We start from the raw sequence: 279,976 nt of genomic DNA on the forward strand, positions 1-279,976 counted from the left end.
GGGGTTCGGCAAGCATGTGAACCGCGGATTAATTACACAGTTTAACCATCATAATGTCGGCCAACATTCAGAAAGATATGTCATCGGGAGATCGGCATCAACGCTTTCTAGTCACAATGCTACATTGTGAAGAACACATCTATGTTGAAATCTGCAGGAGGAGAGCTAACAGCTAACGGCTAACAGCTAACAGAAGTTCTATTGAATTACATTACCATACGTTAATGCTCTGTTCAGTGAAAAATGTGGCGAGCAGTGGGGCAAGAGATCTCTCATAAAGCATCGGTGAACTCTGACATCTGCAGCCCAGAAATAAAACTAAAAGTGTAATCCAGCCATTTCTGACATTCTTGAATACTCACACGATTCACATGATTATTTTTATTCCAAAGAATATTTTTATCTTTAGAAAGTACAGAAAAGGGATTTGGGAGCACTGAAGAATGTAAGTGCTGAGAAGTGTAATTCAGCAAAAGGTACAGAAGAGTGGCTGTAAAATGTCAGACCCAAGAGGAAAAAGAAACGGTTTAAAATAGTTTGTAAGGACTTACTTGCAGCTGAGGCAGACAGCAGAGCAGGTGAAGTACTCGTCTGGGAAGAAGGAGTGGGGGGTCATCTTATCGTCTGACAGCTCCCCACAGAAACGCTCACTAAGGGCCTTAAGGACGTAAAAAAAGGAAGCCAGAGGGAGATGGGAGAGAGGAAACATGGACACAAAACAAGATGAGAGACCGCAAGACAAAACTGTCTTCATCTCTGTTCAATTTCTCTAAATCCACCATTCACCTCCAGTGCGTGAAACACTATCCCGGGCTGGCGGGGGGAGCGTGTGTGAGTGTTCTTCACTTGCTGCCTGACGGCCTCCAGCAGCCTGCTGTAGTCAGTGGGAGGCGTGATGGTCTGAGTGCCAACGTACTGCACCGAGTTGAAGGCCTCCGTCCCCAAACCCAGATCGTGGAAACGCTTCTGGAGCAGCGTGTCGGCGTTGCCGGCCCCCTTAGAATCTACAAGAAACCCGTAAACATTAATCCTGTAAGAGGGTAAAGAATCATGCTCGTAGAACTGTGTTTACAGAATATGCATGCAAAGAAAACTATATTCCCCTCCCTTACCATGACCGAGTAACTGGGTGTGCGTCGTTTCCTGGAAGATGATGATAGCTGGCCCAAGAGAAGAGAGGGGCACATCCATACCACAGCGGTTGGAGAGGGCCCTGAGCTCCGGGGTGAAGTGCTTCAGGTAGGCCCCCGAGGCGTTGCTCAGGAACTGGAACATGTCGTTGTGGAGGCGCTCGGCCCGCGTACGATAGACGACTATATCAGACACCGCCAACACCTGGTAAACAAGGGAGTGGATAAATATACAGAGCTACGTAGCATCTAAAACAGGACACATGGAGAAGTGTAATATAGATGTAAGCGTGCACGGTTTTGCAGAGAAGTTACAGTATGAGCATAAGGAGAGTTAAATACATCCAGCCATCAGTCAATTCCAACAAAACCGATACAGCGCCCACTTAAACTACCTTCAGCAGCAGCCGCATCCTCTGGTTCTGATTGGCCGCGGCCCCCAACAGGCCCTCGGTGTCCAGGGAGAGCAGGCTGAGGGTGGGGTCGTAGGCGGCCCACACTCCCACCGTACAGGAGCTGGGGGACTTGGAGGTGTAGAACACGCTCTCACCGCCGAACAGGATGTGGTTTAGGGTGTGGGACTTGCCGTCGCCGGTGTTGCCAAAGATGGAGAGGACCTTGACTCCCGCCACCTCCCCACAGCCGAGTCGGTCCACGAACTCAGACTCGTCGCGGACCTTTGGAGGGAGAAGAAAATGGAGAGTGGAGAGTCATTTGCGTGTTCAGAAGATGGATTGTTGGGCTGTCTTAACATGATATAATTGGTTCCCCTGCTGACTTCATTGAATCAAGCGTATTGAATTTGTGAGAACAACTCTGTCTTGGGTGACAAGGAGCTTTAACACACAACTAAACAAAGACCTAGCCACTATATTAGAGAGTATCTACATTCAGTGCAGACAGAAATCTTTGAAATGAGGACTGTATATTCATTAGCAATGATCTGCTCTCTCTCTCTCACACACACACACACACACACACACACACACACACACACACACACACACACACACACACACACACACACACACACACACACACACACACACACACACACACACACACACACACAATACATCCCTCGTTATCAACAACCCTCGTTATCGCCTGCACTTTATCCTTCTGCCACAACAATACATGAGAAGGTGTCAGCTGGGCGGCATGACTCACCTGGGACTTCCCCAGTGAGGAGCGCATTTGCTACGTGCTAAACACGACGAGTGTTGTTATTATGTGGAGTAAACATCTGTCAATTTAAGTTAAAAACAGCATTACTTCACTTTAGCTCGTTTTTTTTTTAAAGCTAATACGTCTTATTTATCAGCACTGTCACTGTTAGCATCGGTGACAAACGGACCTTCATCAGAATGTGTGTTGTGTAGCTTAGCGGCTAGCTGTTAGCATCGTTAGCTTAACTCTACCTGGAGGTTTTCTTGCTCGTCCACCAGCAGGAAGCTCCGTCCGCCGTCGGGACACTCCTCTGCCTTCATTGGACCGATCGAGACACTCTCCATTTCTTTCATAAGTATTTCGGACATCGCTGTTTCATTAATTACTTAAAAAACATATTTTGCGACGGCGAAAGAGGCAACAACGAAAGTTAAACATGACTCCTCTCCCCGTCCGTCAATCACAACAACAGCGCGTGTATACCGACGACGCTGTGGGAGGAGCCAATGGAGGCACGGCAGGGCAGTGACGTAAGACGCACTGTGAGTACGTTTGGTCAACGTCGTGTCTGGTACACGAGCACCACCCTGTGGACAAAAAGCAGAATGACATCCAACATGCCATTCAAAAAAACTTCCGATATCAGAGGATAAAAATAGCATGAAATTTGATGAAATGATGACTTGAAAGACCCATAAATTATGTAAATATTATGTAGAAGATTTTTAAAGTTTAAATCATTTCATGCAAACCAAGTAAAATTGTCCATATATTGGTTTCACTACATAAAGCTGAAACATAATGAGTTATTTAAACCAGCAACTAACTCATAATTACAGCAACACTGAATCAAAGTTTCTATTTAACTGGCAGAGAGCGTTTTATTGGAGCAGTGGTGCCATGTTAGAGCGGCTTGCTAATGTTCATTAAATATTTGTTAGCACAGATCTATAAATATCACATGTCACTGAATGGCTTCAGAGCGGCGCCATTGCTGCGAGCAGGACACGGAGAAAGAAATTCCAGCATTGCTGCTCAAACAGTACCTACCGACTTTCCTTCCTTCCTTTCTCCTTCCCTTCCTTCCTTCCTTCCTTCCTTCCTTCCTTCCTTCCTTCCTTCCTTCCTTCCTTCCTTCCTTCCTTCCTTCCAAGCAGGGATGGAAAGCATGTTGGGGAGGAATTTGAATTAAAGAAGGAAGGAATAAAGGATGGATGGATGAGGAGATTGAAGAGGGTCCCAGCCTTTCTCCGGGCTCATCCATGAGAGACAAATGTCTGAAAGAATCAATTATAGGCCTACTCTCAACCCATCGCCCCTGATTAATGAATAATTAAAGCTGCTCAGTGCAGGGCTATACCTAGCACCGATAATATAAGATTAACCACAGGTCTATCAACATGCCACCACTATTGTAAGGTTATGTAGACACAGCATCTCTTAATATGCCTTAAATAGTTTGTATATACTTGTAATTAAAGGGTAATAGCCTATATAATTGAAGATGATCGGCCTATATTTTCTTTAGTAATTGAGTTGACCAGCTTTTAATGTGGATTGTATGTTTTAAGGAAATGAAGCTAATGATTTTCTGTATATATATAATATTGTACTAGTTGTTCCCTATAATAAGCTCACAGGTCAGGCAACACTCACCAAAGTACAGCATATATGCAAAGAAAACATAACTGAAAATAATAACAAATAATTGGTTAATATTATTTTCTCTTCATTCAGTGTGAAATGTAGGCTTCCCATCAAGTTGCCACTTATATGATGTGGTGCAATTTTGGGACTGGCCAGTGCAGACTCAACCTCGCCCATCATCATCATCATCCTCATCCTCATCCTCATCATCCAGACAAGGAAACAATGCATAAGAGAAGCTGGCATCTTCAGACTGACAGACAGTCCTGCAACCCAACCATGACATAACTGTAGACGTTTTTTATTTTTGAAATTATTTGTATTTTAATAAATTCAGAACCGGGGGATGGCATTGCTCTTACAAGTCCGAGGCGGGACTGTGGTCCACTTAAACCGCCATCCCCGCTGGTACTTGTAGTGCGCTTCCCTTCAGCATGTTTCATGTTGACATGCGTAAAAGACTACACTTCCCCAAAGCTGTCACAGGGCGCTCCCGCCTCCCATTGGCTGCTCGCTCCAGCCGCAGCCCCAGAGAATGAATGAAATTGGAATAGCAGCTACATTACATGTACAATACCGGGCTCTGCAGTGTTGCATTCTATCATACTATATCAAAATGGCCACAGCGGTGCAGAACCCCCTCAAATCGTAAGTACAACACATTTCCTGAGCGTTTGCGCTTTTTTTCGTATTTGTGCATGCTGTCAGTGCTTTTTAAGAGCCTTACATTCCCAGATATTTCTCAGCACGATTACCAACACATCTGTACATGCAATGCATACAGCGGAGATGGAGCCAACGCGAATCAGCCTTAAAGAAAAGTTAGATTTGAAGCCGACGAGGGGGGGGGGGGGGGGGGGGGTCTGTTTTTTTTTTGGCACGAGGGGATTATTGTGCGCGCCGATGCAGTTCATATGATAATTTGAGCCAACAGCAGCGTGTGTGCAGGGATATGGAGGAATGCTGGAGGTAGATTTGGGTGACCCGGTGTGTCCCTTGTCACTGTAGCCAGCCAAGATCACGGTCAAAGCAGCCCGGCTGGAGTGGCAGGCTGGCCGGGGTGGCAGGGAGCTTAGAGGGCTTTACCGTACCTGTGAGCACATTTTTGGGACACAGGGGGTAAACAGGTAGGCAGGATGAAGCTCGCTGCATGGGTTTTTGGCTGCAGCGTTACCTTTACTGCCGGACCTCTCGGAAATACATACGCCGAGGTAAATACGCTGGTGTACGGCTTTTAACTCCGAGACTTGCTTTCATCTTCAGCGCCTATAATAAAGCCCATAATGGGATCTAAATTGCGGTCTGGCGTTTTACACTTATCGTGCATCTTAACGGGCATTTAATTCTACCAAATGGGTCTTTAAACGGGTGGATTTCCCCTGAAGTTTCTCCCGAAATAATCCCCTTTGTGCAGGTTTTTTTGGGGGGGTCTTTTTGCGTGTTGTTTTTCTGAGACTGGTTTCAGCGGAATGCAGACGCCTGCTGCCCGCCTGGGCTCCCGGCCAAAAAAAGGTGGCTGATGTGCGTCTGTCAGCGGGTACTTACAGGGAGCCGAACACACAAAAAGAAACAGCACCACAATAGCGCCGATATTCACATGCAGCCGAGGATTGAGCACACAACAGATCCAGTTTAGGCAGTTTGAAACAAAGAAAAGTCGTAGACCTGTGTGCAAAAAAACAAATAGGGGCGCACGTCGGATGCTGCACAGGTTTCACCTGAGCAGTGATATGGGATACAGACCTGTCTGTCTGTCTAACTGTCTGTCTGTCTGTCAGCCTCTCTGAGATGCAGACACAGGCGACATTTCGTGCAAATCCACGAACGACTGCCCTGCACGTGCCTTTCTTTGAAGAGCACTTCACAGCCGAGAGGGAACCGGAACGGTACTGATTGGGCAACTGTGTGCGTGTGCTGCCGTGATTGTACTCTGATGGTATTTTAGTTTTTCTGTTTTTGTTGTTGCCCAAATGCATTTCACTAACAGCATATATCTCAATGAGGGCGTCAGAAAAGATTTGAGATGAATAATTTGGAGGTTTGACGACGCTCTAATAAACTGGGATCCAGTAACGTTCTGTGGTGACGGGACAGGAGTGGACAGGTGGACTGGATGGAGGCCGTCATGTGGGACCTTTTTTTTTTTTTTTTTTTTTTAGCTCAGAGCTTCTTCTCCTCTCCTCTTTGCTCATCCAAGCAGAGCCAAAGTGTGCCCAGATTAGTCCCAGAGGCCCCCTCTGACACCATGTCAAAGGGATTAAATTGACTGATTTGCATGGAACATATATATATATATATATACCAATGTACCAGGGCAGAGAAGGAAGTGAGGTTGTGGTGATAGGAAAGATAATATGATAGGGAAAGAATAAAAGTACAATTTAAACTAATGAGTTAGTGTTTTCAGTGGTGGTCTTGCAAAACAGAAGACATGGCACAAAGCAGTAAAGTTGTCAGCCATGATGCCGACCTGCAGGGATGCTGGCGCACCGCTTCACTACAGCATCTGACTCCATGTGCAACAGTAAAGCCAAATGTATTTCTTACACAAGGCCACAGCAATCAACGCTGCCTTCAACACCTCGCCACCTGTATGGATGCCATTGTTACGCACGCTTTAATTACGTTCCAGTTACCACACACACCCTGCGATCGGCTTTTAAACAAGCCCCTGTAATGAGCAACAAAACTTGCTGTGTTAGAAGGCTTACAAATGAAAGGCCCATTCAGCAAAATGGAAGGAAACAACGAGCAAAATTTGGTTTCAATATCGGCCCTAACAGAGCGGCTGCAGACAATGCCTGTTGTGTCCCCTAACTTTGGTGAATTGCTGCAATGAATTCTAATCGATTCAGTGGATGTAAATTTCAGCAGGATGCATTCACAATAGTCACCCAAGTGTGAGGGGAGTGTGCCTGCAGTGATGTGTGTGTGGAAGTACATTGGAGGGTTCATTTGTGTGCAAACGTAAGTCAGTGGAGGAGAGCAGCTCCAATCCACCGGGCAGTTCCCCACCAGCTCTGTCTCTCTCTCTCTCTCTCTCTCTCTCTCTCTCTCTCTCTCTCTGCTGGATTAGAGACTCATTTAATCTCTCCTTCTCCTCTGCTTCCCTCTCCATCTCTCCCCCCCAACCCTCTTATTTCCTCCCTGTCCTCCCATCACCCCTGCTGCCCCGTCTTGCACTCGTCCCCTCCCTCCTTCTTCATCACTTTCGCCATCCATCACTCTTTTTCTCCATCTCCCTTTTGTTCAGCCATTTCCTCTCGGTCTCGCTCGTTCTCTCTTTTCCATTTTCTTGCTGTTTCGGCCTCAAACCATCTGAGCCCTCCAAGTCGCTTACCCTCAACCTCCCCACCCTCCCCCACTCACCCCCACCCTCCACCATGGTTCCTTACATTGTGAATCAAAGCATGTCAGCAATTTAATATTCAGCCAAACGTACTGGAGGAAATTCTTTCTGCGTTTTGTCAGATCCCTTTAAGTCTTGTTGGATATCTCACTCATAAGAGTTCCCTCAGACAGATTTACTGTGGATTGGAACTATCTACTTGCAGAAAGTGTTTATAGTCCACTGTTCATACCAAATTGTACTATATTTCTACATGTGGCCTCACAGAGTGATATGTTGGTCACAATTAAATTAAACCGACGGCAGGAATTTGACTTCACGACAATCACTGCGAAGGCACAGGTGTCAGGAATTGTGAAAATGTCAGTTGACGCGTCGCTTGTTTTCAGCGATATTACTTCTTTGTGCCGGTTGGAGGGGCAGATGTAGAGAATAGTGTGCTGTGGTATTGCCGGCGGTTGTGGTGGGGGCCTATATATAATAATATTTCTGCCCTGCCTGACTGAGCCGAGCTAAATGAGTTCCATGTAATAACCGGCTCTGTGTGCAAACAGCCCCGCGTGATGGCTGACAACCACAGCCCGAGCATCCATTTCTAGATCTTTCTTTCTCTTTCAATCTCTCCCTTTCATTCCCTCACTCGCTCATTTGTGCGGTATCACCCGTGCGCGCGCGCGCACACACACACACACACACACACACACACACACACACACACACACACACACACACACACACACACACACACACACACACACACACAGAATGGGAAGCACACACAGTTGCACTCTCTCGTTCCCTTTCTTGCTCTCAGTTTTTTCTTCATTGGTACGGGAGTAGGCTAAGCCTGAGGTCTGATGTTTTTAAGGGTATTTCAGAGTTATTCCTTTCTTCAGCCCCTTATTTAGACTTTCTATCTGTTTTACTTCGTGTGTGTTTTTAGAAGACAGGATAGAGAGAGAATGAGAGAGAAAGAGAGAGACATAGAGAAGTATTTTTAGCTCTGTGACCTATTTCTCCAGTGCTACCGAACTGACTGTCAGTCAGCTCCACTGCTTTGGGACCTTGCGTGATTTCCACCGAGGACAATTGGAATTTGTAGTTTTGTTTGGTCGCAAACTTGTAGTCCAAAATGCAAAAGGTGTGGTGGGAGAATTAATCAACCCAAATCTCTCTCCTCAGCGTTATTTCCTCTCTGTTGTCATTCCCCATTTATATTACTCCCAGCGTGCGTGTCCAGTGGATCCCCATCAGGAGTTGTTGAGGGTGGAGTCAACACAAACCAATGTCTGCTTCCCTCTGCAGCACTTTAATAAGGATACAGACTGAGGAGGTGGAGGGTGAGGTGGGGCTAAGAAAACACACACACACATGCACCCAGATACAGAGGTAGGGAATCCATCGCCATAATAAGAGGCCAAGTGCAGTGGTGATAAATCTCACCTGAAGGAGCTGTTCAGAGGCAGATTGCCTTACGCTGATGTACTGCCCTCAATACACACTGCAGCTAGCTACGGGCTACATACACCCACACACATAGACCAGCCCACACAAACACAAATACTCAGCATGCTTACATGCACGGATGAGAACGAGCATGCGTAAGTCTTGCAGACAAATACCCACAAATAGAGAACGTGCACACATACTTACATTCACACAGAGAGGCCCATGATTCACAGTTTTATAGTGACTCCAAGATAACCACACCCAGTGGACAACAAGGGAGACACACACACACACACACACACACGTACACACACACAGGAAATGAAATGCAACTCTTCATTAAAATCCCACGTAGCAGGTAACACAAACCTTTTGACAGATGTGACATGAGCTGCCGCTGTCTGCCCTCCTCTCTTTCTGTGTGTCAAATCTTTCGTCATGTTCAAATATGCAAACAGGCAGTAGCAGACACACACACACACACACACACACACACACACACACACACACACACACACACACACACACACACACACACACACACACAGATGCAGTGCTGTGACAGCAATTTGAGCAAACTGACATTTTCCAGCTGGTTATGTGGCAGACGTCCGCTCCTGCACAGACGTCCACTCCGGCATATACAATGCCACACTCACACACACACACACACACACACACACACACACACACACACACACAACACACACACACACACACACACACACACACACACACACACACACACACACACACACACACACTCCTGTCGGTCCATTTGTATTTGTCTGTCACTGTCAGACAGTGTGTGGCCTCTTTGTCTCAGAGACTGAAATACACACACACACACACACACACACACACACACACACACACACACACACACACACACACACACACACACAATGTACTCCAATGTGTGTTCCCTTTAAATTGTAGAACTGTAGAACTGTTTGCGTTTGTGCACGTGCATTGGTGTGGTTGTACGTGTGCAGCAATATATATATCTACTTGCCACTGCAGCCTAGCAATCATCAGAAGAACAGGCAAATGTGTTCACGTGCACATGCACAGAGAATGGTAGAAGAGGGAAAAAAGACAAATCATTTCACTGAGAGTGAGAGAGAGAGAGAGAGAGAGGTAAGGGTTGTATTGCATAGTTTAATCTGTTGAGTTCAGCCATGGAGGCTGGGTTTGGGGGGAGGGGAGGAACAGTACAGTAGGCATCCTGACCGTTCTCCACTCTGCACACACACAAACACACACGCGCACACAAAGCTCTGTAGGCCAGACAACACCAATGTGTGTGTGTGCGTGTGACTGTGTGAGTAACTGCACAGATGGACAATGGTGGATGAGACAGGTGTGTCGACCAGGTGTACAGACTTGGGTCTGTAGGCGCAAGTGTTTTCACAGGCTTAAAGCTAACTCGTACACACACACACACACACACACACACACACACACACACACACACACACACACACACACACAGAGTCTACAGCCATTGCCTCGGCATCATTTGCTAACAAATCTAAAGTGCAAATCACTCCCATGCAATCTGCCTTCATCCCTCGTAGAGCCATTTACATTTGGAATACTTTCCTCTCAGTGTAATTACCTAATTTCACCCAGTTGGAATCCACCATTAAAATGAAATCCTTTGTTGACGTTCACGATCATTTTTTTATTTTTAAAATTGTGGACAAATTTTCATGATTTCCTCATATTTCTCATCAGCTTTTCCAATGATTCAATTTCACCTCCAGGGGGAGCCCTCTGTTTTCTCTATTGGTCGAGGCACCAGCTAATTGGTTTGGTTAATTGCACCGTAACCACAGGAATGCTACCGGCAGTGTGTGTGTGTCTGTCTTAGCAGTGTGCGGATGCAACACTGGACTCAGTGTGTGCTGAAGTGGACGGCCTCTGCTGGATGGGGCTTGAGGAATCGCCCAGAGATTCAGACAATAGCTTACCCACCGCGGGCCTGGTGGGGTGAATGCTGTATGTCTGCTGCCTGTCAAGAGCACAAGTGTGTTTGCGTGTGTGTGTGTGTGTGTGTGTGTGTGGGGGGGGGGGGGTGTTTGGGTGTGCTCCCACTGTTCCCAGTTTCTTCAGTGTTTTCATGAAGGCCTCTCCCTCCCTGCTGTTTGCTTCGTGCAGGCTGAGGCAGACAGCTCAATGTGAGCTAAGGATTCATACTCACACATAGACCACATGCTCCAGGCGCTCCCGTTCCTTTTCTTCATCTAAACTTGATTTGGTGTGTGTGTGTGTGTGTGTGTGTGTGGTTAGAGCTTCATGATATTGTCTACATTGTGTTTGCATGCATGAACCTCTTTGTCATATTCCCGTGCGCATGCATGTATATTAATGTCCTTTTTAGAATGTATGTACCAGTGCATGTATTTGTGTAGCATTGCTGTGTGTGTGCGTGCACATGCATGTGCACAGGTGTCCTTCGTGATGTTTTTGTGCCCTTGCACAGCACCGGGCCTGTGTGATTGTCATTTCTGTCATGTCTGCCTGGACATCTTTGGTAGTCAGCTTCAGTTCGTTGGAGGGTTGGCACTCCGACAGTCAATTCCTAAAGCTGCTAGTATTTCTCTGTCCCTGCGCTCGTGAGTCTGAGTGCGTTCATCAGTGTCAAATATAGCTGGAATAAACCTGCAATAGAAACAGATGTTGAGAAAATAGAAATGAAAATGATTGGAATTGTAAAATTAGTTTTCATGCACAATGAGGCGTAAACCCACAGTGTGTGCGTGTGTGTGTGTGTGTGTGTGTGTGTGTGTAGAATCAGGCTTCGGCTTTCCTTCGTTGGCTGTGTGGTTTGATGATGGACGCTTTGGTTTCTCGGTGCCTCTTCCTGTGGTCTGTGTTTTCAGCAGCTGCTGGGTTGGCCGGTGCTGCGGTCCCTCTCCACGTGGAGGAACAATCTGCTTTGTTATCATGTGAACAGTAGCTGAGCCTTTCTTCCTTGTCTACAACACAGAAATAGTTCCACACTTTGGGAAATATGCTTCTTCACTTCATAACAATATATACTGTGTCAATAAGGGAGCTTTGTAGCTTATTTTGTTACCTTCTGACAAATGCTAAGCTAACAGTCCCCTCCCGGCTGTAGTTTTTTGTCCATGACCATGAGCTTGGTATCAATCTTCTCATCTAACTCTCAGCAAGAAAACAAATACTTGTGTGTGCATTACTCACCATGTCAGACCATTCCCTCAAGTCTCTGATTTGCTGCCACGTGTACAATTCACCAGCAAGTAGCTGATGCTTTATCTTTACATTATGACAGGACACATGAACTTAGCAGAGCCACCCTGTCACGCATCAGAGTAAAAATGAAGTTGTAGCAGTTTTTAATACAGCCGGCAATTAACTATTTGCGATGTAACGATAGAGTGGAGCAATGTTTACCTGAGCAGAGAAAGTCACTCTCCCTCTGTGTGTGATGCTGTCTGAGGTTCTCCTTGCTTTGTTGACACAGCCGGGCAAGTGTGTGCATCCCTTATAGTGCATGTTATTCCTGATTCATACTCCTGCGGCTGTGCGCTCATGCATTAACACGTAATTCCTTCTGATTTGGACCTGTGGTCTTTTGTCAGGTGGGCTTTGATGTATTCGATAGAGGTGATTCAATAGTTCCACATGAGTTTGGCCCAACACAACTCAATGGCTGTAGAAAAATAACCATGAAGGAAGAGTTGGACAAGAAGGTGGAGCTCCATGCCTAGAATTAATAAGGTTGTTGTTGTAACAGGATGCGAGGTACTATGCATCGCATTCTCTGCGAGCTCCGCAAACCATCTCTGCGGCTCTGCGAAAGCTTTCCACAAGCTTCCCAGAAGTATTGCAACTACGGAATTGTTGCAGAAGCTTAGCTGCAACCAGCAACCTCCGGTTCTGAAGAGGCAACGCAGAAGAGTCTTAAACTAGCATTCTCTCTACGGGCTCCTCTGGTTGCAAAACGAAGTCTAATTGTATCGAAGTCTATGAGAAAATGACTCTACTTCTCTGTTGATTTATTACCTCAGTAAACATTGTAAATATGAGTTTATGCTCTCAATCTCTAGTTTCAAGTCTTCTTCAATACAGAATGATGTAAATAAAGCAGGGTGTGCTTTATCACATATGTTTCATTGCTATTCAGGCCCATATTGCACAATGAAAGATTGCATTCTCAGAAATGTTTGCTGATCACGCTCTTTCCGCCGTTGCTTCACTGTGATTTCTGAATCAACTCCAAGAGCTGAAGATTGTTATTTTACAAATTGATGTCGAGAGTCTGATTTCCTCTGGTGGCTATTTGCCAGCAGGGCCGAGAGTATCTCCTATTTGCTGCTGAATTAAGGGTTTCACGGTGCAGAGGAATGTACCGTTAGCCCCCCTTTTAAGCGACAGCGAGCTAAAGATGAAGTGTTATCAGCGAGTCGCGTCTTTTCACAGGTCGTCCTGCTCTGTTACTGCAGAGTTATCTCTCTCTTTGTCCATCTTCTCTCTCATTTAGTCTCCCTTCCTCTTCTCACCCCTTTCCTCCCCATATATTTCTGCGTCTCCCTCGTTGGATGTCACTTTCCTCTTTCTCGATTTCTCTCCTCTGCTCATCTCATCCCCCTTCCCTCTTTCTCCAAATATCTTCTCCCAACTTCCTCTTTGCGTATCTCCCTCTCAGCCTCCACTTCGAGTGCCTCAGCTCGTCTCCCGTGCGAGCCTCCAAACAGGCAAGCAGTCATGCAGCTCTCCTGTCACAATGTAATGAGATTGGGAGCACCCAAATTGAAAGAAGCCATTTTCTACAGCTGTCAACTTATTATCGAGAGGGGACCGGCTCATTCTCCGGCGGAGGAGAGAGGGATGAAGGTGATGTAGGGATGAAGGAGAGCTGGTTTTGAAGTGAGAGGGGTGCTGAGGCAGGAGGGGGGGCTCAGAGGTGATGAGCTGTTTTACATTTTGAATGTTGTCTTTTTTCCTCCTCTGTTTTTTCACTTTGGTCACGAGTGGAGCCTGGAAGTCCAAGTCTTTTTTTCACCATGTTCGTCTTACTGTAGTATGTAAAAAAGAAGCATGTAAGGTTTCTGGACCTGTGTGTGTGTGAGCCTTTATTCTGCCTCCTCATCACTATTTATAGGTGCACTTCTGCAAGTACAAACTCTGACTTTAAATGAAGCATTTAGGTGTTGCGTTTATCCAGAGTGGCTGCTTCTCTCTGGACAGGCCTCTACCCCGCTCAGTTCGTCTTCGGTTTATTGTAAACTACACGGAGGATCGCTTGCAAAGCACTAAAGGATCCAGCGATGGCCCGCCAGGTTGCAGAACTGGTTCAGGAGGTTTTGAAGATGTCGACGCACAAGCTGTCAGACCTCACCAGCATCTGCTGGGTCTTACGGGAGTTACATTTGTCCTTTTACTAACCAGGACAGTTGATTGTTGTTGACATTTTCACAAGTTGTATCCAGTTTGAGGATATTGTGTTTGAGCGTCATGTCAAAAAAGTCACATCTTTTCAAACCTAATTTAGTTTTTCCTCTGCTCAAAGATGATGATCTGTTCTGTTTGTACCTTGAGAGTTTGTTGTACTGTGTTGTAGTGGCAGATTTCAATAAGTACCTCAGCCAAGGAGGCTTTTGGTCCAGTTTGTTTGCTTTTCGTCTGTTAATTAGCAGATATTAAAAACCAAAACAATTATTTCACAGATTTCAGTAAAATCTTGGACAAATTCAAGGCTTGGGCCAAGAGGGAACTGGTTAGATTTGATGCAGATAAAGCTAAAACGTGAACTTCTTTTTTTTGCGTTACGGGGCATTTTGTGGCTTTAAAATCGAATTATTATGATGAATCCCTCAGCATGAGTTTGCAATTTTAAAGTACCGCAACACATTTTTTTACAACAACAAATTTGATCCAATCATCACCAAATTAAAGTTGTACACCATTTAATTTATTTTCTGTCATTATTTGCCAGATTCCTTAGATGCAGCCTCTATGCATCAAAAGTGAGTTTTCAGGTGTTGGAGATTGAGATCAAACCTTTTGTGGCTCCAGAGGGAGCTGCGTGAAGTCGGATAAACGTCCTCAAGTGATGTCACTTGAGTCAGGGCTGAAAACACAAATTTGAAATCGGAAAAGAAATGTGTGTTTGTGGAGATATCTCAAGTTATCTCAACAAAACAAAAACTGAAACTTGCATAACGTACCAGAATCTCTGCTTGAACTGTCAATAGTCGAGTTGCATTGTGGGTAAGGTATAGCGGCAGGTTTTGGAAAGGGAAGAAAAAATGCATAGGTTAAAAAGAACGATATCTCTGGTCTGACACTGTTGTGCAATGCCAAATCGGCTGCACTGCATTGTATTTGTGAGGACGCTGCTGTCCCAGCACTGTAGCTCTGTGCGTGTGTGTCGCTGCAGTTTAGTGTGTCCTGTATCTACCGTCTGTATTGTGACCTTGATGGCTGCACTCAGCAGGAAGACACAAGAGAGGAGTGATTAACAGGAGAGAGAGAGACAAAGAGAAGACAGAGAAGTGCTGAGGAACATGCAAATAAAAAAAAAGAAGTGCAGCGAGAAATGGGCAAAGTGTGAAAGTTAAACATGCAACAAGAAAATCGGAAGAAAAAAGAGGAAAAAAAGAGATTTCTTTAAAAGACTGAGAAGTGGAGAGGGAGTGAGAGAGGATGTAGGGGGGAGAGGAGCAGTGACTCACCACACATCTATCATTTCTTTCTCCTTTTTCTTCTTCTCCCTACAGGCAATCTGGAGGTGCAGTCATCAAGAACAGGTAAGAGAGAGGAGGGGAGACGGGAGGGAGGGAGGAACAAAGAGGAGAATATTACACTGAATGTTAATCAAACTCACACTTGTACAGGTGAGAAGATACAGTGCAATGAGTGCACACATTGTAACTGCATGGGTGTGACTGTGTGTAACTGCATGTGTGTGACTGTGTGCGGCTGTAATGTGTGTGACTGTAATGTGTGTGACTGTGTGAGGCTGTAATGTGTGTGACTGTGTGCGGCTGTAATGTGTGTGACTGTGTGCGGCTGTAATGTGTGTGACTGTGTGCGGCTGTAATGTGTGTGACTGTGTGTGGCTGTAATGTGTGTGACTGTGTGCGGCTGTAATGTGTGTGACTGTGTGTGGCTGTAATGTGTGTGACTGTGTGCGGCTGTAATGTGTGTGACTGTGTGGCTGTAATGTGTGTGACTGTGTGCGGCTGTAATGTGTGTGACTGTGTGCGGCTGTAATGTGTGTGACTGTATGCGGCTGTAATGTGTGTGACTGTGTGTGGCTATAATGTGTGTGACTGTGTGTGGCTGTAATGTGTGTGACTGTGTGCGGCTGTAATGTGTGTGAATGTGTGCGGCTGTAATGTGTGTGACTGTGTGCGGCTGTAATGTGTGTGACTGTGTGAGGCTATAATGTGTGTGACTGTGTGCGGCTGTAATGTGTGTGACTGTGTGTGGCTGTAATGTGTGTGACTGTGTGCGGCTGTAATGTGTGTGACTGTGTGCGGCTGTAATGTGTGTGACTGTGTGCGGCTGTAATGTGTGTGACTGTGTGAGGCTGTAATGTGTGTGACTGTGTGTGGCTGTAATGTGTGTGACTGTGCGGCTGTAATGTGTGTGACTGTGTGCGGCTGTAATGTGTGTGACTGTGTGCGGCTGTAATGTGTGTGACTGTGTGCGGCTGTAATGTGTGTGACTGTGTGCGGCTGTAATGTGTGTGACTGTGTGCGGCTGTAATGTGTGTGACTGTGTGCGGCTGTAATGTGTGTGACTGTGTGTGGCTGTAATGTGTGTGACTGTGCGGCTGTAATGTGTGTGACTGTGTGCGGCTGTAATGTGTGTGACTGTGCGGCTGTAATGTGTGTGACTGTGTGCGGCTGTAATGTGTGTGACTGTGTGCGGCTGTAATGTGTGTGACTGTGTGTGGCTGTAATGTGTGTGACTGTGCGGCTGTAATGTGTGTAACTGTGTGTGGCTGTAATGTGTGTGACTGTGCGGCTGTAATGTGTGTGACTGTGTGTGGCTGTAATGTGTGTGACTGTGCGGCTGTAATGTGTGTGACTGTGTGTGGCTGTAATGTGTGTGACTGTGCGGCTGTAATGTGTGTGACTGTGTGTGGCTTGAACGGTGCGGTCGTCTGCTGTGACCCAGGTTAATAGGACCGCACACACACACCCTCAATCACACCATAACTGCTCATGATTGACCAGGCAATGCCCCGTTTGGCTTGACACATGTGCACCAACCCTTAGAAGTGTGTTTAACCCATAAGAACCCAGAAAGAAATATGGGGGATATAAAACAGACTAAATGGAACACGTGTAACACATTTCTGAAAATATTTTCTAAATACTACCCTCTAGAGTCAAAGATCTGAAATGTTATGTCACAATGGGCGTTTACGTATGAATGTACTCCTCTTGGCCAGATTCTTATTTGTGCTTGCACACACACACACACACACACACACACACACACACACACACACACACACACACACACACACACACACACACACACACACAACCCTTGCTAATTTTGGACTGTATTCCCTCTTTGGCCTTCACCTTTGACCCCCTCACACCCTCTTCTTTCTATTCTCCCTCCTCCTCCTCCTCCTCTTCCTCCTGTCTTTATCCTCTCAGTCTTGGTGAGGAGTTCTATAAGGAGGCCATTGAACACTGTCGCAGCTACAATGCCCGTCTGTGCGCAGAGCGCTCCATGCGTCTCCCCTTCCTGGACTCCCAGACCGGCGTGGCCCAGAGCAACTGCTACATCTGGATGGAGAAGAACCACCGCGGACCAGGTGTGTGTCTCTCAGGGTGTGTGTGTGTGTGTGTTTTCATACCGTGTCAGGATAAAGTGGCTGGCTGAGGCTTGATCTTCTTTGTTGCGTTGCGTTTACCAGCTGTTGTGCTAAACTAATTATTTTCTCTGCATCATTCTTCTCGCTTCCTTCGCCTTCCTCTGCTCTGCTTGTTTCTCGTCTCCCTTTTCCTCTCACCTCTCCCTCATTTTCCTCCCCCTCGTTTCCAGGCCTCCTACCTTTCACAGCTCAACTTCTTTCTTTACTTTGCCCGACGGTTGTTTCCTCATCGCTCTCTCTTTCTCTGTAACATCAGTGTATTTTGGCAGTGAATCAGACAACCCTGTAGGCAATGATACGCCGCTGGCACCAACTATTCCAGAGACAGAGTGTGTGTGTGTGTGTGTGTGTGTGTGTGTGAACTTGTGCATGAGAGTGTAGGCTTTGAGTTTGTAGGCTTTGCTTGGTGTCTGGTTGTTAGTTAGTTAGTTTTTGGTTATAACTTGCATTTCCATAGAATAGTGTTGAATTAAAAAGAGTTGCATGAGTTAAAGATGACATTTTTATTACTATTTGATGCATTTTTAATGGCTGATTATTTTCCAAAACCAACAAAAAGAAGTTTATATTTAAAAACTGTATTAATAATGACACATCTTTAGTTAGGAAACATGTACCAGACCATAACACGGCCATTTACGCCAAAACCTTTCATAGCCATGCAAGAGTTCAGACAGTTCAACTATTAGATGGATTCAGACTTTTATACAGTAATTCATGATTACTTAGAATGAATGTCCCAATTAATTATGACTTTCCCATTTTGTGGTGCAGACTGAAATGTCGCCATTGGATCAAATTTAAATGAAATTTGGTTCAGAAGTTTACGTCTCTCTCAGGTTCAATTCTATAACTTTTGTGACATCTGAAAGCACCGGAAAAACAAACGTCATTCCCGTCATCCCGAGCGGTACTACAATAAACTATGATGTGTTGGCGTTTATCTCAACTCACTGCTTTGCGTAAATGTAGACATTTTGAATGTTAATATTCTAGCACATCAGACTCTGACTATCTATTTATCTTATCATCCATTTTCCGTGCTTTCGTTCACTATAACGCCCGGACGGTGGCAGCGTGTCTTGTAACCGGGCTGTGTTTGTATTCCTCTGTGTTTCAGGTCACGCTCCAGGTCAGTTGTACACATATCCCGCTCGCTGCTGGCGCAAGAAGAGACGGCTAAACATCCTGGAGGACCCGCGGCTTGTACCGATCGAGTTCAAGATCGGTAATTAACGAGCAATTTTCTGATAACTTTTACCATTGACGGAGTTGTGCGATTGATACTGGTTTAAAAAAATCCATCTTTATTCCACATCCTACGACGGTATCACATAACTTGGAATTGGGTATTTAAAAAAAGTTCTGTGGATTTGACCAATGTTTGGCTGCACATCATGTTGTCGTGCTTCTATAAATTCAAAAGGTCAGAAAATATGCACTTTTTTCTAATTTTGAAATAACTTTAACGCTTATAGAAATGGCTCACAGCCCTGCTCATAATTAAAAGAAAGTTGTATGCATAGCCATAGTTTTTAGTTAAACAATTCAGAATAAAATTGAACTTTCTGCTTATTTACTGACACTCTACAAGGTGGTTATATGAAGTGACAAGCAATACACAAACACATTGCAGAGGATCACTTCAGCGTCATGAAGCAGCCACGTTCAGTTTCCTCGGGGCACTGTCAGCCCAACTGAGCATGTCAGCGTGAATGAGAGACTTCTGCTGTTTTCTGATTGCGACTGTCTCGTTCTCCAGACTACGAGGCTTCTCTAAAGAAGGAGGGGGGCGTCCCAGATGGTCCCGTGTTGGAGTCGCTGCTCGCCGGGGAAACCCTGGACAAGAAGGTAGAAACCAAGGAAGAAGAGCCAATGAGCGAGTGTCAGGTGAGACTCTCGTTTCTCTTTCTTCCCTCTCTCTCTCTCATTTCCTCTCTTCTGTACTTTGTTGTTCCCTGTGTCTTGTTCATATGTCAGGCTGTCTGTGTTTGTGTTTCTTTGTCTTTTTCTCTGCCATTGTCTCTCTCCGAGTGTGTGTTTTGGCGTTGACACAAGCTCCCGCAGCTCTGTCAGCTCCCTCCTGGCACCGGGTTACAAGTGTGTGTGTGTGTGTGTGTGCTTGTAATTGTGTGTGACTGCACTGCAGTCATTCTCTGTGTTTTACCGGGTTTCCGCTCACGTGTTTTACAGGCCGAACTTGTGAGCTGTTATTCGAGGGACATTTCTGCAGCATGTTGCACTCAGTAACTTCTGAGCGAAAACGTGCCCATCCGGCTGGAGTATTTCACCGGCTCGAGGCAGTTGCTCTAGTACTCAGACGGACAGCTAATCAATCAGCTGTTGAGTGAATGGTCCTCGCAGTGGCCCTTGGAGAGATAGAGAAGTGTTTGGGGCCTCTAATCCGGGGCTTCCCCTGACTCCAGCCCAGCCAGTCATGTGCACACTCAGCTCTTCCCTCGCTGCTTATCATCTTCAGATGTCTTTTTATGAAATAAACCTTGTATTTTCCTATTGTCCTCACTGAGGACAAGAAAAACTAAAACCCTATTGTCGTAAAGAGTCCACCGTAAGATGAAGTTCAGTGTATTTGTCCTGAGGCGCGCTACAAAGCCTGTGAAAACAGCTGCAGACAATTGTTGCATTATGGGAGATGTGGGATCCAGTGTTTTTGGAGCTTTACTCATATTAAGGACGAAGAATCGGGATATCTTGGCCTCTACTGCTTTATTATCTTTTTTAATGTGCCTCTTGTGAGTCCGCTGACATCTAGAAGTGCAATCCTAAATTGCGTGGTGCACCCCTTTAATTGAAGAAGTCTTTAACTGCATCTTCTATTGCAATTAAATGGTGACACATTTGGCTATATTTAGTAATGCAATGGTTCTGCTCTTAAGGTTGTTTCCTGCAGTGGGATTATGCAAATACTCTCAAAATCAGCAGGAAGACGTGCAATTTCATGCGGGGCAGCACAAAAGCAAGTAGAGGCCGAGATGGTTGAGAGGAAAGCAAAGAAAAGAGAGGAAAAGGTAAATAAAGGAAAGGAAACTAACTTACCTGTCTGACAGTCCATCTGTCCATCTGTCTCTCCGTCTCTCCGTCTCTCCGTCTCTCCGTCTCTCCGTCTGTTTCTCCTCCGTAGAAGCTGCTGGTCGGGGATTTCCCTCATGAGCTGGAGGGGGACGAGATAGAGGAAGACGTCCCGAAACGCAAGAACCGTACCAAAGCACGGGTAAAGCACAAATGATATTTCAATATTCATCTCTTTTTTTCTCCCCTGGTCATTTTATCCTGAACATTAAGCCACAATAGAAACTGTTTGGCTGTCAGTGCAGGAGAGTGACGCTCGGAAAGTCTGCCGACTTGACCCGGATCAAGCTCAGAGTCAAACTGCGATGTGAAAGTTCAGCCTGTGTTGCTGGTGTCAAATGCATCTCAGAAGTATTAAATTAAAGCCTTTATTCCGATACAGTATACATGGAGACATTGTACTATAATTGCATCTACAGAAATGGCACTTGTTTTTCTGATTCCTGGTGTGAGGTTATGATATGTTTAATTTATTGTGACTTTGACTTCTCCGTATTCCTGAGTCTGCAACAATTATTAATACATGCAAAATGCTTTCAGCGATTTGAAATCATGCTGAGACAACCTTTCTTTTTTTTTTTTTACAACTTTGATTAGATCAAACAGGGTCCCCACACACACACACTCTGTTTTTGGGTGTCTTACGGGAAGATAATCAAGTGTTAACAATGTATTCTGAAAATCATCACACACATACACATGCTCACACACAGACACCAGGGTTGCTAATTGGAGCTGTTGCTCCCCTGCTAGGTGTCATCAGCCCCCTCCTGCTGGAAGTGGAGCTTTACACTGAGAGCAGATGATTACAGTAGAATGCAAGCGTGTGTGTGTGTGTGTGTGTCGACACTTGAACACACAAGTGAAGAGTGTGCTGTCACGCTGTTTTTATCATGTGTGTGTGTGTGTCTGTGCAGGACTTGTGTAACAAGTGTTGAAGTTTCAACTTTTTGTTTGTATCTTGAGTACATGTATGATTTTGCATGTGGCTGTCTGAGTTCTCACAAGTGTGTGTGTGTGTGTGTGTGTGTGTGGTCTCTGCAGGCCTACGGTGTCGGGGGCATGAGGAAGAGACAAGAGCCGGCTGCCATTGAAGACAGAGACAAGCCCTACGTCTGTGACAGTGAGTGTTGCAACTTTATTTCTTTATTCCTGTTTCTCCTCATTCTTTTACAGACAACTCATTTCATACACTGTGTGTGTTTGTGTGTGTTGCAGTCTGTGGAAAGCGCTATAAGAACCGCCCAGGGCTGAGTTACCATTACACTCACACACACCTGGCAGATGAGGAGGGGGAAGAAGACTCGGAGCGACACACACTACCCTTCCAGCGCAAGAACAACCACAAGCGTGAGTCTGCTGTCTGAATATTAAAGTCACTTGAAGTCGTCCGGTTGTCCGTCATCATCCATCTTTTACTTACATGCGGAGTGTTTTGGTTTTAGCAGTTTCCGGATCATTCCAACGATCCTTAACAATCAGAATATCATCAAAGGGCTATTGATCGCCCTGGAGTTCCTCCTACTGCATTATAGATAGTTAGACTGCTGGCTGAGCCAAATTTCAAAGTGAGCACTTGTGTGGATGAAAGATAAGATTTCCTCCCAGTGGAGCACTGAGTTTAGCGGACTTCTTCAGCTCTCGCTGATTCCCTTTTCAGGCTGACGCAGTGACGCAGGTTAAAACTGTGATCGCGGTCCGACTTGGCTTCTTGACCCGACTCTCGACCTCGGTTAAACAAGTGTCGGACGCTGGCTTTAGTAAACAGGCTTTGTGTTTATGCAGCTACAGTTGGGAGCTTCTGTAGAGACAAGGATTCAAGGATTCAAGGACAATGTATTGTCATTTTGCAACACAGGGTTGCACAAACGAAATGCAGTTGTAGTCGATTTGATACACAAGTAAAAACATGACAACGAGACAAAAACAGTAGTACCTATGCGTTTTATAGAATTAGCATCAGGAGGAATGCAAATAGCAGCAACAAAACAATTTTCTGGGCAATATGGCCGACATCGTCGCATAAAAAATGAGACATCAGGGAAACGCTGTCCATCAACTTGGACTATGTTTAAGCACCAAGCATCATTGATGTAAAGCGAGTCCGCCTCCTCTCGATCCGCTTGATCCGGGATGCTACAATGGAGCCAGGTCTGTGTAGAGGTGTGGGCTCAACATTCACCGACCTCCAGTTGCTGGGTTGGCCAGGCACCAGATCGGGTGGTGGAAGAGGTTTAGGTCCTAGCTTGGTTGGCTTAGTTTCATCATCTCGGCTCTCCTCCCTCTCGACTCCGTTTCAGTGGCGTTTGGCCCGGCAGGTCTGGCTCGCTGGTCGGCCGTGGGCAGTTATCGTCTCAAGGTCCACTCCCCACGAATGAATCCAATCCCCACGCTTCCTTCGCCAATGTTGATGAGCGTGTTCTGTCATATGCCATTAGAGCTCCAGCAGTAAAGACTAAAAGACAACAAATTAAGAAAATAATGTAGCAAAATCCATCAGAGCTACCGAACCTGTGCCCCCTTTGCCATAGCCATGACCACAAGGATTAATCTCTTCTGTGAAAGGGGACAAACAGGGGTTAATCGTGCATTAAGTAGACCTGCCTCATATTTGTGTCTCCTGCATTAAAAGTGGTTTTACTCTGTTGGATTCCATGTGGATAGCCAGAAGATGTGTCACCGCTTCTATTGAAGGATGCTTGCACATGACAACTTAAAATTTGCATGGTTGCCCCAAAGCTAACTTCGCCCGAGGGTAATTCTACCGTTCTTTTTAAAGAATGTAGTATTTAACCTTTCAGTGTCTGGGCTGCTGTAGCCCACGGCTCAAGCCACAGCCAGACCTCGTGTGTTAATGGTCTGACGCTCAGTTAAAATGCAGAACCAGCTAGCCGTCATAATAATATATAGAAAGAAAAATTTGATAACTATTTACATGCAGTAGAAGCACGGTAAACACTATGCTGTATAATAAAATACTGACTTCACATTACGGCAAAAATGAACAGGATTGCTCTCATTTCGAAACACTGGAATGGATGTTCATCTTTACATTTTCAATCTGTCATCCACCTATATGAGTTAATGTAACACTTCACAGAGTTTGAACAGCGGCTGCGAAGATGCATCATCTCAACGAGGCAACAAGCAGCTCCTCAATCAACACTCTTCAACTGCAAATGAGCGTCGGTGAACAAACACTCTGAGAAATTACCAGCACACTCTACAACGGCGACTGTATGTACCTTTCAGTTTGCAGCGCACAGTATGGCTGCAGCTATCAAATGCTTGATGACTATCCATGAACGCATCGGTCCAGTATTTCATGAGGTAGTGATGACGACTCAAGCTCAATGCTTGCTGATGTCTTTGTTGCTCCCCTGACTTTTCCTCTAGCGCCACCGTGACATTCACATTTATGGTTTTAAGTGACAAAACCAATGACCAATGACCAATGAAATCTCTTGATTTTAAGGGATGCAAGGGATCATCCATTTTACTCAGTTACTCGTATCCTGAAGGCCCCAGCCTAGTATCTCAGGAATTATATTTCGTTTTGACAATTCTACACCCAACGATTTACATCCAGTGATAATGTTCGGATCCAGTTCAGGGTGTAGTTTGTCCTCGATGAAACAGGACCAACATGTCCGACCACAGGAAACCGACCTGCAGCTGACTTTAAACAAACATGTAGCTGCCATTTGTCCGTTTCTTTTTTAGAAAGCAAGAATTTGAAAAAGAAACTAAACAAACATTGCCATAATGTTGGGTTTTGCAGCATCATCCAAGATCAACATTCTCTGGCAATGTGCTTTGAAGGCCATCGCCAGATGAAGTCAGAGCACAGTCTGCAAAGTCATCATTTTATAGGAGTTAAATATTTTTAAGTTTTCCGTCCGCCAATGACGATGGCTATATTCCATGTAGGTGCTCAAATAAGCCTGCATATATCAACCATGTCTTGGCACCATACATGGAACATTTTAATGGAATCTGGCCACTAAAAATGTCATTACTTACCACCTGCGTTGGACAAGTTTTAATGTCCATCATGAAAAATGTCTCATGTACATCTGGCTCTGAGACATTTACTCCCGCTGAATACTGGTCACATCATTCCCTGTGGGACTTTTGGCTTATATTTAATGAGATGAACTGCAGGAAGTAAGAGTTATTGCGCTTTGGCAGCCTTCCTGAGGCTGTAAAGGGACCGAGTGCAAAACCTGGAGGCATCCAGGTTTGTGCGGCCATTTAAATAGTAGAGCAGGATTGTCCAGAATCACTGCGCAGTAAAAAGCATTGAATGGTAGTGCACAGTGTACATAAAGGTAGGCATCCCAGGATTGCACTTAGCGCTAGGCTACAAAGGTTCTGCTAAACGTATCAAGGGTGCCATAAGAAAGCAATAAATGCCAGTGAACAACAAGTAAAGCAAATATTTAGGTTTCTGCAAACAGGTTGTGAATCAGACCTCAATCCTCCTGTCAGCTTGCAGCATCCACACGAACCGAATTGTCGCCGTCTTTGCTTCTTGTGGCTATTTATTTTCACCCCCAGGGCTTTTCCATCGGCGTGCAGGTTTTTGTTCGTCGTTATCTTCTGTCTGCGTGATTTTGTTTATTTTTGAGCAACTTACTTTAAGGACAATAGCGTGCATTTATCCTGCGGGAGATTGTGTTTTGGTCAGTAATCGTTAGTAAAATGGCTACAGTTATTCACACTCCCGAAAAAAAAAGAGCGGGAGATAGCTGTGGACATTTGAAAAGGGAGCGCAGACGATTCATCCACTTTCTTTGTTCCTCCGGTTCTTAAAACAAGCAATTTGCTCACAATAAAACGCAGATAAAAACATATACATATCCACATAATCTGTGCAAGCTGCTTGACAACAATGTCCACACTGAAACTATGCTGCCTCTCCATTAATTGGCAGTGTGTGTTTTTAAATTGGCCTGTCTGACGATAAGACTGGCCCAGTATTTGTGTGTGTGTGTGTGTGTGTGTGTGTGTGTGTGTGTGTGTGTGTGTGTGTGTGTGTGTGTGTGTGGCCATGCTGCAGTCTTCGGTCTCTCCAGTGGAGGAGAGTAAGAGAGACAGCATTTGAATCGTTTAATATCCCCCATCACTCCCTCCCAAACAGTCAGTAATCACACACACACACACACACACACACACACACACACACACACACACACACACACACACACACACACACACACACACACACACACACACACACACACACACAGCCTCAGAAAATGCAATCTTCTCTGCTGAAATGAAAAAGGAAGCTTAGCCTTTTGGCTTGGTGTGTATGTGTGTGTGTGTGTGTGTGTGTGTGTGTCCACATGTCCTGGTGCACATGCATTTGCAAAGGCTCTGTGAGTGTGTACCCACGTGTGAGTGTGCATGAATTAACGTGTGTGTGTGTGCGCCATTACAGCTTTCCCCCAATTTGCTGAGTGTCATGGAGGAGACTCCATCACCCTCCACCCTTCGGTATGTTGCCACATATGTAATAATATTAACACGGCTCCCCGGAATGAGAGCAACCCTGCATGCATAATTCATGCTGCGTTCGAAAAGCTAGTCTAGACGCTATAGTATGTACACGTTCGCTGCGTGCGCAATGTTGAGAGCTGAAACTTATCTCTAAAACTATGAAACTCTGTCTTTTCTGAATCTCATCCAGCTCCATTCTCTCTCGATCCTTGTTTTTCCATCAGTGTGATGAATGAGAGATTATTCCGGCACGAGATGAGATTTTCCTTCCCTCTTTTTCCTCTTCGTCCATCTTTCCCTCTTCTCATATAGCTCTGCATCCTCACTTAACCCTCCTGTCCCATCGCTCTCGGGTCCTCATTTTCCTCGTTTTGTTTTCATAGTCTCCTCTCTTCTGTTTTGCTTCATCCATCATCCAGCTTTGGGTTTTCCTTTTAATTTATTTCTTTGTTTTGTGTCTACACTACCCCCCCCCCCCCGATCATCACCACCAGAATCAACAACCACCATTGCTAAACCCCCTCATATATCTGGATCCCAGATGATATACTATTTGCTTAAAATGAGCAGCGCCATTACAATTCATGACTGCGCCTCGTTCTGTTTTATTTTTTATTTTTTTACTCTTCTTCTACTTCCTTTTCTCCTAACAGAAGGTTGGAGGTGGAGAGGGAGGGAGGGAGGGAGAGTTGGATATGGAGGGGGCATTGATGTGACGGTGGGAGGGGTGGGGCAATATGAGGAAGAGGAGGAGGAGGAAGAGGAAGAGGAGAAGTGGATGAATATGGGGGATGTTTACTTTAGAGGTCGGCCCTGCAGAGTCCACCTGAAAATTGGTTTTGTGGGTACAGAGAGAGAGAGAGAGAGAGAGAAAGAGAGAGAGAAAGGTAAATGAGAGAGCAGAATAGTGAAAGAGCAGGAACAAGATAAATAGATTGCAAGAAGGACAAACAGAGGAACAGCAACTGTGAATGAATGAGAGAGAGCGAGAGAGAGAGAGCGAGAGAGAGAGAGCGAGAGAGAGAGAGCGAGAGAGAGAGAGAGCGAGAGAGAGAGAGGTGAAGGGAGAATGGAATGAGGAGAGGGGGGGTGAGGTTAGTTGTCATTAAATCCCCCCCCTCTCAAATCAGAACTGAGATTCAGAGGCCACTTTATCTGGACGGACAGACGGTCCGACAGTGTGGAGCAGCAGGGATGCACTGAGTGTGTGCGTGTGTGTGTGTGCCTGTATGTGTGTGTTAAAAACAATGCACACAACACACACATGCATGTGCATTTTTTCTTTTGGCGTGTGTATGTGTGTCTGTGTGTCTGTGTGTGTGTGTGTCTGTTTGTGCTTCCGTGTGTCACTGAGCCGTGTGAATGTGCTGTATGGGCAATCATGCCCAACTCTGAGTGTGTGTGTGTGTGTGTGTGTGTGTGTGTGACATGTAATTGAGCCCTTTGAAGGTCAGCGTCCCTCTTCTACCACTCACCATTGTTAGTTGTTGTGGTTTTTTTTTTCCTCCTCTCCAGATTTTTTTTTACCTTGTGTCTCAAAATGGCCTCCCTGTCCTCCTCCCGCTGTCTGCAGACAGAGGAGTGAAGGACGAATTCTGATCAACCAACATCAATATAGAACAACGCTGAGAGCCCAAAATGGCCACTCCCCGCTCTGTCCATTGTCTCTCAGTAATAAGCAACAGTGCCTGGTTTCTTTCTCTCTACATCTTCTTGTTTCTCTCTTGATTTGAAGTGCGTAAGAGTCCATGAGCTCTTGCGTTTATTGCTTGAACCAATACATTCCCATTTATAGCAGCGTCACTGGGCAGATACAGATGTGCTTCTCTACTGCGACCAATCTTTGTCTGCTCGCTGTCTCTGCAGCGAATGATGTTTGCCACCAAAACTTTCCATACCAGTGTGATTTCCAGAGGGAAAAAGTGAACTGATGTGTTGTAAATTGGTTTGTGTGATACATTTTCGAATTGCAGTCAACCTGTTTTTAAACGCTCTCAAAGTTTTGTAGATATCTGATGATTTGTGTTGCTCTTATGGAGAACGCCAAAGCTTTTCAATTTGCCCAAAAAGGCCTGTGTTTAATGAGTCGTCTTGTAAACTTCCTTCCAATGGGCTCCAGTGGGGAGTGCACAGATGTGTAATTGTATGTTAATGAACATATGTGTGCCTAAAGTGCCTATTATTTGCACAGTGTGTGCGTGTGCACAGCAGCAACAGGAACAACTGGCTTCGTGTTTCGCAATCAGAGGAAAATCCTTTTGAAGGTTTTGAACGTTTTGGAGTGTTTCTATCTTCAGGCCTGTTCTGTATCACAACACATTCTAATTGTCTCGTCTTTCTAAAGACAGATTGGTTTCACGTTGGTTCCCGTCCTGTTTCTCCACGTTTAACGCAACACGTGTGGAGGTCGAGCGCATGCAGTGCTTTCTGGATTGTCTTCTGAACTTTTCACGTACACACACGGCATTCCTCCTCAGCTCTCGATTGGTCGATTGTTGCCGCTGCTGCGCGGCGCAGGAAAGGAAAGGGAGAATCGGCTGTTGCCTAGCAATCCGGTTGCCATAGATACCGCCATTGGCTCCCTCCTAAAGAGTGGTACACACTGTTATGTACATTGAAAAGAGAGAGAGAGAGAGTAGGAAAGGGAGGAGATGTATGGAGAGAATAGAAAAGAGGAGGAAGAGAGGAGACAGAGAGAGAAGAATGGAAGAAGTTGAAGTATGGGAGAGAAGAGAGTGGGGGAGTGGGGGGGGAGTTCATTAAGGATAACATAAAGAATAGGAGGAGAGAGAGAGAGAGACAAAACAGACAAAGACAGAAGCAGAGCGAGAAGCAGAGAGTTACAAAAAAAACAGAATCTCTTCATGATTCATCATATAGATTCCCCCAGACGGTTGGAGCGGTGAAGGCAGGGTAATATCGGAGTCTGCTTCATTTGGTATTCTGTCTTAACGTGTGGTGCTGTGGCTTGCCGGCTGGCTGTGTTGTGTTAGTCGGTTGTCTTGGCCATGTTTGGATATGCTCCCACACCACCGCAACCCTCCCCACCACCAGCACCAACCCCACCCACCCTCACACCATCCGTCTCTGTCTGCCTGCTTGTTGTCGTACTGTCTGTGGCTGACTGTAACGGTTACTGTAGAGAGGAGAGGACGGAATGAGAATCAGCAACGCAACAGTTTCATAGATGAGCGTGTTCATAAATTATTTCTGTACTGTAATACAAAAATGTCCACATGCCAAGTGGCATATTGCAATGGGGATTCAAGTCATGAAAACTTTTCAGTATTCTGTCAGATTACAGCGCCTTACTTTTTGAAAAACAAAATCCTCTGCTGCAGAGAACCGTGGCTTTTAAAATTCTGGTTTGTTTGGAATAAAATCCGAATTAGTAGTTAGCACAAGCAGCGATAGCCACCTTGACTGAATACACAAATACATCTGCACCACCTCCAACTCAAACTCCCCGCTTCAGTGCCAAAATGCACCAAATGATGGGATGCGTGGTTTTCACTTTTAACAGCTCTTTTTTGAAAAACATCCCTTTGTTTTTTTGTTTTTTTCCACATGTTTTTTTTTTGGCCAGCTGGTCATTTTTGGACACATAACAGTGCGGGGCTGACGCACAGTATAGTGGACCATGTGAGGTTTGGCACAATTCAAACAGGATCTCACAGTCACATTCCCGGTCGGTTCTCTCCCTGGAACAAAATAGGATTAATTATTTGCATTTTAACTCTTCATCGACAGGGACACGAGCCTGCACTGGCTAAGTGGCTCTTTTTAAGTGTGTGCAAATGTGACTACATGTGCACAAAGTATGTGCACGCGAATGCAGAAAAAGTGTGTGTATTTGTGTCTATGTGTGATTTCTTTAAATGCATGATTCATGGGGGAGTTGGTGTGTCTTTGTGTTCGTTTGTGATATATTGGCATGCCTGTCTGTTGGCTAAATGTGCACATATCTGCAGACTGCAGAGCCTGACGTACTGTGTGTGTGCAAGTGTGTGTGTGCGTCTGTGTATGTGTGTGTGTGTCTCTGTTTCTGCGGGTCAGTGTGATTACAAAGCAGCCATAGATCAAGTTTTATTATGCACCAAAACTGCCTCTGTCCTCTTTACTTTGCAATGTCATCTCTGCACACAAGCTCACATTGCACACACACGCACACACGCACACACACACACATACAAATGCATGCATCTAGACCCACAATGCACTGGGAGTTACGCAACCTGCTGACTGGACATGAGTGAAAGTAGTACTTGTGCGTGTGTGTGTGTGTGTGTGTGTGTGTGTGTGTGTGTTAGGGTGAGGGGTGGGGTAGGTTTGGAGGGTGCAGGGATGGAAAAGCAGCAGAAATGGGGGGAGAAACAGAGGGAAAAGAGAGCACTGGTGCAGGCATTAGTGTGACAACAGATGGATTGCAGGAAAGAGTTCCAATTTCCTTTCTGAGAGTAAAGCAGAGGGAAGAAAAAAATAGATGGATACCGAATAAGGGAAAGGGAAGCGAAGAGATGAAGCACAATGAAGCGCAGAGAAGAGATCGAATCAGAGGCAGAGAGAGCAGCAGCAATAATGAGAACGCATGAAAGTGCAAAGAGGAAGAGGGTGCAAGAGAGTGAGAGGATGAAGATGGAAAGAGAGAGAGACAGAGAGAGAGAGAGAGAGAGAGAGATAGAGAGAAAGGAAGCCGGTGACTTTTCATCTGTGACTGACGGTTTCCATCTCACTGCATCTCTGCCTTCTTGTCTGCATAAAAAAAAAAAACTGAAGATGTCTCCTTGAGCATTTGGGATTTTGTGTCAGTGTGAATAGACATGTGTGTGCTTTTTATTTGTTTACCCTATTGTTTCCTATTAAATACTTTTAAATACTCATTTTTGTGACTGTAATTGTCTGTGTGTGTGTGTGTGTGTGTGTGGCTGCACGAGGTTACATGGACTCTCATTCATCATGTTAAAGGGGGCATGGGGGATGGGACCGTAACTGGACGGCAAAAGTTATTCTGCAAAGGCTTGGCTGTAAATCTTTGTGTGTGTGTGTGTGTGCGCTCTACTGTACGCGTGTGGGTGTTTTTTATCCGTGTGTGCACGTGTGCTCTCATTGTGTTTGTGTCTACGTGCACTACTCCTGAGAGGCTCTCCTCATTAAGCAGCGAGGCGACAGGAGTGCAGAGTGTGTGTTTTCACACACCGCTGCTCCGATACAACGGGAGACACTTTTTTCCCCTCCTTCCCTTCCTTCTCTCCCCTTTGTGCTTCCGCTTCCTCCTCCTCCTCTCTTTTTGCCTCGATCTCCCTTTTTGCCCCATTCCTTCTCGAAATCCTTCTCTGCCTCTTCCTTGTTCTCTTCTTCCTCCACCTATGAGCCTCCTCCTCATCCTCACCCCTTCCTCCCGTGTGCAGCTGCAGTGCCGGAGTGTCTGTTGCCTTTGGTAATTGTGAAGAACAGATACACTCTGAAAGTGAAAAATGCTCAACCGCCGCTTGTTAATCCCCATCTAAGCCTCAGCCTTGATAAATCAAGTTTTGTCTTTTTTTTTTTTTGCCATGACGGTAGCCACGGCAACTTGTGCTCCTTTGTGAATGGCGGCGGTTACTTTTAGAAGTATCGTCACGACGGGATAGAATAGAGTTGAGGGAATAAAGAAAAAGGAACAGAGAGAGAGAGAAAATTATAAAAGTGAGATGGAAGAAAAAGTGAGAGAAGTCAACAGGTAGGCCGATTTGTTTGCGTGTGTGCGGTGTCAGAGGTCATTTCTTTTCGGATGGAAGCGCTACGTTGACGAGGCTTCCACTGCGGCCGCCAAAGGACGAGAGTATCGAGCAGCCCGAGTCCGTGGTATTGATTCCAGGTCACAGTGAGACGGAGGGGAGAGAGGAAGAGGAGGATGAGGGGAGGTTTGACAGGGAGACACTGGAGGACAATGCAGGTTCACGACTTCTCAATAATTTGGTTTCTTTATTTATATTTTTGCTCCTTTTATTGATTCCATACAGTTGAGAAGCGTTCTTCCGATGAGGTCAACATTCGTCACATAATCCCCAAATAAAATGGTTCTCTCAAAGAAAATATAATTTGCAATCCAAGCGTTTCTCTTCTTTTAAAAAACACTTTGGACATGATGTAAAAAGCTTAATTTAAATATATAGTTTTTGTAGTGCAAAAAATAAGTAACCTCGCTGTCCAATAAAAGTGATACATTTCTCCTTTTTTCTCCACTTTAGTTTTTTCTTAAACATAAAAACATTATTATTTTCATTTAGTTTTTATTAAAAGAAGTGCCTCATCAAATCCCTGAATACATAAATAACACATGAAACAAGATAAGATGAAGTGAGACATGTGAGCAGACAGACCATTATTCTGCTAAGAGTGAGAACCAAGACTTTCACTTGAAGAAAAGGAGCCGGGCGAGAGAGCCAAATAACAACGCAAGGTAACGAAGGAGCAGCATGGAGGAGGAAGGGACAGAAAATGAGACGGGGGGGAGATAAAAATTATAAGCAGAGAGGGAGGAGGGTTGGGGAAGGGTAGGTGTGGGGGGGGGCATTTGAGGATTCATCTCTTGCTGGATAATTCCCAGGAGGATCTCTCTCCAACACTTGAAAGCTGTGAAGTGTGCGGTTCTGCTCACACTCCTCCTGGTAATTGGAAGAGGAGAGGAGGGAGGGAGGAGAGGGAGAGGAGGGCCAGGTACAGGAGGGAGCTATGGTGGCAAGAAAAGAAACGGGCAGGAGAGGAAGAGGAGGAGGAGGAGGGTGGCTGAAGGAGGTAAAGATTTAGAGGCAGAGGTAAAACTAACAAGAGTTAGAAGAAGAAGAAAGAGAACCTGGCTTATATCTCTTTTATTTTTGCTCATTAGCTCACTCCTTTTTATTCTCTCTTTCTCTCTCGCTGTCCTCACCCCTCCCTCCCTCCCTCCCTCCCTCCCTTTAGTCGGCAATGGCGTGTCTGTGGTTGCAGGCGGCTACTGAAACATGGCCGCAGGCGTTTAATCATTGATGGAGTTTTTTTTGCCTCCATGCAGGCGGGCCAGCGGGCAGCCCCGGCTCACTCGCATGCGTCAGGACCTGCTGATTCACTCTCTGGGGCCTTCAAGCACACACACACACACACACACACACATGCACGACTACAAAGGCAAACAGGGATGCACACAGACTCAGATAAAATGTAGCCTGAATGTGTGTGTGTGTGGCTTTCCACATGTGTGCCTGTCTCCCACCAGGGATTGCGAGGCCCAATCAGCAGCGGTGAGCCCGAATAAAAGCAGCGAAGATAAAAAGCAATTTATTTGACCAGAACAAGGAGACAAAAACGTGTTTGCTTTGGCTCCAGGGCTGCACGCCACATATGTTTCTGCAGCTTTACAGCACACGTCCTTCTGCCAGACTCGGCAAACATCTGGCTGTTGTTCTTACTGTAAAATAAGTAAATACACTTATATACTGTATGCTCATCCAGTATCATTCAATCTACTGTATGTAGGAGCCACACTCCTTCAAACAGTTTGCAGATAAGGTTTAGCTCAAACCCCCACAGACAGCTAACCCGATAGCACAGGAGAAATGAAGTAATGTTGCATTTTGTTCATTTTGACTAATTCACCTATGATGCTACTTCTACTCCTGCTGCTATAATAATAATAATAATAATAACAACAATCGTCCTCTGCTTCCGATGCAGAATTCAATATCATCCTATCATTTCAGCAACATGATATTAAAAGACCACACTGACTTTCTGATGATTTTTAATAAAGGGGGAAAGAAATTGGCTGGGATTTATCTGCCTAACCCTCACCAGCACACAGGCCTGATCATGTGCAGGTGTGTTTTTGTCTCCAGCAAGATCTCAAGTTATAACAGGACAATGAGATTACTGAGAATTATGAGGATTGAAATAATACACCGTGAATTTCAGGTCCAAGACAGTGTTCATCCTGACGGTCAAGACAAACCGCTCGGTTCATTATTATATGATGAAGTGAATCTGTAGCAGTGGAAATCCTTGTGTCCATGTTACATTTCATCATTACCTCTATAGATACAGTCGTCTCTCCACCATCATTATCATATGAAAGTGCACAGCCCAGCAGTAAAGTCCTATGCAGCTGCTTTCGCTCAGTAAAGATGACAGCCTCTTGGGTTTTTTGGATTTTTTTATCTGCTCAGAGCACTCCTGTTGAATTCTGCATGCAGGTACAGATCATCCCCCCCACACCTGTCAGTCATCCTGATCAGAGAGTTTTTATTTTTATTATATTTCTCGGAGGATTAAAGCCAGACTCATGCGGGGAGGAAACCCAATCTCTCTCACTCCTCCTCCTCTTCTCTTCTCAACCCCTTTCCCCCTCTCTCCCCCTTCCGGCCAAACAAAACTCCACCCTGCAATGGACGGATTAAATGACCTCTCTCTGTCTCCCACATGCACGCAGAATCACCTGCAGCACTGTCTGTGTCTGCCTGCCTGCGTCTGCCTTTTTCTTTTTGTCTCTCTGCAGAGCGAATGGCTTTCTGTGCGTGCCATGAATGTGTGTGTGTGTGTGTGTTAGCGTGAACCTGCATAATCCACTCTATGGTACTCACCGTTGTTCTGTCCTGCATGGTGAGTCACTGGTGAAGGACCCGTCCAGTGCGTTAAAGCGCACATAGAAGACAGTCTGCAGTGGTTATGTGATTGCTTCCATTAAAGTGATTATGCAATCAACAGCAGTAAGACAGGCAGGGAGACAGACAGACAGGCAGACAGAGGGATGGGGGCAGACGTGGAATGCATACACACACATATGGACACGGCACTCAGGCAGGCAGGGGGAATTTCTCTCTTGTTAATAATCATTATGAAACGGCTTCATGTGGAGCACTTGCCTCCGCGCTCAGCAGGACGGCAGGTCCGTCCTTACAAAATCCCTATGCACACACACACACACACGCACGCACACACACACACATACACACACAGACACACACACACACAGACACACTCCCGCAATTCCTCAGTTCCTCCTCCTCCTCATCTCCCTGAAATTATTGACCAGACCCCGGGGGCTTCCAGCAGGCGTCCCTCTCTGTGCCTCCCCCGTCTCCCGTTTCCTGGGTGAGCCGGGGGTTTGGTGAGTCCCAGGCTGTGTCTCCGGCCTGCACCGGTGCTTGTTTTTAACAAAAGCAAACAGTAGAGAGCGATAGACAGAGCGCTGGGCTCAGCTGGCTCGGTGTGCAGTCTGGCAACAGGGACTTATAGTTACAGATCTCTTCTTCTTCTTTGTTTTACATCTCAACATTTTACCTCACATCACCCTCTCTTTGCTAAAAACCCATGCAGGAATAAACTCAACTCTTTCCTTTACCTGCCTCCCTTTTTTCTTTTTCTCCTTCCAGCCAAGAAAGCACCGGACGGCTCAGTGATCGCCAACGGCTACTGCGACTTCTGCCTCGGAGGCTCAAAGAAGACCGGCTGTCCTGAAGACCTTATCTCCTGTGCGGACTGTGGACGCTCAGGTAGGGCACCGCTGAAGGGGATGATTGGCAGGAGGAAGGCGGTCCTCTGTTGATGCACAGTTTTGAAATGTTCCATTTGATGAGCATAGATTTCGTATTTACTATATAAATGAATGCAAGTTTCGACTCCTGTTACGCGTCAATGGATGGACCATACCAGTGTTTTTTGTTTTGTTTTGTTTTATCCCATCTACTACAAATCATGTACAGTCTTATTAATAGACATTTGCTGTTGTGTTTTTGATTTGTTTTAGGTGTTTTCTCACCTTCCAGGCAGCTGGTGTTGTTTACATGAGTCACTACAATTTCAAAATCCATTTTCAAAGACTTGAAACTGACCCCAGATTTGTTTTTAACGATGGTGGCCCCCGAAGGACAAAATACATACATAACGCTTCGGGAGGTTCTCTACATAGAAATTGCAAATACAAAAACAAATAGTGACGTAAGATTAAAATGGTAATTGAGAAATGTTAGCTAACAAGGTAGCATCACCTGAACTGAACATTTGAATTAGTAAGTAGAGGCGTTACTTTGGGGACGTATTGTCCTTAGAAGGCCACCGTACATAAAAAAAAGGAAATTAATTCCTGCTTTTATTTGTGTAACTTATGTTGTAATATTTTTAAGTGCAGGTTCATTTTTAATTTAGTAACACACATGCATGTTCTCTGCAAGTTGAGTTCCCTTCTGTTTGTGAGGGAGTAGAAAAGCCTTGGCTGCCTGAAAGGTAGAAAACACATAAAAACTTCGTAAACAATATGACATGCTTTGGAAAACAGTGGCTATAATGTAAAATGTGCTAAAAAATCTTCTCTGCAAGAAGAACTTCTTGTTGCTGCTTGAGAGGTGTAAATGTGCCGGGAATTTAAATGCGCTTCACAACATTATTTTAAACGCATCAACACCTGATAATAAAGTGCCGTTCTTCATGCAATATAATACAGTCATCATAAGTGATAACACTATTAACATAGTCGGAGTCAGGATTTCGTATTTTATAAAGTTTTGTAGAATACCAACAATATCAAATAGTTGAAAGACATGAGATGCAATTTTAGCAACAACGTAATTGCATGCAACTCCAAATATTATGCAATACATATGATGACAACTGCTCTGCGGTCTGTCAGAAGTGCATAAACACTCTGCCACTTATTTTCATTCAGAGCGGTCTTATTGATCACAGTGTTCTCTAACAAAGATTGGCATTCAAATATGAATGGATACAATGAAATGTAATCTTGACCTTCTTGTCTGACCAAACAAAAAAAACACAAAATCTGAACGTTGTCTGCTGCATTCCTTTTCAATCCTGGCTTCTTGTGAAACAACCTCCTTTACAATTGTGATATAAAGCCGTTTGTCTGTTTCTTCGTTGTGAGACCGTGTCCCATGTGCTGCAAGAGCCTCGCTGAGTTTGTGAGAGAACGGCCTCCTTTAGTGTGTATTGTGGTTGTGAAGGGTGAATCTTATCAGAGTAGCGTTCAAGAATGATTTCTTTCCAAAATATGGTTGTGTTATTATTTTCCCATTATAAATCCCTTTGTTTTGGTTTGTGTATATTTGTATACATGCAGAGATTGCAATGTATATGGTGAAGAATTTGTGAACTTATTTCTTGATTGCATGTACTGTACACATATTTTTCTCGACCTGTTTTTTTTTTTCATCTGAAAAATAAAAAAGCAGAAGTGAAAGGATTTACGTGAGTTGTAGTGAATGGGCTGCAGCATGCTAAACATTGGTATGGTCCTCGTCTTTATAAACACGCACAAAGAAGAGGAATGGAGCTCGGGAAACGAGGATGACATAGCAATGTTTCTATTGTCGTGATCGTGTAACAAGCAAGTAGCAGGAACAACTGTCATAACGGGGGTAAGGAGAGGGAGAGGATATATTTTAAATGGCCTGCAATGGAAAAGGACAAGTCGTTTTCATGTCACATCTGGGATTTTTTTTGAAATGACAACACTTTTTTTGAAGTTCTCAAGATGAAATCAAAAGTAAGCTTATGGTAAAAAAAAATAAAATCTGAGATGACTGAAAAAAGAAATATGACCAAAATATAAATACAGGGGGAAACAAAATGTCCAAAAATTCTTTCAGCCATCTGACAGAATAGCTTTCACATCTGTAACACACCACTGTTTCCCCCCGTTAAACACAGACAAATCACATGTATGACAACATGCTGACGGATAGATAGAATAGGTAGATGATGAATGTCCTCAAAATACAGAAAGCGATGGTGAAAAATGTTGTGTGGGCGTGTGCGTGTGTGTGTGTGTGTGTGTGTGTGTGTGTGTGTGTGTGTGTGTGTGTGTGTGCACTCAGGCCACCCGTCCTGTCTGCAGTTCACAGTGAACATGACGGCTGCGGTGAGGACTTATCGCTGGCAGTGCATCGAGTGCAAGTCCTGCAGTCTGTGTGGCACCTCTGAGAACGACGTAGGTTCTCACTTTGTACATACATGTTAACTCTGAACACGTGTGGCTGCACACACACACACTCACACACACACACACATTTAATACTGGAAAACCTTTTAACCCACTACTTGAATTTAGGTTTTATACAGTCTTTTATTGGTGGAGCAAGTTTACTTTATTCATCCTTGAAGGAATCCACTTTTTCTAACATTGATCCAGGAGCTAATTTAGATTCCTTGTCTTGCTCACAGACGTGATTACATGAAGCTTTGACACACAACAGGAAAGAAAAACGATTTACACCCATTGAAAATTTGAAAAGAAACATACATGTCAACCTTTTACATTTTATATTCCCGAAGAGGAAGCAGATATTTGCATTCACACAAAGTGTAGTGCAGGCTATAAAGTCACAGTGCAGGTTATTATTGTTCGTTGCCTTGAGAGAGGAAAGAACTATTTCTGTGAAGTGAAGTCTACATAGTTAAGTGCTTTAATTAAATAGATGATTGGATTCTCAGTTGAAAAAATGTGTAACACCTCAACGCTTTCATTTATTAGTATACAAATTCATATCTTCTAGTACGATACACATTCAATTCATGCTCCTGCTCCTTTCAAATCCCACGTGATAACATCTGCTTGTGCGAATATTCTCCTCTGTTCCAGGACCAGCTGTTGTTCTGTGACGACTGTGACAGAGGCTACCACATGTACTGTCTGAGCCCTCCCATGTCTGAACCACCAGAGGGTACGTATGAAAAATAAGAGGAGCACGAGCATTGAAACCAAGAGATACTGTTCATATCAAGGACTCATAAGCCTGTATTTGGACGGACTGCACAGCACAAGGAAGCTCATCCGAGAGCGTTTTTGTTCGTGCAGAGTTGTGTAACTGTGTGCAGTGTGGGTGGGGAGACAATCACAGTGAGGAGCGTGAAACTTGCGGTCAAAACGGTCAGACTATCTCCGTGCTGACGTCTAAGTATTGGAAATATATGAAGAAGATAACCCGCAGGACTCACTATGAATCTGCGTCTCTTTTCAAGACCGCAACGGTCCCGATAGCGAGGCCATCGTCACAGAAACGGAGCAGGTACATCTGCTCAAATTAAACTCGTTTGCCTGCCGCACGAGACAAGATGGCTGCTTTAGGATGTTTGATGGCGTCGTTGTCATGGAGTTGAAAAGATAATCTGTTTCCATGGCGAAAGTGTCACTTGGCTGAACATACAGCAGCAGTGGCACTCGTGTTCAACACTCACTAACAGTGTCATGCTCTGCCCACACATGCGACGCTTTCCATTAACAGGAAACCTTTTTTATATTCAGCCGTCGTCGCTTCTTTAAGCTTCACTCTCGACAGGAGACCTGACGGAGCTCTCGCACGGTAAACGTATGTTTGCGTACACAACGTCTTTAGGCGTAACACAGCGGGGTCCACAGACACTCCGAGCTACACTTTGTGATGTTTAATTAATGTCACAAATCCCAACCAAACTAGTTGTCAAATCCCCTGCAGCCGCAATCCACAGGCACAGCATGTGGTGTTTTAACATGCAGCTTTAATTTACAGTATTACTTAACGCTCGGTCTAAAATGAGGGATTAATCCACACGGCTTCACAATAGCAGTGATTGAACTTCCTGTCTGTGTGTGTGTGTTGTACAGGGAGCTGGAGCTGTCATCTGTGTCTGAGACACTTGAAGGAGAAGGCCTCAGCCTACATCACCCTCACTTAATCCGCGGAGCTGCTCCTCATCCTCTCGGCCCTTCATCCTTTCCCAAGCCACCTCTTCGTCACCCCTTCTCTGTGCCTCAGCTGAGCCCCCTCCCCCCCCCCTCCTCCTCTTCTGATCTTTCCGTCGCCGCCACTTCCTCCTCCACAAGCCGTCCCGGTGACCTCTGACACGACTGAGCACACGACAGCACCCACAGCGCTGCACCCATTCTTGAACGTCTCTCCAGCCGCAAACCGACCTCCGTCCTTTTTGTGGTCACGCACACGTGCCCTGATGCTTGACCTGAACGCCCCCCCTCCCTCCCCTCCACCCCTTCCTGAACAGGAATTCATCAGCTGGCAATAACTTTGCTAGCGAGACACACACTCCAGCCTGCCAAGAGCACTTCAGAGGTATACTGCTCCACGAGAACCCTCTTAAGGGCCCTCGGAAGAGCCCTAATGATCTTCAGCTGCAACTCAGTCAAGTAGTGAGTGAGAATTAATAAGACGGATAGGTATTAGGCCGAGGACGGGGCTTGGAAGACCCTGGATAACCACGGAGCAGTAGGTTTCAGTGTTAGCCAACTGTGAAATATACACCAAACCAAAATTTCATTTACTCCCTCTGTCCTTTCACCCTGTACAGAGCTGAGACGCAGAACTCTGCTCCACTATTTGTCTGCAGGGCTCGCTGCCCTGTGCAGTTTCAAAAAGGGGGAGTGAACTGTACAGAATTCAGACTGATTCTCTATCCACGCACTCTTCAAAAACGTCCCTCCCCCCATCTGGCCAGGAACTCAGACCATCTTTGACCTCCTTTCTCCTTGCATGGGGTTTCCGCAAAAGTAGTGATGCATTTTTTTGGGATCGACGGCGAAAGGTTTTATGGTGTTCGGATGTGATCCTCGGACGAGAGGAGAGAGATGGATTGTTCTCTAATCAGCCGATCAAACAGTGTATTTAAAAATGACAACTTAGGCTTAGCATCGCTCACAAATCCTTTACCTGGCCTTTAATCGCCCTTCCCGTCTACGAAACAATGACTGTGAAGCCAACGCGAGACTGAAACACTGCTGGTGCGTGGTGCGTATTACCTGTGAGTTAAGAATGTAGGATTGACGTGTGGACAATGCAGAACTGTGTCTGGCCCGCGCTGAGGCCTAAAAAAACCCGTCTTTTTTATGATTCCTTTTTTATTTCATTTGTTTGTTTTTTTCATTTGCATGTTGTTGTTTGAATTGTTTTTAAAGACTTTTCATTGAAATGGAAAAGAAAGCACACTTAATTCGCAATAATGTGTTTGTGATATGAACTATTTTGGCCAAACTGGGCGTGTTTTAAACTCTGTGTGTGCCTGTGTGTCTGTTTGTGTGAGTTTATCTGAGCACTACAGTAGCTGTAGCCGGCTCCATGCTAGGTGGTATCTGTGAGAGGATTTGAGTGGCGCGAAGGTGATGTGAATGTAAGGAAAGTCAACATTAACCTGTTCAAAGTCATTGTTTTGCAAGTCACAAAGGCTCAAGTCACAAAGGCTCAAGTCACAAAGGTACTGAAGTCCTGAGTCAGCAAGTGTTAAAGACATAGTTTCACCTTTCGGGCAATTATTGCGAAACTCGAAGTGTGAAGTTATGTTTTTTACGAGGGGCTTTGCGCCAGACTATTTCTTGGCAGTAACTCCAGGAGGTCACTGTGCCCGCCGAGAAATAGTGCCACACATAACCCCTCGTAAAAAAACACAGCTTGTCACTTTTACCCTTTTGGTTTCTGCACAGATTAAACAAACGGGATATAGACCAGACACCTTTGCAGGTGCTGGTGGGTTAACTCTACGCTAACCGTCTCCTGGTAAAAAAAAATTAATGAGCATATTTCCCAAAATATCAAACAGAGTCAAGTTGAAATTATGATCTTCTTGCCATTTGCAATTCCATTTAAAATCAATAACCTAATACTAACATACGCATTTACTAACCTCGACCATTACTATGTAACATGCAGGACAACACACCGACTATGTCGTGGGCAACCAAACACAGAAGCGTCTGCACGTGTGACATAGTTTTGCAACATCCTTTTTTTTTTAACGTTGAGTGAATGAAACAAATTGTGGCCGCTAATGACGGTTTAGCCGTAAAGAAATGGCGCGTTTGTGCAGGATATCGCGATAGTGACGATTCTCTCTGACCAATCAATGTTCAGCAGTGTTTTAATTCCAACTTCTAGTGTCGGCTCATCTCGCCCGAAACCTCAATCAAGATGTACCAAAAACAAAAAGGTACCAGGTACATGGATCCGAACCACAACTTTTGCTCATGGAAAACCCAAAAATGAGCACGTTTAGTAGAGCCGTGCTGTACCACGCAGTGGAAATATACACGTGCACACTCGAGCGACATACAGAAAGAAGCTGTAGCTTTAATAACATCGTAACTTTTAATCTTTGGGCTTGGCGAGGGAACCAAGTATAAGTGGTGTAAAAGTCAAAGTCATGTGGAAAGTTGCATTAACTGTTTCTCGCCACGTGAAACCAGTTTTTTACCTTTGTGTCCTGCAAAACACGAGTTCTGGAGAGAGAAGGTGAGAACTCTGCTATCTGCCACTCTGCTCTGCACGTGAGCATCCAACAGGCAGAATAAATCAGCATTTGAAGACCGAGCTGAAATATTAAGGCTGAGTTTGTCGTAATGGGATTAATCTCGTCAGCCTGCCAGCATGTATATTTATAAGCTCGCACTGGTTTCCTTCTTTTAACCCAAAGGCCCATTATGTTATCCTCAACCCGTTTAACTGGACTTCTCAAGGCGACTTTAACGGGCACATTACAAGATAGCTGAAGTGCAAGTGCTGAGTTAGGAGGATGTGTTCAACGTCTCTGAACGATTTGACAGTACAGAGAAGGCGTCCATCCAACGATGTGTGAGCTTTAAGCCTGGAGACAATAGCTGTAAATAGGGGGTCGAATCAAGGGCAACAAATTGCCATTTCATACAGTATTTCATATTCCTGTGAAGGCCTACATATCAAAGTATGGTCAAATTCAGTCGGTTTTCTTTTGATATATATTTTGTTATAATGCTGCATCATGTCTCTGAATGGAAACTCGCAAGATCAGATGGCTCGCGCGAATGTACCTGAACTGTAATTGTGTTTGCCATCTGATACAAAAAAGACATCAGGTGCCAATAACTGTGCTACCCCTCGATTCAATGTGACTCCACTGATGCATGAATGACAACCTGAAATGTTTCCGATTTCATATTTTGATATTGTCAGTGTGGCTTTTTTTCTTTTTCTTTTTAAATGATGATGAGAAATAACCTTTAACTTCTGTTCGTTTCCCGTTTGTTTCTTTGTTTGGTTTTGTAATTTGGGTCTTTTCACATTTTGCACAGCGTGGCTGCATTTGCTTCCCAAGTGTGTTCATGCCTCTGTGTGTATGTGCGCGACTGTGTGTGTGTGTGTGTGTGTTACCACTTTACTGGAAGGTCAGAGAAAAGCAAACCGAACCAAAATAGTGAATTATTATTATTTTTATTGTTATTCTGCAGACATTTTCTTGTCAGTGGGACCACTTGCATGTCAAAGCACTGCTGGAGGATCCGAGGGCTGAGTGCAGATGACAACAACAGTGTACTTAAGTGTACGCATTTCCCACAAGGCACTTGGATAAAGGAGAATGCTGTTTCATACTACAGTGTGTTAAGTCAGTGTTACATTCGCCAACAACGCCAGTAGTATCCACTCACAAAAATCTGTATTCCCATTATCCAATCACATCTGGAGTTGAAGTGTTTGATGATGAAATGGATGTTGATGATGAGCCTTAATCGATAATAGAAATGTTTGTGCGTTGGATGGACGACGACGATGATAATGTCGATGATGATGTCGATGGTGACTGAAAAGCCTTTACATTGGGAGCTTTCCTGGCACTTAATAGGAGACGCTTGGTGGAGTCAAAGTCATTTTGATTGTACTATCTGGGGAGGGTGGGGCAGCCATGTTGGGGTTTTGGAAGGGTAGGTGTCAGTGTGAATACTTGTACAAATGGAAAAACCAAGGTGGTGATGATGATGATGGGGGTTCGGGGGTCAAACAAAGCTGCACCGGGAACCTCCAGGCCTCAAGTTGACGCAATGACCCCCCCCCCCCCCCCACACACACACACACACACACACTGTAGGCAGTTGGGGTGGCTCGGCCGGAGGGTTGTGATTCTAGGCCTCTCTTGTAAATTGTCGTTCCGTGATCTTGCTTGCACTTTTTTTTTTCTTTCTTCATTTCCCAAAAATAAGAAACTAATTGTAAGTATGTGTGTGTGTGTGTGAGTGCGGGTGCACTGTTTATTTTTAATCGAAACCTTTTTTCAACGTGATTGTCTGTTGTGACCAACACTGGATAAAGATGAGTTTTTAATTTGTATTTTTTACCTTGAGAGGAAGACGAAATCTTCCTGGACATTTTTTAACCCCCGCTCCCTCCCCCCCTGTTCCTCCCTCTCTCTCTGTCTGGTACCTGGGAATGCTTTGAAATGTGGACTGTGACCGCATTGCTGTCATCACTGCTGTCAGTCATTCTCTGTGAATTCATCCGACTTTATCAATTATCCCAGTTTTTTCTCTCTTCCCTTGACTCATTTTTTTCCATTAAAAAGATGAGATTGAAAAATGACCTCTACCCGTGTGTTGTCATTGTGTGTGTGTGTGCGTGTGCATTTATTTGCTCTAGTCCGTGTGGTATAAATCACTGAATATTTGTGTGTTTTTGGACAGCAGTCTGTCTGCTCGTCTGGGTGTCTATTGTTGCCAACTAGGGCAGCTTAGTCTGTTCAACTTCTTTTTTCTTTCAGGTAGAAGACGTTCTCGCCCACACATTTCTTCCCTTACATGCAGTTTTTTTGTGGGCTTGGAGCACCGACCGTTTCTTCCTCTTTTCACAGTACAGATAAGAATCTATCAAAGCCGTGTGTTCAAAGTCAGCAACTGCGAATAACTAATTGTCATTTCCAATTTGAACACATTCACTAGAAACCTTCTTTTTTTTTTTTGCAGCGCACTCTAAAGATATTCTAACCTTTTCATGAGTTTGAAAAAGGAACAAATTGACTAGGAATTGACAAAAGATTCAGGGGGACAGCTTTGTTTTGCTTCTGCTGGCCTGAAAAACTGTGAATGGGGAACAAAAGAACCCTGTTGTCCGCAATTGTTTTCAAAACAACACTGCAGAAGAGAATACACTTTGCTATTCAGGGCAGGTACAGTTTTGCTATTTGTGATGTGTTCCTGGAGATGAGACATTCATCATAGCTGCTGTGTTGGCCAGACCTGGCTGAGCAACAGCAGCAGGGTGAAGTCAAGCTGATCAACAATTCCATTTTTTTCCCTTCCCTGCTTCCTTCAAGAAGCCATAAAAAAAATAGTGCACACTTGGTTCCTTGGGGGAATATAGGTATTTTTAACACTGCAAAAAACCAATTCCTCCATCCATCCTTTGGCAGAGCTCCAACCTTATCCAAAATCCTGCACTACACCCCCAACCCCCCGCCATCCTGTGCATACAGAAACCCACACACAAACGGCAGTGTGACACACACACACACACACACACACACCCTAGAGCCCCCATCTTCTTATGAGCTTCATTACTCTGACCCCAGTCTCCCTTTCATATCTCTGAGGATGTTTATGCACCATGTGTGTGTGCACTATGTGTGTGTGTGTGTGTGAGTTCCACTCAATACCCAATAGAATATGTGTATGTATATGTATTTAGGCCCAGAGTAAGCACAAGTGTGTTTATATGTGTGTTTTTGTGCATGTGCAAGGATGTGCATACTGTACCTCAATGTGTGAATACTGTACTACGTGTGTGCATGTGTGTGCGTGTGACTTCCCAGCCAATTACCACATCTCCCAGACAGACTGAGACTGCCTCGGCACTGCCAGCCAATCAGAGAGGGGCTGCGTACTGCCGGGCCGGAGGTGGTTGCTATGGTAACCAGGAGGCCTGTTTGCATGGTGGCTGATGGAAGAGTGATGGATTACAGTAATGGGATGGAGGGAGGGAAGGAGGGAGGAAGATAGGGAAGAAGGGAGGAAGAAATAAGCAGGGAGAGTTGGAGAGAGGTGAGGATGGGATGAAGAGAAAGAAAGAGGGAGAGATAGAAGGGGGGAGGGAAGGAAGGGGCAAGGGAGGTGAGGAGGGAGGGAGGGAGGCAGACTCATACATAAAGATATTGGAAATGTATGAATGCATCTGAAATGAAGCGACTTAAAAAGATGGAAAAAAAGAATGATAAAGGGGCAGTGGGGGAGGAGTGGAGGGGGGGGGGGCGAGATATTGGGAAATATAGGGTTGGGGGATGGGGGGGGGGCTCTTTAATGTGTGATTGAATTCCTCTCTTTCCTTCTTCTGTCTGCGGTGAGATGTGTGTCTGTCCATCTGTCCTTGCAGCAGATGGAGAGGTAAGTGTGTGGAGAGATGCAGCCTCACCTTTTTGCCTCCTCAGCAGCGCTGCAGAACTACTTTCAGTGTCTGGAACTATAAAGGCCAAGATGATGCACTTCAATAAGTCAGATGGAATCTTACAACTGGGCATGTTTTTTTTTTGCCAAATGCCAAATATATTTTGTTGTGTTAATAAAAATTTTGATGTGAAAATTCCCAAATTACAGGTGCTTTTTCCCTGATCAAAACAAAACAAAAAACACTTGATCCAACTGATTATTAAAGGTGATTATACGTATTTTGTGAATGTGAAAAAATACAGAAATTACCGCAGTAAAGTATTATTTTCACATGAAATGGGGGACACATTTTATTTTCTAAATGCTACATGAAGAAATGTAAATATCTCCATTTTGCTTGCAAATAAATGTACCTTTGGGAGGATAGTGCTGCGTTTATACAATAAATAGAGTTTCGGAGCGCAATACATGTATTGTGTTGAACCAGGTTCTCCAGCTGAGGTAAACACTTTATGTGACGGGCTTCTGAAACATATCTGTTCAAAATCAAGTTTATACATCATTTCTATAAAAAATTAGGAAAAGGTCATGTATTAAGCTGTTTAAATAGGGATCCAGGACCCCAGACACACCATTCGGGTTAATATGAATAACACTACATCCAGAGACAAATTAAAAAGCTGATTCCTTTACAAATTCACCCAACAACAATAATCTTCACTCTCCACACAGGATCAATACAAGAGAGCCCCGAGGCAATTAACAATCAAAGTGGTGAATTAACGGTCTGACCAGCTGATCTATCAAGTGACCAGGATCAATGTAAATCGAAGCGTGTGGTTCCCTGGGCTGAGTTTTGCCCCCTGGTCTTGTGGTCTCTCCCACCGACTGTTTTCCCGTTGAACCGCGTTGAATTCGCTCCCGTTGACAGACGGAGGCTGACGGTGCTTTTGAGTCGAGGATCAGACTAAATCTGTGTCTGGGGAACCAAACTCCCTGTGATCTTTTCAAGCGACAAAGTGCGAGTCAAGTCAATTAAAGATGCAGTCCACTCAAATTAACTTCTGGGCCAAATAATAATAAAAAAGAAAAAACATAAAAGACGTCCCTAAAATCCATCATAGTCGCGGTTTAATACGTTCTCCTGTCATTCAGAGTGTCGTCTTTAATGATTGTCTGCCACCGTCGTCACTTTGAAGCTGTTTTATGGCTGTGAAGCCATCTATTGAGACACAACTGTAATGTACTTGTTTTGAGTGTTGATAACGCCGCATATCGCTGATTGGACCATCAGTTTGCAGAAGGAGCTTTTTGTTTTCCAGGTGGTTGAACACTTGAATAATCTGCAATGAAATAGACAGAAAAAAAAGAATAAACAGACTTCAAGAGGTGAACTTGAAATCACAATTCAACACTGCAACCTAGAGGCAGACTTCAGCAACAACAGCTGCCTGTTACCCAAAACCACTAAATAAAGTAATGCTTTGCCTGCAACATCCGTCAATCAATCACACAGGACACAGTAATTCATAATTAAATCCAAGTGAAAAGTGAAAATGCAAAAGTATCGTGAAGTTGCAGGACATAAATAGATAAAAAGATAGATAGATAGATAGATGTAAACTTGATTTATCCCCAGGGGGAAATTCGTTTGTAGCAGCAGCAATTTACAGAGTAAAATATAACATATGGAAAGCACAATATCTACAGTACAATAAAATAACAGAGCAGACATTACAAAAATGTAATACTTGTAATTGTTTCCTGTGATTTTATATGTGATTTGTTTATTCAATTGTTGCTAATAGTCTTGAATCTAATTCTTTAAATCTGTCAATTGTTTTATTATCTGAGTCCTTAGTTTGCTTCATTTTCTTCCCTCTCTGCAAGTTTACTGTTTCCATCTGCACTTAGACAGAGAGGCAAATAGAAAGATCGTTAATAACTACGTTCATTTTATTCCCCTTAACTGTAATAAAGCGATTACCCTGAGAACACACAGTTACAACATTGTGTACTGCTGCTTACTGTCTTGCAGTCATGTACTGTGAGATGTGCACTGATCGAGTGGAAAATAAACGTCAGCAGAGCAATGGGAAAATACAAGGCTGATTAAATAAAGCTCCACTCTCTTTATCTTATCCTTAATGTTCTCTGTGTTTTCTCTGGCATCAACCAGCCTCTGTGGCTCTCTTCCAGCTCATAGTCGACCTTCAGTGGGCCACTTTTTATCCAAAACAATTTCTCCGGATTGACGATGACTTTATAAATCAAATTAAGATCCATTGATGCCAGTAGGGAAACCCATCGTCAGATTTTCACTCATTTGAACAGTTTAGGGGCGGAGGGCAGCCACAGCACAGACTCCACAAACTAGTTTAGAGTTTGAGTGACGATTCAACGTGCAATTTAAAGCCGGATCATGTTGTTGCAATGCAACAGCAGTAATCACTCTTCATATCATGCACTATTATCTCCGTTTCATTGACAATGCTGGTGTGTTTTGTGTTATATACTTTTCCACATATATGTATACGTGTACATTGTCGTTCAATGTTCATGCTTACCGTTGTTCTACTTCGTTGTCCTTGTTTTTTTGTGTATTTGTGTATGTACGTTGAGAGCGACAGAAAAACCGGAGTCAGATTCCTTGTATGTATACGGATACATGAAGAATAAAGCTGATTCTGATTCTAATATTGGGACATTGTTCCAAGATGCAGTGTAGCATGATGAGTTTCAACAGGTCTGTTGTTCTTTATGCTCCTTTAGTTTTGCTGGAGTTTTGACCTCTTCAATCGATAAGTGGAGTATATTTATAATATACTCCACTGTATATACAGTGGAGTATATTTATTTGGGTCTTTGGATATTTATTTAAAGGATGTTTGAAATCAGTAGGGTTGCCATGAATATTCAGGGATTTAACAACACTGTGTTCTGAAAAATGAGGTTGAACCTTAAAAGAATTAGCTGGTTTGAATTGAACAAATTCAACTTTTTTACTAATTGATGGCTAAAGATGAAAAACTAGCACATGATGGAGAATATTTTGAAAAGTTGGTTGTGATGTTTCTTTGGTATCTGTGGCTGTCTCCACTCAACACAGGCTCGACTGTTCACCAACACTTCTGACACAAACACAAAACTGAAAATCTGTTTTCCCAGCGCTCACAGCTCCCAACCTGCTTCAGCAAACAATAAAATGACGGCCGGTGTGGCCGCCTGTCCGTGGTTGTGTGGCAGTCATCAGAGGTGCAGCACACTACTGCATTTAAAGGAGGATGTAATTAGTCAACAAGCAGCCGCTGTGCCAATCAACTCACCTGTCACTGCTCTCATGAGCCAGCCCCACACCTCTCTCTCTCTCTCTCTCTCTCCTGTCAATTTTAATTTTGTGTGATCCATAAGCTGCAAGAGTGACAGAAATGAAAAACGACCGCAGACACCACTCTGTTGAAGGCACGATGGGCGAAATCAATCGTTGAATAAAGCACGGTGTACTGGAGAACAGTTGTGCGACAGCAGGATGCACATCTCCAGCCGACCTCCTGACCTCTCTGGCTGCATGGCGCTGGTTCTTCGCACATTTAGAGCACTTTAGAGAAGTGGGAGGAGTCCACATGTGAGGTTTGCACTCAGCCGCTCCTCTGATCGTGGGAAAAACAACACATGAGCAGATATCTTGGTGTTACCTAACCTAAAGCTGGGCGTGGGAGACTGTGAGTGAATCTGCCAAAATGCACATGTTGTGAATAGTCCAGGAGGTGAACTTGATATCATAGTACAGGAGTGTTTTCGTGGTATCAGAACTCATTAATAGAGTCAGAGACTTATTGTCAAAGGCACTGGAACACAAATTCCGCTGAAATGTCTCACCTCACCGTCACCACAAAGCTGTGACTCCCTGTCAGACTTACAGTAACTCCGTAAAAATGATATTGTTTCCAAGGAAGTAAACAGTGTGTATTGATTTCATACAGTATCAGACAATACATGACTTACACTGAAGGCTTTAAAACCAGTTGTGAAAGAAGTACTCGGATCAAAAGTAGCATTACTGGTTAGAAATTATTTGTAGCAAGTCCTGCGTTCAAAATACACTTAAAATACCAAAAGCAAAAGTACACTTGGATGACATGAAATGTTGTCATGGTAGTAACACATAAAATGTCCTCTTTACATACACACGTTATCTCGCATCTTTTACAAATTCCACTGGGATTCACAGCAGCGCTGACATTGTTCCTTTTTTCTACACACTCGCTCTCGTTCATCCACACCGACATCTTATGTTTTGGCCAAATTCTGGTTCCCGGCACACAAGCATCACGTGTTAGCAGGAGTTCAGATAAAAGCAGAGGACAAACGGGGTGAAAGGTGAGGAGAAGTCACACATAAAAGCCAGTTTCTGCTCAGAGCGGACCGTGGCGGGCGGACAGGTGCACCAGCAGGTGAGTTGAAATCCAAACACAAAGAGCACAAACAAACCTCTTCCATGTGCAGGCTGAAGCTGTCTAAGTAGACCTACATTATATACCATACACTGCAATGTTAGATAAAAGACGTATTCTGTTGTATTTGATTCAACTCTGTAGGACGGTCAAGAATCCCTGATACCAAAGGTTTGGTCCAGGATGCAAACTTTGGTAACTTTGTGCGCTCTTCTCTCACTCCTCTTCTCTGTTCATGCAGATGTTGTGGAGCGTTTTGAGGTTCGTGACCTTATTCCAGTTCACCAGAAACTTTAAAAAATCGAATCTGTGTGTGTGTGTGTTGCACAAGTGGCTCACTTAGAAGCCTGTGTTTTTTTGATATATGTATGTTTTTGTCCCAGGATGTGCCAGAATGCATGAGTTACTTCTATAAAGAGAAGGTGCCAGAGTGGGGGGCTTCTACCCCCGGTGCTGCCCGTCTCTGTCATCGCTTCAGCAACAGGTAGGGAAAGAAATCAGACCTCTATACTTTAGTTTATATACGGAATTATAATGTCAACTTCACAAGTGCACTCAGTCAGATGTAGATTAGAAAATCTGACTATTGTTTTGCAGCACCTTATTCTTTTCTAGATCCCTGGATCATTAAACTGAACCTTTGCTCCACCAGGTACCACTTTGCCACGCTGTATGACACTAACCATCGTATTGCCGTCTACGCTGCCTATCACTTCCAGCCCAGCAATGGAGGAGGCAGGGAGAAAAGGTGGTTTGTGGAGCCTCAGGTTCGTGTGTATTGTACATGTGCATCAACGGCATTGATGGGGACAAAATCATCAGAATGTGTGTCATAGATATCAAGTATGGAGAGAACAGTGTCGTCCAGTAATAGAGCACTGATTGTAACACAAATGTACAGTGAAATACCAACAGTGACCCGCTGTATTATGCTTATATTGATGTGAAAGCAATGCATTGTGGGAGTCATAAATCTCACACCCATGATCGAAACGGTCAAGTGATTCTTTTCACAGTAATGTATTGCTTACAGCTGCCAAATTACTGCACATTTTGATCACAATAACTGCTGCCAGGAAAATACTGTCTTTTGAATTATTACACCAAATAACTGTAACCACAGTAAGCTGCTGTATTCTTTTGATCCAGTAGAGATATCGTATTGTGCAGAAGCGTAATGGCAAAGCTGCTGCCAGTAATTGACTGTAATTTTACAATGTTATATTCAACATGAATCAACCGTAATACATTAATATCTTTCAGTATATGATACCATATGAGTCACAGTGACACGCCTTGTACATGTACATTTAAATCGGAGGGGTTATTGCCTTGCAGCTGGTAAACATGTCCTGGCAAGCAGAGATGAAGGACGGCTACTGGCTGGGGAAGGACCACCCTGGCGTCTACCAAGGAGAGAAACAGGCCCTGAATGAGGATTACACACACTCTGGCTTCGACCGTGGTCACCTCAACCCCAATGGACACCACGCAGGTAATGGAGGTTGAACATGGGTGATTTTTGGGGGCAAAGATGTCAGTTGAGTTCAACATCCCCCCCCCGCCTGACGTGCTGGATTGGAAACCTCCGATACGAGTGTTTGATTATTACTTTAAATCAATGCTCTACAATGAAATGATTACTTCTTTTATTTTGTCCAGTGGCATTCACACAAATTCACATTCTTGTCATTTAATGTTCCTGTGAGGAACTTTTAACTATGAAACCATAATCCTCATACGGCGGTTTGTATGATAATTTACGAAAAGTTACAAATTTTTTGTGCGTTTTCCAACAAAAGTCCAGCAACACGCATCAATTTACATTCGCTACATGCCTCTTGTTGTTGCTGAAGTACGCAAGTTACGTGACAAATAATTGACATCTCATTCACATGGGGAACAAACAGCAGTCTCCTGGATGAACGGTCGCTGTTGGACCCATCCACCTCTTTATACTTACATGGTAACATACTAAAATATTTCGTGGGGTATCTACGAATTATGACGCCTTCTTTTTTGTAGGTATAGCTATCAACACTGGATGAGACCAGCTAGATGAAGCAGTGATGCCTCTTCATGACCTATATAAGTAAACCAGACCATCGGTGAGAAGATTGGTTATTTCTACAGTTATTTTAAATGCTTTTTATCAGAGAAACTTCTTCTGCAAAGACTCCAGCGGGGGCCTCCAGCAGTGACCAGCCCACCAGGCTTAAAGTGAGGGGAGGAGCCCAACACCACACTGCTGGAGGCCCATGGCTATTGCTGGGCCCGCTGGAGAAAAGGGAGGCACGGGAGAACCACAACCAGGACTGAGAGGGGTAGACTTTCAGACCCTGCTGCAGCACGATGAGAGGTTGTCTAAACTCTAAAGGGACGCTGGTGCTCGGAAACACTACCACTGTTGTCCAGAGGGGCCGCCAAAATCAACACAATAGCAAAGTTTGTTGTAGTAACTTTAAGTTAGTTTGTTGTTTATTAAGTGATATTAAGAGAGAAAATGTATGATGCCCACACAACATATCTACTAAATTATAATCCAGTCAATAATAGTTGAAACTGTACAAGGTTTTTACAGTGATGATTCCAATGGCAGCATCTGTAGTTGATAGTCCTCACTGTAGAAGTTCACTTGATATTGAATGTTGTTTTTACTCAGATTTCACTTTTCATTTTTCTCTGTGATACAATAGAATGAAGGAATAATAGCCTTCTGTATCCAAACGTAATCTTTACCGCAAAACTTTGCATCAATACATTACACTGAATCACGGAAGGTTAAATTACTTTCCGGTGTCTATGATTTCGTTAATTGGTGTCCGTTATAATAGCAACCTCAAGGCAGCGCTGCGAGGCTGCTATTATATAAATATAAATAAAAATATATATAAAATATATATTTTATATATAAAAGATAAATATCTGGATTCTTATCTCAGTGTTAAATCATGCAGTTAATAACAGAGGGTATTTGCAAATACTTAACTACTAATTGTCATGTCTGTCTTACACTTCTATTCATATGTTTTACATAGAGATTAAGAATTGCTTATAATTATTTCCCATTTTTTATTTACTTGTGATCATGAAATGAATGTGTTTGACATGAAATGATTCCTTCATCTGCATCCTCTAAATATGTTATGATCTCAGGCTTGTTATCACAAGATTGTAAAAAAAAAGGAAATATCTCTGAAAATATGTTTGTATTTTTGTTCAGTTAATTTAATCCCTTATTTTTTTTATCTGCAACCGAAAAAAGCACATATATATGTGATTAATATACTATAATAGGTACGAAACAACAATTATCCTCAAAAGTGCAGCTGCTGTAGCCTTGGTTTATAATTTAACAAGTTTAGAGAATATTTTGGGTGAACCTGGTAGAATGAGAATAATGAAGCTACTCGACACATCTTGGTCACAAGCTGTAACTTCATTTCTTTCTCTCCTACAGTCCCGACCCGCAATGCCACGTTCACCCTCACCAACGTGGTTCCTCAGAACCCCAAACTGAACCAGAACGCCTGGAGGATCCACGAGTCCAAGCTCACTGAACTTTTCCGGGACAAGTGCTCCAAGGCCTTCGTGCTGGTCGGCGCCGTTCCCTCTGCAGACAACTGGATTGTGAAGAACAATGTGAAGCGCGTCAACATCCCAGACTACCTGTGGAACGCCTACTGCTGCGTGGACAACAACGGCAGACCCGTTCAGAGTGGCGCCGCCACGGCGAGGAACACGGAGGACAACTGGGTGGAGAAGCTCTCACTGGATGAACTGGGAGAATTCCTCCAGCAGTTCTCCAATCCGCCAGCAGGGGAGCTGTTTTACAACAACTGCAGGGCGTGAGAGATAAGATAATATAACCCTTTATTAGTCCCGCAGCGGGAAGATTTACAATAATAATAATGGGATGACAGAAACAAATATTTCAACTGTGGCCGCTGTGGTGAATGTTAACATTTAACAGCTTTAAGACGAATACATCCCTTATTATTCTTCTCATTCAACCACAAATAGATGAATAAAAATAAATAGAGGGAAACAATGAATTGTCTTTTTTATTGACAGCAAAGGAAAAACATAGCAAGTGTCTGTCTTAGGAACACAGCCTGAATCACTAACTGCCATTTACATGAATATATTGTTTGATTAAATGAATGACAGAAATTATGTTCTTGTCTTGTCAAAAAGATGAACCAACCCTTCAGGTTTAATGTATGAAAAAAACACCCACGAACCCAAGAAGCAATTACAGGAATTGTTTAAGTATATATAGAGTAACTTGATACTTTGTAACACCTTGAGAGCAAATGATCAATGAAAAAACTTACTGATTCACAAAAGAAACATCCAAATATCTGTAAAACTATGAAAAGTAATATGACCCTGAAAGAAGTTGTACTTTTCAATGAGAACATGCCTTTTACTTATGCTTCTCCTGATGTTATTATGGTTTCTGAAAACCATTTATAGCTGCTTTAAGCAACATTAATATATTTAGAATGTGTGGAATGTGAAGGGAGTCGATCATAGTGACGAACCCACAGGGAACAACTCTGCGGTGAGTGTTTCAGCTGATTTTACAGCCCAACCAGCAGTATTATACTGATTTTAGCTGCACGTTCTAAGGGAATCGCCATTTTTAGAGGCTACATGAACAGACCTAGACCTGTAATGTGAATCTTTTTAGTTGGTTACAAAGAGTATTACTGTTCTTTTGCACAAAAACTCTTACAATAATAAAAAATAAGCCCAGTTATACAAATGTATTCCCAATTACAAACCACCACCCACCTCTGCAATTTTAATCAGCTGCAGTCTGAAAGATGGGCAGCAACCCCTTGATATGATGACACGTAATAGCTCACTGATATGTCAGTTCAGGTACATGTCATCTGATATTCGACCATGGGGTGTTCCTTCCAGGTATCCAGGTTGAAGAGTTTCTCCTCAGTAGCTGTTTCTATGGGCCATCCCCAGGCTTTAAAGAATGCAGACAGGTCCATCCCCACAGTCTGGGAGAAAGTCACAGCATACAGGTTCATCTTTCCGTCGTTGTCACTGGGAATGTCGGTCATCTCGTGGTAGGCAGCAAACACCTTCTTCAAGGCATCCCAGCCAAACTGTTCCTGGAGCTGCATGGAAGGAGACAGAGGTTGAGGGAAAACACAGTGGGTAGATGGCAGAATGATGAGCAAGTTAACAAATGAACTGCAGTGAAGTCCTAAGAGGCTATTTTAGCCGCACGACAACGGGGCTTTAATGTCACTCGGTCCATCAATCCATCACTGTAGTTCAGAGGGAAACATCTTAACACTTATTGAATGAATTGCGATGAAATTTGATAAAGACATTCATGAACCCCCAGAGGATGAGTTATAACTTTTATGAATCATAACTCAATTATAATTACGGCTTTTCAACGTGCAGTACTCTATCCACCTGAGATTTAACTGTAGGAAGAAGAAATCATTTGAAGATGGGAGTTGAAGACCCTTTTGACAGATAGCGAGTTGTTCCACGGTCAGCCTACTACCAGTTTACACTTGAACCACCTTATGCCGTAACATGGTGTTCATTGTAGAAAATCCATTACCAGCACAGAAGTCTAGTAACAAAAAAATAACATTCAGGGTGATTTGGTCCAGCTCCACCTCCTGCACCAAAGGAACTTTCACTTTATGAAGCATCAAGTTGGTTAAATCAGTTTACCATTTATAATTCAAATCTAAATGCTATCACCTGTGCTATCACCTGTACTTTAAGCATACTCACGTCAACATGCAAACAAGTTAAACATTATCTCATACGCAACTAAATTCAGCCATAAAACTAACAACTGCTCAGGCCGAATTTTTTTAAACTTTCTATTCCATCTACAGCCTCATAGGGGCAGCGGCGTGACTATAGACTTAAAGCCTTACTTGCACTTCCTGGGATTTGATGCTGGATAAATGGTGACTCCTGTGTGACCCAAGCATAGCTTCTCCACAGAATTTAAAACACACTCGTTCTTTTTCACCTGCAAGTATGTCTCCAGAGCCACCCACACTTTCCAGTTGCTGAGCTTCTTGCCCCCTTTAACATACTCGTCAACAGAATTCTTCCGATTTTTTAAGGTCAGAGATGGATGAGCCTGCATTGAACAAATCATAATATTATGATGTCAACCAAGGGGAAATAACCGGACTGAGATGTCCAGTGATGGAAATGTGATCACAGAAAAAACAAATGTGTCATCCAAGATAAAAGTGTTTCACTCCACCTTTGCCCTGTTGATCCCCAGCACCTCTTCATGCACATACACTGACCACAGGTTGCATGTGCACTCTGTGGTGTGTGGTGGGAACTCCCAGCAGCCTCTTTGTTGGTTGTGTCCCAGTTCATGAATTTCTCCCCACAGGCCTTTGGTCCTGGCGTCACCTGGTCTGACCAGCTCAGCTGCTATAGATGAGTTCATCATGACAGGATACCCTGAGTGCATCCAACCTGGCCGGAGAGAGGTTAGTAACACAAACATGTGTTAAACATTTGAATAGCAATGCGCATTAACAGAGATGTCTTCGGGACATTGTCTCCGGATTCGTACGAAGAGCTGGTGTCCGCCCGATTTGGCTACTTTTGACCTGGGAAACATGGCGTCGATGAAATACTGCACAATCGTATTAAAATAGTTGTATCTACAGTAGATTATCAATGCATTTATGTGGGGCTTGTCCAAATCACACAACACAATATAAAACACATGGTACCTAATACAATATAGAGCAGTCAAAAACAGCTGCGGCGCCTGGCTCTAAAAACTGTGGTCGCCATGATCTCATGAGGTTATCGTTGCCCACGTGTGCATGACATCAGAGTCTGGATCAAGTCCGACACAAATCTAATCAGTATGTATTGTGCAACGATCAATGATTCTGTGCAGGCCTGGCTCATCCCGAACAAACCGAATCATAGTCCGCCGTTGCTAACTTGTGTTGTGTTGTCGCTGTGGCCCTCGCGTTCGTATGCCACTACTCGACCACCGTAGATCTGGGACTAAGACAGAAGAAGTTTTTTCTTTAAATTGTATTCATTTCTAAACAGTTTTAAGAATTTAAATAATGCAAACACCATACTTTTTTTGCAGCACATGCTGCGAAGACATCCTTTGATTGAATTGTGAGTACGCGACAGCAAAACACACTTACCAGCCGAGATCTGCACATCTGCTACAATGCGTTCTTTGCGGGTAAATCTGTGCGGTATGACAGCCAGATCTGCGACGCCTCTCATGATGTCATTCCAAAGTGCTTCCACCTCATCAAGGCTCTCCAGGTCTCGAACAACGTCTGACGGCACACTGAGGATGATGTTGTCAAACTCCAGCTCTGCCCACGGTGAAGGAGATTTGCGCAGCCACGACCAATGAGCTGCTGTTGTCACGCCTGAAACAAACAAAGGGTCGAGGTTGGAGTGCAATCAAAACAAAGCTTTGAATTATAGTGATTGTTTTTCAAATGCCCCATTGTAGGCAGACTGTAAATACAGCATGACGTCCTCATGCCAACAACGGCATGTTTCAAAGAAAGCATTGCTTCTTTTCCTAATGGGTTTCATGAATACAACATACTCATAAAAGAAGGTAAAGTAGGGTTTTGTTTATTAGGTTATTGGAGATAACGTGTAGTAGTATTATATATTGTCGTGGCAAAGTGACGAGGACAGAGAGTCAACTGGAGTTGCCACCAGCGGGTCGTGTTTTAATAAGAACAAGCCAACATCAACAAGTTCAGCATATTGAAACGACTCCCAATGTACTGCTTTTTACAGCTCATTCTTATAGTCAAAATTCATGCCTCCTTTTGCTACGTTCCACCAATCAAACCAGTCTGTTGAATCAAAACAGGACACATCTGGACTCCTAATTTGGGCAGGTTCCTCTTTTGTTCTGGGCTCACAGGAAACAATTCCATGTAAGGGGTTGTTTTGGTGCTCTTGAGAGATTAATCACACTTTATCTGTCCGAGAGAATCATTTCCCAAAAACGGTACTTCGGAGCACAATAACACGTTATGTAACTTGTTTTTAGTTCAATTGAAGGGCAGTTGAATTCACAGTTATATGATTTTCTTCAACAATATCAAGAAAGACCACATACGGTGGGCAGAAGTGGAGGTTGATGGGTCCAACAAACAAACACAGGACTTGTTAAACCACGAGACGGGCGCTCTGCACCACGTCCGTGACAGTTTTGTTGTATAATGTCGTCCGGAAAAAAAAGTAGTTTGAAAAAGAAAAATTGTCCATTTGTGTCCCTGAACACGAAACCAATACATACTCAGGTTTAACATTTCCATTTATTTGAATGTTGATTAATGTTTAAATACAAATTTAATGGAATCAAACTTCCATAAATGAATCAAATAATAAAACATGATGTGTTGAAAGCTACCCGAAAAAGGAAAGTGTAAACTGAGTTGAGTCAGTCAACAAGTGTTCCACAGCCCTCTGGCCCCTAACAGGTTATTGAAAAAAAAAGAAAAAGTAAACCAGACCAGAACCTTTCTTTCCAGGCAGCAAATGTTCATACTGCTGCACGATGTGCATTAGATTCTCCTCACAGTCCTTTGTGGAGCATGAACAGACAGTGACACACTCACCTGACTTGTAATAAGGAGCCGGTACAGCCATCTGCACTATGACCTCCTCCCCCTCCACCTTTGTGTTGGGTGGAGCCACCAGGTAGACGAGTCCCCCCCACAGGTTCCACACCTGCATCTTCTCTGAGGTCACAAGAAATTTCTCATGAACACGAGGCGCTCTCTTCAACTCTTCAGCTTTCAGGTAGTCAGTTTGACAACCGATCAGGATCTGAGGGAGACATGGATATGTGTTACTTCTTGGAAAAAGAGCAAGAAAAGTTAGATCTTTGTTAGGAGATGCATGCAATTCAATGGATATAAAACAATGCCAGAATAGCATGGATAAATTGAGGTATACAATTATATTAATAGAGGTGAAATGTACAAGATACTTTTGTGATTTGGGGCTTTATTGACAAAACAGACCTGACTTAGAGGTATAAATTAACAGAACATTGAAAAAAACACAACAAGCTTAGGAATCAATTGTGTGTACCGTACCGTCCAGCTCTTGTTGACCATGTTCGCTGGTATGATCATCTCGGTCTTCATACCAGGAAAGACGTACAGGCCTGTACTGATCCACGTCTCCTCTCCTGGCACAAATACAGATTAGCAAAAAGTCACAAGAGAAATTGAACGGCCTTCATGTGAATGCAATGTAATACCACACACACACACACACTACTGCAACATATTAAATTGTAGAGTGACAAATTACAGGTCGGCATGTTGATCTCACAATCATTTAACACATGTATTCACAGAGAGTTCTGACCTGCTGTGTTAGCATCAATCATGATCCTTTGGTTTCCCACTGTTGGCATCAAAGGCTTGATGAGGAAGGGCAGAAGGGCATCAGGATCTTGGGACACATTATATACCGCTGACCCTAATCTGAGAAGTAGATGGTCCTTTGGTGTCTTCACAGGGTTCTTCTCACTCACCTTGAAACAAAGTGAACATGAATAATCTTAAAACGGATCCCTGCAACACAACCTGATTGGTTGATAGCCAACAGGTTTCCAGTGAGGGCAAAAATATGAATGACTAGGCCTAGCTTAGTGATGACAACAAAGGACACTAAACATACTCACAGCAAGTCACAGACTTACTGAGGTGAGATTTTGCAGTAACGAGTAAAACGAGCAGTTGACTGACAACTTTGTCCCGCTCATTTTCTGTAACCAGTGTAGCATTTAAGTATCGAGGAATGAGCAAATTAGCTAGCTAGCTAGCAGATAGCTGGCTAGTTAGCTAGCGTCCTAATTCCGCCATGCTACTCTGGCCAATTTCCCGCTTACTAGCCATCCGTCCCGGTGAGCTGCAACAACACTTTACAGCCCCACTGACGTGTTTGTCACCATAACAACCAAGAACAATCACCATTTTTCTTTTGTAATTCATAACATTACATATATTCAATCGTAGACTCAAAAGTCCTTCATGACCCACCTGTGGCATGCCGTTGGACCTCAATATGTCAGTAAGGCCGGACAGCACCTGTGTGTAGGAGCTGCTATCATAAGCCTTCATTCTCAAGTAGTTGGTGCAATCCACGCCCAGTTTCTTAAGATGTTCCTCCTCGTGCTTGCCAAGTTTTTCACCCTGGGTAACATGACCAGCAAAGAGACGTAGAAGAGAGCGGAAGTGGTAGGTGTCTTTCTTGGCCTGGGTAGGCACATGGACCTTGAAGGAGCTTTCACTGATGGTTGCCGGCAACAGGCTCAAGCCCATTTTGTTCAGGATCTTGTTTCCTGAAACACAATTAAAACAAATATCACCTGATCTACTGGTCCCCCAACATTTAAATATCTACAAAATAGCCTTTTTTGTCTCTGTACTCTTATGTCTATACTCTTTTTTAACTTAGGTTTATGAAGGTGTGTTAGATGTACGGTATAAAGCAGTAGCCTGTTGATAAGGAACCACAATAATCGCTTGGGGTTAGAGTTGAGGTGTCGAAGAGCAGAGATCTTTATGGGCCCAAAATGCTTCCAGTCCCAGATAGCCCCTATGGACAACTACCTACGTACTTACACAGAACTGATCCGAATAAACCCGAAGATAATTAGACCCAATCCAAAAAAACAGACCCTGGGGAGAGAACAGCTACACTGGCGACAGCATGATGTGCTATCAATGAACGAAAGAGTTGCTGTGAATCAAATTCCTAAAAGTAAATCAGATCTGTTCTGATCAACTCAGATATTGTCAGACAGATGCAAGATCCGTGACAGTAAAACGAGACCCTTCCCAGACGAATTTAACTGAGCATAATTTGGGTCTTGGGTCAGTTCTCAGTGTCTGGACCACTCTATGGTCTTTGTGCTTGTTTCTATGGTCTCATTTATGTGTGTGTGTGTGTGTGTGTGTGTGTGTGTGTGTGTTTGTGCTCCCTTGCTTGTTCTGTCATTCCCAACGTGCCCTCATGGTGTCATTGGTGTTCTCCGGCGCCTGACTGACCTTCTCACTTTCTCACTTTGTCCATTTCGAACCCCACCACTGTCATTTCTGCTGTACTTTGACACTGAAAATAATAGTATTTAGCGCTGTGGAAATCATTATGTGGGGCTGAATTTACATGTGCCTGATAAGTGTCAGTCCAGTACGATATCATATGGACATGCTGAGCAATCCTATATCACCAAGTGTTGAAATGAGAACCACAGAATAAAACTTTAGTGGTGCATTATCATACCTGAGAAATCTGTCATCGGGTTTTGCCCAGGGTGAGTCTGTGCCCAGTACCAGGCATGTCCACCAATCAGCAGACCTCCTCCCTCTGCCACAAAGTCTTGGATTTCCTCCACACGATCGTCGCTGTACGCTGTACAAACGAATACACTCAGGTCTTTCCTTAACTCAGTCTCCTCATACTTTAACCCTGACTTGCTGAGAAGTTTCAGCTTTGGCTTAACACCAACCACCCCCTTCCGGCCTTGGTCCAGCCAACCGATGGCATTGTTCCAAAATGAAGCCAGTTTCTGTAATGAAAAGAGTTAGAAAGAGTTTTCACTACGTGCTCAATATAATTTACAAAGAATGATTTCTGTTCATATAAAGAAATTGAAACAGCACCTTTGTTTTCAGAGGATATTCATGTGTGATCACGATGACTCGTCCCTTCCCATAGTAGGTTCCTGCCAGGAATGCCCGCCCATCCTCAGTGGTACCAATGGGGAATGCTAGCGGGCCGTGGACCAGAGCCTCAGAAGCTAAAATATCATCGCGGAGGTCAAACTCTGAAACCCCCTGGAGTAAGAACTCTAGGTCATCGGCAAAATCCTTACCGACACTGTATGAGGGAAAACAGGAGGGAGAGAGCAACACACAGATAAGAAAACATCCATCATCCTCATCCCCTATATCAGTATTCTTTCGTAAATTTTTCAGGAATAATAAACTTTATTTATAAAGCACTTTCAAGGCAAAGGTTGCAAAATGTTTTACAAGATATTATTTAAAATATTTTAAGTTATACAACATTGAGCAAAGAAGCAACATATGAGAAAATAAATGCTCAATAAAAGAGTCTAATCACAGAAACAAATGTCCGTGAGATGATCTACATTTGTTTGATGAGTCAAACAGACTTTCAATAAAGAAAATCTTATAAAATGTTCTTAAGTAAGTAAACCTACAAAGTTATGTATAACAAATCAAATGTGTCGTATTATGCTCCTGCCGTGGATTAAGGGTTGGAATATTACAACCCGCTCATTAGGCAAAACAATGCAATGTATTAAATGACAATTAAATGAAGTAAATTGCTTCATTGATCAAACTGTATAATTTGGTATTAATGATGAGGGCCACACATGGAGCAGATTTTAAATAAACAGAAAAGTCCCACATTTGAAATAGAAGAGGAGTATACACTTACCGTAAAGCCATCCAGGAGGAGGGGATCTGTGAGTGGACAGGCAGGATCTCTGCCTTCCCATAATGCGTAGTGAAGTAGATCCCAGCCACAGTGGACACTTTATTCCCTGGAAAATGTAGATTTGCGTTCTCCTTAGGGTGTCTTTGAGCCCAGCTCCACGCCTGCCCTGCTATCAGCACTCCTCCTCCAGCTTTCAGAAAAGCCACCAGGTCCTTCACGTCTGCACCAGCACTGTAGGCGTCCGTCACGTACACACCAACCTCCCTGTTGTCACTGAAGGCCCCAACAACTGTGGCTTGGAAGCTGGATTTGCTGAGATTATCAGCGACTCCCTTGATGTCTTTGTGGACCCCCACAGACATGTTGTCAGATCCATCTCCTCTCAGCCAGGTCAGAGCATTCTCTACCAGAGCAGGAAAGGTGGTCAGGTAGGTCTCATGACCCAGGACCACAATCCTCCCACGGCCGTACAGAGAGGCTGCCATCAGGACCTGGCCTTTGCTGTTCATTGCTAAAGGAAAAGCGTGGTCTCCAGTCAGCAACAGCTCACTGGGGACAGAGGAGACACGGATGTCCAGCTCCCCAAAGCCTCTCATCAGGGACTTGTAGGACTGTGTGGGTCGGGTGGACATGGTGGGAAGGATCGATGAGCTGAAGTTTGGATGAAGAGGGTGGATGGCAGAATAGCAGAAGAATAGTGTTGAGTCAGAGATAGGTTGTGTTGGTGGATTGTCAGACTGTCCTGTGGGAAAAGAACGAGCATTGCAATCAGCTTGTGCGATGTTGCATGAATTGTCGACAGTGGTACAGGGATTCATTCTGCGTTATGTCATGTGTAGGAATAAAAAACAAATATATATGTGGGTGAGAGTGTTAAAGAGGGTTATCTGTTGCCTTAGGACAGAGGTGTGCAGTAGGGATAACATGTTGCTGCATGCAAATACCTTCTGTGATGTTGCATGAATAGTTAACTGTAGCACAGAGGTTCATTTTCAAATGATCAAATAAAACAAGTTTAAATAAATTCGGTGTATTTACTCAGTAAATTTGTTTTGTGCAGCAAGCACAGCTTTAGTCATTATATTGTGACATATTGTACATATTTGGCCAATAGAATATCCCTTTGTTTTACATTTCTACAGATTTTAAAGAACATCCCATTACAAGTCCTCAATTTGAGCCGAATACTACTATTTTTTTTCTTCTTTTTTTTCTTTCTTACTGTTTTTATAAATGCTTTTATTGTTTCTGTTTTTACCATGTAAAGTGTCTTTGAGTGCCTTTTAAAGCGCGAAATAAATAAAATGTATTATTATTATTAAAAGAAACCTGACTGCGGGCAACGACGAGGAAACCATTTATTTGTTCTAAAACACCGATCAAATATGCTTCTTTCATTATAAAAGCAGCAAAACTCAATAAGAAAGTGATGACGTGATGAATAGGCAACAACGAAAAAAACCATTTATTTATTTATTCTCAAACACCTATCAAGTATGTTTCTTTAAAGGTTCAGTAGATGTACATTCACTTATGTTGGCAATGTAGTATGATAAATTATTATCAATTCTTTCCGAAAAAAGGTTATTTTATTCATCTATTTATTTTTATTTTTGTCTTTGTCAAGGATATATATGTTTATGCTGGGACATTTCAAGAATATCTTTCTTGTTAATTTGATCCCATGTGGATGTTGATTTCTTGATATTTTCAGTTTTGTTGTTTAAAAATAAAAATAAAATATATATAAACAATATATGTCATTATATATGTGACATATTTTTCCAATAGAATGTCCCTTTGTCCATTGTCTGTGAATATCAGTAGATATCATGAAAAACATGAACCAAGAACATCCCATTACGAGTCCTTCATTTGAGCAGAATACGAATATTAAAAGAAATCTTACTTCGAGCAACGACAATTATTTCTAACTTTTTCGAAAACACCCATCAAGTATGCTTCTTTACAGGTTCACACAAATGTACATGTTTTTATGGTCAAGTTATCTCTATTCAACCATGCAAAAGAGTGAAATTTATCTTACCTTCCACTCAGAACACCTCACTTGTCTATACCTGAAAGTAGGTCCCTCCACAACTTGATTCATCATACCTACTCCTGCACCTCATTGTAATAATTACAGACATGTTATAACACATTGTCATCTGAGGAATGAAAAACAAATGTATGTGGGTGAGAGTGATGAAGAAGGTTGTCTGTTTCCTGAGGACAACGGTGTGCAGTACAGGGATAACATGTTGCTGCATGCAAATAACTTGTGTGATGTGGCATGAATTATCGACAGTAGCACAGGGATTAATTCTGCATTACCAAATAAAACAAGTGCCCGGCTTCAGAGCAACCTTCAAGACAAACAGTCCTGTAGATCTTTTACAAATACGACAACGTAAGTATTCTAAATGTTTTTCCTGTTGCAATGAAGAAAACGGCGACCTGAGCTGTTGCCCCACCAAGAACATGAAAGCGATATGAATATCAAAGTATGTACGATATATATATACTGCAGATAACCCAGAGGTATTATACCTTCTCACTTGGATCTTCCTTCTCGGTTGGTTTTCGGTCTTGCTTCTCTTGTCTTTCTTCTTTCTTCATTCTTGAGCAGAGACCAAGTCCACCGCTGCGTCTGTAGAGCGAAGTCCAGGGTCCTCTCAGGTGGAGCACTAGGATGGCTCTTACGACGTTATCCTCTCGTCTGTTAGCGTGTCGCTTCTTTTATAATACCTTTGGGTTATCTTGACCCCCCTCCTTTTCTCACTCGGCACCTGATCCATTCTTCATCATTATGTGTGTGCTTATGTTGTGGACGTGTGGAAATCACCTTGCCTTCCGTTTGGCCTGATCTTGCAATCCTAACGTCTCTGCATTCTTCAGTGGGGATAATTTCCAAACAGGCGTATTAGTTGCTTGCTAACCACCGTATAAAGTGGAGCATGGATTTCATGAGTGGAGGTGTAGTTGAAGTTATAAGTTAATTTGGCAAAAACGTACATCATTTCAGTTGCAACGCGAAGAGCGCTGTTCCTGTAGGATATCCGCTCGTTGACTCAAGGGAGGTGAAGAAGAGTTTGCTTGTAACGTTATCCAGCATTCATGTAGCGTCAGCAGGCTGCGTCCAGCATCCAGCAGCAGAAGTGCCGTCTACGAGCTTGTGCTTGTTTACTCAAAGCTCATAAATATATAACTTGACACGTGTCCGCATTGCAACAAATTTGGCAAAGCGCTCCATGGGGTCATCCACCAACTGTGGGGATCAGATGGGCTTCTCGAGATATGGGAAGGACACACAGAGACGGAAAGACAGATTCCTTGCTTTATAGTTCGTCATTTTCCAGTGACAATTAAGGCAAATTAACATAAACACAAACATAGTGAAAGATTCAGCTCCTAGCTCTGGATGTGTTATGCTGATGCTGTTATATTAACTATCTTACTAACATTTAGCTGCATGCAAACAGCTTGTACAATGTGGCACTAACTGCCCTGGGATTAATTCTGCATTACCAAATAAAACAAGTGCAGAGGTACAAACTAATCTTCATGACAAATCCTATCATCCTGATAAATATAGTGTCTGAATAATGACCTCTGGGTTTGTTGTCTTCCTAGAGAACTGACCAGTTTCTTACTGCATTCCCTCCTCTAAGAGGAACATATTCATTGATAGAGTGAAAACTTATTTTCAAATGGAGCTACTGAATTTAAAAGCTCAATGGTAAACGATGAAACTTCAGTTTCTTTTTTGAAATATTGCAATATGGTTAAATACAACAACAAAATAAGAACGAAAAAGCAGTGAATTAAAAATACCCACAAAATACTCAATATCAAGAATCTGGTCCTCATTGAACGCATCGATCTGCACTTTTAATCGGCAGAAGTTCAGTCGTACTGGACCATGGGGTTGTCACTCCAGGGAGGCAGATTGGAGAGCTTCTCCTCAGTGGCTGTTTCTATGGGCCAGCCCCAGGCTTTAAAGAATGCAGACAGATTCATCCCCACAGTCTGGGAGAAAGTCACAGCATACAGGTTCATCTTTCCACTGTTGTCCTTTGGAAAGTTGGTCATCTCGTGGTAGGCAGCAAACACCTTCTTAATGGCATCCCAGCCAAACTTGTCCTGGAGCTGCATGGAAGGAGACAGAGGTAAAGGAAAACCTGGAAAAACAGCATTGTTGTCTCTTCATCTTTTCATTCAACATTTTAGTTTGGTGTTAAATGCGCATTAAAGTGTCACTGGGATGATTTGGCCTGGAGAATGTCCGTCTTATTAGGGTTGAAACCCGAAGGCTGAAACAAGCTAGAGGCGTGAAATTCTTCCCCACAACTGGATTTGATGTGCAGATCCCAAATCAATTTGATCTACAAAAAGCTTCTTTGACCATAAAAGTCTGTCATGATGGATTTTTGCTCGACCTTTTGGTGGTGCAATTGTGTTGACTGACTCCTGTGTGACATATATTCTTTACAGAGTAGAATAAAAGGTATTTCTCTCTCACCTGCATGTATGTCTCCAGGGCCACCCACATTGACCAGTTGCTGAGTTTCTTGCCCTCCTTCACATACTCCTCTGCTCGACTCTTTCGATTTGCTAAAATCATCCTTGGCTGAACCTGCGTTGAACAAGATGAAATGATATGATCGTCAAACAATGTAATCCAAATGAAAAGCCAAACACTTTTTTCAACAAATAGTCGTCTTTTGTGACATTTATTGGTATATAAACACGTCACAATACATATTAAGACCATGCTCTTCTAGCTATTGGTCTCAGTTGTTTTATCAAACAAATAAAATAAAATGACTCCACCTTTTCCCTGTTGATCCCCAGCACCTCTTCATGCACATACACTGACCACAGGTTGCATGTGCACTCTGTGGTGTGTGGTCGGAACTCCCAGCAGCCTCTTTGTTGGTTGTGTCCCAGTTCATGGATGGGCCCCCACAGGCCTTTACTCCTAACATGGTCAACACTGACCAGCTGAGCTCCTGTGGCCTTGTGTGTCATGATGGGATAACCACAATGCATCCAACCTGGACACAGAAAAACAAACAGCGTCATAGCAATGGATCTTTAGGGCTCCATATCTATGGTAATACACAGTACTACGTAAATATTGTAGTACTGTGTATTACTATTCTCATTCTATGTTTAATTTCTGTCATTTTATTGACTATGTTGTAATTTTATTGTTGTTTATTCAGAACAAATGACATCTATTGCACTTTTGTCCATCCTGGGATGGGATTTTGGGGGGGGGGGGGGGGTTCCTTTTCCGATACGATGGTCCAAGGACAGAGGATGTTGTATGCAGTACACATTGTAGAGCCCTCCTAGGCAACTTTTTGCTTTGTGATATTGGGCTATACAAATGAATAGAACAGTAATATACAGTGTATTGTATTGCATGCAATCAGAGCAAAGCACAAGACACAAGCCTCATATTAGCATGTGTTGTTACAAATCTCATCATTCAATTAGTAATTTCAAACAAGAAGAGTTTCAATTTTTGAACCAGACATTGCCATGATGCAGTATGCACCCAATGTCATCTAGTGTCCCTCTGAGTCCTGGCAATATATTTTCATGATACTTTATGAATGGTTGTCTGTCTATTTCTCTTAGTTCTGTGATAGACTGGGGATCTGTCCATGGTGTAACCTACCTCTCACCCAGCCTGAGTTGGGACAGGCTTCATCTTTCAGGGACAAAGCAAAAACAAAATAAGGCAGACAGTGTCATAGTCGAACACAACGAACCATGGGATATCTGCACCTCCGTTACAAAGCGTTCTTTGCGAGGAAATTTGTGTGGTATGGCAGCCAGGTCAGCGACGCCCCTCATGATGTCATCCCAAAGGGTCGCCAACTCATCAGGGCGATCCAGGCTCCGAATGACATCTGATGGCACAGTGAGGATGATGTTTTCAAACTCTAACTCGGCCCAAGGTGACGGAGATGTGCGCAGCAATGTCCATTCAGCAGCCGTTGTCACGCCTGAAAAGAAGAAAGGGATGGATATATTTGAAAAGAGAGAAATGAATTACTACACACAATTATTTTGTAAGTTTTTGGCATTGGTTTCAGCACAGCACCAGTTCATCATCCGAGCCTCCCACATCCCAGGTCAAAGAAACTCCATGGCTGATTCACTTTCCCGTTTCTCGTTCCAGAAATTCAGACGATTGGCAACAGACTCAGACCCTCTGCCGACTCCAGGCCCACCATTTTCAGCCACCATCTTCAACTGACCCCGCAACTGGAACACCTAATCTCTGCCTCTCAAGATACCACTCTCATCATACCTCACGGGATGGAATAGCTTCAAAGCTTTCCAAGCCTCCCTCAGCCTTTCATTCCTATCACCCGGTATCCTTAACCTCACAAACATCATTATATTCGCTCATTCCCTCCTTAAGATCAAGTTTTCCATCATACGGGTCTACATAAGCGGAATTAACTGCCTCATGAAACTATCCTTAAGGACTCCGTGTCCAGCCTTGACCCACTCACACATCACTCTTCGACTCAAAGGTCTCCAAAAAGCTGAACCACACCCTATGCCTCAACGTGTGCCCCTCACTTCGGACCTCCTCAGCCGCTGCATCCATACACTCAGGCTACCTGTCTCCCTTCACAGACAAAGTATTAGAGTCCATGTTCTTGCTGGCTTTCTTCGGCTTCCTGCGCTGCTCAGAGTTCACTGCCTCAAACTCTGACCACTATCCGTCACGACATGCTACCATGTCTGACATCTCCATCCATCCTCCCGACACCACCGTCTATCACCTCAAATGCAGCAAGACCAACCAATCCGGCCCACCTCAGCTCATCTACCTCTTCTAACTAGATTCATACCTCAGTCCATATGAATTCATCCATGACTACATAAGATCAGCCAGCCGAACTTCTGCGCAAGACCCCCTGTTCGTCAGAGAGATGGGCAAACAGAGCCAATCCCTTCCTCCCTCAACCCCTTTCCACTTCTTAAATCTATCCCTCTCATTCCATCATGCAATAAACCATTTGAAACCCATCTGGTTATTAGCGTCCTCCTTGTTAGTTCATAAACAATATACCTACACATCTGCCATTTACCCCATGAGGATATACACATCAGCAGACCAATACCAGTGTGTAACCCCCAACAGACTCACCGGATTTATAGTAAGGCGCAGGTACAGCCATCTGCACTATGGCCTCTACCCCCTCCACCTTTGTTTTGGGTGGAACCACCAGGTAGATTAGTCCCCCCCACAGGTTCCACACCTGCATCATCTCTGAGGTTACAAGGAATCGCTCGTGAACGCACGCCGCTCTCTTCAATTCTCCGCCTTTCAGGTGGTCTGTTTGACAGCCTATCTGGATCTGAGGAAGAATGTGTGTTACTGATTGTTAACTGTAGTTTGTAATATAAATAAATGGACGTAATGCTGAAAAGAAGGAAATGGTAATGGTAATGACTGCAGTGCATTTAAAGACAAAAAGTGGTTTCCTTCACTTCATTTTGGAGCAGCCATGGGGGTTAGGTTTTGTTAGATGTTGGGGGAGGGGCCTGCTGCCTCTGCAGGGGATGAGCTGGACCATCAGTGGGGGAGGGGATTCATGTATGTTGGACTGGGGTGGGGAAATGTTGTTGGAGACAGGGGCAGTGTACGAAATATGGGTGGGCTCGGACCCCCCGAGGCCCCTTGATTGACACTTCTGACTCCCTGCAAGTCTCAATACCAAAATTACAGGGGTTCTCTAAAATCATAAGACAATTATTTGTCACTTGCAATTGTCACTAAAATGTTTTTTAAAAGCTTACTTTTGTGTGCATGTGTTCCCAAGATTTCCTCTGGGTATTTCGCACACTGGACAGGGACAGGGGCATGCAAGGAGTGGGCTGGACCTCCATTGGGGGCACAACATTAACAACACCAACAAACTTAATTTGTGTACAGCACCTTCCAATCTTTGTTGACAATCTCTGCTGGCATGGCAACGAAGGTCTTCATACCAGGTGAGAGGTAGACCCCTGTACTGATCCACTCCCCTCCTCCTGACATGCACAAACGCACACACACACACACACACACACACACACACACACACACACACACACTTATATTCAACAGGACTTGTGGTGCAGTGTGTGGTCAACACAATCATTGGGATACTACCTAAGCATCGCAAGTCTGCTCATTCTGCATGTAAGTTGTAACTTGTTGTTGTAACAGTTTGCATATTTGTCCACAACAACGAGGTCTCACCTTCTGTGTTGACATTAATCTTGATTCTGTGGTTGTAGACAACTGGCATCAAGGGGTTATCCTTGATGAGGTAGGGCAGCAGGGCATCAGGATCTGGGCAAACCTTGTACACCTCTGCCCCCACACGAAGGAGTAGGTGGTCTCTGGGACTCTTCACAGGACAGCTTTCACACACCTGGAAAGAAAATGACCAAAGATGTTGTTGTAATAGATTTGGGTGGATGTCAGCTTTGTACTGCTGCACTGGATTTTTTATAACTCACCTGAGGCATGTCGGAATTCATCACAATGTAAGTGAGGGTGGACACCACCTGTTTATAGGAGGGGCAGTCATGAGCCTTCATTTGCAAGTAGGTGGCGCAGTCCGTGCCCAGCATTTTGAGGTGCTCCTCCTCATGCTTGCTAAGCTCCGCACCGTGAGATACATGACTGGCAAAGCGGTGCAGGAGGTGGCGGAAGTGGTAGAAGTCTTTGATGGCCTTGCTTGGCATGGGGGCCTTGTATAAACCTGCACTGATGGTTTTCCTCAACAAGCTCAAGCCCATTACATTCAGGATCTTGTTCCCTGAAAGACATTGCAGCAAACACAAACTCATTGGTGAAACTATTACGTTCAGGGTGGGAGTGGGTGGGTTAACAGAATGTTTAGATTTAAGTGTATGCAGGCCTGTTACATATAAAAAGCAAAGTGGCCTATCAATGAAAAATATGTTCTCTTTGTGGACATCAAAACACCTCTTCTGTCTTTGGTCATTTTAAGTCGAGTCATTTTAGATGTTCTTAGCGTCTGCCAGACTTTATCACCAGCTGTAATTCATATGATTAATTAACCTGTTTGTGTGGCTGCTGTATATATACAGGACTTTACACAAACCACTAGCAGCCATTTGAAGCTGGCTCAGGCCTGGGCCTGAGCTAGCACTCAACAGCTTCTTTTCGATTGCCCAGTGCTTCAACCTTCCTGCTGCTCAGCACTCTGGCCTCTCTGCAAATGTACTCTTCTTCAATTAAACTATTAAAATGATCAAGGCAGCACCTGCTCTCCTGCATTTGGTATCTTTCTTTTGCAATGACGAACTCCAGTGGTCACCAGTATACTCTGGGGGACTGTGCCTACAAGTTCTGTAACTTTCTGAAACCAACAATCCAGCACTGCAGAGGTGAGAGACTAAGCTGAGTTTCAATTTCTCGAACTACTATTAGTGGTACTTTTTATGCGTACAACCAGATGCAATACCATGAATTGCCTTTATGGTAAAACTGTCTGAAAATGTGCACCACTCTCCCCATAGTCAGAAAGTATCGCATCTCTCCCCTCTCTATGAAGACTGGCCAAGACTTTGGATGCAATCACACAACATGATGTAAACTACTTCATAACACAACCCATAGTCATCGTGCTTGCCACCACTGCAGGCACCCAAACAGCGAACTTTCCTGATTCTTGTTGGTGTACTCTCATACCTGTGAAATCTGTTAATTCGTTTCGCCCAGGGTGTGACTGTGCCCAGTACCAGGCGTGTCCACCGATCAGCAGGCCTCCTCCCTCTGCCACAAACTGTTGGATTTCCTCCATATGATCAGCGCTGTTTGGTTTAGTCACAAATACGCTCAGGTCTCCTCTGAAGTTTGTCTTCTCACACTTCAACCCTGACTTGCTGAGAACATTGGGGGAGATATTTTTTGCGACACCAACGACACCCTGCCGACCTTCATCCAGCCAATGAAGAGCATTTTTCCAAAATGGAGCGAGTGTCTGCCATAAAGGAAGTTATTACAAGAAAGGCATATCAGCACACAGCTCATTATGTAGCACACTAGAAACATTTAATATTTCACTCAATAAATAGAGTAATCATAATTACTGTCATACTATCTACCTTGTATTATTGCCTACATTAACATATGTTTCTTATTTAACTCATGAAGACAAACAGTCTACATTAAATGAGTCTGACGTGAACTCTACCTCTCGTGTCAGAAGCCCTGCATGTGTGACCACAATGACTCGTCCCTTTCCATAGTAGCTTCCTGCCAGGAATGCTTGTCCACTCTCCGTGGTCCCGATGGGAAAGGCTAGCGGGCCGTGGACCAGAACCTCAGAGTATAGACTTCCACCTTGGAGGTCAAAGTCTGAAACCCCCTCGAGTAAGAACTGCAAGTCATCCTCAAAATCCTTTCCGAGCCTGTATTTGAAAGAGGAAAGATAAAGATAGATGCCAACTATGTGGGTGAGTCTAATTAAGTTAATCAATTTTCATCTGTTTTCATTCATAATCAAAACATTTTAATGGGTTGATTTTGTGTCTATGAAAGTCAAATAAATAACAGTAGGAACAACCATATGTGATGCATTATATTTATTATTAGTCTACTGATTTTGATATTGTGATAGTAAACTGGAGGGCCAAATATGTGGAGAGGTTTTCGTATTAGAAGTTGCAATAAATGAAAAGTACAGTATACACTTACACTACGGCCATCCAGGAGGACGGGATCTGTGGGTAGACAGGCAGGCACTCTGCCTCACCCCGACGGTCAGAGAAGTAGATCCCTGCCACACTAGAAACCTTATTCCCTTCAAACTGAAGCAGTGTGTTCTCCTTAGGGTGTTTTTCAGCCCAGCTCCACGCCTGCCCTGCTATCAGCACTCCTCCCCCAGCTTTCAGAAAAGCCACCAGGTCCTTCACGTCTGCACCAGCACTGTAGGCGTCCGTCACGTACACACCAACCTCCCGGTTGTCACTAAAGGCCCCAACAACTGTGACTTGGAAGCTGGATTTGCTGAGGTTATCAGCAACTCCCTTGATCTGTTTCTGGACCCCCACAGACACATTGTCAGATCCATCTCCTCTCAGCCAGGTCAGAGCGTTCTCTACCAGAGCAGGAAAGGCGGTCAGGTAGCCCTCATGACCCAGGACCACAATCCTCCCACGGCCGTACAGAGAGGCTGCCATCAGGACATGGCCTTTGCTGTCCATTGCTAAAGGAAAAGCGTGGTCTCCAGTCAGCACCAGGTCACTGGGAACACAGGGGCCACGGAGGTCCAGCTCCCTAAAGCCTCTCATCAGGGACATATAGGCCCCTTCATGGGGATTTGTGATGGGTTGGTTGGACATAGTGAGTAGGATCGATGCTCTGAAGATCAGATGAGAAGGGAGGCGGATGTAGAAAAAAAAGCTGTCAGATGTAAATTGCGTAAAGTTTAACAATTGTTCTCAGACTAGTGGATGTTGAGTCAGTCGGACTGTCCTGTGGGGAAAAAAGGAGAGACCTGACAGATCAAAACAAAAAATATAAAACTACATTTCCTTTATGTTAGACATCATGCAACAATAAAGTTAGAACAATAAAACATCAATCTAAAACTTTAGCCTCGGAAACAAAAGAAATGTCCTGTAAATTATTATCCTAAAGTCGTCATATACAAACCAGAAATTTCAATGAAGTTATGTTTCTACCTGTAAAGTTGTCTTTCTGCTTGTATTATTACACTGCGACACTATAACAAGCACTCCTCCAAAAAGACTTCCTTGCAGGAGAGAGGAGTCAATATAAATGAGAGCAAGAGCAGGAGGGACGGTTTTGGTAGAAATGTGAAGGACAATAAAAGGAGGAACTTCAACACCTGACACCATAAAGGGAAGGAACACCTGTCATTTGTTGTTTTGTTAAAGTTCGAGGCTTAAACAGGTTGGTTGACGCAGACAAACCCTGTGACGGTATAAGAAACCGGTTCATCCAGTCAGTATTTTTAGATACAAATTTTTGTGGGAGAGGACAAGTCATCTGAAATGATCCCTGCTAAGCAGCATGAAGTCACACACATCGAGTCATATATCAACCCAGGAATCAAACAACTAAGTCACCTTATGATTCAATTAATGAGGCTAAGTCTAATATATAAATAAGTCTTATGTCAGACATCCAAATAAATAGCTTGTATTCAGCTGTAGATAAAAGACTGCAGATGTATGCTTGCATTGTGGAAACACGTTCTGGTCTGCGTGGGACACCCAAATAATCTAAATGCACATACTTGGTTACAATGGAGACTGGAAGTCACTAACCCTTGCCAAATGAAACTGAGTAGGAGAGTCAAAAAATACATAAACTTTCATTGAAGTCAGTGGAAATATCATAGGCATATTATTTCTTTGAGTTAAAACAATGGACCCAAACTCTAAAGTTGAATGTTAGAATGGTTGTGGGGAGATGTTTACTTCAAGTAAAATCATTTAATCTCACAAGATTGTCATTCCAAGATTCGATCATGCAGAAGTTGACTTAAACCATATAGTCAGAATGGTGAACCCACCACTGGATAAAACTCTCTATTATTTCTCTCTCTCTCTTCATTTGGGTGGACAAGCTCTCTCTGGTTGGACTGGGATAAATCCCCCAGCTGTTCTCCAATCAACCAGTAGGGGAGCTGTTTACAATAACTGCAAGGTACAAAAGATTGAATGGCGAGAGGAATCAAATTAAGTAGACTTGCTTGTTCATTTTCCATTGACAGGCATTAAAGTCAAATATTATGTAATGAAATTAAAAACATCTTAAAAAGCCTGACTGATTTACTGTCACTGTATGATATTAAGATTGGGTAATAAAGCAAATTATGTACCAGGGAAAGAAGCAGCTTATTAATTCACACACACAAGAAACATCTACACATCCCTGAAAGAATAAGGCTGGGGATATATTTGCTTTTTAACCAGGTGTTCCTGTTGCTTAGGACGTGTACAACCAACGGATGCAGGATACGCAAGGTAGCGTCATGCGCATGCAAACGTGTAGTTAAAAGCAAATATCTCCGACCTTAATGTTATCATGACCCTAAAACTAAAATCTGCATTTCATCCCTCTAGTCTACACCTTCAATCAGCAGAAGTTCAGTCGTAGCTCCTGGACTTGAGTGCCTCAAAGCTTATGTGTGTTGAGCCAAAGTCAATATTTGTAGACACTGAGACTGTAATAATATCAGTGTTATAATATCACATTAACTGTGTCTACTCAACATCGTCACACACTTCTAATGGTTTTGCCACAAAAGCAACCCAGGTGCTGCATTTGCATCAAGTCAGCGCTCAAAGCATCAGGTAAACCCATAACTTAGTTTATGAGGCAAAATCCAAACTATAAAGGTTATATATTAACGAACCAAACAGATAGCTTTTATTCAGCTTTAGATACAATACTGCAGATGTTTGCTGGCTTTGTGGGAACACTTTCAGGCCTGATCTACTTCCCATACTTGGTTACAATGGGAACAGGACTCACTGTATTTCATGATCCTCTGCCAATTTAAACAGATTACGAGATTCAAAAACAAAGGATACAGTGGAAATATGCTTTGGCATATTCCTCCCTCAACTTAACTTATCAGAATGGTTGTTACCTCCTCAATACCTCACTTTTCTTCCCACCAGCAGCATTTATTCTTTATGTGCATGTGTCTGTGTTACGCACGTTTATCTGTTCAGAATTAGTTGTCTTCATTTTTGTGCATTTATTCTGTCAGTGAAAGGTCATAACAAGAAGAGAGACAATCTTAAGATATCACAGTCGCGACGCCAGGTGCGTAAAGTGGGTGAGTTTGTCACCCTTGCTTGGACCACGCCCATCCTCCAATTTTACCTTTATTTCAATCTCGACTGCACACCTGTAAAGTTCCATGACTGCATGATGCACTGCAGTGATGCTATCAAGTTAACAAATCTGTCCACAAACACCTGAAAAAGGACTCAAAAGCGCCTCTGTGGTGGTGTGGACCCAGAGATCGACACACACACTCAAGAAGACTCGCAAAGGTGGGAAGAAATACTAGTATCGCTGTCACGGCTGGAAGAAACTTGCAGACAAATAGATTCCCCAGAAAAACCTGCTCTTCCTGTCCCGGAGCACAGAATGTAGTCTATTGAACTACAAACAGGAATGGACTCGTGATCATTAGTGCGCAGCTGAACAAGCACTTGGCCCACCCTTATGGAAGCCCGTTTCCGCCACTGTGAGGAAAAAATAAAGGTCCTGTTATCTCTAAATTTCGAGATAACAGGACCTTTATTTTTTCCTCACAGTGGCGGAAACGGGCTTCCATAGGAACTCCCTTCAAATGAACTGGTAAAATTCCATAGCAGTTCTCCCTTCAACCGGCAGGGGAGCTGTTTTACAATAACTGACAAAATTAGAGTGAACAATAAAGTAATTGTTCAGGTGAATTTGCAATTACATTTTACATTAAAGCAAGCTGTATAACCACAACAACTATTATCTATATTACTTCAATGTTGTACAATCCACATATCTAGTTCCATATGTGAATATGGTGAATTTGACCACAAGTTCTACAATAATTCATCCCTTAGTTCTCTTCTCATTCAAAAACAAACGGATGAATGAAAATAAGTAGCAGAGGGGTGCATTAAATGTTTATTAGTGTATTTTCCATTGACAATAAAGAAAAATGCTAAATTGAAGACATGTAGCAGGAGATCTTATAAAGCATGAATATACTTTACAATAACAAGCATAAGCATTAGGGCAAATGGAAGATGCAGTTTACTAATTCAACAAAGAAACATCCACATATCTCAAAGTGAATTACTGTTATTATGACCCTTAAATAGAAATGCGTTTTTTTTCTCCCTATAAATTACTTGAAAGGTTCTCTAAACAAAGTCTGTGATGGAGGGCACGAACAGCGCTAACAACAGCTGATAGAGGTGTAAGGTGGGCGTTATCAGCTGAAACCGCCTGTGGGCGCAGTGCAGAGCGCCGGGCATCCAGTGGGTCACACAAACAGGAACTCACATGCACGAACATGCACGCACGGCCGGACCGGCTACGGATTTCGACACACGGAGGGAGAGCAACTTCATTCTATGCTCAGGACGCTATTACCCCACTGTATCTTTACACAGATAATAGGTATTTGCTGCTATATTAATACTCTGAATGTTGTATATCGCTCCCTATAACTCGTTTATAATAACTTGTATACAGCATCGGTTACAGTGCTAGTGCTAAGGACTTAAGACAGGTGGAATGACAGCAAAGGTATTAATGCTGCGGTTCCAAAAAAATAAGTGTTTCGCAGGTTTTCTAACTCATCTTCAAAATGCAAGTGTAGCCCACCTGGTAACGAATATTAAACAAATAAAACATGTTCTTTTCAAATGGAGCTGCTGAATATAAAAACTGTATATATTTGGTTAACTATGTAACTCACATTTCGTTTTTTAAATATTGAAATAAATATGGAAAATATACAACAAGAAAAGAAGAAAAGAAAGTCCGTTAATTCAATTACCCACTGTGTAATAAATCTGGTCCTCATTGAACACATTGATCTGCACTTTTAATCGGCAGAAGTTCAGTCGTACTGGACCATGGGGTTGTCACTCCAGGGAGGCAGATTGGAGAGCTTCTCCTCAGTGGCTGTTTCTATGGGCCAGCCCCAGGCTTTAAAGAATGCAGACAGATTCATCCCCACAGTCTGGGAGAAAGTCACAGCATACAGGTTCATCTTTCCACTGTTGTCCTTTGGAAAGTTGGACATCTTGTGGTAGGCAGCAAACACCTTCTTAATGGCATCCCAGCCAAACTTGTCCTGGAGCTGCATGGAAGGAGACAGAGGTAAAGGAAAACCTGGAAAAACAGCATTGTTGTCTCTTCAGCTTTTCATTCAACATTTTAGTTTGGTGTTAAATGCGCATTAAAGTGTCACTGGGACGATTTGGCCTGGAGAATGTCCGTCTTATTAGGGTTGAAACCCGAAGGCTGAAACAAGCTAGAGGCGTGAAATTCTTCCCCACAACTGGATTTGATGTGCAGATCCCAAATCAATTTAATCTACTGTGTTGTCCCGATCTCTGAATAACATCCATTCAAATATCATGACACAATTTCATTCAATCGACCGTAGAAGCCTAGAAGACATTATACAACATCTGAAGTCATCCTCCTGCTGCTTGGATATTCTACCAACACACTTTTTCAAAAATATTTCAAACTGCATGACCACTGATCTCTTAAATATTGCAAACACATCCCTTCTCTCAGGTGTCTTCCCACAAGCCCTAAAAACTGCAGTTATTAAACCGCTCCTAAAGAAGGCTAGTTTAGACTCCGCAACGATGAAAAATTATAGGCCAATATCAAACCTCCCATTTTTAAGTAAAATAATTGAAAAAGCGGTTTTCCAACAGCTGACCAACTTCTTGGCCGTAAATAACTGCTTTGATGTTTTCCAGTCAGGCTTTCGACAGCACCACAGCACTGAAACTGCTCTTGTTAAGGTTTTCAACGACATCCACTTAAACATAGACAATGGCAGAAGTTCAGTCTTAGTGTTACTGGATCTCAGTGCTGCATTCGACACGGTCGACCATGCCATACTCCTAGAAAGACTAAACATCTGGGTGGGACTCTCTGGCACAGCACTTAACTGGTTTGAATCCTACTTGAAGGACCGAGAATACTTTGTGTCTGTAGCTGATTACACATCAGAGCTGACTAAAATGACATGTGGTGTTCCCCAAGGTTCAATACTGGGGCCTCTTCTGTTCAACATCTACATGCTTCCACTAGCTCAGATTATGGAAAGCAACAAAGTGTGTTATCATAATTATGCAGACGACACACAAATCTACATAACTATGTCACCAGGGGACTATAATCCCATACAAGGGCTGGGTAACTGCATTGAACAAATAAACATCTGGATGTGCCAGAATTTTCTTCAATTAAACAAAGATAAAAACAGAAGTAATTGTTTTTGGTACCAAGGATGAACAATTGAAAAACACCGCTCAGCTTCAGTCACTGATGTTAAAACCCACAAACCAAGCCAGAAATCTAGGTGTAGTTATGGATTCAGACCTCAACCTGAACAGCCATATCAAGACAATTACAAAATCAGCCTACTATCACCTGAAGAATATATCAAGGATTAGAGGACTTATGTCTCAACAGGATTTGGAAAAACTTGTCCATGCATTTATCTTCAGCAGACTGGACTACTGTAACGGTGTGTTTACAGGTCTCTGTAAAAAGTCCGTCAGAAAGCTGCAGCTGATTCAGAACGCTGCAGCTCGAGTCCTCACTAAGACCAGGAGGGTGGATCATATCACCCCAGTTCTGATGTCTTTGCACTGGCTTCCTGTCCAACAAAGAATTGACTTTAAAATCCTACTGTTGGTTTACAAAGCACTGAATGGTTTAGGGCCAAAATACATCTCTGATCTGCTGCTACCTTACGAACCATCCCGACCCCTCAGGTCGTCTGGGACCGGTCTACTATCTGTTCCCAGAGTCAGAACTAAACATGGAGAAGCAGCGTTCAGTTTTTCTGCTCCACATATCTGGAACAAAGTCCCAGAAAGCTGCAGGTCTGCTGAGACCCTCAGCTCATTTAAATCAAGATTGAAGACTTTTCTGTTTGCTGCTGCCTTTAATTGAACCACATTCAATTAATATATTAATCAATTTCCTGCATTTCTGCATTTTACTACTGCATTTTATTTCTTACACTGTTCTTAATTGCTGTTAAATCTCCTTTTCGCCTTATGTTTTGATGCTTTTAATGGTTTTAAAAGGACTGCACAATATATCGCCATTTCCTCCGGGACCGAGTTCGTGCAAGGCGTACACTATAAAACGCAGATCGGCAGAGATCTTTTCCAGACGTGGTTTGTGTGCGAGTAATTGCAGAATTGCGGCAGTGTATGGTTGATTGCGTGCAGCGCAATGTCTCAGGGAGACATCGAATCAAATTTAGAAAGTGTACAATATGTCGCCATTTCCTCCGGGACCGAGTTCGTGCAAGGCGTACACTATAAAACGCAGATCGGCAGAGATCTTTTCCAGACGTGGTTTGTGTGCGAGTAATTGCAGAATTGCGGCAGTGTATGGTTGATTGCGTGCAGCGCAATGTCTCAGGGAGACATCGATTCAAATTTAGAAAGTGTACAATATGTCGCCATTTCCTCCGGGACCGAGTTCGTGCAAGGCGTACACTATAAAACGCAGATCGGCAGAGATCTTTTCCAGACGTGGTTTGTGTGCGAGTAATTGCAGAATTGCGGCAGTGTGTGGTTGATTGCGTGCAGCGTAATGTCTCAGGGAGACATCAATTATTGTTTCAATGTATGTTTTAAATCTCCTTTACTTTTTACGACTGAATTGTATTTCTTACACTGTTTCTTTAATTGTTTTTAAATCTCCTTTTCTTTTGCCTTATGTTTTGATGCTTTTAATGGTTTTATGTGAAGCACTTTGAATTACCTTGTTGTTGAAATGTGCTATACAAATAAACTTGCCTTGCCTTGCCTTGCCTTGCCTTACAAAAAGCTTCTTTGACCATAAAAGTCTGTCATGATGGATTTTTGCTCGACCTTTTGGTGGTGCAATTGTGTTGACTGACTCCTGTGTGACATATATTCTTTACAGAGTAGAATAAAAGGTATTTCTCTCTCACCTGCATGTATGTCTCCAGGGCCACCCACATTGACCAGCTGCTGAGTTTCTTGCCCCCCTTCACATACTCCTCTGCTCGACTCTTTCGATTTGCTAAAATCATCCTTGGATGAGCCTGCGTTGAACAAGATGAAATGATATGATCATCAAACAATGTAATCCAAATGAAAAGCCAAACACTTTTTTCAACAAATAGTCGTCTTTTGTGACATTTATTGGTATATAAACACGTCACAATACATATTAAGACCATGCTCTTCTAGCTATTGGTCTCAGTTGTTTTATCAAACAAATAAAATAAAATTACTCCACCTTTTCCCTGTTGATCCCCAGCACCTCTTCATGCACATACACTGACCACAGGTTGCATGTGCACTCTGTGGTGTGTGGTCGGAACTCCCAGCAGCCTCTTTGTTGGTTGTGTCCCAGTTCATGGATGGGCCCCCACAGGCCTTTACTCCTAACATGGTCAACACTGACCAGCTGAGCTCCTGTGGCCTTGTGTGCCATGAGGGGATAACCACAATGCATCCAACCTGGACACAGAAAAACAAACAGCGTCATAGCAATGGATCTTTAGGGCTCCATATCTATGGTAATACACAGTACTATGTAAATATTGTAGTACTGTGTATTACTATTCTCATTCTATGTTTAATTTCTGTCATTTTATTGACTATGTTGTAATTGTATTTGTGTTTATTCAGAACAAATGACATCTATTGCACTTTTGTCCATCCTGGGATGGGATTTTTGGGGGGGGGGGTTCCTTTTCCGATACGATGGTCCAAGGACAGAGGATGTTGTATGCAGTACACATTGTAGAGCCCTCCTAGGCAACTTTTTGCTTTGTGATATTGGGCTATACAAATGAATAGAACAGTAATATACAGTGTATTGTATTGCATGCAATCAGAGCAAAGCACAAGACACAAGCCTCATATTAGCATGTGTTGTTATAAATCTCATCATTCAATTAGTAATTTCAAACAAGAAGAGTTTAAATTTTTGAACCAGACATTGCCATGATGCAGTGTGCACCCAATGTCATCTAGTGTCCCTCTGAGTCCTGGCAATATATTTTCATGATACTTTATGAATGGTTGTCTGTCTATTTCTCTTAGTTCTGTGATAGACTGGGGATCTGTCCATGGTGTAACCTACCTCTCACCCAGCCTGAGTTGGGACAGGCTTCATCTTTCAGGGACAAAGCAAAAACAAAATAAGGCAGACAGTGTCATAGTCGAACACAACGAACCATGGGATATCTGCACCTCCGTTACAAAGCGTTCTTTGCGAGGAAATTTGTGTGGTATGGCAGCCAGGTCAGCGACGCCCCTCATGATGTCATCCCAAAGGGTCGCCAACTCATCAGGGCGATCCAGGCTCCGAATGACATCTGATGGCACAGTGAGGATGATGTTTTCAAACTCTAACTCGGCCCAAGGTGACGGAGATGTGCGCAGCAATGTCCATTCAGCAGCCGTTGTCACGCCTGAAAAGAAGAAAGGGATGGATATATTTGAAAAGAGAGAAATGAATTACTACACACAATTATTTTGTAAGTTTTTGGCATTGGTTTCAGCACAGCACCAGTTAATCATCCGAGCCTCCCACATCCCAGGTCAAGGAAACTCCATGGCTGATTCACTTTCCCGTTTCTCGTTCCAGAAATTCAGACGATTGGCAACAGACTCAGACCCTCTGCCGACTCCAGGCCCACCATTTTCAGCCACCATCTTCAACTGACCCCGCAACTGGAACACCTAATCTCTGCCTCTCAAGATACCACTCTCATCATACCTCACGGGATGGAATAGCTTCAAAGCTTTCCAAGCCTCCCTCAGCCTTCCATTCCTATCACCCGGTATCCTTAACCTCACAAACATCATTATATTCGCTCATTCCCTCCTTAAGCTCAAGTTTTCCATCATACGGGTCTACATAAGCGGAATTAACTGCCTCATGAAACTATCCTTAAGGACTCCGTGTCCAGCCTTGACCCACTCACACATCACTCTTCGACTCAAAGGTCTCCAAAAAGCTGAACCACACCCTATGCCTCAACGTGTGCCCCTCACTTCGGACCTCCTCAGCCGCTGCATCCATACACTCAGGCTACCTGTCTCCCTTCACAGACAAAGTATTAGAGTCCATGTTCTTGCTGGCTTTCTTCGGCTTTCTTCGGCTTCCTGCGCTCCTCAGAGTTCACTGCCTCAAACTCTGACCACTATCCGTCACGACATGCTACCATGTCTGACATCTCCATCCATCCTCCCGACACCACCGTCTATCACCTCAAATGCAGCAAGACCAACCAATCCGGCCCACCTCAGCTCATCTACCTCTTCTAACTAGATTCATACCTCAGTCCATATGAATTCATCCATGACTACATAAGATCAGCCAGCCGAACTTCTGCGCAAGACCCCCTGTTCGTCAGAGAGATGGGCAAACAGACCCAATCCCTTCCTCCCTCAACCCCTTTCCACTTCTTAGATCTATCCCTCTCATTCCATCATGCAATAAACCATTTGAAACCCATATGGTTATTAGCGTCCTCCTTGTTAGTTCATAAACAATATACCTACACATCTGCCATTTACCCCATGAGGATATACACATCAGCAGACCAATACCAGTGTGTAACCCCCAACAGACTCACCGGATTTATAGTAAAGCGCAGGTACAGCCATCTGCACTATGGCCTCTACCCCCTCCACCTTTGTTTTGGGTGGAACCACCAGGTAGATTAGTCCCCCCCACAGGTTCCACACCTGCATCATCTCTGAGGTTACAAGGAATTGCTCGTGAACACACGCCGCTCTCTTCAATTCTCCGCCCTTCAGGTGGTCTGTTTGACAGCCTATCTGGATCTGAGGAAGAATGTGTGTTACTGATTGTTAACTGTAGTTTGTAATATAAATAAATGGACGTAATGCTGAAAAGAAGGAAATGGTAATGGTAATGACTGCAGTGCATTTAAAGACAAAAAGTGGTTTCCTTCACTTCATTTTGGAGCAGCCATGGGGGTTAGGTTTTGTTAGATGTTGGGGGAGGGGCCTGCTGCCTCTGCAGGGGATGAGCTGGACCATCAGTGGGGGAGGGGATTCATGTATGTTGGATTGGGGTGGGGAAATGTTGTTGGAGACAGGGGCAGTGTACGAAATATGGGGGGGGGCTCGGACCCCCCGAGGCCCCTTGATTGACACTTCTGACTCCCTGCAAGTCTCAATACCAAAATTACAGGGGTTCTCTAAAATCACAAGACAGTTATTTGTCACTTGCAATTGTCACTCAAATGTTTTTTAAAAGCTTACTTTTGTGTGCATGTGTTCCCAAGATTTCCTCTGGGTATTTCGCACACTGGACAGGGACAGGGGCATGCAAGGAGTGGGCTGGACCGCCATTGGGGGCACAACATTAACAACACCAACAAACTTAATTTGTGTACAGCACCTTCCAGTTTTTGTTGACAATCTCAGCTGGCATGGCAACGAAGGTCTTCATACCAGGTGAGAGGTAGACCCCTGTACTGATCCACTCCCCTCCTCCTGACACGCACAAACACGCACACAGACACACACACACACACACACTTATATTCAACAGGACTTGTGGTGCAGTGTGTGGTCAACACAATCATTGGGATACTACCTAAGCATCGCAAGTCTGCTCATTCTGCATGTAAGTTGTAACTTGTTGGAACAGTTCACATATTTGTCCACAACTACGAGGTCTCACCTCCTGTGTTGACATTAATCTTGATTCTGTGGTTGTAGACAACTGGCATCAAGGGGTTATCCTTGATGAGGTAGGGCAGCAGGGCATCAGGATCTGGGCAAACCTTGTACACCTCTGCCCCCACACGAAGGAGTAGGTGGTCTCTGGGACTCTTCACAGGACAGCTGTCACACACCTGGAAAGAAAATTACCAAAGATGTTGTTGTAATAGATTTGGGTGGATGTCAGCTTTGTACTGCTGCACTGGATTTTTTCTAACTCACCTGAGGCATGTCGGAATTCATCACAATGTAAGTGAGGGTGGACACCACCTGTTTATAGGAGGGGCAGTCATGAGCCTTCATTTGCAAGTAGGTGGCGCAGTCCGTGCCCAGCATTTTGAGGTGCTCCTCCTCATGCTTGCTAAGCTCCGCACCGTGAAATACATGACTGGCAAAGCGGTGCAGGAGGTGGCGGAAGTGGTAGGAGTCTTTGATGGCCTTGCTTGGCATGGGGGCCTTGTATAAACCTGCACTGATGGTTTTCCTCAACAAGCTCAAGCCCATTACATTCAGGATCTTGTTCCCTGAAAGACATTGCAGCAAACACAAACTCATTGGTGAAACTATTACGTTCAGGGTGGGAGTGGGTGGGTTAACAGAATGTTTAGATTTAAGTGTATGAAGGCCTGTTACATATAAAAAGCAAAGTGGCCTATCAATGAAAAATATGTTCTCTTTGTGGACATCAAAACACCTCTTCTGTCTTTGGTAATTTTAAGTCGAGTCATTTTAGATGTTCTTAGCGTCTGCCAGACTTTATCACCAGCTGTAATTCATATGATTAATTAACCTGTTTGTGTGGCTGCTGTATATATACAGGACTTTACACAAACCACTAGCAGCCATTTGAAGCTGGCTAAGGCCTGGGCCTGAGCTAGCACTCAACAGCTTCTTTTTGATTGCCCAGTGCTTCAACCATCCTGCTGCTCAGCACTCTGGCCTCTCTGCAAATGTACTCTTCTTCAATTAAACTATTAAAATGATCAAGGCAGCACCTGCTCTCCTGCATTTGGTATCTTTATTTTGCAATGACGAACTCCAGTGGTCACCAGTATACTCTGGGGGACTGTGCCTACAAGTTCTGTAACTTTCTGAAACCAACAATCCAGCACTGCAGAGGTGAGAGACTAAGCTGAGTTTCAATTTCTCTAACTACTATTAGTGGTACTTTTTATGGGTACAACCAGATGGTAAAACTGTCTGAAAATGTGCACCACTCTCCCCATAGTCAGAAAGTATCGCATCTCTCCCCCCTCTATGAAGACTGGCCAAGACTTTGGATGCAATCACACAACATGATGTAAACTACTTCATAACACAACCCATAGTCATCGTGCTTGCCACCACTGCAGGCACCCAAACAGCGAACTTTCCTGTTTCTTGTTGGTGTACTCTCATACCTGTGAAATCTGTTAATTCGTTTCGCCCAGGGTGTGACTGTGCCCAGTACCAGGCGTGTCCACCGATCAGCAGGCCTCCTCCCTCTGCCACAAACTGTTGGATTTCCTCCATATGATCAGCGCTGTTTGCTTTAGTCACAAATACGCTCAGGTCTCCTCTGAAGTTTGTCTTCTCACACTTCAAACCTGACTTGCTGAGAACATTGGGGGAGATATTTTTTGCGACACCAACGACACCCTGCCGACCTTCATCCAGCCAATGAAGAGCATTTTTCCAAAATGGAGCCAGTGTCTGCCATAAAGGAAGTTATTACAAGAAAGGCATATCAGCACACATCTCATTATGTAGCACACTAGAAACATTTAATATTTAACTCAATAAATAGAGTAATCATAATTACTGTCATACTATCTACCTTGTATTATTGCCTACATTAACATATGTTTCTTATTTAACTCATGAAGACAAACAGTCTACATTAAATGAGTCTGATGTGAACTCTACCTCTCGTGTCAGAAGCCCTTCATGTGTGACCACAATGACTCGTCCCTTTCCATAGTAGCTTCCTGCCAGGAATGCTTGTCCACTCTCAGTGGTCCCGATGGGAAAGGCTAGCGGGCCGTGGACCAGAACCTCAGAGTATAGACTTCCACCTTGGAGGTCAAAGTCTGAAACCCCCTCGAGTAAGAACTGCAAGTCATCCTCAAAATCCTTTCCGAGCCTGTATTTGAAAGAGGAAAGATAAAGATAGATGCCAACTATGTGGGTGAGTCTAATTAAGTGAATCAATTTTCATCTGTTTTCATTCATAATCAAAACATTTGAATGGGTTGATTTTGTATCTATGAAAGTCAAATAAATAACAGTAGGAACAACCATATGTGATGCATTATATTTATTATTAGTCTACTGATTTTGATATTATGATAGTAAACTGGAGGGCCAAATATGTGGAGAGGTTTTCGTATTAGAAGTTGCAATAAATGAAAAGTACAGTATACACTTACACTACGGCCATCCAGGAGGACGGGATCTGTGGGTAGACAGGCAGGCACTCTGCCTCACCCCGACGGTCAGAGAAGTAGATCCCTGCCACACCAGAAACCTTATTCCCTTCAAACTGAAGCAGTGTGTTCTCCTTAGGGTGTTTTTCAGCCCAGCTCCACGCCTGCCCTGCTATCAGCACTCCTCCCCCAGCTTTCAGAAAAGCCACCAGGTCCTTCACGTCTGCACCAGCACTGTAGGCGTCCGTCACGTACACACCAACCTCCCTGTTGTCACTAAAGGCCCCAACAACTGTGACTTGGAAGCTGGATTTGCTGAGGTTATCAGCAACTCCCTTGATCTGTTTCTGGACCCCCACAGACACATTGTCAGATCCATCTCCTCTCAGCCAGGTCAGAGCGTTCTCTACCAGAGCAGGAAAGGCGGTCAGGTAGGTCTCATGACCCAGGACCACAATCCTCCCACGGCCGTATAGAGAGGCTGCCATCAGGACATGGCCTTTGCTATTCATTGCTAAAGGAAAAGCGTGGTCTCCAGTCAGCACCAGGTCACTGGGAACACAGGGGCCACGGAGGTCCAGCTCCCTAAAGCCTCTCATCAGGGACATATAGGCCCCTTCATGGGGATTTGTGATGGGTTGGTTGGACATAGTGAGTAGGATCGATGCTCTGAAGATCAGATGAGAAGGGAGGCGGATGTAGAAAAAAAAAGTTTAACAATTGTTCTCAGACTAGTGGATGTTGAGTCAGTCGGACTGTCCTGTGGGGAAAAAAGGAGGGACCTGACGGATCAAAACTAAAAATATAAAACTACATTTCCTTTATGTTAGACATCATGCAACAATAAAGTTAGAACAATAAAACATCAATCTAAAACTTTAGCCTCAGAAACAAAAGAAATGTCCTGTAAATTATTATCCTAAAGTCGTCATATACAAACCATAAATTTCAATGAAGTTATGTTTTTACCTGTAAAGTTGTCTTTCTGCTTGTATTATTACACTGCGACACTATAACAAGCACTCCTCCAAAAAGACTTCCATGCAGGAGAGAGGAGTCAATATCAATGAGAGCAAGAGCAGGAGGGACAGTTTTGGTAGAAATGTGAAGGACAATAAAAGGAGGAACTTCAACACCTGACACCATAAAGGGAAGGAACACCTGTCATTTGTTGTTTTGTTAAAGTTCGAGGCTTAAACAGGTTGGTTGACGCAGACAAACCCTGTGACGGTATAAGAAACCGGTTCATCCAGTCAGTATTTTTAGATACAAATTTTTGTGGGAGAGGACAAGTCATCTGAAATGATCCCTGCTAAGCAGCATGAAGTCACACACATCGAGTCATATATCAACCCAGGAATCAAACAACTAAGTCACCTTATGATTCAATTAATGAGGCTAAGTCTAATATATAAATGAGTCTCATGTCAGACATCCAAATAAATAGCTTGTATTCAGCTGTAGATGAAAGACTGCAGATGTATGCTTGCATTGTGGAAACACGTTCTGGTCTGCGTGGGACACCCAAATAATCTAAATGCACATACTTGGTTACAATGGAGACTGGAAGTCACTAACCCTTGCCAAATGAAACTGAGTAGGAGAGTCAAAAAATACATAAACTTTCATTGAAGTCAGTGGAAATATCATAGGCATATTATTTCTTTGAGTTAAAACAATGGACCCAAACTCTAAAGTTGAATGTTAGAATGGTTGTGGGGAGATGTTTACTTCAAGTAAAATCATTTAATCTCACAAGATTGTCATTCCAAGATTCGATCATGCAGAAGTTGACTTAAACCATATAGTCAGAATGGTGAACCCACCACTGGATAAAACTCTCTATTATTTCTCTCTCTCTCTTCATTTGGGTGGACAAGCTCTCTCTGGTTGGACTGGGATAAATCCCCCAGCTGTTCTCCAATCAACCAGTAGGGGAGCTGTTTACAATAACTGCAAGGTACAAATGATTGAATGGCGAGAGGAATCAAATTAAGTAGACTTGCTTGTTCATTTTCCATTGACAGGCATGAAAGTCAAATATTATGTAATGAAATTAAAAACATCTTAAAAAGCCTGGACTGATTTACTGTCACTGTATGATATTTAGATCTGGTAATAAAGCAAATTATGTACCAGGGAAAGAAGCAGCTTATTAATTCACACACACAAGAAACATCTACACATCCCTGAAAGAATAAGGCTGGGGATATATTTGCTTTTTAACCAGGTGTTCCTGTTGCTTAGGACGTGTACAACCAACGGATGCAGGATACGCAAGGTAGCGTCATGCGCATGCAAACGTGTAGTTAAAAGCAAATATCTCCGACCTTAATGTTATCATGACCCTAAAACTAAAATCTGCATTTCATCCCTCTAGTCTACACCTTCAATCAGCAGAAGTTCAGTCGTAGCTCCTGGACTTGAGTGCCTCAAAGCTTATGTGTGTTGAGCCAAAGTCAATATTTGTAGACACTGAGACTGTAATAATATCAGTGTTATAATATTACATTAACTGTGTCTACTCAACATCGTCACACACTTCTAATGGTTTTGCCACAAAAGCAACCCAGGTGCTGCATTTGCATCAAGTCAGCGCTCAAAGCATCAGGTAAACCCATAACTTAGTTTATGAGGCAAAATCCAAATTATAAAGGTTATATATTAACTAACCAAACAGATAGCTTTTATTCAGCTTTAGATACAATACTGCAGATGTTTGCTGGCTTTGTGGGAACACTTTCAGGCCTGATCTACTTCCCAGACTTGGTTACAATGGGAACAGGACTCACTGTATTTCATGATCCTCTGCCAATTTAAACAGATTACGAGATTCAAAAACAAAGGATACAGTGGAAATATGCTTTGGCATATTCCTCCCTCAACTTAACTTATCAGAATGGTTGTTACCTCCTCAATACCTCACTTTTCTTCCCACCAGCAGCATTTATTCTTTATGTGCATGTGTCTGTGTTACGCACGTTTATCTGTTCAGAATTAGTTGTCTTCATTTTTGTGCATTTATTCTGTCAGTGAAAGGTCATAACAAGAAGAGAGACAATCTTAAAATATCACAGTCGCGACGCCAGGTGCGTAAAGTGGGTGAGTTTGTCACCCTTGCTTGGACCACGCCCATCCTCCAATTTGACCTTTATTTCAATCTCGACTGCACACCTGTAAAGTTCCATGACTGCATGATGCACTGCAGTGATGCTATCAAGTTAACAAATATGTCCACAAACACCTGAAAAAGGACTCAAAAGCGCCTCTGTGGTGGTGTGGACCCAGAGATCGACACACACACTCAAGAAGACTCGCAAAGGTGGGAAAAAATACTAGTATCACTGTCACGGCTGGAAGAAACTTGCAGACAAATAGATTCCCCAGAAAAACCTGCTCTTCCTGTCCCGGAGCACAGAATGTAGTCTATTGTACTACAAACAGGAATGGGCTCGTGATCATTAGTGCGCAGCTGAACAAGCACTTGGCCCACCCTTATGGAAGCCCGTTTCCGCCACTGTGAGGAAAAAATAAAGGTCCTGTTATCTCGAAATTTCGAGATAACAGGACCTTTATTTTTTCCTCACAGTGGCGGAAACGGGCTTCAAATGAACTGGTAAAATTCCATAGCAGTTCTCCCTTCAACCGGCAGGGGAGCTGTTTTACAATAACTGACAAAATTAGAGTAAACAATAAAGTAATTGTTCAGGTGAATTTGCAATTACATTTTACATTAAAGCAAGCTGTATAACCACAACAACTATTATCTATATTACTTCAATGTTGTACAATCCACATATCTAGTTCCATATGTGAATATGGTGAATTTGACCACAAGTTCTACAATAATTCATCCCTTAGTTCTCTTCTCATTCAAAAACAAACGGATGAATGAAAATAAGTAGCAGAGGGGTGCATTAAATGTTTATTAGTGTATTTTCCATTGACAATAAAGAAAAATGCTAAATTGAAGACATGTAGCAGGAGATCTTATAAAGCATGAATATACTTTACAATAACAAGCATAAGCATTAGGGCAAATGGAAGATGCAGTTTACTAATTCAACAAAGAAACATCCACATATCTCAAAGTGAATTACTGTTATTATGACCCTTAAATAGAAACGCGTTTTTTTTCTCCCTATAAATTACTTGAAAGGTTCTCTAAACAAAGTCTGTGATGGAGGGCACGAACAGCGCAAATAACAGCTGATAGAGGTGTAAGGTGGGCGTTATCAGCTGAAACCACCTGTGGGCAGAGCGCTGGGCATCCAGTGGGACACACAAACAGGAACTCACATGCACGAACATGCACGCACGGCCGGAGGGAGAGCAACTTCATTCTATGCTCAGGACGCCATTACCCCACTGTATCTTTACACAGATAATAGTTATTTGCTGCTATATTAATACTCTGAATGTTGTATATCGCTCCCTATAACTCGTTTATAATAACTTGTATACAGCATCGGTTACAGTGCTAGTGCTAAGGACTTAAGGCAGGTGGAATGACAGCAGAGGTATTAATGCTGCGGTTCCAAAAAAAGAAGTGTTTCGCAGGTTTTCGAACTCATCTTCAAAATGCAAGTGTAGCCCACCTGGTAACGAATATTAAACAAATAAAACATGTTCTTTTCAAATGGAGCTGCTGAATATAAAAACTGTATATATTTGGTTAACTATGTAACTCACATTTAGTTTTTTAAATATTGAAATAAATATGGAAAAAATACAACAAGAAAGAAGAAAAGAAAGTCCGTTAATTCAATTACCCACTATGTAATAAATCTGGTCCTCATTGAACACATCGATCTGCACTTTTAATCGGCAGAAGTTCAGTCGTACTGGACCATGGGGTTGTCACTCCAGGGAGGCAGATTGGAGAGCTTCTCCTCAGTGGCTGTTTCTATGGGCCAGCCCCAGGCTTTAAAGAATGCAGACAGATTCATCCCCACAGTCTGGGAGAAAGTCACAGCATACAGGTTCATCTTTCCACTGTTGTCCTTTGGAAAGTTGGACATCTCGTGGTAGGCAGCAAACACCTTCTTAATGGCATCCCAGCCAAACTTGTCCTGGAGCTGCATGGAAGGAGACAGAGGTAAAGGAAAACCTGGAAAAACAGCATTGTTGTCTCTTCATCTTTTCATCCAACATTTTAGTTTGGTGTTAAATGCGCATTAAAGTGTCACTGGGACGATTTGGCCTGGAGAATGTCCGTCTTATTATGGTTGAAACCCGAAGGCTGAAACAAGCTAGAGGTGTGAAATTCTTCCCCACAACTGGATTTTATGTGCAGATCCCAAATCAATTTGATCTACAAAAAGCTTCTTTGACCATAAAAGTCTGTCATGATGGATTTTTGCTCGACCTTTTGGTGGTGCAATTGTGTTGACTGACTCCTGTGTGACATATATTCTTTACAGAGTAGAATAAAAGGTATTTCTCTCTCACCTGCATGTATGTCTCCAGGGCCACCCACATTGACCAGCTGCTGAGTTTCTTGCCCTCCTTCACATACTCCTCTGCTCGACTCTTTCGATTTGCTAAAATCATCCTTGGATGAGCCTGCGTTGAACAAGATGAAATGATATGATCGTCAAACAATGTAATCCAAATGAAAAGCCAAACACTTTTTTCAACAAATAGTCGTCTTTTGTGACATTTATTGGTATATAAACACGTCACAATACATATTAAGACCATGCTCTTCTAGCTATTGGTCTCAGTTGTTTTATCAAACAAATAAAATAAAATGACTCCACCTTTTCCCTGTTGATCCCCAGCACCTCTTCATGCACATACACTGACCACAGGTTGCATGTGCACTCTGTGGTGTGTGGTGGGAACTCCCAGCAGCCTCTTTGTTGGTTGTGTCCCATTTCATGGATGGGCCCCCACAGGCCTTTACTCCTAACATGGTCAACACTGACCAGCTCAGCTGCTGTGGCCTTGTGTGTCATGATGGGATAACCGGAATGCATCCAACCTGGACACAGAAAAACAAACAGCGTCATAGCAATGGATCTTTAGGGCTCCATATCTATGGTAATACATAGTACTACGTAAATATTTCTGTTGCTCTCCCTGAGGTTTCCTCCTCTTTTCTTTCTCCTGTTAAGGCTTTTTTGGGGGGAGTTTTTCCTTGCAGTACACATTGTAGAGCCCTCTTTGGCAATTTTTTGATTTGTGATATTGGGCTATACAAATGAATAGAATAGTAATATACATAATATTGTATTGCATGCAATCAGAGCAAAGCACAAGACACAAGCCTCATATTAGCATGTGTTGTTACAAAACTCATCATTCAATTAGTAATTTCAAAAAAGAAGAGTTGCGATTTTTGAACCAAAGACATTGCCGTGATGCAGTATGCACCCAATGTCATCTAGTGTCCTTCAGAGTCCTGGTAATAAGATCCTGGACCAAGAGAGAATACGTTTTTTCTTTAAATTGTATTCATTTTTAAGCAGTTTTAAGAATTTAAATAATGCAAACACCATACTTTTTTTTACAGCACATGCTGCAAAGACATCCTTTGATTAAATATGTGAGTATGCGACAGCAAAACTCACTTACCAGCCGAGATTTGCACATCTGCTACAAAGCGTTCTTTGCGGGGAAATGTGGGTATGACAGCCAGATCTGCGACGCCCCTCATGATGTCATCCCAAAGGGTCGCCAACTCATCAGGGCGATCCAGGCTCCGAATGACGTCTGATGGCACAGTGAGGATGATGTTTTCAAACTCTAACTCGGCCCAAGGTGAGGGAGATGTGCGCAACAACGTCCATTCAGCATCTGTTGTCACGCCTGAAAAGAAGAAAGGGATGGATATATTTTAAAACAGAGAAATTAATTACTACACACAATTATTTTGTAAGTTTTTGGTTTGAGGTATGCTTTCATACATTTTAATGGACAACTGGTTAATTCAAAGTTTATTCACTTGAATTGTCCCAGCATAGAATTGAGTTTTATAAACTTAGTTCTGGAGCAAAGACCACGCCCCGAACAAAGCTCATTTCCTCTGCACAGTATTTAAACACAACGAACTTCTTCACTTCCTCTTTGACTCAGTTTTCACATGACGTGCAATTCCCGAGCAAAAAACAAAAAGCTCAACCGCTTACCTTGTAACATGGACCTGGGGCTCTTTCTCACTCCTTCCGACAATGACCCTTTCTAAAAAGATTATCTAACTTCTGAAGTCCCGGATATCCCACCATCTCCCACCATCCTTTGCCGCCAGCAACCTCGGCTGCGATCAGCCATCCACGTTCCTCGCGGCTCCCGACATCTATCCTCGGAAATCTCCGAAGTTGTTGGTCCCTCGCCTTTCAACAGCCACAGGGGGAGATCCCGTTGCTGACGCTCGAAAGACGGCCGTAACCACCGCGACCCTTCTCCACCATGCCGACGCTCCGACAGTCCCTATACATCCCACATTTCCGAGTGGACAGTCTCCCGACTGAAGAACGCACTCACCCAGCGCAATATCCCCTTCCATTCGTCCGACAGAAAAGTAAAACTCTACAAACTGTTCACGGACTCTAAGCACAACACCACTCTTGCTTGATGAGCCTCCAGAGCACTGCCGGATTCCCAGTGTCGCATCAGCCGCTATGCCGAAGACGTCACATACCACAGCCAGAGAAGCCCAGCCATACACATCAGCCCTTCCAGAGGGTCGTATTGCACCCCCTCCAAACTTTCTCTGCCCAAGGAACATCTCACCCTACAGTCTCGTTTACCCAGTCTTCACTACCATCCCACGCACATGCATCCCTTCATCCCAGCATCCTTTCCTTTTTCCTCGCTCTTCCCTTTCCTGCCCCAACTTCCTCGGCCAACTTTGCATCTTCCAACATGAGACCGGCTACCTCAGCTGCTCAGACCTCTCCAACAGCAGGAATCCTTGATGGAGTCACTGGCCAAAATCCTTTGTTACAGCCTGTGTAAGTATCTCAATTAGTTGCCGGCTCTGTTAAAAATCTCCACGACCACGTCACACTTGTCAAAGCATGCAAAACGGAGCTAAAACTGTGGCACCAGTTCCTGTCCTCTTGGAACGGCATCTCCTTCTTCTATAACGACCACATCACCAAATCGGAAGACATCCAGCTTTTCGAAGACGCAGCACCCTCCATCGGCTTTGGTGGCTTCTGTGTTCACAGCCGAATGGCCGCCCAAATTCTCATCCCTCAGTCCTTCCACGATCTCCGAAATGTATCCCATAGTTTTAGCAGCTATTCTTTGGGGGCATGAATGGTTCAGAAAGACCTTCACTATCTACTCAGACAACAGTGCTGTCGTAGACATCATTAACAAAGGACGGTCACATTGTCTAGATATAATGCTATTCATGCGGAGACTAACCTTGGTTTTAGCCCAGCACAGTTCATCATCCAAGCCTCCCACATCCCAGGTCACAAAAACTCCATCGCTGATTCACTTTCCCGTTTCTCGTTCCAGAAATTCAGACAATTGGCAACAGACTCAGACCCTCTGCCGACTCCAGTCTCACCGTTTTCAGCCACCATCTTCAACTGACCCTGCAACTGGAAGACCTAATCTCCGCCTCTCAAAATGCCATCCTCAACAGCGTTGCCCCTCGAACACTCTCATCATACCTCACCGGATGGAATAGCTTCAAAGCTTTCCATGCCTCCCTCAGCCTTCCATTCTCATCACTCGACATCCTTACCCTCACGGACTTCATTACATTCGCCCATTCCCTCCTTAAGATCAAGTCTTCCACCATATGGTTCTACATAAAATGAATTAACTATCTCACGAAACTATCCTTAGGGGCTCCGTGTCCTGCCTCGACCCACTCACACATCGCTCTGCTACTCAAAGGTCTCCGTAAAGCTAAACCACACCCTACGCTTAAACGTCTGCCGCTCACTTCGGCCCTACTTACCCGCTGCATCCGTACACTCCGCTCGGGCTATCTGTCTTCACGGACAAAGTATTAGAGTCCATGTTCTTGCTGGCTTTCTTCGGCTTCAGTTCACTGCCTCAAACTCCGACTTCCATCCGTCACGGCATGCTACCATGTCCAATATCTCCATCCATCCTCCCCACACCATCGTCTATCACCTCAAACGCAGCAAAACCAACGAATCCAGTCCACCTCAGCCCATCTACCTCTTCCGAATAGACTCATACCTAAGTCCATATTAACCCATCCGCGACCATATAAGCTCAAGATCAGCCAGCCGAACTTCTCCGCAAGACCCCCTGTTCGTCACAGAGACGGGCAAACAGGGCCACACAGTCCTGGTTTCACCATCACTTTCACCATATCTTATCCAGATCCGGAATACACCCCGAGTTTTACTCGGGCTATTCCTTCCGCATCAGAGCCCCCTCCACCGCTTCAAGTCAAAGAATCTCCGACCACATCATCAAGATACTTGGCCGTTGGTCTTCCCCCGCGTACCCCTCCTACATCTGCTCCAACCTGAATGACATCAGAATTACCCACCCATGTCTTTATGAAGCTGTCTCTTGGGGACTCTGCATCACCAGAGCTTCTGAAGAGACGGCCCCCACTCAAGAGTCTCCACTCCCCCCGATCCCACCAGCCACTGGATGCCAGCTGTCCATCATCGCTCCCCTCCAACCTTCTTTCCACGACCCCCTCTACCCTCCTTGTTTCTTCTTCCCTATACCCTTTTATCCTTAACCCTTCATCCCTCGACCCCCATCCCTTACCTTACATCCCTCGACCCACATCCCTACATCTCTTCATTCCACAACCCCTTTCTGTTTCTTAAATCTATCCCTCTCGTTCCATCATGCAATAAACCATTTGAAACCCATATCATTATTAGCATGGTCCTTGTTAGTGAATAGCCAATATACCTACACATTTGCCATCTACCCCATGAGGATTTACACATCAATAGAACAATACAAGTGTTTAACCCACCAGAGACTCACCGGATTTATAGTAAGGCGCAGGTACAGCCATCTGCACTATGGCCTCTACCCCCTCCACCTTTGTTTTGGGTGGAACCACCAGGTAGATTAGTCCCCCCCACAGGTTCCACACCTGCGTCATCTCTGAGGTTACAGGGAATTGCTCGTGAACGCACGCCGCTCTCTTCAATTCTCCGCCTTTCAGGTGGTCTGTTTGACAGCCTATCTGGATCTGAGGAAGAATGTGTGTTACTGATTGTTAACTGTAGTTTGTAATATAAATAAATGGACGTAATGCTGAAAAGAAGGAAATGGTAATGGTAATGACTGCAGTGCATTTAAAGACAAAAAGTGGTTTCCTTCACTTCATTTTGGAGCAGCCATGGGGGTTAGGTTTTGTTAGATGTTGGGGGAGGGGCCTGCTGCCTCTGCAGGGGATGAGCTGGACCATCAGTGGGGGAGGGGATTCATGTATGTTGGACTGGGGTGGGGAAATATTGCTGGAGACGGGGGCAGTGTGCGAAATATGGGGGGGCTCGGACCCCTCGAGGCCCCTTGATTGACACTTCAGAGTCCCTGCAAGTCTCAATATCAAAATTACAGGGGTTCTCTAAAATCACAAGACAGTTATTTGTCACTTGCAATTGTCACTCAAATGTTTTTTAAAAGCTTACTTTTGTGTGCATGTGTTCCCAAGATTTCCTCTGGGTATTTTGCACACTGGACAGGGACAGGGGCATGCAAGGAGTGGGCTGGACCGCCATTGGGGGCACAACATTAACAACACCAACAAACTTAATTTGTGTACAGCACCTTCCAATCTTTGTTGACAATCTCTGCTGGCATGGCAACGAAGGTCTTCATACCAGGTGAGAGGTAGACCCCTGTACTGATCCACTCCCCTCCTCCTGACATGCACAAACGCACACACACACACACTTATATTCAACAGGACTTGTGGTGCAGTGTGTGGTCAACACAATCATTGGGATACTACCTAAGCATCGCAAGTCTGCTCATTCTGCATGTAAGTTGTAACGTGTTGTTGTAACAGTTTGCATATTTGTCCACAACAACGAGATCTCACCTTCTGTGTTGACATTAATCTTGATTCTGTGGTTGTAGACAACTGGCATCAAGGGGTTATCCTTGATGAGGTAGGGCAGCAGGGCATCAGGATCTGGGCAAACCTTGTACACCTCTGCCCCCACACGAAGGAGTAGGTGGTCTCTGGGACTCTTCACAGGACAGCTTTCACACACCTGGAAAGAAAATGACCAAAGATGTTGTTGTAATAGATTTGGGTGGATGTCAGCTTTGTACTGCTGCACTGGATTTTTTCTAACTCACCTGAGGCATGTCGGAATTCATCACAATGTAAGTGAGGGTGGACACCACCTGTTTATAGGAGGGGCAGTCATGAGCCTTAATTTGCAAGTAGGTGGCGCAGTCCGTGCCCAGCATTTTGAGGTGCTCCTCCTCATGCTTGCTAAGCTCCGCACCGTGAGATACATGACTGGCAAAGCGGTGCAGGAGGTGGCGGAAGTGGTAGAAGTCTTTGATGGCCTTGCTTGGCATGGGGGCCTTGTATAAACCTGCACTGATGGTTTTCCTCAACAAGCTCAAGCCCATTACATTCAGGATCTTGTTCCCTGAAAGACATTGCAGCAAACACAAACTCATTGGTGAAACTATTACGTTCAGGGTGGGAGTGGGTGGGTTAACAGAATGTTTAGATTTAAGTGTATGCAGGCCTGTTACATATAAAAAGCAATGTGGCCTATCAATGAAAAATATGTTCTCTTTGTGGATCAAAACACCTCTTCTGTCTTTGGTCATTTTAAGTCGAGTCATTTTAGATGTTCTTAGCGTCTGCCAGACTTTATCACCAGCTGTAATTCATATGATTAATTAACCTGTTTGTGTGGCTGCTGTATATATACAGGACTTTACACAAACCACTATCAGCCATTTGAAGCTGGCTAAGGCCTGGGCCTGAGCTAGCACTCAACAGCTTCTTTTCGATTGCCCAGTGCTTCAACCTTCCTGCTGCTTAGCACTCTGGCCTCTCTGCAAATGTACTCTTCTTCAATTAAACTATTAAAATGATCAAGGCAGCACCTGCTCTCCTGCATTTGGTATCTTTCTTTTGCAATGACGAACTCCAGTGGTCACCAGTATACTCTGGGGGACTGTGCCTACAAGTTCTGTAACTTTCTGAAACCAACAATCCAGCACTGCAGAGGTGAGAGACTAAGCTGAGTTTCAATTTCTCTAACTACTATTAGTGGTACTTTTTATGCGTACAACCAGATGCAATACCATGAATTGCCTTCATGGTGAAACTGTCTGAAAATGTGCACCACTCTCCCCATAGTCAGAAAGTATCGCATCTCTCCCCTCTCTATGAAGACTGGCCAAGACTTTGGATGCAATCACACAACATGATGTAAACTACTTCATAACACAACCCACAGTCATCGTGCTTGCCACCACTGCAGGCACCCAAACAGCGAACTTTCCTGTTTCTTGTTGGTGTACTCTCATACCTGTGAAATCTGTTAATTCGTTTCGCCCAGGGTGTGACTGTGCCCAGTACCAGGCGTGTCCACCGATCAGCAGGCCTCCTCCCTCTGCCACAAACTGTTGGATTTCCTCCATATGATCAGCGCTGTTTGCTTTAGTCACAAATACGCTCAGGTCTCCTCTGAAGTTTGTCTTCTCACACTTCAACCCTGACTTGCTGAGAACATTGGGGGAGATATTTTGCGCGACACCAACGACACCCTGCCGACCTTCATCCAGCCAATGAAGAGCATTTTTCCAAAATGGAGCGAGTGTCTGCCATAAAGGAAGTTATTACAAGAAAGGCATATCAGTACACATCTCATTATGTAGCACACTAGAAACATTTAATATTTCACTAAATAATTAGAGTAATCATAATTACTGTCATACTATCTACCTTGTATTATTGCCTACATTAACATATGTTTCTTATTTAACTCATGAAAACAAACAGTCTACATTAAATGAGTCTGATGTGAACTCTACCTCTCGTGTCAGAAGCCCTTCATGTGTGACCACAATGACTCGTCCCTTTCCATAGTAGCTTCCTGCCAGGAATGCTTGTCCACTCTCCGTGGTCCCGATGGGAAAGGCTAGCGGGCCGTGGACCAGAACCTCAGAGTATAGACTTCCACCTTGGAGGTCAAAGTCTGAAACCCCCTCGAGTAAGAACTGCAAGTCATCCTCAAAATCCTTTCCGAGCCTGTATTTGAAAGAGGAACGAGAAAGATAGAAGCCAACTGGGTGAGTCTAATTAAGTGTATAAATGTTCATCTTTTTCATTCATAATCAAAACATTTGAATGGGTTGATTTTGTGTCTATGAAAGTCAAATAAATAACAGTAGGATGCATTATATTTATTATGAGTACAGTTGTTTTTTGAATAGTGATGTTTTTATTGGATATTTGACATTCAGGAAAAACATGGCCAGAATCTGACCTGTTCTAAACTTAACCACAATCAAATCCTGACAAACACTCAATATGATATTATTATAAAAGTAATTACATTATAATATAATTATTGTATTTGTTATATTGTATACTAAAAAGATTTTCAATATTGTTATTACGATCGTAAACTGGAGGGCTAAATATGTGGAGAGGTTTTCAGATTAGAAGTTGCAATAAATGAAAAGTACAGTATACACTTACACTACGGCCATCCAGGAGGACGGGATCTGTGGGTAGACAGGCAGGCACTCTGCCTCACCCCGACGGTCAGAGAAGTAGATCCCTGCCACACCAGAAACCTTATTCCCTTCAAACTGAAACTGTGCGTTCTCCTTAGGGTGTTTTTCAGCCCAGCTCCACGCCTGCCCTGCTATCAGCACTCCTCCTCCAGCTTTCAGAAAAGCCACCAGGTCCTTCACGTCTGCACCAACGCTGTAGGCGTCCGTCACGTACACACCAACCTCCCGGTTGTCACTGAAGGCCCCAACAACTGTGACTTGGAAGCTGGATTTGCTGAGGTTATCAGCAACTCCCTTCATGTCTTTGTGGACCCCCACAGACACATTGTCAGATCCATCTCCTCTCAGCCAGGTCAGAGCGTTCTCTACCAGAGCAGGAAAGGCGGTCAGGTAGCCGTCATGACCCAGGACCACAATCCTCCCACGGCCGTACAGAGAGGCTGCCATCAGGACATGGCCTTTGCTGTCCATTGCTAAAGGAAAAGCGTAGTCTCCAATCAGCACCAGGTCACTGGGAACACAGGGGCCACGGAGGTCCAGCTCCCCAAAGCCTCTCATCAGGGACATATAGGCCCCTTCATGGGGATTTTCCTTGAGCTGGTTGGACATGGTGAGAAGGACTGCTGCTCTGAAGATCGGATGAAGAGAGCGGTGTAAAGCCTGCATGTAAGTTGCGTAGGTGAATGCAGTTAAACAGTTGCACCTAGATGTATGTTGTGTCAGTTGGCTGTGGGAAAAAAAAAAGAGTGTACAGTTTTTCCTTACGACCAAACATCAACTGAAAGCAAAACGTTTTGTTTTTTTACCTGAAAGTCAAGTTGTCTTTCTGCTTGTATTAGAAGACAGTTTTCCAGACAGGCAATCCACCAAGGACACTACCTGACAGGAGACAAGAGGGAAATGAGGGTGAGAACAGCATTGAGTAGTTCGGGGGAAATAACAAAAAGAGGAGGGACTTCAGTGACTACAGCTCAGTGACAGGCTGCTAATGACAGCCAGGTTCAAACATCAACGGATAGTATGAAGACACCTATCTGTCAACAGTCTTAGTGTGTGACTACACCCTGAATGTAATATCTGCTCATCCTGTCGGGCAGTCAATATTTGTGGATGATTGGAGCACACCACAATGTAGTGGCTGTGAAATAAACCAGTAAGACTATCTATGTTTAAATGATAAATAGAGATCTTGTTTTTTTTAAACACCAGCATTCCCTCTTTAAATGCCTGTGTCTGTGTTGTGGGGGGCTTTTCTAATTCTTTAGACAATTAACACATTTAGATGTAAATTGTGAACAAAAAGTTATAAAAAAGCCTATGCTGTACTGGAATATGTCTCAATAAACATGTTATATGCCGCATCTAAATTAAATCTGAATCAGAATCAGCTTTATTAGCCATGTACGCTTAGGCATACAAGGAATTTGACTCCGTTTTTTTGTTGCTCTCTATGTACATACACAGAATTTACAATAACAGCAAAGATGTAAGCATAAACAACGACTATGTACAGTATAAATATACCTGCCCATATTCATTAAAACAAATAACGTGTATATGATAATCATAATAGGGAAATATGACGATCTGGTTTTTATTCCTAATGAGACAAATGTATGCGCATAGAAGCGTTTAACGTACCCAACCCGAGAAGTAACTACAGGAATAGAAAATGCATCATCTTGTTTTATTTTCTGCGTGTGTCTTGATCTTATGTTTCTTCTTTGACTTCTGTCTGTCTGACTGACTGTGTGGAGGAACAAACAGCTCAGTCACTCAGATAGGTTCACTTTTCTGTGCTTGAAATTAATGAAATAAAGTCTACTTTACCATGGGGACGTGGCATTCTCTGACAATTATCAAGAATTATCAGACTATGCTAAACGTTTCAAACCCCGGAAAACTCGCAGTCATGAGCGGAACCTTCAAGGACACTACGTTTCCGAACGAGCCTATTTTTCCGATGGACAGTGGGTGCACCACAAAAGAAGCCCCCATCCGGTTTACTGCACTTCCAACAACCAACTAACATACAAAGAAGTTGTTGGAAAAGTAGTAACGGTTCTCGCGTGTATTATATGTGTTATATATGTTTCTGTTCATAACTTTATGAAATCGTTCACAAACACACCATAAGGCGCAAAGTAAAAAAGCCGCTCGTGCAGATGTCGTGTACGCTGGTCAGCCACTCTGGAGCGCGGGTCCCTCTGGAGAACGGACGAGCGGTGATTCTGGGCCGGGGTCCGGACACCGGAGTCACGGACAAGAGATGCTCCAGGCACCAGGGTGAGGAAGGTCTCCACATAGATACGGTGGTGCTTCGAACGTTACATGACACCTCACACTCATTAGTTTAATTAGTTTGCGAAATACACCACACGCAGCGATTTGGCTCGTGCACAATGAGGTTTTAAGAGGCATGCAATAAGTTTTAATGCACAAGTCATAATTAAATCTGCTTATAGTAACATGCATATTCATCGTAGCTATGTGGAGCATGATTTTAAAAAATTGCTGAGTTTAATTTCACAACAATTAATTAACCCTACTGTTTTTTACACAGACACCTTCAGGGGGAATTGTGTTTCTGTTCTTAAACTTTAATATGTCTTACATAGAGCGCTATATAAATTAGTTAGGAGAGAAGAATCACAGAACTCCTTCAGGGCTTTATAAAAGAGATTGCACAATTTGGAGGAGTTGAAGATAAGAAGAAGACCTCAAGAACTGAAATTATAGTGGATGAATCGATTATACAGATACAATTTTTTTTAAACCTGGCAACTATTTAAATAGTTTGAGTCACTTGTCAATCAAAAATAAAAACATTTGTAGTTCAGGCTTCTTTCTTTGTAGACTGAGAATGTGTTTTTTTTAATTTTGCAAGCAATTTAGAGCTGTATGTTTGGGCTCTGGTAGTTTATAATGTACATTTTAAACTTTTTTCGACCATTAATGATGAATCAAGAATATATCTTGCCACAGTAGTTGTGTATATGTAATGAATGTAGCGCTGCAATTATTTTTTTTACTATTTATTCATCTGACTACGTTCTCGATTAGTCACCTGGCCTATAAAATGTCAGAAAGCAGCGGGAAATATAGGAACGCTGACATGCGAATTACTTGTTTTTGCATTATTGCTTAAAAAATGAATTAAACTATCAGATCATTATTAAAGTTGTCATTATTTCAGCTCCAAATGAATATCCAACTACGTGTGTGCATGCGTCTGTGAGTGAATATGATGCTGGTGGTTGTGTTTCCTTGTGTGTCTCTCAGTGAAGGTGGTGGCTCGCTATGCAGACCAGGATGTTGTTGTTACTCAGGTATGAAAGCCCATCCCAGTGGCACGTTCATGATTCAGTTAGTCTCCCTGTGAAGCTGGAAAACACTACTGGCCGTCAGACATGCCCGACAAACACCAGAAGGTTGTGAATCTTTGGCAGCACACAATCAAAACATCAGTTGTGTCATCATGTCTTAAAACCAGATGACGGGACACTTTTCTCTTTGCTGCCTAGCTGCTCCCTGGTTATCTAACAACCTATAAACTCACTGTACGTGCATAAAGGATGCAGTCCGATGTCCAAACATGTCTTATTTTCTTCCAACAGCTCGGTCCCAATCCCAGTTTCCTGGACGGTGAGAAGCTGGGCCGGAGCCAGTCTGGTAAACTGACCCACGGAGGAACCCTCTTCCTGGTGAACCAGAGCCACCCGTTTAAACTGCACTACTCCCCGAGCTCGAACGGAACGGCGCAGAAAGGCCTAAAAGCCACCGATAAGACAAAAGGAGGCAGAAACGGGAAAGAGGCGCAGTCGAGTCCAATTCCCAAGCGCAGTTTAAAGGATTTCTTTTCCACCTCTCCCATGAAGGTATCACATTTGTATATTTGTTACTGTGTTAAGTTTAAAGTTAACACTGGATCACATTTAGGATTAGAGTTTTGATGCAACAGAATAAATTGAATCGAGGTTTCGAGTAGAAACTAAACTGCCGGTTAAAGAGATTTCAATTGAATAATACTTCATTTGAAGCTAGTTTTGAAGTTTGGTGCAACATGATTTAAAGTTGTTTGAATCATGTTTGAATATGATTTCTTGTTGGTGCAGCCCAGCCCAAGTGTATTATTCACTTTTTGCAATGTTACAACAAAAGGTAATATTTATCAAGAGAAGTTGAAGAACAAACAACTGAAATTCTATAAAGTTGTGTTTTTTTTTTTTCTTCTGTTCAGTCATCTAAAAGACAGCTGAGTCCAGAGAGGGGACACCCTGAGGCGAAGCGCCAACGACGAGACGAGGAGGCCTCAGGGGGACGAATGAAGGAAGAGGAAGAGGAGAGGATGGCGGAGGAAAAGCTCAAGCAGCTGCAGGAGTTGGCAGAGAAGTCTCTGACGGAGAGGAGCAACAGCACCCGGCCTTCGTCATCGTCATCCTCTGAGAAGGAATGTCTGAAGAGCAGCTGGCAGCATATTGGCAGCCTGATGCTTTACACGGCTGCTGGTGTCACAGGCAGCGATAAGGTGGGAAGTGTTTCCAATAGAGCGGCGTCAGTGTCTGAGATCAGAGAACGACACCGTTTTGTTGTTGGCGACTTGATTTAGTTCCTTCTACACTTAAAACGTACAATTACTCTAGTGTTCATATATGTTTGTATTTTTATTTTGTTATCTTTGATCAAACTTTGGCAGAATCAGAATCAGATTCTGATTGATCAAACTTTGGCACAAGAATTTCCTTCGGGGTTAATACAGTTCTATCTTATCAACAATGAATATAATTGTGGTTTAATGTTTTTATTCTTGTGTGTTTGATCATTTGTCGTTCTCGTTCCCGTAGCAGTTTTTCATATGAACACAGAAGTGCTTCGCCTGAACTCTTCCTCTTCTTGTCGCTCTGCAGATTGCCGGGTTTGACATAGACGGCTGCATCATCACCACCAAGTCTGGGAAAGTCTTTCCCACTGCGCCAGACGACTGGAAGTACGTCTTCCCTTTCCCTTTTTAAATGGTTTGTCTCTCTCTCTCTCTCTGGCTCATCGTAATATTCAGCTGCTTGTGTGTTCAATCAACAGGATTCTGTATCCTGAGATTCAGCCCCGGCTGGCCAGCTTGCTCAAGAGAGGATACAAGGTGAGGATTAGCAACAGTTGCCGATGAGTTTCAGTGCAGTTTAGCAGATGTGAACCTGTGCAATGTGACTCTGGGTTTCCTACTCTGCCCTCCCTCTTCCTACAGGTGGTGTTCTTCACCAACCAGCTGGGGATCGCCAGAGGCAAACTGAAACCAGAAGTCTTTAAGTCCAAAGTGGAGGACATCCTGGCCGCGCTGCAGCTGCCTGTGCAGGTTTGGCCGTGTTGTGGTTTAACTCTCATCTTTCTCCCGATCGTTGTTCAAAACAAACTGACTCTTTTGTATCTCTGCGTCTCAGGTGTTCGTGTCCACCAGTCCTGGTCTCTACAGGAAGCCGGTGATGGGAATGTGGAATCACTTGTGTGAGAAGGTAAATGCCAGTAGAGATGCATAAACACACCCGTATTGTTCAAGAGCCGCACCCCAAACGCAGTGTTTGCTCTGAGACGGATAGTACAAAAGTAATAGTTCCTGCTCGCTAATTCAAACTGAGTCATCAGAGCCACCCTTTTGTCCCAGCATTAAGGTCTCTGCATGTTTGACAATCAACCGTCTATTCTAGTTTTGACTGTGTCTGTGCGTGTGTGTGTTTCCTTAAATTCAGGCAAATGATGGCGTGACCGTTGACAAGACGCAGACTTTCTATGTCGGAGGTGAGTGAGGTTGGGTGCGTCGCCCAGCGTGATGAACTCCCCGTGCTTCTCAGTGGTCTGATATGGAGATGCACCAAACTTTTTAGTTTAGTCCTATTTCCTCAAACCCCAAAACAAACTACCTGAAATCGCCCCAAATCCTAATGCTTAGTGCGAGACCGAAAACTAACTAGATTCACAGCTCTCCAAAACAACATTATCCAACATTATTAACCTCTTCAAAGTGCAGAAATACAAAAATAAATAACCCTCTTACTATTGCTTTCAACACATTTGAAAGCGTCTTACTTTACCTTTGTGCACAGATGCTGCGGGCAGGCCGGAGAACTGGGCTCCAGGGAGGAAGAAGAAGGATTTCTCCTGCAGTGACCGACTGGTAGGACCAGATGTATTAGTGGTGTTGCATTAGTGATGAACATCACATGTTTACAGGTGGCTTTACTGATCTGGTATTCCAAAATGCAAATGCTTAATGCCCCTCATCCTCATCCTCCTCCTCCTCCTCCTCCTGCCTTGAGTCGTTGTGTGTGTCATCTTAAATGTCATTAACAAAGGTAAATAAATTATACAACAATTTATATATTTACTAGTTGCTTTCGTCCTTCTTGTTTTTGTAGTTTGCTCTGAACATTGGACTGCAGTTCCACACCCCAGAGGAGTACTTCCTGGGCTGGAAGAGCGCCCCCTACAGCCTGCCTAGTTTTGACCCTGTGAGTACAACGAACACACCTTATTGTTTTGTTTTTTGCAGTACATGAGAACACGACGTTAAACGTTTTTCTTCCTCTGAACTTCTAGAGGAAGCTCGACTCCACGGCCGGGCTGTTGGACCCTCCGTCCGCCTGTCTCACCTCCAGCAGGCCCGAAGTCATTGTTGCCGTGGGTTTCCCTGCGTGTAAGAGACGGAGGACGCTTTCGTCGACTCGTCCGTCCTCTCGTCCCACCGACACCACGCTGACCTTGTTTCCTCCTCTCTTTCTGCACAGCTGGTAAATCCACCTTCTTCCAGACCCACGTCATTCCCAAAGGCTACGTGTACATCAACCGGGTGAGTGGATGTTCATGAACAGGGCTCCGGTGCCAAACACATCCAGAACATTCGCTTTTATGTACAAGAAGAACTGTTGAGTGTTACTTTGATGTTTGCTCCCCTGCTTTTCTATTTGATCCACACCTTGTGTAACTGTTTTAAAGATGGTGTTATTGTAATAATGATGAGAAACACCAACGCAAAGATAATTCTGATTTTTTTGTTTCAATTATTATTCATTACGACCTTTTTTGTTTTGTCTTGCATCAGGACACACTCGGTTCGTGGCAGAGCTGCGTTTCGGCGTGTGAGCGCGCCCTGAAAGAAGGCCGCAGCGCCGTGGTGGACAACACCAACCCAGACCTAGACTCTCGCAAACGGTAAAGCACAACCACGTGTGTGTGTGTGTGTGTGTGTTCATGTTTCAGTATGCATATATACTTGGGTACATCCTTATGCTAACAAAGAGTACCAGTCAATCATATTGTTTGCAGGCGGGGCATTGTTTACTAAGCTCTGAAGTGGCTGAGGCTCTTTGTACTTGTGTTGGCTCAGTGTGATGGACGTCTTAAACGGGCCGACGCGCTCCAGCAGCAGTATTTCGTGCTGTGTTCTGCAGAACAGCCTGTGATGTGCTGATGCACCAGCGACGGGTTACTTAGTGACTGTATTTATTTCACTTAGTTGCGTATGATTGTATGCTGCTGTGTTTTGTGGTGTGAATTTACTTTTCTGTGTTTGTCAAACCAATACTCGGGGTGTACTTTCCAGGTATGTGGACGTGGCAAAGGCAGCAGGAGTGCAGTGTCGCTGTTTCCACTTCTCAGCCTCTCTGGAGCAAGCCAAGCACAACAACAGAGTACGTCTCTCCTCCTCTCCGCTCTGTGCTTTGTCGTATTCTGGGTGGTGTTTCCTTTTTTTTTAATAAACGCGTTGTTGTTGTTCCCAGTTCCGTGAGATGGTTCCATCGGACAGCAAACACGTCAAAGTCAATGACATGATTTTCCACAGCTACAAGTGAGTGATACTTTCTTTTCACATTCATGAGATATGAAAGGTTTTTTTTTTTTTTTCTGTCAAACAAAAAGCCCAAATTTGTGCACAGATTTGATGAAATGCAGCTAAACGCATGCCACGAACGCTTTGTTTTCTATTTTAATACATTTTCAGGAGCTTTTGTTTCGTCTTTGTGTGTGTGTTAAAACTAAAGTCTAAGTCAGGGTTTACAATTCTGCTAATAAACACACTTACCAGTAATAGCTCTGGGACTGACCACTCTGTCTGGACAGGAAACACTTCGTGGCTCCTGCTCTCCCGGAGGGATTCTCCGAGATCCTACAGATCCACTTTGTCCCCAACTTCAAGGACAGCCAATCAGAAACCTTGTTCCGGCAGTTTTCTGAGGGCTGATTGGACAGACTTCCAACGTCGTTTGACTGTCAAATTCTCACTGACAAAAAAACAAAAATGCAGATAACAGCCAGAGAAGCAGCTGAAGGGTGAGATCCAACCAACGAGCAACAGTGATAGAAAATACACACCAAGTTAGCCAGTCGACACCGACATGTTTCAGCTGGTGGACTGTCTGGGCTCTGTATGTCAATGGCCTCTAACTACAGATTCAGACCAGTGATGGGAACTAGACTTGCATTAAAGTAATAAAGTGCGGGTGTATTTCCATGATATATGCCTCAGATTATGTGTTGTACATGTTGAGTTGAGAAAAATGAAAACAAGAATTATAATTTTTTTAATGTTGCGTATGAAAAAACCTTCCGTTGTTTACAAGTGAGTTTACCGCACCACAGTTATAAAAATCATCGGTATTCCTTTTGACAATAAAGCTTTGGAAAATACTTGATATTACTGTCTGATTATTCCCACATTCACGCACACGCCCTGCTGAATTCTGCGTTACGTCGTTGCGTCCTACTCGAAGCACTTCTGGATGTTGTCAGTCGACATCGGGCAGGAACTGGATGTCCTTCCCCAGGTGCTGCTTCAGCCACGGCATTATCTTGAACAGGTCGATGTGAAAGTCCCGAGCGTCCGGAGGCGGCTTCCCGCTGCTGTACCGTCTCATAGCCGGGTCGAGCCGGTTGCACACGTTCGTCGTGCCCCAGCTCACGACTCCCACCTGGAGATGAAAGCGGGAGAAATGTCCACGTGATGCTGACCGAGTGTGTAATGGAACTTTAATAAGTGAGAAACCTCGCTGACCTGAAAGTAGCGATTTCTCTTTTGCAGAAACAGGGATCCACCAGAGTCACCTGTGCAAAAAGAGGTGACGTGTAACTAGTGTGAACCCCATGCTGGTCAAACTGATGCGGTAAATGCAGAGTCCAGACCTTTACAGGTGACGGCGTCCTGGTATCCTGAGGATCCCCCGGTACAGAGCAATCTTTCGGGGATGTACTCATCCAAAGTCACGGTGGTGGGCCGTTTGAGTGTTTGCCTCGCCTTCTCCACACAGCTCGGCCTCTGCAGACGGAAAATGACTCGCGCTTTCATAAGAACGACTTATTTCCTCCACGTTACCGAGCATGAAAGCAGCCCCACGGTCTGAAGAATCATCAACTGTCACTCACCTGACTGTCTGTGTGGATGTGTGTTTGTTTGCGTTCGGCGTTCTTATGGATGAAAAAGGCAGCGGCCTCCACGTGTGGTAGCAGCTCCTTCCCTGAATGCACACATTCATTGAACGATTTCAGCTTCTTTTTTTTTAGTATTGAGTTCTAGATATGAACACTTTGTTTACAGAGAGAATATGGAAGTAGTCCTTGCACACTCTTAATACTATAAATGCCTGTTTTCCTGTGAGGTGTAACGGTCACGTACTGTGCTGCTGACAGCTGGAGTTGACTCTCTTCATGGCTCGATCCGCTGGTACGGTACACGGCAAGCAGATGGGTCTGTTGTATGACACGGCGTACACACACTGACAATCAGGAGCATTTATGAAAGTTGCATAAGATTTATTCCTTTTCTAAGCTACAAAATGGTGTAAATATCCGTGGTGGCTCCATCTTTTCCTCACTATCTTACCTGGCTTTCCAGGAGAGCGGGATGCTCTTGTTCACCTGAACCAGAGCGACATCGTAGTCGTAGAACTCCGACACGTTCCTGTGCTCCAGAGCCCTGATGTTGTACTCTGGGTGAATGAACACCTTCTTGGAAACCACCGTGCCCTCACCTGGGAACCAAACAAGCTGCTTATCATAACGTAAAAAATGGTGCAAAGTCAGCAAGATGTTAACAGAACTGATCTAGAGCTGCTGTTATAGAGAAGCGAAGTGAAGTGAGTCGACACCTTTATGGTTTTAATCTAGACTTTGAGTCCGAAAAAGATAACTTGTGCTAGTAATGTGCTCTTGTGGTACTTCAATGTGATTGAAATGAAAACATTTGACACAATGCACACTAATTCAAACATTAGAAGAAACAAGAACTGCATGCAGGTATAATGGGCCCAAAATCATCAAATGATCACCAAGCTACTGACCCAAAATCAGCACTCATTTGCTGTTGTTGATGAATCTATTATCTTATGGATGATGATTCAAGATTAACTTTATTGTCATTCATAATATTAACAGGACAAGGGCACAGCTGGGCAAAATTACCGGTACATGAGTGTAATAAAAAAATGACAGAGAAGGTTATGCTTTTTCAATATTGGGGTACAGGTATTTCTAGTGATGCCAATGTCCAGAATTATACATTCAATGTTCATAATATTATTTAGCCCATGTGAGTTTAGGGTGGACACTTAAAGCCTGCTCCGGAGGAGCTTAAACGACTTGGGATCATTCTTAACTGTGACATCAGTAAAAGCCTCGCTGGCCATGTGTTCAGGTCAAGTTTTCCCGTACTGACCGTGAGTTATGTACAACTGCTGAGGGACGTCTGTGCTGACTCTGGCAAAGCAGTGAGCGGCCGTCAGCACCCAGTTCGGGCTCACAATGGATCCAACACACGGCGTACTCTACAAGGGAGGAAAGTGTTCAAAAAAGCAAAAGAATCCGATCTACAATGTCAAACGGATGGAAAGTGACTGACCTTTGAGAGCGTTTCCACTTTCACGTGCCAGGGTCTGGTGTAGGTCGCCTTAACCTCGTCCCGCTCCTGAGCTACCCCACACATCGTCACACTCTTATCGCCTGTATGAAACGGGAACATTTCAATGTTATACTTCAGTCACTTATAATGTTGGCTTTAACTTTAAATGAGCAACAATGAACGCTGAACAAAACCTTTCACATTGTTAGTGTTGAAAAATGTTGCCAAGTCTCTCAAAATGAAAATTTTCAGCTGACAAATTGCCAGCAGGAATCAGAACGCACACACACAATGAATAATGTCCGACTCACTGATGATGCTGTTGAACACCTCTCCCAGTATTTGGAAGTCTTTCACCACAAAGACGTGCTGCTCATCACGTTTCTTTGAGGCTAAGGAGTTCAGCTGATCTTTGTTCACTTGATCCCCGATACCAAATACATAGACATCTGAAAACACAGCAAGTAATTACTTACATGCTGTATACATGCATCGGCAACAGCGTCCATGCACATTACACACACTAAAAACAAACTTGTCTGATTTTATGATTACAATCAGTGAAAGTGTTTCTGAAGTCTCAGTCGAGTAGCTAAAATGTAAATGCTGTGCAAGTTGTATTCACATCAACATTCATCTTTTTTTCTTCTATTTTTGAGTCTTGATACCGAGCATAGTTTCATCTGTGTGGTCGCGGGATGTGTCGTGGTAGCCCAGCAGATTTCGGATCTGGTTCAGAGCAATCTGAGGCTTTTTGCCGGTGTTGGAGTAACCTGCAGAGAGAGCAAAGAGAGAGGATGAATGGCTACAATACGCTGAAGGATGAGGCTCTTCTTGTGTTCCCTTTGCCCCAAAAAAAAGAGGAATCATGTAAGTCACGAGCTGAAGATGCTCAACAGATGCTTTTTGTTTCACGGGCTTGTGAGATGTGTGAGCGTCTTTACCGTCTGTTTCTATGACGATGATGTTCTGAGTCTCATTGAAATGGTTCCTGGCGCGGTCTTGCTTAAAGTAGCCGATCAACGCAGTGACGCGGTGCAGCGCAGCGTACAGGTTGGTGCCCGTCTTCTGCCCGTGGCCTGCAGATGAACAGATGCAAAAGATTAAGCTCTACAAAAATAAATTGGTAAATAATTCAATCAAACCGTCAAACACATTGGTGCATCATGGTTGTAGCGTACGGTACGGATTCAGGCCTGCTTGAGAATATCACAAAATCGTGGTTGTTACAGGAATGAATGCTGTAAGTAAACTAAGTCCTACGATCGTTGTGAAAATCCTCCAGATCCCATATGATGTCGTCGATGCTACTACTTCTGTCCAAGTCTGTGATGTCTACGATGTCTATCGCCTCGCTGGCAAACGACAACACGTGGAACCTCAGCTGCACCTCGTAGCTGTCCAGCTAGAAGGAGAATGAAGGAGACACACAATGACACACACATCTAGTTCACCGATGTGATTCAATCTTTTTGTTGTTGTCTTTCACTCACTGTTGAGTCAAGTAAGCTCATTTGGCACAGACCTTTCTGATGAGAGCAATGGTGGCCTTCCTGGATAATTCAAAGTCCTGCTTTCTGATGCTTCCTGATGTGTCCAGCAAAATGTAAACATTCATACGACTGCCTTCATCCACGCGGAGGGTTCGGCCAAAGGACCTTGTTGCATCTTACACACACACACACGCGCACACACACAAATTGCAGTTGAATTCAGCGAGTTGCTCTTTAAGTTGACGTATTTGCACTTATAAACGTTGTGTTATTCGGCCCTTTCATACGCACCTTTCTTTTTGGAGTCTGGTGAGATTACGTCCATGACTCCTGCAAGTGACCCCGCCAGGGCTGCTGCCACAGAGCTGGGGGAGTCAAAGGTATTCGGGCCTGTAGTGAAGCGCAAACATATCTCACATGGACGTTTCATTGTAACTGCTTTGATGCCCAATTGCTGTCGTTTTTGTTTGTTTCTTTTGTCTTAAAAATGAAATCTTTTGTTGTTTTTAAGGCACAGTGTGTAGGAGTTGGCGGCATCTAGTGGTGCAGTTGTAGATTGCAATCAACTGCAAAACCAACGCCGTTGGCCTCACTCAGAGGCCGTCCTTACCACAATAACACAACTTTAGGAGCAACTGAAGTCAGAAGACTACGGTGGCCTTCCGGCGAAAGCCCCTCTCTAGATACAGCCAGTGGTTGATTTTTCCATTCTGGGCCAATGTCTGGACACAACGATTCTTAGTTCAAACACGAGTCCACAAAATCCCACACACTGGACGTTCAAAAGAAGAATACCGAACTAAAAAACTGCGTTTACGCTTATATTGCATAAAAACTCTGCACCTTGGCACCGCGGCGTCGAACCGCCCCACTCCCTGTTCTCCAGGCAAACCCTTTCAGCCGACCCAAGTAGATCCAGACCAGTCTGACACCGGTAGACCACCTTCTCCCCTGTTTGGAACCGGCCTGCTGACCTCTGGGCCCCTGGTGGGATCCCCGGGTCACGACAGTCGTCAGCTGCAGAGAGACAAAATATACAATGATTTGTTTCGGTCATAACAATTCTTAAAAAATGATACAAGTGTTTGAATAGAAATGACTACGATACTTTATTTCCAAAAGATGATCATGTAGTACTTTGAAATGATGCACAAAGGCATTTTAAAACGCCAGAAACACTGAATTGTTACGTTAAGAAGGGTAAATGCAAAACTTGCTCCGTGATTTTGTGTCACAGTAATCAACAGTTAATAACAGTTTGCAGGCCTCATTGATATGTATTCAACAAAAGCAGCTTTAAAATGTAAACCTCAGAAAGTAGGAGCTTAGTCAGTGCATGCTCACTGTACCACAGGCTCTGATACACCTGATGAACTGGGCTCAGGGCCTCATGTAAGTGCATATTCTCAATTATTCTCAACTAGGGGAAAATATAGCCGTGTATTGTACGTCATTTAATCATGAGGGTTTGTAAAGTCCTCACCATGGTTGTCACAGACGGGAGTGGTTCCTGTCCAGTCCCCAGAGTGGGTGCAGTTCCTCTGGGCTGACCCGTACAGGGTGAAGCCGTCCTGGCAGGAGAAGCTCTGCGTCGACCCGACGCGGGACCACTGGTCTCGGGGCCAGAAGTCGCCGTGATCCAACTGGAGCTGAGCCGGACACAACACGTCTGGAGAGAGGCGGACGGACAGAAAAGAGGATGGGGGAGATGATGACGCAGGAGAGAAGAGAAGGATGTGCTTTGAGAGACAACTCCCCGAATCATCATCCAAACCACTACCTTTGCATGTGGCCCGGGACACCTGTCTGCCACCGGTTGATCTCATGAGCGACCACTCCCCGTCAGCGCTGCAGAGCCGGTAGCTTACCGGGAAAGGGTATCGCCCCACACCGCAGTGATAGGTCAGCACACTGCCCTCCAGTCCTCCCTGTGGAGGAAACACGTGGTCACTTCTGGAGCTAAATCAAGTAACATGAAGCGTTCCAGTAAATAAGTGCTACATGTGTTTCACTTTCCAGAACCTCGAGTTCCTTTTTATCAGAAAATGAACTTCCTAATTCAGTGATGTGCCTGACTTTTACTTGCTTGAATAATACTGAAATACATTTATTTCATGGTTTTGTCATTGTTTCTGACATATTGTTATGATCTATTTTCACCATTTTCCATTTTGCCTATTTTCTGCCCCTGAATAACAGCCTGTAACCTCTCTTTTTGAAATATTTGACATTACATCACAGAAATCATAATACATAAAACTGCATCAGGGCAATAAAGGAGCAATCCTTCACTTTGCTGATCTGACTCTCATCGTGACTGAAGTACTGATTATTTTCACTGGAGATTTCTCTATCATTCGATTATTGTTGAGCAAAAAAGGAAATTAAAAAGTTTTGTCTCACCAACCAACCAGAAAGAAATCCTGCTTTATATTCAAACTAGAATGAGAAAAGATTCTCATTTTTAAGAAGCTGCAACCAAAAAGTGATTGATCAGCTAATCATGTCAGCTCAGTGTACTATCTTTACCTGTGAGTAGGCGACATGTCCGCCTTTGATGCTCTCTGTGGTTGAGCAGTTCAGAGGCGGCGGCGGATCCTCGCTCGTCTCATCTTCATACTCTTCGTAATCCTGCAGGGACACTGGAGCACAAACGGTAAGAAGTGTCGGAGACAAACATGCGTCAACACGGCCGTACGGTTTGGATCCACATCCATTGAACAAAATACTGATGTAAATGCAGGAGCAAGCAACCCAAAGGTGAAATGCTCACCCTCCTGGCCAGAGGTGAAGAGCAGGATCCATAGAATGAGCCTGGCATACATGACCAGACTCTGTATCGGTGGTAGTTGAGTCTCTGAATGACAACAACCTCAGCGTTAGCGTCCGTATCGACCTGCAGTCAGATGCTTTATTTGACGACTGATTACCCATTAACACAGCAGCAGCAAACAGGGAGGGGAGATTGAGCAATTTGGGACAGAACACGGATTTGAGCTCTCACTTTCATTATTGGTTGCACTAGTTTTTTTTCTGTTTCTCTGTCTTTGGTGACATTTCTTACATTACTTCGTCATTTAAAAGCCTCATAAAAGCTGCTATTAAGACACTCAACTGCAACACCATGAGCCAGCTTTGGGCAAATAATGGAATTTAAAATCTCAATCTCTTCAGCACGTCTCGCTATAGTTCACTATTCACTCAAACACGAGCATGCGAGCGTGCATGTGAATAAAACGGCTTAAAAAATGATTATAGGGATTATCGAGATTTAACAGGGACCCCCATGCCCACCTCCATCCTCCCCCCCCTTCTCCCCTCCTCCTCCTCCTCCTCCTCCTCCTCCTCCTCCTCCTCCGAGGGGCTCAGTCCTCTCAGCTGACTCGGCTTTGTTCAACACATTGAAGGAGTTTCTGAAACTCTTTTGTAACCACTTGCACACCATACGAAAACAAGAGAAATGCAGGTCGGTGCTGCTAAAACAGACAAAAAGGGCCAAAGAATAGCTGCAAGCATGGATGTTGTTTTTTAAGCCAGAGTTTGAAAATGTAATTATATTTGTTATTTTGATCTGGATTACGTTGATGGATGTCCAACAAAGAGTTCCTTTATGATGGAGGAGTTAAGGCCGTAAACTCGCTGCACCTCAGTGGAACCGCAGGAGCAAAAAGTCAACAATGTTGAGGTAACAGTGACAGCGGACTAAAGATGTCTGACCTCAGCCAGGTTGCAGTTTACTCCGACTCTTCAGATATCTATAAGGTGAGTGAGGAGGATGAGATGGATCATGGTGGTTGATGAAGGTGATGTGATGTGGGAAAGGCCACGGAGACAATGAGACGTTTAGCAGATTGTATCCTGTTTAGTCCATTATGATCATCTTACAAACTTACTTTCTTTAGAACAGCTGGATTTATTGAGAATTTATTTTTCTTCCACAAAAATATTATAATTAATTCAACCTAATTTCAAGCCTTATGGTCCTGAAACCCTGCTATGCCAGTTCTTTTTTGTCTTTTTATCCTGCTTCTTAGTTGTGTGATTGGACCAGATGGTATTTTCTTTACCAGAAACATACACGTGTCTCTCATTTGAGCATTAAATGTGTAAATATAACAGTAAATATTGGGTAAATATTTAAAGCGGGGCTTTGTCAGCGGCCTCGAGCAGCAATTACACGATGATAGCGCGTTGGATTTCACTACATTTCCCAAAATGCTCTTCAGTAAGTTGCTTTAAAGCGGCTTTAAACAATATTGGTATAAAATCAAACGACAATGTGAAAGATGTCACTCGCATGGGGATGAGAATGAGAATTATTTCCTGAATCTGCAGCTCGCCTCTTCTTCAGGAAGTATTCTGAGTTTCAGCTCATTGGCCCAGAACCTGTTAGCAGCTAAAGATATCGGAGCATTTAGCAGCTAAAGAGCCGGATATTTGCCTCAGGAGTCGGTTGAGACCAAAAACAGAGCTAAAAGAGATTGAATGTTGGACTTATATTTGCCAGGCGAGTTCGCTTCATCTGACAAATAAACTCACTAAATGTAAATAAATATTCTTACACCTCAACAGACAAATACAACTGTACACCTTCTGAATTCAAGTTTCTTAGACAACCAAATATAAGTCACCGAAAACGTCTTCAGTCTTTTACACTGTTCCAATAAGCAGCTCCGGTTTGGTCGAAGTTAAATTTTATTCACTGAGAAAGATGTGAAAATGTGCCGCTTGGCTCGTTAGCAAATCTCACTCTCACGGGGTTGTTGGCGACGACGGTGTCCAATAAAAATGAAATTAATTATGAAATGAATCCACTGAAAAAGTAAGAATATGTTTACTATTCAATCGTCTACAACTTTATTACGTTGTTTTTTTTAATTGATATCGTTTCATTTCCACCACTTTGTACTTTTCTTTCTGCAGAATGTGTTCTGTAACCCTGCCTTTGAGCTGGAGGGGGAGCGAGAGGAGAGAGTGGAGGGATTCAGGACGTCCTCCTCCACCCCTGAACCAATCAAACCGCCGGCAGCTGGTGAGTCAGCCAATCAGCTTGCAGCTTTCTGTGACTAAATTTGAACTGTATTAGACTGTGTATATGCACTGGATTAGCAATTGGATTGCATCGTCACTCTGATTATCCTAAAGAATATAGTTAAGAAGTGTGTGTTAAACAAGCATTAACGGAGTAATCCACCACTTTTACATGGAAAAGATAAATTCACTGGTCATGGTTAATCCCATTTAGCTTGTGTTAACAGTTGAACAATATCTCCTGTGGCTCTGGAGGAGCCTCAATGATGTCACAGTGATGTCATCACCAGGGTTATGACAGACTAAATGCATTAAAGTGAACCTGTATTAAAACGTGGAGGTGTAGAGTTTGAAAGACATGTGTGTTGGGCAGGCAGGGAGAGTCTGTCAACTACCAAGTTGCATGATGGGAAATGTTGATTCCTTTGGTTTTGGTGTATGATCCATACTAGGAACTAAAAGTATCTTAAGCTGCTTTAGGTTTGATCACTCTTGTTTTCTCTCTCATAAGTTTGACAAGTTCATGGTAGGTAATGAAACATCACCCTTTAACTTGAAAATACATATGAGGAAGTTAACATTTCAAAAAAACATGATCAAATCAAATTACACAATGTCCGCAGGATTTTGTGGTTGCAAAATCCAAGAGTCGACAGTCTTAAACGAACGGGGAATAACACGCAATAAATATATAAATGAAACAGAAAGTTTGAATCTTGAAATGAACTTTGGGAGCAATGAAAATCTCCTCTGTCATGTCACAAACCCACATGTTTAATGTGTTATTCAGGTCTAGGCCGGGGCCTGTTTGGGGTGTGTGTGGTGCGTCTGCGGGGCCCGGGTTGTGGCTGCGGGGCCGTGGTGGTCTGTGTCGCGGCCCTGCTCCTGGTAACAGCCCTCGGACTGGCGCTGGCTCTCATCCTCGCACGTGAGTCTCTGCTGCAGCTCAGCATCCCTCATCATCACAACGAACAAGAGATAGAAACTGGTTGAAAGGGCTTTCAGGGATTTTTATAAACTCGGATTATAGCTGGTTCAATATGTGCTTTTCATGCAAACTGAAAAAAAACAAAGTATCCTGATTGAACCAATACCGCAACCACAGTCTCCCTGTCATGTTTCCAGAGATGAAGAGCCAGGCAGCGGAGGATCCGTTGCTGTCCACCGGATCTCCAGACCGGCTGAATACAGCAGATGGAGCGTCCCAAACTTTACCCACAATCTCTGCCAACAGGAGTCAACTGCCAACTGGTACATCTGCACCACAGCCCGCGAAGATCCCAACACCTGAAACACGTCAGTGATTCAAGCTAAATGGCCATTTATATTGTACTCGTGAAAACATTGTGATATCTTTCTTGGAGCTGGTGTCCCTCTGTGTCTCTCAGGTTGTGGAGGGGTGTTGACCGACTCAGAGGGCAGTTTCAGTTCTCCAAACCACCCCGGCTCTTATCCCCCCAACTTGCTGTGCGTGTGGGTGATCCGAGTCGCACCCCCCTACCAGGTTCAGATCCACGTTACCTCTCTGACCGTCGAGGGGCCGTCTCCCTGTCTGTTTGACTGGCTCGAGGTGCAGCAGCAGATAGAACAGAGCTCCGTGGTCACCAGGTAGTTCAGAAGCCCAAATATCTCCACCTATCAAATACTTTCAGGGCCTTTGTCACTTTTCCTCTCCAGACACAGCTGCGTAGTTTCTCCTCAGATGTTATTTTGATACAACACTGCCTAATGCTCTCCTTTAGAGGCTCATGCTTCTGTTGTAAGAAGACCTTGAACTTTGCACTTGCACTAAATGTCACTCCGCAGAGGAATAACAAAAACAATCTCATCGTGTTGGTATTGATGTGTGTATTGATGTGTGTTCTGGCAAATACACACTTGAGTGTATGAAAATGGCAGACACACCTGAAATTTAAAACTCAAATGAACCTATATGCTTGTCTCATTTATGCGACACTAAACTTTTCAAACGTTTCTATGCATTGTTCTCCCTAAAGAAGCATTTAACGGTTCATGACGTTACCACAACTGGTTGGTAGGTGTCACTCAAGCTCTGTGCATAACAGGAGAGGGCTTCTCGGTACCGAACGGCTTCTTGGAAAGATTTCAACACAAGAGGAAACTTTTTGCCTTGTTGCATTCTTGGAAAGTGTCGTCATGAACGATTTCATGAAATTCTAATAATGTCACATGACTGGCTCGCTAATCCTTTTCAGAATTTGCGGTGCAAAGTTCAGACTCCACTGGCAACTCCAAAGCTGTAATATGGAGAGAGAGAGAAAACAAACAGTCGATCTCTCTCCTGCAGGTTCTGCGGAAACGTTGCACCACCGACAGTCAACACAAACAGCGGCTCGGTGTGGGTGACCTTTCGATCTGATGGCAGCATCGCAGGCAGCGGCTTCACCGCTCAATACAGGGCCACGCTGCCTGGACACAGTCAGTAGTGTGTGCGTCTGCAAAATGCATGCCACTGGTGTCCATTACCATTGAAGTGCATGCGTCTGCTGCTGTGCGTGTTTCCTCAGAGAGCTGCTCCAGAGAGGAGTTCATGTGTGACAGTGGTCGCTGTCTGCTGCCCGTGTCCGTGTGTGACGGTCATCCAAACTGCCACGACCAGGCGGACGAGGCCAACTGCAGTCATAAACACAAAGGTGAGAGTCTGTAAAAAAAAAAAAAAAAGTAAAGAAAACAACAACACAAGAGTTAACTCATGGGCCTTTTTCATTTCCAACAGACTGTGGTGGGCAGAAGACGGGGCCGTTTGGCTACATATCAAGTCCAAACCACCCCAGGCCTTACCCTCACCAGCAGGTACATTCTTCCCTCCAAACTGCCCATCACAGGGCCGTGTTCTTCACTGATCTGGCGTTCTTCTGCTTCCCATCAGTCGTGCATATGGTACATATCTGTCGAGGAGGGTCACGTCATTACGCTGAGCTTCAAGAACTTCAGCCTGGAGACTCAGGACGTGTGTGAGTTTGACTACGTGGAGGTGCACGACAGCGCCGACACTGGAGCTGGAAGAGTTCTGGGAAGGTGAGAAGCTGGACAGTAACTGCAGCTTCGGTTATCTCTTCCTTGCTGTTTAAAGTGGCGATCCTTAACATTACAGACCTGGTTGATTTAGAATTTCTATCTGAGCGAAAACGAAGGAATTGTGCCTTTTTTTCTGGGGAATGTCGCCACCGACACCCAGTTCATAGTACTGTAAATATATAAATATTGTAACACTGTCATCAGTGGACCATAGGCCCAATCACTACTGTCTTACCTCCTTCAGTGATGGATTGAACTGAACTTAACAGACATTTATTTCAATGAAAATACTCAAGATTGCCACGTACACATGTAAACGCAGGTACATTTATGTCACCCGTTATATATATTGCCACAGAGCGTTCTGAAGCAGCTTTTCTTTCCTCTACCTCTGTCTCAGGTTTTGTGGTACCACCTTCCCTCCAGACCTGACCTCCTCCAGCCCCCACATGACTGTGGTGTTTGTGGCCGATGAGGGAGTGGCCGACAGCGGCTTCAACGCAACATACCAGGCAGTGTCTGTCCTGGGCAGTGAGTTCTTGATGAAAAACAAATCTAATTCGTATTCACAGTAACCAAACAGCTGTGTGATGTTTTTTTCTTTTCATATTTTCTCCTTTGTTTTACTTCCTGTCTCCTTTGTTTCTCTCCTTACCACTTCCTTCACATCTTACCTCTTTTAGACCACCTCTTCTCTCCTTAGCTTCTTCTTATTATATGACCTACTTTCAGTCTTCCAAAAACTGGAGCTTTGTTAAACTCCTTCAAAAGGGAGAAGGAAATCCTTTCCTATTGCAGTATTTCCTTTCGATAACCCTCCAGTGTTTGTTTCTGTCTGGATTTAAGGGACATGTGGTCCCAGCCAGTTTGCCTGCAGCACAGGGGAGTGTCTTCAGCAGCAGTGGCTGTGTGATGGATGGAACGACTGCCCCGACGGAGCAGATGAGCAGGGCTGTGGCAACTCCACCTACCCTCCCTTCAGTGAGTCCCTGTTACATCTGACCCCGATCACAGTCACAGATACAGCAGTGTTCGTTCCCAGAGGTTTGCTGCTGAAATCCCGCATAGGACAAAAACAAAATACCCTTTCAGAATAAAAGTTTGCAATTACATCATAACTTCCTTTGTCTATTAGAGGGAGAATGACAAATATTGGACTACATAAATGTAAAATAGGAAAAGGAAAGATTTGGTTTCTCTATGCCCTCAGCTTCATCGTGTGAGGTCATAGAGGTGCAGATGTGTCAAGGCCTCAGCTACAACCTCACCTCATTCCCAAACATCTGGCTGTCCATTGTTGACCAGAGAGAAGCTGCCACGCTCCTGCGACAGTACCGGGTAGAAGCTACCTTCATAACGAACCAACTTCTTGTTGCTGCTGCATAATCTTCAAAACATCGAGTCCCTTGGTGGCACAAAAACACACCGACGGCTTTAACTTCTTAAAACAACCATACAGCTGTTTCAAGTCTGACGTTCAAGCTCCTCTTTTCTCCGTTTTCTCGTCCAGGTGCTGATGGAGCTGGCGTGCTTCGAGCCCTTGCGGAGGCTGGTGTGTGGGATGTTTCTGCCCCAGTGCAGCCCTCAGGGTGGCGTCCTCCAGCCCTGCCGCTCAGTCTGCTCCTCTGCCGAGCAGCAATGCAGCCAGGCCCTGGACGTCTTCTCCTTCAGCTGGCCCTTCAACTGCCACCTCCTGCCGGACTCACAGGACCCCGTGGAGTGCTCGCTGCCTTGATGTTTATGGGTGTTTTTGTCAGTTAGAGATGATCGTCTCCACCCCAACATTTCACTTCAGACTGGCAGCAGTTTGAGGACCGAAAGGTCGGCATTTTACAGAACTGAATACCAATTTTCTGGACTCAGCAGGTCCTCAGCATCATCATTCATCACCTCATTAAAGACTGCTGCCTGTAAAGCTTGTGGATGCAGACAATTGTTGCACGGTAGCTATTTTAAGAGAACATACATAAATAAAAATAACTGATGTTTTCTGTGTGATTCAGAAACCAACTGAGCAAAAAGAAAGTTCTCAAACTCCCCCTTCATTAGAAACCTATTGTCTTTTTGCATTATTTATTGCCTTGATGTCAATCACATAGAAACAGATCTCACCTTTTTAGAATGAATACAGGGAGAATACCTTCAAAACAACCTTTATTGCATTGTTCACCAACACACACGATGCTCTTCTATCCTTTCAGTGTTTTTAAACAGTCAAGATTTGATCCAGTGTGAGATAAAAACAGACGTGAATTGAAATCACACTGGAAACTATGATCTCTGCACAAAATAAAAATGTAGTAAAAACAAGCCTCAGGGGGAAACTCATTGATTTAGCTGGTTAATATTCTTTATTTTGGTAGCTTCTGGTAAAGAAGATTTCAAGCTTCATTTGAAAATTAAAGTAGCTCATAATACAGAGAAATACCGAGAAATGTTCAGGTAAGAATCAGTCAGGTATAATTAAAGTATTGGCACTGCTTTTTGATGTTGTTACGTCATATCAACTACTCACAGCCGGCCACCACTTTTATGATCCAGTCGGTAGACATTCTTATACACCAGAGGCTCAGAAAGTGCACAAGTGGAAAAAAATATATATCTCTTCTCCTGACTGGGAAGAAATTTTGCTTCATAAAAGAAAAATATTTCACATTCACACTGATTCCTGGATTGATTTTGCTACACAAACCTTGACTGCACATATGCCTAGATCAAGTCCTAGAGTCACATGAGGGGTCTAAGTGTGCTATAAACTGTAAAAGCTGCTAATGAGGGACAATGAGCTTCAGGGTGTGGTTCAGGGCGGTGGCTGTCAGACCCCACACTCGATGCTTCCCGTTTCGAAACACCGGTACAGTGTATCCGTACTTGTCGCCGGAGCGGAAGTGTGTGTAGCCGCGGTTGTGAGGGTTGCACAGGTGGGATAAGGACAAAGTGAAAATCTCCTCGACCTGGAACAGAAACAGGCAAAATAAGCAGAGTTTAAACACTTGGGATTTACATTGAAACTCACCAAAAGAGAGGTGTGATTGTTTTTTAAGTTATTCGTTTACTTGTCTATTCACTTGTTCATTACTTGTCATTTACACATGTGGAAACCCGCCCCTCTCTAGCCGATATAAAAGCTTTACCTCCACAGGGTTTGGTTCGAAGGACAACTCCTCCATGGGGCCGAGGTTAGCGAGTACAGGAGCAATCATCATGCCCGACTGATGAGAGAGACGAAAGACACAAGCAGCGTCAGAATCAGCCAAAGTACTCAAAATTATAACGTTTTGAATTAATGATTAGACAAAACCATGAACAGTTTGTTAAAAAAAAAAAAAAAAAAGCGAATAAAATAAACCAACACTGTTTTATTTACCCGCCTTACATTCATAAAATGGTAATCGTCCTATCTTGACAATCAATGGTGTAGTTTGACTCTTAAATGCATGACGCTTGTACTCACCATGTCTCTGAGAGGCTTCAAGATGCCCCAGACCTGCTCTGTCGCCACACAAACACCCAGCTCCTCCCTGGCTTCCCTCAACGCCGTGGCCACCACATCGCTATCTGACGGATCACTCTTTCCTCCTGCAAAACTACAAATGACAGGAAATGAGGACAGAGACGCCACTATACTGGAGCATTTTAAAACAGTGTAGTTTCTCGCCTGCCCCTTTACCTGACATCTCCCTTGTGGCGGCCCTTCAAAGTGCTGGAGCGCAGAGTGAAAAGAACCGCCGGCTCCCCCTGATTAGAGCACAGAGAGACCAGGACTGACGCCCATCTCCCCTGGCTCTTTCCCTGGCTCTCAGTTGCCCCCTTTTTCCCGGCCTCGTACAGCTTCAAGTTGGGCCCCAGGCTCTGTCGACACCGGTTTTCATTCTGCAGGGAAAGACATTCCCTCCAGCCGTCGGCCTCGTGTGCGGCGGCCTGATGAACTGCTCTGTATTTTTGACAAGAGAGGCTGGAGGGTTGTCGTCTACTGAGAAAGTGGTTAAAAATCCATGGCGCACGTGTCGACGAGCTGAAAGGTCTAACAGAGTGCTGTCTGCAATACGAACGGCTTTGGAGAAGGTTGCACCGAGTCTTACAGGTGGAACCGTGTGAAGGTTGGCAAATGTCCCACGGCCTTCTCCAGGGCTGAAGGCAAGTTGTGTTGATTAAACGGTAACTTCTCACAGCTTTGGGGTTTGCTGAGGCAGGAACCTGAGGGAGGTGTTGATAGCTGGACAAAGTGGCTTTGGATGAGAGGTTTTGAGACAAAGCCTCTCTCTGCTTCGGATTGTCACATTTCGAGTTAAATAAAGACAGCTGTGTTACACAAGGTCCAGTCTCTGATGTCCTCTCCTTACTTCCAGGGAGCTTGTCATATCTCCTCCTCTTCCCATCCCTTGCACCCTGCCATCCAGCAGCAGCGTGCTCAGAGAAACCAGAGAGGTGGCACTCTCTCAATAGCAGCAATGGCCTGAGGGGACAAGACCAAATCAGGACCTGGGGGCCCCTAAACATCCTGGAAAAAGAAATAAAAACACAAAGACAGTATTAAATGCATCAGCCAATGAAGCTCATTTTGTTCAATAGCGAATTACACAAGCAAGTGATTTGTGTATTAAATGTGGGGCCATCTCACAGCTCAGGTGAAGCATACATGCGACATGGCTACACCGGCAGAGAAGTGATGCTTAAGTTACGTATGAGTGAAAGTGTTAGCGTGAGCTGCTGAGGTTTACCCAAATTGAATGGTTAATAGTAGCCTAACCATCAGCCCAAATATTATTTCATCTTGTATCCAAACCTCCAAAGTGCAGCTGGTAGCTCGTCCTTAAATTAGCTATAGCCGCTTTCAAACCTTCGCTAACTAACGTTACGTTAACTAACTTAACGTTAGCTACATCCGCTAGTTAGCGAGCTTAGCTGAGTTTTGACAGTTACGTTAATATTTTCACAAAATAAACACGTACGTTAAAGAGTCCAGGTCTCCTGGGTTCTCCACTCCCAACTTAAACCATCAAAAGTTGGTTTGGTAGTCGTAAATATGGCTCTAAAAGCAGATGTCGAAGCTAACTAGCTTGCTACAACCTGAGCATACAACTAGCAAATGTCAATGTATCCCAAAGTTAAACTTTAACGTTAAATGTGGTCAATGGGGAAGGATCCGACTTGTCCGAAGCGAAGTCAGAATACACGCCAGTGACCCGTAGTGGTAATTCAAATGTTATTTGATAGCAGAAAACACTCACCTTGAAAGTTGAACAACCGGCAGTTGTCCACTCGCCCGGCTAGCCGGCTGCCACAGGTCAATATGGCGCATGCGCGTCAGTGCTGCCCTCACTGCGACGACGGGGGAAAACTATTTTTACAACTCTTCAGCTTGTGATGCAATACTTGACTGATGACTGGTGACCCCCATTGTGTTTGCACATTTGCATCACGAGTCAGGTGAGGCAAAAACCAGTCTGTCCTCATTGCACTCCACATTAACCAGGCCTTGACTTAAAACATGAGAATGGTTCTTATTTCTAAGGAGCCCTAGCATCACTGTGTGGCTGTTCTTAAATCTTAACTTATCATCTGGTTCCATTGTTGGTCAAAAGTTAATTCTCACAGTGATGTAAAGTTGCCATTACAGAGGTTCATGAGGCCTATTATTTGTCATTTGACATACTGGGAATGCACCGAATGACACAAGCGAGAGAAACTCCTCACCCCACCTGTTTTACCAGCCCCACCCTGAGTCCAGACTGCCTCGCTTTTTAAGCAGCATGAGTTTCATGTGAGCTGGCATTTCAGCATTGCCATCTTTGGCAGTATTTCCTTTAACTTAACAGACTCCAGTTCTGTAACCTTCTCAAACGGGGGAACCTTTTTGGTTGTCCATTCACCCAGGTCTGACCTCCGAGAAATCCAGCTCACCCTCCTGCGGTCCACCCCGGCACCACTATGGCCTCAGCCTGGTCTGAAGAGGAGACCTTTATCTGCTCAGTGTGCCTGGACACCATGAAGGACCCGGCCACGCTGCCCTGTGGACATTCATACTGCTTGGCTTGTATCCAGAACCACTGGGACAAGAGGGACAGAAAGGGTCAGTGCAGCTGCCCCCAGTGCAGGCAGGTCTTCAACCCTCGACCCTCCCTGGCCAAGAGCACTGTGCTCGCGGAGTGTATAGAGAAACTGAGAACCAACAGCCTCAAGCGAAGCTCGTCCACCGCTGTCTCCTCTGCGCTGCCATCCATGCCCATCTACCTGGAGGTCCTACCGGCTAGAGGGACGCGACAGGGCAGCTTGTACCCTCAGCTCCCCACGGAGGACCCCAGGCCCTGCCCTCAGCACAACCAACCCCTGGACTTGTTTTGCTGCGAGGACAAGGAGTGCGTCTGTGAGGTGTGTTGTCAGCATGGACACAAGGGACACCGTGTGCTCAAAGCACAGGAAGAGAGGAAGGAGAGACAGGTATGTAATGGACAGGGAAAATGTCACCATGAGGATATTATCAGTGCTCTTAAGTAGTTTTATTTTCCCCTCTCATGTTTGTGTTGGTGTGTAAGAGGAGGTGTGGGTGAATAACAGACTGTGTTGTGTCACATTTCCAAAATGTAGCTGAACTTGAAGTACTTGTAAAATGTGTTTTTACTGCACATTCCTGTGTGGAAGTGCTCTTCGCCTTCTTTAAGGTCAAAATATTTGATGACAACATCTCACATGTCTCATCACAAAGTACAATCAAGGTCCATTACTGCCCTGCATTGTGTGTGTGTGTGTGTGTGTGTGTGTGTGTGTGTGTGTGCGCGGCCTCTTTTCTATATTATACCTGTATCTATACGAAGCAATGGATGATGTGTGTGTCTAGAAAGAGCTGGCTCAGATGCAGGTGGACATACAGAAGAGAATCCAGGCGACTGAAAAGAGGCTTGTGGAGCTCCCACTTGTTGCTCGCCAACACAAGGTTAGCAACAGTTTTGATGGTTTGATGTAGAAACCGTTTCTGACGTCTTGCTTATCACACACACACACACACACACACACACACACACACACACACACACACACACACACACACACACACACACACACACACACACACATTGACATTCTTCTCCTCCTCTCTGGGCACTCCCAGGCCTTGGTGCAGGCTCTGAAGCAAGAGAGCACGGACGTATTCACGGAGCTCGTCAAGAGCGTGAATCTAACCGGCATCCAGGTCGGCGAGCTCCTCGATAACCATGAGACCTCCTTAGGCAGCCGGGTCGAGGGCCAGATCCACAAACTGGAGCAGGAGGTGGCACCGCTGCGCTGGAAGAGCGAGGAGCTGAGCCGGCTGGCCGACATGCAGGACGACATCTGCTTCTTGAAGGTAGCAAGTTTGACGCAAAGCTTTGCCAGAGATGGATTTCATTTGAATTTCACAGGATTGATAAGTATTGTTGTGTCATTCAATCTTAAGAATTTCCTCATCATGGAGCCGCCGGGTCAGACGGGTGCCACAGGAGAGTCCGTGCTGAGTCAGGAGGAAGCGGCGGTGGCCTCCGTCCGCTCGGCCATGAAACAGCTGCAAGAGTCAATGCAGGACCTCTGCAAAAACGGCCTGGCCAAGATCGCCACATTAGGTCAGTGATCGTCTCCTCCTCATCCTCCTCCTCGCCTCTCTTCTCCTCCCTTCTCCTGACAGTCACAACTTTCCTTTTCTTTGTAGTGAATCCTGATCCTGGGGCTTCAACAGCCAGTGGTGCAGCTGCTAACGACAGCAGTCAGGCCACCACACCAAACACGGGTACGGCAACTTAAAAAGCTGTTTGTTTTTGACTGTTATAGAAAGGGGCACCTTCAGATGTTTGTAACTGCTCACCCTCTCCTTCCTTTAGTGTATGTGATGACGAGAGACCAACCACCTCCGCGACCTCAAGGTACATGGACGCGAGATTGTTTAAATGTGGCTGTTTGAAAGTCCCATGGTTAATATTTTTGCTTCATCTATTCAGGGCACGAGAATTCAACAAAACGTCCTTCATACCTTCAAGGTAAGAATAAGAAAGCCTGCTGCAGTACATGCACAACGTTCCAGTGATGTCAGAAGTCATGGAGTCGAGTTCTAATTTGGTTTACATTTTCTTTTGTTTCCCCTCCATCTCTCTGAACATGAAGCTTCGGCTCCACCTCCACCCATCCCTCCTCGTCAACCTCAAAGTAAACACAAATGCATCAGAAGCTGCTTGTACACGTCAATGAACTACTTCCTCTTGCAGTAGTGAAGACGCTTTTTGATCCCTGGTTTGATATATTGATTCATGTTGTTTTTTCCCTTCTAAGCACCTCCTGTAACAACAGTGGAACATTTCAACCTGGAACCGAAGACGAGAGAAGAAATGCTGAAACGTGAGTCCACCAAACGAAACAGAATAAAGAACGCTGTGTCAAAGCCTTCAGGGAGGAGCAGATTCTTCATTAAAATGCATCCTCTCCCTCCCAGATCGCTTCGAACCCACGATGGACGTCAACACGGTGTATCGCCACGTGCAGCTGTCAGACGGTGGTCGTAAGGCCACGATGCGGGCTGAGAACCTGAACCTACCAGACCACCCTGAGCGCTTCCACTTCTGGAGGCAGGTTCTCTGCAGGGAGGCCCTGGCAGGGAGCCCTGACTACTGGGAGGTGGAGTGGACCGGCAAGAAGGTAGATCCATGGGTGCTTTCAGCTGTGCACATGCTTACAATGCAATATTTGGTTTATTTGTTTGCACAATAAAACAAAGCAGCAGAAACAGCAACAAAAGAAACGACTGCAGGTGATGTAAAAAAAAAGTCAAACATGGCAAAATGTTGCATTATCTTGCAAGAGGTTTACAATAAGGCAGGTCGTGATGTAATGTACTCACGAACATACTAAACAGCATATTTTGTAACGGTTTTGAATATTCAAAAATAACTGCTGATATGCACTCCCAGGTCATTAGCAACTTGTTTTTATTGATGGCAATGTCGGTCGGTCCGTCACACACTTAAGTCCAGACTGATATCTGAAATATAGACATTCATGGTCCTAAAACGATGAATCCTAATGAGGCGATCCTCCGACTTTTCCTCCTGGTTCATATTTGTGGTTTTGATTGGAATGTCTCAACAAATTTTGTTTCACACAATCATGCCCCCTCTTTGGATGAATTGTGACAAATTAAGAGACCCCTTAACATTTATTAATCCTTTCAAAATTCGTATTTGTCCAACACTAAAAGTACTATACCTGCAAAACGAATGACTTTTGCTTCAGCCTCAGCTATGCTGTATACTGTGTTTAATGTTCTGTTAGGATGTTAACAAAGTAAAAACACGACCTGCTGAACATCAACATGCTAGTATTGTTAGCATGCTGACGTTGGCCCGAAGCACCACCCTGGATAAGCTTCTTTTCCTGATCACGTTTCCTCTTGGTCCTGCAGTTCAGCATCGGCGTGGCCTACAAGGAGATGGAACGTAAAGGTTCTGACGACAGCAGCCGTCTGGGCCACAACGCTCAGTCTTGGAGCTTGTACTGGTCCGGGACCGGCTTCTCCTTCTGGCACGACGGCCAGGAGAAACTACTGGCCTCGTCTAAGGCCCGGCGGATCGGCATCTATCTGGACCAGCACACAGGGATTCTGGCTTTTTACCGCATCGCCCAGAACCAGGCGGATCTCATCCACCAGCACCAGAGCCAGTTCACTGGCCCACTCTTCCCAGGGTTCAGGTTCTGTGCAGGATTAGGATCTACAGTGACTGTTTGCCAATTGGATTGAGTTGCATATGAATGCTGTTTTTTTTTGTTTTTTATATCTAACTTGCTTGTTCGGTTGGAAGCATGCGACACTTTTTCATAGGGAAGTAAATGTGCTCTGCAGATCCTTCTAGAGAAGAAACAAAGATGTCTGGTTTTCATGTTATTCTTTCTGCAACGGCTTTTATTGTACTGATGTACATTTTCTACAAATATCTTTGTAAGTGAATAAAAGAGCAAGAACACACACATTTTATCCATATATCTCTTTTTTTCAAACATACTATTTTGGGATGAAGGTTAACTTAAAGCATTGTTGATGGTTGAGTAGTGAATAGTGGCCTATATAGACCAACAAAGATGGCTTCTTCTGTGACTAAAGCGATTTGATCCCCACACTTCGGTGACCTGGACGCTCTAAGCTCCCCTTCCATTCTTAAGTTATCTGTAGTATCTTCACTTTGTCCACCCATTCCTTTCTCCAGACACAGCTGTTTGTTATTTATTAACCTACAGTGCAGAGTCCTGATTCATGTTCAAACGAGGATTTATTTTGAAACATTTTTTGAATGTCTTCTCTCTCTTGAACGCTCACGAGCATGGCCTTGCGTTTTGCCAGCAAACTCAAGTAATTCAATACTATTTTCAGGAGGACATTGAAACTCAAATTATACAGTTTAAAAACCAACAACTAATTGGTCTCTCTGGCTGTCAATCACCATCATTAGACCCAATAATTAACTGAAATATTTCCGCTAATCATTGGGTATAGCGATGAGGTTTTGTGCCACAAAAACAGGTTGGGTTTGAAGTGTAAAGAGTAATTGTGAGATGAAATACCTCAAAACAAATCAATGGATTATTGTAAGCACCTGGATTAAATAAAGTCAGTTGTGTATCTGTACTTCCTGTCACTTTTGGATTGGTCTACCTTCATAACATTGATTATTCCATGTGATAATTGAAGCCTTTGTGAAGAGATGTAGAACCAGATGCTGGATGTTTGAATTTCTTTAAAGGCCACGAGTTAACTTGGTGCCATGTTGTTTAACGAGGGGCAGACAGCTAACATTGCCCCGTTCGGCTGATTATGAGCAGATTTATCTCAGTTTCCAAGTAAGCATTGATGTGATGGTTTGTAGTTTAAACATTGTCTGTACATTGTCTGCATTTAAAGGAATTATTTCAACGTGAAGAAGGTTCTTACACAATCAAATCTGTGAAATGCTGTTAAACCAGAGGCTTGCGGATCATTAAACCCGTGCTTACAGTGTTGTTTAGTGGAAATGGAAAATCTCAATTATTTCCATATTGGACACCAAATCATAAAGTGCAAATTGGGCGAAAAGTGGATAAAATCTGAGTAGAGTTCTGTACTATACATGTTTCTGAAACCACTTGTTGGACTACTCAAAGTCACATTTCCTGAACAGAAACAGGCAGAGATTGTTTTTTAAAGTAAAATGTAACTCCCCTTGTGACACTGCTCTGAGCAGTTATCCTCTCTGGTTTGGGTGCATATATTAACCCATGACTGGATACTGAAAACTTTTCTTCTTCTTCTTTTTTTCCAGATGGTTGTATTACCACTTGTGTTTCTGTTGGGGTCGCAGTTCCTCTGCGGTCGTGGGGAGTTGAGGGGAAACAGGCAGCACGTAAGCCAACACATTTCATTCCTTTTCATCCGGCACTCTTCCACACAGTCGTGTTATCTGTCACCTGTACGTCTGTCGTGAATGCTGAATGTGGAATAGGTCTCTCACGTCTCACTTTCCCTTTCACGCCACTTCCTCCATCCAGTCGAATGGAAAGTGGACAGGAAGTGGCCGTGCGTCACGTGGGACTGCAACTGTGCCTTCCAGCGCCGGCGTGTCTGCTGCTGTGCAGCCGATCAAATGTTCAAATTAGAGGAGGATACATACGAGAGGATTGAATACTTCACCATATCATCTCGCTGAAATACAAAGTGAAAAAGCTCACAGGTGAGCGCGCGTAGACTGATTTGGACCAACGCATGTGGCGATACACACTCAGAATGTTCACACATCTTTTTTTGGGGGTCTTTTTATGTACAGTGCAAATAAATCTCTCTCTTACTCTCAGATTACAGACAGATTGCCTTCAGAGCCACCATGGCTCTCAGTGCTCGCACTGATCTTTGCTTTGGTCCTTTCAATACCAATGTGCCGATCCCCTACTACGCCAGCGTCAGTCTTAACGATGCGAATGGATATCATCCTTCATTGGGTAGGAAACACACACACACACACACACGATTTATGAACGCTTTACCATTTGTATTTTTACTAACTCCTCCCCTCCCTCTCCAGGTGTCTTCACTGCTCCTTGTGCTGGTGTTTATGTCTTCTCCTTCACAGTCTACTCAAATGTGTGGAGGAATGGGCTCCTCTAAGTAAACCCAGATGGGCTTCACAAGATGACTATGAAGAAACCCAGATGTTTCTGAACAAATTCAGCTGGTTTACCGGCATGGCAACCGCACGTCTTAATTTTTAGTGTTTTGTCGTATCTGTAGGTCCAGCTCATGAAGAACGGTGGCGGTCAGCGTGTGGGAGAACAACCGAGAAGACTTTGAAGACACCGGCAATCACGTAAGATACGAAAAAATCGGACTGTTTAAGAGCAAAGTTTAAAAAATGGTAATCACATATTAAAATGTACCAAATAAATATTTTACGTATTTATATAGCTCCTTTAAAAACAGAGTTTTGACAGACAAAACAAAAGCAAGACAAACTGAGGTAAAATGAAAACACACAATGATAAAACACACAATATATGAAACGATAAAACCAATCGATACAGTAAATACATGAAATAAAAAGTGGTTTAAAAGATATGACTGATTCTGCGAGCCTCGTCTCCTCGGGCAGGTCGATCCTCGGCCGAGGGATCCCTGAATTAAAAAGCACGGCCCCATTGTAGCGTCGACTTCAGTGGCTCCATGAAACGTGACATGTTCGCTGTGTATTCTTTCAGGTGTTGGTGCTGAAGCTGCAGCGAGGTGATCAGGTCTACACTGAGCTGATACCCGGGAGGAAGCTCTGCGGACACCTGCAGCACAATATCTTCACCGCTTACATACTGTACCCCGACGCTGAAGAGAATGGGTATTACACTTTCAGACAGGTTTGGATGTATTTGCATCATTAGAAGACATACAATGCATGTGAATAGACACAACTGTCTACAGAGGAACAAGTGTGACATTGTTTTGATTTGGAGATAATAAAAGTTTAATTTGACAGGTGGTGTGCCTTTTGTTTTTAAATTTGGTATGTATTTCAGCTTGCCGCACACACACACATTGACATACACATAGACCATTAATGGAAATAGGTAGCGGTCAGAGGCATTGATATAATCTGGGAGTCATAGCGCTGCTAGCATTTGGCCCGTGAGTACATCACAGTAAACAAGTGCCTTTAATGGAAGCTTATTACAAATGAATACAAACCACGGATGGGCTGTGAATTCCTTCAGTTGAATAAACACATGACGTAGCAGCATCTTCATGCTGCACACACAGCTTTTAGACATACCAGGCATTCCATAGCTAACTCCTAAGAGGTAGCAGGAAGCCCTGACATACTTAAAGGAACAGTTTGACATTTTGGTAAATATGCTTATTTGCTTTCTTGCCTGAGTGAGACGAGATGATTGATATCTGTCCGTTAAATGTGAAGCTCCAGCCAGGTGAGCGTTAGATTAGCTGGGAGATGGATTTTGTAACCTTTTGAGAGAGAAGCAGGTTAACTGTAGAAAGAGAACGAGCGCATTTCCCAAAATTTTATTTTCACAAAATATCGAACTATTTCTGTTTTCTATAAAGTTAATTTCCTGTCAGAGAGATAAAGGTCTCACTCAGAGGATCATAGGATTTAAGGAAGTATCAATTTTTTATAGACAACATTGCTCGGTCAAATTGCTGATTATGCTATTCGTGCGTATTTTAGGGCATTTTTTGGCAAAAAAAGAATTTAATTTTAAATACAGTACATTACTGGCAGCAATCTCTCCACTAAACTACTGTACAATCTACAGTATGTCTACTAAATAGCACAGCAAATATCTGTAAGTAAAGCATTTTTTTTACTGTTATGATACAAAGTTACATTGTATTACTGTGTATTTAAACTCCACATTTGGTCATAAAGACGTTGACTTGTTTCACCTGTATAATAAACGCAGTAACAGTAGCCTACTTTCCAAATAAACCAAAGTATTAGACAAATTTAAATTTAGGATTGAAAATTGCACCTGAAGAAAAGACTGGATTTTTCATGATTAAACTGAGGTACAATCTTTCCCCTAAACCGCAAAACCTGTGAGTTGCAAAACATAACCATATCAACATGTCTGTAACTAATCACTAACTGAACAACATCTCATGATGTTAACAGGGAACATAATCTGGGTGTCATTGCATTTCCTTCAAAACACATTTTGCTATTGCAAATTAGTTCGAGTTATATATAAATGTGTTAGTAGAAATACATCATATGTGTACTGTACTCAACGTCATTTCTTTGAATTGTTTTCACTTTGGTGTTTTAATTCGTCCATAGTTTTCGTCAGAGTAGACTATGAAAGGTGAATTAATCACACGTCGACACAGGTCAGTTGAGCTGTGCTGATGAGGGAGAGCTTGATCACTGATCAGGGACAGGTGAAGGGAGTTGGACTGGTGCTGAGGCGGTGGCTGACAGGTTAATCAAAGACACACAGAACACACAAGCCAAAGCCTGATCGTGACAACGCACATAAAAACACAGCCAGTAAAACACACGGGAATGTTTGGTTTCTAGTTACAGCTGATCGCAGCAGGACTTAATGAGATGACCACAGCCACTAAAAAAATACAGAACCAAAATGTTAAAGACCGATGAAACTAAACAGATTATTTCTTGTGATTACAAGAGAAGTATTTTGTGACAGTGACCAGATTATTTTCTTAATATCACAAAGGAATAACACTGTGAATATAATGCAGATGTTCACCATTTACCTCATGGCTTCATGTGCTTTGTTCACACTGCAAAGGACAACGATGCAGTTTTGTGTTCATGTATAGTAAACAAAATGTGCACAAGCCAGAGATTGCAATTTGATTTGTTGCTGCTTCGTCTATGAACCCCACGTGTGTGTGTGTGTGTGTGTGTGTGTGTGTGTGTGTGTGTGTGTGTGTGTGTGTGTGTGTGTGTGTGTGTGTGTGTGTGTGTGTGTGTGTGTGTTTAAGTAAGAGTGGGTACACATGTTGGTCATCTCAAGTGTGATCCATCGAACTTCTGACTTTCCACTGTGAGAATGAAGCCAACTGCAGCCACAGCAAACGTCTGACACCTCTCACACGCTGCCAAAGAGTGACCGTAATGGGATGGAAAAGTGATGGAAATGAGTGGTGGCGGCGGGGTGCAGCCACTGAAGAGCCAGGACTTACATGGAGTTATCTGGCTGAATTATGGTGACTCTGTTACTCCTCCTCGCTCCCACCTCTGTCTCTCTCCTCCTTCCTCTCCTCGTCCTCCCCTCCCCAAATGTGCAACAACCTGAAAACAAAGAGTCATTTATGACATAGTTCCTTCCCTGCATCTTAACACTCTTTCCCTCTTTTCTCTACAGTTTCTTTGAGTCCCATCTCTCCTCGCTCCATCTCTACTCCTCCTTTTCCACCAGCCCGTCAGCCTCTCCCCTCTTTGAACGAGGAGGGATGTGGTGAAGGTATTTGGAGAATTCCTGCTGACCAAACCAACGCCGCCTGGCATGCTGTCTCTGCTCTCACATGGAACAGCTCTTCCCAAATAAGGCTGGACTTTTTAACTCGACGTAAGCGGACAGATAGGGAGAGGGAGCTGCTGAAAGGCCATGCCCTTTTAAGGATGAAGTTTCCTTTTTTTCCCCCTCCTTCCTCTTTCTCCCTCCTATTTCTCCTTCACACTCCCTCCTCCCTCTCTCTCTCTCGCTCTCTCTTGGTAGACTAGTGAAGTCATCTTTCCTCATCTGCTCCTTTTAAGCCGGCCTTTTTGAGAGGGAGGTCCCTGCGACGCATATACAAACACTCAGTCAAGCATCCACACTCAGCCACGCACGCTGCACTAGTAGCCAGCAGAGAACTGACCTATTCCTTCACACAGTGAGTATACCTTTCTTTTATTCCTCCATATAGGATGAAACTGCTGGGACATTTAGTCGGACGTCGCTTTATAGACCTCTCAGTCAAGAGTTTTGAGGCCTTCCTGGCTTCCTAAAAAAAAAACAGAAATACGCATGTGTTCTTTATCTTCTGTGTTTGAATTTAGAAGTTGTAGACATTTCAAAATAAGAGCAGTGTGACCCAAAGGTCCAAGGAGAGGTCCGTATGCAGATACACTTTGGGATGCATTTGAATAATAGCTATCACATATATGCATATCTAAGTAGGAAGTTTACTAAAGTTTCTGAAAATGATATCAGAGTATCATACATTTGTTTGAGTTACTGTTGCATTCAATCCTGTGTGGGTGTTGATGTCTGGGATTTCCACCTCATTGTGTTTTGTCTTATTGCAATTACAGTGTTTATCCTTACTATGATTCAGGTATTGTTTCGGGGGTAATATATTTTCCAACCAAACTCCACCACACGGTGGTATAAGGGGAGAGGAAGGGTGCCAATAAAGGACCGCTGCTGCTCAGGCTTTAATGCGTTGGACACACCAGGCCCAGGTGTGTCCAATGCCGCTGATTAGACTCAACCCGGTCTGCAGCCCTGGAGATAGAAAGCATAACAAACAAGACATGCACAGATAAATTCTCATTCAATTTCTAATCTCTGTTTAACAAGTTTTTTTTTTTTTTAACAACTGAAAACAATATTTAAAAGCTTTGTGACAAAGATGGCAGCACACCCAGTGATTCCAGTAACAACCAGCCCAGAAGAAACATCAGTGAAGTGTACCAGTGGGCAGTTTAGCTTCTAAGCAGCAACAACAAGAGCAGATAACAGTATCTCCACTGCCAATCATGTGGCAGCACATAAACACAGCAGAACCAACAGAGGGAAGGGGGCTGGTCGGACAGCACCACTTCAGAGTCAGTAAGACACCATCTCAGACGCACAGCAGCTATTACGTTTGTCAGAAGAATAAGCAGAACCTGGAAGGGTCTTGGCATTGGCAGCAGTTTTACAAAACTCTGTCAGTGCTCGTAAAAGTCTGGCACATGTGAGCAAAGCAGCAGATTCATAAACCAGAGCCATGAAACAAAAGAGGATGGAGTTACAGACACAGAACATCAGCATAAGAGAGAGCTGAGGATGCTTTTAGCATGCTTTACAACCCCGACCTCTATAGCATACAATTATGACAGTGACTGTTAACGCGTCCCAGGCAGTTTATACGTGCCAAATCATTATGTGGTGGTCAGCTCGTTAACTTGTAGGGGAGGCGAGGCCGCATGACGCCATGTCCTCTCAAGCTGTTGCCGCAGGCCTCACACTGGTTTCCTGCTCTGCCGTGAGGATTTACCATGGTAATAGAGAAACAGAGCAAAACACAAGTCATGATTGTGGGATACGGAGCTTTAGGACGTTTGAAACAAGCCATGGCAGACTGTATTTTCCTTTTTGTATTGTAGTCTTTTCTGCAGGTCATTACTTTTATTTAATTGCTCAATCACTGCTCAATAGAAACGTTTCCTGGAAACATTTGATGACCTACATCTAACTTTTAATGATATAATTCCTGTTTAATATAATTGAAAAACCTCAGTTGTTCCAGGTGTTTTCTTGAGTGAAACCCTTTTAGGCCCTGGGTTCATCTAGGAACCCTTTGATGTGCTTGAGGACTCACTCACATTTAAATAAGTTTCCTCCAGAAGCTGTGAGATGAAGAAAAGTGCTTTCTGGAACCCACTGTGGTGGTCAGAGGTTCCTGCAGGAGCCTTTAGGTTGTTGAGGGTTCTTCCAAGAACCTCATCTTTAGGGAAGTTCACTTGGAGAACCTTCTATATCATTTTAAGTTCTTTGAGTACCCAATTGGAAATTTGAGTAATCTAATCATATTTAAAGGGTTTCTTAGGTTGGATTGGACATTTAAGGCGCTTTTAATTTTCACAGTGTAGTAATGAATTAAAACCACAAATAGTTGTACAAGTACATCGTTTTTTTTGTTTGTTTTTTGTTTTAAATATAAAATCTTTTCCATTTCTTATCTGTAGAAATTCTTTAAATGACACTTACAATGTAGGTTCAACATGCATGCTTTTGCAAGTTGCAGGGACAGATATTAGTTGTTGTTGATGCAGTATAGTACAAGTTTGTACCATCAATACCAGTAGTACTTATAGCACTTGTAGAAGGAGTAATTACAGAAACAGCTGTAGCAAATATATGAAAAGTTACAGGATTCAATGTAGCATCCCTTACGTTATACCCCCTACTGAAAAGGCAGTTTTATAGAGCGAGTTTATAACAACTGGGTCTGACGACGTATAAGAATGCAGTTTACAGAAATGATGCGAGTACTGCCTCAAATGTCAAGAAGCAGCCAGACAACACAGAAGCTTGTTTGGATAATTCTGAGTGATTGGCTCTGGGCCGGGTCACAAGGATAACAACAGGTCCCTAGATGCACATAAATACCAGAAATAGAGACCAGGCCCTGACGGACCTCCTTGACCTCTTAAAATATTACGTGATGGTTGTCATGCAATGCTCACAAACAGACTAATACTGGACATAAGGGAGAAATAGTGCTTCTCTTCTCTTCTGAAGACATTAGAAGGCAGTGAGTTCATGCGGTTTACATAACTTCTATTTCTTTCCCTACAAAGAGTGTAATGTGTGTGATTTAAAATGGTGGTCCACAGAATAGTTTATAAGGCTACGAACTAGAGGCCAATGGAAAAAAAAAGACAGGTTACCAGAAAAACACATCACTCCGTGATAATGATTATATAATGACGTAGGTCGGTGGGAATAATAGCGGGTATAAGTGTGTCTCTGTGTGTGTGTGTGTGTGTGTGTTCCAGGAAGAAGGAAACACAGACGTATGAAGATAATATATAGTATATGAACTTGTGGTTGTATGTAAGTGAGCGTGTTGCCCAGCATGTGTGTTTGGTTTCTTGTGGCCTAGAAAAGCACCGCTGGGAAAGCAAAGAATATTACACAGGGTTGGTGGTGAAACTCTGCGGACACTCCGGGCAGGAATCCATTAATGCCGTTGGCACGCAGACTCTCATATGCAGACATGCAGGAGATCTACTTGCAGCGGTGGAACAAGTACACAAGTGCTTTGTTTAGCGTTACCACAAGGTCAGAAATACTCCACTACGATTAAATCCTGTATGATAAATGGTACTTTACTTACTGACAGTAAATCAGACTCTCATTAGATCGTCTCCAGCTGCAGCAGTCAGCCGCTTTCATGAAAAAGCTCCAATAAACTTACATTATCTGCTCAGAAAAAGGTGAACACATTGGAGCATTTAGCAGCCAAATAGACAGATATTGGATTTATATATTCAGCCTAGACTGTATATAGAGGAAGAAGTGGACAAAGTAACTGTGAAGACGTCACCGACCTAGTTTGCAAACTGCCGTTATGAAGTACTTGAGTTTGTTACTTTGGCCGTCACCATATTGGCCTTTTGTAAACCAGAAGTGATGCTGAGTACAACTGTGGAATTGTGTGGCGAGAAGAATGGAAGAAAGGATGTAAGGGAGCAATACAGGAAAAACAAAAAAAAGGAAAAAATAATAAAGCATTAAGTAGGGAAAGGAGAAAGAACTTGCGTGTTAGCTTCAGTTTGTATATCGTCAGTATTATGAGACAGATTTACTTAAAACATAAAAAGACTTGCGTCTCTCCAGTCTTGGCCCATCTTGACATTCTGTCACTTGCAGTGAATTAACACTGCCAGCTGGGAAAAAATCCTGTGACCGATTTGAAAAACAACATACACACAAAGGGGGTTGCCAATTGTTCGTAAAGTACATTTAGTTGTTACCCTCGATCACAACATTTCCCGTCCTGTTCCAGAGATGAGCCTCCTCCGGTCAACTCCTGGGTTTTAACCTTTAACACTTGAACTTTGAACCTCCCCAGGAACAGGAAGTTGAAGCGACCTGACATCAAGATGGCAACAAAGGTTGGATGGTGCAGAAAGCGCTTTGATATGGGGTTTTGCACTTGGCTGTCGGCCCAAAGGCAATACAGAGGCATAAGAGGCAAAAATGCTGGCAATGATATACGTGTTGGCACCAGGAGAGAGAAAGAGAGAGTGTGTGTGTTTGTGTAAAATGAAAGAAATATGCAAATGCTGATATAGAGCTCCCATTGTCCACCACTTTGCCTCGGACACAGGTCCTGATGGGGCTAAATGGTGTGTATTAGGAGACACAACGCTGTTACCGCCACTGTTCTGGGAAAAGGTGTTGAAATAAGTGCTGAGCCTACGCTTAAATACACGCTTTTGACTTGCATGTCCTCCATTGTATTACATATTATATACAGTATGGTATATTTAAGAAGTATCTGACTGTGTTTGTAAGTATATATGCCTTCAAGTTAGATGATTTGCTCAGCGATGCATGTTTGTGCAACAGCACTGCAATGTGAATATTAGCTGTTTGCATCGCCTTAAAAACTAAAATGTTGGACAAAAAGGTTTAAGAAAACAGTAATTATACTAGTCATTTTTTTTCGGGACTCTTTGACTCTCCTTAATTTTATTGCATCGCCCCTTCCTCCTTTGCACACTCTCTTTAGGGAGTCGGCATGGCTAACAAAGGTCCCGCCTTCGGCATGAGCCGGCACGTTCAGGATAAGATCGACAGGAAGTACGACTCTGAGCTGGAGCAGATCCTGGTGGAGTGGATCAGCCGCCAGTGTGGCTCCGGTGTGGCAAAGCCAGAGGCCGGGAAAATGGGCTTCCAGGCCTGGCTGAAGGACGGATGTGTGAGTGCAATCTTCAATTTCATAAATCAGCCGTTAAAATCTGACTAATAAACAATATACCGAATAAGAATCACCTACATGATTTTTTTTTGTGATGTTTTCGCTCTGAAACAGCTGCAAGGCATCTATTTTAATTTCATGTAAGTCACATAACACCTTGAAGTTTAATATTCTCCCTTTTTGCAATGAGATCTGGTGAAGAAAGCAGGATCAAACCTGGCAGAAAAGTTGCAAACGACAATCACAAGTTGCTGCAGGGCTACCTCGTATTGTTAAGCATTTTACTGACATAAAACGATACAGTTTAAATGTCTCTTTTTTGCTGTGAGATCCACTACTGTTTTAGGTTAAGATTTGGACAAAATCTACATGCAATCAAACTAAAACTGAATTTAAAAGCAATAATTAAGCCAAATCAAATTTTGAATGTCTGTATGTAACTTTGATAAATATTTTAAATCTTATTTCTTTCACATTACTCAAAGTCAATACAAATAAAGAAAAACAAAGCATTACAAATGCAACAAAAGCTGAAGTTTGATGCAAGACAACCTCAAATTAAGCCTGTTTATTTACCTGATTGATATTTTTGTTCATGTTTCTTCACCTTCTCCTTCTCCTCTACCTCCCGTCACTCCGTCTGGTCTTCCCCAGGTCCTGAGCGAACTGATCAACAGTCTGTTCACCGGAGAGAAACCTGTGAAGAAGATCCAGAGCTCAACCGCGGCCTTCAAACAGATGGAGCAGATCTCCCAGTTCCTCAACGCTTCGGAGAAGTATGGCGTCACCAAGACCGACATGTTCCAGACCGTGGATCTTTGGGAAGGTGAGGCGGCGTTTCATGGTAGAAGACAAAAAAACCTGGCTTGAGATTAAGCACTTTGTTTGTGCAGTAGAGTAAAAGGTGCCTGGATGTGACGATGCACTCAGAAATATAATAATGTGAGTGATGCTGGAGTTGATAAGCCTTGCTGTGTGTGTGTGGGTGGACAGGTAAGGACCTGGCGGCGGTGCAGAGGACCCTGTCAGCTCTGGGAAGCTTGGCCTTCACGAAGGATGAAGGCACATACAACGGAGACCCCAACTGGTTCTTCAAGTGAGTCCAATACAGGGCATGTCAACTGCTTTATCTACTCCAATTAGAATAAGTGAACCCTGCAGTTTTAGGTCTATTAATTCAGTGACTTTTTTGCAGGAAATCCATGGAGAACAAGCGGGACTTCAGCGACGACCAGCTGAAGGCGGGCAAAAACGTGATCGGTCTACAGATGGGGTCAAATAAGGGAGCCTCTCAGGAGGGCATGAGCTATGGAAGATCCCGACAGATCCTTTAAATATCACTGAGCCACAGATACCCAAAAACCTCTTCAGCCCCTTAATCCCTTCTTAGAGCCTGTAAGCTTCTAACATCATCATAAAACATCTTCTGCTTTAGAATTGAGCTACTTTAGCCCCTACTTCCCTGGTCTTGACAACCAGTACAACGTTTATAGTCTTAAGTGTAGTAAAGTAACCATGAAACCGACCAATGCCTTGGAGGTAAAAACAAGATGACAATGTGCCATAACTGACCGCTGATACATAATAAATAAATGTCTGAATTATGGCCTTTTACTTCGTCGATTTTAGTAATATTTGTTCTGGATTCCGACACAAATATCAATCTGTGTTTACGTAATTTACAGAAGGATTTTCTTTACCAAACTACCATTACAGCCCTACATTTACAGTATGGTTCCTTGTTAATTTTTCCTATCTAACCACTTCCCACAATGCTACGCCTGCTGTATCAGCGCCAATATTTTTGTACATTGTCTTATTAAATAATGACTTTGAAATACATTTCTGAATTGACTTTGTGATTTTTGACCTTTCTGGGAAATAAGAAAATTGAGACACACTCACCCTTTTTCTTTTACTGCCATGGATAGTCAAGTGTGTCTTAAAACACGAAAATCGTGGCAGAATCCACAGTCTATAGGTGCAAAGATGCTTCTCTTTCAGTGGAGTTGAGCTAAGAAAGCATCTCTTCAGAGACAGGAGTAACTACAGAAACCAATAAACTCTTGATGTCCGAGCATGTTACCAGAGTTTTAACAGACAAGACAAAATGTGAACTATCCTTAAACGCTGGCGAAAGAGTGTCATTGCAGTTTAGCGTTACTCCAGTTTGGTGGCTACATGTGTGAGCTACATTGTTGCTCAGGGTTCCAAAAAGGTCAAAGCTAGCCTTAATACAGTTCTGTTGTGTTAAATTAATTTGAGTTTGATGTTTTGTGTGATGTGAGGGATGGCACTGATACATTACTGCCAATACTTTGATTCAAGACCAAATATTTGCAAATCGGATGACGCTCCCATTAACCTCAGCTTTATTTAGTGCCAATTAGCAAATGTTAGCATGCTAACAGGCTCCGCTAAAATGGTGAACATAGTAAACATTTACAGATTACATGCTTAACAACATCAGGCTAAAATCAGTGTGTTAGCATAGTTATTAGATAGCAGCTATATTAGTTAGCATGCTGGCGATAGCATTTAGCTTAAGTGAAGGAGCTGCTTAGTTTAGCTGAATAATATAAGTCTCGTTACTCTTGTTGGTTTGTAAACATTCAGATACATTTCTTTCTACAGTACACATACAAAAACTTCTATTTTTCATACCACAATATCTAAATAATATCAGAGATTGTGTGTAAATGTGTATTAAAAACCACAACAGTCAAAGAATAATCCATCAAGTATTTTTATTATCATTCAGATCACCTGTGACTTGCACAGCAAACAGTTTCCACCTTCAATCCAAACACTTCTTCCCATTAAAAAATTAGAACTCTTGAATACATTTTTACAAAACAACTTTGTATAAATCATTTAACACGCTTGATATATTTATCTGTACAGCAGGCACACGATGTGTATATATTACACTTCATAAAAAAATACATATACAAATCCCACACTTGAAAAATCCCACTTCAAGTTTTTTTAATTTTTTTTTATCAGTAGTTGGTTGATAACCCGCAGATAACGACACCCCCAGACTTAAAGATCAAATACATAAAATAACACCTCAGAAAATAAATGTAGTTTATATAAAAAACTAACTATCAGCAGTATTCTTGGAACCTCATATTTGAGGACACTTTGTCATGGAAGACCACTCATATTACAAGCACACACACACACACGCTCTCACACACACACACACACACACACACACACTCATGCCACACACTCTGCAAATTCATACCTTCCTGTAGTGCAAATTTACATTTAGTTTCTCTTGGTTTAATGACCCTCAAGTGTTCGTAAAGTACGTCCCACCAATCTGTGAGCTACGTTCTTCTCTGTCCATAAACCCTGTTAGGGCCTTCCAGTTCATGCCTGACCTTTAATCTGACCCAAACCTAATCCTGATTGGAAACTTTAACCCCAGTACTGACAAAACAACCCCACTTTAGAGGATTGTCTTCACGTTTTCTTTCCTCATGAGGACATTTGTTCGGGGCACAGGTGTAAAGAGAACATACACACACACATCTTTCAATAAAAGACCATGTGTTCGGGACAAATAATCCACTCTTCAGTCAAGTATATCTTGCAATCTACACTGTGACCCCCCCCCCCCCCCCCCCCCCCCCCCACACCACCAGCACAGAGAAAGGTGAAAGGGAGGAGAGGGTGAGAGCCTGAGACGTCCCGTGAGCAAAGACAGCGAAAGGTTTCAGATCCATCACCTGGCTCAGTGCTATGTCGCCAGCCGCTCCCCATTCAAAAGTGGCGCTTTGGCGTCGGAGTCCAACACTGCATGCAGCTCCACCCCCGAGTCATGCTCCTCCTCGTCCCCCACGTCCTCCTCCACCAACGCATCCTCCACTCCTCTCCCTCGCCGCCCTCCCCTGGCCCGGTGACCTCCCCGTCTCCTGCGCAGGCAGAGGAGGCCCCTGAAGTCCAGGTGGGCCAGTGTCACCTCCAGTGTGTAGTACAGGGACCAGAAAAGAGCAAAGCACCCCAGCAACAGCAGGAACTGGAGGTGGGGGGGGGGGGGGGGGGGGGGGGTAAATCACAAGGAAGTGAAAGTTAAATTGATCACCAAGTGTAAATTTTAGTATTCCTTCCTGGTTTAGGATCAGCTTGGATCTCTGACTGAATGTGTATGGGATTTATTGGCATGTTTGCTAAAAGGTCAGCAAATACACATTAATGCTTCAAAACGATGCATGGATGGTGCAAATTCTACAATTAACACACATTTCACCACAAATAGTAACTGGCAGGCAAGATTTCGTGGTAGTCCCTCATCCCTCCCTTAACCTCCACAGATCTAATAATTATGTTTCGGGTTAAGGCTTCAAATGAGGTTTAGGTTTGGCAACTGACAAGAAATGTGTCTGTTCTTATGAAGACATGTTTGGCTACTACCTTCAGCATACCTCAATTCTGCATATATTAACAATTTTGTCTCGTTTACTCTGAGTAAGAAATGGAACCATCCCATTAATAGTGATTTTCTAAAAGGGGTGAGCAGTCTGGTTTTTCCAATATGCATTATATAAGAGAAGACAGAACGTTTAAAGAGAGACAGAGGGACAAGGTAAACAGAGAACTGTTTACCTTGAGGTTGTTGGAGGTGAAGGGGCTGACGATCTCTGGAGGGATGTCCAGGCCTGGAGGGCAGGGCAGAGAGAAGCTGCTGTCCAGATACCTGCCACTCATAGCCTCCTCCACCAGCCTGTCAATCGAGGCGCAGCCAATCAACACGCAGAACATATATCTATTCATCTTTCATGTCCGTCAAAACACAGAGACAACCGTTATCACTGCAGTCAGGTGATGGGACAGTTGTATGGTCAAATAATAATTCAAATGGGAATAAAACCAGGCCTAATACACCAAGATGGAGACCACAAGCATTCAGCGACTCAGAAGACTGCAACACTGTCCACACGGCAGCGAGCGGAGGTCTTACCGTCGTCTGTCCTGGACCTCGCTGGGGGTCATAGAAGAACCATACAGGGTCAGCTGCCACTGCTTCAACACTCCCGATGCCGCACACTGCGCGAGAGTCCACTCTTCTACAGCAACAACAACACAAGCAATGACGAACAATACAAAAGGGACTGGAATTTCCCCCCACTGCTGAAAAAGACATCCCAGTCGCTTGTGTGGGTGCGTGAGCTTACTGTGGTCAGAGATCCTGAGGGTGTACTGGCCTTCAGCTCTCTCCCCCCAGCAGCGCACAGTGGAGAAAGTCCAGTCCTGGTAGCCTGACGGGTCTCTATGAGCCAAACGAAAGAGAGAATACCGAATTAAACTGCAGTCAAAACACATTTTAATCCAAGTTCTCCGCACAGGGTTCGTACCTGTCGATGGCGCGGCGCGCCCCGATGATCGACGCCATACCGCTGGGGCAGACCAACACAATCTCCACGCTGCCACGGCAAGGGTGGTTTATGGTCACGCTGACGGCCACGTGCTCCAGCGTCTCCATCCCAGAGTGTCGGAGGTCAGCAGCAGAGACTGAGGGAGGGGAGGGAGCAGCGTAGTGAGTGAACACCAGAGTGTGCGCTTACCATTTCCTGGATGGATGAGGGACGTCACGGGCCCGTAAATGTAAACGTCCGACACTACAGCATAACAAATACAAATGTAAACACTCGAGAATATGTGAAAATATGATTCATGGAATCACTTTGAATAATTTAACAAGGTTTCTGCAGGGTTCACGAGTTGAATTTAAGACTTTTTAGTCGCACAAAGAATGCAATTTAATACCCGTCTAACAACTATACCTGCCATAGTTATACAAGTATGATGGAAAACCAGCGGGCATAAGCCTGAGAGAGAGTTGCGTTCTGGGAAAAATAGCGATAAAAAATCGAGTTAAATTCAATCTTCCATCAGACTCTCCATCTTTCTTTCTCTCTTTGAAGGATCAGTCGTCTTGCTCTCCCTCTCTTTAAGTGAGCCTCGGTGCTCTCTGACCATGTAGGGCCGCACGCATCCTCGGGGCAGGGAGGGACGCCAAGGGACGAGGGAGCGAGGAGAGTAAACAGAGGTGAGGAATGAAAAGTGTCGGGGGACAGATGTAGAGAAGGGGGTGGGGGGGGGAGAGACGGTAAGGAGACAAGTGGAGGAGAGGCGCTGAGAGGGCGAGTGAAGGGGATGTATGGACGGGCAAAAAGAGAAGGCGAGGGAATAGAACTGGCAGTTTTGCACTTTCAGCTGACTTTTCATCCAGAGTCTTGAAAGAAGGACAATATCCAGTGGATACACTTCCTCCTTCAGGCCATTTGCATCAGAAATAAACTCCAAGCTATTTTCCAGGGAACTGAAGGACCTGTCTATGCTCAGAGATGAGAGGATGAAGACATGGCAATGTGTGGGAAAGTACTTTCTGCTCTGCCCGAACCACATATGTCTGTTGCAGTTTCCTAAATCCTGCATGAGGTTGACATGAGATAAATACACAGTCTGAACTGCATTATACTGGGAATCTCTAACCACGTCATGTGTCCCACTGTTCAACACCTTTTGGGGTCGAGTATCCAAAGTTTTGTTGGCAAACATATTGCCACGACTGCCACTATTTTTGGTGGTGAGGGCACACGAGGGAGCTGGAAAAGTTTCTGCTCCAATGAGGCCACCATGTGAGGGATTAAAGAGAACTGATCAGATTATACACAGACAGTCCAATGTGACTGATTCAGAGATGCGAGAAATGCAAAAAAAAGGAAGAAAAGCTACTGGGAGGAGTCGCGAAATACAGAGACCGACTGGGAAGAAAAAGGAGGAAGCTGGGAAAAGTCTCGCCCAGTATTTCACTGTGTACGCAGGAACTCACAAACAAGAGAACATTACCTAATATGGAGAGGCAGACTGACTGAGGAGCAGACAGGGAGGGAGGGAGGGAGTCAGCTACGTAGCGCAGTGAGTAAATTCAACAAGCAGCTGTTCAATACAGAGCGGAGAGAGTGCAGAGAGGAGGAGTTACCTTTCCAGGTTCGGACCAGCTCGTCTGGATAATTCGGAATGGGCGCTTCCTCCTTTATCACTGAACTCTGATCGGACACGAGAAACGGCACCGACTCCCACACCTGAGAGGGAGGAGGGAGGAAAGTTAGGGCCCTGGTGGTGACTTATGGTAGGAAATAGCTCGTTGTGTGTGTGTGTGTGTGTGTACCTTGGCAGCGTTGACCAGTCTCCACGCATTGAGCACACCGAAGCCGTGCTGGTGGCTGTGGTGGAAACCGGCTCCGTTCACCCTCCAGTCTGCACTGCTGTCACACTGATGGGACGAATGAAAACAGTGTTAGCTTTCAGAGGCAGCCCAACATGTTTTCATTTTATCAGTAATACTCACTCACTACCGTCTCTCTCTACGGGTTAGAAAAGGTACAAAACCACCACCTTAAGTTAGCTTTCTATCATTGTAAATTGCATATATTTAGGTTTTGGACTGTTTGTTGGGGAAAACAAGCTAATTCAATACATTTGAAGATATTACCTAATCCACTGGGAAATTGTGACTTACAATATTTGTATTTCTATTGGAAACATAGTTTATCAACATATCAGGAATAGGGATGTTAATAACTAACCTGATAAAATAAATATTCTTTTAAAAAGCCTGAGCCGGAGTTGCCTAAAAATGATCATCCCTCATCAGGAAAACTAAACAGCAGATGCATCATAAAGATAAATGTTAGATTTGTATCAGATTAAAGGTACCCTGTACGTTGACCCCATTGGCCTACCTCGGTGGCGGTGAAGGTGATGATGTGCTGCACGTCCCTCCAGCTGAGACAGGGACGCACCTGCAGCATGAGGGCCACCATTCCTGCCGCCAGCGGGGCCGCGGCGGACGTGCCGGTGTGGCCCTCGGTGCAGCCGGTCCCCCTCTGCATGGACCAGTCCGACGTGACCTGCGGAGACAGACAAGATGGGCTGACCCGAGACACGGAGACTCGCGCACGAGTGGAAGGGTGGTAACAGCTCTGGCAGGAGGCCAAACACAAACTGGCACTGACATGTGGGAGTAAACACGGGGACGGATGAGTGAACGCAAACCTTTCGCAGAGTGTATCCAACGGGAACTATGTTCTGCACCTAAACAACTAGCCAAGAACACTTCATCAAGTGCCAGCGTCACAGAGCGACATATTTACTGCAGCAGGCCGGTGTGTGTGTGTCTCCAGCTAACGGAAAACATGAGGACTGTATGACAGGGTTTAAAGCCCTGAGGAGGTCCAGCTTTGTAAAGGCATGCGGACGTAAAAAGAACACACTGCATGAATTAAAATGAAGAGTGGTAAAGTGAAAATGTAAATACGCAGAGAATGGAGATGTAGGAGAGTTTGAAATCCTGATAGTGGTCGACCTAAACGAAGGATTTATGGAGAGGATTAACTTTACGAGCAAGTAGGGGGAAAAAAGGACGAACATTATATCTTTGAACATGTTTGTCTGCGTGTGCGAGATCAAAATCCGGCCATGTATAAGGCGCACAAGTGCGGTCGTCCATGCACACCACCCGCTGGTACCCGCATTAGTGACAGCCGGTCTGACAGCAGGATCACAGCGATGTGGGCTGAGGAGGAATTCCCCGCGCTCTGCGTTTACATGCGGAAGACATGTGTGCATCCCCCCCCCCCCCGCCCCAAACTGCAAATAGAACAGCGTCAAATAGAGGTCGGTGGCCTCGTTGGGCCCTGACTCCCGTCATCATCCGTCATCATTTCTGATGAAAACGGTCTCTGCTCCTCCTGATGTGGAGCTGCTCTTTCACAATCACTGATTTCCTAGTTTTTAGACCACACTGGATTATAGATAAACTATCTCACACGTCATGTTATGGAATATGGTATCTACAGACTTCAAGGTTTCAGCACTTGAAACCTTTAGGATTTTAATAAACTAACACTCATGTTTGTTACAGCTAAAATACATAACTATCAAATAAACAACTATATTGGATCGTCTTTCAAAAACATAACCTTCCGGCTTTGATACAACTCTCTACATGGACTGAAACGAGGAAATCTACTTCCTGAGACTGACAGCAAGTCCTGCAGCTCTTTACTGGACATTTATATGTTCATTTATCTGCTCAAGTGTCACGAGCAGCTCGCACAGACATAAATGATTATGAGCATTTTTAGTTACGACTGTGACTGGGCCTCATATGTCATGAATAAAGATGGACAGGTAGAAAAAAAAGGCAGAAAAAGAGAGGACGTCACTTTTTTCCAACTTGGAGTCGCTTGTTATTGACTTCCTGTTGCTCCCTTTGCCGCTTGTCATCCATTCTCTGGTCTAGTCATCCTGTGTGTGCGTGTGCGTGTGTGTGTGTGTGTGTGTGTAGGACCTACTATGCTCCTCAGCTGGCTTCCCCCGCTGCTGAAAGTGACAGCCAGCATGGACGCACACTCTTCAGCGTAGAAGGGCATCCTGCCTTGCTCATCGACCGCTCCTGCAACACACACAAGGTGATGTATGACCCGAGGCACACACGTCCACACCCCAAACACAAGCGAGCACTCACAGGCCTGAGAGCCTCTGTGTCTTACCGATTGTGATGGTGTAGATGGAGTTGGCATAGCCGTCGTAGTTGCAGTTGTCATTGTATTGACCTCCATTGCCACTGGCGACCACAAAGATGCTGCCGAAGCCTTGTCTGCCTGCAATCACCCCGTGCTGCAGCGCCGCCTGTGGAGGGAGGAAACCATGCCGTTACAAAATGAGTGAATATTATACTTTTTGTGCTTACAGTTTCTCGACACGCGGCCTCCTCTGTAACCGATGTGTTGCAGTGTACCGCCCTCTGCAGGACAAAGTCACGGCTCCACACAAACTGTCTTCCTCTTACCTTGCCCAGGGGATGGGGTCCATCCACAGTGTGTCCGTCATCATCGGGACCCCAACTAGAGGAGACAAGAGTCTCAATCAGAATCCAAGCAAGACTTTGTACAACAACGTGATACATTCTGGCATTAAAACATGATCGCAGAGTCAAATATTGACCCTTAAAGGCATGGCAGGATAACCACGGCTCCACCGGGCCTTTGTCTTAAATAAAGGTGCTGGAAGTATCAAAAAGCTCAAACTGATAGAAGAGATATCCTCACACTTAGATCTATGCAGAGCACACTTTATACTATAAAGTGTGCTCTGCATAGATCTAAGTGTGCAGACACTTAAAGGCATTAAAAGCTGGTAAGTCAACAAAGGTTGTCAAACAGGACCAGAGAGTATCGGTTTGGTACCTGCAGCTGTAGATGTCGTTGACCTGGTAGTGCTTGTTGAAGGCTATGGCCTCCAGGCTGTCTGTCAACAGGCCGTCCAGCACTCTGATGCCTGAACAAAACAAAGAGAGAGAGCTGTGTGACAACACACATCTATCCAAAGTCTCAGCTCCAGTCTCAGTGGTTCTGAGTCCTGGGACACTCGTGTTTAGAATTCCAGTTTGTCTGTACCTGCCACCTTGCTGCCGTAGGCCACCCCCACAGCACAGAAGCTGTTGTTGGGAGCGGCCGCGATCTCTCCGGCACACCGCGTCCCGTGGTGGTTGTCGCTGTGGACGTCTGGGTGAGGCATGGGGTCCGGGTCGTTGGAGTTCAGATCGTAACTGCCCTCTGGACTCTGAGAGGGTTGAAAAACAATTATGAATGGAAAAGGAATTGCTGGCAAGCTTCAAAGCAGCTTTATTGTTTTCAAACTGTTCAGCAATGACAGCGGGACACACGGTTAATAACTACTTAACATGACAAACTTACAATCTATTGATCAGAGAATGACTCACATAGTTGGGCTGGATGTCCTGGTGGGTGTGCTCCACCCCGTCGTCTACCACCACCACCGTGACTCCTCGGCCAGTGATGTTGCGCTCCCACACTCCTGTTACGTTGATGTCCATTCCCTTATTGAGGTGATTGTGCTGCAAGAACAAGAAGAGTGAGGGAAGAGTGAGGTGAGGTAAAGGAGAGAAAGCCTTCTCCCGCCTCTTCTTTGCAGCGTCTAAGCATCACTACAGAGTATTTTTATTACCTTGAAATGCACTTTGGTTGTCTGATGTTTTTGCACCCAGACAGACAATAATTCTCAATGACAACAAGGCTGCCTGCTAGAATAGTTCTACATAAAGTGCTATTGTTGAAACAAACACATTAAAAGATCAATAAAGAATATGGGATGCAGATTATTTGACAGGTAAATTATTCATTTATTAATTCTTGACAGTCACTTCGTTAATTTTAGGCACTAATGTACAGTAAGCCTGACTTACTAGACAGCTAGCGATTGAGCAAGATGAAAACAAAGACACATAATAGTCCAGATTCTCACCAGGTGCCACTGTTTGGGGTAATTGGGATCGTTGAAGGCCATGGACCTCTTGGAGCGGCTCAGCACTCTCTCCTCGGAGTGCCACAGGACATGAGGGTGGGCGGCCAGGACGTCTCCAGGCCGGCCACTCTTGCTCCAAATACCAAACACAGACCCAGGCGTGACGGAGCACAGCAAGTAGTGGCCTTCTAGCTGTCCGATCTGGCCGTGGTTCTTCAGCCCGGCCTGCTCCGCGATCTGGGATGGAGAGAATACTGATGAGAAATTAAACTGGAACAATACTTGTGTTTTTTCCCCTTGACCAAAGCAACATGACAACAGATTAGACTGTAGCCTTGCTGAATTTTGTTGTATTTGAAGATGTCAGATCAGAGAAATGAAGCCCTGAGTTCCTAAATAAAGACCTAAATGTAGAAGCTGATTGTTCATGAAGCATTTACCCTGTTGGCTATCGCATCCAGGTGCACGGAGCTCTGTTCGCCATCGTCCCCCTCACGATGTGAGCCCGACTGGAGCCGGACGGCCCAGGACTGACCCAGTCCGCAGGAGAGTGATGGCCAGGGTGAGGGAGGAGAGGAGGCGGAGAAGGGATTGGATGGGGCAACGGGGGGCAGCAGGGTCAGAAGCAAGAGGGCACAGGAGGACAGGAAGAGAAGGAGCAGGAACGTGGGGAAATACAGCGCTGGCATAGCAGCGGAGGGTGAGACACGGGGTCGACCAGGCGAGCCCTCCTCATCTGAACAGCAACCTGGAGACGGAGACAGACAGACGGGGAGAAAAGAAGTGAGTTGTGAGGGCAATGAGAACCAGTGGCTGGTTGCTCACCACCTGTGTGCTGCATTCAGAGGCCACTTATTAGATTCACAGCGTCGCACTAACTGGACACCAGTTCATAGCGCTGTGGCAGCAGCACATCAGATTAACACTCCGCGGTTACATCAGCGTTCCTGCACGGACTTCTGTGAAGAGGCTCGAACAGATGAATGTTATTTTATTAGCACTGTCAGGCTAAATAATTTAATAATCAAACAGATACCTCTGAGTTCAAGTGAGGCGTCTTCTAATTTGCAACCCACCATATCCTGGATTTGACATGTAAAGGTGGAGAATGTATACATGCACATGAAGTAAGGAACGTAACGTGAGGCTGGATTAACCTGTTAGGTGTGTGTGTGTGTGTGTAGTCGGTCACTCCAAAGCAGTGTGTGAATGGTTATGAATGTTAGACATCCCGCCTGGATTACAGATATTAAATAGTGACAGTGACATGAACCTAACTCTGACATTGATTGTTATGGACACCAAATGAAAAGGGGAAATAATAAAGATTATAATGAAGTCATGTAGCTAGATGTCACAACTACCTCACTCACAGTCAGGAGCTCCAGTAAGATGAAAACATAGACATGTGACCTTGAGTAACAAAAGAAAGTAATACAAGAAAAGAACCCAACGCCGAACTTATCTAAACGTACTGGAGCAAAACACCAAACCCCTGTCAGCTGATGTGTAGCCAAATATTTGTCTGTGACCACGTTATAAACGACATATAACAAACACGTGACATCAGCTGGTGTTATCAACAGATCCCCCTTCACACGACGTTAACATCGACAACAGTGGCTCAGAGTTTAAGACGATTCAGCTGCTTATATTTAGCGTCCTTTAGTGTGACACGCGGTTAAAACAGAAATAAATAATATTATATTCATGTGGGTGAAACCACCTGATGTGCGCTAACATTCTAGCTCTCTGGCAGGCTAAGCTAGTAACGTTACTCAGTTTTGCTGATAGTTTATTTTGTTTTGTTGTGAATTGCAGCAGGTCAGCTAACGCTAGCTAGTTTGGGCAGTTAGCCGTTTAATTGACTTGCGACTCGCGACTCGTAACGTTACAGCTACGGCAACTCACCGCGATCATACCATTTTAAATATACATAAATTACATGTCGTACCTTTCCACCGAGCTCGTGTTGCATATGTTCCTTGTTGTGGAATTTATGAATAACGGTGAGCTTGTCATCTCATTTCCGGGTTACAAACCCAACAAAACGTATCACGTCATACAGTTTGTTGCGCATGCGTCGTCCCCACCTGATTGGTCCAGAGTCATAGCGGCATTACAGGTGCTGTGGTCTCAACACAATCAGTGGACTAAAGCTTTTGTGTGTGTGTGTGTGTGCATTTATTGAAAACAGCTCCACAATGGCTTAAATATTACCAGGAATTCAATTTGAATTTGCTGTTTCTAAATTATTTCCCAACATGTTTTTTTTTTTTTAAATGACTTTCCTAACTCTGAAGTTCTAACATTCAACTATATTTACCGTCAATCTATAAATTCGTTTTCACGGTGAGTGTTTTGTGTGAAGAAATGAAAATGACAGCATGTCACAGTTACAATAAGTACTTTATTGATTCCACAGTGCTGCCAGATAAATATAGTTCTGAGTTGATGTATTTACAGCTTGCTGAGAGACAATACAAACTGTCCATTGCAGACATATATATAGTGTTCTTAAGTGTATAACATACTTTGGGCTGGTTTACATATGTGGTCCCCCACTGACAGATGTGGTGAGTTAGGCTGTTTCTGTGAAAGAAGCCCTATTAAGTCCTGGTTAGTTAACATGTAATGTGTTGTTACATGGTGCAGCAGCAGGATAAACTCTGTGCAATCTGTGTGTGTGTGTGTGTGTGTGTGTGTGTGTGCAATTAGAAGATCTGGTACGCACACATTGTGTTTACAATAAATACCTTTAAGCTATCAATATAGGAAGAGAAAATGACATCTGATAGTGACTGCGTTTCAGTTTCACACGAAGCAAAACTGATGTTATGCAATAAATGCTGTTACAATCTGATATTTCATCAAATTAACCTCTGTATGCTTAATTTGCGTTGCAGAATTCTTTGCTGGCATTTGCAAAATAGTGTCATTTTATAGATGCTATTCATACTCAGTAGTATCGTTTTTCATTCATCTTCATTTCCATGAAATCTTCCAGGATACTCTTCATTTAACAGTACAGTTGTTCACACACATACAGGCATGCTCACACATATCAACCCTGTTTTCATTCCCTCATGAAGCCACAAACAGCAGATCCGTTAACACCCACACGTACGAATCATACCAACGCAAACCACGTCCGACTGCGTGATGGATTCACATCTTGCATTCACATCCAGGGTGTGAGTTTCTTTTACAATAAGCCATGTTTGTAAATCTTTTTTTTTTCCTCTTTACTTTCCCCCAAACCGCTCAGTGCTGAGCTCTGCAATGTCAAGAGACAGAGCTTTTTAAATCCCAAATCCACCTCTAGTCGTCTATTTACACGTCACTTTGGAACAAAGAGTTTTTGTTTTGCATCTCTCCTCCTCTCGCCGTGCTGATCTGCATAGGTAGCTTAACCAGAGAAGTCGGCGCCGAATTCCTCCCGTCGGTCCTTCAGGTTCGTAATGGCTCTCGTTATCCTCGAATGCTCTGTTCGCCGTGTCAACATTTGCTATACTTTACATATTGTATTCCTGAAGAACCCTTTCAAAGCTCTCTTTCAACAACACCAGCAATTTGTAACGATGTACATCTCTCTTTTTTTTTTACCACATGTCCATCCCTGCCCTGTGTTTTCAAGCGTAGGTCTCCACGAATCCTTTCCCTTCACTTAAGGAGCGATATGTCGTCTGCGAAGTCCCCGTGCGGGTGGAGGCAGCGGGCGAAGCGCCACTGACACACCATGAGACACAGCGGCAGCATGAAGAGGGCGCAGATCCCCGCCATGATGTAGGCGATGGTCATGAGGGTGGACTCGTCCGTCTGAGGGATGTTGTAGCCGCAGTCCTCCAGGTCGACGCCGTGGAACGGGCCTTCCACGGAGGCCGTGCGGAACTCATCGTGCACTGCGAAGGGGAGAATAGGATTGTGGGTATTTAAGAGACACACAAATCATAACAGTAGTCTCCTCAATCCCACTACTTCTTTCTATGAGCGGCCATGTTTCTTCCTCGCTCACCATGGCAGGTGCTGACGGCGAAGCCGATGCGTTTCTTCTCTCGGTCGAAGACCACGTAGAAGCCCTCCATGATGACAGCGCCCATCACGGTGCCGGTGCTGGACTGGGACACGGCGAACTTGTAGCAGTCCTCCTGGGCCGAGGCCACGTCCTCTACTGGCCGCAGGTATTGCTGCATAGACAAAAGCGTGCACTTTTTAAAAACACTTTCAGTGTTATATTTCCTTTTTTTACTACATCTCCGGAACATTTTCCTGCGATTAGATACGTTGTGATAGTTTATATCATTTTACTAACCATGCTATATTTCCTTACAAAAAATGGTGATATTTTTATAATGTTAGTGTCCATTAAGCTCTCTTCCTTCCCTTCTTTTCATTCTGGACTTTTTCCCGGTAAGTCACTTCGAGCACCCTGTGAATCATTTGTTTCTCGATAGTTACAGGGTGATTGTGCCGATGGCATGTCTGCTGCTTTGCAATAAAATGCTGAAAAAGACATTCACAGGAGGTGTGGTCCCTCTACGCCCCACAAGAGTTATTAGACTCGCATAGAAGCCGAATGGCCCCTGTACCTCACACTCCTGCACGTTAGTCAAAGCCCCTTAGGAAGGCTGGTAGTGTGAAGTATTATTATCACAGATATATATATATATAATCGAGCTGCACATGCTGTATTTTGTAATTTGAGCACTGACTTTTGCATCTGAAAGCAGCCCCGCTCAGCACACGTCTTAGTCACTTACGATAAAGCTCTCAGTGATTTCAGTATCAGCAGTAATTCATCTTTAAGTCTTCAGTACATACGTACCTCAGTGTGCATTCTATACCTGGTCATTTACTCTTGTACCTGCTGTGGAAGTTACAACAGAAGGCAACGAGCGTTCTCTCGAGCGTTTCATTCTGCTGTCGGCATCGATCGCTCTTTAACTCTCAAATTTCCTTCACTCAGACACCATCAAGGCCTTTGTGGGAGGCTTTGAATGAAAACCGTTTAACGACTTCTCGGGGCTTTATGAAAAAAGCTTTAGAAAATATATTCAAAAGTAATTCTCTCTGAAATGTGGTCATTATGTGTGTTTTTTTTCATCCCCCTCGCCAGGCTTTCATCTATAGAGATTACAGAACATTACATGAAGAGTATGACTGAAGGAGCATTTGACTTACTGTTGGCGTACAGAGGGTGATGAAAACTGCATTTAGTCAGGATTACAGGCAGTCAGTGAAATCACCTAAAACCTCAGAATTACAGAGGATGTACATGACTCATAGGTATGACCTATTAGTTTCATCGAATTCACAGCAAATATCCAAACGTGGTACAGGCTGAGAGGGTGAATCAAACATCGGTCTCCCGACAGGATTTAAACCGGTCAACAAAATTAGATTTCTTTTTCCCGCCACGAACCAAGTAACGGTGGTCGACGCAAAAACAGAAAAATGCAAAATGTCCTATCTAAGGCCAGTGTTTGGTTTGTCCTTTCTGGGCTACTGTAGAAACGTGGCTCCGTAAAGAGGAACCCGCTCTGTATGTAGATATAAATGGCAAAAACATGATTCTTATTTTCATGTGGTTATACACTGATGAAAACATACTTAATAATATTCAATTTCTGCCAATAAGACCCCCCTAAATGCTACACACTGTACCTTTAAGTCAGATTACTTCATATACTCAATGGTGTCACGGGACAAATGCTATCACGGTTGGTTGCTTCATGCCACCTCATACCTGGGGTAGGATGGAGATCCTGAAGGACTGGTTGTGGTTTTCACTCATCAGGTAGAGAGAGATGGCTGGGAAGATGTGCCAGGGTGTGGTGCCGGCCTGCCAACACACCAGCTGCTCCCCGAGCCAGAACCCAGAGGGGAACTGTTCGGTCTGAAAAGACAGGAGGTCTTACAAATCTCTATTTGAATAAATATTTTGCAGCCAAATTAAATCGTTTACGGGATATTCAACCTTCGTGTGTTTATAATGCATTCAATCCTGGACTTCGCTCTTCACAGGGCTCGTATGAAGGCAATAATAATGAGTTGATAACAATCCCTCCTCTGCATTGAGGAGGTCGGTTTAACGGTCACGGTTACTCGTTATTCTTCACACCCTCTGGCGTTTCGGAGAATACTACAACTGCAACGCCTTTGTGCCGCGCGGGAGAATGAACAAAGCTTCGTGCAGATCATAGCAAGGATGTAAGGGACTGACCGAAGAGGCTGCCTCAATGGCTTTGACTGCAGCCTGGAAGACCTTTCTGGGCAGTCGGAGGTTGGTGGTGCCGCTGTCCACGATGCTTTTATCATAGTTGTACTGAAAAAGACAGTTTATAATTACAAATCTCTTCAGTAGTAGCCAGTAAATCTGTATTCTTGTGCAGCCGCGTATCCGATCTCTCACCTCTTTACAGTCCATGTTGAGGTCCATTCCATTCACCTCGATGCGTACGATGATGACCTCATAGTACCACTCCCTGCGAATGGGAGTGTACCAGAGCTCTCCCACGTAGAGCGACGGGTCCACTCCTCCGATGATCTAAGGGCAGTGGGCAAAGTAAAATCCAGCGCCGGCTCCAAATGTGACACGAGATGATTTGTATGTGTGTGTGTGTGTGTGTGTGTGTGTGTCGCCTCACCATGCTGCCGCCAACAGTGGCGCTGCCCAGGGAGTAGTTTTGGGTGAAGCCGGCTCCACACAACTGGAGAGAGAAGATGTTGGGGACAGGAGTCTGGCGAACCAGAGAGTCAAAGAAAGGCTCCAATGTCTCTTCAGGCTGGAGAGAGAGCGAGAGGGGGGGGGGGGGTTAGCGTTATGTCTGAATGGCCAAACTAAGCTGCTGTTTTTAGCTTTCAGATTTTAATTTCCAAAAGATTAAACGAAGCTCATCCGTCCCAGTGAATGCAGTGGTATAATCCCTTTCCCCAGATGTAAGTCCTGTAGTATCTAGTGCCTCTCTTTTTTTAAATACTATAGTAGAAATTCAGTAGTAGAGGATGTTTGAATTTTTTTAAACTGTATGCTACATCCTTCCTCAGATCTAATGTCATAGTTCACCGGATTAGGAATTCAGAAGGCTCAGAAAAGTGACACTAGGGAGTGGTTTTTTTTACAGTATAGTATATTTTTACAAGCCTGGCTCTCAGAAAATACACTGAAACACCGTATTTGGCTTTACTGATCGCACACTGGAGCAGTAATAAAAAGCAGGGAATAAATGAAAGATCTGCCACAGAAAAGTAACACTCAGTGCTTGATATTGCTCTAAAATGTGACATGTAGCTCTCTTCCTCCCAACTTAAGTGCCAATGTAGAAGCAAATGTGTCCTGTGCAGCTTGACAAAGATCATCCGTTGGGAGATTATTTCTGCTCTTACCCGGGCTATGTCAGCGTAGGCCAGTCCCAGGATTCCCTCCCAGTTGGAGCCGTTGATGAAGAAGCGATCCGACTGGGTGATTGTGGCGATGTTGGCGCGCAGGGTGGCGTTGGGGCCGTGTGGGACGGACACCAGGTCGGTGCCCAGCTCCCCCTCCCAGCGACCCTGAGTGTAGGGGACATACACACTCCTGCCCTGGTCGCGGTACGAGCCAGAGCTGGGTAGGACGACGGAGAGGGAGGAGAAAGGTGGAGGAAGTGAGATTATTAACAAATATATTATTACAATGTTTCTGTGTGATTGTGTGTAAAATCATTGTCACATAACGTAAATTTCCGACAAGGAACTTTCATTTTGTGTTGATTTTGGCGGTCCCTGTGGACGAACGTGGTAATGTTTAAACTTTAAATAGCCCTATAGCAATACGATGGAGAATATGAGACTATGATTCGATGTTATGATGTCAGTTTTATCAATGAATTTATCACATAAGAAATAAAAAACTGTCTCTCAACTTACAGAGAACGATGGTAGTATCTGCGCAGGAAGGGATGAGCAGCTGCTCCAACAGCAAAGTTACTGCTTCCTGTATCCACCAGGATGTTCAGCTGAGGAGAGAGAGAGGGAGAGGGAGAGAGAGAAGGACGAGAGAGAGGGCGAGAGAGAGGGCGAGAGAGAGAAGAGGGAGTGAAATGGAGAGAGAGAAGGAAGAGAGAGAGGGAGACAGAGAGAGCGAGAGAGAGGGAGAGATTTATTCAATATTCTGAATCCTTTGTGCATTTTGCAAAAGAATCAATAGTTTTGTAAAAGTGACAGTTGGGTTTCATTGTGAAATTGATTGTGTTGAATCTGGGAAGGGTTAGTTTAATCATTGCTTCCTTTGAAACATTGTGAAGGTTTCTTTATGTCTTCATCTTTTACACTGGAGGCAAGTCATTGGCTGATTGTCTGTATTACAGCAAGAAGTCAGCCTCACCTCTCAGTCATTCTGTGTGTCAATCCCTCTCTCCTTGTCGTGTCCTGTGCTGTTTCCTTTTGCCCTAGATGTCCTTCCCTCCCCCCTCTGTCTCCCCTCTTACCCTCCTCTCCTCTCAGGTTGCCCTTTCTACTCCCTCTCCCTCCCATCTCCCCCTCTTCTGTCTGCATCTCTGTGTGAGTATCATATTCTGCACAATCAGTCAATGCAGCTCGTGGATGTGTGAATGGAGCACAAATATACACCCACAGTAGAAGCATTATATTATACATTATATATATTTTACTTCTATAAAGTACTGTACGCCATATATCACAGGCATGTTGTGTGAGTCAAACTCTTTAAAATGCTACCGCATCACTTTTAAATTAAGTTCAATCACAACCTCTTCATTCATATGGTTCAGGTTGATGTTTTTCAAGTATTTACTGGTTATTATACTACGAATTTAAAGTGAATATGTGTTTCAGGAAACACGCAAACAGCCACAGCCAGCTGTTCAATAATGGATCGGCTCTTTAAATAAACAGAGAAGAGCTTCTGTCTCGAGGGCTGCGCCCGAAAGCCCAGAATAAGATACGGACTCTTGTCTACCTCACTGTTTCTTCTGACACACACACACACACGCACACACACACACACACACACACACACGTCTGTACAAACGCCACAGTGTAATAACACGGCGTTTTGCTGGCTGCTCAGGATGGATGTGTTTTCTAACGGCTGCATCCTGACACACTGAGACACTTATGTCTCTCCGTCTTCCTGTCCTCCCTGGCAGCGTGCTTCTGTCTGTTCAGCCATTATATCCCCCCCCCCTCCACTGCAGAGGAGCATCATCTCGTGGTTATCAGAATACATTCTCTGAAAGTTCCTGTAAATGACTTACGGGTCATTTCCACATGTCAAAGTTTAATTCAAGGCCTCTTATCAGTTCATACAAAGCTTTGTTTATCGAGATGCTGAGGCTTTTAAAGCCTTAAATACATTCTTATGGCTTATGAAGGGCCTGCAGACGGTCTGTAAGTGTGATGTTATGGATATGGACACACTGACTGGTGCTTTTCATGAATGAGGTGGTCACTGACCCCAGACCAGCACTCTCCTGAATTATATCTGTACCTAGAGAGCTTCAATCACCAAAACAGTGAAGCATGACGCCCCTTCTCTCGTTCTCATTCACTCTTCATCTCTTTCATTCATGCATTTCTTTTCCATTCACCTTCTCTCTCTCCTCCTTCCTTCCTCCTACCACCTCACCATCAATCTCCCTCCCTCCCTCCACCCGTCGCCCTCGCTGTGCCAGCCTGTACACGGCAGCTGCACCCAGCTGGCACTCCTCACTCTGCAGAACTAATGGTTCCATTATCTGTCTGTACCACTGAGGCCTTTCTCTCACTCCACACACACACACACACACACACACACACACACACACACACACACACACACACACACACGCACATGCACACACACACACACACACACACAGTCCCATCTGGCATTGCAAGGCCATCGCATTAGACAGAATATTTAAAGTATACCGTCAATATAAGTAATATATAAGTAAAGGACATGTGCTGTCATGTTGTGGTATACGTGTAGAGTGATATCACATTGCATTTAGATGCATCTTCTCTAGTAATGCAGGCCTTAGAATAATAATTATGCTTTGATATTAGTTAAATATATATGTATTATTGCTATTATGGTGGAATAACTTGTCTAATCGCCAAAAGAGAGTGACACAGACACACATAGACATGCAAGATTGAGGTAAAACCAAGATAAATGTAACATTGTTTGTCTTTAAAGATAAAGGCCTTTCACGTTGATACTTTTTATTAATATAAATCAACAAACAGCACTGGGTTTAATGGATATTTTGAAGTGATACCACAGAGAGTAAAGTGTAGCTCGTGCAACATTTCTGTCAATTAAGCAGATCAAATGCACGAGACAGGGACAGATTGTGTGCATAGGATAATAATATTGCTAAAGAGCCATAAAGAAAGCTTTGTTTAGTTTTCTTAGTGCTTTGATATCACTGTAAATAAAGCTTGTACCTTCTGTGGAGGAGAGCCGACGGCCATCTCCACGTAGTAGCCCTGGCCGGACTTCCCACGCAGGTTATCGATCATGTCCACGAAGCTGACGCCGCCCGCTACCGCTGCTGCCGCTCCTCTCCGCCTTCGCGAAGCGCGCTTCCCGGCGTCGCCGCGCTCGCGGTTAACGGCAACGGCAGGTGGCAGCGGCGTTGGCTGTGCGGCGCGAGCGCCTTGCCGCAGTGGCACGCGGATGGCTAGAGGCAGGCCCGAGGCGTCCGGCGCGGATTGACCGTTGGTGAGCAGACACAACGTCGTCCATACTAACAGACCTGTCAACTGCAAAGTCGACGCCTCCATGCTGAATCGAGAGGTTTTCGGTAACTATGTTTGGGTTTTTTTGACTTCACGACGCTCCGTTCAGTTTGACACCCAGGACACAGGAGACGAGATCAGGCAGCGATGATGCTAAAATAAAGGCTAAAGCCATGCTGGCAGTTGCACCGCAAATATCAGGAGGTCACTGTGTGTTTTTTCCGCAAGCCGCGCGTCGTTTTCCTCCGCACGTCCTCACGTCAAACGACCGAAGCCATCGTCGGAAGGGCAGGCTGATGGCCACCGTAATCCGCATCCTTCATTCAGTTCTCCGCTTTCCAGTCTTTCACCTCCTCCTTCCTCCTCCTCCTCCATCCGCCCCGCTGCATCCTTCAGAAGCTGCAGGGAGCAGCGAAGCATCGCTACCATCAAGTTTGAACGCAAAACCACACGACGTCCTGTAAGCATTTTCAAAATAAGATAGTACTGAGTGGGGTAATAACTGCTCAAACTAAAATAAGATAGTCCTTTATTAATCTCGCAGTGGGGACATTTCCAGGATTACAGCAGCATAGTGGATAGTGCAAACAACAGACATAGTAAAAAACAAGATCAAAACAAGTATTATAAATAAGTATTATAACAGTAAAGAATATTAAATAATAACTCAAATATTATATATACAGAGAGAATAATTGTAGTATTGCACAGATTTCTGAATCTAATCTAATTTGTAATATTTTTGTTTTATCATTGTTATTATTATTAATTGTATTTTTATTGCTTTTTATTATTAATTTATTTTTAGACTTTTTTATTATTATTTTTAATAATTACAAAAACATTTTGCTTCTTGTTGAACAGTATTTTGGCTCGTTTATGCACATCACTTCTGATTCTGATTCTGATTCTGATCATACTTTTTTTTTTATAACGTCTTTTATTTTGAAGGCAAAATTGCGACTCCCTGTCTCTTCTTCAGGAAATAACCCCGGTACACCCCGCATTCTGGGTAATGGAGTTTTCACCGTGATCGCTCTGCGGATCACAGGCGTTTCTATTCCCATGTGACATGTGCCTTTTTTGGGTCATTGCTACCTGATCAGTTGTATTTTCCAAACCGTTTTTCTTGTTTAAATCTAGGAAAGATCTTAAATCAAGATTTTCAAAATGGCATTTTATTATCTCAGATGACAGACAAGATGCAAGATCTAGACTACAATATTATTTGAATGGAACACTTGTATAATGCATGGTATCCCTATAAATCTATGTTGTGAGGGAGACCACACATTACATACATTTATTATCAAACACACAATAAAGTTGGATGGGAGCAGTAGTTCAAATATGATCCAAAGTTAATTTAGTCTGCTTCTTTTCCCCCTATGACATACTGCCTCTCTCCTCAGACGATCCTGGACAGTCCCAGTAGGAAGGAACGGGGAGGAAGGAAGCCGGTGCCAATACGCCGTCCACGTCCAGAGCCGGGTCCTCCTGTCCTGAGGAGGCAAGAGAATGCAGTTACTGATCGGACCAAAAGTTTTAACATCCTCTTTTCTTCAACCCCGTCTCTTGTTGGAAGCATCCAATCAGATCCAACAGATGCTGTAAATTCCGCAGCAGAAGATTAAAGTAGCAGCAAATTCAAATTTCAAAGGACTTTGAACAATCCCTGTGTTGAAGTTGTGGATGAAAATGTGTTATTCAACGTACAGAGAGATACTCACTGGTGGAAGTCTTTGAGCTCCAGCTTCTCTGATCTCCAGGTTTGATGGAGAGCAGCTCAGCTCTGCCCTCTGGTGGACAACACACCGCCATGGGTCCAGAATAACCCTCCCTACACACACACACGCACACACACACACACACACACACACACACACACACACACACACACACACACACACAGATACTGTCCCTCACAGTTTCACCCAATGGCCAACAACCTACCTCCTTTGAAAACAAAGGTCAAAGATTAGCTATCATGGAGACTGCTGCCTTATCGCAATGTCCCAGCTGATAACAGCGATAGATGCACTGTGATCTAGTCGAGGGGCTAGAGAAACTCTTTCACATGCGTTTGTCAATCAGGCAAACATTCAGACATGAGTGAATGACACTCACGGGTCCTGGGGGTCTGACGTCCTGAAGCCTTTAGCAAATGGGTTGCTAGCAATTTTTAACTGGGTGATCTGGGAGATGGGGTGAAATAAATGAGATAAAAATCAAAGAAATGACTCCCTAATCCTTTAGTGCACAGTAATAAAAAGCCTACACTGAAGTCTGTACGGATCCACCTACCCGGTGGTTCTGATAGGCAGTGACGGCCATGAAGCGAGTCTCGGGGAAGGAAAAGGAGCAGAAGTTCTTGTGTGCGTTTAAGTGGCTGTTGGGAGCCGGATCCACGTACACCACGTGGAAGCGCGGCTGATAGCGATGCATGGAGTTCAATATCATCTGGAGAACAGGAAGTCAGAGAACGGGCAACAACAAGCGAGTCAAAAGAGAGACATTTCTACACGTACGTCAAAGAGTGAAGGGGGTCACATTAAAGACTGACATGTCCGTTGTCATCCAGCAAGTTGTTGGTGAGCTTGAGGGTGTCGAAGGAGACGGTCTGCTTCATCCACTGGGCTCCACAGGCAGGTGAGTCTGGGTGGAAATGCATCCGTCTCGGGGCTACGACATCCGCTCGGCCTGTCACCAACCAGGATGAGCTGTGGAACGCATATCTGATACACACACATACACACACACACACACACACACACACACACACACACACACAATAGGTCAAATAGGACTGCTGAGGTGAGATGAAACTGGCAGAGGGGCAACGTGCACAGCTCTAGGTTTCAGGTGGACACCGATGGTCTTGAATAAAGAGATGGAAATACTCGAGCAGATCATAAATACACTTCAACCATTTAAAATCTACGTTAGACACTAAGCACTGCACACCTCACTCCGTATGTCTGACCTGTATCTTTTATCGTCCACAATGAGAAAGTCCATGAGCAGGACGTATTCAGTGGTGGGATCCATCCCGGAGATTTGCACCTGGAATGTTGGAAACATCCTCCTGCAGTTCATGAACATGTAGATGAACACACGATGTAGTGAGACACACGGAAGAGAGAAAGAAAGAGGGAAAGGTAATGAGTGTTATCGTCACCTTCCGGCTTTGGTAACGATCATCTCCGTGCCCAGCTGGTCGAACTGCTGCCAGAGTGCATGCATCTCCAGCTGAACTCTGACCCCGCTGACTTGGGGGGCCTTGGTGCTCGACAGTGACCCGCCATCTGCACAGCAGGGCAGAGATAGTTCACAGCTCCGAGGCAGATGAGGACCTGAAGGAGAGGGGAGGTGTGCGGTGGACGCTTGTGGATCACGGGCTTTTGTCTATAATCATCATCACATTCATTTATATTTCCTCCAATGATCTCAGATCATTTTGATCATAAAACAAACGCTTACCATCCATCGTTTGAAGGTTTACAAAATAAATAATATGAATGACTTTTTCCCGTTTCGTCCCTTCCTTTGATATTTCTCTTCACTGCAGTCCGTTCTTCCACTTCTGACTAAGCAACTCCTGTCATTACATCGAGACCAGAACCATCAATAAACAAATAAAGCCAAAAGTCTTCCTCCCCGTCCAGTGCCAGGTGCTGTGGTAGACGTGCATCCGAGTGTGAGGAGTGGCTGTTTGTGTCCAGGAACATGCTGGTTTTTATAAACCACGAGACTCTCACTGGGGACCTCATGCCTGCCTCATCCATTACAATACATCACAGCTGCACGCGCATGCATCCATGTGGCCCCAAGATTTGTGAACACAAAAACGTGCACACACAGACACACACACACACACAAAACCTTTTTGGAGCATCTAGAAATCCCTGCTTGCACCTCCCATTGTTTCATTTAGCCTAAAGCCCTGAGTGGAGCTTGTCTTGAGCGACCAGTAGGGCATTAATAACAACCTAGTCAGCCCAGTGTTACTGAGTGTGGACAGATGAGGACAGCAACAAACTGCTGTTTATTATTCATAGCATACTTTCTTGGCGCAGAGTTTCAACACCATACTAATTAGAGAGTCAGTTATTCCCTAAAACGGACGTGGACCCTCCTGTTTTAGATGAATTGTGACATTCTAGCACACTTATTAAAATCTCATAACATATCAGACAGCGCCAGTGATAAAGTTCTGGACATCTCTGGATTGTTGTCCTTGCTGTTACATGTTGTTGGGTTTTTGAAAGGTGTCTTTGCCTCTTGTGTCACTTGAAGACCTGAATGTTGTTTCTAACTCTCAAAGTAACACACAATGATTTGATATATGACCTCGATGAATCAAAGTTGAGTACAAATGCGAGTTGCAAGTGTTTAGTGGTGTGGCTGTGATATGTGTGTGTGTGTGTAACCTCATGTGGCTCTATGATGGGACAGTGTTGAAGGGTTCCAGCCTGAGGGATCCAAAGCAGTAAATTGGGCTTTCCCTCTAATAAAGCACAACACGACTTAATATGGTCAAAAGGCCAATTTGCATTCCCGAGATCAGCTCATTAATCACAGCTTTCAGGACCACAGGCGGACATATCTCATATGTCGTTGGATGTCTCTCTTATTGATATTGTTATTTTTCCTCGTGATCAATGATGACCCCTCCGAATGCTTTCTGTGATACGACCTTACCGGGGTCAAAAACTCTCCAATAAAGCCAAAGGTTGTGCTGTTAAATTCCTGAGAGGGTCATTTTTGTCATTAGACTGCGTTCTATATCTTCATAGTTTCGATAAAGTTATCTTTATTCTCATGTTAGCTTTAGATGTCTAATATTCCGCTTCATTACAGTCCGATCTTTTAGGGAAAGGATGAAGTGAGAGTCAGAGAGCGAGGTGGTTAGTATAAACAAGTCATTTGTTTATTGAGCTGTATTTCGTCAAAGCACAGTTTTCATCAGACAAGCATCAATACACAGAGTTTCAGGCACTTGTGGTAATTCACATACAGTTCCTACACAAAACGTAAGCAGTTGGCCATGTCGTGCGAAGAGTAAAGCATGTGCGTGCTGAGTTCCTCTGTGTCTGCTGCTTGCATGTGCTTGAGCATGTGCGCAAAAAGGCGAGGTGTTTTCATCGGAGAGAGACAGAGCAAGAGTCCCGCCATCTTGTTGCAAACAAGTGCAACAAGTTCGTCACCGGCTTCATTTTGAGAGGTGGTCTGGCTGCGCATTGTGAGGAAAGAATGGAATGGAGAGAATGGTGGAATGGGTCTGGGACTGATAGGTAGGTGAGGTTAGTTACAGGAACAGGGAGGGACTTAGTTCTTCTGGATAGAAGCTGCGATGTGCTGGAAGATGGCGTTGAGCTTAACCTTGATGTCCTCGGCCAAAGGTGCAATCTGCGCCTTCAGGGTAGTGAGGTCCTCAGTCTTGACGTTCTGCACCTGGGAGTAGGCCTGCCTCATCTGGTCCTTGTATTCCTCGACGTACGGGCCAATCGACATCTTCACCTGCTCCAGACGCTCAGAGAGCTTGGCACGCACAGACTCCACGATGGGAATCAGGGCGGCCTTGGTCTCCTCCACGTTGACTGCGATCTTGGCGGTCAGGTCCGCCACAATGGGCTCCAGCTTTCCCTTCAGGACTTCCACATCTGCCGCGTGCTTGGCGGAATACTCGGTGATGATGGGCTCAAGGGCAACGCGGTACTGCTCGATGTGCCTGTTGACAACCTCCCTCAGCGCAGCACGCTTGGGCTCGAGAGCCACCTTCAGGCCGTCAATATCAGCGATGACAGCGGCGCGGAACTCGGCGGTGGCTTCGCCGATGGTGCTGACGACATTGTCGGTGACGGGGGCAGCAGCAGCCTGCATAGCCGTGATCTGGGTGTACATGTCATCGATGCGGGTAGACAGGCGGGCCCTGGAAGGAAACAGAGAAATGAAAAAAAAAAGTGACTAAGGGAGAAAGGTGGAGCAGTGACGGAGCAAGCACCAATTACAGAACGTGAGACTGACTGAGGAGAATGACGTGGCCTTACTTGAGCTCCCTGTGCTCGGTGCCATCGAGCTGGTCCAGGGCCCTGGTGACACTCGCCTTCACCTGATCCAGGTACATTTTCATAACAGTCCTGGCATGGGCCAGCTGCGTTGGTGGATCACTCCGCATGGTAGCGGCCTGAGAGCCTGAGGAGGCACGGAAAAGCAGTCAGAGAGGGTGTATTTTTAAACGTGAAAGAGATAAATATATTGATATTCTGGATGAGTAAAGCAGGACACGCAGGTTATGTAAGAAACAGCGCGTTCAGTACTCACCGACAGCCAGCAGGAGGGCGAGAGTGAGAGCGACAAATTTCATGATGGTGGTCTAGAGTGGAGAAAGAGGCAAAACATGTCACGCTCACAGTGTTACAGTCAAAGGAGTTTCAATAAAACATTGTTTAAATCGCACGAAGAAAAACGAAAAGCCCATTAATCCAGTGAGTCACTCGGCCAGATGAGCGGGCTTAGAAGTACACACAAGGTAAACTCACCGTTAAAGCTACACACTCATCCCTGAATTGGTCCACATGAGTTCACACTAAACATATGGCTGCTAATTCAAATATCCTGTATTCTGGGTAGATTAGAGATGGCTACAAATTCGGAGAGACAGCTCAAACTGATTAGCTCTGGACTGTAATGCTCATCCTGGCTTCACAGTAAAACACAGTCACAGAATTACCAAGTTATCTCTCTGAGCTCAGAGACAATCCTGATACAGAGACACTTCAATTTAGGGATCTCTCTGTTTTCTTGGACAAATGGAGGCAACTGCTAAAATATCACCACAGGCAACTGTAAGGCAACAGATTTAATTATAATATATGAAATATATACTTAGCGGGGAGAATAGTAATACATGCTTATTTAAAAAAAAAGGCATTTCTGGTTCCGAGCAGCAAGCTCTTCATTAAAGAGCAACGCTTTGACAGCTAGATACATTCTTGATCCCAAAGTTAAATGAAAACATCTCACAGTTTAAAGTTAACACAAAGTTAAAATGTATCAGTGAGAGCCACGGCTGTTGCTTGTCTTACCTGCTGGAGTTCGTGATGAGACTGAACAACTTCAGCATGTGCAGACTTTTTATAGTGCCTGAGTGAGGGATGAGTCCATGCGGGGAGGAGGGGGCGGGGGTGGAGGTGAGGGTTGTGCGTCTCCGTGGAGGTGGACCTCACCCCCCTGTCAGCTCGCTCAGCAGGGGGACTGGGTTGAGAGTTCAATGGTCACCTGCTGGGAGGAGATCACTGAGCACACACAGAGTCACAGATTTGCTTGACATTATCAGTGTCATAAATGCACTGTTAACTTCAACCAAAAGCAGCCAGCATTTCTTAGCAAGAGCCTCACAATCCTTTTCATTCACCACACTCTTTTGGGGCAACAGGATATTTTATTAGTGATACTTCTGGGACAGCTTTTAAGCATTCCCCCCCCTTTCTCTCATTTTGTCCTGTAGCCAAGCTGCTGTTTGTTGTGTAGAGGACATGAAAGGCTGACACAAACAATTCGGTGAGAAGACGGAGACGTGAAGACGGTTAAATTAGGGCAGGAGTGTGAATATACCAAAAATGGGAGGTGGTGAAAAGACACAAAGTAGGGCAAGGGAGAGCTGCGAGAGGGAGAACATTGATGGAAAGAATTGGAATAAAATGGAGGTGAATAGGCTACATGTAAAAAAGGTTCACATTCCCCCACATAGCTCAAGTACCTTTACTTGGCCATAGGTTTCCTAAAGGGGTCTGTACTGGGTCGTGTTTTACCACATTTTAGCAGCGTACAACAGCTCAGGTTGACCCTCACTCCCATTGTTGGTTTTTTCCACACCATTTGTTACAGAACAGAACTCGTTGCTGTCAACTCTCTGAAAATGTGATCGCGTTCAGTTTGCACTCAGACCCACGCATTACCACGTAAGAAGGCAGCAAACAAACGAGAACAGTTTATCAAGACAGACGTATCTCAGTTTACGGATAACAAAGTTTGTGCTGCTGCTGGTGTGTGTGTGTGTGTGTGTGTGCGATGATTAATAGGTCAAAGAGTGGTGTGTGTGCCATGCTGTTGTTTGTTGTCCTATCACCAGTGGACTTTGTCACCGTGGCTTCGTGTAATTTGAGGAACAGGAATGATCATAGCATTGAAAGTCATCTCTAATTTTATCATCATGGGTGTCTTCTGTCACACAACCATTACCCTCAAAAGGTTCATGCCTATTCTTTTGAGATTTCCAACAGATGAAATAACATTCTTTGCCTTTATTGGAACAAAAAACGGAGACAAAGTGAGTTCAATAACTTGTGTTTTTTTTTTAAACTTAAAACAGAGGCGGTTGCGTCACGTATACGCTTTCAGGCACAATTGTGCATTAATGTGCTGTTGAAATGATTCTGCCGAAGCATCGTGACGGCTAGTCTAATAGTCCAGGGTTATTAGGTGCAAGGTTAATCATTGAAATCAGTGGTCAGTATAAGAGAAATATCCAGGAGCTCCATGTGTGCCGCCATCACTGACGAACTACAGAATTGGGTGGAAATTATTTTCGGAGGAAAAATGATCGCTACAAACCAATAATGCTTTTGATCTGGAAATATCAGAATGCACAGAACACAGTGCCAGATAATCATCAATAGTACTTGCTTATTACCATTATTACCAGACAGCATGCTGGGAGAATGCTGTTGTAGGCTTTTTGTTCAGGATGAATATGTACCTCAGATTATCAGAAGGTACACATAGGTGGTGGATTAAAATGGGCTACATTCGGTCGTATTGGGACGCTTCATGTGCCACGGGTTCAACAAAAGCGTGAACATTCATTCACTGCATTCATTGCAGGTCTGTTTGGTTGGGTTTCATTGCATTTGTTTTGGAACGTGTATTTTTCAGGAGTCTCAACCATAAAAGAATAGTGAGGGATTCCTGACGTACAATACAAACGGAAATGAGTAACAAGAAACGAAACAAAGACATTTAAGTTTTAGGAAAGACGAAAAACAAAACAAAAATCATCAACGATGCAACCACTTTATGGCGTGTATTGTTTCATATCATCATATGAAACCCATTTTTAAACATGTGAAAGTATGTTAAAGGTCGTATGTTATGGTGAAGGCAATGCATTCCAGTTTGAAGCAGCTTTACACATGAATGATGATGATTAATCTCCTGCATTTGTTGCAGAGTTGATTTCTTGGATTTTATTGCATTTGTGTAGGTTTTTTGAGTGTAAACCACGAAACAGACGTCCAGGTTCCCTTTTTTATGGTTTCACCGTGTATCTCCTCAATGTCTCTTTGAAAAACAAATCCCATTTGATCCTTCTTTATCTTTCCCTAAGTCCATTTCCCTTTGTTATGTATCATTTGACACCGTGGCGTTTATCTCGACCCTCACCCCCTCATTCACTTTACACTTTTATGGACAACTTGACGTGGCCGTGAAGACAGAGGGGCGATAAGGCCGTCGCCTACACAGGCCACATCAACGCATGCTAGATTCAGACTGACGTTGTCAGCTCTGGCCATTTGTCTGACATCAACTGCGAATGCAAAGGCAGCAGACAATTTGGAAATGTGACAATGGAAGCTTTGAAGTACGCCTGAATTTCTTCTTGCCGAAGAGTGCTGTATTTAGCAAAGCAACCTAGAACAGACGAGCAAGGACATGCATAGTTTGGAACCATCGCTCTCTGGGAATAGTGAGGGGCATATTTCACTATTTTCTGACATTTTCAAACTAAATAAGCAGTTGAAAAAAAAGCGATTGACAATGAAAATAATCATCCACAGCAAGGACAGTAAAAAAGGCTGAAGAGATCCTGCTGACCAGGACTGAAACAGAGGAATTACTCTTATCTGGAACAGCAACCTTTGAGACTGCTTGCATTGCACCACGATCCAGCATCCACGCGGAGTAATCTATTGAGTTCACCGCTGTCGTAATTGGTATCAATACAAAGTCTGAACGCCGAGCTGGCAAGATCATTGCTAAGGTTGCATGTTTCCTGATACGTCAAGCAACAAGAACATTGAATAGGGGGCAAAAGTGAGCGAAAAGAAGAAGTTTATCATGGGTGATCTAAAAGATAAAGGGATTCACTGACAAATATCTGGGACGCAATCACAAAGGATCTTAATGGCAACTGTGGTGCAAAAGAATTCCATACCCGCTTTGCGTGAGTCTTTGAACGCTGAAATTTTGCTATTACGCAACCGTTACATGAAGCCGACTGATTTCCAGCACGACACTCGTGTTTGAATAAATTGATGCTCTACTAAGAAAAAGGATCTTCTTTGTTGATGATCAACGGCCAGTTTTAAGGTGACCGTCAACAGATGTGCCGTAATGGCCCGGAGCTGATAAATATTTTATCAGAAAATCCACCCCATTTGATCAGGCCCTAGCTGAGGTTCAGAGGTCACGTCATTGTTCCAGCTGCCTCCATGATGGAGCACTGTTCTCAGACCAGCAGGGGAGGTTATCTCAGCTGTAAGCAACAGTTTGGAGCTCTGTCTCTCGCTCTCGTTTCTCTCCAACACACACACACGCCGCTTCAGCTTGCTATACCCAAGTCTGCCTAACTGTTGTGAAGTGGTTTTGCAATGTCACATCTGTTGAGGTCGCTTCTGCTTTAACACAGATATTTGGACCGGCGCCCTGGTCGCAGAGAGTGACTGTAGGTTGCATCGCCCTGCGGGTTGTACAGCTTTGACAAGCAATAAAAAAACCGCCCTGAACTCAGATAACCTAAATCATTAAGGTGACATACAGTCACTGAGGAATACTGTTTAATGATACAACAATCCACAAACTCTCACAAATACTGACAAACGCTCGGGTAGTCGGAGAATAATGAGGACACACAAACCAACGTGCAGTGAGATGTTGCTCTGACCGGCGATAGGGAACTTTATCTTCTCCTTTTATGAGCCTCTGTAGCCATTTGCTGCTCTCAAGACCGATCCGAAGATAATGCTGCGTTATTAAAGTGCACAGTTAAAGTGTCAGGGCCTGCATAATAGGGAACATGTGCTCAGGTGAAGCACTGCACTTCTGAAAGATGATGCAACAGCAATTTAGTCTTTACATGATGAAAAGGGTAATTCTTTACTGCGGGTAACAGAACGTACTGCTCATGTCCCCTCAAGAAGGACACGGCCATAAAAGGCAATGATATGAATCGTGGCAGAGTCTTTCATAGAGGTGAAAAGCAATTTAAAGGTACTGGAACTGTACTTGATATTGTACCGTAAGTGCACAATTCATTCGATATAAATATGTACTTTTTTACTTCACTACATTTATCACTACTGGTTTTATACGCGGTGGCTAAACAATGTGTAGAAGCCGTCAGTTGGTGGTGAACACATCCGGCCGGTCGCGTCGCTTCTCTCAACTTGAAATGAAATCTCCTGAAATTGCTGACGATGCTTTTAAATGTTGAATTGCTCAACAGCGGAGATGCAACATCAACCACCAACAGCACAAAAAAAGAGTTGAAATTTTCACATTTAAAAAAGATAGAGCTCATTCACAAAATGAAACACACACCGCATGAGACATTTTTGGGGTGCTAAGAGAAAAAGAAATACACACTGCAATCTCACATTAGGATTGTGGAATATGCTGTGTTTGGACAGGTGTTTCAAGGCCTGTTTGTAATGTGAAAGCTACCATTGCCCAAGATGTCGAGGCCGTTCACCCTGTTATTAGAACCAAACCGCCCACACTTTAGACAAACACAGAATGGGAAGGAAAGCCATTTTACCTGAATCCATTGCATGTTTTAATTAATAATTAATAGTACTGTAAACCAAAAAGAAGCACGTCTAATAAGTGAGAAACCAATATGTGAGAAGGAAGGAACCATATTAAGCCAGAGGGTTAGAATAATTTACTCAATTCAGTCCATCACCGCAGCTTCTATATGACACAGAGGTGGACTAAACACTTCTTGCCAAGTGAACCACGTTGCATCCATTCCCCCCTCGTCTGCCCTCTTGTGGTTGAAAGTTTGGGTCAAGAGACAGGACAGGAGTCAAACTACAATAGAGTTATCACTTTGAAGCTTTAATCCTGCTGTGCTCATACAACACCAGACAGTTTTATTCAGAAAAACATCTGGAAGTTGGTGGCCAGGAAACGTGTTATAATTGTATCCTTTTTAGTAAACAACAGCCAACAATGTGTTGCAATGAGAAGGGTGACAGCAACATGAGCTCACACCCCTTCAGAGACGAGAGAAATGCGTCATTTAGCAGCACGGTGTTAATGCAGCCCCCAGCTGTGGATGAGAGGCTTTTGGGACAGAAAGCACCATTTGTTCCACCGCAGGGAACCTTACGCAAAGACACATGCGGAACACATCACCTTCTCCCTTTGTAAGAACACGATCACTCCTACTAAGCTGTTTCAACACAAATAGTAGTATTTGAACGGCAAGTCACAATAAAACATTGTAGTGTTAAAATGTGGATTTATATGTGCATTTTAAAGAATAACTGTCTCCTCCAAATAGTTTAGCAACATCTACATGGAGCTGATTTCCTCCATTAAGCTCTGGTGTTTTGCGATAGTGAATTTAAGAAAAAGGGGCATTGGTTTCAACACAAGAGAGAAAATGCTTCCTCTTTAATATGAGGGAGACATGACAACAGTACCAGGTGCTGCCTACAGACCTCTGACCTCAAGAAAGACATAGTGGAAAAGTTAAGATGGTGAATGTTGAAGTGATTTATATTGGATTTCAAACCAAGCCAGTGTTTGGCAAATATGGTACACTGTAAAACAGCACAGCCCTGTTTAGTTATGTCCACTTACTTCTCTTTAACTCAAAGAGCTCTGACACATTTTACATTTTTAACTCGACTGTTCAAGTTCTTGAACATTAAACTTACAGTAATTCATTGTGTTGACTTTTTGAGATTTGTAAGTTTTGATTGAACTTGTTTTTTGAAGTTATCAGTTAAAAAAACAATGGAGACAAACGGCGGGAGGGGGGGGGGATGAAATAAAATATTTGCTGCAATGTTTGAGTTTTAAGGAAACTGTCTTTTTTAAACCATGGCCAGGTTGAAGTTTAGACATAATCTACTGGTTAAACACTGCAGATAATTCATATGGTGAAATTCCAATGAAAATACAGGCATTTTATGGTAAACAAGAAGGACTATTGCCACCTGCGGAGGGAGACTATGTACCTGACAATTCTAGTAATCTTTGACAGGTTGGAGGGTTTCAGAGACTTCCTTTACTCATTCCTGAGACTTGCGCTGTTGAATTGGATTATATTGAGAGGCGGTTCTCGTACTCTCTACAAGTAAATGTAATACATTTCAACATCACAATCTATTGTCTCACTTATAACAAAACAAAGCTAAAACTGAATATTTTAACCATCATCTAGTTTGAAACTCTTGCAGGGCTATTATTATACTGCACATGATTTAGCTAACTCAATAAACTGAATAAGTGTATTTGAAAATTAGATGTATGAATCGGTTTATCCTTTTTTTGTAATCTAGAGGATGTTTGCTTCAAAATCACTTGATCCCTGTTTTTGTTTTCAGTATTTTGAAATTGTAAAGATTGATAATTTAATCATAAAGGAAATAAATGTTATATTTGTGTTGAATGCATATATTTGCTTTTTTCACTAAACATGCAATTCATTTAATTTTTTCTGTTTCCAGATATCAAGAATGTCCAGTTCAAGCTATTCAAGAGGTCAAAAAAGGGAGAGATCCATTTCTTGCCAGAGCCACCTGAGGGACAAACTGCCGGTAAATTTGAGAAGGGTCGCGAAGGATCGCGAAGGATCTCTATTTTGTATGCATTCATATTGGTACATTAATAAAAAGCAGTCAGTCAAAATGTCTCTCTAGTCCTGGTGGATAACAACGGTTGGAAGATATTTTAAAATCAAATAAAAATTTGTTAAAAATTAGATTTCGCCCCGACTTTTACGAGGGCACCTGAACGCCTCATGTGACTCAGCCAATCAGAGACACGTATCCATCGTCAACAGGAAACGGGCGAAGCGTCCTTAGAGATGTTGTTGTTACTGCTGCTGTACCTTTAGCATCTTTCTCCCCTCTGCGTACACAATGTCTGTGTTAAACTACTGACAACTACTCGATACTCCCACAGAGGCTCATGAGAAAACGAGTAAAAGTGTAGAAGGTAAATCACGTATCACCAATGAGCTGTTCTCCAGCTAACTTAGCTGGCTGAGCTAGCGTCAAGTAGCTAGGAGCTAGTTAGCTAAGAGGCTAGCTTAATTAGCTTAGCTCATTCCTCCTTCCTAGCTGTCATTAACGTTACTGTTACTGTTACTAACCATTTCACGTGGATATTTTTGGTTCGTCGAGATGTGAATGTGTCTTCACTGTTTTTTTACAGGCTTAAGATACGTAATAAGCTCTCCCTTTGTCCAACTCTAGCTAGCTTCAAGAAGTCGGTGTGTTGATGTTGTTAACTGAGCTTGATAGCGAGGTAAACCGCTTCAGTTTACCCGCAGAAAGAACTCTTCTCTCTCTCTTTGTGTCTTCTAATATCCTATATTCTATAGTCTTCCATATCCTATATTCCATATCTTATTGTACATTTCAAATATGTTTATATTTCCTGCACTGTGCTGACTGCTTTTGATAGTTAAATGTTATTTGATAGTTAAGTGTTATTTTGATAGTTAAATGTTATTGTTTATTGTTGAATGTTATGCACCTTCCGCCACGACAAATTCCTTGCAGGTGAAAACTTCCTTGGCAATAAACGATTCTGATTCTGATAAGTGAAGACATGAGGCTTTCGAGCGAGACTGGCAGCCTTGTGACGTCGCCTGCCTCTGAATTACATGCTATACAAATATATATATATATAGATATATATATATCTATATATATCTATATATATATAGATATATATATATAATAGATATATATAATAGATATACACAGAATATCTCCCTTTCTCGTGCCATTGAACTGGTTTTGTGTATTTCTCAGCAGTAGCCATGACTGCAGCTGCTCTCATAGGAGACCAGCTGATCCTTGAAGAGGACTACGATGAGAGCTACGCGCCCTCTGAACAAGGTTAATATTCACCTGGGTGTAATCTACCTTTATGGATAGGATTGACGCTCTGTAGATTACATCACAGTTGATATTTACTAGCACCTCATTTGGTGGCAGGTGTGAAATCCTCATCTTGATTGATGTTGATTATTGATGAGAGATAATATACAGTCTTTTAATTGTGTGCTTTTATTTTATCACGTTGTGCTACCGGCTTGAAAAGTGCTATACAAATAAAAACTATTATTATTCTATGTTATTATTTATTCAATATCAATATATTGGATTTGTTTCCCCTCATAAACTATCATTTCGGTCTATGTCTGGGGGGGTCACTGAGCCTCAATGAATCGGTAAACTTACTAGATGCTGTATAATGTACTAGACTTACATTCATCTTCATCACTCTTTCTCTCATCCAGAGATCCAGGAGTACGCGAGAGAGATCGGCATTGATCCAGAACATGAGCCGGAGCTCCTGTGGCTGGCCAGGGAGGGCATCGTGGCCCCTCTGCCCGCCGAGTGGAAGCCTTGGTAAGTAAGAGGAGCCCTGGGAGCATGCCCCCCCCCCCCCACAGAGAACAACCTTTAAAGAGGCTGCACAGGATGTCTAATGAAATCATATTTACTGTGGAGGATGTAGTGTTACGGTCTTACTCCGGGTTTCTGTTGCTCGAGAGATACAAGCGGCCTCAGCAGCAAGCTCGATTGATCAGTGTGTTTGACACTTATGTAGATGTGTAGTTATGTAGTTATGTAGTTGTGTAGTTGTGTAGTTGTCCGTGCAACTAGTCAAGGGTGGAAGTCTGTTCTTGACACCTGAAGGTGGAGCTGCAGAGCGACCGTGTCTTGCTTCAACTTCTTGTCCGCTTCATCGAAAGTGTCTAATATAATGCCTCTTACATTACAACACACTTCGAACAGCAATGTCAGGTAGATGCTGGATTTGATCAATTAAAGATATAGTGTGAAGGGTTTGTATTATATTGATGAATGAACAGACAGCATCTGAACCTTTTCTTCTCTATAATATAAGCCACTGTTGGGCCTATTGCTCCACCATTTCTGCTGTGTGTGCTGCTGTCGAATGAGAGGCTAAAAATAATCATTAAGTCAACTAAAATACACCTCAAGTGACCTTCTCCCACCTTTCCTCCCACACAGCCAGGACGTGACGGGGGACATCTATTATTTCAACTTCTCCTCGGGCCAGTCCACCTGGGATCACCCCTGCGACGAGCACTACCGCCGCCTGGTGGTCCAGGAGCGTGAGCGCGCCCAGCTCACGGCCGCCGGAGGAGGCGCAGGGGTGAAGAAGGACAAGAGGAAGAAGAAGGAGGAGAAGAAGAAGAAGAAGAAGAAGAAGAAGGAGCCGCTCAAGACTCCTGGAGTGAGTGGTTGTTATATTTTTACACGATGCAATCAGACATATTTTTAAATCATTATTATCATTGAATGATGGGTCGGAGATCCCTAATCAACTTTGTTGAAGCGTTTCTGATGTCTGAACATTCTTGGTCTCGTGGCTTACTTCTCACACTTTTTTTCCTCTTCAGCCGCTGAGTTCCGCCCTGGGACCCCTCCCCTCCCCGCTGGGCAGCCTGGCTCCTCTGAGAGGTCTGGATGCTCCTGGACTAGGACCGTTGCCCGGCTCTGCTCCTGCTCTCCGGCGGTCCCTCGGTAGCTCTGGGGGCCTGGAGCCCCTAAAGACATCCCTCGGGGTACACAGAGGATATACTTTTGAATTGTTAGCCTCTCCCAAACCATCACACTGTACATCATTCTTTCATGAATGTCTTTCTCTGAACAGGGCCCCCGGAGCAGTGGAGCAACTAGTGTTTTGGGCATGAGGCAGGAGGAGAGGGTGTCTCTCACTCTGCCTGGCTTTGATGATGATGATGATGATGAGAAAATCTCAGAAAACGAGGTGCAAGACAATGAAAAGACAAGTGCAAGATGATGAAAGTTGTTGTTTTAGCTGCCTGTGGCTCTCAAATGTATACTTTTACGTCCCCATCAAACCAGACATTGTCACTTTTTCAGCCGAGTGGTTCAGACCGATTATTGAAGAACCTTCATCTGGACCTGGATGCCCTCGGAGGAGGCCTGCAGTACGAGGTAGACAGCATCATATGCTTTGAACAGCATTGATTCTATTCCACATCTTCTTAGAATAGATCTTCAAATAAGAGGAAAATGTCTTCTTCTTATTGAATGGCTTATCAGTTCCTGTGTGGAAAGTTTTGTGTGTGTGTGTGTGTGTGTGTGTGTGTGTGTGTGTGTCTGTGTCTGTGTGTCTGTCTGTGCGCTCGCGTGTGCTCGCTCTAGGACAGTGAAGCCAGTGGTGGCGCTCCAGCTGAGGAGAGGACAGAGCCAGAACTGCAGGACTTGGCCTTATCTGGAGATCACAGCCCCGAACCACCGTCCCAACAGGTAGAAACACACGCACACACACACACATGTTTTTATGTTAAAGATACTACATCTTGTTTTGAAGTTTGGTCCAGGACGTATTGTTTCCACACATTCTCTGTGCATGGGATCTGTCCTACGGCCACGGCTGTCACTGTGTCTTCCTCTTGGTCCTGCTGTCCTCCTACTGTCACTGTTACTGCTTTGCTGTCTGAGACTGTAGATTAGGAGCACATCAAAACAATGAATACATCTATTCTATTTGTCCCCGTTGGAAGTTCAACTCAATTGGATTCTAAGAAAATTCAGTCCTAATTTATGAATCTAAATTTATTTTACATTACCTACTAATGGAGGTTGCTAATGCATTTAGTCTTTGTTCTAAAATGACGCAATGATCCAGCAGAACTAATGCGTATTGATTCGGTGATTTCTTCTATTGTGGGTTTTTCAGAGATGAACCTCTGAAACAAAAAAGTCTGTTTATCAAACAGACCTGCTCCTGTCTGTGTGTCTGTATTTGAGTGTGAGAGAGAACTTGTCTGTTGTCCTTTTCAGAAATGCATGTTTTTATTTCCCATCTTTATGTCTTTTGTGTTGGTTGTCTCACGTCACTCATTTTGTCCCTGCTCAATGCACGAACAGTCTGTTTTGCATGCAGTTGTGTTCAGATCATCTTCCCTTTCGTCACAACTTTTGTCTGCCTCCTTCCCTCACCTGCCCTCCTCCGTCCTTTCTCTCCCTTGTGTCTCTGTCTGCGACGGATGGACTCTCCTTCCTATTCCCCTCCACCAAGGACTCTCTGAGGGGACGCCACCTCCACCTGTCCTCACTGGCGGGACGCAGAAACCACGTCAGTGAGGAGGGGGCACGCCCTCCACGCGCTAGACGGAGGGTAGCAGAGGAGTTAAATGAGGTGGAGGAGGAGGACGACGAGGATCATCAGAGAGAGAAGGGAGAGGATGAAGGAGGAGGGGAAGCAGATGAGGGAGGGACGGAGGGGAAAGGAGAGGAAGGAAAGGAGATGGAAGATGGAGAGGCGCAAGACAAGGAGGCAGATGGGAGAAAAAGCAAAGAGATGGAGGACGAGCAGAGAGGAAGTAAAAGGTGTATAGAAAGCAAGGAGGAGGAGGAGGAAGTAGAGAGCGACGAGGTAGAGGAGGAATGCTGTGAAGGCGGTGATGAAGAGATAGATGACGGTGGGGAAAGTTGTGCTGGAAGCCAGCGGCATGAGACCAGAGACAGAGGAGAGAATGTGGAGCGTGACGAGGCAGCGGATAGTTCAATGGAGGAAGAGGAGAAGGAAGAGGTGGGAGCGGAAGGAGAAAAACAGGAATTTGAGGAAAGTAGTGATGAAGTTGTAGAGAAAAGTTTTAAAAGTGATCACGGTGGAGGGGAGCTAGAGGGAAGCGTAGATGAAGAAGAAGGGCCGAATGAGAGCGAGGAAGAGGAGGTGGAGATAAATACCGAGAAAGAGAAGGAAAAGGAGGAAGAGGCGGGTGGAAACGACGAGGCTTTAGAGAGATGCTCCCTGAGCCAGAGCAGACATACAGAGAGCGATGAGGAGGTGTTAGAGAGACGTGTACAGAGCGAAGGAGGAGAAACCGAGGGGGAGGGACTGGAGGGAGACGACCAATCGGATGCCCGAAAGCCCCAGAATGCATCTGAGAGTGAGCAGGAGGCCGTGGAGGTTTTGGGGACTCGGGTCCGACCAGCCAAGCTAAGCGGGAAGACGATGCAGAGTGACCGTAAAACACTTGACCGAAAGAGAAAAACTCTCGCTGGCAAGACGGAGAATGTGACAAAAAAATGCCCTCTTCCTGCAGAGGTAGGGTTTCGGTGTTGCCTCTCTGTGTGTGCATACACCCCCCCCCTCTCCTCCCCTCCTCCCCATACATTCACTACCCGACCCTCTGCAAGCGGGTGCATGTAGCTCCCAGAATCCAACTCCACTGCCTTAGGGGCTCCCAGCCTGAAGGTCCTCAGTGGAGTATCATCTGAGCCCCTGAGGACTGGAACGTTCTGATCCCCCTTTTCCCGTCCACAGTGCAGTTCTTTGGGCACATGCTTAGTAGTTTTGGTTGTCGACACAGGACTCTCATCTCCCGCCATGTTCTCCACCCTTTTTCAGAGTCTGCTTGCTTTCGATCACAGACCGTCTGATTTCACCGTAGGCTCGTCGGCCTTGTTTGTGTTTGCGTGTACGCTGCTTTTGACGTACGCTAGCCTGCCCGTGTGTGTGTTTCTTAGTCTCTTTGGAAAACACAGCATGCTTCATTCAGAAGCCGCTGCCTCGTCGTTGAGTGTGTCTCTGTGTGTTGTTGCAGGAGTCCGAGGCCAGCGAGAACATCGAGGAGGCTTCCTCCGCCATCAACGTCAAGGTACTCTGATCGTGCGGTGCGATACTTATTCACCACCATTCGTTCGTTTCAAACTATTTATCGTCAACCTGTTTCTGTATCCCGCAGCTGTCGGAGAAGCTGCGAGACATCAACGACCTCTCCGGCACTGTGAGTCCACTGAAGGGAGACGACAAAGAGGACACCAAAGAGGAAGAGGAGAGTGGAGGAGGGGCAAAGACGAAGAAGGCGGAGGCTGCCAAGAGGTTTGTTGTTGTTTTGATATTGTTCCTGGAAAACCGCTGCTGTGCTCCGAATACGTTGCAAAGGAGTTGGAAGTTCATTTTTCCAACACAAATTCATTCGTTTTAACGTTCAGCTTTGAAATCGTCAATTGTGAAAATGGTCAGGAGCCAAAATATTCTTTGTAAAAGTCCCAACTATTACATTTATTTTGGTGAGCTACATTGTCAAAAGAAGGGCATGGACATTCAAGAAGTATTAAAGTTTTGTCCATTAATAAATACAACGGAAAGTTGCATGCAATCCTATTTGTTATTTTCTACTTTATTTAGCCGTAGTATTCGTATGACACCTTTCTCCCTCTTAAGGCATTTACAGGCTGCTGGTAAAGACGCCCCTCCGGCTCTGAAAGTTGACCGACTCGTCCTCCACCAGTCCAGCCCTTCGCCCTCTCTCTCAAGCCCGTCCCGTTCAGAGCAAGATATCGGGCTCCGTCCGAAAACCGAAAGCCTCGGCACGTCACCGGGGCTGCAAAGGCCTGAGACCTCCAGAGGGCGGCTGGTCTGCACCTCCAGAACCCGACTCGGAGACGCTGAACTCCGCTTACAAAACCAAGAGGACTCACCGGGAGAAGAGCCAAGCTGGAGAATCCAGAGAGACAGAGAGAAGATAGAGAGGGAGGAAGAGGAGAGGAGGAGGGCAGAGAGAGAGGAAAGGAGTCTGAGGGAGAGGAAGGAGGAGAGGGAGAGAGCAGAGAGAGAGGAGAGGAGTCTGAGAGAGAGGAAGGAGGAGAGGGAGGGAGCAGAAAGAGAGGAGAGGAGTCTGAGAGAGAGGAAGGAGGAGAGGGAGAGGGCAGAAAGAGAGGAGAGGAGTCTGAGAGAGAGGAAGGAGGAGAGGGAGAGGGCAGAAAGAGAGGAGAGGAGTCTGAGAGAGAGGAAGGAGGAGAGGGAGAGGGCAGAAAGAGAGGAGAGGAGTCTGAGAGAGAGGAAGGAGGAGAGGGAGAGGAGGGAGGCAGATCGAGGTGTGGAGGAGGAGAGGGAGCACGTGATGAAGGAGAAGACGAGTAGAATGCTTCTCCTCCAAGAGGAGCTGAGGAGAGAAGAGGAGGAGGAGAGGAAGCTGAAGGAGGAGAGCGAGGAAAGACTGAGGTGGGCATGGAAAGTGAAACATGCATTTACATTTACTGATAAAACATGAACAATGTCTTGAACCATGAATCCACAGGGCTGTGCAGCAGCGTCTCCTGTCTAAGAGGAGAGAGGAGGAGGCCAAGCTGAATGAGGAGTCAGAGAGGACGCTGGAGGAGCTCAGAGAGTCCGCTCAGCAAGAGAGGAAGCGGCAGCAACACCAACTCAGGTCAGAAACAAAGAAAACAAATGTGCAGGAAACAACGTGAGGCGGAATCTGCATTGCAGACTTTCCAAATCAATGGCAACAAATTCTCCCGCTTTATAGAACATGAATCTTGCAAATCAACCGATCTCAAATCAGTTGCGTCGTGTGCTCAGGGGGGAGAGCGAGGTCCTGCTGAAGGAGCTGCGCATCGCTCTGGAGGAGGAGCGAGCGGCGGAGCGCGGCCGACTGGAGGCCCAGAAGAGGCAGGACTCTGAACGCCTGAAGGCGGAGTCAGAGGAGGAGCTTCAGGCGGAGAAGAGGAGACTCCAGGGAGAGAGGGAGGAGAAACTGAGCTCCCTGAAACACGAGGTGAAGCGGATCTTCTTGTGTCCTGCTTTACGATTTCAATATCATTTAGTCATTATAAATGTCAGTGTTTACATTTAGTCATTGCGTGTGTGATGAGATTACATCTCTGCATAACTCATGAGAGATATCTCATTCGACACAAACAAAGCTAAACACTCGCAGGCGAACAAATAGCTGAACAGTCATCTGTTTGAAAATCTATATAAGTGAAGTTTAGTTGAAAGGGTCACTTTTATTCAGCAATCTGGAGTACAAGAAAGAAAGAAGAGCTCTTGACGTACATGACGTTTGGCATATTAACCTGGAAAACGTAGCCTGAAGCTAACTTCCTATTGTTCTGTTGACTTGCCCTCCTGTCACCCTCTTCAGTGCAGTTCAGTTTTAGTTTATTTCCTGCCTGACTGCAAGAGCAAGAATTATCGGTTATGATGGTGCCATCAACCGTATTACCGACATATTTTGGGTTATAAATCTGCAGAAAATATGCTTTTAAAACCCATTTTGGAAGTAAAATGTTTAAGAAAGGCATTAACAGGATCTAACTCAACATTCTATAAACACTTTGGCTGTTAATGTGTTGTGTTCATGTAAACATCAGACATAACTGGACACACCACAAGAACCAGACCTTTGTGTTCTGTTTTGGGGGTACCTGGTGGCGTTGGACCTGAGGGACTCGGATTAATGATCTGTCCATATGTCCGTCTCTGTGTTTGCTCTGCTTTGTCTGTATGAAGGTGAAAATCACGGAGAGGAGGAGGGAACCCATGACTCCACGGTCTGAACAGCAACTGGCAGGGTACCAGCGAGAGGTCAGAGGACATGTACACACACACACACACACACACACACACACACACACAGATTCTGTACAGAATTACATCATCATGTGGATTTCTTTTCTCTGAATTTAATTTCACTGGAATATAACTTGTTGTTAACTGTAAACTGACCTTCGCCGTCAACCGTCTAGCTGGCCGATGTTCTTCAGGAAGTGCGGGAGGAAGTGCAGCGAGATCACGAGAGGCAGCTGGAGCAGCTGAGGGAGGACCACCGGAGAGAGATGAACAGCAGCAGAGAGAAATACCTCGACGAGGTCGGATGGCGTTTACCTTTCACAATCACATGCTCTCTATATTGTGCCATATTTTATTTAATATGTGTGTGTGTGTGTGTGTGTGTTCCAGGAGACTGCTCAGAGGGCGCGCTTGCTTTCTACTCTGCAGGAGGAAAGAGAGCATCTCCAGGCCTCGCAGGCCGTTCAACTGGAGAAACTCCGCATGCAGCTCAACACACAGATACAAAAGACACAGCTGACGCACACGCGCAAGGTGAGGCCAGACGGACCAGAGGGACACACACATTTACTGACGATGCAGGGCCGAACCTGACTCCGCCTTTTAAGGTCTAAAACCGATGGCTCATGGGTCCTCATATCCACCATGTGGGCTGTTTTAATTTAAAGTCACGGTCGGTAATCTTGAGTAACAAGCAAGCGTACGCTAGAATTTAAAATGATCCAACCGAAAAAATCCCTTGACTCCTTCCTCCATAGCCACCACGATCTAAGATAATAAAGACTTTATTCCAGTGAATAAGTCTCATTTCTTCTGTTAGGAGTCAGAACTGGAGGATCTGGCCGATCAGATGGAGCTGAGAGCCAAAGAGCTGAAGAGCCAGGAGGCCATGCTGCAGACCAAGGTCTTCTATCCCATACTGTATGTACTATTCATGTGACCTGAACCACAGGGACTGATGGTTTCTGTCTCTTATCAGGCGGCAGATCTCAAGAGGAGGAGGAAGAAGCTTGGGGAGGAAGAGGAGGAAGTGGACAGACAGATAGAGGTGGGACATCCTGCTTTCTCTTCATGAAAAGAGAGATTACATTCACCAACTCCGTCCATCGATCAACCCCCTATTTCCCCGTGTGTGTCTGTGTGTGTCTGTGTGTGTGTGTCTGTGTGTGTGTGTGCGTGTGCGTGTGTGTGTCCAGGCCTTACCCCGGCTGATCCAGCAGAGGGACCAGCTGACGGAGGAGCTGGAGAGGATGAGAGAGGAGAAACATCAAGCCAGAGAACTCCTCCAGCGAGCGAGGGAGGAGAGGAGCGAGGCCAAGGAGGAGGCGGAGCGGCTGAGGGAGGAGAGAGACAAAGCCAGGGAGGAGAGCCGGAGGGCAAAGGAGGACAAGGCTCGACTGGAGAGCAAGGTGGCGCTGCTGCAGGAGAGATGCGACCGCCTCAGTCGCAGAGTCGGGTACAGTTTCACGCATGCTATTCGGTTTCAGCCAATCAAATGACTTTCCAGTGTTCCTGCGCAAGATTTTAAAGGGATTTTGTTTTTTATTTTGTCCGATCAGTGAACTGGAACACAGCGAAGGAGTGAGCGCCTCCTCCAGACCAGAACCTAAACAGGAGAAGAAGAAGGCAGAGAAAGCCGAGGTGACGGCGCCCTCCAGTGACAGGAGAGACTCATCGCTACATATGGAAGACCTGGACGACCCGCCGCACTCCCCTTTACCTGACAGCCACGGCAGCATGGACGAGTAAGGAGGGAGGGAGAGAGAGAGATGGAAAACTGAGAATACATTTGTGGTTGTGAAAGCATAACTTTTTTATATTTACCAGTACGTGGTCCTGGATGTTGGGACCAGGTGGGGATTGTGGTCTTAATTTGGCTCACTCTTGATCAGAACATTCACAAGTGTGCGTTAAACCTCGTCCCTCATCCCAACACCTCTCTGTGTCCAGGTTCAGACACTACATCTCCTCACATGGAGCATCCATCCACAAAGCCAAACTCTTCCTGGAGAGGGAGAGCAGCCGGCTGATGGAGAGACAGGCAGCTCTGCGGGCGGCCCAGACCAGCTCCTCCCAGGACCCCGACCAGGACGGAGGGGTGACTGAGGAGGTGATAAGAACCCTCCAGCAGGTAGGGAGGAGCATAATTCACCTCCTGCAGCAATAATGGTGTGACGACATGTAGGTGACGGGGTTGATAAATGCTGCTTCCTTTCCTGTCGCTCCGTCAGGAGGCCAGACACGTGGTGGAGCTGCAGCGGACGGTTCAGAGAGGAAACACTCTCCTGCGGAGGAAAGAGGAGCAACTGCAGCAGCTCGAGAGCTCGATGGCCGAAGAGGTCCGGAGAAAAAACCGCCGTCTGTGTCTGAGCTCTTACTGTACTCAGTTAAAGTGGTACTTCTCTGAGGAGCTGTTGTACTTTAAGGTTAACCAGCACCGTCAGTTGGAGCTGATGCTGGAAATAATGATTCAAACAAATAAATATACAAATACAACACATTTCTAGTTTTCTTGTGCTCTTTGTTCCTATTATTTTTGTTTGCTTTTTTAAGGATGCATTCTACATTTTTAACAATTATTAACTTTCTGTTGTCTTGTTCTGTCTGTGCAGCCGTTCATTGAGGATCTGTCTCGGCTGGCAGGAGAGAGGAAGGTGACTTTTGATGTGACTGAATCTGACCTCAGCAGCACTCTGGACCCGCCAGATAGGACAGGTAACACATAATTAAGGTTTAATTACCAAAGAAACGGAGATATTCAATGTTATTATTGCCATAGTGCTGATATTCATCTGCTCCTATCAGGTTGTCATGTCAGCTACACTTAGATATCTCTCTCTCTCTCTCTCTCTCTCTCTCTCTCTCTCTCTCTCTCTCTCTCGTGTCATCAGGTCATCCCACCGTCCCGGACAAAGTCCAGGAGTTAGCGGAGTCCCTGCAGCAGATCTCAGGCCAGCTCCACACCGTCCTGAGTGCGTTGGGTTCACTGGCGCCGAGGCAGAGCGCCACACCTTACGCCGCCTTTCCTCCGCCTCAACATCACTCCTCCGCCTCTGCCTCCGTCCTGCACCAGATGCACACCCTGAGCTCCAGCTCCTCAGCTCCGCCTCCACCTGTGAGGCTCTCGGAGCCGTACTGGAACTGGGCGCCCCAAGGCAGCTCCACGGCCACCCCGTTCTTCAGCACCCCCATCAGTAGTGGGCTGAGGGCCTCCGAGGACCTCTTCAACAGCCGATGGAGCCAGATATTCCCCAGTATGCCAACAGACGCCTCCTTTAGCTTTAGACTCAGTGAAGCAGCATTCATTTGTTAAAAAGGGTTTTCATCAGTTTGTTCTGTTCTCCAGGAGCAGCCATGGACCCCATCGCCTCCAGCACCATGGGGTCTACCTCTGCTTACTCATCATACACTCCTGCTAGGTATCCTGCCACCCATACACCAACACGTTTATTATAGACTGCACACATATGAACTTGTGTGTGTGTCTTTGTGTGTTAAAGTGAACACGGTCGCAGCCTGCGGCCCGTGCAGAAGTCAGCGGAGGTGGACGGCCAGAGGCTGCAGGGGCTGATTGACAGCAACAAGAGGTGGCTGGAGATGCGCAAGAAGGACACCAGCATGTATCCTTCTATCACACACACACTCACCCAAACACACATTCATATAGTTATTGTGTTTAATCTCCAAAAACAGCACACAATCCAGCGTCTGGATTCCAACCCCTTCTCAATGTACCTGCTATAAACTGACATACCGAATGCACAGCGGCACTCGTCAGACAGTTTTAATGCCGTCACGGTCTTTAACTCTGCCTTCCAGACCTCTGTTCACTCGCTATGGAGCTCCTCCGACCAAGAGCAGCCTGGTCCAGCTGGGCCTGGACGACAACAACCAGATCAGAGTCTATCACTACTGAGGACGCGACGCACGGTTCAGTCCTTTCGCACTGTGACTGGAGCCGAGGACTTTGGAGAATCACTGTTTGTAAAAAATGGAGCCAATACTCATTTTACATGAATTACTTCTTCATGTTCCACAGATGTTGACAGTCATTAGCAGTGAGCCATTGATTAGTGTACACTTTGTGTGCCGGTAGCGTAAACATGTATTTTGTGCATATATGCGTGTGTAAATAAATGCTGTATTTTTCTATGAAATATTTGAATAAATATAATTTCATACTAATGCATTGTGTCCTAGTAGAGGCTAGTACCTGGTTGTCATCCTGTATTATATGTTCACACTGAAGATCAAAGACAGAAGTCACATTCAGAATCTGAAAATGAGATCTTTATTCAGTAACCGCTCATTGCAATGTTTAACATTAAAGTCACATTTCTTTCCCCAGTACAGTACAGTGCAGAAAATACCTTTGCATTCAGATTAGGGCAGTCTAGAAGTAAATACAATCATTAATATTCTCCAATGAGCAGGACGGCTAGCTGGAGGATCTGACCAATCAGAGCACGGTATGTGAAATGATTAGAACATTAAAAGGCCACCGACAGACTGGACAGAGTTCATGTTCTCACATTTAGGTTTGTAAACACACACACACAGCATATAAACAGCATAAAAACATTTCAAAATGCATCGCTGACTTGCAGGTCAAATGTAATGCCGACAGTATAAAATAAGTTAATTTCGTATAGTTTATTTATTTTTTATTTAGCAAGTGATACGTCGTTATCTTCAGCAGGAAGTTAACATCCATTACAACGGTTACATCGACGATGGCAGCGAGAGGACAAAACACGTCGGCGTCGCTCAGCGTCCACCCGGGCTCTTCATTGGCACATGTGTGTCCGTGAGGGGGGGGGGGGCTACCGCTCCTCCCTGACTGGCTGATTGGCTATACAGCCCGGGGGGGGGTGGTGGAAAACAGAGGGTACTGGCTGTGCTCGTTTAAAACACGAAAAGGAGATGCAAACGGAGAGAGACGAGGGGTCGATAAGGCAGAGAGGAAGAGCCGAGCTCATCACAGGAGATCTCGCATGTCTAGAAGGCGAAGATCTTGTCTCTCTGGACGGTGTCGAGGTCGTCGTCCATGGTCATGAGGACCTGGGAGGGAACCCAAGAGGCGAGGGGTTAGTTAGAGTTTCCTGGTTTCAAGTTTTATACTTAAAATATCACCATCAGCTAGCCCTGTCAAGTGTTTACTGTATTGGCATTATTGTTCACATTCATGCTTTTATTTTTAGTGTGCATGACGCGTGATCGTACCAGGAAGGATCCGAACATGGCGATGGAGGAGAGGAAGTGCCAAATGTCGTGGTCGTCAAAGAAGGAAAGCAGGATACAGTCCCTGTTGTGCTCACGAGACTCCGCCGGAGTTTTCTGCGTCAGGAGAGAAACACACACACACACACACACAATGAAGAAATACAGAGTCAACGTGTGCCAGAGCACACGTTTTTGTTTTGTTTTGTTTTTACAAACAAAGGTTTGTAAAACTAACGCTCCCGCTGTGTAACTCTCAGTCTACATCCACACTAACATGTAACGTAATGTGTGTGTGAGTTACTGACCTGCCAGGTGCTGAGACCCTGGAAGAAGAAATACAGTGCAAGGCCCCAGACCACGGCTGTGAACAGAATACACACCAACGCCAAACACTGGATCCTCTCACCGCTCCGCAGCTAAAACACACACACACACACACAGAAAACAACAGCTTTAGATGTTTGAACCATTTTTAATAAAGAGAAACGCTGTTTAAAAACACGTAAACACACACACCTTCATAATGATGTAAAAGGCAAAGTAGAGCAGCAGGTTGCAGATGGCGATGGCCAACAGGTAGGAAGCAAAGTCATTGGGTCTCTCTAGGAGGCCATAGGCAGCGCTGCAGAGAGGAGGAAGGAGAGACACACACATGAAGTCATCATGTTGTTCTGCACATTCTGCTCATTTCACAAACACACCGCGTTTACTTACAGAGACCAGTTGACTATGTTCCCCATAACGAGCAGAACCATCCGGTCCTGTCAGACAAAGGGAGGGAGACAAGTTACGAGCAGGTGATTTGGACTTCAATACAGGACACAGTGGTTCTTATACCATTCCTTGTAAACTCCTGTGTTGAAGCAGATGTTTCTGGGTTGTTACTCACGATGTACATCGGCCCACTGCACTGCCGGATGCTGTCTGTGTAGATGATGTGCACCATCCTGCGCAGGATCCCGGAGTCTGAAGCAAACGTACACGGACAGATGTTAGCTGCAGTCCAAACACTACTCCAGAGGGTGCGGTTCAAACATAGAAATACATATTTTATGATACACGTCTGAAACCACAATGGATTCAAGTCAACCACCACTAATATCAAACCGCTCTGATCTTACCCAGCCGCCATCGGCCCATGTAGTACAGCTGTGTGCTGAGGAGCATGGTGGCCAGAATGTGGATCACCGAGAAAATGATCCAGAAGACGTTGTTTCCTTTCCCGAACACCTGCAAACGGATCGTCACAGACATGAGTGTGTTCGAAGGGACGTGTAGGAGTTAGTGGCAGCACAGCGGCGAAGATGCAGATTGCAACCAACAACCCTCCCCAAATCCTAGAACTACGGGTGAGGGCTCTCTAAAGAGCCGGTGTTTGGTTTGTCCATTCCAGGCTACTGTAGAAAACACAATCACTTTGAGTTTCGGGTGATTATACACCAATGAAAACACATTTATGAATATTATATTCCATTTCTGCTGATAAATCCAACAAACTGCTCCTTTAAACATCACTCAGACCATGTGGTGTACCTGTGTGTCTGTGTGTGTGTGTGTGCACGTACCACTCCCAGCACAGAAAAGAAGATGACCCCAGCCAGGCAGGCGTATGCAGTGTACGCACTGGCGTTGATGTCTGGGTGTCTCTTCTGGTACAACTTCAACATACACAGTCCAGCGATCATGTACATGAAGGAGGTGTCTGCAGAGGAGGACACAATCATCACTCGTCTGTCTTTTATCTCGTAAGACAAAGAACAAGAAGGACATCGTTGTCACTGCATTGGAGTTTGGATCTATCGTCCGTAGTGCTCTAACCTGGTACTCGTGAACAACATGGAGGATACAGCTGGCAAAAAGTGATTCTGCTACAAGAAACATGAAGGAGGACACATGCAGTCCTGCTGGGAACACGAGCAGCGGGTCTTACCAAACTGGAAGTTGGTGTAGTTGGGACAGACGTGGTAGCAGGCGCTCAGCAAGCCCTCCATCATCAGAGCCGTTCCCATGGCGTAATACAGACCGAAGTGCTTTGGGATGCCACATTCCTGTGTGGTGGGAGAGAGGAACCGTTCATAAATACAACTTCTTGACTTCCACATGTGCTGCATGTCTCTGGATGTACCTGCATCTTCCCTTTCAATCCCTCCCACTTCTGACTCATTGATGCGATAACCTGAGTTCACCAAGACGTTAAAAGACCAGAGAGGTACTGCTGTGCACGTCACGGAGAAGAGCCATCACGCTAACGATGCTAACGTTCATGTTTTTCAATCATAATTGACTCCAGTAATAGAGCTGAACGCCATCTTTACCAGCGCGTTGACGTCGTTGCGGACCAGAGCTCTCTGGTGGACGATATCTCTTTTGAGGATGATGAGGAGGAAGAGGAGTCCCAGCAGCACGTAGCCGAGGTTACTGAGGATGTTGTTGAACGCACTGCGTGCGACAAACAGCTCGTGTCAGCACTTTAGAAGACAGGCGTGCGATCTGCTGCGGTTTGTAATGACACATAGGAGCTAACCACGCACCTTAGAGCCCCCAGAGGGTGGGCACACAGGAAGTTGTAGTAGCAGATGTCCTGGTTTCCTGTGACATTGACCACCTGAAGAACAGAGTCGGTTTAACATCTTTACTTTAAAGCATATCCTATATAATCACAGTTTTCTGTCTCATGTACCGTCTGATAGGTGATGACCAGCTGGACGACTGGCAGCGCATAGAACACAGCGATGGTAGCGATGTTCCTGCAGAGGAGACAAGCACGAGACTTTAGAATAAAAGGAATCTTTGTCGTTGATTCCACTCTTAATGGTATTTGTTTTTCTGTCAAACCCAAAGTCCTCACCAGAAGTAGATTTGGTATTTCTTGCTGAGGATCCTCTTGTCTTTGCGCGACAGGTCAGCCACATAGAGAAACTTCTGCAACAAGGAGAGGACGTCGTCACTCGTCATCGAGGGAGACAAAAAAACAAACAGCGTGACCCAGAGACGGAGACACGAGGCGTACCTTGGTGCGGACGATGTTTTTGTCCGAGTTGATGTCATCCAGCGTGTCATAGTCGTCCTCCTCCACAGAGCTCAGGGACTCATGCCGGCTCCGCCCAACACTGTCCAACGATCGATCTGATGGAGGAGAGAGGAGGAAGAGGTCGAGGCAAGATAAAGAAAAGAGCCTTGGTGGTTTATTTAAATGGTGTGAAGGTGTTCAAACACATCACACCTTCTGAAATGAGTTTGCAATTTCCAAACATACTAAACAGAAATATCAGAGTGATTGTTGGCACTTGGATCTGTGTTGTCTTGCTGTTCATTTCAATTGAATCAGATTAGGAATCAGGCCACTTCCTGGCATCAACATCTAAATCTCATCGATGGTTGATTCACAAAGTGCTGATTGGTTTGCTTTTTGAACTGTGATTAAACCGATTAGGCGGCAGTGTGTGTCACCAATACGGATGGCTAAGTGATGGAGGTGATTGAGGATTGGGCGACGTTTGAAAGGCTCCTGTCCTGATGAACGGAAAGAAAAAATAAGAGACAGAAACCGGTGAGGGACCAGAGCGGCTCGCAGGAAGCCGTCCGCGAGCCAGGCTGTGGAGACGTACTGCAAAGTGACGAGTGGTGGGACAGAAGGAGAACGCCGCGTGGACGTACCAACGTATCCATAGTTGTTGTCGGTGGACGTGGCGCTGTCTGTGATGGCCTCTGAACTCAGTGTGCTGCCGTTGTCGGCTGGAGGAGAAAAAAAAGCAAAAAAAAGCGTGAGGTTTAAATTCAACGTCCACACAAAACAAACAAAGACATCATCAAAAGTAGAACTGTCCCAAAACTCACCAAAGGAGCCGTATTCATATGGGGAGGCTGGAGTTTGGCCTGCTGACACAGACACACACACACACACAACCAACAAGTAAGAATAGATGCACACACAGAGACGAGCACCACTTAGTATCTTAACCCTGCACACTGAAGCACTACAGCAGCTGGATAGTTTGTGCGTGAACACATGCAGGGATCCAGCTTTATATCTTGTTTTCAGGCTCAAATGCCTGAAAACAAACAGTTTTAGTTTAAACATTTAGTGACAAACGTGAGCACAGAATGGTGCACATGCTGGTTGGTCTGCTGCGGTGACAGTGAAAGCTGCGCTTTTAAAATCAAATCATGTCGGCACACACTGCAGCTAACGGGCACAGATACAGAGAGGTCGTCCACAGTATTCCATCTCATTCTTTTGTTTGTCTGGTGTGTCATTAGCATTGTGGACCGTATTGTAACAAACTCAGACATCAAGGATACTGTGGCAAATACAGGCATCTCTGTGACCCAGGCCGTAAAAGCATGGAGCTCTAGTAGGTGAGTGAGTGCATGCAGATGAAACCACAGACAATAAACACAGTGAGAGAGACGGGCAGTAGGAACGGTGTCGTTATACCGTCTCCGTTCTTCCCGAGCAGAGAGGCTGAAGCACACGTTAGCACGAGGGAGAGAGAGTGAAAGACAGACATTCAGTACATAAAGAGTTATTATCATACCACCTTGTTAAGTGTAGGTAAACACCGTCTCCTCTACAGTACAGGTTCAGGACTTTTAATTAAATGGTACGCGCCGCAACGCAAACTAACGAGCCCCTTAACGGGCCAGTCCATCACGGCCAGTTGCTGGGTTACCTGTCTCAGCGGGCGACATGTCAGCAGGAATCTGAAACACCTCTCTCTTCTTCATCCTGCAGACACCCAGAGGAGAAACATGCAAATCAAAGTCATCTGTATTCAGTGTGGCGTTCCTCCTGCAGTGCAGCTGTATAAATCTACATCCTTTCATTAGACACAAGGTCGAACCACCTCGAACCACCACCAAATACAGAACCTTTAAACCATAACATTGTAAACTTGTAATGTGTTTTTAGATGATTTTCCATGTCTTTAAGCACATTTAACCAAACTAAATCCGATTAAGGCTCATAAAACCGTCTCTGTGACCTGGAATGAGGACCGTCTGTGGCTACGGGAGGAAATACAGAGCAAGATATCTGTGTCCCTACAAAGGGACTCAACTCCCAGATGATGACGTAAGCAACTGTTGACTTACCGCTTGTTCTCCACACAGGCCATGAGCAAGGTGAGCAGATAGAAGGAGAGGAAGATACCCAGACAGAACAGCATGCCCATCACATACACATCCGCTGTGGAGAGTGAAGACAGACCGTTCACACGCTAATACTGCACGACCTTACCTGCACTGCATAATGAAATGATATGGCTGCATCTTACAACAGGGAGAAACACACACAATATGCAGCATGTAAAAAGTTAAAACCTTAAGTTATGCATTGTTTCTTTCTCTTCTTCTTCTACTTTTGGGAGCCCTGGGTTGAATCAAAATGTTGCTCTTATAAAGATGCTTAATTTCCCACAGTTGCACGATATATTTTACCCCAAAGCAACACAACCATGAACCGGACAATACCTCATGGGTATGTTAGCTTTTTAACCGTGGCCATTTAAAAACCACTCGATGGCTCACAGTTGATAGCAGGTGTGACGATCACGTCGATGATCTTGCTGCGGTTCCCGGCGTCGATGAGCTCGTCGGGACGGAGAGGGTAGAAGCGCAGCGGACCGCCGCACGCCTCGTCCTCCGTCTTCACCACCACCACCACGTAGAAACTGTTGCTGGGAAAGTCTTTTCTCTAAATGACAGAGCGGGACGTCAGAAGATGTTCATATGTGCGGTTTTATTACTGCGGGCGCCACGTGTGTTGGACTCTGACCTGCACAGTGATTGCGCCTTTTTTGGTCATCGTCTGGTACATCCCAATGAAGGCCACGTTGTTGTCGAGGTCGTAGACGGGACACTGAAGAGGAAGAGAGAGAAGAAGAAGAAAACATGAAAAACACAAAACATTCAAATATTAATCACAAGAGAGAACAAGAGGCTACAGAACACAGGGACTCTAAGCATGAAATAATAATGAATAAAAACCTGGATGTCCTGGATGGACATGACGGAGCAGGGAAAGGTCATGTCCGAGTTGACCTTTACGATCACAGTGTCCACCCCGTCCGGGAAGACATACTTGAAGTACTGAGAGGAAGAAGAATAACAAGGATTCAGGGATGATTAGAGGGGATGAGATGGGAAAACACCGATTTAGAGTCTTCTCTTCGATGAAACAAAAGTAGATGAACACTGACTGACCTCATGTATCACAAGGTTTATTATCTGTGAGGTGCTACAAAAGGCCAGAAAGGAAACACTACTTTGTTCTCGTTTGTCAAAGCAGAGAAAGGAATTTCCTCTGAATAATTGTGTAAAAGGTGAATTTCTCTCGGTTCTTACTTCCTCAGCTTCTCGTCACCCGTGCCCTCCATGGCCCACTCACTCCCTGTCTACACACGCTGTGAAAGTAGTACTTTGTGCACATCGAGTGGTCGGTCGTACCTGAGGTTGTGATGGTGACGCGGTGAAGCTGAACTTCTTGTCCGTACTGTAATCAAAGGTGAAGAAGAACACGTCAGACATCAGCTGTCGGTCAAACAAAACGCAGCCTGACGGCGAGCGCCTTGAGCCGAGTACTCGTTGTGTGTTGGTTGAGATTATAAACGGACGTCACTCACTGCAGGGTGAAGCTTTCGACACGGCTGACCCTGAGCTGGTAGTTCGTACCCTGGGTGGAGAGGGTAGACACGTCCACAAAGAAGTACTGGGTCTCCGAGGCGACCCGGGTCGGAGGCTGGCACAACGTCCGGCCCACATGATTGTACGGGTACTTCCTCTGGTAGCTGGAGGAGAGAGAGAGAGAGAACAGGCAAGCTCATGTTCATTAGGGGTGTCACGGATCACAAACCTCACGGTTCGGTTCGGATCACGGTTCAGGAGTCACGGTTCGGATCATTTTTTGGATCAACAAAGAAAAGGGGAGGAGACAAATATTTGCTTTCATTTGTTAATTTTTGCTGTTGTATTTTTAAATCTCAATGGGGTTATCTGATGACTTCGAGCCAGTAAGACGCAAGCGATTGGGTTTCAGAGGAGAAAGTCCAAAGTTCCTTAAGACATCTGCTAAAACATGGCGTGCCAGGAAACTGCATGTGCAAGAGTGTGGTGAGGTAATTCTGGTGTTGCACAACAACAGAGAGGACCTTGGAGTGTGGGAGACACGGATCACATCACAGGTGGGCTGTTAACCAAAAGCTAATAAACAGCCGAACTCCAAAGAAAGAATGAATGGCTGCAGTTCAAGAAAATATGCAAACACACAGCTATTACACCTCCAAATAAGAGAACCAGAACATTAGCTTCATCATGTGACCTGAAGTCATCACTGATTACTCAGCACGACACGCCCTTAGGAGTATGAACCACACAGTGGGAAAATATACTGTGGACGAGAAAGGTAAGATTCTGAAATACACAAAACAGGATCGGCCTACGTTCTAATTATACCATACGAATAATAATACTAATAACAGGCAACAGATGACACTATACTTTTGTTATTTTTCGTTAAGGACCTTGGAGGTGGGTCCAATGTGTAAATAGTGTACATGAAGTGTGTGTGTACTCACAGGCCTCTTAGGATGAGAGGGATCTGAAAGGACAACACAGCTTGCTTCTGTCGCACCACGAACAGGATGGGACTCTCGAAGCCCTGTGACACATCCACGGTCACGCGCACTCCCTCCGACTGACACCCCCAAAAAAGAAAGAAAAACAGATCTTTCACCACACGTAATATCACGTAATAAGACAAATAACACCAGGGTGTTCGCATAAACTCACCTTATTCCTGGAGACGGTGTGGTTGAACGCATAGATGGTCTGGTTTTCACTGGTGACGGTGTCGTTGTAGGTGATGTCGAATTCGGCATCTTTCTGGACCACGTTCTTGGTCTCCCCCAGCGCTCCACCACCCAAAACAAACTGGGTCACACAGAACCAGAGCAGGACCCAACAAGGAGCTGGTCCACGGCAGCTTGTTTTATGTCGAGACTTCCAGCAGCTCCGTAACACCATTTTGTCTGACACCGTCTTCCTAAAGTGGAACTGATCTCTAACTACCACCCTGCAGCAACACTAATGACAACTCCTCCCCATTCAACAACTATTGACGGTTATTAAGCTAGCTTAACCAACAGCTGCTAGCTGACAAGCTAAAGACACAGCTGGGTGTTCACATTAGCTAATAAATTAGCTCCTCGTCCTGTTTCAGGTTCCGTAACAAACCCCCCATCGGCAATGAAATCAATTGCACACGTCCCAACAAGTTGACAACGGTCGTCAATCCCTCTTCCGCTGAAAGACTGTTAGCTAGCTGTGCTAACGTTGGCATCGTTGGTCGCAGGACGCTGCTGGGGCAGCTCCATGTTTTGATTGTCGGGAGTTCGAGTTCCGTGTTAAAAATAAAACATCACGTGTTTGTTTGTTTTTGTTTTCAAAAGTCCAGTCCAGTGTGAGCGGTTGTCACGGCCTGTATTTTTGCGGAGGCGCCCCCGCGACGTTGTTGTGCAAAGTGTTTCTCGAGCGGAGGGTTCTGAGATTCAGCGTGTTTACAGTGTGGAAAGAAAAAAAAATCAGTGACATTAGATTAGGCTCGTTCGACATAAACCAGGCGTGAGCAGAATCGATCATCGCACAATGCATGCTGGGTAGATTTGCGTCCGACTTGCTCTGACGACATGAAAACGTGCGTAAGGATGATCTCACGTGAGCGAGGCGGCATCAGATTTTAAAGCCAGGCGCTGCAGAATTGCTCTCCACCGACTGCGTGATGGGAAACTTCTGACTGTCTTCGGATCAAAGAGCTGATACTCCTTCTGTTCGTTGAACTTGTTTATATTTTACGATATTTTTATTGCTTGAATTTGTCTATCATAAATCAAGTTGGGCGAAGTCGTACCTTGTGGTTTATTTATTTTCTGAGGTTCAGCTGTTTGCTTTGCTCAGTCGGTTATCCAAATTTTGGTAACAGGTCGCAGTATCTCTTTTCTACCACAGAGTGGTGCTGTCTACAACCTGGTGAGCTGGGTTATAATAGAATAGAATACACTTCAATTGAACATAAATACAATTAATCAAAAATAAGTGAGACACATTTTGTATATATTTTATGATCATAATTTCAAGGGATCAATGTCAAGATATTGAGGTGAAAAAAAGTGTATTGTGTTACTAAAACAGAAGCTTATTTTCTTGATGGTCCCTAAATCACTGATGAAGCTGGGTAAAGACACCAATGAATATGTCGAATATACAAATAAAAACTCACGTCACTGCGTTTCAGAAGCTCAGGCCTGGGCCATTACTCTGCACACACAGTGACATTTACCAACGCAGTACTATCCCCTACCTATGTAGGTAGCATTCCATTGAATTGAAATATTAAGGTTTGGCTCGTAATAGGTTGGAACATTCCTTGGTGGGAAATATTCATCTTGTTTACCTCAACATAGATGATTTAAACCTGTCTTTGTAACAATAGAGATGTATATACGTTATTTATTATTATTTACATATATTATTATATTTAATATATGTTATTTATCATTATTTATACTATTTATTGTTATATTTTATAATATTGTATTCTATTTAATATTATATTATATATACATTATTATTATTTATTGATATTATTTAAATATATGAATTATTATTATTATTCTATTTTATAATATTATATGATATATACATTATTTATTATTATTTATTGATATTATTTAAATATTCTATGTATTGTATTATAATTATTTATACCTCTAAAGGGTGGTTGTAGAATCACTGAATCATGGGAACCAGGGCTCGATATTGCGCACGTCTTCGTCGCCACGGCAACCCCAGTACGTGTTCTAGCGGATGAAGTCATTTGTTACGCCGACCGTTACCATGGTTACAACCTAGAGAGGGCGCTGCGGAGGAAGCGTTCCACACGTAAAATGACGCAAAGGGGGCGGGGGCGTGCCCGTAGATGCGCGCTGCGCGCTGCGCAAGCTTCTGCTTGTTGTTCCCGCAGAGAGAGAGGCGAAGAAGATGGCGGCCGTGTCAAGCGGAGATGCTGCTGCTGCTGCTGGGTCCGCTGCGGCCGGGATTACGCACTCTGCCCGACCGACCCACACGGGCATGGGCTCCCAGAACCGAGCCCAGCCGTCCTCCGGCATCAGCCACGCCGGTCGCACCACCACCACGGCCCCGGGGTGCATCATCACCAGTCCCGGCCATACTTCTTCTTCTTCGGCCACCAGGCCCCCCCCGGCCCGAGTGGGCCACTACGAAATCGAGCGGACCATCGGCAAGGGGAATTTCGCGGTTGTTAAACTAGCCACGCACATCATTACCAAAGCGAAGGTAAGCGGACCAACGTCTGAGCGTTAGAGGTGAACAATTACAAGTTGTCATTGTTTTATTCCAATGCTTTTTTGGACCATGTAGCGTCACTCGGGATGACGCTGGGGCCTTCACGGACATCCCGCTTTGGTGACACCGCTGCTCGCTGTTAGGAGTAGGAGGAAGAGGAGGAGGGGGGCATCACCTCGAACTACTGTATACAGACACGTTTACCTTTACATAAATCTGATTCTACATGTATATGCTCGTTTTGTTTTTTAATTAAAGAAAGCCAGAAGGGCCCGGGATTAATGTGAGGCAGAGGACGGAGAGAGAAGAGGGTATTTTACGAAGATGAAGAAAAAGAGGAGACACAGATTGTTCCGACTCTTGGTTACGTTAGCTTAGCTTATTAGCTAATTAGCTGTTCGGCTACACGCAGATATCTTTTTAAGACTTATGGCAAAACAACAGGGTTAAAAGTTATCCGACCTGCTGGCTGGACGAACTTCCAGTGTTGTTAGTTGTAAGTTGTTCCAAAAAGTGTTGTAACGTTAAGTCTTTGTGAAAATCAACGCAGAACTCTTGCTAACCAAATAGGGGGAGATGCTGTGTTTTAATTTAAGCTAGTTTTACACTTTGCTTTTTTATCATTTAGCGGTAGGAAAGTTTCTTACGTCGTGGTGTAACTGAAGCAGTTTGTCGACACTGTTTTTCAGCGTTGTGCACCCATTTTTTTTCCTTTGATATTGCCGTATCCCAGTTCATAGCTCGGACAAGAAAACATTCACATGGCAAAACTAGTGGTTTCAAAACTGCCACCACACACTTTTGAGTGGACGTAGATGCTTTTCGCATAGAGTGGGCGCCAGTTAGCAGTATACTAGAAAGTTGCCATTTACTTGCAGCCACTATTATCAACAAATTATAATCAAATCACAGAGCTACAAATCCATAAAGAAGGTTTTGGACTTTTTTGGGGGGGAATAACAAGTTGAAATATTCCAGGTCGTGGTTTTCTTCTCTGCTGACCTATTGAATCAAGTGCCTCAATGTGTCATGGCTCTATTTGCCTGCGAGCCTGTTGTTGTGAATGTCACTCTGGATATTTTGGCTACGTCTTCTCGGCATGGCATGTTAGTGTAAGTCCAAAAGGGTGAAAAACAGATAACTAATCAGAAAGCCCCAGTATGTGTGCATTGGACAACAGCAGCATCAGTATTATTTCTGCTGAGAGACGCATTGATTTCCAGCCGGCTGGCTTCTGCTCGGGACCGTGTGTGTAGACCGGTGACACGAGAAGCCTTCCTCTGATGATGTGACTACAGCGATAAGTATGCACATCCCTCATGATGGACTCTCGGCTGAACATTCACAACAAACGGGGGTAGCTTAAGCCTACGCTTGCAGACAAGCTCCTGCAGTGTAATTATTTTTACCTGATGAAGAGCCTTTAATTCTAACGGCACACATAAAGGTGTGTCGAGGCCGCTGAGTGTGCAGCTTCAGCTCTGTGCTCTTGTTGACATGCACACAGACGGGCAGACACAAGTCATTTTGGGTGCTTTTTGCGCCACACAGCCCAAAGAGAACCTCCCATTTAGCTTCACGAGGCCAAAATAAACTAAGGTCAGCGAGTGCTTTGTAGTGTTTGCATGTCGATGCTGCAGGAGACACTTTTTGAAGGACTCCAAGTGTGTTGATGTGACGATAATGTGATTCACGGACAAGTAGTTACGGGAGCTGTGTGTTCAATCTTTTATAAGAGTGTTGGGAACTAAAGGAGCGTGTTTGGGTTATCAGCATTTAAGAAACTGAATTCTTGACATCAATAGAATTATTGATGTATGTAACAATTATTAATGATTATTAATATAAACGGGGCACCACCCTGCGAACAGGGACCAATAACCAAACGATAAAACTAAGTCTCATAATTAGTAGTCACTCATAATGTCAATAGTCTGCGTATGACTATACATTCAGTGACAGTGAAGGTTTTAAGTTCGAGCACAGGCCACTACATACAGTCTTATCAAATACATATGCACAAGTAATCACAGACGACTGCTCCTGAAAGTATAACAGAGTTTATTGAATCAAAATAACAAATGATCAAATCAATTAATATTGCAACCAACAAACATTATCATACAATTTTATATGCCTAAACTAAAGAATGAATAAAATGGATGAGGGTGTATGTCTGTGTGTGTATGTGTATGTGTGTGTGTGTGGGTCTGTGGGTGAACAGGAAGGAGTCTTACAGCTACGCTAAAGACTACAAAGATGGCGGCGTCGAGTGACGCTGGCCAAAGGGGAGGGGCCTTAAGAACTACAGCTAGAAACTACAAAGATGGCGGAGTCGAGGGACCCGGACAAAATGGCAGAATGGGGCTGCTGTGCGTAATTCACGTTTGCCTGGGCAGCACGTGATGTGAGGCGCTCGTTTGAACGAGGTTCCCCAGGGGTAGAATTCGGAGCTGTGTGTGTGTGTGTTTCGTGAAAGGAGGAAAGAGAAAAAAGGTGGGGGCTCATGAATCAGACTTCTGCGCGCGGTGCGCGTTGTAGTGAGCCTGAGTTGGCTGGCTCTATCACGCATAAATATACCGCTGTCGTCTTGAGAACTGCCGGTAACTTATGCCGTGATAAACCACGCACCTCAGCTCACTCACCGAGTCGAGTTAATGAAAAGAGAACTTCCACACGGAGTGGAAGACAATGAATGAAATTAATCCCAAAGAAACAGTCATAGTTGATACACAAATACAGCGGCGCTTCTCTGCGCCGTAATGATTGCGTAATACCTCAATATCACGCGACAGTCTTAAACACACAAAAACACGGGAATATCAACATATAAATGAATGGCCTGAATTAAACTTACGTTAATTTAAGCTAAGCTATGCCCAAATGCCAAGAATCTTACTTGTAGATGCTTCGTTGCAACGTTGAAGGGTTCGTGAGCAAAGTTGTCCTTTTTCTTCGAGAGGAAGGGGGGGGGGTGCTTCTCAGCGCGGCGTTGAGCTGGCGCTGTTTCGGTCTGTCGTGGCGTGGCTCGGCTGGAGCAAACGCAGACGTGATCTGTCCTCGCGGCAGGGAGGGTGATCTAATTTCGGCTGACGGCGTGCGTCTTACCGGGAATCGTCGGTGAAGGAGGGAGGCGTTGTCGTCTTTCCTTCGCCGGAATGTGTGCACCAAAAGAAAAAGAAACAAAAAGCGCTGAACTGATCGCTGAAGCAGATTCGTTATCGCGGGCTGTTTCATCCAGCGAAACGGCTTGTCAGGGTTTGAGTAGGGTTGAAGGGCCGTTGCTTCCTCGTGGCCTCGTCGTGCTGGAGGGGGGGGAGGAGAGGCCGATGTGTCTTCATGCGTCCAGGACGAAGGTCCGGGCGAAGAGAGCGGTTGTGTGCCTCCTAACTCAACCGAGGTCGAAGGGGGAAAGCTGGTTCTTCTGTGGCCTGGACGGGGGTGTCCGAGCGAAGAGCCTTGTGTGCCTCCTGTTACCCCGGAGGGAGAGCTGGAAAAAGCTGGATTCTCTGTGGCCTGGACGGGGGGGGGGGGTCCGGGCGAAGAGAGCGGTTGTGTGCCTCCTAACTCAACCGAGGTCGAAGGGGGAAAAGCGGAGAAGTGTGAACCTGCAGACAGTTTTGTAGAACAGGGGTTGAACCACAGGGGTCCTGGGTTCTCTTGGCTCTCGGCCAATGAGATTGCCGCGGTTACCATGGTTATTTGGGGGGGGGGAAATTCACACCTGAGTGTGAAATTCCTTTGCTCTCCTCAACTACAAGTCAGGATGAAACCTTTGCTTGAAACAGTGAAGGCCTGATTCTCTTTGTCCACAGCACATGTTGAAGCCATTTATCAGACCCCAACATCCCCCCTTTGTTCTGAAGAGCGAGGTGTTGGCTTCGGTCTTTAGAGCAAACCAAGGGCTGGCCTGTGCATCCATGTGGTGGGGAAACCTGAAGAGGTGAGACAGTCCAAGTGTTCCTGAGACCAAAAGCAGTGGTTAAAACAGGCAGTGTTCATTGTTCATAGAGTTCAAGGTTCATAGTGGTCAAGTTCATGGTGTTCAAGTTCAGAGTTCATTGGCATCTGGGCAGATGACTAAGGTGGCATCTGGGCAGATGACTTTAACTACTTCTACCTACATCTACTATCATACACAATTCAAATCATAGGTGAGCAAACATTATTCCCAAATAATTCAATCGCTATTATGATGTTGTGATATTCTAGCATTGTGGCACAGTGTCAAAGAAAGTAACAACCCAAATAAACAAAACAAAACACAAAAGAGAGAGAAGGAAAGAATAGAAAGACAAGAAGCAGGTGAGGGGCAAACAGTGGTTACTGGTTCAACTCCTAGACAGGACTGGAGTCCGTCGGCGGAGCAGTCGTAGGTTGGCTACGTGGTGTTATGAATAGGAGGGAATCCAGTTTGTCTGTCGCTTCTGGATCTATTAGTACATGATATGTGCGTCTATCTCTCTCTAATCGGTAGATTTAGAGCGAGTCCTGTGTCTAAGTTTTGGAATCTATCGATATTGGAGTTGCGTTGCCAAGACTATAGGCCAGAGGCACCTGTGAGGGTTGCATAACAGTAGTGGTAGCAGATTTACAGATTTCGTTAGCACGGCTAGTGTGACTAGCTAGGCTGGTCTTTCGCTGCTCCCGCTGTTGACAGCTGAGCCTTCTCGGATGAGGTCCTGGGTTAAATCTGACTGCTACGGCAGAGGTTATGTCCTCTTTGGTTACTTCTGGTAGAGTCTATAAAGCATGCAAAGGGTTCTCTATGAGAGTGGAGCATCAGTTTACAGTCGCAATGAACGTTTTTCAGGTCATGCAACTGTTCTGGTTCAAGTTGGATGTGTTAGCGGTTAGTGCATGTCTACAGGGTGAGTTGGAGCATGCAGTTAAACGTTAGTAGTCAATAGTAAGCTGCCATTCTGCCGGTTGGTTTCGGCACTGGCGAGATTAGAGTGTACTTCCTGTGAAGTACATCTCTCTAAGTTTCTGTTGTCAGAGAGCCCACCCCCCTCGCGCTGTTCAAGTGGCGAGGGCAGATATCCCACGTTACCGCCAGCACTCAGGGAAACGTCGCGAACAGTTTCATTCTGGAGTGTGTCATGGCGGGCTGGTGATATCTCCCTCCCCCCACCCTCCTAATTAGAGATGGAGACAGGTCCGGCGCACAGGTCAAGTTCAGTTACCTACGGCACTGGCGACTTGACAGGCCCGGCCGATGACTCGGCTGAAAGAAGGCGGTGGCTTCGTTGAACAAGCTGGAGGTGGCTCATGCTGACAGAGCAGGAGAAGAAGGCTTAGTTGACGAAAGATCTTACGAGCTAGGGTGCTCGAAGGGCCTCTAAGGTTGTGGCACCCTAGAGGTGTATGCGAAAAGGTGGGGGAACACATGAGGCTCGTTTCTGACCCGGAGTCGGGTAGAGCAAGAGTGTTATGACCCCCCAGTAGGACTGAAGAATATGTATAGATTTATACATAACGGGCATTGCCTTTGCGAACAAGGTCGCCCAAGAAGGTTGAAGAACGAGGTGCGAAATGGGAGTGGTCGTTTCCGGAAGTGTGCTGAGTTCTCTTCCCCCCCCCTACCACGTCGACTTGGCAGCAGGGGGAAAGGTCACTTGGCTTAGTCAGGTGGGCTGCGAGTCAGCGTTACCTGATGGGTTGCCCTTGAGGGCGTCTTTCACCCCCCTGGTTCCGTTGGTCTTTCGACCGCCAGGGTCGTTTGTTCCTCGGGGGTGACCAGGGCTCGCTAGGCCAAGTCCTCTCGTCGTCTTCCGACGCTAGGTCGGAGTCGCTCGACTGTTGGATGCCTAAGACTATGGCGGTGTCTTCGTACCGATTTGTCGGCCGTCCGCGTGTCTTCCATGCAAGTTGCGCATATTTCCTAATCTCTGGCATGGTGAGGTTACTCGTTCTGCAGTGCATAGTAACATCGTATCTCACGTTGTCGTGGAGATTGTGCAGGAATAGCGACTTGAAGGCATGGTCTTCTAGACCTGGGGCGTTACGTCCTTGGAAGTACGCAGATCTCAAGCGCCTGAAGTAGTCTCTCAGAGACTGTAGCCTTTCCTGAGAAATGGCAAAGGCGCCGAGGGTGGCAGAAGCTGGGTCGGTGTACAGGGAGTACTCCTCCCTAAGGGCGTGACAAAGGGATGAATAGCAGTCGCGGATGCTCGGCTGGAGCGTTTCCATGAAAGCGTGGACGCTTCGCGCTGTGGTTTTCCACACTAGCTTTAGCTTTTCGCGCGATGAGGGGTGCGATAGGTCGAGGAGGCAGCGATCGATCTCCCTTAGGTAGTCATCGATGCTCGAGTCGTGATTATCGGGGTTGAAGCGCTCTACGGCTTTCGCCAGAGACTCAATCTGTCGAGTACGCAGGCCTCCAAGGTTGATGGGGCCTGGGCCGTCCGAGTCGTCTGAGTCTCCATACTCGCGATGGTGGTAACGACTATCATCCTCCCTCCCTGAGGGGGATGGGGTCAGTTCTTGTCGCGCGCGTGGACTGCGTGGAGGATTGCGTTCACCTGAGGTGGTTTTGAAGCCACCTGGGCCGACTAGGACCTGGTGTTGGTCCTCTCTCCTCCTGGTTGGGGATGTCGCTTTCAAGAAATGCAAGGTGGTTCGGGTCTCGGGGAATGAGGGAGCCGAGACCAAGAAATGACTGGGCTGAGAGGCTCGATAGGGGGTAGCAGTACCTACCGGGGTTGCTGGAACACCTTGAAGCGCTTTCAGTTTGTCATCACTCTCTGATGCTTTAGAGAGTTTTAGGTTGACCTCTCTGAGGTCACTGCGCAGGCTACTATTTTCTGACTGTAGGGCTCTACAGTCACGTGACAACTCCTGAACCTCTGTTCGGAGTGTCCAGATCTCGCGTTGCTGCTCGTCGCTCTGTGCCCGGGTTCGGGCAGCTTGCAGCTGCATTTTCTGATGGTAGATGAGCAGTATTTCGCCGATTACGTTCTGAATCAGGCGCTCTCTGTTACCTGCTGGGTTATTTACATAAGCCACCAGCTGCTCTAATTGCTCGTCGCATAGGACAGCAGTGTATTTTGCAAAGTACTCTCTTTCCTTTGCTGTGAGTCCGAGGACATCAGCCACCGCATCTCGTAATGCGGAGTCTTCTGAAGCTACAGCTCCAGGAATGGGGAATTTCTCGTCGCTCATTTTCTCTAATGAGCACGACTCCCAGTGGTTGTTAATTCCCTAGTGTTAGAACGGAAACTGTTAGTGTTTACGGTTCTCAGTGAAATGTCTAGTTCTGTAACTTAGGATTTCTACTATTAGATGTTTATTACTGTTAGTGTTACGGTTCATGCAGGCGCACAGTGAAATGTCTAGCTCTGTGACTTACGTTTCTACTGTTGCTGCTCTGAGGTATCACTACTGCTTTGCAGCCAGAGGTGCAAAAATGCTAATGTGGTTTAGCACTTTGGGCCTGTGACAGCTGTGTGTAACTTCTTTGGAGGGATTTAAGAAAACAAGCAAGGTATTACAAATAAACGATAAAATCTACTACACAGCTGGCTGTTAGTTTAAGAAATGAAACGAATAATTAAACCTGGAAACGAAATAAAATTTCGAGAAGGGAATTAAAGATTAAGATTAAAAATCTGGATTTAAAATCAAAAATTTAATTACAATAAGACAAGATTTTGAAGATCAAAGCCTACCTATTTTGGGAAATAAGTTTCAGGAATTTGGATCATTCAAAAGAAGAAGAAAAAATAATTTTTCGAAAAAAAATATTTTTTGGAAAATTAATTATTCAAAAATAATTATGGATTAATGTGCATATATACTGTAACAAAACTGGAATAACGTAGCCTCACACGGGGCACCATTATGTTGGGAACTAAAGGAGCGTGTTTGGGTTATCAGCATTTAAGAAACTGAATTCTTGACATCAATAGAATTATTGATGTATGTAACAATTATTAATGATTATTAATATAAACGGGGCACCACCCTGCGAACAGGGACCAATAACCAAACGATAAAACTAAGTCTCATAATTAGTAGTCACTCATAATGTCAATAGTCTGCGTATGACTATACATTCAGTGACAGTGAAGGTTTTAAGTTCGAGCACAGGCCACTACATACAGTCTTATCAAATACATATGCACAAGTAATCACAGACGACTGCTCCTGAAAGTATAACAGAGTTTATTGAATCAAAATAACAAATGATCAAATCAATTAATATTGCAACCAACAAACATTATCATACAATTTTATATGCCTAAACTAAAGAATGAATAAAATGGATGAGGGTGTATGTCTGTGTGTGTATGTGTATGTGTGTGTGTGTGGGTCTGTGGGTGAACAGGAAGGAGTCTTACAGCTACGCTAAAGACTACAAAGATGGCGGCGTCGAGTGACGCTGGCCAAAGGGGAGGGGCCTTAAGAACTACAGCTAGAAACTACAAAGATGGCGGAGTCGAGGGACCCGGACAAAATGGCAGAATGGGGCTGCTGTGCGTAATTCACGTTTGCCTGGGCAGCACGTGATGTGAGGCGCTCGTTTGAACGAGGTTCCCCAGGGGTAGAATTCGGAGCTGTGTGTGTGTGTGTTTCGTGAAAGGAGGAAAGAGAAAAAAGGTGGGGGCTCATGAATCAGACTTCTGCGCGCGGTGCGCGTTGTAGTGAGCCTGAGTTGGCTGGCTCTATCACGCATAAATATACCGCTGTCGTCTTGAGAACTGCCGGTAACTTATGCCGTGATAAACCACGCACCTCAGCTCACTCACCGAGTCGAGTTAATGAAAAGAGAACTTCCACACGGAGTGGAAGACAATGAATGAAATTAATCCCAAAGAAACAGTCATAGTTGATACACAAATACAGCGGCGCTTCTCTGCGCCGTAATGATTGCGTAATACCTCAATATCACGCGACAGTCTTAAACACACAAAAACACGGGAATATCAACATATAAATGAATGGCCTGAATTAAACTTACGTTAATTTAAGCTAAGCTATGCCCAAATGCCAAGAATCTTACTTGTAGATGCTTCGTTGCAACGTTGAAGGGTTCGTGAGCAAAGTTGTCCTTTTTCTTCGAGAGGAAGGGGGGGGGGTGCTTCTCAGCGCGGCGTTGAGCTGGCGCTGTTTCGGTCTGTCGTGGCGTGGCTCGGCTGGAGCAAACGCAGACGTGATCTGTCCTCGCGGCAGGGAGGGTGATCTAATTTCGGCTGACGGCGTGCGTCTTACCGGGAATCGTCGGTGAAGGAGGGAGGCGTTGTCGTCTTTCCTTCGCCGGAATGTGTGCACCAAAAGAAAAAGAAACAAAAAGCGCTGAACTGATCGCTGAAGCAGATTCGTTATCGCGGGCTGTTTCATCCAGCGAAACGGCTTGTCAGGGTTTGAGTAGGGTTGAAGGGCCGTTGCTTCCTCGTGGCCTCGTCGTGCTGGAGGGGGGGGAGGAGAGGCCGATGTGTCTTCATGCGTCCAGGACGAAGGTCCGGGCGAAGAGAGCGGTTGTGTGCCTCCTAACTCAACCGAGGTCGAAGGGGGAAAGCTGGTTCTTCTGTGGCCTGGACGGGGGTGTCCGAGCGAAGAGCCTTGTGTGCCTCCTGTTACCCCGGAGGGAGAGCTGGAAAAAGCTGGATTCTCTGTGGCCTGGACGGGGGGGGGGGGGTCCGGGCGAAGAGAGCGGTTGTGTGCCTCCTAACTCAACCGAGGTCGAAGGGGGAAAAGCGGAGAAGTGTGAACCTGCAGACAGTTTTGTAGAACAGGGGTTGAACCACAGGGGTCCTGGGTTCTCTTGGCTCTCGGCCAATGAGATTGCCGCGGTTACCATGGTTATTTGGGGGGGGGGAAATTCACACCTGAGTGTGAAATTCCTTTGCTCTCCTCAACTACAAGTCAGGATGAAACCTTTGCTTGAAACAGTGAAGGCCTGATTCTCTTTGTCCACAGCACATGTTGAAGCCATTTATCAGACCCCAACAAGAGCAATACAAAGACAGTAGCAACGTTATAGTGTGAGATTAATGAGCTGGTTATTAAGCTTTACTCCATGAGTGTGTGTGTGAGAGCCTGTTAATACTTGCCTGAATGTGTTTGTGTGTCTGGCTTTCTGTCCGAGTGAGAGAGACAGACAGACAGAGGACAACATGACAGTGGACCACGGACTGACAGAATGAAAGAGAGGCCTTGTTTGTTGTCTGTCGACGGCGGTCACAGACCGGCCAGTCAGCTCATGATTTTCACCAGCCAGCTCAACCCCCAGTTGCTCATGAACATCAGAAGAATAGGAGTGTAGCTTAACGTGCCTGTGGACATCATGAATATGGATATGATGATCAGTCATCAGAGCCGTGTTTTGTGGCCTCGGTTTTATAACGATCCAATGGGAAACGCTGACTGGTCCTCTTGTTAGATGGAGCTGCATGATATCCTGCAGTGCAGGACCTGGTTATTTATACTTGGTAGCTTGGAAGGGAAAGAGATGGTCCCTGTCTATGCCTCATTTGCTCTCTGCTGTTTTGTTAAACTCTAAAACACTCAACAGGCAATTTGTTTAAACTTTATTACCCCCCCCCCCCCCAATACACGCAACCGTTTCAACCGTGTGTTTTGCAAATTCTTGCTGAATGGAGGCTGTTGATGTAGACTCGCTCACAGAGAGGCAGTCGCACCACTTAAACCTTCGATGGCAGACAGCTGGTGTGCTGCACCTGGATGTTGTAATAGTGAAAGTTCATCTCCTCCAGACAAAGGGCAGCTCGTGAAGTGGAAGTCAAAACAGAAGTGTTTACACACGAACGCTGCGCTGGAGGCAGTTGGGCCACACTTTGCTGCGGTCTTGATAAATGTTGATTTCAGTTTTCATTCTATAAACTTTATTACTAGTTCTGACCTTTCAACAAGGGACGTACGTTCTCTATTAGCTCTGGGTTACACTATAAACTGTACACATTTGTTTTAGGAGTTCACATTGTTTGCATAATAAAATACAATCACTATAAATGGATTACAGAAATTCATTTTGTCCTGCTCCGCTAATCTTTCGACACAATTTAGATAACAAAGTGTTGCAATTTGAATTCCAGGTCTGTGTCCACCCTTTGATGCAACCTGTAGTCAAAGCCAGTGTTGTGTCATTTCCACCACTAATAGATGTCTGCTGAGTTTCCAGCACGGCGTCACCGTAACATGTCCTGTAAATCATACTCTAATGACACGAGATACGATTAAACGTGACGTACACAGCCTCGCGAAGAAGTGTTCAGTGTATACACGCAATGCTTTATGGGTCTCTCATAAAGATTGCCATGTTGTTGAAAGAATTATTTTCCCGTTGAAAAAAGCATGTTTGCTCATCCTCTCTAGGTCACTATCGGCATTTGAATGGAATTTATTTCTCTGTGCACAAGTCATTGATTTGAGTCAATTCAATGTTTCAGTATTCTGGCTCTGAACATTTTAGAAATCTCTTCCAGTCAAGTTTAATACAACCCGTTGGTCCTGGCTGGCCTCTAGGTCAGTGATATTATTCAATACAAATACTCAAATAAAGGTCAAAAAACAAACCCCAGCCTACCGATCAGTAATTATATTATATTATATTTATTTGTGAAATTGTAAAAAATATCTGCCGATCACAAATCATAAGAACTTGAAAGTTTTATCGAAAGATTTCTAATCTTATCTGACCGATTGCTAAAACATAATATACAGTATTTTCATAATACTACAAAACAAAAAGCCATTCTCCTGTCATAATTGACTGCATGAGAACCATGATTATCAGGATGTTAAACTTCTGTCAGTCAAGAAATTGGCTAATTGTGTCTGCCCACAAAACGTGCAGCTTTTTGTCTTCAATAATGCACCTGTATGTCAGCACTGTATCATAATTGAGTGAATATTTGAACACAATCTTGTCCTTGTGAGTGTTTCTCATGTTGGATAAGCTCGACTGCCAATGTGTTTGTGTTCGGCGTACTTTTGTGTAATATCTCGACAGAGTCTGGTATGGTCAGCGCCCTGGTATGACCCCGACTGAGGATCAAGTAAGGACTCACTTTGTTGTGCCCACAGCACGGTGAGCGAGATCGGTAAAAGATGGCGGCGTGTCCTGATCCGTCCATCTGCGGGGGAGCCGCTCTTCTTTCCTCCCGATTGTTTTGTTTAGGCTAGAGAAGGATGAGCGGGAGGAAGAGAGGGCAGGCAGGAAGGCAAAGCGTTAGGTAACAATTCCACTCGGTCACACTCGCAGCCTCTCTGTCACACATCGTCCCCTCTCTGTTCCTCAAAGACACACATACGCACACTCACTCGTCATTTCATTTGGGTGAATAATGTGACGAAGGCTGTTTGTGCCTGACTTCTCTTCCTGCCCTCAAGTCATCTTCTGATGCGTCCTTAGTGTTGGGAAGCTTCTGCCAGCCAGGTTCAAAAGAGAGGAACACAGCCCATACTGTCTGTCTGTCTGTCCTCTCTTTCTCTGTCTGTCTGTCTCTCTGTCTCTCTCTCACACATACACACACGACATGAGGGAGGAAGGACAGTGTACATTTCTCATCTATGTTTCAGCCCAAAACAAGCCTCCGTGCCATCATCATCATCATCATCATCGTCGTCCTCCACAGCGCTGCTTGTTGTCGTCTGTGCGTCGTCACGGCTCGTTAGTTGGAGAAAGGTCGCTCCATTCAAGTCTTGCTGGATTCCATGACCCGCCCTCAACCACCAATTCTCAATGGAGCTGACTTGTCATGTTTTTAACTTCTACTATGTCATTTTACATATTTTAGGACAGTCGTTATTCCTATAGATGATGCACAAAAAGCTTAAAGACAGACTTTGCTGTTGTTAAATATACATATTTGTTATATACACATATCACAGCCTTCTTGTAATGGGCTGCTATACATATACACACGCACACGTGACCAAGACAAGAAGCTGATCTTCACATTTGGAAAGCGAGAACCAAGAATGCGTGACATCTTTGGTTCATTGACTATCAAAATAGTTTCCCATTACCAGTCTTAGCCAAACGACCACATATGGTGTGATTTGATGGTGGAGGGTTAATGAACCGCTACAGGTGGTGAGTATTTTTGAGAAACTGGAAGATTGCACAATAAAAATAAATAGAAGAATGCTCAGTCTCGATCAAGATGTCAGACCTCTGACTTTGATGCCAATGCGACGGTACATCTTTGCAGCATTTTTTTTAAAGAAGAATATGAACATTTACCAATTCTTTCTTTCTTTATTCATGTCTATGTAGAGATGCTTGTCCTATTGTCACTTGCCGATACGCTTGCCGAAACGGTCACTGCAGGATTGTCCTCGGTAAGCACCGATGAACAATCGCCATCAAGACTGTAACTGGACCGTCCGGAGTCAACCAGCTTGTTGTGATGGTGTCATGCTCCAAAATACCTTATTGAATTAGTTAGTAAATATAATGGTAATACGGTTCTGGTTGTCCTGATGGCACAGTGTACGTAGTTGACAAATACTGGTTGTGCTGAGGTCTTCATGAAGTGTGGGCTCTGCTCTGCAAATGGCAGATTACTGTGTGATGTCCAGTGTGTCCACGCTGTAACGTGTCCCCGGTCTTGTAACACTCTACTGAGTCATTTCCACACACACACACGCTTAACAAGTGCACAACGTGTAGCATCTCTGAGAGGCATTGTGCTGACTCATACTACACGCGCATAATCATCAGTCATAGTACTGACCTGCCATGTGTTTGTACGACACCGCGTGACGTCTGTGTGACTTTATAACACGCAGCTATTGTAGAAGATGCTCCCGTGTGTTTGGAGCTGAACAGGGATGTGCTCGTGTACATGCGTGGCCGTTTGGCGTTTCCACACTACTCAACGCGTGATGTGGGTTAAGCTTGAGCGTTATAGGTGTTGTAATCTGTGGCACCTGTTGATGAAGGTGAACCTCATACATAATGTCATGCATAATGTGTGTGAGAGAGTGAGAACACAGGTGAGCTTCTTCTGCCCTAGCTTCCCACTGTAGACGTTACAGCATAGACCCAGTTCTTTGCTTAGGATTAGCCTCATTATAGTTGAGTCATGGATGTTTTCAAAGTGAATATCAGAGAGACTATGTGAACATCTTTAAAAATATCTTATGTAACTTTTAATGCTAGATGAATATTGGTCCTGACAGCTTCTGGGGTTTTTGATTCCTTATATTCTGCTTTAAAAACAGAAAATGCATGACACTGTTTAATCAGAGCGTTGGGACAAATATCAGAATAAAAATACATCGACCAGGACTTCTTCCATGGTTGATTATTCTGATAATGTCCTTTTGTGATATTGTGTTACTATCAAACAGTATTGCATTATACTGAGAGGTGTTTTTAATAATTTGTCCTTCCGTTATAGACTAAGAAGCCTTTTCTTTTCTTGATGACCTGTTTTTAACGAGAGTCAAGCAGAACTGGAGCTTCGCTATAATGTGAAGTTCAACTGTACAATAATGCTGTTTCCACACATGACACGATGCAAATTTTGACCGCAGGATAAATTGGGTTTATTCGTGTCAGTTAGGCGAGGCGCTCTGGAGAGGAGGGTGATCAACCCTGATGGAAACATCCACAATTGCTGCTTCGTACGTGTCCTAAACGCCGTCCTGTCCTGTCTCATAAGGTCATCGTATTCACTGTATCTAGCGAGCCACACGACGGCTGCTTCACTTCAGCGGTATGAACCCAAAATATACAGATTTAGTTGTGATTTAATAATAAGCAAACGGAAAGGATGCCGAAATAATTACATAATGATGCAGCGCCAACTTCCCAGCTCGGCTGTTCCCGTTAGGGGTCGCCACAGGTGATAATTTATCTCCATGTAGTTGGTAAGGGAAAGGGCCTTCCATGACCCATGATCCCTGTTTCTGTGAGGCTAACCACTGCACCACCATGCCCCCTCGCTCTGCCCAATCTAGCACTGGTACCAATTTAAAACTTGCACCTCCAGGACCCATTTCTACATTTGAGAGCGAAGGAAGTGCACCCTGTTTTTAAACTGTCTTTTAGTTGCCTTTGGTATTTCTTGTGTGCGGTGAAGCTACACTCGCTGTGTGAGTTGTGTTAATGTGCAGCAAAGGGTCCAGACTACTCCGTTGGGCACCAGCTGCTCTCGGATGGTGCTTTATTGAAGTCACGGTCATGTGATCGGAGGAGCTATGTGACACTTCATTTCGTAGCAGCCGGCCTCTCGTGTGTGTGTGTGTGTGTGTGTGTGTGTGTGTGTGTGTACCCAGATCCTTTGATGGAAAATTCCAGAGTCATGGAAGCTAGTGCAAAGCAGACTGAACATCCCAATGCACCTAAGATACACAACGTATATCCTATAGGATGCACATACCTTGGGTGGCGCTAAACCTGGAAACCCAACCTTTGAGACGTGCACTGGACACATGGTTGTTTGCAGAGTACCGCTTAGCATCACCACTCATCTCGCTAGGTCTGTGTTTGTCAGCGTGACCAATTCTTAGTTCTTATTATGAGGCGTGATAATCTTAATCCTTGGTTCATAGTCACCCATTTTAGCATCATTGAATCTCCTTGAAGGAGAAACACAGTGACCAATATGTGACACCAGAAATGTTTCAGGTACCATTGTAGTTGTAGCCCCGTTTCCACATTTTCGTTGTCCTTTAAAAATGAGCTGAATGTGTACGTGTCGTCAGACGTCAGTGTGTGTGTGTGACACACACACACACACACTGTATATCCTGTTGTTACCCTCCATAAGATGCAGAGGGGAGTGATTACATCAATAAAACTGGATTATTGCCAATGCTAAGAATAGATTCCAAGAGCTTAAAATACTGCATGGACACACATTCCAAACAAGACATACACACATGCATGGCAAGAGCTTTTTTTAATGTTACTTAATTCATATTAAAACGATACCGGCAATCGATCCAGCGGCTCCAACCCATACAGCCGGGATTACCTGCCTGCACAGCAGGCAACGCAGCGCTCAGTTTTTTATTCCAAAAGACCAAATTGATAGATTAAAAACTATTTTGGATCCATATTTCTCGCCGTCTGGCCTGTTTAAAAACAACATTCCTCCTTTGGATCAAACACTGTTTTCTCTCCTGCTTTCCTCACACAAAGGGAGGACGCAGCTGTATTACCGGGAGGTGGTCTTATACAACCACAATAACTTAAACTTAACGTAAATTGTATTTCATCTTTTAGGATGGTGACATCATAAACTGGGATGACAGACCTCAATAGAAGCTTAGTAAAACGATGACATTCGGTTCAGCCCTTTCAACTGACTTCATTACACTGCAATTATGAAACAGATGCAATTGTATTGGTGGTAAACACATCAACTATGACAAATAATACAGTAAGCCGCAAACACAATTTGATCCTTTTGTTGCCCGGGAATGAAATCCCCAGACTCTCCTGATAATTACGCCTTTTTGTGAGTTGTTGAGTTCAGAGAAACCTTGTGGTAAACTCTGCAAGTGTAAGATACATTAAGTTATTCCTGTCTTCGTGTAAGAAAACATGGTCGGTTTGTCCCAGCCAGATACGGTACCACTTCAGATAAATCAGCCGTTCAGATGAGTGCCGCACACGCTGTGTTACTTCCTCCTGATTAATTCCCTCCACGTCGCTTTCATCTTAATTTAGGCTAATTCTGCTGAATAACGCCTCCCTTAGATCTTTCATGGACACAATACAAGGTAATCAGTACCTGGACGTGTGTCTCCATCTGTCGTCAATCTACAGTCTGTATACATGCTTTTTACAATAGTTTCCATGACCCGATCATCATGATATGATAATGATATGATGATAATCATTAAAGGGAGGCTGTCCACTGTGTGGGAAGCAAGTTCCTCATGCACATGATAAGAACAGCTAATGTCAGGTGTTGTAAACGGCTTCGAGTGGCATCGAATGAAGTACTGAGTTGGTATCGGCAGCACTTTCAGGGTACTGATGTTGGTACTGGTATTTATCAAATAGACCTTGGTAAACTGTTTTTTTCTAAATTGGTACACGTAGGGAAGTTTTCCAAAAGATGTTTTCCACAATTGTACAATGCCCTTGAAAGGAAGCTGCACACAGATGCACTCTGATCTGGATTAAAGCCACTGTTAGATTGTTGGATGTGATTGTGTGTCCCAAGAGCCCTCCATTCGCTCTCCTCACTTCCCCTTCCTGTCTGCAACAGGAAGTGACCCGTGCCAGGCTTCAGATGGCCTTCTTCATGTCTCTCATCAGGAAAGGCAGAGCTCAGGATGGCACTGAACACAATTTAACGTGTGTGTGTGTGTGTGTTAATGCAGGGCGCGTGTTAATGCAGGGCGCATACTTTTAATTTTTTCACACGCACTCCCGACTGTACTCGCTCATCTATTTCTGGAGGAAGCTATGTTTCTGGACAGCCTCATTAGCTCCGCTTGATTAAGTCATTAAAGCTGTCTGCCCATCCCTAAGTGGCAGCTCAAAGCTCCTGTCGCACAGCATCACCGTCCACGCTGCCGGAGCCATTGTGTGGTGCTCAGCCGTTACGCAAGAGCCGGGCCCGCAGTCGAAGTTCACGGCTGCGGTCGGCTTCTCTAAACAAGCTGGAATCCAGGGAAAGCACTGTTTGTGACAACTCACAGTTTGGCAATTCAGCATCTTAAGAAATGCCCAATACCTCTCGTGGTGTCTTGTTTTTTTTTGTGGCACTTAATTATTTGTGTTTATTACTTGTTTTTGCGGCTGTTAATGGATCCGCGGTGCCGGGTCACATTAAATTGAGTCTGTCTGACTCGCACCCTCCCTTTAGTTCTTTTCGCTGGTTATTTTCTATAATTATGGTGTCATCACAGCAATATTGCAAAGGGCACAGGGACTGTGCTCTGGACTTGTTGCCGGCAATTTAAGTGTCAGCTAAACACCATTAACGTGAATGTATTGTGTTGCATTGAAGATGCATTTATCTTCAGCAGACTGGACTACTGTAACGGTGTGTTTACAGGTCTCTGTAAAAAGTCCGTCAGAAAGCTGCAGCTGATTCAGAACGCTGCTCGTGTCCTCACTAAGACCAGGAGGGTGGACCACATCACTCCAGTTCTGAGGTCTTTGCACTGGCTTCCTGTCCAACAAAGAATTGACTTTAAAATCCTGCTGTTGGTTTACAAAGCACTGAATGGTTTAGGGCCAAAATACATCTCTGATCTGCTGCTACCTTATGAACCATCCCGACCCCTCAGGTCGTCTGGGACCGGTCTACTTTCTGTTCCCAGAGTCAGAACTAAACATGGAGAAGCAGCGTTCAGTTTTTCTGCTCCACATATCTGGAACAAAGTCCCAGAAAGCTGCAGGTCTGCTGAGACCCTCAGCTCATTTAAATCAAGATTGAAGACCTTTCTGTTTGCTGCTGCCTTTAATTGAACCACGTTCAATTAATATATTAATCAATTTCCTGCATTTCTGCATTTTACTACTGCATTTTATTTCTTACACTGTTTTTTAATTGTATTTGAAATCTCCTTTTCTTTTGCCTTGTGTTTTGATGCTTTTAATGGTTTTATGTGAAGCACTTTGAATTACCTTGTTGTTGAAATGTGCTATACAAATAAACGTGCCTTGCCTTGCCTTGTAACACTCGAGAGCCGGTAAACAAATTGCAAGATTTAAGTAAAATAATTGTTTTTGTTTTGTCTCCTCACTCTTTGTTTCCGTCGTCCTCCTTCCTTCCCTGTTTCCTCGCCCCTCTCTCCTCACCCTCTCTCCTCATTTGTCCTGACCTCTCCCTCCGTCCCTTTCTTGTCTCTCTGTCTCCAGGTGGCTATAAAAATAGTGGATAAGACCCAGCTGGACGATGAGAACCTGAAAAAGATTTTCAGAGAGGTGCAGATCATGAAGTTGCTGAAGCACCCCCACATCATCCGCCTCTACCAGGTACACATTAACCCACAGCTCACACCTGAGACCCATGGCCCGATAGGAAAAGGACAAACAATACATGTTGGTGACTGGCCCACGGTGTTGAACATGGCCGCCGGCATTGTTTGGTAGTATTAAAATATAAAGACAATACACTGAGTAAATGGCAGTTTTAGTTCTATTTGAATCTTCCTGTGTGTATGCCAACCACTGCTTACTCATTGTGTTGTGGAACGGGTGAGCCGCCCATCACTGGCCTATCAGAGGCTCTGTAGGTCCTGGTTGTTACCGTTTGTTTATGTCTTCAGGTGATGGAGACGGAGCGGATGATCTATCTGGTGACAGAGTACGCTAGCGGCGGAGAAATATTCGGTAACTGAGTGTCCCGTTTCTCAGCATGTCTCCTCAATTGTTTAACGATTTATTTGTCTAAATGGGAACAGAATCATCTTCATTTGCATATTCACAACGGAGTACCATGAGTCTCTAAACTGTCCATTTTGTGTACGTTTGTGTGTGTGCGTGTGTGCAGACCACCTGGTGGCTCATGGGCGCATGGCGGAGAAGGACGCCAGGAAGAAGTTCAAACAGATTGTGGCAGCAGTCCATTTCTGTCACTGCCGCAACATCGTCCACAGAGACCTGAAGGCTGAGAATCTGCTGCTGGACCACAACCTCAACATCAAAATCGCAGGTGTGTGTGTACACTTAAGAATGTATGGGTGGGAAACTTAATTCCGTGGTTTTGGGCTGTCTTGGTGAGTGGGCAAAGGCAAGTGTCAACATGTGCTTTTGGAAGCCTTTTCTCTGGTTGATTGAGTTGACTCTGTCGAGTGAAGTGATGAGATTGAGTGAACCTCTCCTCTCACCTGGACAGATTTTGGATTCAGTAACCTGTTTTCTCGAGGACAGCTGTTGAAGACGTGGTGTGGCAGCCCTCCCTATGCCGCGCCAGAACTCTTTGAGGGCAAGGAGTACGACGGGCCGAAAGTAGACATATGGGTGAGTAGACTTTCAGGTATGCACACGGCCCTGTTGGGCTGCAGCACAGGGTGTAGCTGATTGGCTCGAAGACAACTAAATAATGAAATGGCGTGACAGGCGACAGTGCCCTGGATTTATTACTTGTTTGTTGAAGTCCTTTTTATATATTGTGGCCTCATGGTTTGTGTCCTGCCGTCTTCTCTCTCTATAGAGCTTAGGTGTGGTGTTGTATGTGTTGGTGTGCGGCGCCCTGCCTTTCGACGGCAGCACTCTACAAAATTTGCGGGCACGTGTCCTCAGCGGCAAGTTCCGCATCCCCTTCTTCATGTCCACAGGTAGGACTCTAGTCAGTCCTCACTCTTCCTGTGTCTCTTTACGTCCTCCGGACCGTAATGCCATTAGCTTTAGTCTCAAGCGTTTTCTCAAATCCAAACAAAAGTCATGTTTTCAGGACTTTGTGTTTATCCTTGTGGTCCATGTTGCATGATAGTTACAAGAAATACAATAAACATGTTGAGTGCGTCCTTCATTCCTCAGAAAACATATTTATATCCATGTTTGCTTAGCAGCAGTCTTCAATGCCTTTGTTCATGCACTACTATGTTAGTTGGTGCGTTACAGCCAGTGAAATAGTGGGAATTGTCCATCTTGTGTGTGTACAATTTGCATCCTTGTGCGTGATACAAACTAAAACCCGCTCACAAAAGCATTGCTCCACAGGGATCCATGTGGTTAACAAGCATCCACAGACTACCCGGAACAGTGGCTTTGGTCAGCTTGAACTTGAAGTTTTCACAGTGGAATAAAATATCAAAATGTTCCCTAAAAACGCTCCTGTGGCAAATTTGGGTTGAGAATTATCTGTGGATGTTGAGACACTTATTTCCCCAAAAAACAAAGTACTGCAATTTAGAAAACAATGTGGAAAGAATTGTAATTTCCTATGAATAATACAAACAATTTTAGCGTTTCGCAATTTTGTTGGTACGTTTGAATATTTTTCCACAAAGTCTGTTTGTGTCGTTGCAGACTGCGAGTACTTGATCAGACACATGTTAGTGCTGGAGCCCAGCAGACGGTTGACCATGGAGCAGATCAATAAGAACAAGTGGATGAGACTAGGAGACCCGGACCCGGACTTCGACAGGGTGAGACTCTCCATCGTCCTGTACTGATAATTATCGAACGCAAAATCATTCCAGCCTAACATGTGTTGAGTCTGTGTTGCATTGTGCGTCTTTGTGCACATATTAGCTTAGCACAAAGACCATAAAGCGCTAGCCCGGCTGTGTGCACCTACCGGCACCTCCAAAGCTCACGAATTAACATGAATATAAATGAATCCCCTCCAGTTGATAGCGGAGTGTGAGCAGGTGAAGACGGAGCGAGAGATCGAACTCATCAATGAGCAGGTGCTGATAGCCATGTGTGAGATGGGCCTGGACCGAGAACGCACACTTCAGGTTGGCCACAAATACGTAGCTGACTTCCGTTTTCTGCTCTGCCTTTTGGTAAAAACAAATAGAGGTGTAACGGTCTTAGTAACTTGTACTAATTCTGCCTTTTCTTCTCCAGTCCCTACAAACGGATGCATACGATCACTATAGCGCCATCTACAGTTTGCTGGCCGACCGCCTCAAGAAACACAAGACCCTGCGCGTGGCCCCGCCCACACCGCGCTCCATTAGCTATCCTCTTAACGCCGTACAGGTAATTCATCGCTCACTGGTGTTGGCTTCATGTTGGTGGTTTAGCAGCCCGCACGTGTCACTTTTCAACACAGTTTCATAGTATTGTGGGAAGTTGTTTTATAGTTGTAAGCAATGTTTCAAGATGGTCACAACCTGAGCGTAACACACCCTAAAGTTATCTCATCCATCAGATGTGTACCTCTCAATACAGCGAATTAACTGTGTAGATTTATTCCTCGTGGATATGTTGCTTCTTCCTTGTTATTAAAGTAGCAGTTGATGGTGAGTGCTTTTGTTGAAGCTGAGTTGATTGCTTTAACCCACATCCACCAATCCCACTGCACTGAGATTGCTAGATTATTAGCACAATCCTCACACGACCCGTCTGTGTATGTGTGTACGTGCCCAGCAGACGGATCCGCAGGGTAATCCCGTTAGCATGACCGTTCCCCACGTCCAGCTCATCAACCCAGAGAACCAGATCGTTGAGGTGAGTCCACGATGGCTGCATCCCCGTTGCAGCAGTAGGGTCCTCGTGCACGATAAACAAGCTAGTCTATGTAGCTGAAGTCCCAACCATAGCTCTCACTGCTTCTTATTTAAAGAGTTTGATTGTTAGCATTGTTGTTAACGTGTTAAAGGAATTGATGCACCACCTAAACATCAGTCAACACAACTGCTTCCAGTCATATTTAAGACGTTTTACATGTTTTTAGTTACTGCATGTCCAGTATTTACAGCTTACTACTGTTAGTGCAGCCCGGGATCCATCTCGCACACTATGACCAGACTCTCATAATCTCTCACACACACAGAACACACACAGCCTCAAAGCTGACTCACAAATGCTGTGAAACACAAGAATGCGTCAGATTACTGCATTGCAGCAGGGATTTTAATAGAAGACCTGAACTTTTAAAGCATGTATATTACAATTGAAACTTATTTAAAATGTATGTCATGGTTTGATACAATGCAGAAAGGGCATTGCTAATGACAGAATGTGTGTGTGTGTGTGTGTGTGTGTGTGTATTTGTTGTTTAGCCGGATGGCAACATGGCACTGGACAGCGATGAAGGGGAGGAGCCATCTCCCGAGGCCATGGCTCGCTACCTTTCCATGAGGCGGCACACGGTGGGAGTACCAGACCAAAGGTAAAGCTCTCAGTGATGTTTCATAGTAAATGTCTTATATTTGGGATATATGAGCTAGTTGCCACATAAATGAAGCCACTGACTCCTGTCCGGTCATTGTCCCCTCTTCCACCACAGGACAGAGATGCAGGAGGACCTCCAGAAACTGCCACCAGGTTTCCCTTGCGGTGCAGTTCCCCAGCCCCTGTTCCCCTCACTGGCCCCCACTATGGGCCAAATGCACACTCTCATGCCCACGCAGAGCTTGCAGCCCACACAGCAGCTAGAGTACAAGGTACAGTCAGTTGGGTTAGATTGGACGTGGGCTCTTTCAGTTTGTACTGGGAAGCTTCTGGAAGTCGTCAGTTAGTTTCCAGAAACGTATTAATTTCCCCTCAAATCTGACTTTCTGTCTGCTGATCCTCCAGGAGCAGTCGTTGCTGCAGCCACCTACCCTGCAGCTGCTCAACGGCATGGGGCCTCTCGGTCGAAGAGCTTCCGACGGCGGGGCCAACATTCAACTACACGCTCAGCTCCTCAAGAGGCCCCGGGGGCCCTCACCGCTTGTTGCCAGCCCGGTGAGGATCTGGATTTCTGTGCATTCTTTCGACATCCTCCCCTTATATAAACTGAGTGTTGACTGGTAAATTCTTCTTGCCTCTCTTAGCACCCGATCCCTGCAGTAGCTCCGGTGGATGAGGAAGGTTCAGACGGAGAGCCAGACCAGGAGGCAGTACAGAGGTATCCCACGATTACGTTGTTTGGTGAAGGGCTACACTGTACAGGGGTGCTGTCTAAACTGGATACTCTGGGAGGCCGTAACCTGCGACAAGACATCTGTGGGTTCTGTATGGATGTAGTCCTTTCAGTAGTTTTATTAGTTAGATTTACATTTATTCTTTACTTAACTAAATTACTAGGACATTTATTATAGCAATGGCCTGTTCAGCAAACTTAAGAGGAGGATCTATGTGTTAAATCCAGTGAGTTGAATAACTTCTTTATTGCAAAAAAGCAAAACAAAATGGGGTTACCAAACAAATACGACACAGTGGAGGTTAACAGACATATTTATGCAAGAAAAACCTTTCAAAATAAGAGACTTGGAAGGAGCTGACGTCAGGCCAGGGTAGTGACAGCATCAGGTTTGGGTTATGGGGTCTGGATGTTGGATTCAGAAGTCCAGGTTGGAGTTTCCCAGCCGGTCCTCCTCAGACAGCACCTTCTGTAGACTTCGCTGGTGTCCTGGGTTGCTGGGAGTGAGTGCCTGTAGGCTGCTCTGCTTTTTCCTACGGGAGGTGGCCACTCTGCTGTGGTGCTTACACCATCTCTCCTCCTATCTCCATCGCGCAAGTGCCTTCTGCCACAGTTCCAAAACTCAATCTGCCACCAAATCCAGCTCTTTAGCCAAGAGCTTCTTTGTCTCTTTCATTTCAGTAAGTGCCAAATTATTCTCCGGACTTTCTCACTCTTTCTCTCACAGCTTTGCTAAGCTTGCAAAACCCCAAAAAAAAATCGGCATCCAGTCCAATCCTTAAATTGGAAGCTGGGGGGTTGTGGGATACCCGTAAGCAATAACATCCATCTATGGTGTAATTTTATTTTGTTTTTCTGATTGGCTAAGATGATATGAATGATGGCACCTATTGGCAGAGTTGGGAAGGGGCGGGCCTTCCCCCCCCCCCCCTTAGCCAATGAGGACAGAGAGCTGACCAGCGCTGCTTCCTGTCTCCCACCCTCACCCCCGTCCTCCCCCCTCCCTGCGGCCCAGGTACCTGGCGAACCGCTCCAAGCGGCACACGACGCACGCGCTCACGAGCACATCGCATGGCGAGCCCTCGGCAGAGTCACAGCGGCCCCAGGGCCCCCGCCAGAGGGGGGGCTGGGCCCCCGACACACACAATCGGTGAGGGGACACGCCCGCTCCGAGCTGTATATGCACAAACACACACTCACATTAAATGAGGGGCATATTAACCCTGTCTTTTTCCCCTTCTCTCTCACCCACACACACACACACACACACACATACACATACTTACACTCGCACACACAGCTGATCTCACACACACACACACACACTGGTGAGGATGCACTCTCACCAAGGGAAGGTTGTGCACCTTCCAAAGACGCATCACCAGTTAACCTTTTAAAGTTTCCCTCATAAACCTGGAACCTGGAATAGCAGTCATATCATATTTCTGTGTTTTTGTTTTTGTGTTTAGCTGTTGTCCCTTTATTATAAGTATCATCTTCCTCCAACTCAGATTAGAACGTCTCTTGAGATGCTAGATGTGCTTTTGTATTTGGCTGCATTGGCAGAAGTACCGGTAAGTTGTGGCTTCATTGAGGGAAAGTTGTTGATCATGCAACACTTTTTGGGTGGCAGACGCTGTGATATGCTGGCTATCTGAATGCCAGCTCAAAGTAGTAGTTCATGTGCTTTTAACTACACAATGAAAAGTAGACAAGAGCTTGTTTGTAGAAAACTCCTCAAGAAGCGTTCCTTTAATGTCCTATACTGGATGAATAACTATGGTATGAATAATGTCCCTTCCCTTTTTATCAACTGTGGCATTTATTATCCTGAAATATTTTGTCTCATTGACTTCAGCTGTTACAAAGGTGCAGTGACTTCTGGGACGAAGAGTCAAGGGTTTAAAAGTGATTGTAGTCACAGCCCCTCTTCAAAGTTAACATTCCCTCCATAACTTTACTCCAACTCTTCTGTCGTGATTGACGGGATGGATGAAACCATTTTAAGGAGAGCTACTGGATTCATTGATACATGAATTTTGGGCTCCTTATGTTTGTAACACCAGCTATTCATAACTCAGTGAGGCCTCAGAGAGCCATCTCGTGGGCTGCAGAGGTACTGCACAATGGATGGATTAAATATAAATACAAAGGTTTTTTGGTCATTTACAAAGCTAGTCATCTTTATAACTAAATGTAAAAATAGTCAATATTAAAATGATTAAATTAAATGACCACTTACGTTTGAATATCACGTCAATTGCGACAGATGATCAGGAGACGATCGCCAACATTCCCACCGATGCAGTGGCACGAAATACATTTTCGATGAAAAAGTGACGTAGGAGAGAACCGGGATGATGCAGAATACATTAAATGTGGATCCATAATGGCAGGCAGTGATGGGGATGGGTTAGCAGATTATTTATTTTGGTCGTTACAGCTGATGGAGGCACAACACATATATATATTCAGCCCAGTTTATTTAGTTATTTTATTTGGGATGGTGGTTCTCTGAATGTTTTTAACGATCAGCAGTTTGAGAACCCCTGTTCTACACTCAACATATCATATCATTATATTTCATGTAACTTGTATTATTTTGTGCACGGTTGAAAAGCTCAAGCTTCTCGTGTGTGTTTCTGTGTCTGTGACTGAATGTGTGTGTGTGTGTGTGTGTGTCACTGTGTCTGTTATTTGTGTGTGTGCGTGTGTGTGTGTGTGTGTGCGTACACACGTATCTGTGTCTCCTCCCTGTGGTCCCCCCCTCAGGTCCAGCTATAAGGACTGTAACACCCTTCATCTCCCCATGGAGCGCTTCTCACCGGTCAGACGCTTTTCTGACGGAGCCGCCACCATCCAGGCCTTCAAGGCTCACCTGGAGAACAGCAGCCTCATTAAGCAACTCAAACAGGTACGCCACACTCCTCACTGTTGAGGGCTGCCATCTGTTGAAGACATACATGGAGTTGTGTTATTTTAAGGGTCTGTAGGAGGCAATAAGGCATTTCTGAAGAAGTGTACTGATCAAAACCAACGACTTCACCAGGTGCTGAGATTTCAGAAATCCCCTGCTCTGTAGTCCCCTTTGGCCTAACCCCCCCTCCGGCTCGGTGCTTTCCAACAGTGGCGCAACATATTTGGCTCTCAAGGCGAAAAGTGCAGAAATAAGGATGCATCGCAGCTCGTCTCTCGGGAATACAAACTTAGGTTTCCTGGCACTGTAAAGCTGCTTTATGCGCCAAGAACAACACCAGTCGCTCTCTAGATGTGGACCACTGTGATGCACATATTTCCTCTGAGAAAGTAACAGGCTAGCTGTGTGGGTATATGGTTATATTCGTAATTCTGCCCCCTCGTGCTCTCTCCTCTGGTCTCGGCTACAATTCAGTGCAAAATAAAAACAACCACGCGGCAGTAAGAAGCACATCTTTCATTTTTAGCAGTGAGCTTCACAGCAGCTCACTGCTTCTAAATGCTTACAATGTGACAATTTAGGCAAAGTATTTTTAAATTTTCTTTTTTTTTTTTAAGGTGACACCACGACAAAGTAGTTACAGAGCAAAATTACAACAAGAGTTTTATGAGACTTATCTTTTGCTGTTGGTAATCATGTGACGTCCAAAGTGTAAACAAGCTGAACCAATCACAGCACCGTTGTTCAACGCCGACACATTCCGGACTTTCTGATATCTCTCGCTTGAGAAATCCTCAAGCCGGGTCTCGAGACGTCACGTCACTCGCACTGCAATGGGATTAGCTCCCCCAGAGGGAGGCGTAGGGAGGGAGGCTAATCATCACGTTCACGGTGGGTGCTTCCTCTCGGGCATGCGGTGACGTGCTGGGAACATCATTGCTCTCAAGTGTATAGGGGGTTAACACGGGTGGAGAAGAGGTGAACTCACTCAAAGAACCCCTGATCAGATAAAATGTCATTTTCTACTTTTTCTTTTAAATATTGTGATTAATATTTGGGGACCGTCTCTTGTGTTTTCCGACAGGAGTGTGAGCAGCTCCAGAAAATGTACGCCGCCCAGCAGGATGAGCGATTCCTGGAGCACACACAGCAACAGCATATCCTCTACCAGCAAGAGCAAATAATCCTCCACCAGCAAATCCAGGTATTTGACGCTGACGCGGCAGCCGTCACAAAGACATCATTACAGACCGAAGCTACGCTTTCCCCGTGCGCGGTGGTTACAGCGGTGTTTGCCGCTGTTCATAATCTTTCGTGTGAGACGGGTCGAGCTCTGTTTTTATGATCCCAATGCTTTACAAGGTCAGGTAACAAAGATGTAAGCTTCGTAGTAAGTGCTATTGATTTGGATCACTGGCGGCTTGGGTATCCTGCTCTGTGGCCTCATTTGTCTCCTCAGCTTGAGTCCTCTCTTAAGGACACGCTCTCTCCTTATGAGCACTTCCGTCTGCAAATCATGTCTTATTTGATTTCTTTTCGCCTGCAGGGTCTGTCTTTAGGCCATGGAGAGAGCCAGCCCAGTCACCTAACCCACCAGCTCCAGAGGTGAACACACACACACACACACACACACACACACACACACACACACACACACACACACACACACACACACACACACAGGCGTATTACTCATCCGCTATTGAACGGTGAACAATGAACGTGATACCGTGGTGCAGTGCTATTGACTGAAGTGTTACATCACGGTCTCTTCTCTTCTCCTCTCCTACTCTCCCCCGTCCTCCCTCAGGTTGCACATCCAGCCATCCAGCCCTCCGCCAACACATCCCAGCAACCACCTCTTCAGACAGCCCGACCAGAGCCCTCCGCCTTGCTCTGCAGGCATGATGCAAGGGCACGGTTAGTGAAGCGATCGCTGGAGTGTTTAAGATGCTTCTTTACATTGTAGCTGGTGTAGACGGGAGGGCAACGAAGGGATAAGTCCATCTTCGACTGGTTATGATCTTCTGATGGGTGACTTATTTCAAAGGACACTTATTGACTGTTCAGTCACAGCTTAGCCTTACATTTGTTATTTATCGCCTTTATTTTGTGCATAAACACAGACGTTAGTTAGTTCGTTTAAGGTGTCAGTCGGGACCAAGCCTAACAGTCAGCTGAAAGGTAGTAATAGGAATCTAGTTGCTCTCATTCCCAGAGGGATTTAAGTGGGTAAAAAGAGAACTCTGTGTCATGATGCCAGCTTTCAGGAAGTTTGAGATTTTGCTCTCCCGACTTGTCTCTTCTTCCAGGAGGTCCGTCACCGGTGCAGTACCAGCACGGTGCTCCTGCGCTCTATCAAGGCCAGAGTGGCAGCCCGCCTCCCACAGCACTGACTCGAGTCCCCCTGCCAACCAATCAGCAAGCAGCATCTGCTCGCCCCACCGTACCGTTGGCACAGGGTGTACCTCAACAGCAGCAGGTGACTTTGCAATGGTTGCACGCATTGCTTTCAAACGAAGCCTCTCCGAAGGTCTTGGATCAATAATGAATATTAACGTTGTGCAGGTGACCATTCAGGTTCAAGAGGTGGAGCTGGGAGGCGGAGCACAGAGACAGGGCGGCTTTCTGTCCACGCAGGGGCACCGAGTCCTCGGGAAGCAGCTGAGCGCAGACAACGCCGAGACGCACAGGTGACCCCGCCCATCCTGTCTGCTGATGGCGGCCATTTTCTTTGTTGTCTTCTTCAGTTTTTTTTGTTTTTTATTTCTCTCTCCATGACATCGCTGCTTTGAACAGACTTCATGCTATTTGTTGTGTTTTTGTTCATCATTGTTTGTTTCTAACTGTTTTTTTGTGTTTTACATTTCTGCCATCTCTGCCCATTTTCTACGACGTCTTATTTTGAAACTGTAGTCAGCAATACTGTTGCTCAGGCCAGAGAGTTTATGTGCGACAGTGAAGACTTTATTTGTTACCGGTATTGAAAAATGAATGTAAATCCCCAATCCTCCAACTTCGCTGAGATGACATCAACAGATTCTCCACCTCAGTGTAGCTGGGTGAGTGAGTGGACGTAGATGTTTTGGAAGTATATGTAGAGGTCCCAACAGTTAAAGTAGTCAGTGAGTAGTCGGTGCCTTCGCTGAGCGGTTGTGTAACAATCTTCAAATGTACACTGAAATCTCAGAATGTATCCTCTGGAAATGATTTTTACACCTCTCAGTGAAGACTAGTCTGTCGATGTGCTGTGATGTTAATGACAGCATCGCTATGATGGAAGAGGATTGGTAGCATGTTGATGTGAGACAAACAGGTAGCTAACTATCCTCTGCATTCCCTCCTTGTCCTCCAGTCGCAGCCTTGGCCGCTTCACATCGGGTTATGACCAAACTCAGTTTAATCCCCACCTCTTCCCCGGCGACGCCGCCTCCCGGTGCGCCTACAGCCACTACCTGCAGGGAGCCTCCCTCAAAGTCCCGGGCCTGGAGGAGTACCAGAGCGGGGTGGTCGGGGCCGCCACATACGGCCCCCCTTCTACACTACAGCAGGCCCTGCTCTCCCCGACTCCTCTGGAGTACCGCCCACCGCAGCATCACGTCACCCCCACCCTGCAGGGCCTCCTGTCCCCCCGCCACTCTCTAACGGGCCACGCCGACCCCAGGCTGCCGCCCCAAGACCTGGCCGCCCTGCTGAAGAGGCACAGCCCCCGGCCGTGCTCGGCGACCCCCACACCGCCCGGCGGTGCGCCCCCAGAGTACGGAGAGATGCTGCTTCTCCGCCAGCTGAGCCAGGGGGAGAGCTTGGAGCTGCCGGCGCAGCAGAGTGCCCCCGGAGGCCAACACTATCACCACCTCCTCCAGATTCGACCACCCGACGTGCAGCCACAGCAGCACCCGGCCCAGGCCCCTTGCCCCTTACCTCACTCGGAGAGCATGGAGGAGGACGAGGTGCCAGCTGGCTACAACCACCCGCACGAGGGCCTGCTGGCCAAGGCAGGAGAAGGCCATGAGCTCCTGGGGCCCCCCCAAGGAGGAACCCCGCCCTATACCTCCCCTACACACAGCCATGGGGGCTTCATAAGGAACGCTCCAGCATCTAGAGGTAAGACACGTTGACGCAGCTGTTATGAAACTCTACAGAACGTTTTATTTTCACACAGTACATTCAGTGTCCACATCTTTTCTGTCAGAATCCGAGCATGCGGAGTGCAGGCCCCAAGGGCAGGCCATGGAGGTGCCTGATCATAATGGTGTGGGCTATTCAGGAGTTCCCCAGGGTGACGCCTATAGGTCCCGTGGACAGCTACAGCGCCACCACACCATCCAGACCTGTGACGATGCCTATGTGAGTGAAACGCTACAGTGTGCAATGCCAAGCGGATGGCAGGAAGAAGCTCACATTTCTGTGGCATGTGAATATTGGAGAGTGTGACGTATCGGTTCATCTCGCTTTCTGTTTAGAAGGATAACAGCTTCAGGTTTGCGTGACCGAATGAATCTAGAAGTCCTATTCTTGGGGCGTCCACACCCTATTAGCATTACTCAATCATCCAAACAAAGTTCTCGAGGCTGCTCATTATGTATCAGAGGTTGTTTTTTTTTTTTTTCTGCGTCTAAAACGGTTCTTCATGCTCTGTCCAGGATCAGGCGGAGCCCATGTCGGGAATGAGCCTGTTGGCCGGGAAGGCCCTGAGCTCCGCTCGCATGTCGGACATTCTCAGCCAGACGTCACTGACGGGAAGCCAGCAGCTGCGCCAGCGGGAAGAGTCGGGTCAGTAGGAGAAGTGCATTAGGACACTTTTAAGAACTTCAATACGTGCTTGTCTATATCGGTAAAAGATGTGTTTCCTCGTGCAGAGTGTGATGTGGAAGAGGAGCTCCATGCGGCGGCCTGCTACCCCTCCTCCTGCACCAGTGACATGCTCCTCAGCTACAAACCCCCTGACCTGCAGTACAGCATGGAGCAGGCTGGGGTCTAGCACAGGTACCCGCGTGCAGCAAAGGCTCAGTAGAGAGTGATTATGTTTCATTTTTGTCTAGTTTAAATGGCTGCAAACACTTCTAAACAGCCACATATGAAATTGCAAATTCAAGACTTTTACACACTTGTAAGGAAAGTGTGTGGCCAAAGAAGCTAATGTTTTAAAGAAACAAGTCATAGTTGACGCAACATGTTTCCAAATATGAATAGTTTCTTCTTTCTCTTAGGAGGGGGTGTCTCCTGTGTACAGCGGTCCATATCAGCCATCCTGACTTGTGTTGACTTGAGTTGAGCAGCATCACGCCAAACCACCGCTCTCTGCCCAAACGGGGGCGCTCCACGTCCATCTGTCTGTCTCCATCGGTCCTTGGGAGGGCAGTCTGCGCAAGAGTGTGTAGGGGGGGTGCAGACATTAAGAGGGTGGGGGGGGGGGGGGGGTCACAGGTGGGGCCTCGGGATTCCAAAGGTCAAAGTGCCAGCATTTCCTGCACAGACATCCAGCATTCGTTGCCGCAGGTTGTCTTCTCTTTTCACCTCCCATCACGGGTAGATTGGGGTTCCACTCCTCCCTCTTTCGACTCGACCCCCCCCACACACACACACACACACACCCCTCGCCCAACTGCTGCCCCGACCTAACCCCCCTCCCTTTCACCCATTTGTCTTCTATTAACTGTTGGCATGATGTGTCTCATCGGCCATTGCATTACTGCAGTCATAGTTGCAGGAACATAGAGTCCCATAACACAAAGAAACACACACCGCTGCCACAAACCCAAAGTATTCACATTTGGTGTGAGAGAGTGTGTGTATGTGTGTGCACATGACTGAGAAGAAGAGGTGAGCGGAGGGGAAGGGTGTCTGAGAGGTTCAGTCTGCCCCCCCCCCCCCCCCCCCCCCTGCTGTCCTCCTGCAGCAGATCATTCCGGAGCGGGCTGAAGTCTCTTCTTGGGCCGGGTGGCGGGTGTGTTTTTTGGGGTCAGGCTCCAACTGGGCAACAAAAACCGCTCCTTCCAAAGACGGAGCTCAGTGACGTCATCGCACAGGACAAACCAGCTCTCAGTGTTTTTCTTTCTCTTTGTTCTTCCGTTCATTTCCTTTTTCTTTTATTTTCTTTTAGACTTCATTTTTACGGCTAATGTCCATGTAGGCATTACGGTCAATATTGTTACTCTTATTGTTATTACTGTTTTCTGTGAAAGAGGTTTTATTATAATGAATATTATTATTATTATTATTATTAAAGGAAAAACGGTTCTGTGTTGCAAGGAAGACAACATTGTTCTTTGATTACTAAAGTAATTCTGCACTTTCGGTTCAAGCTATCTTCTCTCTGTTTCCACCTCCTTGCAGCTCCTCGCTCTCTGTCATGCTGTAGCTTTTCACCCCCCCCCCCCCCCCCAAACTATGCCCCCTTTTGTTCAATCCTCCCTTCCCATGTCAGTGACAGTGTATTGCATTGTGGGTAGTTTTACCAGACATTTGCTCCTTTCCTTGTACAGTGATGCCATGTATAGAACGCTATTGCAATTTCTGTATCAAATCTTTTCTTTTTTTTGTTACTATTTTTTGATTTTAGATGTTGGGGAGGTTGTTTTTATATCGGTATTGTTTATCATTTGTGTTTTTTTGGATGTCTTCAAAATGTCTTCTTTTTGTTTCAATGAATCGTGAGATTTCTAGCCAAAAGAGGAAGGAGAGAAGAGAGACAGCTGCTCCTTCTGTCTCAGAAAAAAGATTGTTCTTATTTGTTTTAATATTATCATATCGAGACACTTGAATAAGAGGAAAGTAATTATTTTGTGTTGCTTTTTTTTTTTTTTAAGTATAATTTCAATTGGATGTTGTCGTGACTGTCATTCTTGTCGATGTCGGGCCTGTTGTCTGTTACCGGGGTAGTTAGGCAGGCTGTACAGGGTCAGGCTTTGGTCTTTGTCTGGGGTGGTTCGGGTGCTACAGAGACTTGACGCTCTTAAAAATGACAAAAAGAGACACAAAAAAACCAACAAACTGAGGGAATAACTTGTAATATAGCTGACATATCATTCTAAACATCCCATGTGTGGAAACGGACAAACCCACTTCCCTCTCTCGCTGCCCCGCCTTTCTGCTGTGATCCTCCCGCCACCTTTTACTACATCGGCTTCTGATCGGACGACGCTCTGCGGACACGGTTCCTCCCACGCTAACCAAGGAGGAAACTACAACTACTATTACCCCCCCCACCTGGACACGCCTCCCAAGCCGTCAAAGGGAAACATTTCAGGATGCGACCACAGGAGGGAACATCTCCAGTTGGACTGTATTCGCAGCAGAGGAATACGAGGGCGGACCTTCAAACATATCTACCGCAGTCGGATGGAGGCTACAGCACACGTCGGACCACAGCAGAAGACAGAACCGCCCTTCTTTTAAAATTTGGTTTTATTTGTTGGACCCTCTATTTATCCTCCCATATACAGGACCCACTGGGTCCATATAGGGCCAGCAAGAGACTGTGGTGCGAAGAATAAAGCTCCACTTTGTATGTATCCGTACTGGACAGACTTCACGACACCTGGCTGCAGCGGTTGACTTTTCGTGCGCTCTTCATTCGCACAGTGTCGCTTCCTGTTTCGCCAACACTCGCTCCCATTCAGAGCAGTTGGAAGTAGCTTTAGTGGTAAAATCACAGCCTCTAAAACAATGAGTGTTAACACTGAAGGAGGATGGATTCACGAGATTATTTTTGCATTTTCTGTTTTTCTTTTCCCCAAAGCGGAGTCCGTGTCTCTTTGGCAGAAGGAACTGGTGTTCCCGGTCCGTCCTGCCTCCAGCTCTCATTCGTTCCTCTTTCAGATCAGATCTGAGTTCCTTCGTTGTTTACAGCAAGCCAGAAGAAGTGAGATCTGAACGAGAAAACAATGGAGCACTCGGGCAAGTTATTGGGAGAGGAAACGGCTGAAATGGAAGACACTGCGTGTCTCTTGTCCCGCGGCGGGATAGAAACTCTAAAATTAAGACCGGAGGCTCCGGCTTGTCTATCGTGATGCTTCAGATCTGTGTTTGGGAGGTAAGGAGCAGGTGCCCACAGGAAGGGACAGCGTGTGAGTGGAAAGCACTGCAGATGATGGAGAGGTGAAGCTTCACACGCATCTTCTGCCTGATCAGACCTCCCCCTCCCTGCTCAGCCAGCTCTGCTCCTGTTTCTTAGGTTCATTTAGTTTTTCTATTGGTTCATTTTTGTCTCTTTGTTTTTGTTTATGTTCATTTCTGTTGAGTACAAAAATACTAAAGTGCAACAACAATGATTAAAAAGAATATCAACCAAACTGAGATGAATAAATAAATATATATCAATAAAGAACTAATTTAAAAAGGTCATGACTTGTGTGTCTTTGTGTCGCCTGCTGCAGGCCTTTGAGTCGTGATGGAGCTTTGTAAGCGCTGATGGTGCAGTTTGAACACGACGTTACCGCAATCATAAAGGACCATGTGTGTTGGACTACAACACGGTTTTCGTTCTTATCACTTTGCTTTCACGTTTTACTTTTCATGCCGCCGTTGATTTATTTCATGTTAAGACTATTGCAATTAACGTGATGTCTAATTTCACAGCTGTTTTTATTAATGATTCATTTCTCGGAGATGTCTTCAAATAGCTTGTTTTGTCCAGCAGTCAAATACCCAGACACTAAGCTCACTCTCTCATAAGACGGAGAAATGCAGGAAATGTTTGCCTTTTTTTTTTTTTCTTGAATGACAAAACACTGTTCCTGATTCATTTCTTTGCCGATTGACCAATTAACCAAAAATGATTTCTGTACAACATAATATAAACCGTCTCGATCGGGATACCAGAGACATGTTAATGTGACGTGCTGGGACATTTTACAGTTTGAAAGTCCACTTATCAGTGCTCTTTAGTGGACAAACAATGTAATAGAGACTTTCTGTATTACCACAAGCCTACTTCGGCCTTTGTGTCCTGTAACTTCCTGTTGCTTATCGGCTGATATCAACATATTTTCAATAAGCTCACCTCTTTATCGTCTTGCAATGTGATGAATGTTTCTATTTCACAGCCGACCTCCACTTCATCTTTTGGAGAGCTCACGGTAGTTCTAAATCTTTCAAGACACAAATGATTTCTGTTATGTTTTCGGGGTGAAAGGTGAATGGGTTCCTTTGCTGATGCAGCAGGAGTTACCTGTTTATGTCCGGCACCAACCAGTCCTGTCAGCAATACGTTATCTGTATCTGTTTACATTATAGTGATGCAAATGTCTTAAATATGAAGCCTAACCCTCTGTTCCTTGTTCCGCTGATGCTTGTCGGTAAAAGGATATAACGTTATTATTAGATGCATTGCTTTTTGGTTGTTTCGTTTTGGTTTAGGACAAGAGAGAAGGGGATAAAAGACGAAACATGGCCGTATTTCCTGAAGAGTATTTGAAGCGTAAATGCTGTCATTAGCACAGGACATACACCTGTTCTACAGGCGTGTTTCCTTTGTCTGCCTTTGGGCTGCAGTGCTCTGCATGCTGCTGCTCCGGTCTGTGCAGCTGCACTGCAGAGGCTTTCCCAGTCTGAAGTAATTGAGCTCAGTCTCAGTGAGCCATGAAGAGCGTCTGTGTGTCAGTCACTTTAAACATGCTCGGTCGATTAACAGGAAGGATGAATGACAGGAAGAGAAGTATCCCCCATGAACTGACCGTTTACTCTCCTCCAGCCACCACAATTCAGTTCCACGTCGTAGATTGTTAACGATTGATGCTTTTGCACAGAGCTCCTTCTCTCGTCTTCCAGCCTCGTCTCCCACATCGGCTCATTTTTAGTTTTTCTCTATCCTCACGACTCTGCCCACTCTCCTATCCCTCTCTCTCTCTCTTTCTGCATCCTCTGCTCCTTTCCCTTTTCCTCTCTGCCTTCACACTCTCCCTCTTTCTCTCCATCTCCTCGGCTGCCTGCTCCTCTTCCTCACTCACCCCCTCCCCCCTTTCCGCTCTCTCCTCCTTACTGCCTGCGTCAGCCAGCAGCCCCTGCCAGCTGGTAAACGCAGCTACTGGAGCTGCTGTACCCTGCAAAGAGCCGTGTGTGTGTGTGTGTGTGTGTGTGTGTGTGAGTGTACGCAGATGGGAAAGCAACTGAGTCAGGGAGGGCTGCCTCTCATCTCTCCGCTGTTGCCGCCATCCTTCACTTCCTCCACCTCCGCTGCCATGGAGCTCCAGCAGGCTGAATCACAACAGCATCTGCAGAAAGGGCTGAGGTAATATTGTGTGTGTGTAATGAAGAGGGCTTTCTTTTCCGTGTTTACCTCGGCATTGAAATGCCTGCATGCAGCCTTTGATTGTCAGTGCAATCCCATCATCTTCAGCCCTGTTTAACATCCTCTAGCGTGTGTGCAGGAATGTCTCTTGATCGTCTACATATGTGGGATTGTGTGCATTGTGTTTCATGGCTCTGTTCCAGCTTTCGTCCGGAGTGCTCGCACACATCACATGACCTAGATTGCAAACAAACACCAGGCATCACTTGCCCCCCCCCCCCCCCCCCCTGTACTCACTGTCGATCAGCAGGCCTGTGAATGTTTTGTGTTGTAGTGATGGGGTGAGTCAAAGCTAGCCAGGTGGTGAATTGTTGACATGTGAGAGGCATGTCGGTGTCCTTGCATGCTGGCGTTTTGTCAGTGTTGCATGGAATTGAAAGGTCTGCATCTCAATCTCCACCATCAAGAATCACAAACCAAAAACCTTTATCCTCAGACAAAGATGTCCGTCTCTGAGAGTTCTGCTGGTGCTCCCGCTGGACAAGTAATTGCCTTTGTGTCATTTCTCCTCCAAACAGGTAGATGTGTGTGCGCGGTGCTCAGTCGGGCCAGTATGGAGTGTGTGTGCCTGAGGAGGTGGGCATCGGGCTCTGCTGTCGTGTTCCTTCACACACTGGCCTTGTCCTGGACAGGTGAGGCGCTCTGCAACTGTAACATGACCCGTTTGACCTTTTCTTGCATTCATGGAATTCAACCAAAGATGACCTCACGATTATTGCTCTGCACCGATGTTCAATCTTTCTCTCACAGGTGCAGTCGGGCCCGCCGCCAAAATTGACGGACGGCACCGAGCTGCTGTGACACTGCAGGAGAACACGACGCACGGCTTCAACTGCCAATCAAACGGCTGGGATCCCCGCGCCCCTCCCTTGCTGACGTGGTACCTGAACGGGGAGCAGCAGAGAGACTCCCCGCCGAACCGGGGCCGGCTGGTGATGACGTCGCCGCGGGAAGACTTTGAGGTCCCGAGGTCGCGGACCCATCACAACAGCACCTTCTCGCTGCGGGCCAGGAAGTGGGACCGGGAGCTGGTGTGCGTCGCATCCAACCCCAGGACAGGAGAGAGCCACAATGCCACGGTCACGCTCAATGTCCAGTGTGAGTGTGTGTGTGCCAAATGTTTCTGGATCGTAAGCTGTTTTCTGTTGATCCCGTGAATAAAGTTCTTCCTCTCCTCCGTCTCCCAGTTCAGCCAGAGCTCCTGAGGCTGAACGCCCACTACAGCGAAACCTCAGACCCCGGCCTCTCCTTGGTCCTCTTCGCCTTGGTGCGGTCCAACCCGCCCGCCACCATCACCTTCGTGGACCAGTCCGGCCAGCTGGTGGCCAACACCTCCGACTTCCTCATCCTGGACTCGCGACGCTACCCCTGGCTGACCAATCACACGCTGAAGATCACGCTGGGGAATCTATCAGGGAACATCTCGCTGAACGTCAGCAACAGTGTGGGAGCGGTGCAGAGCAACCTCACACTGGCAGGTCAGTGATGGCAAAAAGGCAAAAGGGAAACCGAGAAGGTCTTAGTCGTAGCTACGTCATAGCTGTTACCTGAGAGCGGTATCATTCCTCTCATCGAACGCTGCACAAAAAAGCAAATCAGCACAATTCACAACAGTCAAACTATTCCGCTCTCTCTCTCTGTCGCGCTCTCCAGAGTTCCTGCAGTCTCGTGTGGAGGTGCCCATTCTGGGAATAGTGACCGGGGGAGCCATGGCCTTCATGGCCCTCCTCATCCTCAGTCTGATTGTTCTCTGCCTCATGCAAAAAAACAAGAGCAAGTCCTTTGGTGAGACTAGAGTGTGTGTGTGTGTGTGTGTGTGTGTGTGTGTGCGTGTGTTTCTGTGTGTGTGTGTGTGTAGTGAGCAGCTCGGCTGGAAGATCAATGACTGTAGCGTTGTGCATTGCAGCGTATAACACTTACTCAGCATCTCCTTGTACTGTGTTGCAGATGAGCCAGTGGAGATTCTGATGACCAAGAAAAGGTGAATACAATAATCAGACGTCAGTCAGTGGATGTTTGTGTGAACCACCTTAATAGAACCAGAAAGTAACGCAGTAACGCAGTGGACCGATTGATGGTAGACGGTGTCTCCTTTTGACCACCAAGTGGTAATATTTGGGGTTCAGTTTCGATTATTAGACAGCTGTAATTGTCTTGTTCTATGTTGCCTTTCTTCCTTAGCAGAAATCAATTAAATAAATGGAGGTCAGAACCTCTTAAGTTTTAGGATTGACTAATGGATGAAATGCATTGATTTCGTTCAGACAATTTCACTTTTAAGAGAGTAATATTTACATTTTCCTATTAACACTGTCCTTGGAGGCGCATTGAAAGAAAGAAATCTATATTACATTTTGGGTAAAATCCAATTACTAGCTTTCTTGCTGCGAGTTCAACACCACTCTCTGTAAATCAAATACGAAGCTAAAGCCAGTGGGCTGTTAGCTTAGCTTAGCATAAATACTGGAAACTGCTGAATTTTGTTACCTATGAACCGAGCCCGCCTAGCTCCCCCCCCCCCCCTTGTTTCCAGTCGTTGAGCTAAGTTTAGCTAACAAGCTGCTTAACTTCGTATTAACATTCAGAAGAAAGCAAATTTCAACAAGTTTCTCAAAATGTTGAACTCTTCCTTTAAAACGTCACACATTCAATCATTGCGAATCAGAATCTCACAAGCATTCCTCACACCGTGAACAGGCAGACGGTGTTCTTCAGACTTTAATGTAGATGCTAATATGCTAACAAGGACTTAGCATTACACACACATCCACCTCTCGCATGTAGAGAATTAAAACGTATTTAATGTTGATAAGAGTCAATTAAGGGTTTTCCGGCTTGTGGACATCCCCAAACTCCTTTACAATCTCCACAACCGCTGATTCTGTATCACACACTTATCACCGCCTCTCATCTGATCCTTTCCATCTCCGCACCATCAGCAGATTGGAGGGAAAACACTGATGAGACCGTTTTTGTGCTCTAATGAATATTTGATGTCCATCCTGCAGACCAATAGCACGTCTCATCCAAGTTGGATATCTCTCCTCCATGTTTCCAAAACAGTGACTCAGCCAATCTGAAGACAGAGAAAGCTGGTAAGACCTACATCCCCCGAGAGAACATGTCGCTGCCGTCCAACATGCAGCTCAACGACCTCAACACTTTGAGAAAAGGTACGAGTTTAAGAAAACGCCCTCACCTCACACACAGACGGGTGGAGTGGAGGCCAGACATTGGCTCAGTACAGTCCATGCTAAGAGAAAGAGTAGTATCTGCATATGTAGTATAGATACAATATATAGATATGGACTGTATGTGGCAATCAACAATTTACAAATATGCAAATACTGCACGTTTTCAAGCCATAAGTACAATCAGTGAACCTGTGGAGACGGAAGTTTATTTTGAAAGGACCGTATGCGTGTAACGAGCAGGAAATGACACGTGTTGCTGGACTTCAAGCTCTCCTCGCTCTCTTGATGATGGTCTCCTGCTCATTCCTTCAGCTAAAAAGAAATCCGTTGGCTTCAGCGCATTTGCCCACCGTTCCCTCTCGTCTCTAGAAAGAAGCAAGTTCAGTAGAAATGTTTAAATTCAGGCTGAATACTTCTCTTCACTACAGCCTACTCCTGAACGGGTCCGTCGGCCCTTTAACGCTGATGATTTCAATGTTGTTGATTTTATATGGTGCGTTATTCGATGTGCTTGCTGTGTCTTCTGTCCCTTTTATTCCTGACAGCATTTGTACTTCCCTTTAATACTGATGTTTTTAACGGTTATTATCGTACGTGCCTGCTGTGTGCTTTGTTCTACGTCTTCTTCTTTTAATTGTTAAGTGCATTGGAACCACGGCGCATGGCAATTATGCACTTTAAATAAAATGACAATGTAATGAGTACATTGGCGCGAGGAAGGAGACGCCCGTACTAACTTGCTGTCACTATTAAATAGTTCAACATTTTGGGAAAAACACTTGCTTTCTTGCCAAAACTTAGATGAGAAGATTGATGCCACTCTCTTATGTTAGATTTGTATCAATCTCTCTTATCTTGCTCTACATTGTCTCCAAAACCGTCCCTTCAAACTCATCCACGCATCTCTTTTTGTCCTCCGTCCTTCTCGCAGCCCGAGAGGCCGCCCAGCAGAACAGCGTGGGCGAGAAGAAGGAAGAGGAGGAGGAAGATCTGTCTGTAGCCTACGCCGCCAGAGGTCAGGCAAAGACGCTCCATTTCTTTACCTTTACATTCGGTGTGGGAACAGCAGTGAGTGTGTTATCCTTTGTGCTCCCTCTGAATGCTCCCCAGGTTTTGCCAGGTATCCGATGGTGGGCTACATCTACAAGGTGAACAGCACAAGCAGTGAGGAGGTCTGGCTCTGACTGACCTCACAGTTACGCACAAACTCACACGTAATGCATGCAAAAGTACTTCCAACCGAGAGATTACCGACAACTGCCAGTCAGCCGCTCAACCAATCATCAGTCACCTTCGAGCTGGACCAGCATGAACCAGAAACAAATCTTCCTCCGTCAGATTATCAACACGCAAACTTGAATTTGTTCCTCACAAAATCAAAAGTCTCGATGTTTTAGTGTCTCTGCATCAAGATCTCTGGTCTGCACACCCCTGATGTGTTGTCTCAACAATGCAAAGTATGAACTCGACATAAATATGCTCATGTTCCGTATGTTTCCTCCTGTAACCACACGCTCATGATGTCTTCCTCCCTGTCGCGTGATCGGGATGCGTTCATCGTTCTGTGCTACCACCGGAGAGTCCAAGACAAATGTTCCTGTACGTGAGATTTTACATTTTTGACGCGTAATATCCAAATAGGATGGTTACATATTTATGGAGTGTGTCCTCGTATATGGACATGTAACAAGTCACGTACTGTATATTTGTATGCATATGTGTCTAAAAGAGGACGTCCAATAAAGATAATATTGAAGTTGTATGAACTAAATGTTGTGGTTTTTATTGGCGCTCACCAGGGGGCGCTCTTACGTGCTTTTTAAGCCGGAAAAGATGGAGGACAATCAGTCATGAGGGTGTTTTTGACGTGGTACTAAAGATGAGTGTGTGTTGTTGAAAGTATTGTTGGATTTGATAACAATAGCAGGTGCAGGAGATGAATAATGCATGTCTTTATGTTTGCCTGTGTGTGTGTGTGTGTGTGTGTGTGTGCGTGTGTGTGTGTGTGTGTGTGTGTGTGTGTGTGTGTGTGTGTGTGAGTGTCAGCCAGGTGTGAGCTCTAGGTCACAGGTTGTTGTGGTTTTTCTTCAGACAGGAAGTGGATTTGTGTTGTGGGAACATCTCTTTGCTCTTCTCTCTCTCTGCTTCTTCTTCTGTGCTGAACAGGGAATGCAGTCTGGCAAACGTTCACAACACACACGGAGTTTAAATATGAATCTGCGCACACACACATGGCTGTGCTTGTGTCTTTTGTTTTATTCCAGATGGAGCAGCTCCACACGTCTCCAAAAGCAACCAAGGAGCACGTAGCAGTCGGTGTGAACACATGGATCAGTCGTTTCAGCTCATATGTGGCTGGTAGTGACTATTTACACAGTCAATATGAAGATTGTCATTCACAGATTGCTGCGTGTATCTTGTGGAAAAAATTTGCAAGCAGATTTGACAAAATGTCTCATGACACACGTGTAAAATTAAACCGTGATACGTTTATATTTTGATATAAAGTCCTTGTCAGGGAACAGAGAATGAATCAACAATGATCTGCAGCTTCCCCGCTGCCAGTGTACTAAATATTATAGTTTATTCTGACATTATCAATGGAAGAAATATTCAGATCCTTTACTTGACAAAAAGTAGCTATAAAATACTGAGTAAAAGGCCATAAATATTATGAAAGAAGAAAAAGCACTCTACTTTAATGTGTTAAACTGTTAGATAATTGTATTTTATACTAAGTAGCACTTTATTGTTGCAGTTTGGAGTTAGTTGTAATCGTCTTCTCATAGTGTTCAAGTAGTTTAGTCTCACAATGCATCGCATGATGAAACCTCTTCATATTTGTGTCTGTAAAATGGTGCTTTGGAGATAGATGCTTCTAATGTGGTGGAGCAAGAAGTTCAACATTTCCAAAATAAAGCGCCGTGATATGGAAATAAAAGTCATTGTTGTACGTAAGAAAGTAAATGAACTGTTTATTCCACCAGTGTCATTTATTGGAAGTCACAGAGACACACGTAGAAACCAACAAAGCCTTACACGGAAAATACACCAATCACACTCACTTCCCTCACACACACACGCACACACACACACACACACTGTGACACTTCAACAGACGGAGACTGGTGCTTTGGCAGCAGGGACACGGCAGCTCTGTATTTTGAGGTCAGTACTTTTATTTCAAATATGCTGTATTTTCATCTCACTCACATTGTGTTGTTCACCAGCTTTGATGGTGATACAGTAATAATACAAGTTGTTTCAGTAAAATAAACGTTTGTTTTACAAATTAGCCGAAGTGATTTTCATAAAATAACACCCTGTATGTCGTCTCGTCATCGGTTATCTGTTACAATAAAATAAAGTGGTTGACAATGGAGCAGAAAATGGCGCCCTTCCTGTTTTCTGTCGCGTGCCTCCTCGTACTCGCGATGATCTCAAATATCTCCCTCCGTCAACAGCGGAGCTCCGAGGAGTAAACGCGCGATGAAATCCGTTTTGGCCGCCTGTTTGCTGCTGCTTTGGACGCCGACAGGTAGGCCTTCAAACATCTTACACCAGTTCAAGAAAGAAAAGTGCCCTTCAATCATTTTAACAGCAGCAAATTGTTTGGCAGTTTCATTAAAGTCAATGTTTGTTTTATGATTCTTTCCAAATGTCTCCCACAGCACCCGTCAGCTGTGATGCAGGTAAGAGGACCGCTTCATTCCTCACTTTTATTTGCATAATAACGACGACATGCTTGAACTAATTATGTTAAAATCTGTATTTTTCTTGCAAAGAGATTGGAGTGACCGACGTCCAAAATGGGATTAAGTTCCGTTGTATCCCTGGTTATCTCGCAAAAAAGGATAAAACTGTTGAAACGCTGGATTACAAAGATGAGAACACAGGAGAGTACACGTGTGTGAATGGTGCCAAAGAAACAAAAATCTTTGTGAAGTTTCGAAGTAAGTTCTGCAGCACGACTGCATGTTTTTGTGTTTTATGTGCACTTTTATTCTTGTATTATTTGCATCCACAGTGTTTTAAGTACAGTCATTTTTTTAACAGTAATCATATTTGGTAAACTCTGTGTGTTTGTGTCCAGCCTGTGATAACTGCGTCGAGCTGGACACGGCTTCAATAACAGGAATGGTTGTGGGAGACGTGGTGGCTACCATTGTGATCGGAGTGGCCGTCTATCTCATTGCTTCTCTGAATCGGATCGGTCCAGTCACCTCTCCCAAGAAAAGTAATACCTCCCTCCCTACTTCCTTACTTACCTACCTCCTTTCCTACCTACCTACCTACATACCTCCCTCCCTCCCTCTCGACCACCATACCTCCCTCCCTACCTATCTAAATACTTCCCTCCCTCCTTCCCTACCTACCTATATCCCTCCCTTCCTCCCTCCCTACTTACCTTCCACCATCCTTACCTACCTACCTCCCTACTTCCCTCCCTCCCTATCAACTTACCTACAGCCCTACCATCCCACCTACCTCCCTACAACACAACCTACCTACCTCCCTACTTCCCTCCCTCCCTACCAACCTACCTACCTCCCTCCCTCCCTACAACTCCACCTACATACCTACCTATCTATAATATCAATTCATCTCTCCTCAGGCTCTGACAGGCCGCGTCGTCCTCCCAATGAAGGGAGCAGAGGCCCCAATGAGCTCTACCAGGTGAGCTGAAATGTGAATTTCAATTGGCATATGACATTATCACATTAATACAATTGAAATGTAACTTTTTCTCTTCCCTTTCTTTACCCCACCTCTCCTCCCTCAGCCTCTGGTCAGAGGTCAGAGAGACACGTACGATGTGCTGAGAAAATAGACGGTGACCCGCAGCTGAAAACATACTCGCCACATTATCCTTCCACCTCAAACCTCTGCAGCCGGGTGCAATGGTGACACTCATCCCTAATATATGCATGGTATGATACCATTTTAGCTGTTGTCGTTTCCTTTCACTATGCCTGTAAGATATCGCTCCCACTCGTCACGTCATGAGTGACTTGTTAACCTGTTGCTGTATTTATCAGTTCTTACTTTGGCAGCATTGTAACCGGCCAGTGTGGTATTTTCATTCATTATCGATGTGTTTCTCCTCCTATCCTTTGAGGAGCGCTACAACAGCCGCCACGTATCATGACGTAGACATTAAGTTTGTATTTTAACGCAACTGAAATGATCGTGATGCTAAATAAAAATGAATAATTGAGGAACACAAAGTGTGCTGTTTTGTCATGTTGGCGGCTTTATCCAGTGTTGGACCCCCATGCGTTTCAGAGATAAGTATTCATAAGCTTTGTAATACTACATTAACTTGACAACAATGAGTACTAGTAACTTTTCAGATTAAGATTATTCTTGAAAACTATATTTAAAAAAAACATAACGCTGTTTAAGACTGACCCAATGGCATGTTTGGTTTGTGACCTCAACCAGCTGACACAGTAAACGGCTGCTTACGCATTGATGCTTTCATATTTATCTAATCATGTAATACATAACAATAAATCTGTCACGGGTATTTTTTCTGCATAATGAGCAGTTTCATTTATACTTTAAAGTTATAATCCAGATTTCGATGAAGTTTAACCCAGTGTCTGATACCGTTGATGACCGCTACTACCTCGAGATACAGTTGTTTCATTTCAGTGGCAGCCATATCATTAAGTTACCGGTAGAATCCTATGCACTGTCTCTTAGTAACCACAGGTTACAAAAGGATTATAACTTAAAGTAAGATAAGATAATCCTTTATTCGTCCCTCAGTGGGGAAATTACAGGATTACAGCAGCATTGCTCACAAGTAAATAAAATAAAAGATAAAAATCAAGTAATATAATAAACTAAACAGTAAAACAGTAATAAAATAAGACAGTGAAGAAGAGTATTAAATAAACCAGTACATACAGAATATATATTCAGAATATACAGACGGATCAGGTAAATACTTAAACGTATTGGATATATTGGATAAAGTACATTTTGATGCAGAAGCTTTAATTCAGGGATCTTTACAGTTTACCCTGAGAGCTCAAGAAACATCTTCACCGCCTCAGCATGACGAGTGCTGCATGTCCCAGCCGTGTGCATTGTGTGTTTTGTGATTTTTGTGCAGCACATTTTTGTATTTTTCACATTTTTGTCACTTTTTTAAGTGTCAAATTGATGTTTTCTCTATCTGCATGTGTTTTCTAAATGCGCAGCTCTCAGTGACACCGTGTATCTTACTTATAATGGAATATTTGCACTTTGTTGTATTTGTACTTTTACTGAATACTTCCTCCACCACGTGCTTATTGATGCTGTGCTTCCTTACCATCTCGTAAGGGTGAGAGTGTTTCAGGCACCAGAACAGGATACAGTATCGACACACCAAGAGATAGAAAAAATTACATCAGGGTAAAGATGAGAGCAGAGAGGAAGGTAAAGACAAAATAGTTTAAAGGTTAAAATAGTAACAGAAGAGGAGGAGAGAACCCCCCCCCCCCCCCCCCCCCCCCACACACACACACACACACGCCTTCTTTGATCACTACTTGGAGTCTTCTGACTTCTTAACGCTGCTGTGAACAAAGCTACAAACTGCAGTTCTCCACCTGAGGAAGAGACGAGAGATCACGCAACGAAGCTAAGACAGCTCGGCTCCGATAACTCTGATCAACCCACACACACACACACACACACACACGTCTCACTAACTTCTGACTCAATGCTTGTGCACACACTCACACACACAGGCTCACGTGCACGTTCATGCATCGCGCTGACCACAACCACATACACTCGTCGAGCAGATGTGTGCAGGAACGGTTTGACCCCCCCCCCCCCACCTCTTTGTCTCTGTCTCACACAAACACACAGCTGATGTTAGCTGAAGATAGCTGAGCAGTAAGTGTGGGAGTGTTTCCACCAAACACTACACCTCGGAGCTGCATGCAGAATAACAGACTTGTCAATCAGTAGTCGTGTGCATGAAGGAGAAATATTACGTTGTGTTTCCCCACATTCATTTCCATCCGTACAGCTGTGCCCTGTCACTGAACAGAACAGAAGGCCACAACACGATGACACATTTTCCATTTATTTCATCTCTATGTATTGAGACATGTTTTCAGAGATATGTCAGGTGTTTCCAAAGGCAGCATGCCACTCACGCAAGAGAGACGCTGGCGATAAAAGACAGAATGATGTGATTGTGTGCACGCGGCTGAGCTGCGGATATGAACTGCGGCTTCATGGGGCCTCTTCGTGAATCGCATACATTTATTTATATCTGTGGAAGCGCCTCGGTATTGTTTCCGGCCATTGAGCAGAGAAGAAAATGAGAACAGTGTTTGCTGTGGTTCTTTTATTAGTGACACGCGTGTCCATTACAGTAGCAATGAGATTAATGCAGATTAGATTAGATTAGAATGAAAAAAAGCAACAACAAAAAAAGAAAAGAAAACACAGGAAGCGATTTGATGTGATGAGCAGAATGTCTGACAAACATCAGCTTAACTTAGTTTGCCATATACGTACAGAAAACAGGCGTATTAGTATCTCTATATCTGAAATGACAGTATGATTTTTATTTATGACACTATTATGAATTAGACTCTGACAATGTTTTATATTAAAGGGTTAGTACACTACACATATATACATACTCAATGGCCACTTTAGTCGGTACACCTGTACAATAATTATAACTTTACGAAGCGGGCGATGCTACGTTATTGGTGGCATTGTTGAAAATTTGGAAATTCAATGATACGTTTCTAACTGAGGTCATATTTGCAGGTCGTGTTCGTCACATTTACATACATGAGCGGGCAGAATATTAGAAACACCTCTGTATCATGCAGTCCAGTGCAACAACACCACTGACTGTGACCTCACTGCTAAAATCATTTCATCAACACCACTATGGCACCGTAAAAAAACAGAACATTGTATGTACATTATGTATGTTGTTTTCTCTCTTACCTCTGTTTAGCCACTCAGATTGTTTTGGTTTTATTTTCCTCTGACCTCTCTGCATCCACACCAACACAGTAGATGCCAATGGAATTTGTTTGTGTTGCTCACATTATTGAAATATTACATTTGAAATATTCTGTACATCAGTAGTTCCCAAACCGTTCGTGTCTGACGTTCCCCGCTCAGCCCCATCAGACGGGCTCATGCACGGATCGGTGCATGGCTTTATGGGATTGTTCAAAAGTATTTAATTGCAAAACAGTGGACATTGTCGATGCTTGGGCGCGGAGTCTTTTCTTTTTGTTCAGCAGTCAGTCAAGTTTGCATTCATACTTGAACATTTGAATCGTGCACTGTCAGTTACGATACACTGCACTTGGAGTCAAGGTAACAAAACGGAAAAGCTGAGTTGATAGATTATTGTGACAATAAATAGATTGAAGATTGGCATCACACCCATTTGCAATCCTCTTTGTGAGTCTATTTTAACAGAAATGTGTGGATATATGTTATATTATCAAATCACAATATTTTAAAATAAGATAAGCATCATCTTTCCATGGACAAACCTAACTGCAGAAATATCCTCAGGTTGGCAATTACTGACCATTTCTGTGGAAGAAAGTAATCCCGAAGTAGTTTTACAAAATCATTTTAAAATACCGTGAGCACCACAAACTAAATGCCATCCAGCTCTGGTGTAGCACGGTGACATGCCTGGACAAATGAAACCCACGCAATACCGAGGGTAAGTGAGAAAATGGGTCAACCGACCCTTTAAATCAAGAAAGAAAAAGCCTGAGTTAGCATGCTGGGAGCATGAATGATGTTCATGTTTGTCTTTTGTGAATGTCTGCCTTCGTCTGTGCAGCTTTTAAACCGGTGACCCGGCGCAGTCTCTATCCCATCCTGTTCACGACAGAGTAAGGATCCTGGGCGCGAGTGCGATGGTTCAGTGGCTGCCAGAACACAACGTAAACAGTGTTAGGTCAACCACAGTAAAACCTTAAAACAGACTTTCAATAATGCACGTTATACTGGAGAAGACAATCTATTCTTGAATGCAACAAATGCAAAAGGTGAAGGCATCTGAAAATGCAGCGCATATACTTACTTCATAGTGGGTTGGAGGCTCGCCTCCTGAGCGAGCAGGTGCTAGAAGACAATAACAGAAATATGTGTGATATTTCCACTTCCATTCTCAAAAAGGAATGTTTTTTTAATGGTAGGTTGTGTATGCGGTTCTTTACTCGTAAAGTAAAGTTAGTTCACACCCAGAAAGTTTAACACAGGAAGTGTTTGAGGAAGTATTCAGATCTTTTACTTTAGTACACGTAGTAATACCACGGTGTAAAAGTACTGAGTTACAAGTAAAACCCTTGAATGCAATACTTTTGTAAAAGCAAAAAAGCATTCGCATCAAAACACACTTAAAGTACCACAAGTAAAAGTACTCATTGTGCAGAATGGGCCATTTCAGAATAATCATAATAATAATTATCATATTACTGGATTATACTTCGTGATGCATTCATTAGTTGCAGCTTTAATGTTGCAGCTGGTGAACATGGAGCTCATTTTAATGACTTTATATTCTGGGCAGATTCATTACAATAATACAAAATGTTTATTTATGAATTATATTAATTTGTTATATTTTCCTCAAACATGTATGGAGAAATAAAAAGTATCATGAAAAGAAAAGAGTACTCTTATAGTACTTGAGTAAAAGTACTTTGCACCACTGTTGAAAATAAGTGAAATATGATTCACAAGAGCTGCGTCAGCTGCTCAGGTCGACGTACAATCCTATTTCTGAGCTGCAGATGGTTCCCACTGAATAATCAACATGTGTTACCTGCAAGAGGTGCGGTAAGTGCTTCAGTATGTACCTTTGGGGGCCTGAGTGAGTCCGGCTGAGCTTTTCTTCTTGGTGCACCTGTAGATAATCAGCATCACACACGCTGTCCCCACCACGTCCACAACGATGGCCACCGCAAACGCCACCGCGTCCAGCTCAAAACAGTTTGCACACACTGGAGGACAAAGATCAGCGGTTGAACTGAGTGAAAGCTCAGTGAGGACAACTAACATGGAGGGTTCTTTTTTTACTCACCACTTCCTTTCACGTAGAAATAATATTTTATTGCTCCTTCACCGGGCGGGTATCTGCAGTGGTATAAGCCTTTGGTTTTGCCATTGTATGGACGGGTATACGTTGTTGCTGATACATTACTTAGTAATTCTTCTTTCTTGTACCAAGTGCCTTCTTTAGGACAGGTCATTGTGAAATGTTCCTTCCAGAATGTTACTCCTCCTTCAAACACATGGACAGATATTCAGTGTACTTGCTTTGGTTATTTTCATCACGACTCTTCTTCCTCAATACTTTCAGGGAGAAAGGAGAACGATCAGAGAGCTGAGGCTCGTCTTGTAGTTTTTGTGTGTACCATCAGGCCTTACACGTCTTAAATACATTGAGATTGAATTGTCTCAAATAAGAGCCCACAATAAAGCACACAAATACAACTAGTTATAGCAATAACTAAGGAGCAAGACAGATACAAGTAAATGACAGCATCAGACTGAAAGGAGTACACAGTACAGTGAGTGAAACATACAGAAAAATACTTTTGGACGTGAGAGCAGGTATAAGGCGCAGCAAGCAAATACAGGAAACTGGAGAAGTTGCTCTTAAATGTCAAATCTTTGATCACTTGTTCTAAATCCAGACCAATATATTCAAACTTTATGACTTTAAAATAAGACACAAAATGAAATACAACGAAACAATTAACTGATATTCACCATCAAGAGCATTAGCAGCAGCTATGAACAGAAGGAGGAAGGCGAGCGCGGCCCGGACACCCATGCTGTTTAGTTTCAGAAGACGACTTCTGTTTCTTGTTCCGTGTTTCCAGAGCTTTCTCCTCTGAAGATCAGATCTGTGAATGTGACCACCATGAAATAAAATAAAACAAAACAAACACTTCAAGCTGCCTGTTCAATAAGACAAACAACGTCAACGAAGAAGACTTGGTGGATCCTCTCTCTCTCTCTCTCTCTCTCTCTCTCTCTCTCTCTCTCTCTCTCTCTCTCTCTCTCTCTCTCTCTCTCTCCCTCCCTCCCCCCCCCCCACACACACAGGAAGTATGTTTTTGAACATTAATTCACGGTGAGTAAATTTCAAAATGGAGTCACACTGAATGAGTACTGTGGATATAAATACTTTCTCGATCAGAAAACCCCCCAAAAAAGTAGCTGCACTTACATTTGTATTATTTATTTGTGATTGCATTTCTTGTTCTGTTTTGTATAGTAAAACTCACCATCAGACATAAGTATAAGCCTAGACTTGCTCTCTCTCTCTCGTTCGAGGACACATTGTGAATATTCGATGGTTGTACATGTGCATAACACACATTTACAACTGTCAACTATTCTGTGTAATTCATCAGAACTTATTTTTTACCTTATGATCGGTTTTCATTCTGGCACCTTGTAGTGTTAAATTAAAACTGCATTTGTATGAGTTGCATATGCATTTCTACATATCTGTACACACAGAGGTGCACATCAAAGTGCAGCTCTGCCCCCAAGTGGTTCAAACCGGTAACCAGACAGCTCTCTGGGTTACTGTCACATTCTTTTAAATGAAACTGGTATTTACAAGTTCAGTTCCTTTAACTTTTTGAGTTTATTTTAAGAATAAAATCAAAACATTGGGTGAACGTCAAGTATTTTGCCGACTTTAGGTTGTGTATGTGCGCGTGAGAGAGAGAGAGAGAGGGAGAGAGAGAGGCAGAGAGAGGGAGAGAGAGAGAGAGAGAGAGAGAGAGGGAGAGAGAGAGAGAGAGAGAGAGAGAGAGAGAGAGAGAGAGAGAGAGAGAGAGAGAGAGAGAGAGAGAGAGAGATAAGAAGGCAGCGAGGAGAGTGGATGACTTTGTTACTCCGCCCGAAAATGTGGTGGGAGGCGCTGAAATGAAGTCTGTGAGCGCATCGGCGAGTTGGGACGCGTCTTTGGAGAGATACGGTGGAAGAGAGGACTCAACGTAACTTCATGTTTGTATTCCTCTCTAAAAGGGGATCCACAGACTTATCAGCCGGGTGTCCAGTTATCGTTGAGTCGAAGCACGAGTCTCAGTGGCTTAGTTGACTCCCGGTCTCTTGGTCGTCGGACAGCCTGCCGTCCATCCAATGTGCGTGAAAGGGCTCTATTTCCTCACCGTCCTGTCTGGACTCGCAGCTTCAGGTGAGACTCCGGTTAAGTGAGAGTAGATAAACCGGGGAAAAATATTTAGTTTTTGTTGATGTGAGTTTTTTCTTTTACTTTGTATTGGGCATAATACAGTCTGGTGTGATCTGTCCAAGTGCATTTTGAATTGAATGTGTTTTAAAGTCACCCAATAACACGTTGTTTTGAGTGATATGTTCCCACTGTGATACAGTAGCCTCTACATGAATGCATTCTTTAAGACGATGCTAATTATAAAACAAGCCCATATCTGCTTTCATCTTGGTTTTCCAAAAGTTTACATCGGCATTGTTTTTTTTTCCTCCCACATCCCAAGAGTGATTTTAAGACGTAACAGGAAGGCCGTTCGGAGACGCTCCCGACAATCAAGTTTCACAGTAAAAGGGAAACCCGTGATTATCTGTACATCAGTGAAAGCTCCGCAGCAACCCCGAAACCTCCAGCTCCGCGCGCCATTGGGAAGGTGGAGAACTTGGCACAGTGGCACCGCGCGTGAAAGTTGACCACTTCTGACGTCATAATGGTTTTACATTCTGCCTTTTGTTACCGGCATCAAATCCCGGTCGCATTGTTTGGGGTTCTATGCAACCTCACTCCTTTCCTGCCTATTACTGTGCATCCGTGCTTACGTTCACACAGACTGTGAAGTGGAAGGCAGATAAGTCCTCCTGCTTCCCGTGCAGGGGGGGGGGGGGGGGAGTCCAGGATACGTCAGTTTGAATCATAGCAACTCAGATACAAACAACCATAAAAACAAGAGACATCTGATTGTTATAGCTGCTCACATCTAAATGCTGCAGGCTAATGGAACATGTTTTAATATTACGAATTCGCACTATCAGGGGCAATTTATTCAGCAGACGCCAGGCTGCTTAACCTTGAAGTAATCTGTGTGCATCCGATTTAAGTGGATTATATTGATTGAGCATGTCCATCCGCTGCCAGAGCCCCATGCAGGGTTGCACTATAGTAGCAAGCTGCTTGTGTTTACAAGGAGCATGTGCCTGCAGATCAGTCAGGCTGAATATACTGTGTGGACATAGAGGGATAATCAAATAACAGCGTGTGTGTGTGGGGGGGCATGTTGGAAGTGATTACAGCTCAGCTGCATCGTATCTGTTATGCCGCAATCATTCCAATCACTTCCATTGCCTTTGGCCTAACTGTGTTGGCAAAATGGCACGACGTGATTAAACAAACCATGCAGACTCTCATCTGGTTTCCAAGAGACATGTCTGGTGTCAAATTGCAATTACCTGCGTGAAAATGGCTGCGATTTATTTCCCATGCTTCACCAATTCCTCCCCTCAGGTACGACAGATAGGACGTTAAAGCAGCACAACACATTGACCCGTCCGCTCGCCACTCTTTTTGACATGATCAAAGACAGTTAGTGTTCAATTGCAGACTTGCGGCCTGTTTTTTTTAAGGAGATAATGATATTGACCTAACAAAATAATCTCTCTGTGCTGCTCCAAATATAATCACAGCAAGTGGATGCAGTGGTTAAAATCCTTCATCGCTCTCAAAGATGAACACACGACTCATTTGTGTCGTGTGTGTGTGTGTGTGTGTGTTCGGCAGGAGTTGTTATATAAGAAGACACTATAAATCCTAATTTGCGTCAAGATACCCCTCGGGAGCAATGTTTTTGCTTTTCCCAGCACCCGATTGGAATTTCTTTCTAGAGCAGATGTGATTATAACCAGATTCAGGCTTTTTGCATTTGTGAGGTGTGCCAGATGCAAGGCCAAAGCAGGATCAGTGAAAAGCTCTTGCCTCTCATGGAGGTGGAGGCTCAGCACAGTCGACCACCACACTAGTCAGATTAAAGCATGTTTTGGGACATGTCTTCTGCTTAACATGACAGAGACCGTGGCTGTTATAACTGTTATGAGGCTCCATGGCAAACATTGGTGTGTCTCCATGGCAAACATTGGTGTGTGCTTTGTGTGTGTATCATTACACCTCCAAGCAGATGTCTCCCACAGAGCCTCCTGTTGTTCTCTTGTTTTGAGCCGTTGAAATATTTAAAAGGAAAAAGTGATGTTTGAACTGCAAGCAGAAGAACTGTAAGTAGTCAGACTTCCCCGGCAAAATCTCAAGCTTAAAGTGAAAGAAACCGCCACATTCAACAGGACATAATCGACATCTTATTCTGTCCTGTTGTCCTGTTCTCTGTTTAATACTTTTCATAATGTAATTTGACAGCAGCTTACATTCAAACATTGGTTTAAAAGCCGGCAAAATAACAACCCAACTGTTGCCGGCTAATTAGAAAAGAAAGATTAGACCAGATTACTCTCATTTCTCCACCGGACACAGACACGGGGCTAAAATACACATTTTCTTTGTCTTTTTTTTTCTTTTGTCTTCTTCTAACATGTTCTTCTTTAGCCAGACGTCTGAAATGATCACATAGCTGACGTGTGCCAACCTGTCCTGACTTACAGGTTTAACACGCCCCCCCCCCTCCGTCAGGTTTACAGTAGACGAGCAGCCTCTTGCATCTGTTTACTGGAATGTAACGCTTATTTCTCTGCCACGGCGGCTCTAATCTCGCCAAAATAAGAGGTGAGGCCGGTATAACAAAGCATGGCCGCGGCCCTTAAGTCGCTGTACTACGTTGACACACCTTGGAGGGCGTCTGTCTCTTTTGTGTTGGGTTGACAGGATTACTTTGAGAGTTGACAAAGACACGTCCGTTTGCAACAAAACACACCAATCCCTGACACGGTTGGCATCTGTGAAGTGTTTGAGCGTGACGGCAAGGCGCTCCCTGCGTCATGTTTAAACCACAAGACTGTGCTCGGCTCCGAGTGTAAGCAGGGATTTGAAATACACTTCTCACTGAGCTGAAACATGTTTGGAGGTTCCTCCGAGGTTTGAGTACATGTACACACACACACACACACACACACACGTCTTATGTTCATCTGAATCTGCCAGTGCAAATACTGCATGTTTGTGAGCATGGGTTTCTGTTTGTGCAGTCACATTCTCACACACTCCGTCAGCTGGTCACTCGCTCTCACGTCTGTTTAGAGTTGCGGTAAACAAGTGGATCTTCCAGCTAAAGCAGCACCTCCACTGGCTTCACTGCATGTGTGGGATACTGCAACAGTTTCCACAGAACATCAGCAGCTCTTTTCGTTTGATGAAACGCAGAGCAGTCATGATGATAGAATGTGATGGGAATGGGAAGTTTCTCCCGGCCTTATTTTCCTTTTCTTTGTTGAGTTCAGTGTGACTTTTGTATGTATTGCTGCGTGCCATTGCTATTTAAAAACGCTGACGCATAGACGTTGAAAGAGTAGTAGAGGCAGCTACTTATCCGGTTTTGCTGACTAATTATTTGACTCTGTACTCAGCAATGTAAATGAATGAGAGTGTAAGTAGAGGAGAGAAGGGGTGAGGCTAGTGGGTGGGGCAGGTGAAGGACACTTCAATGTTCCCTCTTGAACGTTGACGCCCGGCCCATGTCAGTGCTTTTCTGGTTTCTGGTTTCGGTGTCTCACTGGCAGTCCAGTGTCCAGCAGGTTCATGCCTTTGATTATGTACAGTAGCTACATGTGGGCTGTTACTTTTAGCATTCTTTTAGCTCATAGTTTTCTAATGTTGGCCTGATTGGGAAACAAAGTGGCTCGCTGATAATTTAGCAATAGGTTGTCATGGAATTTGGGGACAAACGCACAAAACAGTGTCCAAATGAATGCAGCAGAGGTCAAGATATCCTGATTTTTAGTCGGCTCCAAAGAAACTGTACGCCTACATCCTCCGAGTGGCATCTTTCATTAGATCCTCCCTGCCTGGTAAACCCACATCTTTCAAACTTCATTCCAAAGTTTGTGACACAGGCTTTCTGCCATACATTTGAAGTCCCAAGACAATGTTGAGATGTTATCAGGGTTATTTTCTGATACTTTATAGTGAGACTTTGTAGCGGTTGATGCGGTTAAAATGCTAAAACTTACTGTAACAGCAGCACAAGCCGAGAGGAGTCACAAAGTCCGTGAACTGACTTAATCTCAGTTACACAGCGATATCCATCCAAAGTCTGCATTAGCCTACAAGCTTCCGGTCATTCTCCGAGACCAAGAAGGTAAACCCTGAACACTGTGTCCGCACAGGAGGCGGGCGCAGCATGTTAGCAGAGCAGCAGCTTCAGGGCTGTCTGTCTGTGTCCACACAGGATGCGGTACAGAGTGGGTCACCCAGCGTTTGACGGCGCTCAGAATCCAACACGCTAATATACGCGTGTCAACAAGAAGAAGACCTGAAGAGAAACAATATGCTTCTGCGTTTACATGCATGTAGTGAAATGAAGTAGTATTTTTCTTTGACGAGTGAACTGATCTGTATTGGTGAGATATTTGTGGCCCTTTAAGGCGTAAAGCAAAGAGCAGAGGCTTGTAAGCTGTACCTCCTCCACACTGTGCTTTCTGATCTCTGTATACAGTAGATTGTCATTTGCTTACTTATTCATCTGCTCAAGAGCAGAGGTGGAAGTCACAGTGGGACTGGATCCAGTCTGACTCGCACCGCTGCAGGACACTAAACATACGGCCGGACTAGCTTCGTAGTCAATGTGTGAAGTCCTTCGAGGGTTCGACCGTCCTTCCAGAACAGAACCCTGTGGTCGTGTTGTGTCGGAACGTACGCGTCGGACTCAGGAGTTTGTAATCCCGGGGTGAAGTTGTTGAGTCAGCTGCGAGGTGGGAGTGGAAGATGTTTGATGGATTAATCTCTTATCCTCACTCACCCACTACACGCATCCTCTGGCCGCCGCCTGATGAATTACAATTGGCCTGGAGGAAGTAGGAGGGGGGGGGGGGGATATAGAGGGAGAGGAAGAAAGAAAAAGAGATTGATTATTGTTCTGTTTGGACCGACCTTCAGAGTGTTTCCAAACATATTTTTATCATTTTCTAAAGTGTGGTTCATACGTCTATAGGGTTAAATGAGGATAAAGAACACGACATGCATTTTCAGAATTGCAATTTGTGACATTTTTCATACGAGGAAATGTCTGTTTTTTTGTTGATATGAAAAAAATGAGTGATTTCCCATAAATCACTTTAATAACAGCCTTTAGATTTGCTGTTCCAAACACCCGGTGTCTGGTCCATCTCTCTGGCAGTGATACATTTGGAGTATTATGAGCAAGGATAGTCACCACGGATGAAAGAAAACAGCTCCGCCTGCAGAAAGTCAAACTCAACAGAACATGTGTGAGAGCTGAGCAGCAAAACATTTCAATTCAGTGTTGAGAGAAGAGAGAGTGAGGTCGTAAACCTACTTATGCTCCAGGATGTGCCTATTGATCGTACATTACATTGCCACAAGTATGTGGCTGCCTGAGTATTGCACCTATATGTGAGAGTTGCACTGGCTGGCTGTCTGTGTTGGATGGGGTTGAGGTCCGGTCTCTGGACAGGCCAGTCAGGTTCTTCTTGGGGAAACCATTTCTTTGTGAAACTGTCTTTGTTCTCCAATGCATCACCACGTTGAAACAGGAAAAGACCATCCCCAAACTGTTGACGCACTATTGTGCAAATATCGTGCTATGCTGTGGCCTAAATATTTCCTTTGAGTGGAATTAAGGAGCCCAAAACCATGAAAACAAACCTCAGAGCAAAAGCACAAAAACGCATACCGTTGGCCATACGTTGTATTTGCTTGTCTTGGCTCAACTGCATGTTTATGGCTGAGTGGAATGAACGGAAACCTGCTCAGAGAAAATGTACAGCACGGTATGTTACACACAATGTTGTGTCCATCTTAGGGGTTCCCTCCCATTACAACACTCAACACTTACACTCTCCCTCAACTCCGTGTCCTCCTCCTCTGGGAGCACACTGTCACCTGAACCTGCTATTCCCAGCACTAAGTCCGGCCTTGCATGAAGGACGGGCCTTGTGAATGAAAAAAAAAAAAAAAACTAACCTGGGCTTGTGAAACCTCTCACAAAGGAGAGAAGAGGCTCTTTGTAACCCGCTGAGCTCTTTGTGTGGTTGCTCCTGGCCTAAGTGTTTCCTCCAAAACCATTGCAACGGAGAATCTGGTTTCCTCCGGTGGTCCCTTTGTTTCTGAGCCATAATGAAGAGAGGAAAGGCACAAACACACCGTCTGGGACGTAATGTAATGAAACCAATTTCCTGATTCAGAGAGCCTTGCCAGCTGCTTGATTTCTCCTGCAGGGTTTCCTCCCACTCTCTTGAAGTCCAAGAAGACTTAACATCCTGTTGGCCAAAGGAAAGATCAGGTCAAGTGTATACTGTAAAGGAAACACCTCTCGAACACTGATTGGATATCACGATAATGTTCTATCAATCAATGGATATTGAACTACGTTTGACGAACAACAGCTCTGGTCCCTCTGCTTTCCCTTTGCTGTTCATGAATCTATACGCCCTCAAGCTTTAAGACAACACAAAAACATCTACAAAGATTTGGATTGCGCAATAAGGCACATAAGGTTTGTTCATTCTGTGGATTGTTTTCAAGACATTCAAAGACAAAATATTTAGAATGCCAGAGGATGTTTGCCGAGCAGTTATGACAAGAGGTCAATATACCGAGCATGCCTCTGCAGTGAGAAACACTCCCAGACTGGCCTGAGAAAATGCAAAGGTGTTCGAAAAGTTAAGGTTAAGAACAATTATATCTGATGAGATACGTCTGTTTGTCTGTTAATTAGCAGAATACCTCTAAAAAGTTGAGAGAAGTGTTGGTTAAAGACAGGCCGCGGTAGCTACAAGGAAGAAGTGATTCTTTTTTTGCTGCAGAACATACATCTAAAGATCCTTTCCAAAGCCCAAAACACAGAGCAAAAGTGTAAGAAATGGATTAAACAGTGCGTTTATCTGCTCTAACCGCAATATGCTAGTGTTAGCATGCTATCTACCGTAGCCTACTACATACAGATGTAACTGTGCGTCACTTCTAAGACCAAGGAGCATTCAATTAACTCATGTGTGGGGCTACAGTTTATCCCCCGTTCACAACACCAACATCTACTGTTTACTCGTTTACTCGGAAGTTGATCCTGGATGCTGTTGGAGTTAGCATCTCTGTCCTGCTTTTGTTGGACATGGAGAAGTTAAAGGCCGACTCCAACGACCCGAACCACACTCATGGCCTGAGATAGCGATATGTTCTCTGAACGCATTGGTTAGTCCTCATCTTGACGCCTTTACTCTTGTAAAAATACGTGCTGTTTGGAAAAACGTGAATCCAAATCTCCAAGTAGACTTCAAGCATTTCCCTTATCATACTTCTAACTAGCGCTACACTAAAAAACAAGAACATTTCTGTCGTGCCATGTCTTTTCACTTTACACAACAGTTAGGATTAGTACACCGCCCCACCACTTCCCCCCCAGCTATAGCAGAATGAAAATGTCTTCTGCACTCACTGACTCAGTGCTGCATTAGCATACAGCCTACTATATCTGGCAACGTGAGGCTGAGACAAAGTGAGGCACGTAGAGTTTTATGCAGCTTTAAAACTCTTTGACATTGGGTGGAACAACATACGGGCAGCTCAAACACGACTTGATATTTCTCGTGCCTCTCTGGAAGGCTTTTAATCTTGGGATGGCTGCCAAGACAAACAAAACTAATCACACTTGAGTGGGCTTGGTTTGATTGTTTTACAGCAGATGAAAGTATTTGCCCTCTTTCGACGGGCCAGTGGACCAGCGCAGGTTGTACCACCAAGTAGCCTGGTGTTGACGCGTAGAATCAAGTGCATTAAAGGGTCAGCAAGTTCACTTTATTGTGATATATTGGATATATTGACAGATATTATGGACTATTGCCAACACCATTACATCTAATGAGAATGTGTGTGTGTGTGTGTGTGGGGGCGTGTGCCAACGGTGAGCACCGCTGAGATGCCAAACCCGACACACATGCGACGCGATACACACACGCTGAACAATAGAAGACAATTTTTGACAGCTTTTCCAGTTATTCCTGATGCTATAATGTTCCTGCACACACAAACACACTTTCTCCAGAAGTTATTGTGCGATAATAAGCTGACCTGAGGTGAAATCCCCATGTGCGAAAGTCTTTCATTGTAGCTTTAATGGCTTTAAGTTCAAGCAATCAGGTAGCAAAGTGTCAGCACACGTCACTCAAAGGCTCTAATTTAGTCTTTTTAATCACTAGAGTAGAGTGTTATTGATCTTCTTCAAATGTTTTCACAGCATTTAATAACTTTAATGAGGAGAATATGGAGTAGAGACAAAGTCTGAATGAGAGGAGGCTTTTTTTACGCTTTATAATGATCTGAACTTTCTTTTTTTCTTCTAGCGCTGACTCAGCAGCACCTTTGCGTCAACTCGACATACCTCAGCATTAGAATTAATATATTTGTCTGCACTCGTGCCCTTCCCTCCTCTGTAGGGTACATCGCTCCATCTTAATAAGCCGTGAAAGCTCTCTCTCTCTCTCTCTCTCTCTCTCTCTCTCTCTCTCTCTCTCTCTCTCTCTCTCTCTCTCTCTCTCTCTGGATGCTGGGTGTGGTCAGCGCTATAGCCAGTCAGGTCGTTCAGACATAAACAAGTGACACACCGACATGCTGCAGCGGAATAAAATGGACCGACAAACAAACACTATTATCTGATCTCTGCCTCACAGACTGCAATTATGTAGAAACATTTTTCCATCACTTTGTTATCCTCTTGCTCCATACAGCACTCATTTCCTCATCTGCTCAATCATGCTGCTCCTGCTCCTTCATCACTTAAGCTCACTCTCTCACTCTTTCAGCGTGTTTATCTCTCTCGTCTCTTTCTCTAAATGAGTCAAATTCTGCACTTCGCTCGATGACATGCATCCTCCTCAGCAATCAGTGCCTGCTAATGACTGATTAAATAGCGATCATGTACTTTTAGCTGCAGGGAAACATTAGTCATGTAATTGCGGCACTGTACATAGCCCTAACTGTTCTGTCATTCTGCTAATATCCATTATGCCTTCAAAAAGGCCTGATTAACCTTAATTCTTAATCAGCTCCGCTTGCGTCAAAGGACGGCGTAGTTGGAAGCGTTTTATCTTTTTGTTGCTGAAAGGAGATTAGCAATGCTTTAGCAATGAATTCATACGTAGATTGGTTAAGGGAAGACATTTGGAAAGGAGGTGTTATGGCCTGGAGAACCGGCTTTCTTTCCTGATATATGAAGCACGATGGATCATTTCAGTATCAGCATCCACTTTGGGAGAAGAGGATAGGCATTCCACTATTTTGCTAATCTTCCGTGTGCACGTATACTCGCCGAACTAAGGATGTAAAAATAGAGGGGTTTGACTGTGTATATACTGATTTGATGACTAATGAATGTTATGACAGATTCACACCATTCTCTCCTATTTATAAACCAGACAGAGAGCCTATGCTAGCAGCTCTGAGGCTGTTCTACAGCGGCACATTGGGCTAAATGCTAATGGCACCAAAGTATCGACAGACGTTGCCACCCTAACCCATAATGCTAGCATTGCTATAAAGAGAAACCACGTATTCCTAGTTTGAAATGAGGGACTTTTTGTTAACAGAAGTCGTAGTCATTTTTGTGAGACATGCAGTTGAACATACAACACTCATCCATACACACACACACACACGCAGGGAGTTATTACTGTCTGTACTGATGCAGCCAACACTGATGTTATCTGCCTAATGAATATCGTAAACACAGGCAGTTTAATCCACTAACTTCAGGGTTTTCCGTATACTCAGGTATAGGAGGAAATGAGATAAAGGTTGCAGAGGAGGCTTGTTCCCTGGAGTCCATCCATCAAAGCATTATTCTGTTGTGTGAAACGCGTTATTTATTGATGCAAGTAGAAGTAGGCCTACCTTCCTTATTTTCAAGATTGTGAAAAACAAAAACAAGCAAAAACGACATTCCAATGACAAGTGTGTTTTCATTCAGTAAAAATACAATTTTACGTCTGAAAAAGGGAACTGGCGATTTGCAAAGATGGGCATCTCTTGCGGTGTGTACTGTGCCTGTATTGCTCACTCCTCCCAGGTTTCATCGGGCTCATTTAAAACACATTCGGCTGTTCGAGCGCTGTCAGGCCGCAGCGATGAGAGAGAAGCCCGTCTATTTTTAATGCTACGTGGGGGCCGTCTGGTTGCCCCAGTCTCTCATCTCAGCCCACAGGAAACTCTCCCCAGCCTGATAAGGAACAGAGCACGCCGCCTTAGGAGCCAAGCCCCCGCTGACATTTTCCCAGCTAGCTCCTGCCTTATTGCTCCCTCTGATTGTAGTGCAGGGGTAACAATATAGTACAATTTTCCCTCCTTGGACTTTTATTATTTCTATACTTTTGAGCCTTATGCCAGTCGAAATAGGGCAAACCTACCTCAAGTCCCTTAACCCACATTTTAAATAGTGGAATAAAGTTGAATCCATCTTTTTAGGGTTTAAAATATATATATATATATATATTTTATAAGTTGTAGTAAGAAGTGTGAAATAGCTGCAAGTATTGAGCAACCTTTTTTAAGGTAATTGACAGCTAGAGGTTACATCTCATCTATTTACATCAGACAAGTATAAACCTGATGTTAGTCATCTAATAACATCTAATAATCTCATATCTTATTCATGATGAAGTGCCTTCCAGGCTGCCCTTTTAGAGGAAAATAATACGTGATGCAATTTCCTCTTTGGTGGCCCTATGGTAGATAAAACCTGCTGCGGTACCGTCTAAGGTGCCCTTAAAGTAGAGGAAACATGATGAAGTTCTCTCTAGAGTTCCCTTACAGAGGAGAAAACATGATGAAGTTCTGCCTTGGATGTTCCTATGGTAGATAAAACATGATTACCGGTATGGGCCCCTTCTAGTGGAGAAAACATGATGAAATGCATTCTTGGATGCCCCTACTAGTTGAAAGTTCCTTCTAGTGTACCCTTCACCTGGAGAAATGAGATGCAGATTATTGAGATTATTTTATGTCCCTCAGACAGCCAGAGTCCGCCACTGGGGACTTGATCGGCTTGTTCGTGCTGTGACGTTTACCTGTCGCCAGACAGAAACTCAGCTTTAAGGCTGTCTCTGTCTGAGATAGTGCATGCATGTGTGTGTGTGTGTGTGTGAGTGCTCACCCCATTCTGGGGTGCTCCATCCATCATTATGTGGAAGAGCCAAATCGTTGCCAATAGCCCTCTTTGTTGCTCCAGTCCATTCATTTTCCATCTAATCGGGCTACCACGTAACCTGTAAAGATTGATATAGTCCACATCCATATAATCTACACCAGACACTCAATTTCAGCCCAGTCTCAACTGCAGTAGTGCAGCTAAAGTGACTATTATTCACCAAATGTCACAAATGTGTTCTGCTGATCTGAAACCAGTTTGGACTTTCAGGAAGCGATGAATCAGATGTTTGAAAGGAAAATCTAATCTCGTACTTTCAGCATTTGGACCAATCTGTGGGATTTGACGATATACTGTATCTACTACAGATACAGTGACAACTGAGAGTTGGTGATTTCTCTTGCAGCAGCACTGCGTAGGCAGAGGCCGGGTCACTGAGTGCATTGTATGTACTCGCTCGGCAGGAATTCACTGATGAGGTTGAATTCATAGCCTGTTGCGTTTTGTGGTTCTTTCACAAACCATTTATCTACGTGTTGATTTTTGCTCAGTATGCCCTTCGTTCCGCTTCTGGGTAAACTCTGCTGCTGTTGCCATGTGTTTGTATCTGGCAGGCGTGCTGCAGGTCAGCGGGATGCGTATATACACCAACGGGGACATGGAGGCCGTCAACGGGACGGATGTTCGTCTGAAATGCACATTCCAGAGCTCCGCTGCCATCAACCCCGACGCCATCGTCATCTCCTGGAGCTTCAGACCCCTCAAACCAGGCCAAGAAGTGTCGGTGAGTGTGTGTGTGAACAAACATTAAACCATTGTGTCTGGGAGCATCCACCCCCTCAGCCAACTGAGAGAGGACTCGGTGAGTCATCCGGCTCCCTACAGTGCATCCAAGCCAGCCTCTGTGTGTGTGTGTGTGTGTGTGCATATTGAGAAGATGCAGCAGGTCTGGTTTTATTTATTGTCTTTATTTCTCTGTGAGTTTAAAGTACCTTCCTTCTTTCAGACTCAGTTTGGTATTTCCATCCGTGACAATCCATCCATCTGACTAAATCTACCCATCGATTTCCACCTTCAGGTCTTCCACTACCAGCAGCGGGCATATCCTCCGTTAGATGGCATTTTCAGGAAGCGCGTCAGTTGGGACGGCGACGTCATGGGCCGTGACGCCTCCATCGTACTTCAGCAGGTCAAGTTCACCTACAACGGCACTTACATCTGCCAGGTCAAGAACCCGCCGGATGTCCACGGCACGGTTGGAGAGATTCGACTCCGTGTGGTCACCACAGGTCGGCACTCTGAGTTTCAGACACATATTTCTTTACATATTCCAAGGATATATTTGTATTTGATCTGTCTCTGAAAACATCCAATCAACTCTTGCTGAAAGCAAAAAAAGGGAGGACAGCACAGGATAATTAAGCAAAGGAAAATAATATTTAATTTTAGAGAAACTGCATGAATGGATTGCATTTGATTGCAATCCATCCGACAGACGCAGACGTTGAGTCACATTATTCAAAACAACAGTTCTCAGTCTAGATATCTAAAACTAATCCAGCAGATGTTGAGATACTTCCCAGCGCAAGTGAAAATTGACAGGAAAAGTCAGGGAATAAACTGTAGGATTCATCCTCTGGAGACCATGCATGTTTGTACAAAAGGGCCATGGGAGCCCATCCAATAGTTTTTGAAATACAGTATTTCAGTGAAAACCACAAATGTAAGACAGTGTATTAGGGAACGGGTAATATTCTTCTATGAACATAAATAAATACTAATATTGTGGAAGTTACAGGAAAGTCGTATAACAACAGAGTCCACATTTCTGCTCTGCATCTTAGGGCCAGACCCAGACGTGCTTTAAAAGTGATCAGTCAAATCTCAAAAATCAATGGAGAGAAGCCAGGATGTAGTCTGTTAGGACCAATGAGAAGCCGAGCTGCTGCGCTCTGATTGCTGCATAGATAACAGCTTCCTGCAGACACACAGGTACAAATACACAACGCCTCTGAGGAGTTGTTGGTGTTGTTGCTATATCAAGCTCAGTCTGCGTTCTCTGTGTTTCCTTCTCACCCCACAGCCTCTTTCTCCGAGCTTCTCCTCCTGGCGCTGGCCATCGGGGGCGGCATCGCCGCTGTGGTCATCCTCCTCATCATCATTTTGTCCTGCAGGCGGTGCAAGAAGAGGAGACAGAGACAGCATGAAGGGAACGAGGAGGCTCCCCGCAAAGAGAGAAAAGACCCCACTGTGTGGTAAGACCAAGAGAAAGACAGAAGGGGGTGAAAGAAGGGGACAGAGAGAGGAACCGAAGAACCCTTCCTCTCTCGCTCTTTGTTCAACTGTGGGGATCGGGGCATGTGGCGCTCCTTCTTGGGGTCTGGGGCTCTTTTCCTTCTGGACGTTTCACCTCCACCTTCCAGTCCAACCGCAGTCTTTGGATCCCAAACCTGGACCATAGATGATGGGCAGCTGTCACTAACCAGATATAAATTAAGAAAGTGCCTTTGTATAGGATGCTAGATACAGAACTGAAGCCAGACTGTTGTGTAGCTTTTATGATGTCACCACGTGCCTTTCACTTCTAGAGAGAAACAACTATATTATCAGTTCATCTTTGCCGGTTCAGCTAGTTTAGAGTAAATGTGTTGATGATGTGGAGGTCGAACAATGGAATATTCCTGCTGTTTATTTCCCTACTAATACATTTCGAACCCCAACAATGCAGTACAAGCCGCATGTTTGATATATTGTTTCAACAAACAGTAGAAACAGTGGAACAATGAAGGAGCAGCTTCCTAGCTTCTATTGGAATTTTGTTTTAATTACCAGATGATACACGATGAAACCCCATGAATATCTGTGATCTGTATCTATCAACCCTCATTTCAAAAGTTGTATATCAGCTGTCTGTTCCGCTTCACTGTGGTTCTTCTGAGTCCGTGTACATGTGTGTTTTGGTTCACTACTGGAGTTATATTGCTGTGTTTTTCTGAGATTCTGCGGTGTGATTAGCCTGATGTTGAGGTTCCTGCAGAAATGATCAAGGTGCTATCAAATAATCAAAACCTGATGGAGAGCACTTGTTGGAAACAGACATTTCACACAGTACTTTTGTAAAAAAACAAACAAAAAAAACCCAATTTACTAGCACACAGTTAAATGAGATATCAATTCTAAATGTCATGGACAAAGTAACAGATCTTTTTAACAAGTAGCCTCTCTGGTGACCAATTGTCTGTTTATAACAATGAGCTGTTTTGTCAAAAAACATCTTTTTTTTTCTGGGCACGTGGGCCTTCTTTGTTTCAATCTTGGGTTTTCAGATCTCTCTGTAAAAGCCGCCATAACTGGTTACTGTCACTGTGCTGCGATACTGTAACCATTCATCAGACTAAGCACCTCAAGGAAAAGTTGACAACTTTGCTGTCATCTTGGTCTTGATCAGATTTGTTCAAACTTCAAACCCACTCACTGAAAAACTTGCCGAAGGGAGGAAATATTTGTCACCCAATCAGATGCCGATGGGTAAACAGATGAATGATCCAACCTTCGCTCTCAACTTGGGACGACTTAACCCTGTGTGGCACTAACCCTTTGTTCCTGCTGCTGCGCTTGTGTTGTCTGCTCGTCGTTGTCCTGTCCTCATTGTGTGTGACTTATGCACATGCACGCACATACATAATTCATGAATATGTCATGCATGGATTCATATCACGCTCTGTGTTTGTGTGTGTGTGTGTGTGTGTGTGTGCTATGTTTCTCCCCCGGTGCATGTCTCCCTCTCCCCTCTGTGTGTGTCCCAGCCACCCATCGAGGGCCGTCCACCTGTATCTGTCAGAGACGTCCATAGAGATTGACAGTTCGGACGGCATGATCTCAGATGCCAGCACCAAAAGCATGAGCTCCTCGGAGGAGGAGGGCCCGAGCTCAGACGAAGAGGAGGACGAGGACGACTCCGACTGAGGATGTAGGGACAGTCAGGGAGACAGAAAGACTGATGTGGAACCAGCAAGGAACCCCGCTGGAGGGATGCCCAGATGGCACCTGTGGACCTCGGTTCTATCGAGCGGAGACCTGATGAAGACAGCGCTGCTGCCTCTGTGTCGAAAAACAAGCACATTGTTCAAGAATGGGAGGAAAACGGAAAGAAAGTTATGTTTAAAGAGTAAGAACAAAGAGATTAGAGCGATGAAGGTCAAGGCTTCAGGAGCAGAGTCGTTTTACTTTTGAGAGAATCCAGATCTATCCACATGAAGGAAGAAATGCTGGATTTTACCTGCGAGGCCTCGGAAAAGAAAGGCATTATAATCCTGAAGCTGGCTACTGTGTCCTGAAAGGAAGAAGTGCCAAATCACGCTCAACAACTATCTGTTGTCTCACACGGATCTTGTGAATAAGTCTCGCAAGGCTGAAAACCTTTCTTTGGTTGGCTTTATAGACAACGATATGCCAAATCTGTAAGTTTCTCGCTCACATGCTTTGCCAAAGCATTTATGCACAACCATACCTGCCAGTCGCAGAGCACTTGTTAGAGGCAGTTTCATCCTCCAGTTGTAGGCTTTAGGGGGCTTATGTCACATCGGATTACTTGGATAAAAGAGCATAACTGTGATGTTGCCGTCATTAAGTCTTAAGGCCAAATACTTGATCAGCTAGCGAGCCAACGTATGCTGTGTTGTGTGGCGCCACACAGTCAGATCTGAAAACCCTTTGATTGCAACATGTCCGTGAGAGCCTTTTATCTCGCCGTGCATCTGTGAATGCATCACGTCTACCAACAAATGATATGTGTGTAGATTGTTTTTTTCTTTCGATTTTTCTTTTATAGGATAAAACCAGAAGTATTCGATCACATTGTTAAAAAAAGTCACTGTATGTGTTTGTTATAGAGCTTTTATATATATATATATATATATATATATATATATATATATATATATATATATATATATATATATATATATATATATATAATAAAAAGATTTTAGAATAAAATGCCTTTAAATGTTTACCACATTGGGTCATGTTACACTTCACTCCACAGAGGTGATCTTGGCAGACACCAGCTGGGCCATAAATAATCACACATAACTTGGTAAGATTTGAGAGCGCTCATCTATTATGTAAGAGAAGAATCTTATCATCCATCATTTATTATGCACCATTATCTTGAATGCACTTCATCCAGTCGTGTCCTTATGGTGTGTCCGTCTGCACAGCTCTTCACTTGTTTACCTGTAAACATTGCTGCAGTGAATCAGTGTTTAATTTGTTGCACGTCCAATATGTCTGCCTCTGTGACTGCTGGCTAGTTTATCGGATGAGTGTTCATGACTATGAATATGTTACTCGTGTTGCTCATCTTCGTGCGTTGGTGGGCATTGATCAAAGTCTATACCTGCGGGTGTAGCTTTGGTTATTGACTGACAGACCTAAAGTGTGTGAGTGTGTGAGTGTGTGTGTGTGTGTGTGCGTGTGTGTCGTTGTGGGCAGAGCATGGTTGACAAGCACTAAAAAGAGGGAAACGACGGGGGAGACAGAGTCCGTTTATCAAAGCTAAATAATTACATTTTGTGGTAGAGAGAGGCCACTCGTAATGAACTGATAAAACAACAGTGGGGTCTCCAGATAATCTTGTTTGTATCACCAAAGTGTCTGTTAATTACTCTTTCAGAGCGCAGACATTGGCCTCCTAATAATCCTGCCACTTCAGTCATCAATTGTGGGTGTGGAAACAAACATGTTTCAGGCTTATTAGAGTTCATGGGCAGAAACAATATGAGAGTCATGTACGGGAAATTAACATTTTGTGGACGTAATGTGACAAAAAGATATATAGAACAGTTTACTATCTTAAAACCAAACATTGTAGAGAAGGCACATGTGCTATTTTCTCCAGTGACAGCATGGTAAATAGACCAGAATGCAATGCAACACACAGAGCACTTTACATTTTGAGTGAAAAATATGGCGTTTCTTTTGCTGCTATGCTATCGTCGCTGCTGTCACTCGCTCCACCCAGACAAACACAAAAACACATCTGCGTGCTGCGAGTTCATGCCCGTTCTCTGGTGATTGCCAAATGGCAAATTTAGGAAAGTAGGGGAAAGAAAATGAGAGATATTAAATATCTGTTCCAGCTGAGCAAACAGCTGGAACACCAGGCAGATATTAGCATGTCGTTCCCAACACCTCCTCCTGTTTTAATGTCTTACCTGCATCAACATGATGGTAGCAGGCAATGCGAGCCAAACTCCTGGGAGAAGTGTTCTCAACCATTCCTTGTTCATGACTCATTTAACGAGCCATTCTCGGCCACAATGCGTTCGTTACTGCAACACGCGTGAACCCTTTCCAAGGAATAGGGTTTGTTTGATGAAGGCAGGAAGGATACATCGTTCTTTCTCTCTCTCTCGCTCTCACTTGGTCTATGTCTTGCTTCATCTCTCTCCCTTGGTTTTTCCGTTTGCTGCATTCCACACCTTAGGGTTGCACCTGGCCCGTTAATGTGGCGAGGCACTAAATTCCTTCACACATACTTACACACACACTAACTCACTTGTGACACACGCTTGGCACGACAAGTGGTGGAAAGAGAAAACAAATGACCTCACTGACCGTGAATGTCGCACTGTGACTTATATGGACACACACACACACACACACACACACACACACACATGTGGACTCAAACACTACATACTAATCCATTCAATCAAAAGGTGGAGAGTCAGCTTTATTTGCCGTAGTGTACTGCATTGCGTAGGGCCTCCTACAGCTATTGTGCATGAGTAATGCTCATACTCATTTGTGACAGCCCGAAGAAAAGTCTCTGCATTGGAGTGCATTGGGTACAACTTTTCATCAACGATTCGGCACATAGAGTGCATATAAACTGATGAAAAGACAGAAAGGCGCTCACGTTTTCTTCGGCTGAAGGACAATAGTTACGTACACCGTCTGGCACCAACAATTTAAATCACCTTTATTCGTCCCCTCCCGTGTTGACAACAGAAGAACAGGTCTCTTGTTGACCTGAGTCGCCAGAAAACCAGTGAGTTGGGACTGAGAAGATTTCAGCCGAAACTGAGACCACTCTACTGTAACCAGACAGAGAGCCCCTGTATTCACACACACAATACGCAACACAATGTAATGGTGTGTGTGTGTGTGCGCGGGAGGACCCAGGTAAGAGGCTTTCAACTTTATCTTCCAACAAAAGATGAATCTCTGCCAAACTCAAGCAGCTTATTCTGTGTAATATAGTTACACACAATCCGCGTGGAACGCATAAGTTCTGAAAGCTCCCAGGTTAGGCAAGTCTTTTAACTCTGCGTCTATAAAAACAAAAGGAATCGGTATCTCCGCCCCAGTGTGGGAACTGTTAGGTAATATTGTTAACAGATGCCATACAAACACTGTGCTGGTGAATGAATGCGGGGAGGAGCAAACCTGCACCAATCTCTCTCTACATCTCCAGCATCCACAGAGATCGGCACCGAGTTCGGAGTTTGGAAGGAACGGAACATAAACACAAAGGGCCGCCAGGTGAGCGCATGAGGCAAAAATGCTGTGTGCTTCACTGCACCTGTCTATGGGGGGATTTCTGGACCCCTGTCAAAAGGTAAACAGTGATAAAATATTGTTTTGCCTGAAACTCACTGTCCAGACTGCTTTCTTACATTCATTATTTCCACATGGTCTGCGATTAATTAGAAGTTAGTTGTGCATTCATTTTTATTTATTGTATGGCAACCCTTTCACTTATTAGAGAGTCTCTAGGCATGGCTGCTTTTTCATTTTTAATCAAGTTAGGTTGCAAAGTTAATAATAAGCATTTTCCTCATACTCATTAATTCTGCATCAAATTAGTTTTCTACAACACGATTAGCTTTTTTCTTTTTCAGAGTACACAGGATTATTTGTTTCGAAATTGTTTTTCTCGTGGCGCCATGCTGTTGTGTATTTAACTCCAATTAAAACGCTGTTTATATAGGTTGTAGTTCTGGCAAACACTGAATCAGATTATGGCACACATCTGTTTTAGACTCCGTGTATTTGAAGGAGCAGGACCCAGAGTAACAGAGGATGCTGCTCTCATTCGATATCCTCTGATATGAAATGAAATGGGGTTACACAACACGACTACAGCATCTCTGTTGTCAGGATGGAGGAAACGCTGCAGGCAGACCAGATGGATGTAAAGATGTAACTGACAAATCCAGCCCAAATCAAGGCATGAATAAACTTCAAAAGGACTCTGTATAAACATGTAGTGGAGAGATAAAGCATTACACCGGAGTGAAAATGAACCAGCAAAGGCTTCTCCCATTAGAGATAATTACAACAGTAAAGACAGGAGATTGGGGACAGGGATATGCCTAAATAGCAGGGGAGTCCCACTAGAGCATCCGTGGTTTTAAACAGAAGCTGGCTGGGGAGATAAAGTAAGGACGTGGCCTCTGGCCTCCACACAGAGGGGTCATATGAGGGTAAAGAGAATGTGTTGTATTTGAATATGTTTTCATTTTGACTCCACAGCCCAAGGCAAGGCAAGGCAAGTTTATTTGTATCGCACATTTCAACAACAAGGTAATTCAAAGTGCTTCACATAAAACCATCAAAAGCATCAAAACATAAGGCAAAAGAAAAGTAGATTTAAAAACAATTAAGAACATTCATTGAAACAATAAAAACAGTAAAACATTTAAAAAACAGTGTAATAAATAAAATGCAGTAGTAAAATGCAGAAATGCAGGAAATTGATGAATATATGAATTGAATGTGGTTAAATTAAAGGCAGCAGCAAACAGAAAAGTCTTGTTTTGAAAGTCAAACTGCCTCACTAACATTTCATTTTTCACAATCAACACTTGATGAAGGCACTTGCAAATGACAAGGTTGTACAAAATGTAAACCATATACTTTAGTGTTTCATTTTTACCTCTTTGCTTAAGATTTCATTCAACTTAATTTACAAAATGAGGAAGATCTTGGGAAGATAATAATGAGAATGAATATGAAACAAAAGAAATCATACCCTCTAAGCTAAAAAATAAAAAAGAACTTCTGAAAAGAACTAGAATATTATGATTATTATTGATGTTATCAATATATTTTTTGAATTAGAATTTATCTACATCTTCACTTATGGGTTCTCGGTAATGTGCAAGTTATTTTTCAAAAAAGCAGTTTGTTAAAGTCCCTTTTACAAATGATTAGCAGCTTTATTAAGAGTCTATTTATTGTCCAGACCGATATCACAGTGGCATATTAAAGGACTTAATAGTTGATACAATGTATCAGACAGCACGCGCGCATCTTCCTCCCTTCATTTAAGTGTTACAGACGTTGTTCTCCTCTCAGGGATCCGTCAGCCACTTCCTGATACACCTGTTTGTCAGGTACGACTGTCCGCCCGCGCAGTCTGCACAGTCGCCACGGAGAAACTGAGTCATGACCACGTAGACAATGGACGGAGTGTTTCCGAAGCTTTGACGCAACTTGAGACTTTTATCGTCACGCGAGTGAACCCGTTCCCACAACTTAAAATGCGGCGACCACGTCGATGGAGCGGCTCTCTGCACGTCGTGTTGCTGCTGTATCTTGTCGTCTGTCTCGGTGAGTAAAACAGGCCGCAGCTCCGCCGTGTATCGCGCCTCTGTGTGTTTCAACGCACCGGAGCGAAACTCCGTCGAACTGAACTTTTGTCCCGGGACGTACAGGCTACTAACCGGGCCGGTTTTTTTGAATTCCCTGTAACATGAGCTCACATTTAATTGTTCACGTTTAATTCCGATGCCAACATGAAAACAGTTGATCTACAGCTCAGTAAACACTGTCAAACTCCACGAAGACACTGCCCCGTGTTGTTGTTTTTAGGTGGTTTGCGCAGTCTCTGTTTTAGCCTAATGACTCATTTAAAGTCATACATGTTGGTCAGTTACTGATTTAAATGAGTTGTAACAAGTCAAAATAGCCCATTTAAATACATTACACTGTAAGCTGCCTCCGAGGGGCTACAGGAGCAGATCAGTGCAAGAACATGCTCAGAGGGATCCTGACAGCAGGTATGCGGTGAGTGAAGAGCACTGTCTCTTTGCCAATTGCGTTACAAACATGGCTCTGAACTGTGGGCAGCTGTTTAACTCCCTCTGAAATCCATCTGATCTGGGTTTTGTTGTTGAAGTAATAAAAATGCAGTCATGGCTGCTGTGTGTCTTGGTCAGAGCACAGGGCTGCATTAAAAAAAGATGTTTCTGCAGATTCGTATCATTATGGTTTGTCTTTATTTGATTAGTTTGGGAACATTGTCTGCCAGTAGACTGTGCATTTGATGGCTTCCTTCTCTTCTTTAATTGTTTTTTCTTCCTCTCTTAAATGTTATGTCCATTCGTCTTGTAGAAACTAGGTGTCGACATCACCACTGATGAGCTGCCCGGTCCCACTAATTACTAGATCGACACAATCACGTCTTCAAGTTCAAGAGGCCCCCTCTGCTTGATTTTCCACGTTTACAGAAGAGAGAGCTTTGTTCATGTCGCATCGCTCAAAATGTGGTCAGTGTGAGATGTGATGTATCAGAACTGATAGTCTCTTCATCGTTGGAGGAAAAAGGCAGTTTGAGGCTTGCGCTTTGAAATGGAGGACTGTTTACACCCATGTCCGAATAGCCACACATGTGTATTAATGTCACAAATATAACCCGTTTTCTATGTTAACAGTAAACAGCCAGGAGGGACAATGACACATTTTGACAGTACCTTGTGTTTTTGCCACGCTGGCCAATAGCTAAAGATATTAAAGGCCCCAAGAGGAGGAGTTGGAATGACTTTGGTGATCCTCCAGCTTCTCCAGCAGGTCACAGCTTTCATTTATTCAAGGAAATAGCTTCATATCTACCAGTTGGATTGGTATAATGGTACAACAGATATTCTGTGTCGTGGAGGAAAAGAGTGGTGCATTCATCTTTGTCACTTTGTTGGTTGTGGATATATTATCCTACACCAGCTGTCCTGGCATGCTTGGCTTCTACACCTCTCGAGTTATGGAAATCAACTGAACCCAGTATTTATTAAGAAAAGTGGCTTCATAATGACTCCATGTTATACAATATTGTAAAGCTGTCTTGTTCAAGGGTACAGCCGAGCAAGCCCCTCAAGTATACTTTGTTGGGAACATTGCTCTGGCCGGCCGCCCTTTGAATAACGTGATGACAACGAAAAATCCAGAGACGCATGGACGAAGCTCGATAAGCATGCTGAAGACAGACGTGTAGCGATCGGATACAGGGAGAGAGGCTGGTGAGGAACTTGTGTGGGAATTCCTTCAGCGTTTATCTGGAGGAATTTGCTGTGCCGACACTTTCACGTCACCGCATTGCGGGCATGTATGTGCTGTCAGGTTTGTTTAGTCACTAACTCGCAGTAAGTGAGTAAAATGTCTCACTCACAATGTGTCCTCCTTTCTTTTTGTCCATGAAGGAAAAGGAGGCTCACCCAAACATGTGAATCTGCTCACATCACCTTTCCCTTTTTCATCCTTAGTCGCTCTGACGTCATCTTTTTGTACAATCCTACTCTCCTCCGATCCTCAGCCCCGTCCCCGGTCTCCTCCATCACAGTGAACACCCCGGCAGAGCTCCATGCATCCAAAGGGGACGCCGTCTCATTGTCCTGCACTTTTACTTCCACCAGTAGGCCGACCAGTAAGATGACGGTCGACTGGTCCTACAGGCCCCAGAGTGGAGGGGCTCCGCTGACGGTGAGTGGACATTTATCAGAACAACTGTCAACAAAAATGAATGCTTCTGTGACCGCACTGTACTGTGTCAATGAGAGCTGAAACGATTAGTTGATCAGGATGATAATCCATCTATTGTTTCACTCATTTAAAAATCACTGCTTCCAGCCTGTAAAACATTTGCTAGTTTTCTTTGCACACTGTGAAAATACTTTGAATATTTAGGATTGTTTTGCCTGATGAAACAAGTCATTTGCAGACGTCACCTTTGTGCTTCTGTCAGAGTTGCATAACATGATTTTAAAAACAGGACAAAATCCCCCTCCTAATATATGTTCATCAATTGAAACAATCACTCGTTGCAGCCTCAATTAGTTTTAACCGCTGTAATGTTTACTGAACTGTCTGCGCTGCTAAGTTATTTCCATTTATTTCGTAAGATTGCTCAGGTATGTGACCTCCATGGCTCCCTCTGTACAAACATGACTTGTTTGAGTATCTGGCGGTTTTATTTGCACATTCGTGGCCGGCCTGACTCCTCAGTCTAATGCGTGTACCAATCAGCTTTATTTATTAACGTCACTGCTGAGCTAATGTCCAGGTCTTATGCCCATTCACATTCCACAGCCCAGCCTTCATGTCTTCCGGAGGAAACCCCTGGCTGGTCAGCTCCCGTAATACCCCTCTTCCTATGTGGTGATCTCGTGGTCTTGTTCGAAGTGCCTTTAGATGTTTCCTTCTCAGCCCATAACTGCACTCAGTCCTCCGACCCCGCACGGTCCGCGTTCAGCTTCAGCGACCAAGCCACTACAAATCCACCACATAATTTAAGAAGTTCCATTTGTATTTGAAGATAACCATCGAGTGTGGTATTATGTAATTGCATTTGGACCATGGGAATCCATAGTGTGGTGGCGGCAACCCTATATGCTCTCATTTCCTATAGGAGCACTCAGGAGTTAAGTGGAGGCTAATGTTTTGTGGCTCCGCCGTTATGGAGTGCTGTTGGTTTAGTCATTAAGATGCAGTTGTTTGGCGTGTTGAGGGAGGAGAAGAGGAAGGGCTTGGTACACATTACGAGTGTGTTTAGAGTGCGTGTGCATGTGTGTGTGTGTGTGTGTGTCAGTCAGCAGATTGCGTGGTATTACGCCACAAAACTGGTATTCCTAAGAAAGGTGTGCCGGCTGCTGCCTGAGGAAACGCAGCAGCAGTGCCTGTACGTCCTTCAAGCCAGGACTAGTTTGTTCTCTTTATCACAAATAATAATAATAATATCACAAATAAGTGTGGCAGTTTCTTAACACGGCCCAAAGATGGAACCAAGTCTGGAAGTTTCTGTTTCTAAGCCTTCATTTACTTTCCATCCAATTTCATTAACTGTTCTGGCAGGTTGGTTGGCCGTATATCACGCTGGGTAAGACCATGAATACGCATGTGAAAAGCGCCGTCAGAAAATAAGATTTTTTATTTTTTTTTGCAGCCGAAGCTTCCGTATCAATCTGAATTGCTGCAGTGCTTCAGTGACTTGCATAATTACCTCAGTCCTGATGAGAATTCATGAGCGGAGAGGCCGAATGTTCAGTCAAATATCAGCCGGTGGTAATTGGAGGAGTTGGCTATTTAATTGAGCGGAATATGGTTAATAAATCAA

At 44.5% G+C, this 279,976-nt stretch overlaps 25 protein-coding genes and 1 long non-coding RNA gene across 38 annotated transcripts in view; 13 read left to right on the forward strand and 13 right to left on the reverse strand.

The window, feature by feature from the left end:
* The window catches only part of LOC306779328 (zinc finger FYVE domain-containing protein 1), a 7,054-nt gene extending 4,309 nt beyond the window's left edge, over window positions 1-2,745 (reverse strand). The window contains exons 1-5 of the mRNA XM_079271197.1: window positions 2,552-2,745; window positions 1,526-1,807; window positions 1,113-1,335; window positions 787-1,004; window positions 552-658 (exon numbers count right to left, since the gene is read on the reverse strand). Coding sequence (XP_079127323.1) covers window positions 552-658; window positions 787-1,004; window positions 1,113-1,335; window positions 1,526-1,807; window positions 2,552-2,668 — 947 coding nt within the window. The 5' untranslated portion in view covers window positions 2,669-2,745. The remainder of the gene's footprint in view (window positions 1-551; window positions 659-786; window positions 1,005-1,112; window positions 1,336-1,525; window positions 1,808-2,551) is intronic.
* A 1,803-nt stretch (window positions 2,746-4,548) lies between these two features.
* Window positions 4,549-39,898, forward strand: dpf1 (double PHD fingers 1; the record flags this gene model as incomplete). Its single annotated transcript, XM_079271776.1, has 12 exons — window positions 4,549-4,595; window positions 15,501-15,530; window positions 17,403-17,563; window positions 18,744-18,851; window positions 19,386-19,513; window positions 20,766-20,855; window positions 21,758-21,836; window positions 21,932-22,063; window positions 35,605-35,724; window positions 38,062-38,174; window positions 38,826-38,907; window positions 39,828-39,898. The coding sequence occupies exons 1-12, from the start codon at window positions 4,564-4,566 to the stop codon at window positions 39,896-39,898; spliced, it is 1,146 nt and encodes a 381-aa protein (XP_079127902.1). The 5' UTR covers window positions 4,549-4,563.
* Window positions 39,899-50,950: 11,052 nt separating this feature from the next.
* LOC306779581 (endonuclease domain-containing 1 protein) lies at window positions 50,951-54,652 on the forward strand (the record flags this gene model as incomplete). Its single annotated transcript, XM_079271547.1, has 5 exons — window positions 50,951-51,061; window positions 51,184-51,284; window positions 51,453-51,567; window positions 52,139-52,295; window positions 54,261-54,652. Exons 1-5 carry the CDS (start codon window positions 50,984-50,986, stop codon window positions 54,650-54,652), a joined length of 843 nt encoding a protein of 280 aa, XP_079127673.1. The 5' UTR covers window positions 50,951-50,983.
* Window positions 54,653-54,848: 196 nt separating this feature from the next.
* On the reverse strand, window positions 54,849-65,984 carry LOC306779871 (TRPM8 channel-associated factor homolog). Of its 6 annotated transcripts, none has more exons than XM_079271938.1 (12): window positions 65,867-65,984; window positions 63,317-64,058; window positions 62,512-62,728; window positions 62,132-62,417; window positions 60,886-61,187; window positions 60,209-60,377; window positions 59,932-60,026; window positions 59,449-59,659; window positions 57,997-58,233; window positions 57,072-57,295; window positions 56,829-56,942; window positions 54,849-55,941 (listed from the first exon to the last, which is right to left on the reverse strand). In XM_079271938.1, the coding sequence occupies exons 2-12, from the start codon at window positions 63,946-63,948 to the stop codon at window positions 55,687-55,689; spliced, it is 2,742 nt and encodes a 913-aa protein (XP_079128064.1). In that variant the 5' UTR covers window positions 63,949-64,058; window positions 65,867-65,984; the 3' UTR covers window positions 54,849-55,686. The 6 variants fall into 6 exon arrangements, with proteins under 6 accessions (XP_079128064.1, XP_079128066.1, XP_079128065.1 ...); XM_079271940.1 differs by having other exon boundaries at window positions 63,317-63,967; window positions 65,867-65,891; XM_079271939.1 differs by lacking the exon at window positions 65,867-65,984 and adding an exon at window positions 65,364-65,430 and having other exon boundaries at window positions 63,317-63,967.
* Window positions 65,985-66,680: 696 nt separating this feature from the next.
* Window positions 66,681-74,768, reverse strand: LOC306779869 (TRPM8 channel-associated factor homolog). The gene is made up of 11 exons (XM_079271935.1): window positions 74,067-74,768; window positions 73,564-73,780; window positions 73,059-73,350; window positions 71,858-72,159; window positions 71,595-71,769; window positions 71,289-71,383; window positions 70,497-70,707; window positions 69,100-69,336; window positions 68,150-68,373; window positions 67,839-67,952; window positions 66,681-67,465 (listed from the first exon to the last, which is right to left on the reverse strand). Exons 1-11 carry the CDS (start codon window positions 74,711-74,713, stop codon window positions 67,223-67,225), a joined length of 2,757 nt encoding a protein of 918 aa, XP_079128061.1. The 5' UTR covers window positions 74,714-74,768; the 3' UTR covers window positions 66,681-67,222.
* A 3,319-nt stretch (window positions 74,769-78,087) lies between these two features.
* On the reverse strand, window positions 78,088-89,314 carry LOC306779870 (TRPM8 channel-associated factor homolog). The gene is made up of 12 exons (XM_079271936.1): window positions 89,233-89,314; window positions 88,267-89,023; window positions 87,764-87,980; window positions 87,259-87,550; window positions 86,081-86,382; window positions 85,818-85,992; window positions 85,533-85,627; window positions 84,739-84,949; window positions 83,332-83,568; window positions 82,386-82,609; window positions 82,075-82,188; window positions 78,088-79,212 (listed from the first exon to the last, which is right to left on the reverse strand). Exons 2-12 carry the CDS (start codon window positions 88,911-88,913, stop codon window positions 78,970-78,972), a joined length of 2,757 nt encoding a protein of 918 aa, XP_079128062.1. The 5' UTR covers window positions 88,914-89,023; window positions 89,233-89,314; the 3' UTR covers window positions 78,088-78,969.
* Window positions 89,315-92,238: 2,924 nt separating this feature from the next.
* LOC306779868 (TRPM8 channel-associated factor homolog) lies at window positions 92,239-102,835 on the reverse strand. Of its 3 annotated transcripts, XM_079271932.1 has the most exons (12): window positions 102,762-102,835; window positions 101,918-102,682; window positions 101,248-101,464; window positions 100,743-101,034; window positions 99,544-99,845; window positions 99,281-99,455; window positions 99,007-99,101; window positions 98,215-98,425; window positions 94,843-95,076; window positions 94,026-94,249; window positions 93,715-93,828; window positions 92,239-93,341 (listed from the first exon to the last, which is right to left on the reverse strand). In XM_079271932.1, exons 2-12 carry the CDS (start codon window positions 102,619-102,621, stop codon window positions 93,099-93,101), a joined length of 2,811 nt encoding a protein of 936 aa, XP_079128058.1. In that variant the 5' UTR covers window positions 102,622-102,682; window positions 102,762-102,835; the 3' UTR covers window positions 92,239-93,098. The 3 variants fall into 3 exon arrangements, with proteins under 3 accessions (XP_079128058.1, XP_079128059.1, XP_079128060.1); XM_079271933.1 differs by lacking the exon at window positions 100,743-101,034 and having other exon boundaries at window positions 99,544-99,591; XM_079271934.1 differs by lacking the exons at window positions 92,239-93,341; window positions 93,715-93,828; window positions 94,026-94,249 and adding an exon at window positions 94,585-94,683.
* Window positions 102,836-103,968: 1,133 nt separating this feature from the next.
* Window positions 103,969-110,695, forward strand: pnkp (polynucleotide kinase 3'-phosphatase). The gene is made up of 17 exons (XM_079271181.1): window positions 103,969-104,241; window positions 105,238-105,284; window positions 105,573-105,833; window positions 106,196-106,483; window positions 106,863-106,942; window positions 107,035-107,092; window positions 107,198-107,305; window positions 107,391-107,462; window positions 107,697-107,745; window positions 108,051-108,121; window positions 108,363-108,455; window positions 108,544-108,640; window positions 108,732-108,793; window positions 109,046-109,155; window positions 109,547-109,634; window positions 109,725-109,792; window positions 110,065-110,695. The coding sequence occupies exons 1-17, from the start codon at window positions 104,121-104,123 to the stop codon at window positions 110,183-110,185; spliced, it is 1,794 nt and encodes a 597-aa protein (XP_079127307.1). The 5' UTR covers window positions 103,969-104,120; the 3' UTR covers window positions 110,186-110,695.
* Window positions 110,696-110,717: 22 nt separating this feature from the next.
* On the reverse strand, window positions 110,718-117,242 carry LOC306779317 (complement C2). The gene is made up of 19 exons (XM_079271180.1): window positions 117,101-117,242; window positions 116,857-116,969; window positions 116,108-116,255; window positions 115,811-115,996; window positions 115,171-115,344; window positions 114,619-114,717; window positions 114,360-114,502; window positions 114,098-114,239; window positions 113,779-113,913; window positions 113,503-113,607; window positions 113,146-113,283; window positions 112,835-112,935; window positions 112,652-112,760; window positions 111,821-111,968; window positions 111,614-111,687; window positions 111,364-111,455; window positions 111,124-111,256; window positions 110,996-111,045; window positions 110,718-110,912 (listed from the first exon to the last, which is right to left on the reverse strand). Exons 1-19 carry the CDS (start codon window positions 117,150-117,152, stop codon window positions 110,730-110,732), a joined length of 2,325 nt encoding a protein of 774 aa, XP_079127306.1. The 5' UTR covers window positions 117,153-117,242; the 3' UTR covers window positions 110,718-110,729.
* Window positions 117,243-118,035: 793 nt separating this feature from the next.
* mfrp (membrane frizzled-related protein) lies at window positions 118,036-124,247 on the forward strand (the record flags this gene model as incomplete). Its single annotated transcript, XM_079271267.1, has 13 exons — window positions 118,036-118,089; window positions 119,251-119,359; window positions 120,155-120,286; window positions 120,484-120,654; window positions 120,747-120,966; window positions 121,667-121,797; window positions 121,887-122,012; window positions 122,096-122,172; window positions 122,249-122,397; window positions 122,798-122,928; window positions 123,244-123,378; window positions 123,608-123,735; window positions 123,908-124,247. The coding sequence occupies 13 exons, from the start codon at window positions 118,036-118,038 to the stop codon at window positions 124,130-124,132; spliced, it is 1,788 nt and encodes a 595-aa protein (XP_079127393.1). The 3' UTR covers window positions 124,133-124,247.
* Window positions 124,248-124,538: 291 nt separating this feature from the next.
* Window positions 124,539-127,699, reverse strand: nudt8 (nudix hydrolase 8; the record flags this gene model as incomplete). Its single annotated transcript, XM_079271548.1, has 5 exons — window positions 124,539-125,351; window positions 125,532-125,609; window positions 125,852-125,984; window positions 126,068-126,898; window positions 127,629-127,699. The coding sequence occupies 5 exons, from the start codon at window positions 127,697-127,699 to the stop codon at window positions 125,166-125,168; spliced, it is 1,299 nt and encodes a 432-aa protein (XP_079127674.1). The 3' UTR covers window positions 124,539-125,165.
* A 629-nt stretch (window positions 127,700-128,328) lies between these two features.
* ftr86 (finTRIM family, member 86) lies at window positions 128,329-132,154 on the forward strand (the record flags this gene model as incomplete). Its single annotated transcript, XM_079271402.1, has 11 exons — window positions 128,329-128,838; window positions 129,236-129,331; window positions 129,506-129,739; window positions 129,830-129,992; window positions 130,079-130,156; window positions 130,248-130,289; window positions 130,365-130,403; window positions 130,528-130,569; window positions 130,693-130,758; window positions 130,853-131,055; window positions 131,819-132,154. 11 exons carry the CDS (start codon window positions 128,329-128,331, stop codon window positions 132,152-132,154), a joined length of 1,809 nt encoding a protein of 602 aa, XP_079127528.1.
* Window positions 132,155-133,944: 1,790 nt separating this feature from the next.
* LOC306779966 lies at window positions 133,945-135,272 on the forward strand. Its single transcript, XR_013772135.1, has 4 exons — window positions 133,945-134,114; window positions 134,236-134,379; window positions 134,669-134,744; window positions 135,133-135,272. It is a non-coding gene; the product is annotated as an uncharacterized lncRNA (long non-coding RNA).
* Window positions 135,273-138,145: 2,873 nt separating this feature from the next.
* tagln (transgelin) lies at window positions 138,146-144,934 on the forward strand. Its single transcript, XM_079272690.1, has 5 exons — window positions 138,146-138,286; window positions 142,904-143,092; window positions 143,747-143,918; window positions 144,086-144,188; window positions 144,288-144,934. The coding sequence occupies exons 2-5, from the start codon at window positions 142,913-142,915 to the stop codon at window positions 144,424-144,426; spliced, it is 594 nt and encodes a 197-aa protein (XP_079128816.1). The 5' UTR covers window positions 138,146-138,286; window positions 142,904-142,912; the 3' UTR covers window positions 144,427-144,934.
* An 890-nt stretch (window positions 144,935-145,824) lies between these two features.
* pcsk7 (proprotein convertase subtilisin/kexin type 7) lies at window positions 145,825-155,180 on the reverse strand. The gene is given in 17 exon segments (XM_079271426.1): window positions 145,825-147,122; window positions 147,710-147,827; window positions 148,065-148,170; window positions 148,279-148,373; window positions 148,459-148,615; window positions 150,090-150,192; window positions 150,279-150,383; window positions 150,853-151,020; window positions 152,467-152,567; window positions 152,665-152,803; window positions 152,964-153,018; window positions 153,361-153,451; window positions 153,571-153,736; window positions 153,897-154,031; window positions 154,439-154,675; window positions 154,879-155,133; window positions 155,136-155,180. Coding segments are annotated over 17 exon segments (2,349 nt in total). The 5' UTR covers window positions 155,175-155,180; the 3' UTR covers window positions 145,825-146,843.
* Window positions 155,181-156,862: 1,682 nt separating this feature from the next.
* Window positions 156,863-165,539, reverse strand: bace1 (beta-secretase 1). 2 transcript variants are annotated; one of them, XM_079271428.1, is made up of 9 exons: window positions 164,870-165,539; window positions 162,344-162,432; window positions 161,825-162,041; window positions 161,086-161,223; window positions 160,851-160,985; window positions 160,662-160,763; window positions 160,185-160,334; window positions 158,454-158,625; window positions 156,863-158,340 (listed from the first exon to the last, which is right to left on the reverse strand). In XM_079271428.1, exons 1-9 carry the CDS (start codon window positions 165,206-165,208, stop codon window positions 158,102-158,104), a joined length of 1,581 nt encoding a protein of 526 aa, XP_079127554.1. In that variant the 5' UTR covers window positions 165,209-165,539; the 3' UTR covers window positions 156,863-158,101. The 2 variants fall into 2 exon arrangements, with proteins under 2 accessions (XP_079127554.1, XP_079127553.1); XM_079271427.1 differs by having other exon boundaries at window positions 160,662-160,985.
* Window positions 165,540-166,571: 1,032 nt separating this feature from the next.
* On the reverse strand, window positions 166,572-168,650 carry LOC306779583 (T-box transcription factor TBX1; the record flags this gene model as incomplete). Its single annotated transcript, XM_079271549.1, has 7 exons — window positions 166,572-166,665; window positions 167,291-167,358; window positions 167,468-167,623; window positions 167,727-167,898; window positions 168,147-168,248; window positions 168,342-168,468; window positions 168,644-168,650. 7 exons carry the CDS (start codon window positions 168,648-168,650, stop codon window positions 166,572-166,574), a joined length of 726 nt encoding a protein of 241 aa, XP_079127675.1.
* A 1,456-nt stretch (window positions 168,651-170,106) lies between these two features.
* LOC306779807 (apolipoprotein A-I-like) lies at window positions 170,107-171,342 on the reverse strand. Its single transcript, XM_079271818.1, has 2 exons — window positions 171,214-171,342; window positions 170,107-171,095 (listed from the first exon to the last, which is right to left on the reverse strand). The coding sequence occupies exons 1-2, from the start codon at window positions 171,339-171,341 to the stop codon at window positions 170,492-170,494; spliced, it is 732 nt and encodes a 243-aa protein (XP_079127944.1). The 5' UTR covers window position 171,342; the 3' UTR covers window positions 170,107-170,491.
* An 8,881-nt stretch (window positions 171,343-180,223) lies between these two features.
* cep164 (centrosomal protein 164) lies at window positions 180,224-191,948 on the forward strand. The gene is made up of 29 exons (XM_079271550.1): window positions 180,224-180,306; window positions 180,711-180,822; window positions 181,453-181,678; window positions 181,845-182,009; window positions 182,099-182,215; window positions 182,332-182,406; window positions 182,617-182,721; window positions 183,497-183,616; window positions 183,755-184,528; window positions 185,028-185,081; window positions 185,169-185,305; window positions 185,651-186,068; window positions 186,303-186,430; window positions 186,507-186,638; window positions 186,791-186,986; window positions 187,724-187,798; window positions 187,960-188,082; window positions 188,174-188,317; window positions 188,604-188,687; window positions 188,763-188,831; window positions 188,980-189,239; window positions 189,343-189,528; window positions 189,734-189,914; window positions 190,015-190,122; window positions 190,396-190,498; window positions 190,675-191,037; window positions 191,130-191,202; window positions 191,284-191,403; window positions 191,603-191,948. Exons 1-29 carry the CDS (start codon window positions 180,228-180,230, stop codon window positions 191,697-191,699), a joined length of 4,824 nt encoding a protein of 1,607 aa, XP_079127676.1. The 5' UTR covers window positions 180,224-180,227; the 3' UTR covers window positions 191,700-191,948.
* Window positions 191,949-192,073: 125 nt separating this feature from the next.
* sidt2 (SID1 transmembrane family, member 2) lies at window positions 192,074-201,609 on the reverse strand. Of its 3 annotated transcripts, XM_079271771.1 has the most exons (26): window positions 200,795-201,609; window positions 200,581-200,699; window positions 199,630-199,794; window positions 199,454-199,499; window positions 198,995-199,096; window positions 198,783-198,866; window positions 198,536-198,701; window positions 198,101-198,194; window positions 197,680-197,735; window positions 197,445-197,471; window positions 196,844-196,882; window positions 196,664-196,741; window positions 196,017-196,132; window positions 195,855-195,928; window positions 195,687-195,753; window positions 195,538-195,611; window positions 195,322-195,445; window positions 194,937-195,054; window positions 194,572-194,708; window positions 194,128-194,236; window positions 193,896-193,972; window positions 193,721-193,767; window positions 193,523-193,628; window positions 193,312-193,422; window positions 193,007-193,120; window positions 192,074-192,844 (listed from the first exon to the last, which is right to left on the reverse strand). In XM_079271771.1, exons 1-26 carry the CDS (start codon window positions 201,026-201,028, stop codon window positions 192,782-192,784), a joined length of 2,547 nt encoding a protein of 848 aa, XP_079127897.1. In that variant the 5' UTR covers window positions 201,029-201,609; the 3' UTR covers window positions 192,074-192,781. The 3 variants fall into 3 exon arrangements, with proteins under 3 accessions (XP_079127897.1, XP_079127899.1, XP_079127898.1); XM_079271773.1 differs by lacking the exon at window positions 197,445-197,471; XM_079271772.1 differs by lacking the exon at window positions 197,445-197,471 and having other exon boundaries at window positions 196,844-196,885.
* Window positions 201,610-203,025: 1,416 nt separating this feature from the next.
* On the forward strand, window positions 203,026-238,096 carry sik3 (SIK family kinase 3; the record flags this gene model as incomplete). Of its 3 annotated transcripts, none has more annotated exons than XM_079272081.1 (26): window positions 203,026-203,356; window positions 222,168-222,284; window positions 222,578-222,641; window positions 222,802-222,963; window positions 223,147-223,271; window positions 223,465-223,588; window positions 224,283-224,401; window positions 224,606-224,716; window positions 224,829-224,963; window positions 225,354-225,434; window positions 225,989-226,098; window positions 226,216-226,372; window positions 226,506-226,655; window positions 226,745-226,818; window positions 227,849-227,983; window positions 229,606-229,747; window positions 230,835-230,954; window positions 231,297-231,355; window positions 231,561-231,670; window positions 232,063-232,232; window positions 232,319-232,443; window positions 233,106-233,854; window positions 233,943-234,097; window positions 234,394-234,523; window positions 234,610-234,736; window positions 234,961-238,096. In XM_079272081.1, the coding sequence occupies 25 exons, from the start codon at window positions 203,042-203,044 to the stop codon at window positions 234,729-234,731; spliced, it is 3,861 nt and encodes a 1,286-aa protein (XP_079128207.1). In that variant the 3' UTR covers window positions 234,732-234,736; window positions 234,961-238,096. The 3 variants fall into 3 exon arrangements, with proteins under 3 accessions (XP_079128207.1, XP_079128208.1, XP_079128206.1); XM_079272082.1 differs by having other exon boundaries at window positions 225,357-225,434; XM_079272080.1 differs by lacking the exon at window positions 227,849-227,983 and having other exon boundaries at window positions 203,042-203,356.
* Window positions 238,097-239,878: 1,782 nt separating this feature from the next.
* tmem25 (transmembrane protein 25) lies at window positions 239,879-244,813 on the forward strand. The gene is made up of 9 exons (XM_079271380.1): window positions 239,879-239,981; window positions 240,560-240,673; window positions 240,792-241,139; window positions 241,229-241,519; window positions 241,695-241,826; window positions 241,989-242,022; window positions 243,105-243,214; window positions 244,167-244,250; window positions 244,346-244,813. The coding sequence occupies exons 2-9, from the start codon at window positions 240,595-240,597 to the stop codon at window positions 244,417-244,419; spliced, it is 1,152 nt and encodes a 383-aa protein (XP_079127506.1). The 5' UTR covers window positions 239,879-239,981; window positions 240,560-240,594; the 3' UTR covers window positions 244,420-244,813.
* A 1,484-nt stretch (window positions 244,814-246,297) lies between these two features.
* On the forward strand, window positions 246,298-248,423 carry LOC306779758 (T-cell surface glycoprotein CD3 gamma chain). Its single transcript, XM_079271757.1, has 7 exons — window positions 246,298-246,403; window positions 246,700-246,773; window positions 246,907-246,927; window positions 247,021-247,188; window positions 247,329-247,472; window positions 247,851-247,912; window positions 248,019-248,423. Exons 2-7 carry the CDS (start codon window positions 246,725-246,727, stop codon window positions 248,064-248,066), a joined length of 492 nt encoding a protein of 163 aa, XP_079127883.1. The 5' UTR covers window positions 246,298-246,403; window positions 246,700-246,724; the 3' UTR covers window positions 248,067-248,423.
* A 2,208-nt stretch (window positions 248,424-250,631) lies between these two features.
* On the reverse strand, window positions 250,632-254,197 carry LOC306779809 (T-cell surface glycoprotein CD3 epsilon chain-like). The gene is made up of 5 exons (XM_079271820.1): window positions 254,015-254,197; window positions 253,323-253,523; window positions 253,099-253,242; window positions 252,321-252,361; window positions 250,632-252,165 (listed from the first exon to the last, which is right to left on the reverse strand). Exons 1-5 carry the CDS (start codon window positions 254,076-254,078, stop codon window positions 252,106-252,108), a joined length of 510 nt encoding a protein of 169 aa, XP_079127946.1. The 5' UTR covers window positions 254,079-254,197; the 3' UTR covers window positions 250,632-252,105.
* Window positions 254,198-255,225: 1,028 nt separating this feature from the next.
* On the forward strand, window positions 255,226-271,469 carry LOC306779910 (myelin protein zero-like protein 2). Its single transcript, XM_079272007.1, has 5 exons — window positions 255,226-255,458; window positions 267,195-267,364; window positions 267,659-267,869; window positions 268,664-268,835; window positions 270,387-271,469. The coding sequence occupies exons 1-5, from the start codon at window positions 255,404-255,406 to the stop codon at window positions 270,544-270,546; spliced, it is 768 nt and encodes a 255-aa protein (XP_079128133.1). The 5' UTR covers window positions 255,226-255,403; the 3' UTR covers window positions 270,547-271,469.
* Window positions 271,470-275,982: 4,513 nt separating this feature from the next.
* The window catches only part of mpzl3 (myelin protein zero-like 3), a 10,640-nt gene continuing 6,646 nt past the window's right edge, over window positions 275,983-279,976 (forward strand). The window contains exons 1-2 of the mRNA XM_079271749.1: window positions 275,983-276,204; window positions 278,180-278,346. Coding sequence (XP_079127875.1) covers window positions 276,135-276,204; window positions 278,180-278,346 — 237 coding nt within the window. The 5' untranslated portion in view covers window positions 275,983-276,134. The remainder of the gene's footprint in view (window positions 276,205-278,179; window positions 278,347-279,976) is intronic.

This window comes from Melanostigma gelatinosum (assembly GCF_949748355.1).
Source record: "Melanostigma gelatinosum genome assembly, chromosome: 7".
In the NCBI taxonomy this organism is placed as follows: domain Eukaryota; kingdom Metazoa; phylum Chordata; class Actinopteri; order Perciformes; family Zoarcidae; genus Melanostigma; species Melanostigma gelatinosum.

Excerpts from the sequence above, each read along its gene's own strand:
- LOC306779871 (XM_079271938.1), bottom strand. The coding sequence starts at position 63,948 with ATGTCCACCCGACCCACACAGTCCTACAAGTCCCTGATGAGAGGCTTT. Across the intron at positions 62,418-62,511 it reads AATATCCTCTGAAAACAAAG|AAACTGGCTTCATTTTGGAA; the intron begins GTGCTGTTTCAA and ends TTTTCATTACAG. Across the intron at positions 59,660-59,931 it reads TGGTCAACAAGAGCTGGACG|ATCCTGATCGGTTGTCAAAC; the intron begins GTACGGTACACA and ends TGTCTCCCTCAG.
- LOC306779869 (XM_079271935.1), bottom strand. The coding sequence starts at position 74,713 with ATGTCCAACCAACCCATCACAAATCCCCATGAAGGGGCCTATATGTCC. Across the intron at positions 73,351-73,563 it reads CAGGGCTTCTGACACGAGAG|ACACTCGCTCCATTTTGGAA; the intron begins GTAGAGTTCACG and ends CCTTTATGGCAG. Across the intron at positions 71,770-71,857 it reads TGAATTCCGACATGCCTCAG|GTGTGTGAAAGCTGTCCTGT; the intron begins GTGAGTTATAAA and ends TTTTCTTTCCAG.
- LOC306779870 (XM_079271936.1), bottom strand. The coding sequence starts at position 88,913 with ATGTCCAACCAACCCATCACAAATCCCCATGAAGGGGCCTATATGTCC. Across the intron at positions 83,569-84,738 it reads TGCGCTTTACTATAAATCCG|GCGTGACAACGGCTGCTGAA; the intron begins GTGAGTCTGTTG and ends TCTTCTTTTCAG. Across the intron at positions 79,213-82,074 it reads CCCTGGAGACATACATGCAG|CTCCAGGACAAGTTTGGCTG; the intron begins GTGAGAGAGAAA and ends CCTTCCATGCAG.
- LOC306779868 (XM_079271932.1), bottom strand. The coding sequence starts at position 102,621 with ATGCAGGCTTTACACCGCTCTCTTCATCCGATCTTCAGAGCAGCAGTC. Across the intron at positions 101,035-101,247 it reads AAGGGCTTCTGACACGAGAG|ACACTCGCTCCATTTTGGAA; the intron begins GTAGAGTTCACA and ends CCTTTATGGCAG. Across the intron at positions 94,250-94,842 it reads AGATGTGCAAATCTCGGCTG|GTTGGATGCATTCCGGTTAT; the intron begins GTAAGTGAGTTT and ends TTCTGTGTCCAG.
- pnkp (XM_079271181.1), top strand. The coding sequence starts at position 104,121 with ATGTCGTGTACGCTGGTCAGCCACTCTGGAGCGCGGGTCCCTCTGGAG. Across the intron at positions 106,943-107,034 it reads ACTGCGCCAGACGACTGGAA|GATTCTGTATCCTGAGATTC; the intron begins GTACGTCTTCCC and ends TTCAATCAACAG. Across the intron at positions 109,793-110,064 it reads ATGATTTTCCACAGCTACAA|GAAACACTTCGTGGCTCCTG; the intron begins GTGAGTGATACT and ends CTGTCTGGACAG.
- LOC306779317 (XM_079271180.1), bottom strand. The coding sequence starts at position 117,152 with ATGTATGCCAGGCTCATTCTATGGATCCTGCTCTTCACCTCTGGCCAG. Across the intron at positions 113,608-113,778 it reads CATCGTCATAGAAACAGACG|GTTACTCCAACACCGGCAAA; the intron begins GTAAAGACGCTC and ends CTCTCTCTGCAG. Across the intron at positions 111,688-111,820 it reads CCGCTCTCCTGGAAAGCCAG|ACCCATCTGCTTGCCGTGTA; the intron begins GTAAGATAGTGA and ends GTCATACAACAG.
- tagln (XM_079272690.1), top strand. The coding sequence starts at position 142,913 with ATGGCTAACAAAGGTCCCGCCTTCGGCATGAGCCGGCACGTTCAGGAT. Across the intron at positions 143,093-143,746 it reads CCTGGCTGAAGGACGGATGT|GTCCTGAGCGAACTGATCAA; the intron begins GTGAGTGCAATC and ends GGTCTTCCCCAG. Across the intron at positions 143,919-144,085 it reads GACCGTGGATCTTTGGGAAG|GTAAGGACCTGGCGGCGGTG; the intron begins GTGAGGCGGCGT and ends GTGGGTGGACAG.
- bace1 (XM_079271427.1), bottom strand. The coding sequence starts at position 165,208 with ATGGAGGCGTCGACTTTGCAGTTGACAGGTCTGTTAGTATGGACGACG. Across the intron at positions 161,224-161,824 it reads CCTACGCTGACATAGCCCGG|CCTGAAGAGACATTGGAGCC; the intron begins GTAAGAGCAGAA and ends CTCTCTCTCCAG. Across the intron at positions 158,341-158,453 it reads CGCCGTCAGCACCTGCCATG|TGCACGATGAGTTCCGCACG; the intron begins GTGAGCGAGGAA and ends TCCCCTTCGCAG.
- LOC306779807 (XM_079271818.1), bottom strand. The coding sequence starts at position 171,341 with ATGCGGAGTGATCCACCAACGCAGCTGGCCCATGCCAGGACTGTTATG. Across the intron at positions 171,096-171,213 it reads ACCGAGCACAGGGAGCTCAA|GGCCCGCCTGTCTACCCGCA; the intron begins GTAAGGCCACGT and ends GTTTCCTTCCAG.
- cep164 (XM_079271550.1), top strand. The coding sequence starts at position 180,228 with ATGACTGCAGCTGCTCTCATAGGAGACCAGCTGATCCTTGAAGAGGAC. Across the intron at positions 185,306-185,650 it reads AAGGCGGAGGCTGCCAAGAG|GCATTTACAGGCTGCTGGTA; the intron begins GTTTGTTGTTGT and ends CTCCCTCTTAAG. Across the intron at positions 191,404-191,602 it reads CGCAAGAAGGACACCAGCAT|ACCTCTGTTCACTCGCTATG; the intron begins GTATCCTTCTAT and ends TCTGCCTTCCAG.
- sidt2 (XM_079271771.1), bottom strand. The coding sequence starts at position 201,028 with ATGGTGTTACGGAGCTGCTGGAAGTCTCGACATAAAACAAGCTGCCGT. Across the intron at positions 195,612-195,686 it reads TGGTCATCACCTATCAGACG|GTGGTCAATGTCACAGGAAA; the intron begins GTACATGAGACA and ends TCTGTTCTTCAG. Across the intron at positions 193,629-193,720 it reads AACATAGTCAACTGGTCTCT|CGCTGCCTATGGCCTCCTAG; the intron begins GTAAGTAAACGC and ends TCCTCTCTGCAG.
- tmem25 (XM_079271380.1), top strand. The coding sequence starts at position 240,595 with ATGGAGTGTGTGTGCCTGAGGAGGTGGGCATCGGGCTCTGCTGTCGTG. Across the intron at positions 240,674-240,791 it reads ACTGGCCTTGTCCTGGACAG|GTGCAGTCGGGCCCGCCGCC; the intron begins GTGAGGCGCTCT and ends TTTCTCTCACAG. Across the intron at positions 241,827-241,988 it reads AAACAAGAGCAAGTCCTTTG|ATGAGCCAGTGGAGATTCTG; the intron begins GTGAGACTAGAG and ends ACTGTGTTGCAG.
- LOC306779758 (XM_079271757.1), top strand. The coding sequence starts at position 246,725 with ATGAAATCCGTTTTGGCCGCCTGTTTGCTGCTGCTTTGGACGCCGACA. Across the intron at positions 246,928-247,020 it reads ACCCGTCAGCTGTGATGCAG|AGATTGGAGTGACCGACGTC; the intron begins GTAAGAGGACCG and ends TTTCTTGCAAAG. Across the intron at positions 247,473-247,850 it reads AGTCACCTCTCCCAAGAAAA|GCTCTGACAGGCCGCGTCGT; the intron begins GTAATACCTCCC and ends ATCTCTCCTCAG.
- LOC306779809 (XM_079271820.1), bottom strand. The coding sequence starts at position 254,078 with ATGGGTGTCCGGGCCGCGCTCGCCTTCCTCCTTCTGTTCATAGCTGCT. Across the intron at positions 253,524-254,014 it reads TGCTGCTAATGCTCTTGATG|GAGGAGTAACATTCTGGAAG; the intron begins GTGAATATCAGT and ends ATGTGTTTGAAG. Across the intron at positions 252,362-253,098 it reads ACTCACTCAGGCCCCCAAAG|CACCTGCTCGCTCAGGAGGC; the intron begins GTACATACTGAA and ends ATTGTCTTCTAG.
- LOC306779910 (XM_079272007.1), top strand. The coding sequence starts at position 255,404 with ATGTGCGTGAAAGGGCTCTATTTCCTCACCGTCCTGTCTGGACTCGCA. Across the intron at positions 255,459-267,194 it reads GTCTGGACTCGCAGCTTCAG|GCGTGCTGCAGGTCAGCGGG; the intron begins GTGAGACTCCGG and ends TGTATCTGGCAG. Across the intron at positions 268,836-270,386 it reads AGAAAAGACCCCACTGTGTG|CCACCCATCGAGGGCCGTCC; the intron begins GTAAGACCAAGA and ends TGTGTGTCCCAG.